The sequence below is a fragment of the Giraffa tippelskirchi genome, chromosome 1 (assembly GCF_054371585.1).
Source record: "Giraffa tippelskirchi isolate mGirTip1 chromosome 1, T2T-mGirTip1v1.2.pri, whole genome shotgun sequence".
NCBI classification, from domain to species: Eukaryota; Metazoa; Chordata; class Mammalia; order Artiodactyla; family Giraffidae; genus Giraffa; species Giraffa tippelskirchi.
The window spans coordinates 14,958,848-15,247,205 of NC_137275.1; the positions used below are offsets into that span (position 1 = coordinate 14,958,848).

The 288,358-nt window shown below is 38.3% G+C and overlaps 1 protein-coding gene and 1 non-coding gene across 35 annotated transcripts; both read right to left on the minus strand.

Annotated features, from left to right (window-relative positions):
• Positions 1–4,933: 4,933 nt before the first annotated feature.
• Positions 4,934–214,635, minus strand: PTPN13 (protein tyrosine phosphatase non-receptor type 13). Of its 34 annotated transcripts, none has more exons than XM_081581341.1 (48): positions 214,174–214,635; positions 167,916–168,035; positions 145,799–145,977; positions 134,775–134,840; positions 130,797–130,982; positions 125,086–125,173; positions 113,842–114,111; positions 98,232–98,327; positions 97,239–97,332; positions 89,035–89,254; positions 85,621–85,695; positions 85,330–85,504; positions 82,991–83,144; positions 82,590–82,728; positions 81,705–81,857; positions 77,965–78,147; positions 74,865–75,027; positions 69,754–70,165; positions 69,514–69,611; positions 67,821–67,877; positions 54,208–54,297; positions 53,538–53,645; positions 53,000–53,131; positions 51,549–52,012; positions 50,376–50,507; positions 49,038–49,131; positions 48,120–48,205; positions 47,031–47,184; positions 45,424–45,638; positions 45,221–45,319; positions 43,520–43,884; positions 42,126–42,309; positions 40,489–40,647; positions 39,344–39,515; positions 39,034–39,244; positions 37,042–37,112; positions 31,607–31,668; positions 28,201–28,294; positions 27,347–27,484; positions 27,162–27,250; positions 18,691–18,746; positions 15,773–15,876; positions 14,133–14,281; positions 13,405–13,495; positions 10,566–10,903; positions 8,556–8,771; positions 7,458–7,520; positions 4,934–5,606 (listed from the first exon to the last, which is right to left on the minus strand). In XM_081581341.1, exons 2-48 carry the CDS (start codon positions 168,028–168,030, stop codon positions 5,511–5,513), a joined length of 7,155 nt encoding a protein of 2,384 aa, XP_081437467.1. In that variant the 5' UTR covers positions 168,031–168,035; positions 214,174–214,635; the 3' UTR covers positions 4,934–5,510. The 34 variants fall into 34 exon arrangements, with proteins under 34 accessions (XP_081437467.1, XP_081437433.1, XP_081437413.1 ...); XM_081581307.1 differs by having other exon boundaries at positions 113,842–114,408; XM_081581287.1 differs by having other exon boundaries at positions 50,361–50,507; positions 113,842–114,408.
• Positions 11,852–11,958, minus strand: LOC145521559 (U6 spliceosomal RNA). The gene has a single exon (XR_014065487.1). It is a non-coding gene; the product is annotated as a U6 spliceosomal RNA (small nuclear RNA).
• Positions 214,636–288,358: the final 73,723 nt, after the last annotated feature.

Sequence of the window (288,358 nt, forward strand, 5' to 3'; positions counted from 1 at the left end):
AAAAAAAAGACACACATATATGCTGCCTACAAGAGACTCACTTCAGATTTAAAGACATACAGAGACTGAAAGAGGGGTGGAAAACAACAGAAAGTTGGGGCACCAGGTCTTATATCAAACAGGATAGACTTTAAGACAAAGATTGTAACAAGAGAAGGACATTACATAATGATTACGTAAGATATCAATCCAACATAAAGATATAACAATCGTAAATACATATGCACCCAACATAGTGGCAGAAAGTGAAGAGGAACAAAGAACCTCTTGAAGGTGAAAGAGAAGAGTGAAAAAGTTGGCTTAAAACTCAACATTCTAAAAACTAAGATCATAGCATCTGGTCCCATCACTTCATGGCAAAGAGAAGGGGAAAAAGTGGAAATAGTAACAGATCTTATTTTCTTGGGCTCCAAAATTACTGCAGACAGTGACTGCAGCCATGAAATTAAAAGACGCTTGCTCCTTGGAAGAAAAGCTATGACAAACCTAGACAGCATATTAAAAAGCAGAGACATTACTTTGCTGACAAAGGTCTGTCTAGTCAAAGCTTTAGTTTTTCCAGTAGTCATGTATGGATGTGATAGTTGGACCATAAAGAAGGGTGAGTGCCAGAGAATTGATGCTTTCAAATTGTGGCACTGGAGAAGACTCTTCAGAGTCCCTTGGACTGCAAGGAAATCAAACCAGACTCCTAAAGTAGATCAACCCTGAATATTCATTGGAAGGAGTGATGCTGAAGCTGAAGCTCCAATACTTTGGCCACCTGATGTGAACAGCTGACTCTCTGGAAAAGACCCTGATGCTGGGGAAGACTGAAGGCAAAAGGAGAAAGGGAAGCAGGGGATGAAATGGTTAGATAGCACCAACTCCATGGACATGAACCTGAGCAAACTCCAGGAGATAGTGAAGGATAGGGAAGCCTGGCATGCTGCACTTCACGGGGTTACAAAGAGTGAGACACGACTCAATGATTGAACAACAACAACAACAAATAAGACCTGAAATCATAAAGCTTCTAGAAGAAAACATAGGTGGTATGTTTTTTGACACTGGTCTTAGCAATAATGTTTTGGATACGTCTCCTCAGGAAAGGAAAACAAAACTGAAAATACACAAATGGGACTATATCTGACATTATCACACTGCAGAATAATCCCAGCAACTGTCTACTTCTGAACTTGTTTTCTTAAAGAAAGAAATCTCTAAACTGTGTAAGCCTATTGGTTTAGTTTTTGGTTTGATGCAGTCAACTGCACCTCCAAATTGATACATTAAAATTTAAATTGACTTTAAAATATTATGCAGGTCAATGCATAATTTGTTACATTTATCTCGACCATAACAAGGTACTTTGAATTATGTAAAATGGGAACACATTCTTTCACTATCAAGATATCTGACTGAAGGGCAGCTTTTGTGAGTTGTTAATTTCTTGGATGTATCGCATTGTATTTAGATAACTAGACATTTTAAAACCAAGAGATGTAACAGGCAATCTGGAACCACAGTTGTGAACACCTGACCTTTTCTCAATAACCATTTCTCTCCTTTTTGTCATAATACAGAAATGTTTCTACTAATACATATACCAAACTTGGGGACAAAAATGATGCATCCAATCTTACAGTGCTCAGGACCACACTAAGATATATTTTTTAGAATATGCAACTTTAGATCAGTTTTATAGATTCCATCACTACTTGTGCTTCTCCTCCTTTTGTGTTGAGTTGTCTGTCACAACTGGGACGTGCTGCTGGATCAGCTGCTCAGCCAACTCATTTCCCAGCTTCTTTGTGCTCAGGGACACAGTTTGACCAGTTCTTGCTGATAGAATGAGTGGCAGAAATGTGCTTTGCTTCCAGGCTGCCCAGCTCAAAAGATCCCCAATAGGCATCCCTCCATAGTCTTTCCCCCTTTTCTGGCTGGGGGTATGGAGGTGATTCTCACGATGACCTTGGAAACTCTGTGTTGATACAGAAACTCCACCAGCCTGGGCTCCTACCAACTGGAGGGAGGAGAGGTTGCCTGCCGTGCTCTTCGCCTACCCAAAACTCTTAGATAAACTTCTGTTGTGTTTGAGCCATTCTGTTTGGGTGCACGCGTTCTAGTACTTAGCTATCTAACGTGTGTTAGGAGCTGAGTTGTACTTATTCATTCATTTGCTGAGTGCCTCCACGTGCCACCCTGGCTCTGTGGCTGCGGCGTGCTTTCTGACCAGTGTGGCCCCAGCCAAAGCTTCCCCAGGCGCTGTGGTAGTGGAGCCACGTTCCAGTGAGGGCAGTGACACGTTTACTATAATGAAGTTTCCATTCAGGGTTCGTAAAGTGAAACTCACATTTTCTTCCCCCAGTTTGCATTTCCTAGCTACGTTCTTTCCAGAAAAAGCATCCTACTCCAGCTTTTCCCCGCCCATCTCTGTGGACTTCGGATGGGAGCTAATCACCTCCAGCTGTCCTGGCTCCCGGCACTGGCCTCATTTCCTGTGCTTATGACAGGAAAACAAGGTCTCATGATTCCAGCCCACTCAGGAGTTTCCAAATAGCTTTTAAAGCAACATAAACCACCCCCCTCAAATCTTTCGCTACAACTCAATCTGTAGAAAGTGTTCTGATGGAAGTGGGAATGATGGTGATGAAGTATGCTTCTCCTGCTGTATTCAGAGCTGCTTCTGAAAAGTGAAACAGAACTGAAAGTGTTCACTTTCAGGACTCTTTGTGACCCCGTGGACTGCAGCCCACCAGGCTCCACTGCCCATGGGATTCTCCAGGGAAGAATACTGGAATGGGTTGCATTCCCTTCTCCAGGGGATCTTCCTGACCCAGGGCTCGAACCTGGATCTCCTGCATTGCAGGCAGATTCTTTACCGTCTGAGTCAACAAGGTAGTCCTGCCATTTCTGAGGTAGGACTCAAAGTTGCTGCCTGGTGAGGAGTCAGCCACATCCCTGCAGACTTTTGTGCATTTCCTGATGTTGTCTTCTGCCTTTAAATAGCCTCAGCTCTTCAGGATTACCGTGATATTGAATGGTTTGCCTTGGAAACGAACAGAGATCATTCTGTCGTTTTTGAGATTGCATCCAAGTACTGCATTTTGGACTCTCTTGTTGACCATGATGGCTACTCCATTTCTTCTAAGGGATTCTTGCCCACAGTAGTAGATATAATGGTCATCTGAGTTAAATTCACCCATTCCAGTCCATCTTAGTTCGCTGATTCCTAGAATGTCGACGTTCACTCTTGCCATCTCCTGTTTGACCACTTCCAATTTGCCTTGATTCATGGACCTAACATTCAAGGTTCCTATGCAATATTGCTCTTTATAGCATCGAATCTTGCTTCTATCACCAGTCACATCCACAGTTGGGTATCGTTTTTGCTTTGGCTCCATCCCATCATTCTTTCTGGAGTTATTTCTCCACTGATCTCCATTAGCATATTGGGCACCTACTGACCTTGAGAGTTCATCTTTCAGTGTCCTATCTTTTTGCCTTTTCATACTGTTCATGGGGTTCTCAAAGCAAGAATACTGAAGTGGTTTGCCATGCCCTTCTCCAGTGGACCACATTCTGTCAGACCTCTCCACCATGACCCATCCGTCTTGGGTGGCCCCACACGGCATGGCTTAGTTTCATTGAGATAGACAAGGCTGTGGTCCATGTGATCAGATTAGCTAGTTTTCTGTAATTTTAGTTTCAGTGTGTCTGCCACACTGAAACTAAAATTACAGAAAATGATGCTTTTGAACTGTGGTGTTGGAGAAGACTCTTGAGAGTCCCTTGGACTGCAAGGAGATCCAATCAATCCATCCTAAAAGAGATCAATCCTGGGTGTTCATTGGAAGGTCTGATGTTGAAGCTGAAACTCCAATACTTTGGCCACCTCATGCGAAGGGTTGACTCATTGGAAAAGACCCTAATGCTGGGTAGGATCGGGAGCGGGAGGAGAAGGGGACGACAGAGGATGAGATGGTTGGATGGCATCACCAACTCGATGGACATGGGTTTGGGTAGACTCCGGGAGTTGGTGATGGACAGGGAGGCCTGGCGTGCTGCAATTCATGGGGTCACAAAGAGTTGGACACGACTGAGTGACTGAACTGAACTGAACTTCAGGATTAGTTCCCAGTAGATCTTGGGTAAGATCAGACAATCCAGTTAATTAGCTCAGAATTGGTCAATCCTATGAGGAGGAACCAAGCAGTTTCCAGGGTCTTGGGATGGCATCACTCATGGCAGAGTGGAGGAATGCTCTCAGAGCTAGGAGTTAGTGAAACACATTTGGTACTGAGAATCGGAAGAGGGTTCTTCAAAGCCCATCTCTTTCCTTTGTGCTGCACGCTAAGTTGCTTCAGTCGTGTCTAACTCTTCGCGACCCTATGGACTGTAGCCCGGCAGGCTTCTCTGTCCATGAGATTCTTCAGGCAAGAATACTAGAGTGGGTTGCTATGCCGTCCCTCCAGGGGGATCTTGCCAACTCAGGGATCAAACCTGAGTTTCTTACGTCTCCTGCACTGGCAGGCAGGTTCTTTACCACTAGCGCCACCTGGGAAGCTGTTTCCTTCAGGCAAATCAATATCAACCTCCCAGGAAGCATGATACTATTTTCTTTCAGTACCCCTTGTCGGCGAGATAGTCTGAGTTTTGCAACAACTAGGACTTGAAAATTCGGATTCAGGTATCAGTTAGGCTTATGGGGAGGAGGTAGGAAGGGAGATTGAATTTCTTAGCCACTTATCCACTTAGTCAGTACCTGACCGTCACATCAGTCTGCAGAAGATCTCCAGGGGTTCCAACAGTACTCCCCGTCTCTGTGGTTGGTATGACTGGGACCAAATGGGGAGATGGGAAGTTGGAGTCCAGAAGTTCCTGCCTTCACAGGGTCCTAGATGTTGTTAAAAAACAGCACACTGAAAGTGTTAAACTTGTCTGCACACACTTTTGGCTGGTTCATGTTTCAAGGTGTATTTTTATTTACAAAGTGAGCTGATGTATAACATGATGCAGTTACAAACATATTTGGTATCTCTATTTTCATGGAAAAGTATATAAATATATTACAGGAAGTTCTAGATAGTAAACATTAGAAACTGATATAGTAAACGTTTGCTACCTTTTTTCTTCTATGCCAATATTACTGTCATTTAAAGCTTAAATACTGGCTTCAAGTATCCCCTATAAAATAGCTCTAGTTTTTAAAAAAATACTGGAAAATAATTTTGCTATAAACAAGATTGGTGCGTGAAAAAAAGACTCGATATGTCTATAATCAAATGCTGCCTTAATCATCCCTAAGATCTGCATTATTCAGTTAGTGTTAAAAAAATCTCTGATACTTATCACAGGTTGAAGCAGCTGTAAAAATACAGCATGTCACCATTATTTACTGTTATTAAGAACGCCCCTCTAAGGTAGAGGAGAATAAGCATAATGAGGTTTTATGGACTTGCTGTCCTGTGACCTTTAAGTAGAGAGCAAAGAAATGGACAGACATCCAGAAGGCTGTTCTTCTCATGTCATTTCAGAGGCTGGGGCTGCTCTTTTTGCTCTTCTTCAGCTTGAAGACGTGTCAGGACATAAAGGATGACTTGATAGCAGAAGATATATTGATCCTAGAGAAAAAAAGAGAAAAAAAAAAAAAGGAGACAGGGAGAGCAGACTTTAGCTGTATAGTGTGAATATATGATATACAGCTTCACCACTGTTGGAAGTGATGTTTGAGTAATTCTGAAAATATGGAAAAAGTTGTGTTATAAGTTGAAAGTAAAAGCAGGATACAGAATTGTGCAGTGTCATGAAAATGACAAGAAACAGAAACCCAACTGACAAAATGTGGAAGGAAGAAGCCTTGGGGGTGGGTGGGAGAGTGCTAACTGAAGTGGTCTCTGATGGGTGGGTGACCTCTATTTTTTGTGCTTTGGTGATACTGACGGTCCTCTGGTTTCTAACCCTGCACCCTCCTTCCCAAACTGCGTCTTGTTTTAGCACAGCAGCCGGAGTGGTCCTTTAAGATGGGAGTTAGCTCATGCCATTCCATACTGACAATCCTGTGATGGCTCCATCTCTCTCAGACAGAAGCCCCAAGCTCTGGCCCCATCACCTCCTCTCACACCTCCCCTCCTGCTCCCTCTGCCTCAGCTACACGGGTTGTGACTCCTCTTGAACACAAAGACACACTCCTGTCGTGGACCTCCTCGAAGGTGGTTCTGTCTGCCTGAAGGGTTCTTTCTCCCAGACATCCACATGACCACCTGCTTCACGTCCTTCACATCTTTGCTCAAGGGGTTGCATCCTCAGTGGTACCCTCTATGTAAATATCACCCAACCTGCCACAACTCATCCTCTACTCCACTCTTTTTCCTTCTAAAGCACTTACCACTTTCAAAGATCTTACAACTTACATCATAACTGAGTATAGTTAATGGGTTTATTATCTGCCTTGCTCATCACCATCCACTAGAAGATCTTTTATTCTGGCAGAAGATCTTTGTTATTCATCTTATTCACTGACATGCTCCAAACACCTAGAAGAGTGCCTGGCATATAGTAGGCACTTAATAAATATCTGCTGAACAATTGAACTTCCTGGATCTAAAGAACTATTTTTTTTATATGTTTTCTTTACCTAAAAAAAAAAAAAAGACTATGAATCAGCTTAATATTTAGGAGACTTAATTTGAATTTAAAAGGTAGATGAAAGGTGACAAGTTTTAATTTTAAAAATAGTAAACTTTTATATTCTTTGGGGGGTAGAGAAATATAAATTAATAGATATATGAACACAGCTTCCACATCAGACAAAAAAAAAAGAGGAAAGAGAGAGGAAGACCAGATGTATAGTGTGAATATATACTGATATATATAGCTTCACCACTATTGGAAGTGATGTTTGAGCAATTTTGAAAATATGGAAAAATTGTTATAGGGTTGAATGTAAGACACGGAATACAGAATTGTGCAATGTATTCCACTCTCAATATAAACAAAAAGGATAGTGGAACTATGCAGAGCGGACAGACACTCTAAGTCATGTAGTCCCTGGGAAGGACCCATGTCTGTAGGTCAGTGGGTGATACAACCTATCTTTTGACTTCAGGTAAGAGAAATGAAAATGACCAAAGCAGAGAATAAACGAACTCTTTTCCAAGCTAAGAACTCCAGACCCTCTTTCTGCCTTCAAGTCAATGTTGCTGAATCTATTCCCTCTCAGGAAAAATCTGTAGCAAAAATATTACCTTCTCTCTCTTTTTTAGGTTGGAATTGTGGAAGAAATGCCACTAATTACATGCTATTTTGTTCCACCTCAAATTATTGCCCCCAATATGCCATCCTATTCTCTGTAATCTATTCACTGTTGGTATTGCACTTTCTTATTTTTTAAACTAAAAGGCAACATTGAAAAAGGACAGCCCTAGAAATACTTTCACAAAAATCTTCATCAGAAGGTACGAGCCGACACTCACCTCTGTCTGAACCATTCCGTGTCTCTGTAGTCTCATGCAGCGCACTAAATCAGAGATGTCAAACTGCCAAAGGAAACAGTGTCTGTATGTTATATAAAAATGATAGCTGACTTTGAACCCCAAAGATTCACCAAGGAGTGGCTTTTACAGATTTCTTCACCCCAATCTCCTTTCCCTTCTATCAGTCTTGAGAAACTCTTCCAGACAAAGTAAAAAAGTTGGTGAACTGACTTTGCTATCATTTGATAATTTTATTTACGATCTTTCTAAGAATTAGGAAGTTTATTCTATTAGAAAATCCCCAATAGGAATTCTCTTCCCTTTGGAATGACTAATTTCTAGTGTCTCCATTAACTATTTTTCCTATATTTTGCCGCTCAGAATACTTCCTGATCTTTTTATATTCCCATGGGAGAAATAGACTATTTTGTTTTGTCCTACTTAAATCATCATGAGAGTGTGAAGAGCAAGATAGTACAGTTCTTGGCAAATTCTTTAAGAGATAATGGTTAGTTACATATTATGTATAGTAAGATATTATAACATTTTAAGTATTATTTATACTAATTTAGGTTTTAAGTAAGATTATACTCATATTAACTTTGCTTATTTAGTAGTAATTTGAAAAATCAGGAGTAATTATTTATAGATAGATAATTTAGTATCAATTTGTATAAAAAATATGTGTTTCCCACCTATAGGTAACAATAACAAAATAATATAAATTTTTTCATTTCAAAGATATACTTTTAGTGCTTCAATATTTCTGTCCCTAAAAGTGTGATAACAACAATGACTATCTTACCCAAGTCTAAAGACTATACAGAGTAAAAATGCAATGCCACATAAGGGGCTTTAAACACATGGTTAAAAAAACCCCAGTAAAACAAATATAAGTTGGAGTATTCTTTTCTTCTTGATTATGCCCTATGAAGTTTTGACAGTTTACTAAAATGCAATTCTCTGTAGTAAGAAAACTGTCATTCATACAAACTAATAAATAAAATATTCTGAGATCACAATACATTATTAAAAAAAAAATTAGATTCCATTGCTATTTCTGTCAGATGCTTGTTCAGCCTTGTAGCCTGTACTCACTTCAAGATCTTGACTGATTAATCCTAGAACCACATCTATGCATATCAGGGTCCCTGAACGTCCAATGCCCGCGCTGCAGTGTGTGATGATTGGGCCCGATCTGTGAACGTGTCTCATGTAGGAGATGAAAGTCAGCAAGTCATCTGGCTGGGAAGGTGTATCGTGGTCTGGCCAGGCAGTGAAATTCAGATGAGAAATATGTCGTATCTCTCCTGTCTGAAATTGTACAACAGAATAAGTAGATAAACGTGTACTATGTCATTCACATATAGCTAATTCTTCTTATTTTGTCCTTTTAAATTTTGCCTTGTCCATTGGATTAGACCCAAGTAAAAATGAAGAGACAAAGAGACTCCATCAGACAACACATGGATGACCTTTATAAAGGAGGTTACTAAATTGCTGTATGGCAGAAACCCATACAACACTGTAAAGCAATTATCCTCCAATGAAAAATTAAAAAGGTTACTAGATCCATGCTTTAAATATTGGTAAAAACTACTTTTTAGAAACCCCGAAAGCAAATTATGTTTTGTTATGAATAACAACCTTTCTTAAAAAAAAAAAGATCCCTTTTCAAATTCACTCAGGTAAAAGCCACAGTCATTGCAGGGGGTTTTACAGGGGCTTAAAAGTCCTACAGATGTGGTCCGGCCCCACAATGTCCCCGTGATGGTGTCTTTCTCACAGCACCAACATCAGTATCTTCTCATTAGAAATTACTTTCCATGAGGTCAGCGATTTCCTTTGGTTGTATGATTAACTTCTGAATCCCTAGATTCTATAACAAAGTCTAAGCTCTATAAACATGTGTTGATTAAATAAGTCATTTAAGAAATATCGAACAATTGTGCTAGCCTCCTGGAGTGGAAGCCTGGCGTGCTGCAGTCCATGGAGTCGCAGAGTTGGACACGACTGAGCGACTGAACTGAACTGGAGTGGATAGTGATTCCCTTCTCCAGGGGATTTTCCCGACCCAGGGATCGAACCTGGGTCTCCCACACTGCAGGCAGGTTCTTTACCATCTGAGGCACCAGGGAAGCCCCCAAGTAATGGGTAGGCTGGTGTAAATGAATACAGAGGTATAATCTTTGTAAAGTCACAAATTAGAAATCATGAAGGAAATTCTCAGGTTCTGTTTACATGCCACCAACAACACTGAGTCAATAAACTTTGTTTCTATGAAACTAAAATTATTCTTTAACAAAGTTAAAACTCCAGTAGGAAACACATTACTCAAACCAAGTTAGCATTACTGGGTGGAGGAAGGAAAAAATGTGGGGGTGTGTGGAGGTGAAGAAACAGTAGAAGCTTAACTTCAGGTATAACCGTTTATCTAATTCAAGATAATTTGTTCAGTGCTTAGGTGGAGCAATCAGAATTACCTGATTAACAAACATTTATGCTACAATTGTTGCTATATTAAAATATGTTGTCTTTGTAGGGGATTATTTTCTATGTGGAGATTTTTTAAAAAACGTTTTATTAAGCCTACTTAGAGGTTTGACCTTTAAAAAAAAAAGAGTTTCTAGCACATAGTTTTTGAGCTGTTCTGTGCTATCACACCAAGCAAAGGATGATGGTTGATTCTATAAAAGTCCTGCATTCCCATTTTCATTTTAATACAGTATATACTGGAGGAAGGGCTTCCCTGGTGGTTCAGTGGTAAAGAATCCACCTGCCAGTGCAGGGCATGTGAGTTTGATCCCTAGGTTAGGAAGATCCCCTGGAGAAGGAAATGGCAACCCTCTGCAGTATTCCTGCCTGGGAAATCCCACAGATAGAGGAGTATGGCGGGCTACAGTCCAGGGGATTGCAAAAGAGTTGGACATGAGTCACTAAACAACATACTGGAGGAAACTGGCAGAATTCATGATGAGGGTCACATTAAAGTTTCTATTAGATTAAAAATAATAGGTGGAATTAGTTCTACTGAAATAGGACTCCAATCATTAGCTTTTATTCCGAGAAAGACACTGCTGTAATCATGGAAAGATTGAATCCACGCACCTGAATGTCTTCCAGGGTCATTGCCCTTACTACGAAGCCCTTCAGCTGCTGCACTCTCACAAGAGCCAGCCGAAGTCTGTCGCTGACCATGGTCGATTTGCCTAGGATGTTGGGCCAATAGCGCTGGCATTTGATTTTTTCCCCTTCTACTTCTTGGGTCATCATGGCTATCACTGTGGAGTTTTGTTCCCAAATCATCTGCCAGAAATCTCCAACGGTTGTGGGGAGAGGTCCTTGGCACGCAATGTAGACAAACTCTTCTCTCCCTACTGGTATCTTGATGAAGCTGGCATTGATATATCCGCCTTCATCTCCAAGAGGCACTCTGGTAGCGTCATCTGTGAATTTCCCATCACAATACACAGTCATCTATATCATGCATTTTTAAACAAGAGCCTCATAGACTAGGTGAGTCAAAGATTATGAGACTCTCCTCAAAACCATAGATAAAATCACAAACATATTTTAATAAAGGCATGTTTTCAAGGTGTAGTACAATGAAATCATTTTGTACAATTCCCTCATGTTGCAGGTATATTTAAGATGTAACTCAGTGAGTTTCCCCCCAAGCTGGGAAACTACTAAAGTACTTATTACAAATATGATTGGCACAATTAATGCTTGCTTATCTAATTATATTCCTTTAAGTAAGCAGCCAAAATAATAAGCCAATGCTATAAATAAAAAGGTAGGTCACTTCATTCTACAGGCATTGTAATTTCATACAGTCAAAATATAAATTTTCAAAGCAGGCTCCCCAGTGAAAAATATATATAAGCCATCTTTTTTTTTTTTAATTTATTTTTTATTGAAGGATAACTGCTTTACAGAATTTTGCTGTTTTCTGTCAAATCTCAACATGAAGCAGCCACAGGTATACATTATATCCCTTCCCTTTCGGCACTCCCTCCCATCTCCTTCCCCATCCCACCCCCTAGGTTGATACAGAGCCCCTATTTGAGTTTCCTGAGCCATAGAGCAAATTCCCATTGGCTGTCTATTTTACATATGGTAATGGTAGTTTCCATGTTACTCTTTCTATACATCTCACCCTCTCCTCCCCTCTCCCCACATCCATAAGTCTATTCTCTATGTCTGTTTCTCCATTGTTTCCCTGTAAATAAATTCTTCAGTATCATTTTTCTAGATTCCATATATATGTTAGAATACAGTATTTATCTTTCTCTTTCTGACTCACTTCACTCTGTATAATAGGTTCTAGGTTCATCCACCTCATTAGAACTGACTCAAATGAGTTCCTTTTTATGGCTGAGTTACATTCCATTAAAAATATGGAATGCTTCACGAATTTGCGTGTCATCCTTGTACAGGGGCCATGCTAATTTTCTCTGTATCATTCCAATTTTAGTATATGTACTGCCAAAGTGAGCACTATATAAGCCATCTTATCCAAGAGAATTAATTTGTACATACAAAATACTTATACATTGCAAGTAATTTCTATTTCAAATATTCATAAATTTAACTGGTTATTTCTGTGATTGCCAAATTATGACATTTAGTAAGATTTCAAAATCCTCTGTCAGTTACCCTTCTATTACTTGACTTCTGTTTCTTGTTCCACAGAAACAAATGCACTCAGTAATTCTTGATTTATGACTTATCCCATTCTACTTTGAGATACTAGTCTGGCCATTTTTTTATTTGCCTGAAATAATCATCATGTACTTTATGTCAAACCATGATCTATTCCATTTTTATTTTATTTATTCCATTTAAAAAAATCTTGTCCAAGGACTTCCTTGGTGGCCCAATGGTTAGGGATCTGCCTGCCAAGGCAGGGGACACGGGTTCGATCCCTGGTTCGGGAAGATCCCACATGCTGTGGAGCAACTGAGCCTGCGCCACAGCTACTGAGCCCGAGTGCCCTAGAACCCGTGCTCCACAACAAGAGAAGTCACCACACACTCTGCAACCACAGAGTAGCCCCCGCTTGCCTAACTCGAGAAAGCCCGTGCATAGCAACAGAGACCCAGTGCAGTCAAAAGTAAATAAACAAACAAAATCTTGTCTAAGATTCAATCCTTTTTAAAATCAATTTTATTGAAATGCATTTGATTTATATGAAATTCAATTCTTAAAAGGAGGTTTTTCTAAATGAATTTTGTATCTTCTACCCTGATTGAAAAAATTCAATTGTGTTATTTTTATTGCATGTTTGTCATTATTGGTTCTGTTATTTATCTTTGAAGTTATGACTTCTTGGCAAAGATAAGGTCAATGTGTCATGTGATATAATGTGCCAATATATGTAAATATGACTCATGATTATTATAAGAAGTTGCTAGATATTAGCTTTTTAGTTATATACACATATTCATACATATTTTTAAAAAGTCACATGTTGCTTGGTGAAATGGGATGGGTAAAAAGGATCGACAGTTTTCCCATGTGGTATCTGAAAGAATTCAAAGGACAATGCAACTTGGTGGTACCAGCGGCCACATGCACATACACAACTGTTATGGACCACAGACATTTCTCTGTGCTCAAAATGTGGAATGTATAGCTCTGACTATGACACATGAACTAAGAAATTGCTTATCCAGAAGCCATTTAATATTTTTAGAAAGACCTTAAAAATTCATGAATGTCTTAGGATACATTTAAGATTCCCCTAAGCAATTTTCAGAATACATAGAAACTTTTAAAAGAGTTCACACTATGTATATAAATTTATTTGTTACTGATGTAAATCTCTGGATGTATGTCTGTGTGTGTGTGCACACTTAGGTGAGTGATAAACTAGCACGTAAGTTTTAAACTGGTTTAAATTATATTAAACATACATTTGATTTGAAACCAAATTGGAACTTACAGGGCAGTATATTTTTATATCGGTTCTTCCTTCTGTTTTCCTTTGTCTGTCCAATTAGACATTGATCCAAAGGTTTTAATTCTTGAAGATTCTGTTAAGCAAAAATAGAAATTAAATTTGTTGCCATAAACAGTAATTCATTGTAATGACTGCAAATGCTTTAAATGCACAGGCAGCAAAACTGATTATTAATTAGGGCAAACTTTGTTTAGAAATAGTTATGTCCTGTTAATACAAATCAGCCTAAAATCTCAATACTAAATCAATAAACTGTTGCAAATGATGCATCACATCTATAGTATATTAACTATGAAGTTTAGTGGATGGTTAGAATTTATACTTGGCTTTTTAAAAAAACTCTTCATCTTAACATAAGAGGATATTCTTCAAGGAGATTTATCAAGCTCCAAAATGTCTAAAGAGGTTCCTTTAAATTATTCTATTAGGATTCTAATCAGAAAAATTAATTTACTGCTAGAATTGAATGGCAACCTACTCCAATATTCTTGCCTGGAAAATCCCACGGACAGAGGAGCCTGGAAGGGTTACAGTCCATGGGGTCACAAAGAGTCAGACACGACTGAGTGACTGAGCACACTAGAAATGACAAGATGGTGCTTTTATAGTTGGAGGTTGTAAAGAAGTAGACATTTTCAAATTTTTCAGAATTCCTCTTAACCTTGCATAAAACTTCATCTGAGAAAGAACCATTGTCAGAAGCTCCTTACCTCCAGCTCCTTAGATGGGATTCCTTGATCGAGTAAACCCCGCAACATTCGAATGACTGACTTCAGCTTGGCACCAGTGTATTTCCCGGAGGGAAGCACTTTGACGATGGGGAGTGTGGTGAGTTCCTCATTTGTCAGAAAGGGATGCTCTAAAAAGAAGACACCAGTTAATTAAAAAAAATTCCCCCAGAACTGACTTAGCCATAAGAGAACTAATTTGAACTTATCCTTACCTCATCTGGTTTTTACAAAAGTGAGAGTATTGGAATTAATAAGGCAATAGAATTAACAGGTAGGCAGATATCTACAATCAACCAAGGGAAATCCTGGTCATAGCAAGATCCTGGTACCTAACTTTCAAGGGAACTCCTTGCTGAATGTTCAGAGTTCTTAAGGGCTCTTGACTCTCAATTACTTAAAAGTTTCTAAAGGAGTTTAAATTGTTTCTGTTTCTCTGGATTCAAATGGCACCATTTACTTGATAAAAATGTATTTAGTCCTGTTTTTACTTTGCGTTTAAATTGGCTTCCAAGCACATGGAGGAAAAATGAAGAAGGGATGCTTCAGAAATTCCTTACAAGGGAACACTGCCCTGGAAACACTGATTTCTCCTCTCTCTACCCACCCGTGGTACTCGGTGCCACTATCTCTGGCATTTGATAGTTTTCTCCATGCAAATGAAATCCTTAGGGTCTTTAGAAGTTTATCAAACAAGTGATATCTGTGTCTAAGGAAGTGGTGTGTGTCTAATTTAGTATCTGCACTGTCTATGGAAATTGCTGATAACAGAAGACAACTGTTATCTGGGAAAAAATGTAGGAGAGACTTCTTGCTATAGTCTGCACAAGTGTAGCTTTAATTACATCAATCAGTTGATAGGAGGATTTTGATGATGCAGCTACTATGCAAGCAGCAGTAATTCCAGGCACTGCAGGGGGATACTAAAGGCGCTTACCGTCTGTCTGGGGTGAAGCTGTGAATACAAAATTCAATCATACGAAATAACTGTGAACTTTTACAGGACTGAGTGTGAATGCAACAGGAGCTCAAAGGCTGGAGGGATGAACCTGGGCTACAGGATTTGAGCATTTCCTTTGATACCAACAATCTACCTAAATCAAAAAAGTATTAATTCAATTTCTTTAGTTTCTTTCAACAATGACTTCAAATTATAAAACCATGTTGTTTCATTATATTAGTACAACATTTCCTTACGTGAGAAAAGAGAAATTTAACACTGGATGGAACTTCATTTCTCTGATAGCTCAGATTAAAACAAAGAGGCAGTAATAGTGAGGACAGACCAATTGATTTTTGCTCTTAAAAATTTTCCTGTCTTTGAGCTGTTCTTCCTACTTTGATGTAAATAAAATGTGCTCCTTGACTCCTTATTCCAAGATGGCAAAATTTTGTTTTTGTTTCTGTGTGTCTATACATGTATTTACATGTTTTATTCCAAGCCACTGCAAAAACTCTGGCCATATAAATGCATGTTGATGTTTGTGTATGTGATTTAACTTTATGTATAGAACCTAATAATGCAGACCTATGGTGAAATAACATATCTATATATTCCAAAAACATTTTCAAACACATTTTTTCTATTGTTTTTGATTAAAAGCTGCTAATAAATTTCTTGCCTTTATTGGAATCTTCGTGGTCTGTTGTTTCTATTGGCAACTCCTCACTTCCCCATGTTATTTCATCATCCTCAGTCTTCTTTTCTTCTGACTTTTGAATTAAACTATGACAAAAAACCACATTTATAATATTTTCTTCAGTTCTCTCACCAAAATAAATTTAAATACTATGTCCTTGAACCACACATTTCCACCACAGTTATTACTGTATTTAATAATTTTAATAATTAAAAATAATCTGTTTTTAATCTATTTAAAAATGGATTATATGGTTAAAAAAATCCTCAAATCCATAATTGCTAAAATTTATAGGTAGATATGAATTAAACTGAGGTACAGGTTTTTTCTTTCTTCAGCTAAGACAGCAAAAGAGATGATTTTATTGTACAGATTACATTCAGCCACAACTGAGAAGAGAATTAGTCCATAATATCACAGGTCCAGGGCAAAGGACCAAAAGGGACCACTTTGATATGAGCAAGGTGGGTCTCTCAAAGGTGGTCAAGGCAATCAGAACGGCTATAGATGTCCCAGATCCACTGAGACAAGTTCTAGACGGTCGGCAGGCAGTCCAACAATCTGTACCAGCATCCCTGGCCCCTGGCTCCCCTTGTTTCTGTGGCTCCCAGGGGTGCACAAGTTTACCTGGACCTCTGCCTCACCTTTCTTCTTTTGTTTTTCAGCCTGCCCATTTGCTTCTCCCTTCACTTCACACTCATGGCACAGAGGTTTCTCAAAAGATGGTGCTAAGGCTGACAGCCAGATTGTTTAATATAGTTTACATTTTGTCCTTAAATAAACCCCAAGTCTTTGGTTGAAGGAGTCCTCTTGGGGATGGAGAGGGGATGGTTTGTTTCCACCCTTCATTGTGTACCAGTGATTACAATTATGTAAATAAAATGATTCTTTAATTACAGAAGTCCCAATTGATGGACAATCTTTTGCTACAAAAGGATGCTAAGTGGACACTCCTGTATGTGCTGCTGTTTAGTCACTAAGTCCTGTCCAACTCTTTTAGCCCGCCAGACTCATGGGGTTTCCCAGGCAAGAATACTAGAGTGGGTTGCCATTTCCTCCTCCAGGGGATCTTCCCAACTGAAGGATCGAATCTCCATCTCCTTCTTGAAAGGCGGATTCTTTACCACTGGGCCACCAGGGAAGTCCTCAGCATAAAGATACTGTGTGTGTGTATGGATGCATGTGCTCAGTCACGTCTGACTCTTTGTGACCCCATGGACTATAGCCCACTAGGGCTACAGTCCTGTATTTAGGTATTCACTTAATGTAATAAAATTCAGCACAAGTTCTCATTATTCTAGGGGTACACAGCAGAAGCCATCTCCTCGGTAAAATAGGTGGCTAGAAAAGAGAAGCTATGTAGAACAGTGTTTAGTGATAAGGTGAGATGACAAAGGATAACACAAAGGCCAGAATACATTTTTTCACTTTCTGATGCTCAGGGGGAACAAAGCAGAATACATTTGTCTGATGGCACTGTATATACCATTTAGGCAGGACATGTACTAATGCTCCTGAAACATCATAACAGGACAGCAACTATGCTGCTTTTATAGTGGACGCTTTCCTCTCCTCTGGCTAATTGTAAGTCACAATTAACATATAATTTGCAAGCTCTGCATCCATGAGGTCTCTCTGGTCTTCCAGTAAGTTCATGTTGTCTGGAAGGATATGTTTTGCAGCTCCTCCCATCAGGATCCTCCCTTTTTTCTCATTCTTTTGAACAGTTGCTTAGTATTTCATTGTATGAGTACATCCTAATTTATTCTGTGTTTACTATGGCTTTTTACTACTATAAACAATGTTGCAATGAATATTCTTACAGGGACCAATTCTTAGAAATAAAATTGCTAGGCTGAAGGGAATGTATCAATACCACAGTTCTTTGAACACATGACACTTATCATTATAAGACACACTATTACTTAGTTTACATTAAGAAAGAAATAATATCAATGACTATAATTTTATAACCCTTCATGATTTCAGAGATGTTAAAATTTCAAAAGTGTTTCCAAGAATTGGGAACATGTTAAAAAAATCTATGTGTTAATAATGTTTTCAGTTGCCACTTGAAGAAATTATATATAATTTATTCTTCCCCCTCCCCTGCTAAACAGGGAAAAGCCTATGTCTTATAAATACTGATAGTTGGGCCAGATATTTGCTAATCTTTTAAGTATAAAACCATGCATTTCTACATTAATAGGGTCGCAAAGAGCTGGACACCACTGAAGTGACAGCATGCACTAACTTTACTTACCGAAAAATTCACTGTCAATTTACAAATAACTCCCTTCGACTGCTTGGTTATCATTTAACACGAAGCAAAATTCACATACAACCACTTTGCTGGCCAACAATATATATAACTTTTCCTGATACATCATTTGGTGTTACAAAAATAATCTTACATTAGAAACTGTTTTCAACAGGAAAAACATTCGCGGGGGTTTAAAATGTTTCTTACCTGCTATGGTTTTATTTTACTTATTTTATTTTCTTACCTGCTATGGTTTTATTAAAGAATGAAATTTGTGAGGTATAGAAAAATAGAGAAGTAGAAAAATAAGTTGCCTATAATTATACCAGGAGAAGATACTATTATCACTGTATCTTCTTGTAGACCCTTCTTGAATTCTTTCTGATGGTGGAGAGAATATATTGCATTTTTTTTGAGCAGTGTTATAATAAACACATTGTCACAAGTCACTAGAACCGCCTTGTAGCAACATTTTTAAAACATTCAAAATTTTCAACTGTAGTTTCATAATTTACTCAACAAGTCTCATTTTATAGGAGAAGATAAATTAACTTAAAAATCAACATCTAAATGGAAATCTTCAGAGTGCTTCTAAAGAATGAAACTGTTATAGATACTTGAAAAATTATTTTCTTACCTTTCACTTTTACCTTTTCCTTCACAATGTTCTTCACAGCCATTCATTTTGGTAGACTACAATAAAGAGAAATCAATATCAAAATAGTCTACTGTTAAAAAAGATATCTTATATAATGTCTAGCTTTTTCCTATTAATTATTTCTAATGTTTACTGTTATCGTTCATCCTCATTTAAAAGAAAACATGGCATTCAGTTAATACGTGCCAAACAGTGGCTGAGGCATCCACAGTGGCTCAAGAATTATTGCTGGTTCCATTTACCCATCTTCACATTCATTTTGATTTTTCATTTCTTATACAGGGGATATGTATGTACAATTCCGTTCAGTTCAGTCGCTCAGTTGTGTCCGACTCTTTGTGACCCCATGAATCGCAGCACGCCAGGCCTCCCTGTCCTTCACCAACTCCCGGAGTTTACCCAAATCCATGTCTATCGAGTCAGTGATGCCATCTAACCAACTCATCCTCTGTCGTCCCCTTCTCCTCCTGCCCCCAATCCTTCCCAGAATTAGGGTCTTTTCCAATGAGTCAAGTCTTCGCATGAGGTGGCCAAAGTATTGGAGTTTCAGCTTCAATATCAGTCCTTCCAATAAACACCCAGGACTGATCTCCTTTAGGATGGACTGGTTGGATCTCCTTGCAGTCCAAGGGACTCTCAAGAATCTTCTCCAACACCACAGTTCAAAAGCATCAATTCTTCGGTGCTCAGCTTTCTTCACCGTCCAACTCTCACATCCATACATGACCACTGGCAAGACCATAGCCTTGACTAGTCAGACCTTTGTTGGCAAAGTAATGTCTCTGATTTTAAATATGCTATCAAGGTTGGTCATAACCTTCCTTCCAAGGGGTAAGCATCTTTTAATTTCATGGCTGCAATCACCATCAGCAGTGATTTTGGAGCCCAAAAAAATAAAGTCTGACAAGAGGTTCGGAAAAAGAAAAAGGAAAATCTGAAGTAATGATTGTTTACATGTGCACTTGTGACATGTTTTTAAACACTGACCAAAACTATCCTAATGAAAGAAATGCAAGAAGGCAAAGTGGTTGTCTAAGGAGGCTTTACAAATAGCTTAGGAAAGAAGAGAAGTGAAAGGCAAGGGAGAAAAGGAAAGATATAACCAACTGAATGCAGAGTTCTAGAGAATAGCAAGGAGAGATAAGAAGGTATTCTTAAATGAACAAAACAAAGAAATAGAGGAAAACAATCAAATTCAGGAAAGACTAGCGATCTCTCAAGAAAACTGGAGACATCAAGGGAACATTTCATGCAAGGATGGACACGATAAAGGACAGAAACGGTAAGGACCTAACAGAAGCAGAAGAGATTAAGAAGAGACGGTAAGAATACACAGAAGAACTATACAAAAAAGACCTTAACGACCCAGATAATCACGATGGTGTGATCACTCACCTAGACCCAGACATCTTGGAGTGTGAAGCCAAGTGGGCCTTAGGAAGCATTATTATGAATAAAGCTAGTGGAGGTGATGGAATTTCAGTTGAGCTATTTAAAATTCTGAAAGATGATGCTGTTTAAGTGCTGTACTCAATACTCAGCAAATATGGAAAACTCAGCAGTGGCCACGGGACTAGAAAAGGTGAGTTTTCATTCCAATCCCAAACAAGGGCAATGCCAAAGAACGTTAAAACTACTGTACTATTGTGCTCATTTCACATGCTAGTAAGGTTATACTTAAAATCCTTCAAGCTAGGCTGCTTCAGCAGTATGTGAACTGACCTCTTCCAGATGTACAAGCTGGATTGGAAAGGCAGAGAGCCAGAGATCAAATTGCCAACATTTTGGATCACAGAGAAAGCAAGAGAATTCCAGAAAAACGCCTACTTCTGCTTCATTGACTACGTGAAAGCCTTTGACTGTGTGGATCAAAACAAACTGAGGAAAATTCTTGAAGAGATGGGAATCCCAGATCACTTTATCTGTCTACTGAGAAACCTGTATGTGGGTCAAGAAGCAACAGTTAGAACCGGACATGGAACAATGGACTGGTTCCAAATTGGGAAAGCAGTATGTCAAAGCTGTATATTGCCACCCTGTTTATTTAACTTATATGCAGAGCACATCATGAGAAATGCCAGGATGGATGGATTACAATTAGAATCAAGATTGCCCGGAGAAATAGCAACAACCTCAGATATGCAGATGATACCACTCTAATGGCAGAAAATAAAGAGGAACCAGAGAGCCTCTTGATGAGGGTGAAAGAGGAGTGAAAAGCTGACTTGAAACTGAAAATTCAAAAAACTAAGTTCACTTCATGGCAAATAGAACGGGAAAGAGTGGAAACAGTGACAGACTTTATTTTCTTGGGCTCCAAAATCACTGTAGATAGTGACGGTAGCCATGAAATTAAAAGATGCTTGCTCCATGGATGGGAAGCTATGACAAACCTAGGCAGTATATTAAAAAGCAGAGACATCATTTTGCCGACAAAGGTCTATATAGTCAAAGCTATGGTTTTTCCAGCAGTCATGTACAGATGTAACAGTTGGACCATAAAAAAAAAGCTAAGTGTCGAAGAACTGATGCTTTCATGTTGTGGTCCTGGAGAAGCCTCTTGAGAGTCCCTTGGGCTGCAAGGAGATCCAACTAGTCAATCCTAAAGGAAATCAACCCTGAATATTCATTAGAGGGACTGATGCTGAAGTTGAAGCTCCAATACTTTGTCCACCTGACGGAAGAGCGGACTCACTGGAAAACAACCTGATGCTGGCAAAGACTGAAGGCAGGAGGAGAAGGGGATGAGAGAGGATGAGATCATTGGATGGCATCACTAACTAAACGGACATGAGTTTGAGCAAACTCTAGGAGGCAGTGGAGGACAGAGGAGCCTGGCATGCTGCAGTCCATGCAGCTGCAGAGTCAGACACGATTGAGCAACCGAACAAGTTTAAAATCTAAAATTTCCAATGTGTTAAAATTATCTTGCCCATTTATTTATTAAAAAATATTTTTAAAATTGAAGTACAGTTGATTTACAATGTTGTGTTAGTTTTTGGTGTACAACAAAGTGATTCAGTTATATACATATAAATGTATATGTATCTACAAACACATACAAAACTATACTTTTACATATTATTTTCCATTATAGTTTATTACATGATACTGAATATAGTTCCTTGTGCTATATAGTAGGTCTTTGTTGTTATTTATTCTATACATAAAAGTCAGTATCTGTCCATCTTAAACTAAGTAATCCCAACTTCCAACCCCTTTCTCCTTTGGTAACCATAAGTTTGTTTTCTTTATCTATGAATCTGTTTCTATTTTGTAAGTAAGTTCACTTGTATCATACTTCAGATCGCACACATAAGTGATACCACATTCGCCCTTTTAGTTTTAAAGTAAGGGGTGTCTCTCTAGGGAACACAAATTAATTAGCTCATAGTTTAGCCGAGTCCTAGAGACCCAAGTCTTGAAGAAGCATTTTGCTACACTCAGAAAAAGATGCCAAGTGGCATTTTTCACATGGTTAATCTTACATCTCAATCTTCATTAGAACAAATTATCGTAAAAGGGAAATTCCTTTCATTTGAAGACTCTGCATTATCTGGCCTCTGTCTACCTCTACAATCCATCTGGTTTTACTCTCGCCTTTAATAACTAGACTTTAAACTGATGGGCCTTTCTTGAGCTCTTCACAGTCACTCGTCGGTTTTCACTGTTTCCTTACTAATGCAAGCGTCTTTATCTTCTGAGGATGTTTCCTACCACCCAGGCTAAACACAGTTCTCCTTGGTTATTCTCTTTTCAAGCACTTTCTTTTTTGAACTTCATAGACTTTATCACAACTTGTAATTCCATGTTTATTTGTTCTGTTAGTTATAGACATTGTAGAGTTAAAAAGTATCTATAATTAAGTTACTCTGATATCATTTTCAATTGATCTGAGGGAAACACAGAACTTCTATGGAGGAAAAAAAAGAGTAGGTTGTTTTTAATGCACTGACAACTGAAAAAAACAAAGCTTCTTAGATCTTATCTGTTTTTCAGAGTTGATAATTTTAGTCTGGTCTAAAACTTGTATTTCCCAGTAAAGTCATTTGGATTTCTTATTCCCCACTATAATCCTGATCTAGGAATCTACGATGTGTGCAATAATTTTGCAAAGTATAAAGCCTTTTATAAGAGTAAAGTGTTATCAACATTAAAATAACTAGATAAAGCCCAGCTTGACATACACTATATTGATACTTGTATTAACCGATTTCTCACTAATTTTGCAAAGTTCACCTATGTATGTTTGTGTGTGCGTGTGTGCCGGCTCAGTCGTGTCTGACTGAGCGACCCCATGGACTATAGCCCTCCAGGTTCCTCTGTCCATGGGATTATCTCAGCAAGAATACTAGAGTAGGTTGGCATTTCCTCCTCCAGGGAATCTTCCTGACCCAGGGATTGAACCTGCATCCCCTGTGTCTCCTGCACTGGCAGGCGGATTCTTTACCTCTGAGCCACCTGCACGCGTACATCTCCCAAACTGACCGCTAGATTGTACACACAAAAATTGACAGAAGCCCTGACGTCCCCTCTAACCCTGTTATCCCCCAAATAATCAAACAAGTTCAGCAACAGCTGAAGTGAAGGGTTTTGACACATTAGATGATAATTTACAATAACGCCTATGACTGGCATTCATTCCTTCATTCATAAATAAGACAAAGACACTGGCTGAAGTACTTTACTAAGAGTCACAGTAATCCCCCCTTATTTGAGCGGGATTTGTCCAAACACTCAGTGAATAATGGAAACCACGGACAGTACTCAACGCTGTCTTCTGTTCATGTCTTCCACTCACAAACTGAATGCTTTTTCCATCTTAACTAAGCACTTTTCATGCACTGTGGCCATAACATTTGCAGTCTGAAGTGCAACAACAGAACTAGCATAAATTTCTTTTTTCTTCTTCACAATTTCACAGATTTGTTTGTACTGTAAAACTAACCTCAGCAAAGGTTTTTTTTTTCCTTTATGAAGTAGGGAACTTTCATCTTTTCACTTCAAGGAAGCACTTATGGCTTCTCTTGGGTGAATTCAAACTGCCAGCATCACTACTCTGGCACTTAAGGGCCATTGTTAAGTGTAATAAGTTATAGAAACACAAATAAGTTACATTACACACTTCGATGCTGCAATGGTTGCTCCAATAACCAAGATGGCTACTAACTGACTTATGGACAAAGTGATGATTTGTGTTATGGGTGGGATGGAGCAAGAATGTGCAAATTTTCATCTCACTACTTAAAATGGTATACAGTTTAAAATTTATGAATTGTTTATTTCTGGAATTTTCCGTTTAACATTTTCTAACTGAAGTTGCCTGTGGGTAACTGAAACCTCTGAAAGTGGAACTGTGGATGGGGGACAGGGAGAGACAGTTGTAGGCAAGGGTTGTTTTTGTTCAATCACTAACTGGTGTTCGACTCTTTGGGACCCCATAGACTGCACTATGCCAGGCTCCCCTGTCCTTCACTATTTCCCAGAGTTTGCTCAAACTCAAGGCCATTGATTCAGTAAAGCCATCCAACCATCTCATCTTCTGTTGCCGCCTTCTCCTCCTGCCCTCAATGTTTCCCAGCATCAGGGTCTTTTCCAATGAGTCATTTCTTTGCATCAGGTGGCCAAAGTAGTAGAGCTTCAGCTTCAGCATCAGTCCTTCCAATGAATATTCAGGGTTGATTTCTTTTGGAATTGACTGGTTGGATCTCCTTGCAGTCGAAGGGACTCTTAAGAATCTTCTCTAGCGCCACAATTTGAAAACATCTTCAGTGTTCAGCCTTCCTTATGGTCCAACTCTCACATCCATACATGACTACTGGAAAACCATAACTTTGACTATATGGAGCTTTGTCAGTAATGTCTCTGCTTTTTAATATGCTGTCTAGAGAGATGTATCATTATGGCCTTAGTTAACAGACTTCAGAACATACATCGCAAGGCGTATTTTAAATAGTATTATTAATAAAATATGATTAAAGTCAGCATGATTTAAAAGATTCAGAAAACCTTTCACAAAGAGCTTATTGCTATAATTATTAATCTTTTGACAGTACAAAAGAATAGCATCTTACGTAAAAAACACTACAGCATGATATATTGTGAGCTATTCAGTATTTGTGTAGTCATTTTTTTAAGGTTAGGAAATACATACCAAACAGATAAACGCTTCCTTTTATTTACACACATTAATTATTTGTAAGTTTTTAATGAAAACAATCAAGTGTATATGAGACTGTGTGTGGGTACATACATGATAAGAACCCAAAGCAGCTTGGTTTTGACAATTTTGAAGATGCTCGCTAGGAAGATTAAGAAGACCTGTGAGGGAAATTATCCTCAAACAATAAGCAAGATCAGATTCATATAGACACAGTGATGCCTAGTTTGAGCAGGCTTACGTACTATTTTGTCTATGCTAAAGCCTTTGCCTGTGTGGATCAAAACAAACTGGAAAATTCTTCAAGAGATGGGAATACCAGACCACCTGACCTGCCTCCTGAGAAATCTGTATGCAGGTCAAGAAGCAAGTTAGAACTGGACATGGAACAATGGACTGGTTCCAAATTGGGAAAGAGTATGTCAAGGCTGTATATTGTCACCCTGCTTATTTAACTTTCATGCAGAGTACATCATGTGAAATGCCAGGATGGGTGAAGCACAAGCTGGAATCAAGACTGCCAGGAGAAATACCAATAACCTCAATATGCAGACGACACCACCCTTATGGCAGAAAGAGAAGAGGAACTAAAGAGCCTCTTGATGAAGGTGAAAGAGGAGAGTGAAAAAGCTGGCTTAAAACTTAACATTCAAAAAATGAAGATCATGGCATCCAGTTCCATTACTTCATGGCAAATAGATGGGGAAACAACTGCAACTGTGAAAGACTTTTTTTTTCTTGGGCTCCAAAATCACTGCAGATGGTGACTGCAGCCATGAAATTAAAAGACGCTTGCACCTTGGAAGAAAAACTATCAACAAATCTAGACAGTGTATTAAAAAGCAGAGACATCACTTTGCCGACAAAGGTCTGTATGGTCAAAGCTATGGCTTTTCCAGTAGTCATGTATGGATGCGAGAGTTGGACCATAAAGAAGGCCAAGCACTGAAGAATTGATGCTTTCAAATTGTGGTGCTGGAGAAGACTCTTGAGAGTCCCTTGGACTGCAAGGAGATCAAATCAGCCAATCCTAAAGGAAATCAACCCTGAATATTCATTGGAAGGACTGATGCTGAAGCTCCAATACTCTGGCTACCCAATGCGGAGAGCCAACTCATTGGAAAAGACCTTGATGCTGGGAAAGATTGAAGGCAGGAGGAGAAGGAGGTAACATAGGATGAGATGGTTGGATGGATGGCATCATCCACTCAATGGACATGAATTTGAGCAAGCTCTGGGAGACAGTGAAGGACAGGAAAGCCTGGCATGCTACAGTCCATGGGGTTGCAAAGAGTCAGACACAACTGAGCGACTGAACAACAACATATTATTTACCCACTATTTCATGCTTTTTTCTTAGTCAGCTCAATATCCCAGAAGATATGAAGCCTTAGTCTTAAATAAGTTTATCATTACATTTTGAAAATTGTTTCTTTCTCTGTCTTTTTCTTCTTTTGGCTTAAGGAAATTTGAATAGTAATACTTTCTCTGGAATGGAATGACTTTTTGTTTGAAACATTTCTTTTCCAGTATGGTTACACGATATTGAAAATAATTCCCTGTGCTACACATTAGGAACCTGTTGTTTATTCATTCTAGATGTAATTGTTTGGCATGGGATGACTCTCAAATGCAACAAGAAAATGAATCTAAGATGATTCCAACTTTTGAGTTTTATTTTCTTAAAGATTTTAACAAATTTATATATGTTGAACACTAATTCTTGGACAGCTTATTTTTACTAGTTTGGATCCAACTAATCTAATGTATTGTGAATGAGTCAGCTGCCCAAATCTACTAAAACATGTCTCAACTGAAATTGCAGGCCAATCACAGCAAAAGCCATGGAATAACTGAAAAAAATATGCTTTCATGATAATTAAGACCAAGAATTCAAGAAAGACAGAAGAAAACAAGCATTCAAGGATAAAAATCAAATTTTCTACCTAGGTTAGGAATTAACTGGAATGGGATCTTGGAATTACCAATACTTATTTAGTGCAACAATAATAAAGATACCAAAAAAAAAAAAAAAAATCAAGATTTTCGAGCACCTTTTTCCTCAATGGAAACCTTCACCAAAAGAGGTTAAATGATTTAAAGGTAAGTTCTTTCTCCAAAATGAGTAAAAGATATCAGTTCTAACTCTGACTGAGGTTACTAACCAGCCATCAGGATATTATCTCTAATATTTAGAAGGGAAACTGGTAGGCTGAGAGAAGTAAGACCTTATCAGAGAATTCTAACAAGATACAGCATCACTGAGTGTCTACCTAGGTATTATCCTTACCTCTGTGAAATCTTCAGGCAAAGGTGAACCATCACAGTATGTATCTTCTGCTCTCTCTTCAGATAACTTCCCATTGGCTTTCAATGCACCTGGGCAAGAGAAATGGGCCAAGAGGAATTAAAATGCTCTGTAGAGGCCTTCTGGTATCCTTTGGGGTACCAACTTACTCATTCTGGTTCATCTACCTGGAACACCGGCATCTCCTGCTGCATTATTTTGGTTTAAAAGATTCTGAGCTTCCTCATCCACAACATCCAGCAGAGACTGGATAACTTCAGCTTCTTGAGGATCATCATAGTTCTCATCTTCTTGTCCATCAGATTCTTGAAACACAGTAAGCGACATGGGGTTTTACTTTAAAAAATATTGATAGGAGAAAGAGACCATGTGGCACATATAACATGCCAGGTACTTCAAATTTTAAGCATTTACTCTGAAAAAGCAGCAATGACAGGGAAAGCAGTTTACACTGAGGAGACCCAGGCATTTTTTACTTCCAGAACGATTCTGACTCTTAAGACAAAAGGCCACACAAATGGTCAACTGAATAAACCAAAATCAATGTGTGTGATACAGCTTTTCATAAACATTAACAATTCAATGTTTTATTTCCCTAAACTAGTCCTAAACTATTAATTTATAAAAGAAACTAAAGAGGTTCAACTAAAGATGTGACAAAGATTATGGATATATAATATATAATAATAGGGCAGCTCAAACATCTTTAAGAAAAAATTTCTCAGTTATTAGGTAGCTTGTGAATTGCTGCTTCAAAGAATACAAGAAACATTATCAAATAAAACTGCTCTCTCTTCAAGCAATTAAAAATTTTTTTAATCTTAGAGATGAGAATGAATACTGGAAATTTGTACAGTAGTACAGCTAATAATATTAATTTTATGCTATTCTTTTATTTCTTTGAACAACAATCTTTCCTTGTAAACAGGAGCATGTAAGGCAAATAAGAAAGGCTACCAATATTTCTTTAAAACTTGAATTATTACTTAGAGTTAATTGGATGTCTGATTTGGAAAACTACCTTTGTACAGAATCAGGTTTGCTGATTCCTTCGTCTGATAAGTAGAACATTTTCCTTCAGGGTACAAAATTTCAATGATTTCGTCTCCATTAACCTAAAGAATAAAAAAAGCAAAGCAAATCATTAGTTTACTATTTTACTAACTTCCAGGATTACGTAGAGCCTGCACATCGCCCCTCCATGTCCTTCTCTCCATCTTTCTCAGTAGAAAATCCTTCTTCTATCTCCCCACATTTCATCAGTGCTTCTAGGAAATACCAGTGCAACGATATATGCAAAGGGGATGGGCCTTTCCATCATCAAATATGTCTAGAAACACTAAACGCCACTAAATCAACTTTTTTATTTCAAGAATTCTCATGATGCTTACTAATATAAGCTGTGAGTTGTCAGAGGATAAATGCATTGTGTACTATTTCCTAAACTTACTTGACTACAGAATCTCTTTTTAAAGCATATTTTATGGGACTTATCTTCCATACAATTTTTCAGAAAAGTTAAATAGTACTACTAAACTTAGAAGTTGAGGGAAATGGAAAAAAAGTCAATCTTTTAAGTATCTGTGAAGTTGTTTCATGGGCACAGTCTTCGATTTAGTGACCTGATCAACTGTTGACTGTAAAGATTTTCAAATCTAAATTTTATCTTGGCTCCAGGAAAAGAGCAATGGATTTGTAACTATAAAGTAATTATTAAATGGAATGCAATTTATAAAATTTAATGGTTAATTGTGAAGCACTTCATGGCATGCAACCTATAAAAAGAAAGATGATTAGGGGAAAAAATGCAAAATTAAGTGACTTGAATAAATGAAAATAATTTATACAAATAAAAAGTTTGCTCTAAAGATTTTACTTTTTAAATTAAAATAAAAAGGATACTAGATGCAAGGATAAAGTTATTTCCATAAATAGTGGTTGCTGCTGTTGTTCTTTAGTCACCCAGTCCAACTCTTTGCGACCCCATGGACAGTAGCCTGGCAGGTTCCTTTGCCAGTTGGATTCTCCAGGTAAGAATACTGGAGTGGTTTGCCATTTCTTCTTCCAGGGGATCTTCCCAATCCAGGGACTGAACCTTCATCTCCTGCTTGGTAGGCAGATTCTTTACCACTGAGCCATATGAGAAGCCTCAAATAGTGGTTACATAAAGTCAAAAATGTCATTGGATTGTAAAACTCTGTTCTACATGAGAAATTCATAGTATAGACATTAGTATTCAAGGACCGAATATCATTTGGGAGCCTTCCTGGAAGATTTTAATTCCAACAAAAATGTTTGCAATCACAAATAACAAAAGTTCTAATTTCTAGAGTTTTATGTTAATTTAAACAGAAACTCTATCCTTTCTCCCTTTCAACAACATGGTGATATTTACAAAGAAAACAAGCAGTACTAACTGGCATGACTAACACTAGAAATACATGGAAATTCAGTTGCCTCAGCTGTGTGAAATTGGAGACCTTCTGAATAAACAAAACATAATGTGTAGCCATGTCTCAATCTACCAACATACAGACACTAAGAAAGTTTTATTTTTGTGTCCTAATCATTTGACATGCTAAACCATGTCACAAGTTCGAGACAACGCAGTGAGATGAAAGGCATGGAATTTGGGGCTTCTGGTCAGTAAATTAATTTTCTCTTCCTGCACTAAACCCAGCTCGCTCCCAGAAATCTTTTTGAGCTGACAAGATTTTCAGATTACTAGGAGGGAAATGCCTCAGGTCTGGATTTTACAAGGAAAAACATTCAAGTACTGAGGTTCAGAAGAGACTGTACAGGATGTGTCTGAGATAAAACAATTCCGCAAAATAAAGATGCAGCTGTGAGCTGTGTACACTGCGTGTGTGTCTGCTCAGTTGTGTCCTGACTCTCCATGACCCCATGGACTGTAGCCTGCCAAGTTCTTCTGTCCATGGAAGTTCCCAGGCAAGAACATTTCCTTCTCCAGGGGATCTTCCCTACAGAGGGACTGAATCCACACCTCTTGTGTCTGCTGCATGGACACAGGCGGATTCTTTACCACCGTGCCACCTAGGAAGTCCCATACATTACATGCCAGAAAGTCAAAAGAAATGTTAACCAGACAAATGGGCATACATGTAGCCTTAAATAAAGAACTGGAAAGTGGAATTTAATTACATATTAAAACAGTTTTGTTAAATTACCTCCAGATTTCTCTATCCTAATCTTAAATGATTTAGGTTCTTTCATTTTATTATGTAGTGAAGCATTTTCTATGTCTTTCAAAAAACAAGTAAGCCTGTATCTTTTGCCACTCCAGTTTTGCTGTATTAGCAGCAGAGATTTTTCATTTGAGAGTCACTGCTGGTCAACATTAACCCACTCTTAACTACATTCTTCTCTTCTGGATATCTAGGAGAGAACCAAAAGAACTGTGCACGTTAATCAAAAAAAATCCCAGCACTAAAGCTTTATATAAGTAATTAGCCTATTTAAGAGCTGAATGTGTGCCCGATGATGAAGGGTTACTTGTGTGTGGGCTTTCGACTGTGTGAGTTACTTACTAAATCCTATTGCTGTTGTTGTTCGGTCGCTAAGTCATGTCTGACTCTTTGTGACCCCATGGACTGCAGCACAACAGGCTTCCCTGTCCTTCACTATCTTCTGGAGTTTGTGCAAGTTCATGTCCGTTGAGTTGGTAATGCTATCTAACCATCTCATCTTCTGCTGCCCCCTTTTCCTCTTGCCCTCAATCTTTTGCAGCATCAGGGTCTTTTCTAATGAGTTGGCTCTTCACATCAGGTGGCCAAAGTATTGGAGCTTCAGCTTCAGCATCAGTCCTTCCAATGAATATTCAGGGTTGTTTCCTTTAGGATTGACTGGTTTGATCTCCTTGCAATCCAAGAGACTCTCAAGAGTCTTCTCTAGAACCACAATTTGAAAGCATCAATTCTTTGGTGTTCAACCTTCTATATGATCCAACTCTCACATCCATAGGCTTCCCTTGTAGCTCAGCTGGTAAAGAATCCGCCTGTAATGCGGGAGACCTGGGTTCGATCCCTGGGTTGGGAAGATCCTCTGGAGAAGGGAAAGGCTACCCACTCCAGTATTCTGGCCTGGAGAATTCCATGGACTGTATAGTCCATGGGGTCGCAAAGAGTCGGACACGACCGAGCGACTTGCACTTTCTCACATCCATACACAATTACTGGTATAACCACAGCTTTGACAAGACGGACCTGTGTCGGCTAAGTGATGTCTCTGTTTTTTAACACGCTGTCTAGGTTTGTCTAGCTTTCTTTCCAAAGAGCAAGTGTCGTTTAATTTCACGGCTGCAGTTACCATCTGCAGTGATTTTGGAGCCCAAGAAAAGAAAATCTGCTCACTATGTACATGTATCTAAAATCAACACACGTATCTAAAGAAAGTGGTCTTTCACTTACCTTGGAGAACGAGTTATTAGGTGTGAGTGCAGGTTTGCCACAAGGCTCCACAATGTGAGGACCTGAAGGAAGAACAGAAAGAAAAAGATGAGCCACATTAGGGAAAATAGTGAAAGAAGAGCCACAATTTATGTGCATGTTCTTATTTTTATTAATATACCGAGAGGTCATAACACCATGTGATTTAAAGTCAACTAGATAGAATCAAATGTTAGAGGAGGGTTTATTCCAAGGACAAAGTGAACTATTTTTCTTAAAAAAAAAAAAAAAAAAACAGTTGGTATAAAAGCTCAGTTTGGTCTAAATGTTTCCAGTATTTGAAACTGAATATAGATTTTCCCAACTAAATGGGAGAGACATCGTAGGTGCTGAACTACAGTCACTGGAAAGATAGCAGATCCTTTATCTCATTTCACAAAGACTATCGATTTAACACAGAAAAGTAAGTATGGATACAACTGGAGACTATGTTTCTAAACCAAATGCTGATTTTAACTCTTAGCCCTCAGCACAAAAATTCAATACATATATTAAAAATGAGATTGTTTCCTCTATAGTTAAAAATCTATGTATTTTAAAAAATTAGATTATTTCTAGGAGATACTTTATTAAACTGCCAGGAAAAATAATTAAACAGGGTACCAAAATTGAACCACTCGTTCAAAGGAAATCATATTGTAATGGTATGAAACAAACAGTTTATTATTTGCAATCTCTCCCCTGTCCCCTCTCTCACACCCTTGGTCCTCAGGCAACCACTGATCTGCTTTGTCACTACAGATTAACTTTTTGTACAGTTTTGTATAAACTGAATAATACAATATGAATTCTTTTTTGTTTGGCTTCTTTCATTCAGCATACCTATTTTGTTTATTTTAATTATGTTGTTGCATGTATCAGCAGTCTATTCATTTTTTATTGCTGAGTAATATTCTACTGTTTGAATATATTATTAGGTTGGCCAAAAAATTCATCAGGGTTTTTTCATAGGCTGTTTATACAAACGGTTATTCATTCAACAGTTCTTGGTCATTTAAGTGGTTTCTGATTTTGGTAGTTACAAAGAAAGCTGCTAAAAAAATTCCTGGACAAGTTTTTGTGTCTGGATATATGCTTTCTCTTCTTCTGAGTAAACAAAGAAGTGGAATCGCTGGATCACATGGTAGGTATGTTTAAATTTTTAAGAAATTGGCAAACTGCTTTCCAAAATGGTTGTACCATTTTACATATTCATCACTGCAAGAGAATTCCTATGAATGATACTACATGATTTTTCAGAATTCATAAAGAAATTAGGTCAGAGAATCCTGTAAAGACAGATTACGAGGCCGTTTCTACAAGGAGGGCTGCTGCTGCTGCTGCTAAAGTCGCTTCAGTTCAGTTCAGTCGCTCAGTCGTGTCTGACTCTCTGCGACCCCATGAATTGCAGCACGCCAGGCCTCTCTGTCCATCACCAACTCCCGGAGTCTACCCAAACCCATGTTCATCGAGTCGGTGATGCCATCCAACCATCTCATCCTTTGTCGTCCCCTTCTCCTCCCGCCCCCAATCCTACCCAGCATTAGGGTCTTTTCCAATGAGTCAACCCTTCGCATGAGGTGGCCAAAGTATTGGAGTTTCAGCTTCAACATCAGACCTTCCAATGAACACCCAGGATTGATCTCTTTTAGGATGGACTGATTGGATCTCCTTGCAGTCCAAGAAACTCTCAAGAGTCTTCTCCAACACCACAGTTCAAAAGCATCAATTCTGCGGCACTCACCTTTCTTCACCGTCCAACTCTCACATCCATACATGACCACTGGAAAAACCATAGTCTTGACTAGACGGACTTTTGTTGGCAAAGTAATGTCTCTGCTTTTAAACATGCTATCTAGGTTGGCCATAACCTTCCTTCCAAGTAGTAAGCGTCTTTTAATTTCATGGCTGCAGTCACCATCAGCAGTGATTCTGGAGCCCAAAAAAGTAAAGTCTGACACTGTTTCCACTGTTTCCCCATCTATTTCCCATGGAGTGATGGGACCAGATGCCATGATCTTAGTTTTCTGAATGTTGAGCTTTAAGCCAACTTTTTCACTCTCCTCTTTCACCTTCATCAAGAGGCTCTTTAGTTCTTCTTCACTTTCTGCCATAAGGGTGGTGTCATCCGCATATCTGAGGTTATTGATATTTCTCCCGGCAATCTTGATTCCAGCTTGTGTTTCTTCCAGCCCAGCGTTTCTCATGATGTACTCTGCATATAAGTTAAATAAGCAGGGTGACAATATACAGCCTTGACGGACTCCTTTTCCTATTTGGAACCAGTCTGTTGTTCCATGTCCAGTTCTAACTGTTGCTTCCTGACCTGCATACAGGTTTCTCAAGAGACAGGTCAGATGGTCTGGTATTCCCATCTCTTTCAGAATTTTCCACAGTTTATTGTGATCCACACAGTCAAAGGCTTTGGCATAGTCAATAAAGCAGAAATAGATGTTTTTCTGGAACTCTCTTGCTTTTTCGATGATCCAGCGGATATTGGCAATTTGATCTCTGGTTCCTCTGCCTTTTCTAAAACCAGCTTGAACATCTGGAAGTTCATGGTTCACGTATTGCTGAAGCCTGGCTTGGAGAATTTTGAGCATTACTTTACTAGCATGTGAGATGAGTGCAATTGTGCGGTAGTTTGAGCATTCTTTGGCATTGCCTTTCTTTGGGATTGGAACGAAGACTGACCTCTTCCAGTCCTGTGGCCACTGCTGAGTTTTCCAAATTTGCTGGCATATCGAGTGCAGCACTTTCACAGCATCACCTTTGAGGATTTGAAATAGCTCAACTGGAATTCCATCACCTCCACTAGCTTTGTTCGTAGTGATGCTTTCTAAGGCCCACTTGACTTCACATTCCAAGATGTCTGGCTCTAGGTGAGTGATCACACCATCGTGATTATCTGTGTCATGAAGATCTTTTTTGTACAGTTCTTCTGTGTATTCTTGCCACCTCTTCTTAATATCTTCTGCTTCTGTTAGGTCCATACCATTTCTGTCCTTTATCGAGCCTATCTTTGCGTGAAATGTTCCCTTGGTATCTCTAATTTTCTTGAAGAGGTCTCTAGTCTTTCCCAATCTGTTGTTTTACTCTATTTGTTTGCACTGATCGCTGAGGAAGGCTTTCTTATCTCTCCTTGCTATTCTTTGGAACTCTTCTGCATTCAGATGAGAATATCTTTCCTTTTCTCCTTTGCTTTTCGCTTCTCTTCTCTTCCCAGCTATCTGTAAGGCCTCCTCAGACAGCCATTTTGCTTTTTTGCATTTCTTTTCCATGGGGATTTTCTTGATCCCTGTCTCCTGTACAATGTCACGAACCTCTGTCCATAGTTCATCAGGCATTCTGTCTATCAGGTCTAGTCCCTTAAATCTATTTGTCACTTCCACTGTATACTCATAAGGGATTTGATCTAGGTCATACCTGAATGGTCTAGTGGTTTTCCCTACTTTCTTCAATTTAAGTCTGAATTGTCGCTTCAGTCGTGTCCAACTCTGTGCGACCCCATAGACGGCAGCCCACCAGGCTCCGCCATCCCTGGGATTCTCCAGGTAAGAATACTGGAGTGGGTTGCCATTTCCTTCTCCAGTGCATGAAAGGGAAAAGTGAAAGTGAAGTCGCTCAGTCGTGTCTGACTCTTAGCGACCCCATGGACTGCAGCCCACCAGGCTCCTCCGTCCATGGGATTTTCCAGGCAAGAGGACTGGAGTGGGGTGCCACTGCCTTCTCCCACAAGGAGGGCAGGGCACAGCTACTTTCCTCAGTCTTGAAAGTTACGGTCGTCTCAGAGGTCACTAACAAATGCTCTCCTGACTGCTGTGTGAAGTAGTCTGACTCTGCTGTGAACCAGAATTATCAGAGAGCAGCAGGAAGGGCCCCGAAGGCATTCAAGATAACAACAGAGGAGGAGAGAAACAGACATGCTTAAGCTTTCAGAAGATAATCAAACCAAGGCTGCAGCTGTCAGATCTCTCTGAGCTGTCTTGGTACTTAGATACTACTGGGCTTCCCTGGTGGCTCAGTTGGTAAAGAATCTGCCTGCAAAGCAAGAGACCCAGATTCGATCCTTGAGTAGGGAAGATCCCCTGGAAAACGAAATGGCAACCTACTCCAGTATTCTTGTCTGGACAATCCCATGGACAGAGGAGCCTGGTGGGCTACAGTGTATGGGGTTGCAAAGAGTTGGACACAACTGAGCTTCTGAGCATGGTGGTGGCCAAATACCCTAGAAGTTTAGCTCTATTAAAAAGTACTGGATTTACATTTCAAACATTCTAAGTTTGACCACATTCCCCTGTGCCTAACATTCTTATCGGAGAAGGCAGTGGCACCCCACTCCAGTACTCTTGCCTGGAAAATTCCATGGACGGAGGAGCCTGGTAAGCTACAGTCCATGGGGTCGCTAAGCGTTGGACACGACTGAGCGACTTCACTTTCACTTTTCCCTTTCATGCACTGGAGAAGGAAATGGCAACCCACTCCAGTGTTCTTGCCTGAAGAATCCCAGGGACAGGGGACCCTGGTGGGCTGCCGTCTATGGGGTCGCACAGAGTCGGACACGACTGAAGCGACTTAGCAGCGGCAGCAGCAGCAAGGTTCTTGTATGATATGAATACTGCCAATAAAAGCTACATTTACCTGATTATGTAAATGAGAGCATGGAGTCAGACATCCTACGTTTAAATTCTGCCTGGACTATTTATTTACCCTTTGAGCTTGGGCAAGCTGTCAGACTTTTCAGTGCCTCGGTTGTCACTTCTATAGAAGGAGGATATAACAGTCTCACAGGGTTGTTGTGAGTATCTGAGCACCTGGAAGAATGCTTAGTCCAGAAAAAGCAGTAAATTAATATTAACTGCTGCCACCACTATTAATACTATAATTTCTATTACTATGCTAGATTATAAGACAGATACTTTGTTTACTCATTGCTATACTCACAACGCCCAGAACTCTGCCTGGCACAGAAAAGAAATTCAGTAACTGCCTGAATAAATTATTATGTGACAATCACTGTAATAAGTTGACATATTATTGTATTTATGCCTCATTATAACCTTATAAAGTAGATACTTATATAATAATCTTCTTACCTCTCTGGTAGAAAATAGAGGCTTAGATATGTAACTAAGTAAGTGACATATAAGTAACTTGGTAAGGTTACACAGGACCTAATGAACTCAGGTCTGTCTAGCTTTAAATCCTAGGGTCCATGCTGCTCCACTCTTTCCTATAATGCATTGAATTTTAGACAAGCTTTTATTTAAATGTCACTTTTTCACTTAGATTCTGCAAAATAGTCTGGAAGGGCAATAGAACACTTTAGTGATAGTACCCAAACTTGCTTTTGGGAAAAGATAGTTACCTCTCCATAACTACTTGTATCATAAAAAAAAAAATCACTGTATCCTTACCATTGGCTTTGGCTGACTTTGAAGCTGAAAGAGCAGACCTCTTGGAACTGGGAACCACTGGATGACCATCTCTGTGTTGTTTAAAACAGAAAAAGAAAGAAAACAAAATTGCAAATTATTTAAGATATTTGCTTAAGTATCCTTCAAACTATCTGTTAACCATTTAGCCTCGAGTTTTATTTTGAATGGGTTTCAGGGGTCTAGGTACTTTCTGAAGCTGTAGACAAGATTTTATCAGTCTTCATCTATATATGCTGGAAGGAGATATTCGTGACTGGAAAAAGATTAAGAATCACTTCTTTAAATAATAAAATAATAACTGGCTAGTTTGTAGCTGGAAGCAGGATGAAGGGGAAGGTAATTGGGACTACTACTGTATCTTTAGTGACTTCAGCAGAGATGAAAGTAGAAAGATGAAACAAACTGATTTTAGACCTGGGGAAAGGGATGTTCTGGTGGCACAGATGGTAAAGAATCTATCTGCAATGTGGGAGACCTGGGTTTGATCCCTGGGTTGGGAAGATCTCTTGGAGCAGGAAATGGCAACCCACTCCAGCATTCTTGCCTGGAGAATTCTGTGGACAGAGGAGCGTGGCAGGCTACAGTCAGTCCATGGGGTCACAAAGAGTTGGACACAACAGAGTGACCAACACTTCCACTTTCTTTTTCAAGAGATGCTCTAGTAATTTGGAGGCAAAAAATTCTAGACCTGTGGTTAGTAGAATCAGGAAAACATTTTCCCAGGTTGTCTGAACACTTCTCTCCTCCACTAATTAACATTCAGCTATACTTATGAAAATAACTGTAGGCCATCTAATTTTTAGAAATATTGAGGGAAATTGGTCAGGAATCATGTTCAAGGGGAAAAGTATACAATCTAATTTAAAGGTTCAGAAGGAGAAATAGGCTTATGATCAAATGATTTATTAATTGTTTCTATATTGTGGAATACATACTATAAGTTCACCCTGTGTCACAGACACAAATGTGAAGTTTTCTTTTATATAATGTAAGACTGTAATCTAGAAAGCCTGGGTTCATGTCCATGTGGAAGGTAGAGTAATGGCTCAAAAGATGTCTGCATTATAATCCCCAGAACTTTTGAATATGTTATCTTGCATGGCAAAAGGAATTTTGCAGGAGTGAGTAAATTAAAGATCTAAAGACAAAGAGATTATCCTGGATTATCTAATGTAATCACAAGGGTCCTTATAAGTTAAACAGGAAGGTAGGAATATCAGAGTCAAACAGATATGACGACCAAGGGTGCTGTGATCGCTGGCTTTAAAGATGACTGAGGGCTATGAGCCAAGAAAGATGGCCAATGTCTAAAAGGTGAAAAAGGCAAGGAGATGGATCTTCTCCTTTGGAAGGGATGCAGCTCTGCTAACACTTCGATTTTTAACCCAGTGGGACCATTTTATATTTCTGGCTTCCAGAACTGTTAAGATAATTAACTTGTATTGGTTTAAGCCACTAAATTTGTAGTCCTTTGATAGCAAGACACTAATACATACATTTAAAAAAAATTTATTTAGTTGCTGTTAGCATTTCTTGTAATGGGAAATGGTCAGGAGGTATAGTGGATGTGACAGTCTATGCCTCATTGGTTGGAGACATGAGGTTCTGGTAGGACGGACCGTGTTCCAGCTCTGGGAATCGGCCAGGACTTCCCAGGGCCAACCAATATATTCTCATTCCTTTGCCTTAGCAAGACCTGCCTGAATTTAGGTCTAAGGCAATCAGTGTACAGTCCTTGCTTTACTACTACGAACAGTGAGACTTGTCTGAAGATTGGTCTGGACAGTGTGGGATGCATATGAGCCATGAACTGACACAGCCATCTGACTAACATAAAGGAAATACGTAATCTTTACTAATTCTCCATCCATTTAGTCTGTGAATTACTAATTCAGGAATATCTTTAAGAGAATCTTATGGCCTGAAATGCATGTGTGCACACACAAAAAACCATGAATAACTGTGGAGTACCTTGTAGCTTTCAGCACCACTGAAGGAAGTGACATGTCTAACGTTCTCTTAGCTTCCTCCAGAGTCATTCCTTGTGCACTGACTCCGTTCACATAATGGATGATGTCTAAGAGCTGGAGATTACCCTCTGTGGCTGCGATTGACCTTGGATCGATATCACTAACATACACCACTTGATGAAGGCTGTCACGACCTCCAGATAAGGAAAAACCTTCAGGAAATAGAAAAATATGTTTCCTTAGCCTTAACAGTATGTACTTTTAATCTATCCAAGAAAAGTCACACTGCACAAAGCTTGAACTTGCATTACCCAACTCCTCTTTGTTGCACGTAAATGTGATGTCAGGTAGCAAATGAGGCAGCACGGGCATCCTGGGTAATTCCAGAACTCGGCCAAGAACTAATCTGACTGTCCTGGGCGCAGCTCGGAGTAGGTTCACTGCATCTGTGTGAGTCATGTTTGTAACATCTGTATCATTAACCTACAGAGAAGAGAAAGGGCCAAAGTGGGATTACAGTTTTTGGAACACAGGAGTTTCTGACAAAATACAGTAATTTCCCTAACATTCCATATAATCTACTTTAGCCAGTAAGAGATTCACAATGAAGGGTGGTCTCTAGGGACACTTCCCTGGTGGTCCAGTGGTTAAGAATCTGCCTTGCAATGTAGGGGACACGGGTTTGATCCCTGGTGGGGGAACTAAGATCCCACATGCCACGGGGCAATGAAGTCTGTGCTCTACTACTAAAGAACTTGCACACTGCAATGAGAAGAAGCCCATGTGCCACATACATGAGAAGCCTGCAAGCTGCACTGAGCAAAGCCCATGTGCTGCAACAAAGACCCCAGTGCAGCAAAAAAAAAAAAAAGAGTCTAGTCTCTAATTTACTAATAATCTTTACTGTGGAAATCATAAGCACAATGACCAAGTAAGTATAAATGAAATAATAATGCTATTACTATTGCTAATACAGATGTTATTACTTTGCTAATACAGAAAATTTATTCTTAGAGCAATTAAGAAAATTCCTCTTTCTGAGATTCAAGATTGCTTGTTTAAAGTCTTTCCAAACTATGACTATATAAAGGCCTTTATTTTTAAGAGGTGGAGAAGGAAAACATAAACCAAACGGAGAAATAGAGCATTATATCAACTCAATCTTCTTGGTCTTCCTTCTGCAGCACTGGCTTGTTCTCTGGCCCTGCTGCAATGCTCAGCCACTTCAGTCGTGTCCGACTCTTTGAGACCCTATGGACTGTAGCCCTCCAGGCTCCTGTGTCCATGGGATTCTCCAGGCAAGAATATTGGAGTGGGTTGCCATGCCCTACTCCAGGGGGTCTTCCCCACCCAGGGATCGCGAATGTGCGTCTCCGGCATTGGCAGTGGGTTCTTTACCACTAGCAGCACCTGTCTAGCCACACTGGCACGAACACAGTCTGCTTAAATGTCTTACCTTGATGAGCCGGTCCCCAGGTCTCAGCCTCCCATCACTTTTGGCTGGATCCTGAATGACATCATGAACATAACAACCAATGCTCTGATTGCCTTTGGTTACTGTGAAGCCCAGGCTTCCTTTTTCCGACTTATTTAGGGTAATCAGGAGTTCTACCTCCTAAGGAAAGAAACAGTGATTCTATTTTGCTGTACAGACAAAGAGAAAGTTTCTCCTCATTAACACAGGAGAAAACTAAACCTTAAAAGGTTGCTTAACTTGCCCAAGTGAAGAAGGCAGATACGTATGTCCAGTTCTAGACAGAAGGTACCCCTCCAACCTCCTGCCTGCCAATGTAAAGTAAAAGTTGGGTTTAAATTCAACATTATGTGCTTGTCTGGTGATAGCTGACCCAGAATGTAAGCTTCAATTCTTATATTTTCAGAATAAACAAGAACAAATACCCATGCCACGAGCAATAGAAGAAAGCTTTTCTTGGGTAAAAACATGAAGTCTGGGTGATTAAATATCACAACTTGCTGTATTTAGTTGTATGAAAAATTTTTCTTTAAGATTTCAACTGAGGCACAAGGGTTGCTTAGGGCTTATAGGCATGATGACAGATTTCTAAGGAAATCATCCAAAGATTATTTTTACTCTACTGCTGAGAATGAAATTGAAGATGTAGATGCTACACACACACACACACACACACACACACCACACACACACAATTATAGGGAAACAAAGTGCCTGGAATGATTAAAGTGTTCATGGGTTTTGACTGGTGATGGTTTTAATCTTTTCCTTTGTTTTCTAACTTTTCTATAACAAGTATTTATTATTTAGACAACAAAAAAAGTATTAAAAGGGTGACTTTGAATCGGTGTTAAGGATATCATTCTTTTTTTCAAATTCAAAAATACTATATTTATCAAAAATTGGAACTACCAAAAAATTTAGACTTTGTAAACTTTTTTTCAAACAAAAATTTTTCACTTTTTACATTTGAAATTAAAAACTCCAAGTGGTCAGACAGAATGACAGAAATGACAAAACTCAGATTTTTTTCTTTTTCTTCAGATGACTGTGCTATCGCTGTTTATGTCCAAGGGATATTATGTTTATTAGAAATGTGACTTCCAAAGTGAATTTTTAAGTTTAGAAGTTCTAGGGCTATTAGTATAATACAATGGAAAGGATTCCATTTAGGCACACACAAAACAGTGTGGAAGAGAATGAAATTACATTCAAACTTGATTAAAGAATAAACAGGTAACTCGTCAGAGTTTGGTAAATAATAGGTACTGGGCTAGGTGCTCTATATATGTTATTTCATTTAATTCTTACCACAATACCATGAGGTTACTAGTCCCACTTTACAGCTAAAACTACTAAAACTCAGAAGAATTAAGTAAGTCATCCATAGCATCTGCCAAATTACAGCAAGTCACTGGGAGAGTCAGGACGTGTACCCAGGCCTTTTTGTCTTTTCCTTGAATTCTTAGCAGAGAAACATGGCAGATATGTTGTCTATTTACTGAGCATAGATATGAGGCTGATCTAAAGGACAGCAATTTCCCTGAAGGGAAGCTGTGTGTAACTACATTTTACTTGAGAAAATACAGAATGTTCTTCATACAAAGGAAATAACTCACCAGTTCAAAGTCTTCAAGGTGGTTTTCCAAGTCATTTTTCAAAGATGTCAAGCTTTCTTGTATAGTTGGTTCTGAAGTGTGATGCGTATGATATTTATCCATTGCATTTATGGGAACAGATTCTGATTGAGATTGACAGCTCTGCCCAGGAGTTACATCCAGTGGTCGAGGGGAAGGAGGGTTACTACACAGACAAAGTGAGACTATTTTCAAACACATTGCAATGCCAATACAGTAAGTTTGTACCACAGATAGAAAATGCTTAACAAACATTTACGTCTGCTTTTTAGTGAGATCATTTTAGTCTGATTCTGGACTATGAATTTATTTCACATCTGTTATATGCTAATATTACTGATTTTTTTCTCTGTCAATCTCTTTAAGCTGCACAAATCAGTGAGAAAAGTTAAATAAATATATTTTTGATTCCCAGTTGTTAACTTTGGAGCTAAGGCTGAAGCTAATGTTATCAGAAGCCTGATGTGTGTTTCAACATAATAAGAAAAAAGAAGAAATACAGAGCCTTACTCTTGTAGTTATTTTGGATGACATCATAGAAAAAAAAAAAACAATAAAAAAACTGAACAAATACAGTTGGACCTGAATATACACAAAGTGAAAGAAAATGAAAGTCACTCAGCTGTGTCGGACTCTCTGCGACCCCATGAATGTAGCTCACCAGGCTCCTCTGTCCATGGGGATTCTCCAGGCAAGAATACTGGAGTGGGTTGCTATGCCCTTCTCTAGGGGATCTTCCCAACCCAGGGATCAAACCCAGGTCTCCCGCATTGCAGGCGGATTCTTTACCGATGGAGTCAACAGGGAAGCCCAAGAATACTGGGGAGGGTAGACTATCCCTTCTCCACGGGATCTTCCTGACCCAGGAATTGAACCTGGGTCTCCTGCATTGCTGGAGAAGGCACTGGTGACCCACTCCAGTACTCTTGCCTGGAAAACCCCATGGACAGAGGAGCCTGGTAAACTGCAGTCTATGGGGTCGCTAAGAGTTGGACCAGACTGAGTGACTTCACTTTCACTTTTCACTTTCACGCATTGGAGAAGGAACTGGCACCCCACTCCAGTACTCTTGCCTGAAAATCCCATGGACGGAGGAGCCTGGTAGGCTACAGTCCATGGGGTCGCTAAGAGTCGGACACGACTGAGCGACTTCACTTTCATTTTTACTTTCATGCACGGGAGAAGGAAATGGCAACCCGCTCCAGTGTTCTTGCCTGGAGAATCCCAGGGACGGCGGAGCCTGGTGGGCTGCCGTCTATGGGATCGCACAGAGTCGGATACGACTGATGCGACTTAGCAGCAGCAGCAGCAGCTCCTGCATTGCAGGCAGATTCTTTCCCAGCTGAGCTACCAGCGAAGCCCAATATTGACAATACCTGCCCTCATGTTCTGGCTTATTAGGTATTTTCTGAGGATAGTAAAACTTGGTACAAATGGGATCTTCTTGACTCCTGAGTGTGTCGTGATGATTTTGTGCCTGTGACATCATGTTGCTTAGAGTCTGATGCAAAGCTGAACTCCAGCTCATATTTGGTATCTTTGCTGGAGCTTTCGCTAAGTCATCTTCTCCACTCCCACTGCTGTCACTGTAACTGTCTCTCCTGGATGGGGACGTGCATGGTTTCCTGTTTTTGTCAGACATCTCATTTTCATCTGAGCTGGTGCCTTGCTCCGCACACGCTGTCTGAGAAGGGTGTTTGCTGTTGTTCAGAGGTACTTGTGTTGGAGAGTGCAGGGGGGTCTGTAACGGACACATTTAAAAAGATCACAGTGACAACTTATATTAACTTATATTTTCATTTAAGTGAAAATGAACAAATTAAACATCAGTACTTCCTGTTAAAATATTCAATTTTTTGATAAAAGTAATTAATGCTCATTAGAGAAAAAAAATTGTATGTAAAAGTAACAACTGTTTATATTGTACAACTTGTACTTTTATTCAGAATTAGAGTCATAGTATATATTGTACTTTGTATCTTGCTTTCAAAATTTAGGTTTCTGCCATGAGTATTTTCTGAGATCCTTAAACATACTTTGCAAACAACTGCATAAACTGTATAATAATCTTAAAATGGGCTACAGCTTTTTATTGGATATAGATTTCTTTCTAGCTTTTCACTATTCATAGAAATCTGTAACTTCTTTGTATGTAGGTTTTCACCTGAGTTTCTCATTATTTCCTTGCCATTTTCTGTAATAGAAATAGAATTTTCTATATTCAGAACATAAGATGTTTTTAAAGGCCTTGTTATATATTTCCAGATTGCTTTCCAGAAACATTGTATCAACTTATACACTTAAGAACTGAAAGAATTTCTCAGTTCTTCCTATCTGATGCCTAAAACCAATGTAGTCTCTTAAAACGCTATTGATAATGCACCTCACAGAAATGTTAGTTCCCTGTTAATGTCTTTATAATACTACCTCCTTCTCCCCAGTATAAGCGTTAAAGTTTCTGGGGCCAGACACTCCTGTCTTTGACACCCAGTGATCACGTTCATTGGTAATGGAACACTACTTTAAGTAGATAGGCCAAAGGCTTTCAATTAGCTTATTATTCACTTATGTGTGAGTTCCTAACTACCAGTATGCAATTTATAAATAACCATCGAAATAGATTTAGGGTCTTTTAGCTATTCCCTCACACAAGAGAGGGAACTGGACAAAACCTATTGCCTACTTTGTGATTCCCAGTATTAAAAATTAAGGCAAAAAAAAATCTTAAATAATCCTCATTTTCATCTAAACTAGCTCAGAATGAGAATTATATTTTAAAATTTGATTCAATGAAGAAATGGACAAAAGGTTTTTGTAACCAATATTTTATGTCTTTTTCTACTTATGTTCGGAAAATAAATTCCCCAAATCCTAGAATCAGAAGGGAGAGAAGAGAAAGTAAATTACTTTATATTATAAACATTGAATATACATTCACAGGTTATGTGACCCATGTAAGATAATACTCCTAGCTAAAGAATTAACTAGGATAAAACCCAGGAGATCAATCAATGATGAAACCACTAACACTCCGCTGACATTCTATAATAGTGTAAAGTATTTTTCCTCAGTCTCACCGAAAGAGCAGGGTCAATTTCTGGTAGCACCCCAGGTGGAGGTCTACAGAGGAGCAAGGATACTTCTGGAGACGTTCCCCTGAGAGCGGATATGACCTCCTGGGGGAACCATGAACGAGAAATGAAGACACGGTTAAACCACTTCATTCTGGAAGGACGATCTGTCTCATTAAAATGCTGCACTCCACATGCTGGGGCCTCACCTGTTGAGACAGTCCTTTCAAAGTGGCTCCATTCACTTTCAAGATAACATCTCCCACATCAATTTGTCCACTTTCTGCAGCCGGCTGTCCAGGAAAGAGCTTTTTAACCCTTACTATGCTGGTGTTCATTTGCTCGGGTATAAGATTATCCTCTCGAGAAAAACTGAATCCTAGGCCTGAGCTATTTTTCAGCAATTTCACCTCAAATGTATTCTCTGGAAAAAAACGGATCAAAAATTGTAAATATTCTTAACAGGCTCTCTCTGTATATGCGTGTATAAACATATGTACTTTTGAATACATTTTTAAAAAGCCCATTTCCACCATATTCACAGCTTTATATGAACTTATTGCACTCTTATTCTATATTCATATCCTATTTCACACTCTGTTATTAAGAAAATTTAACTTATTGAACTGAGCTGCATGAACTAACAGGCTGCCTGATTAGAAAAGTGGGTTCTGAAAAAAAGGTTCTAAAAATGAAACTATGTCTTAATTCCATATCTTTTATAAGACTGCAGAATGACAGAGAAAAAGAGGGGAAAATCCAAGAAAGGAGACAATGAGAGAAATTCAGGCATAAACGGGAGAGAGATGGTAAGAAGAACAAAACAAATGACAGAGAAGGGCTATGGGGAAGTGGACAGGTGACCTAATGTTTAGGTGAGATATAATTTAATTCAGTAAAACTGTAAGGCGTGATGATAAAATTCTCATCAACAGAAGAAATTAAAAGAATAACCAGGAAAGCATGAAGAAACATATTTAAAGACATAGTAATGGAAGAAATATGGAAGAACAGAAGGCAGTAAGGTTAAGTGGATATGCTAATCTTATTTTCATAATCAGGAAAGATGATATAGGTTGGGCTAATATTTTCTCCTTATTTTGCGGACTAATTCAGTGTTGCTGAAAGTTGTATAAGCAAAGAAAAATCTAAAATAAAGACAAAACAATGCTTATGTACCACCATCACCATTTATAAAGTAAAGGACATTTATATCCATCAAAAGGAAGACAGATAAACCCAGAATGAAAAGTACTTTTGTATTATGAATACATTTAACCTTATGAAAAACTCACTACATTAGTCTTGATTTCCTTTTTTTATTACAAGTTAGTGGCATGTCCAATTTTATTACCAGTTAGCTGGCAAAGTTTGTAAGGAGAACTAGTATCTGGGAACTGTTAGTGAATTTCTATTCAAAGTGAGCTTCACAAGTTCATAAAATCAAATAGAAAAATAGAAAATGTAAGAGTCAAGGTTTCATATGGGTTTGAAGTCTTTCTTAGCAACTACTTATATTTACTTTTTTCTCTTACAAATTTTATTTTGAATTTTACAACTATTTTAGGCACCATTAAGTGACCATAATCTGTTCTGTGCCTGACTGCATTAGCCAAAGCCTTTCAGACTTCAAGAACTGTGACTATGTGTGTTTTTTCCCACCCCCTAAATTCAGTACAGTGCTGCATCAGGTTATTATTTATACTTGACAAGAATAAAGAGACCCGGTATGAATTATGATCCGACATGTAAAAATCAAAATTTGAATAATCCAGGAATAAGTTTAAGGTGAGATGACAGCCTCCCAAGGTCTGACCTTCAGTAACAAAGCTGTAGTCTTTGACATGAGTCATTTTCTTCATCGTTTTTTCTGGGGCTTGACCTTGGGTGTCCGGATCTGAGAGGGTACACTGGGGGACATGTTCTTTGGATGCTGGAGACTGTCCTTTTTCTAACAACAGATGAACCACCTGTATAAATAGAACAGTGCCTTATTAACTAAGAAGAAAGTTACACAAGAAAGCAAATAAATTTTCAGGACTTTGTACAGTTGGTGGTATAAGATCATTTAAAGTAACTCTCTGGTCTACCAAAACACAAGTAGGGGGAAGAAAAAACAGACAGACAAAAGCAAGGGACTACAAATGTCAAAAATCGTTTTTTTATTTTTTTTTGTATAAAGAAGATAAATGATTAGAAACAAAAAATTCTATTATAAAAACAATATAAACACATTTTAGAAAATTCAGATACTAAAATAAAATCAGATAGCCACTGGGAAGCTGCTGTATGGGCACAGGGAGCTTAACCCAGAGCTCTGTGACAAATAGAGGGGTGGGATGGGGTGGGAGGTGGAAGGGAGGTTCAGGAGGCAGGGGACACATGTATACTTGTGGCTGATTCATGTTGATACATGGCAGAAGCCAACACAATATTGTAAAGCAACTATCCTCCAATTAAAGATGGAAAAAAATCACTATTATTCTAATAATATAAAGATTATTATAAGTAATTTGGTAAACTCCCTGACTTAAAAACGTATTAGAACAACGTGAATTTATCCTTTGGGCTGAAGGATACCTGGAAGTGAAAACCACTAGGTGTTTGTAAATGTTTATGAAAAAAAAAAAAAAAATGTTAAGGCAATCTCTCCCCTTCCTCCTGGCAGATCTCTGGTGATATTAAGGCTAAATGTGATATAGAAAGCCTGCTTCCACAATTAAAATCCTAATCATAATACCTGCTTCCCAATTTGGAAGGAAAAAAATATGAGCATGTTTATTTACATTAATCAGGCTTTGTTTCTTGACTAATAAATTTGGAGATCTCAGTGAAATTGGTATTATTCACACATTATTATGTTCTTCCGAGGTATCTAGAAAAGGCTGGTATAATGATCTCTTACCTGTCCCGTATTTCTCAGTGTTTCCACAGCTTGCTTGTGGGTAGCCCCTTCTAGACTAACTCCATTGACAGCGAGGACACGATCACCTATAAATTAGGGAGTAATGTTGAAAGAAGCAAGTCATAAAATAAGGATTCTACATGTTCTTTAATACCTTAAGGTCTTGTTTTGTAGTAATTTGCTCAAGGAGAGACTCAGACAAATTCTGGACAAAAGTGTGTCATAGAGTTTCTTTAACACATACTTAATTCCTTTCTCAATTCTATAGCTAATCTTAGGTATATTTTCAAACTGGTTATTATATATATATAAAATCAATATTAATTATGAAAAAAATGACACAGTGAGCTACAAATGCAGAGTAATGGGAGAGAACTAACCTAGTTAGTTCTTATTAGAAATGCAGATGTCATTGTTTTTATAGGGGCACTACCCCTTTCCAATTCTCTGGAAATTTGCTTCTTAAAAAGTACAAAGCATGAACTAAAACAAGATATTTTCTGATAATAGATAGAGGATGGGCTTCCCTGGTAGCTCAAATGGTAAAGAATTTGCCTCCAACTCCTGAGACCTGGGTTCGATCCTGGGGTTGGGAAGATCCCCTGGAGGAGGGCATGGCAACCCACTCCAGTATTCTTGCCTGGAGAATCCCCATGAACAGAGGAGCCTGGTGGGCTACAGTCCATGGGGTCGCAAAGAGTCAGACACGAGTGAGTGACTAAGCACGGCACAGAGGATAAGCTGGAAATAAGAGTTTTTGGAATCATATTAAGGAGCTTTTTCACGTTGTAGTCTTAAACTAATACGTTCTTATTTTATATTATGAATAATTTGAAGGTCTTTATCAACTTTCCAATTTCTTCTTTATTTGTTGACATGATAATCCTTATGTAATTCCCATACCCACAAACACTCTACCTTTGTGAATTCTGCCATCAGACTCTGCTGCTCCCTTGGGAATAACAGCTTTCACATAAATGCCACCATGTCGGACACTGGTATTCACACCTCCCTAAGTGGAAAAGGACAAATAACATTTTGTCATATGAAAAATGTCACACTCCGTCTTTCAGGTCTGAGACCTAGAAAGCATTCCATTCATCAGCCAAAGCAGCAGCATCACATTAGCACATGCATTTACTTCAATACCCAAGAATATTTCTAGTAAGTTTTCCAAAAGTGAAAGCAGCTACTTTTTAGAAACATTGTTTATAAAGAAAATAACCACATGCCAGATCTTTGCCTGGATGAGGGAGTGCTCTTCATTTTAGAAGCCTACACCATGCATTAGGCACAAACGGCAAGCAAAATCCAGCTATGCAATATTAGTGTGAGAATATAACTGTCAGAAATAAACAGCATATGGAGTAATATACTTTAGATCATATTTGGTAATCTGAAAGCAAATCTCATGAGTCAAGGGAAAATTTTTTTTTCATTTTAAAAGGTTTTGGTATAGAAGTTGTGCTACAGAGTAGATGAGATCTAATGAGTAGATTCTCCATCTCTTGTGGATATTCAGCTTTTATTTCCCTTTGTGGTAGGAACATAATAAAATTCTAAAGAAGTTATGGACAAGATAAAAAGGGTTACAGTATTGAGAACTGATAGAAAATTAGGTTTTCTTTTCGATCTCTATACATTAAGAGTGCTATTTCTACGTTATTTCTAAATGGCTTTTCATAACAAAATCCTTCAAATTCATAAATAATAATATTACACTTTAGGGTATAGTATATTAATAGAATTCTAAAGCAATTTCATCAAATAGCCTATGCTCGTATTTTAACTTCTTTAAAAGCGTTACATATATTTTTGAGAACTTCTAATATTAAGATACTAATCATATTTATATGCCAAGATGTATTATGAAGTGAAGGGCATATGAATATATATTAGACTTTAATTATTCATGATGTAGGTGGTTAAAATTATTCCATGCCGATGCAGAAGCTGCCAAGTATATACAAGACATACTTCTCAATTTTATGTTTTTCAAGTCTTGTATTCAGATTAAACAAGTATGAAATCTCTGGGGGAAAACAGCATTTGTCTAATTTCCTTTAAACCACAGGAAAAAGTGACTAGAACACTTAAGCTTTTTAAAAAAGTCTTAAGATATAATTCAATTTAAAATTTTGCAAATATTTGACAAGTTTCCCTTTTGAAGCAAGATAATTCAAGTAATAAATTGGCATACGATAGGCTGCTGGAAATGGAGAAGAGAAAACATTTGAAAACCTTGTCAAACAGTACCGTGACACTTATCCCCAAGCTGTTATCATTTTTAGCCAGTTCAACCTCAAAGATATCTCCAGGTTGAGGAGGTGATGAAGGAAAAGTTTTAAAATTCATTTTGTTGGATGTATTCATGGAGGAGGAAGATTCCTTAACAAAGAAAAACAAACAAAAGCATTTCTTGTTAGAGTCAAACTGAATTATTAATGGAAGATCTTTCTCTTTTTGAAAAATTAAGAAAAAGCAAGATATTAAAGGATAGAGTAGACTCAAAAATGATGAAGGCTGGAAAAGATCTTAAGGATCATCTAATCCAATGCCTTTCGAGTTTAAAACTGTGGAAATTGAGATCTAGAGCCTAAAGGGCTTGCTTCAGGTAAAAGATATGGCTGAGGGAAGCCCAGAATCCAGTTCAAACTTTGGCTTTTACATAATCCTTATCCAGTGCTTTTTATACACTCAAACTTAGAAAGCATTTCTATTTCCTTTTAAAAAAAAATCCATATATATCATATAGTAGCTTTTAACTTGGGCCTTTAAGATGAGTAGGCCTCAAGTTCATATTGCTAATGTTTAAATCCAATATAAACATAGGCACAACAGCTAAGCCCAATCTATTAACAACATAACTCTCTCAGGAGGAATGCTGGAGACATTAATGAGGAATGTTTTTCAGTGAACAAAGGGCTTAAGGTTCTTTTCTGAATCTGCTTGTGAAAATGAGTCTAAATTATATCATGTCTAATATTTCTAGGAAATGGTCAATTTTCTATGTTTTTGTTCTTATTATCATACATTCAGAACTTCAGAGTAATTTAGGCTGTTAATAGTAAAGTCAACTGTCCATTATATGAATTACTTAGGAACAGTTTTTTTGGATATTAAGTTCTCTTATTAATATAAATATTATGTATACAAGAGAGAAACAATTTATAGAAAACAGTCATAATCTGGTTATTCATTCCTTTGTGTAATCAAGTTCCCAGAATTAGTATTCAAAGCTGCTAATTTCTCTGAAAGTTAGCATCAAATGCAGTAGCAGTTAGTAGCATCATACATAAATGATTTCTCCTTTCCAGAATAATGTACTCTGTTCATAGTAGATTATTCTGCTCTATAATACATTTGCTGCTGTTTGTTTTGTTAAGCGGGGGAAAAGAAATAAAAACCAAGATTCAAATTAAACGGTGCCTTTTTTGGTATGTGATGATCCTGACTGCTGGAATAAGTGGCCTCATCCATGTCTGAATCTCCACGGTCAGAGTAATCTGGTGCATCAGAAATGCCTGTATTTTTAGCTTTACTTCGGTTGCTGTCAGTAGAAGTCCACTTTTTCTCGGTGGCTTTGGATATCACAGATGGGGAAGGGCTGCCACGCTGTGAGTCCTGCCAGCTGCGGTCACCCGCATGGCTGGCAAAGAACCCATTGACCTGGCTCTGCGACAAGCTGGCACTCTCAGTCCTGGAATCTTGAGAGCTCAGGCTTCCCTCCCGCAGGCCCCCAGACAGGCCAAATGAGCTCTCTGAGATGTGCCTCGGGGTGCCCCGTGGCCAGCAGTGATCCTCAGAAGAATTTATAGTGTTGTCTTGCAGGTGGGAAGGCTTTTTCATGTAGTTTTTCATGCCATTGGCCACGTGCACAGGAGTAGAAGGCACTGAAAAGTCAAAATCCGTCCGTGAGAATAATAGGTTAGGGACACACGTCTGGGCTTACACACATGTACAATGCTCCCTGGTGGCTGCTGGGAGGATTTTACGCAGGATAACACGTGTACAACACCGGACATGGGGCTTGGAACCATAAGGACCCAACGAACACTGAAGATGCTTTCTGTTTCCTATGCCTCCTCTTTTGGTCGTTCTTTGGGCAACTTCTATGGGAATGTGTACCTGCTTCACCTGAACTCCTTATTTCCATTCCCTAAGACCTGTTTCAAGCAAGTCTCCCTTGTGAAGACTTTCTTAATCCCCTATCCAGAGATAACTTGAATCTCCAAAAATCCTTGATCCTTGTTGAATGGTTATTTATATACTTGTTTTATATTGTCTTATCAAACTGTAGTTTTTACACTCCAAGTAATTATCAAAGAAGGTAATTCCACACTCCTTACATACATAGCTCTTTTAAAAAGCCACTTAGGAAAGTTTTCCTAAGACAAAAACCACAGGTGACATGGGTAAAAGAATTATAGATAATACACGTATGTGGAATCTAGAAAAATGGCACAAGATTATATGGTCATGCTTTTACATTTCTGGAATGTTGGCATCCTTTTCCTTTTATAATCAGGTTCAAGACAGGACTTCATAGATAACTGTTACATAACTATATTAATTGGGCAATGATTAAGAATTTTATTTCTGATTTGGCCTAACATGTGATAAAACACACCAAGTACTCGGAATTTACTCCAGTGATACTGATTTTGCACAAGTCCTTTTTATGCGTGTAAAGAGGAATGAGACAGAAAATCTTGGAAGTGATGAGTGAAAGACTTGTACCGATACATAAAGTTAAAACAATCAGAACTACACATATTAAATTTCCAGAAAGGAAATAAAAAGTTTAAATCTAATTTATGGGTCAAGGTATTGAAACTTTTGTGGGAACTGGAACAGCTCAGAGACATCCGCAGCATTACCTTTGGAGAGCTTTTCTTTTGGCTGCGAGATAACAAGTGTCACATCTTCAGGCGCATTTTGCAAAATTTCAACTGCAGCATGGTGGCTGACTCCCTCCAGACTGACGCTATTCACAGATATCAAACGGTCTCCTGTAAAAACAGACAACCCAGTGTCTTCTACAGCAAAGAGAAATTCAGGCTAAATCTCAGAAGTGTTACCTCCCCCTCATTATTTTTGTTTTACCCAACTTTTACTTTTGCCCTCTGTGCAAATTCATGTCTGTCAGTAAATACTTCAAAGTGAAAGTGTTAGTCGCCCAGTTGTGTCCGACTCTTTGTGACCCCATGGACTGTAGCCTGCCAGGCTTCTCTGTTCATGGAGTTCTCCAGGCAAGAATACTGGAGTGGGTAGCCATTCTCTTCTCCAGGGGGTCTTCCCGACCCAGGGATCGAACCTGGGTCTCCTGCATTGCAGGTAGATTCTTTACTGTCTGAGCCACTAGGGAAGCCCAGTAAATACTTAATGAAATTCCCTAAATTACCTAAAAATAAATACCTGGCTTTAAGCATCCATCCAAGTCAGCTGGTCCTCCAGGAGTAACTGAACTAATAAATACACCTAGATCCAGCCTTCCCATCTTTTCTCCACCAATAATTTGAAATCCTGTGAATTAGCACATTAAAATAAAATCTTCATGGGGAGAGGCAAGATAGGGATAAGGAGGCTAACAGGTACAAACTACTACATATAAAATAAATAAGCTACAAGAACATATTACATAGCATAGGAATATAGCCAATATTTTATAATAAATAAAAATGGAATATAACCTTTAAAAATTGTGAATCAGTATGTTGTATACCTGAAATTTATATAACATTATAAATCAACTGTCTCAACAAAAAAATAAGTAAAAATGAAAATATCTCACGATATTGGTATTTTCAAGGACTAATGATTAGCCTGCTTGACACACAGAAGTGTACAGGCTCATACTGAATATGGCTTAATAGGTAACACATGTGAGATGGGACTTAAATTTGGTAGAAACATTGCTTGTAAGCATTTCACCTTTGGCATTTCCACTTTGGCATCTCCCACTTTGGGCAAGTGGGAGAAGGGGACTCAGGTGGGCACAAGTGGGCTGGTTCCTCAATGCCAATATTATGCAATCGACCTTTTCTCTTTGAATTCTCACAGACCTTGAAGCATCTCAGTGACTTACCTAAGCCACACTGTGCATCTTTTTTCAGGTTAACCAGGGTGATCTCCCTTTCTGGTGAAGATGCTATGCTCCATCTTTTGTGTAGCACATCTATGGGGAAATTTTAAGATACAATTAACACAACACGGTTAGGCATTGAGATTGTCTGCTTGTTCCAATTTAAATAATAAAGCTCACTATCAGATTGCTCAGTCACTTTAAAATCATATTTTAAATAATATACTATTATTTATCTGCTGATAGTGAGTTATAGTTTACAAAATGATTATGTTATCCATTTATTCCTTATAAACGGTTCCCTGTGAAATCAGTATATTTCAGTGACAAATGCATAAATAGATCTCAAGAAATTTAATGATTTGAGCAGGTTTACTCAGTTAGTACAGGTAAGAACTGAACCTTAAACTTAGGTTGTTATACTCTATGTCTTTCTGTCACATCATAGCTGACTTCCTGAATTTGACAATGCTCATTATGTTATAAAAATCTTCTACTAATAAGTGGCTGGCATTTCTACTTGTATGAGTAAAACATTCACAGTAAATTCTAAGGTTTACAAAGAGACAGGATTAATTCTTTTAAATTTGACTAATGACTTGGTTGGCACATTTATATTCTCAAAGGGCTTCCATTTATTTCTTATTTTATTTATGAACAATCTCATGAGGTAGGCAAAGAGATTTTTAGTCACTTTTTAGCAGATGAGGAATAATAGTTCATGACTTGCTCAACATTATAGTGAGCATCACTGCCCAGCAAAACACCTTAGGCACTTGATAAATGCTAAATACACTGAGTGAATGTTGGCATCAAAACTAAAATTTACTTTTTCTTATTTCTACTTGTTTTTTTTTTTAAGCAAGTGGATCACTGAAAAATATCTCCTAAATTAAATCAACAAATATGCCACTTAATTGTCACATTATTAAAATTACTTCATTTAGTTTGAAATCAGAGCATGTGAAAACACAGAAATACACACACACACTTCTTGTTATGAGTTAAAATGTGTTCCTCCACCCTTTCCACAAATAAATGTGTTGAAGCAATAACTTCTAGTACCACAGAATTCATAATCATATTTAGAGACAGGTTTTTAAAAAGATCAATAAGTTAAAATGAGGTGTTTAGGGTGGCCTAATCCAATATGACTTCTTCCTTATAAAGAGGGAGGCTTCCCTGGTCGCTCAGATGGTAAAGCGCCTGCCTGCAATGCGGGAGACCTGGGTTCGATCCCTGGGTTGGGAAGATACCCTGGAGAAAGAAATGGCAACCCACTTCTAGTACTCTTGCCTGGAAAACTCCATGGATGGAGGAGCCTGGTGGGCTACAGTCATGGGGTCACAAAGAGTCAGACACGACTGAGCGACTTCACTTTATAAAAAGGGGATGTGGATATAGATATGTGTGTATGCAGGGAAAATCATGTGAAGACAGAAGAAGACCTCCATCTACAATGCCAAGGAGTGGTCTCAAGAAATCAATGATGCTGACACTTTGATCTCAGACTTCTAACCTCCAGAAGTGTGAGAACAAATCTATGTTTAAGCCAATCTGAGGGACTGTGTTATGGCAGCTCGAGTAAATTAGTACATTTCTTAACATCAACTGTAATTTAACAGCTGACACTTGTCTGTGTGTGAGGAGGTGGTAGTGGCAGCAAATGAGTCCAACACACTCAGAAAGGTATCTGTTTAAACTAAATCTGCAAATTTATCTCTAAATAGTTTTTAGGCTTATTGAAACTTTTTGAAAATTAGAGGTTATCTGCCAACATATGATTACCCATGGGTTTCAAATTGCATTATTATGTTATTAATAAAACATGTTACACAACATGTACTAATGCTTAAACGATGCAAATATGATAGTTCATATTCTAGAAATAAACTCCTTTAATTTCAGAAAACAACCACCACCACCAGATGCTCTCTGGAGTGAATTAACCTTGTCCCTTAAACACCAAGTACTAGTGAAAGCTTGACAGAATCCTATAGTATACATGTCTCTATTGTGTTGCTTCTTTTTGACTAAAACTTAGTTATAAACTCAGCTGTAATCAACAGAAATAGTAGTAGTTGAATATTTCTAACTAATGAGATATCAAAAAAAGGAAAAAGATCATTGGACAACGGTGTGAAGAGTCTTATATATTTGGTTTATACAAATAAACATAACGTTCATGAATTAGCTATTGTCTAAATTAATATTATCTAAGTAGCTGAGATACTTTAATCCTAAGACAGATAATTAACTCTAATTTTCAGCTAGAGTTGAATAAAAAATACAACAGAATGAAACTGATAAAATGAAACAAATAAGGGATGAAGTCATGTTAGGTATTAAACGTAAACTTTTATCACCATTGTGAAGACAGAGTCCATTTCCTTTATGCAGAGTGTTTCTGCCTTTGATTATAAAAGTGATCAATATTCTGAATATTTTTAAGGAGTATCTGCTACAAGTCAAAGGTATTGATTCAAAGAATAAAAATGCCATTTCTTTATTTTCATTTCCAACAATATATACCTATAAGATTGGTTATTTATGCTACTTATTTGGCTAAAAAATATGTGTCCATGTATATAAAACATTTCCTAGGTAAATAATATTGGGATATATGTATACACATACACACACTAATTATGCAATATTTTTTTGTATTTATTTCTCTAACTAGAAGCAACAGATTAGGCTCTCTATATTCAAGGATTCATCAATGCGATTTGAATATTCATTCATTCAGTTATACTTTCACCTTTCAAATATTGTGTTGGCCAAGAAGTTCGTTTGGGGTTTTCCATAACATCTTAACAGAAAAACCCGAGTGAACTTTTTAGCTAACCCAACATTTGTGGAATAATTTTCCTGTGTAAGTCTCTCATTAGGCAACTGGTGAAAATAAAGAGAGAGAATATAAAAAAGTGATAATATATATGAAAACTGCTAGCATAATAAAGTTGGCTCAGATCAGAGCTAAATCAGATCAGGCTAGACGGACAAAAATTTAGACTGATTGATGAACAGAATGTTAACCACTCAAAGAAATATTTGTATCACGTAAGTATGAGTTGGATCTGTAAGAGTAGAGAGATTTCTCCCTGCCAGAAATAAAAGAGACTTCAGGGACATGTGTGTGCGTGTGCATACGTGCACAGTTGTGTCCGACTCTTCATGATCCCATGGACTGTAGCCCGCCAGGCTCCTCTGATCATGGAATTTTCTAGGAAAAATACTGGAGCGGGTTGCCATTTCCTTCTCCAGGGGATCTTCCCAACTCGGGGATCAAACCCACGTCTCTTGCATCTTTTGCATTGGCAGGCGGATTCCTTACTCCTGTGCCACCTGGGAAGTTCCTCAAGGACATGAGGTACAGTTTAATAAGTGGATTATGTAGATAGTATACGTGTACAACATGCAAGGCATTAACAAAAGCTGAGATGGATAAAAGGTGGAAAAGCTTCTGGGAAGATGGCACAGATCAGCTTGGCTAAAATACAAGATGAGTCAGGTGGGATTGAATATTATTTTGGAAAGTGAAGCTTTGCTAACCTACTCTTTATTACAGGGAACCACCCCTGTCATCCTGACTTATTAACGTGGGGAGAGAGGAAAGATGTCGGTGTAGAGCTACATGTTAGTAGACAGTACTGTGCACATACTGAATTTATATTTATCTTGTATTCTATTCACATAGATGTTCAGAATACTTTTCTGTTGGCTTAAAATAAAAAAGACAAGTATCTGGAGGTATATAGTACATAAGAACCCAACTAAATTTAAAGATACAGAATTCAATGAGGATTAAATAGAATTTATGAATCACTGAAAGTGAGGAGCCAGACATTTCAAGACATTTCAAGTACCAAGACATTTCTGAGTTATTTCAATTACTGTATGGAAACAAGCATTAATATTCAAGGTAAATATTTTTTGCATCTTTAAAATAATTTTCTTTTCCTGTGGCCACAGCAAATTCTGCAAATATTTTAATGTGAAAAAGAGGCTCAAATAGAAATTTCCACTTCTTTAAGTAATATACGCTGGTGTTATTCCCAATAATGTTTACCTGTGAAATATCTTAAGAACTGATACATGTATAATTTAGAAATTAAATGTACACTCTCTGCATTAGAGACTGTTTCAGTGTTGCCTTTCTCATCTCTCATAAGGTTCATGAGGATATATCAGTTCCCAAGTAGAATAACTGTGGATACTAATGATAGATACATATATGAGTAAGCTATCTTAATTTCCTAGTAAAAGCACTTTTCAGATAAGGCTAAGGCCATATAATTGATTTAAGTGAATCAATAATTCTTTTTCTAAGGAAAAATTTTTTTTTGGTTACAGAAGATACAGACCCTTGTTAATTATCAAGCAGCTCCACAAAACTGGTTCTAAGAGGAAACGGACAAAAGGTAGAGCAGGCTCCTGATAAATTCATCACTCACTCTAGGGAGAAAAGACCCATTTCAAACCCAGAGGTGATGGACCAGCAACACTACATTGGTATAAAAACAGAGAGAGGTATTTTTCATTGTTATATCACCTAACACACTAACTGGTCTGGTGGTAGAAGCAGAAAATCATGATGGCAACTTTGGTGTTTTGTTTCTGTGACAGCACAAATTAGCTAAGTGAAATGGGGCCATATAACATTTCAGGGACATATTTAACCCATTCATAGACTGAAAGGCTTGGTTTAGATAAACTTTTTATATTTTTTTAAGATAAACTTTTGAGTTCCTTTCAGTTCTCAATTTATCTGACTCTATATTTTGTTTCTGGTTAATTCTCATATCTGCTGAATCCTCTGTGAGCACTTTGGACTTTTATTTTTCATAATTTTCAACTGTGTATGTATCCTAATTAAACTTGAGGTGGAAAAAAAAAAAACCCTAGCATTTAAATTATACTGGTCCTTGATATCTGACTAAAAAGTAATCTTTTAATCTCAAATAAACAACGTAATCTACCAGATTTAAAAAAAAAAAATTTCCCTACTAGCTAAAGGAAGCAGAAAAATAATGAAGCCCAAAGCCAGCCTAAGGAAGAAAATAATAACGATCAGAGAGGACGTTAAGAGAGGAGAAATAACAACTAACACTGTGCGTGCTCAGCCGCTTCCGTTGTGTCTGACTCTTGGGCAGTGTCTGAATCTACGGTCCTTGGACTGCAGCCTGCCAGGCTCCTCTGTCCATGGGATTTTCCAGGCAAGAATACTGGAGTGGGTTGCCATGCCCTCCTTCAGGGGATCTTCCTGATCCAGGGACTGAACCTGCATCCTTCAATGTGTCTCCTGCTTTGGCAGGTGGATTCTTTACCACGTGCCACCTGGGAAGCCCACCAGAGAGATACAAAAAAAATCATAAGGGAATATTACAGTTACATGCCGACAAGCTAAACAACCTAGAATAAATGGACCAATTTCTAGAAACATACAGCCTGCCAAAATTGAGTCAAGAAGAAATGGATACTTTGGGTAGACCTACCACTAGCAGGAAAATTGAATTTGTCATTAAAAAATTCCCAGCAAAAAAGTCCAGTACTGGACAGTTCACAGGAAAATTCTATCAAACACACAAAGAAGAAATTACACCTATGCTTTTCAAAGGATTCCCTCAAACTGAAGATGACAAAATACTCCCAAATTCATTCTAGGAGGCCACTATCCATTATTATGGTATGAACCAGACAAAGACACTACAAAATAAAGAAAATACAAGCCAATATCTTTGATAAATACAGATGCAAGAATCTCAACAAAATATTAGCAAGCCAAATGCAAAACTATATAAAAAGGATCATACACCATGATTTACTCCAGGGACACAGGGATTGTTCAACTTTCACAAAACAGTCTGTGATATACCACATAAACAAAAGGAAGGATAAAAAGCACATGATCATCTCAATAGACAAAGAAAAATATTTGACAAAATTCAACATCTATTCATGATAAAAACTCTCCAGGAAGTGGGTATAGAAGGAACATATCTCAACATAATAAAATGTGTGACCAACACGCTGGTCACAGCTAACACCATATTCAACAGTGAAAAGCTGAAAAGCTTTCCTCTAAATTCAAACAAGACAAAGATGTCCAAATCTTTCCACTTCTATTCAACATAGTACTGAAGTCAGTAAAGTTGCAGGATATGAGATTAACAGACAAAAATCTGCTGCAGACTTCCCTGGTGGCACAGTGGATAAGAATCTGCCTGCCAATGCAAGAGACACGGGTTTCATCCCTGGTCCGAGAAGATTCCACATGCTGTGGAGCAACTAAGCCAGTGTACCACAAATACAGTGCCCACGCTCTAGAGCCTGTGAGCCGCAACTACTAGGCCTGTGCGTCACAACTACTGAAGCTCGGGTGCCCCAGAACCCGTGTTCTGCAACAAGAAAAGCCGTCGCAATGAGAAGACGGGGCACTGAATCCAAGAGTATCCCTGATTGCTGCAACGAGAGAAAACCTGCACACAGCAATGAAGACCTAGTGTAGCAGCAAAAAAAATTTTTTTTTGCTTTTCTATATACTAATAAGGAACCATCAGAAAGAGAAAGTTAAAAAGAAAGCATGCAAACAACAACAAAATTCTCTTTAAAATCACATCAAAAAGAATAAAATACCTAGAACAAACTTAACCAAGGATGTAAAAGACCTTCACTCTGAAAACTACAATGGCCATACTGCTCAAAGCACTTTACAGATTTAATGTAAAAATACACATGACATTTTTCACAGAACTAGAAGAAATAATCCTAAAATTCATATGGAATAGCAAAAGACCCTGAATTGCCAAAGCAACGTTGGAAAAAAAAGAATAAAGCTATCATCATCTCAGACTTCGGATTATACTATAAAGCTACAGTAATAAAAACACCATGGTACTGGCACAAAAGCAGACACATAGATCACTGGGACAGAGAACCTAGAAATAAATTTATGCATCTATGGTTACTTCGGGCAAAGGCTAACAGAGTTTTGCCAAGAGAACACACTGGTCATAGAAAACACCCTCTTGCAACAACACAAGAGACACTCTACACATGGACGTCACCAGATGATCAATACCAAAATCTCATTGATTATGTTCTTTGCAGCCGAAGATGGAGAAGCTCTATACAGTCAGCAAAAACAAGACCGGGAGCTGACTGCGGCTCAGATCATGAACTCCTTATTGTAAAATTCAGACTGAAATTGAAGAAAGTAGAGAAGACCACTAGGCCATTCAGGTATGACCTAAATAAAATCCCTTATAATTATACAGTGGAAATGACAAATAGATTCAAGGGATTAGATCTGACAGACAGAGTGCCTGAAGAACTACGGATGGAAGGATATTATATTATAATGTTGTACAGGAGGCGGTGATCAAAACCATCCCCAAGAAAAGAAATGCAAAAAGGCAAAAGGGTTGTCTGAGGAGGGCTTACAAATAGCTGAGAAAAGGAGAGAAGATAAAGGCAAAGGAGAAAGGGAAAGACACATCCATCTGAATGCAGAGTTCCAAAGAACAGCAAGGAGAGATAAGAAAGCCTCCCAAAGTGATCAATGCAAAGAAATAGAGGAAAACAACAGAATGGGAAAGACTAGCGATCTCTTCAAGAAAATTAGAGATACCAAGGGAACATTTCATGCAAAGATGGGCTTGATAAAGGACAGAAATGGTATGGACCTAACAGAAGCAGAAGATATAAAGAAGAGGTGGCAAAAATACAAAGAACCATACAAAAAGGATCTTAATGACTCACATAGCTACGATGGTGTGATCACTCACCTAGAGCCAGACATCCTGGAATGTGAAGTTAAGTGGGCCTTAGGAAGCATAACTAAAAACACAGCTAGTGGAGGTGATGCAATTCCAGTTGAGCTATTTCAAATCCTGAAAGATGATGCTGTGAAAGTGCTGCACTCAATATGCCAGAAAATTTGGAAAACTCAGCAGTGGCCACAGGACTGGAAAAAGTCAGTTTTCATTCCAATCCCAAAAAACAGCAATGCCAAAGAATGGCCAAACTACTGCACAATTGCACTCATTTCACACACTAGCAACTGAAAGTTGCTCAGTAGTGTCCGACTCCTTGCAACTCCATGGACTATACAGTCCATGGAATTCTTCAGGCCAGAATACTGGAGTGAGTCTCCTTTCCCTTCTCCAGGGGATCTTCCCAACCCAGGGATTGAACCTAGGTCTCCCACATTGCAGGCAGATTCTTTACCAACTGAGCCACAAGAGAAGCCCAAGAATACTGGAGTGGGTAGCCTATCCCTCCTCCAGCAGATCTTTCCGACCCAGGAAATGAACCAAGGTCTCCTGCATTTCAGGTTGGTTCTTTACCAACTGAGCTATCAGGGAAGCCCTTGCTACACACTAGCAAAGTAATGCTCAAAACTCTCCAAGCTACGCTTCAACAGTTTGTGAACTGAGAACTTCCAGATGTATAAGCTAGATTTAGAAAAGGTAGAGAAACGAGATCAAATTGCCAACACCCATTGGATCATAGAAAAAGTTAGAGAATTCCAGAAAAACATCTACTTCTGCTGCATTGACTATGCTAAAGCCTTTTACTGTGTGGATCACAACAAACTGAGGAAAATTCTTAAACAGATGGGAATACCAGACCACCTTACCTGCCTCCTGAGAAGCCTGTATGCAGGTAAAAAAGCAGCAGTTAGAACTGGACATGAAACAACAGACTGGTTCCAAATCGGAAAATGAGTATGTCAAGGCTGTATACTGTCACCCTGCTAATTTAACTTACATGCCAATACATCATGTGAAATGCAGGGTTGGATAAAGCACAAACTGAAATCAAGATTGCCAGGAGAAATAACAATAACCTCAGAGATGCAGATGACACCACCCTTATGGCAGAAAGGGAAGAGGGACTAAAGAACCTCTTGATGAAGGTGAAAGAGGAGAGTAAAAAGCTGGCTTACAACAACATTCAGAAAATGAAGATCATGGCATCCGGCCCCATCACTTCATGGCAAATAGATGGGGAAACAACAGAAACAGTGAGAGACTTTATTTTCTTGGGCTTCAAGATCACTGCAGATGGTGATTGCAGCCATGAAACTAAAAGACGCTTGCTCCTTTGAAGAAAAGCTATGACAAACCTAGACAGCATATTATAAAGCAGAGACATTACTTTGCCGACAAAGATCTGTCTAGTCGAAGCTATGGTTTTTCCATTAGTCATGTATGGATGTAAAAGTTGGACCATAAAGAAGGCTGAGTGCCAAAGAATTGATGCTTCTGAACTGTGGTGTGGCAGAAGACTATTGATAGTCCCTTGGACTGCAAGGAGATCAAACCAGTCAATCCTAAAGGAAATCAATCCTGAATATTCATTGGAAGGACTGATGCTGAAGCTGCAGCTGTAATACTTTGGCCACCTGATGTGAAGAGCCAACTCATTAGAAAAGACCCTGATGCTGGGAAAGATTGAAGGCAGGAGGGGAAGGGGACGACAGAGGACGAGATGGTTGGATGGCCTCATTGACTCAATGAAGATGAGTTTGAGCAAGTTCTAGGAGATGGTGAAGGACAGGGCACCCTGGCATGCTGCAGTCCATGGGGTCACAAAGAGTCAGACACAACTGAGTGACTGAACAAGAACATGGTCAAGTATTGTATAGCAAAGAAAGTAAAATATACAATTGAGAAAAGACAGTCTCTTTAATAAGTATTGCTTAAAAAAACTGGAATAGTGCATGTCAAATAATGAGATTAGAACATTTTCTCATACCATGTACAAAAATAAACCCCAAATTGACCAAAGACCCAAAACCATAAAACTCCAAGATGAGAACATAGGCAGAACCACATTTTGACATAAATTGTAGTAATATTTTTTTGGATATGTCTCCTCAGGCAAACGACATAAAAGCAAAAATGAACAAATAAGATCTAATTAAATTTAAAAACTTCTGTAAAGCAAAGGAAACCACTGACGTAATGAAAAGACAATCTATTGAATGAGAAAAAGTATTTTGCAAATATGACCATCAAGGGATAATATCCAAAATATATAACTCATACAACTCAATACAGAAAACATAACCAAAAAAAAAAAAAAATGACCCGAAGGCCTGAAAAGACATTTTTCCAAAGAAGACATACAAATGGTCAACAGGCACAGAAAAAGATACTTGAAATCAATAATCATCAGAAATGCAGATTAAAACCACAATGAGCTATCACCTCACACCTGTCAGAATGGCTACACGCAATAAAAGTCTACAAAAAACAAATGCCGTTGGGGGTGTGGAGAAAAGAGAATCCTCTTACACTGTTGGTGGGATTGTAAAATAGTGCAGCCACTATGGAAAACAGTATGGATGTTTCTCAAAAACCTAAAAACAGAACCCAGCAATTCCACTCCTGGGTACATATCCAGGAAAAACAAAATCACTAATTCAAAAATACACAGGTACCCCCAAAGTTCATAACAGCACAATTTACAAATATCCAAGATACAGAAGCAACCCAAGTGTCCATCAACAGAATGAATGGATAAAGAAGATGTGGTACACACACACACACACGCACACACATAAATACACAATGGAATATCACTCAGTTATAAAAAGGAATGAAATTCTGTCATTTGCGGCAATGTGCATGAACCTAGAGAATAAGAATACTGTGCTTAGGGAATTAAGTCTAACAGAAAATACATATACTGTATGATATCAGTTACATGTGGAATCTAAAATATAAAACAAATGGATGTATATAGCAAAACAGATTCACAGGTATAGAAAATAAACCAGTGGTCACTAGTGGGGAGATGGAATCAGGGAGGGTCGATAGGGGTATGGGATTAAGAAATACAAACTATCATGTATAAAGTAGATAAGCAACAAGATATATTGTACAGTAGAGGGAATTATTGCTTTGTAATAACAATAGACATTGCTTCATAATAACTTTTAATGAAGTATAAAATACTCTTCACTAAGGACTGATGTTAAAGCTGAAACTCCAATACTTTGGCCACCTGATGCAAAGAGCTGACTCACTGGAAAAGACCTGATGCTGGGAAAAATTGAGGGCAGAGAAGAGGGGGACGACAGAGGATGAGATGGTTGGATGGCATCACCAACTCAATGGACATGGGTTTCGGTGGACTCTGGCAGCTGGTGATGGACAGGGATGCCTGGCGTGCTAAGGTTCATGGGGTCGCAAAGAGTCGGACACAACTGAGTGACTGAACTGAACTGATGTTGTACTCTAGAAACTAACATATTATAAATCAACTATAGTTTTTAAAAAAGAAAAAGAGGGCTACTATACTATGTATCTTTTTTTTGAAAGGTTAAGCAACCTTCTTTTGGGGAGTGGAGAGAAATTACAATTAATCAAAGGACTAGAATCTGTTCCATATTTGTTTTATGAGATTGGAGGACTCTTGCCTTTTTTTTTTTATATTCTAAGTTTCACACTCTTTATGGGTCTCTGAAACTTGTAAAAGGCTAAGATTAAATTTTATTCATTGGTCCTTATAGTAAGTGATAAATAATTCAGTATTACCTAATGCTCATTTCTAATTTTCTCCTAATAGTCTTGACGAGCAAAGGAAAACACTGAAATTAGAATTAACAAGTCCTATATTTGACCAGTGGGCAAGTAATTTAACTTTTTAATCTTCAGTTACCTTATTTGGAAAAACATGTTTGCCATGCTCTATTATGTCAAAACTCAATTCTCAACATTAATTAATTCAGGGCTTACTTGGACAGATTCAAGGAGAATCTTGAAGAAAATATAAACTTGTCTGTAAGCCAACAGGGGAATGCCTCCATGGGAAGGTGGACTGGCCCTGCTGTAGGGGGCAGGTGGGAAAATTAAGGTGCCCAGAGCTTTAAACATAGATCCTACCCTGCACAGGCTGTTCATTTCGTATTCAGAATGTACGCTCACATTCTTTTCCGTTAGAATCTAGGTAAAGAACACATTTCAGGTTCTCATTATTGAAGCGATTATTATCCAGCTTCTTTCAAAAGTTTAGCCGGGAAAAATAATACCTACAAATAATTAGGCATTATTATTTTAGGAGACAGTCTACAGGGTGGTTTAGAGTGTGGGCTCTGGAGACAGACACCCTGCATTCGAATCACGGAACCAGCTTTTGCCAACTCCACGACGTACTGTGCACCTCAACCTCTTTGCTCTTTGGCGTCTCATATGTGAAAAGGAAACAACATTAGATCCACCTCACAGGACTGTTGTAGGGATTGAGAGCTAAACATAAGACACTTAGAAAAGTGTCTGGCACATAGTAAGCACTAAGGAACTGTCAGACAATAAGTACAACCGTTACGGACATGTTAACAACTGAGCTCTTTTAGGTACAGAGGTATTCTACCTTCAGTCCATGAAAAACATTTGGTTATCAAAAAGCTATACAACAAGGTCTTAGTAACTCATGTCCAAGTATAAGTTGACTAACTTTTTCTTTAATCGTATACCCTCAGATTTTTTGAGGATTGATACGTTAAAAACTATGAAGTGAAAAAAATCTTTATTTGTTCTGAGTATTTAAGATATTATAAAAGTAAAAAGATCTACTTTGGGACATGATTTTGCTTCCAAGAAAAATGTTCTTCTTTTGCATGTGTATTTGTATTAGAGAATGAGAATTATATAAAATAACTTACTGGGGTCTGACAGTTTTGGCCTACAAAAACAAGTTTCGTATGGTTCAACCAATATTCATGCCTTTATTTTTGCCTTGGCTCTCAGGAAAATGAGAACAAAACTTAAAGTTTCATCAAGTTTAACTATATTAATACTTTCGATTAGCATATTTGCTTCCTTCTCATCAGGCTTCTGATTATTTCAACTTTAAGAATTTAAGGGTAAAACGTAAACATTTTTGGAGAAAAAATAGTGTATACATACTGATAATAATATTCTTTAGACCCATGAAAGTTGTTAGAAAAATAAAATAATGTACATGAAAGTAACCTAAATTCTAAATATTCTGAACCCACTGACTTTCAAATCATTGCATAAAGTTTTTTTCCTACAATTCTTCTCAGATTCTCTCTAAACTCTTTACCTCAACATTTAAAGTCTTCAGATTCTCCCCAAAAGATTTATGGTAAGATTCAACGACAGTCCACATTTAGTTCTTGACCTTCACCTTGACCCCAAAATCTGAGATTCGTACATTTCCTTGAATCTGGTTATCGTCTTTGATCATACTATGTTCTTAGTCTGAAATACTTATCTATACCATTCTGCTTGAATAAATACTCCTTTTATTTCAAGATTCAGCAGAAGTATCCCTTTCAAATAACTACCTCAGTTAAAGCTCTTTTCAATCAAAATTATCTCCCATCTAAGCTATCTTAGCTCCCCAATTAGTGTCCTTATCTTGAATTTGTCACTTCACAGTAGTCTACATTATAGGTCCCTTCACATCATCAAAATGCTGAAAACCACAACTCTCCTTTGACTCCAATGTAAGGCAAGGCTTAAAATCCTTGGCATGGAATTGAAAACTATTTATTAGTAGGTCCATGACGCTCTTACAAGGTACAAGAGAAAAAATACGATGGAAATGAGGGGAAAAACATTTTGTAAACCTACCATTTTCTTTTAAGGGTACTTGGGATGAAGAATTTCCAGAACTATGCAAAGTCATTCCTGTAGTATAAATTAAATTATTAGACAGTTTAAAAATGGTCAGATATTATAAATAGAAGAAATTTATTCTGATAAAATAATAAAAATCAATAAAACATCAAGGCAGCAACAATTTCTGTTATTTATACTCAGAAATATATGTCTTCCCAGAATGAACTTTTTTAAAAACTACTTTTAATGTCCAAGTTAAGCATATCAACTTGTTCTGCATAATAAATTGAAACACAAATGTATTGTTTCTGACAATGACATTTTGATATGTCATTTATGAAATGATGAAACTAAAATGATTTTTAAAGGTGTCTGTTTAAATGTTAAAAGGAAGTTCAAAACTCAAAAAGAATGAATAATCAATCAAAAACAAAAACAGTAATTTTCTTCATGGTTGAATTTTACTTGTGCTTTTCTATGGAATATTTACTACTCAGCACCTGATATGTGATGAATTTTTACAATGAACAAAGCCTTCTTAATGAAAATAACTTAAGAGTCTATAAGAGATCTCATTATACATGAATACACTTTGAAAATTACTTTCTAAAAGATTGAACTGGTGGCTTTTTAGGCTATTTTCAATGCATAGGGTAACCTATAAGATGGAATCTTGTCTTCCAGCTATTTAAAGTTTTTTTTAACCAATTCAAATTGATGATAGTATAATCTCTGAAAGTTGTAGAAATCTATATTAATGAAGTAATGTGACTTTCTATAAATATTTAACAACTATAGTGTACAGTTCTCTTTGACTTCATTTATTCCACTTATCCCCAATCCAATTACAGGGTGAGAAAATACTTTTTTAACTCTGTGTGCTTAGGGCTAAACAGTCAAATTCAGTTCTAAGGGGGAGTTAATTAGTATTATTTAGTAAAACAACTGCAGAGGGCATCCTTGTTGATCTCTCGTCTCCCTAGTTATTTCCTATTTTGAGTAATTATTCAGACCTTTATGCTTAAATATCCAGTCTTCTAAAGGATGGATTCCCACGTTTTTCTCTTTTAAGATGCACAAAACAATGGGAATCCTTCACTGTTTATAAGGTAGTGTGTGTGTGTATCAGCAATACAAATGACTTTTGTCTAAAAGAGTTCATAGCTAGCTGGGAGAATCTGAGAAAACTTAAAGCAACTAGGAATTTCTACCTAACAACCATAGCACATTTCATAAAACTTATCTCTTTTTAGAGACAATTCCATTCAGAAAGTACCCTAAATAAACTTTTGTCCATTGTCTCCATTCAGAAAGTACCCTAAATAAACTGCTCTTTAAAACATGTCGCATTAGTGGAGTCTACTCTCACAGGCTGTAAGGAAAACCCAAAGGCTAGCCAGAGCCACGGCTCCAGGCTGTCTGGGTTCTCTCGTAAGACTGTCATGACTTTGAACTGGGACCAAGAGAAAGCAAACAGTCCATGCCATGAAGCAGTCACCTGTTAAATCAATTTTTGATTTGACTTGGTGCTTTTTATTTTTGTTTTGGTACTTTTTAAGTAGTCTAAAATTTTATATTCACAAAAAGTTTACACAATTAGGAAACAGTACCCCAAATTATAACTTCCTGGTAATTAACATTGTCTCATTCCCTTCACTATGAGCAAAGGGTACAGGAAAAAGAAGGCAAGCCGGTTTATGCTGACCTAGAACATATGCTTGACCAAGGTCTTCAAAGGATGAGGAGTCTGATTCATGTTTCCTCCTTTCGGGACTTCTATTTAAACTTGCAACAGACTTTGAACTAAAGAGGGAAAAGCAAAGGTAGGAAGGGGGCAAGTGTCAATGTAAAAAAAAATAAAATAAAGGTGAAAATAAATCATCAAAAATGAAAGTATGAAATGTAGAATTTACAAGTAGGTAGTTTGGCTTAATTATGTCCTTACTTATTGAGTTTTGTGACTCCTGCCAGAGATTCTGTATCAGATCTCGCCATCTGGTGAAGCGGTTTTCCTACCAACTCCGCAATGGTTTGTGGTGGGGGTTCCGTGTTAACACTGACATTTTTCCGGTGAGGGTAGAGAGAGGCCTGACTGAGATCGTGGTATGATTTGCTCATCCCTCTAGGCTCCCATGAGGTTTTGCCACTCTTCTCTTTTGCACTGTTTTGCAATGGCTGGTAAAGCGACAGCTCTGAGCAGGAGAGCCTCTTCAGAATCTCAGCTTGAACCGACAGAGGTCGAACGGCAAGTTTGTTCAGGGTGCTGCTGGCCAGACTACCAGTGCTGACTGCTCGTCCCATATTAAATCCTCTAACGGACTCTGCTTGGAGGTTCAGGCTCCTAAACGAAGCTCTCTCTACAAGGAAACAGGATTGCTTTACGTGACGGAAACATCATAGAACCTTTAGGAGAAGAGCTATTTTAAGAAATAGAAAAAACAGCATGCAGTTTTTACTCATTTTGATTGCCCGCGGAAGTAGGCAGCTTTCAGAGAGTGGCAATCGAGGGTTTTAACAAGGAGGTGGGAAGATCCTGGTTTCCAGACCATCTCTCCATCCTTGTAGCTTTCTCACAGCCAGGGAGGGGCCTGGTCAGCCTTTCCAACTTCAGCTAGTGATCTTCTCGGATTTACTAATGTTTAGGCTTCATTCAGGCTTGGTGACCCTGAGTTCCCAATTACAGTGTTCATTTAGAAAGGAGAATGACACTTGACAGAGAATGACATTTAACCCCAGGAGTGCCTCTGCTAAACACCAGGGAACCAAGGATGGGGAGAGGGAGAGATCAAACCTGGACAGGCCGATATGGTGAGTTCATGCCTGAAAAAAGTTGTGCAGAGGAGAGTTTTGCCCAGAGAAAACATTCTTATTATAATTTTAAAAGCTTATGGCAGATTGTGGTGATGTTTGCACAACTTGGTTAACAATGAGGATCTATGAAAAATCACTAAATTGTGCACTTAAAGTGGGTAAATTGTATGGCATGTGAATTAGATCTCAATAGAATTACTACCAAAAAAAAAACCCAAACAAACCCAAAAAACAAAAAAACCCCTGAAAAAACCCAAGGCAAAAAGCCACCCAAAAAAAAACAAAAACCTTTTATGGCAAATTTTCTGTCATTTCATTTCAATGTCAATACCACCTTCCCTTCTTGTGGACTTTTTTTCTCACAGGATGTGTTTCTTTAATTAACACTATCAATGAGCTGGGATTCTCTTTATGCTTAAATTCCTTTCAGTCTTAAATACATGTCCAAGTCTTCTTTTCGGGGCTAAATTTAGGGATACTTCCTAACAAGTAACTGACCATTCTATTTTGTGAGAGCCAATGTCATGTTAGTAGTTGAAAATTTGAGGCTATAAATGAAAGCAATGAATCACAGAATTCTGGCATCAAAATCCTTTCATGTATATAAAGGATCAGGAGCACAGAATTTCAAATGATTTGGTTGTTCATGCATTAGTAATCCATATCACAAGGCACACGCAATGGTCCCCCCATGGAAAGTACCAACCCTGTTTTGCATTCTACAGGGAATTACAGCTTGACCACTGTGTAAACAGTGGCAAAAACTTGTTTTTAAAAAGAGAATGTCAAATGCTGTTGATCTGAATCTTTAGATTCTGTTTCATTTATCTTCTAATTCCTAGGAAAATTAATAATCAGTTTCATCTCAGGCATAAACAGACAGGAAAAACACTGAAATTCTTTCATGTTCATGCATCAGAATGAAGTTTAAATAAACATGTCTCACTGTTACCAGGAAAATTCATCATTTCTTCTCTGAAGTAGAAGTGGACAGGAAGTTAAAACACGATAATAAAAAAAAGACTTTGGTTTTAAAATTCCCAGAATAATCTTAAGCTTAAAATAGATTTTTTTTCCCCTTAGAACAGATAACATTAATTCTATTTTCTTTGAAAGCAGAGTTTATTCAAAAGTGCAAAACTGAGTCTTACACAGATTCAGCTGCTGGGAAATGTCTCTCTACCAATACATTTCCTTACCCTGAAGGAAATGTAGACAAATTTTAGCAGGAATAGGATTAGACAGTTCAGCTTAGGTTATGTCTGTTTTGTAAACATACCAAGGATGATGCTATTCAAATCCATTCATAGCTCACTCCTGGGCAGAACTTAAAATACGGCACATAATTCATGGAATAGATTAATAAACCAACCACTTATCTACTGTCCTACTGCTTTTCACCTGGAACGGACTCTAACAAGGACCGCCAGGATGGGAAGGACATTAGAACGAAACTAACATCCTATTACTAACGTTTCAAATTTGAACTCAAAGGCCACACTCAGTCTGCAATCTACATGATTCTATTGTCTCTTGTACTTGTTTTGTATTTCCTTATATCATCAACTTAATTGTATGCTCTTTGGAGGAGATAGGCTTCATTTATTTTTGTTAACCCATAGCACCTAGCAGAGTGTCTTTAAGTAGTAAGTGCTCAGTAAATGATTATTAATCTTAACTTAATTCCATGCAAATTAGTTCTTTGGAAAGTTATCAAAAAGAAAGAACACTGGATTAGGAATTAAGAGATCAGGGTCCAGTCTTCTTTGACCTCTAACTATGAGGTGAAGTGAGACACTGTTTTCTCTGAACCTATTTTCTCAGCAGTAAAATTTTGGGCTTAATGGCTTGTGAGGTTCTAGAAAGAAACTATATTCTATGATGCTAAAAAAGCAATATACACTTGTGAGCCCCCATCAACCTCCTATAGATTACACCAGTTATTTTCACTTGTCTAGTACAGACAGTTAAGTAGGCAGATAGTTACTTCTAAGCTGATTCCAAGCAGAAAATAATTCCTTTGAAAGCTTATCAAAATCAGGGAACAGATGTAGCTAATACCGCCTTAAAGTCCTTTAACATTTGAGTTAAGGATACACAGTTGTGTTCCAAGGAGCAAAACAGATTCGTTGAACATATTCACGACATGGTTGAAGAAAACAAGACTTTGAAAAATCAATTACTTTCCTAAGGTCATTCTACTACTACTATTGCTTCTACTACTACTAGCACTATTATTACTAGTGGTGAAAGTGAAAGTCACTCAGTCATCTCCAACTCTCTGCAACCCCATGGACCGTAGCCTGCCAGATCCCTCTGTCCATGGAATTCTCCAGGCCAGAATACTGGAGTGGGTAGCTGTTCCCTTCTCCAGGGGATCTTCCCAACCCAGGGACTGAACCTAGATCTCCCGCATTGCAGGCAGATTCTTTACCATCTGAGCCACCAGGGAAGCCCCTTTACTAGTGGTAGCTGTGGTAAAACAATGTTGAATATGGTGATGAAATAATGATAATATTTATTCAATACTTATTATTCTGTGCCAGGCACTTTTACATGCATGAACTCATTTCATCTTCACAATAACCTTATGATGCCGGTACTACCACTATGATGATCATTTTACAGATGGGGAACTAAGGCAGAGAGTTTGAATGGCCTGACCATGGTTTCAGAGCTTGCAAGTTTATATAGTGTGGTTTGAACACTGGCAGTGTTCTTCCATAGTCCATGTTCTTAACTACGACACTCTATCACTGAAATGTTGAGGGTGGAAGGCTGGCTTCATGGTTTTGACTCTTCACTACAGCACACTGTACCACCATCTATTATGATGTAACCCTCAATTGTTCAATTATGATTTGTATTGAATAGAATATTAGTCCAAGTAGGAATACAGGTAGCTCTAATAAGGATAATTTTCCTATCCTTTGAAAATACATAAGCGCATACACACTTTTTAGCAGAGCAAAGTAGGGAAGGAAAAGGAACAATAAGATCACAGTAGTAGTAGTTATCATATTGTAGCATGCATAAAAATCATTACTGAGGAAAGCCTGTTAAAATGAAGATTCCAGTGACCAAATGCCCAAAGATTGCGATTCACTAAGTTTCAGGTAGGTTTCTGGAATCTTCATTTTTAATAAGTATACAGTCCCTACCATCTTCATTCTGAAAAGGTGAGAAACATCTATTCAAAGGCTGCCATCACCCAAGTCTGACCCTACAGGGAATATATCTTTCTGTAAGATTTTCAGACAGGAAAAAGTTTGGTAAAGAATTCATAGGGCTCTACTGCACAAAGTTATCAGTGCTATCGTATTTAATTTTTTAATCAAATTCTTCAGAATGCTTCACTAAAGTCTCTAAGAACTGACTGTGCAGAACTAGACTTTCTATAACCTTAATCTCTACACGTGGCCTTGCAGAGTAAGCTTTAAATATTTCAGCTCTGATTATTTTCAGAGCTAAACTAGTTTCTTCTGTTGGTTCCTTTTCAAAAGGAAAATGAAATCACTCTCCTGAGCGCTCACATTGGGCACTATAAGTTCACGTTAATCTCAGAACAGGGATGTGATCAAGTTCAACAGAAATTAATGATCCCTAAAACTGTTAACGGTACGTAACTCCCCTTGCTCCCTGCCTAGTTTCCCATGTTACTCCCTCATCTGGAGAGTCCTTCCCTTTATCTTCAATCTACTTAACTATTTTTGTCCTTCAAACTTCAATTCAAGAGCCACTACTCTCATACTTTCTCCTTTGATCTCCCTTTCCTCCTGTAATGTAGACCACAGAGGCTGTGCAACATACTGCTGCTGCTGCTGCTAAGTCGCTTCAGTCGTGTCTGACTCTGTGTGACATAACCTGTTCTTAAAACCTTGACCCTCTCGTGTGTATTACCGTTTCACGTATATTGATCTTACCTTCCCAAACAGTGTGTGAGCTTACTATGGGTAGAGAATATGACTGAAAATTTTACAGTATTTATTTATACATCAGCTAGCCTAACGATAAGCCCAAAATAGTTCAACAGGTACTCGCTGACTCATCAGGGCTGTTTGTTTTCAAAATATCCATGAAGTTGATGCCTTGGCTTCATTTATGACACCTTTATGAACTCGACTCAGTCATTTGACATCTACGTACCTTGTCATTTTCATCCTAAACATGCAAGTCCTTTTAAAGTTTGTGGCAAAAATCATGCATTTACCCCGGAGTCATGTGACACAGTTTGCTCCTCCTTACCAATATCCTGGGCATCTTGGTTGCTCTGTCTTGCTCTCATTTGCAGCTGGAACTTATGCTGGGAAGAGCAGAGGTGTAGCAGGTACTGGCATATCTTACTGTTGTCTGTCTGGAAGGCGTGCTTTATTCCATCTGAAGTATTCTGCAATGTGATTTTCTTTTTCTGCAATATTAATCAGGGGTATTAAAAATTAGGATATTTCCCCATTTAAAAACAATTCTAGAAACAATAACGAGTAAATTGAGACATTATTTTTATTTCACATTATTAGGCATGCATATTCATTGACCTATATCTAATATAAATATAGAAAAATATAATCCTGTATTGTTAGAAATTCAGAAAATAAATGAAATTAATATAGTATTGTTTGCCACTTTTAGAAATTGTAGCTTAAGTCCAACTATATAAACTGTATACAAGCCATCAACAAAGGACTTCCCAGGTGGTGCAGTGGTAAAGAATCTGCCTGCTACTGCAGGGGACAGAAGATATGTGGGTCTATCCTTGGGTTGGGAAGATCCCCTGGAGGAGGAAGTGGCAACCTCACTCCAGTATTCTTGTCTGGAAAGTTCCACGGACAGAGGAGCCTGGCAGGCTACTCCATGGGGTCGCAAAGAGTTGGACATGACTAAGTGACTTAGCACGTATGCATGGAGCCATGAGCAAGGGAAACAGTTTCCTTTAAAGATTATTGATATTTTGAGTTTACTGCAATGTTTACAAACACCAGAGCTGTTTGAAGAAATGACAAGAAATATATGTTCTAATCCTTTGGATAAAGAAAATGAAGTTCATCAAAAACTGGTATAATATCCAACAATAAGAACTGTGATTTAGTCAAGAAAAATCTTGGTGGCATAAAGGCTGGGCTAGAAAATGTGGGAAATTATGGAAAATGTTGGAATATAAAAGCATCAGATAATGTAACTGCTGGGCTCAGAGATGAAACACATCAATATTTAGAGACAGTGATTCTTGCTAAATTCAAGGAAAGGAAGAGAACCACAAATCACTTGTACCTCCCTGTTTCTTAAAAAATGAATGTCTTTCATATAAGAGGACATCTTAATACTGTGACTTATGTGCTGGCTTGCAGCGATCCATATGCCTTAAAAGATGCCGTAAAGACTAGCATTCATCATGCCAGGGATCTAAGACTAATGTCTCTGGAGAATGGCTCAAGCCCAGTTAGATTCTGCTGTAGCTCCCAGCTTCTTCTACTCTATAAATTATTCCCTCTATTTCATGTCCTTTGTCTTTATGTCAAATGCAGAAATATGCTCAGACAAGTCAAATTTCACAGGCTCACAAAAGATGTAACAGAGTATTACTCAAACTCTGTTATGAAGAGATGGCAAGTGCCATCTCTGTGATTCCTGGTCTTAAAAACAAAATAAGAGTATTAAATTCTTGCTAGATGTTGTTACCAATGAGGTCTGGGGGTCACTGTTCGCTCTGTTAAAAAAAAAAAAGGAGGTCAGCAAGTATTAGAGAGGAGTTCAAGACACAGCAGCACCAGACTAGCATCCTGACCACCAGGAGTCTACGTAGTAACTCTTCAAATAGTTGGGGAACTTTCTTCCTAACAAACATTGCCCGTTACCACTACCAAGTAATTTCCAAGGATGTTGAACTCCACTGCTGTACGGGTTTGAAACAAATCATAAGAATATTGGTTCTAAATGTTAACTGATGGATGGACAAGAAATGTGCCTAGGGGAACTCAGTGGTAAGAGATGAGAAGGGAAAAGGGTCACTTTCCCATCTTCAGAGGCCAGTGGAAGAAAAAAAGGAGAGTTTAAAAAGAGAGCTCTGTGCTAGTGAGAACTTCATGATAAATAAGTGCTGTTGAAGATGGGAATAGTTTGTGGGGAAATGTGGTTTATTCTTTAATACTAGAGATCTTTAAAAATGAGCTCATCAGAGTTTGTTCTATTTTTATTGCAGGGCTGATGTGACAGCTGGCAAATGACAGAGTGCTGAATACTGGATGATTATTTGATTTGCTGCCTTTTCAAAACTGGTCCATATTAGATTTATTTTTAATTAATCTACAGTTTCTTCTAGGCCCTTGCTCTGCCAGCATTTCCATTGGGAAAGGCAAATTAAACGAAGGTAATTTCCTGGTCTTGACAATCTTGGGAAGATAAGGACGGTCTGGGCTTTCCTGAGAGAATACATTATTATCTGGTTATCTTAGTGGTAACTCTGGGTTTCACAGGAAACCAATCAACTAACCAGACTGAAATTAGAACTGATTTCAAAGTTCTCTAGTTTGAAGATTATCCAGAGTCAGTTGGGAGCTTCACGTTGTATCCTTATAAACCATTGTTGTTGTCACTAAGTTGTTTCTGACTCTTTGTGACCCCATGGACTGCAGCACACCAGGCTCCTCTGAGCCTGAGACCATATTTCAGCCAAAATATATACTAAAGATGTCAGTAGTCCCTGAACACGCTTAGGGAAACAGATACCTGAACAGATTTTTGGTTTACTTTTGGGGTTTACTAATGGCACATCAATGTTCAGATTTTCCATCTACACCCAAAATCAAATATGCCTCACTATCTTTCATAAACATGATTTTCTAAAAAGCGCTTTCCTAACTTTATCTCCAGAGACTATACCCTAAAACTGAAAACTGTAGAAAATCCTGAGGCTGATTTTAAAAGCCAGTAAACCTCTGGACCACTGAGACTCAAATACGGTTGTTGTGAGGGGCCTATTACTGAGCTAGACCAAGTTCACTGCGGTTGAAGTAATTATCAATCTTAAATATATTAGTAGGTTTTCTCCATGTGAGAAGTTCTGAATTAACAGAGAAGTCAACTTGGTTGTAATTTAACTAAAGTTAACTGAGCATATAACTAGCAAAGAATTCTTTTAAAAATCACCTCCTGAGGAAACCAAAAACAAAATCTCAATAATATTTCCTACAACCAAGAAAGAAGAGTTAAATAGTATTAAGACATAAAGATAAGCCCTACTGAATGCTAGGGTCTAAAGTTCATTTAAGGAAAGTCAATTAATATGTTACACTGGACATCAGCAACACCTATTTAAACGGAGAATCAGAAGAGGTTAAAATGGACATACGGAAAAAGAAATCTTCTTGGTTTCCCGCCATGGAAAGCGAAGGACCAGTGTGCGAACTCCATTGTGAACCTCAAACACAAGGACACCTTTAGAACAGACTCCAAGCAGTATTCCCGTTTGTGACTTTTTCTCAGGGTGCACCCGGTGAAAATGAACTCCATATTCTGTCAGTCTTTGGCAGACCTATTGGAACAATACCATAATATAGCAATACACCTTGGCAAAAGGTGACGCAAAGAATCAGTAGCTGTGTTAGTGTTGTTTAATATGGAAAGGATAGTCTCCTAAACAAATATTGCTGGAATTGGAAATTCACATGCCAAGAAAATGAATCTTGACCCTTACTTTACCAATACATGAAAATTACCCCCAAAACGATGAGACTTAAATATGATAAAATTCATATTTTAGTTATAATTTATAATTATAATTTATAGCTAAAAACCATAAAATTTAGAAAATCTTCATGGCTGTGAGTTAGACAAAGATTTCTAAGATGGGTATAAAAAGTAGGAAGCATAGAAGAAAAAATTGGTAAACTGAAACTTCGTTACCATTAGAAGCTTTTGCTCTTCAAAAGTCATTGATAAGAAAACAAAGGTAAGTCACAGACCAGGAATATATATATGCAGAATATACATCTGATAAAGGAATTGCATCTACAATATACAAAGAACATGTACTTCTCAACAAAAAAACACATATCCAGATACAAAAATGGGCAACAGATTTTATTAGACACTTCAACAAAGAATATATATGAACAACAAATAAACACATAAAACAATGCTGAAAATAACAGTAATTAGGGAAATACAAATTAAAACCACAATTATATACCTCTACTTACCTACTTTAATAGCTAAAAAGAAAAAAAAACCCTGAACATACCAAGTGCTATTCAGGGTACAGAGCAACTGGAAATTCCATACGTTACTGGCAGTAGTGCAAAACTGTACAACCACTTGAGAACAATTTGGTAACTTTGTAGAAGTTAAACACACACTTACTGTAGATCCCAGCAAACCTAATATTAAGTATTCACTCGAGAGAAAAAAAAAAACAAAACCATATGTTCATGCAAAAAGGAGTCAATGAATGTTGACAGCAGCTTTATATCCATCAACTAAAGAAACGGTAAACAAAAATTGCTGCTTATCTATACAACAGGAAACTACTCAGTCGCAAATAAGCAAACTACTATACACACCACGGGTGGTGGCGCTAGTGGTAAAGAATCCCCCTGCCAGTGCAGGAGATGCAGGAGACTTGAGTTTGATCTCTGGGTCAGGAAGAACCCCTAGAGGAGGGCATGGCAACCCACTCCAGTATTCTTGCCTGGAGAATCCCATGGACAGAGGAGCCTGGCGGGCTACAGTCCATGGGGTCGCAAAAGAGTCAGACACGACCAAGTGACTGAGCACCATACGCACCACACCATAGATGAATCTCAAAAGTATTATTTTAAGTAAAAAGAGGCACACAGAAGACTAGGTGATATATGATTCTTTCAATGAAATCCTAGAAGAGAAAAAATGATGGTGACAGAGCACAGATCAGTAGTTGCCAGAGGTTAGGAGTGGGGGAAGGGAGTGGCTAGAGAGCAACATGAGGGAACTTTCTGGTTATGTTGGGGGCTGGCAAACTTTTTATTTAACGGGCTAAATATTTTAGGCTTTGTGGGTCATATGATATCTGTTGTAGATACTTAACTCTGCTGTTGCAGTGTGAGTGCAGATACAGACCACATGGAAACAAATACGTTTGGCCAAGTTCCAATAAAGCTTTACTTACAAAACAGGCAGGCCACAGTTTGCTAACCCATGCTCTTGATCATGAGTGTGGAGTGGTTGCTCAACTGTATGCTGTTGTTTAGGCGCTCAGTCGTGTCCAACTCTTTTGCAACCTCATGGACTGTAGTCCGCCAGGATCCTCTGTCCATGGGATTCTCCAGGCAAGAACACTGGAGTGGGTTGCCATTTCCTTCTCCAGGGGATCTTCCGGACCCAGGGACTGAACCTGTGTCTCCTGCATTGGCAGGTGGGTTCTTTACCGCTCAGCCAGGAAAGCCCTGCCCAACTAACTGTACATGTATCTTCAAAACTCACTGAATCGAACCTTTAAAAGCGGTCAGTTTTATTACATGTAAATTATACCTCAATAAAGCAGATTTACAAAAAGAAAAAATTTTCAAAGGCTATAATATGATATGTAACAGAAGGGTAACCTTGGAAGGGTATATTAATGAGATTAAACAAATTCTTATGTTAGAAGAAGCATGCTCAAGCTAAAGAGAAAAGGAGGAACAGGATACGTTATTAGCAGGAGAAGGGCAACCTGCTATGCACTAAGCACACGACTTAGAGAGGGACACCTGAGATTCAGAGAGGTTTTAAGTACATTGTCCACGTTCACCCGGCTGGCTGAAACAGGAAGTCAAACCAAAGACTGTCTGAAAATCCCCACGCAGAATCGTCCCACTGTGCTCACGTCTTCTACCTTTGCTGACAAAAACATAACTTGATACTTATTTCCTGCAAGTGTAAAAAATGTAATAACTGAGGGAAAAAAAATAAGCACATAATGTAATGTCTTTAAACGTAGACTCACCTTAAACAAAAACAAACCATGAATCCTAGATTAAATGTGGTGTGAGTCTGTGAATGAAACCCTTTCACAGGTATTTGTAGGGCTGGGAAACCTGGCTCCCTTATTACAGAGCAGCAAGGTTAAGGAACATTATTACATCCTGGGGAGCAGTAAGGCAAGAATGTTCTGAAGTTTCTCTTCTCAACAGAGTGTTATCATATATTTGTTATTCATATTGAAGCACTATCTTTTCTAATCATAAATGCACTATTATACATCTGATTTCCCCCGTGGTTCAGTGGTGAAAGAATCCACCTGCAATGCAGGAGATGATGGTTCCATCCCTGGGTCAGGAAGATCCCTTGGAGGAGGGCTTGGCAGCCCACTCCAGTATTTTTGCCTGGAGAATCCCATGGACAGAGAAACCTGGCAGGCTATAGTCCACAGAGTTGCAAAGAGTTGGATACGACTGAAGCGACTGAGCAAACACACACACACACACATGCATCTGAGGTCTTATAGGTAGCTGGTGGCAGAACCAGAGATATAAATCACTTTTTCTAACACCCAGTCCCCTGCATGAATTAGTTGGCATTAATGGAAAGACTAGTTTTTAGAAGATTTAATTGAACCTTACGTTTTTTTTTTCCAAAAAAGCAAAACAACTCTAGAATTAGTTTGAACTTGCCCCTCTTATTTAGACAGTCACACAATTGTTTATTCTTTACAACACATCTTGATTTTTTCTTTTTTAAATTATGGAAGTATAATAACACATTTACAGGAGACTTGGAAAATACCTAACAAAATTATACATAGTTTCACTATATATTACATATATATCTTGATTCTGAGAGTATAAAAAAAGGATAAAAGAATATAATCCCTACTCAGATAGACATGGGTTCAAATCACAGTTGTGATCCACATTCCAGCCATTGACTTTGGGAACACTATGTCTCTTCTCTGACCCTCAGTTCCCTCTTTTACAAAATGAGAATTAAAATACTATAGATTTAGCCAGGAAGAAATAAGAGGAGATGAAGCACACAGCCTCAGGTATCGGCACCTGAGTTTTTAGATATATGGTCTCCAACATTTCTTGTTTACTTTAAAAAAATAGTTTATCATTTGTAATCTGGCATGCTTACCTTTAAAAATTCTAACTCTGTCTCTTTTTCAGAAGCTCCCATGTAGGTGTTGTGCAATTTGGGTAACTCTTCTTTAATATAGGACAAATCAAGTTTCTCCATCACTCTTGGAGGCAAGTAATGTTCCAGTCTAAAATATGACACACCATGAACCTAGAAAGGAGAGTGGTTTGGTAAGAAAGTCTGTGTGCTCTCTTCCTCCAGTCTTAAAGTTCTTGCCTCACCCAAGAGATCAGGTAGTCCTGTTCACACTTCTCTCTGAGAAGGGAGTTTCAGAAAAAGTACAGCAGTCTTTCTCTTTTATTCAGTGAGGCAGAATAGAAAGACTGAACTGATTGGAAGCTTGAGGAAAGACTGACAATCTCAGACCAAATGTAAACCAAATGTCACTAAAGTTAAGGGTTACTGTTGTGAAGGATGCTACTTGAGTGGCACAGTCTCTTCCAACTCCCTGCTTCCTCCCAGGTCCATGTATATTCAGGCACACTTGGCCTTGAACATGTGTTCCCATACAGAGAGCTCTGCTAGGTTCTCAGCCACAAGGATCCATGTGCAAGGTGGAAGACCCCTTGGATCCAGATTTGGCTGGAAACCCTTATGTCTAGTATCTGTGAGTTAGAAACAGGGAGATAGGAGGGTAAGTGCTAGATACCCCAAAACTCTGAAATGGGATAATTTTAAAAAGAAAGAAAGAAAGAAATCCCACACTATATGATTTTAAATAACCAATATACAAGGGAAACTTTGTCATTCTGAGGCACTGAACTAGCCTCAAAAATCTCCGGATCTAAACAGTAAACACTCAACTAGGTTCAGTCTTTAACCATGCTGAGGGTAAGAACACCAATGCAAAATATTTGTCCTGAAGAAAAAAATAAATCGTACCTCTGGTTGATAATCCCCATACTCAGCTTGGAGAGCCAAGGATGCTAGCAATAAAGAAGTCTCATCATCACAGTGTATCCTCTCCTCCAAGATGTCTTTTCGCAGCTGAAGATAATACTGATGACAGGTAAGAGTGTGTCTGGGAAAATAAATACACACACAAAACATCCAGGCTATTGATCTTGAAGCCTGGGTGACTTTTCTTATTGGCATATAACTTTAGTTGTCAAGATGGCTTCTGATTAAGCATGAGAAATGAATAAACGATGTGGAAAGAAATATTTCTTTTATGATAAAGAAGACTTTATCATTGGTCAGAAGCAAATAATTCAGTATCAGTAAACTCAAGGGTCAAAAGACCAGGGGCCAAAAGAGAAACAGAGAAACTCTTGTGTACTCACTGTATCAGACTAACATCATCCATGAAAAATTTAATTCGGAAAAACAAAGTAAAGTTAACGGAGGCTTTGCTCTTTTTCTTTGGTTCTTCTTTCCATCCCTCTGGGGCCACTTTGGTTAATTTTAGATCAGAATCAACAAAGAAATACTCATTATCTAGAACAGAATGAGAGATACTCAGATAAAACAAAAATACTTTCATGTTGCCTTTTAATTTCTTCATTTTGTGGTCAGACTTGCACAAAAACAGTTTCACACTGTTAACAGGATTGTTAAGAAATGTGGCAGGGAATTCTGATACACTGCTACGGATGGCAGGCAGTATGGCTCTCTTGAGAACAGAGAGAACTGGAGTCAACTGCTGGCCACATCGTTTACTACCTGTGAGATACTGAGTAAATTATGTAACCTATCCAGACATCAGTGTTCTTGTCTGTAAAATCAGGATAGTGCTAATTTCTGCTTTTTAGGGTTGTTGTAGAGATCAAATGACATAATGGATATAAAACACTTGGTAGTTTAAAGCATGTGGCAAGTGGTAAGCATTCAATAAATATTAGCTAGTATTTGTTATATTTGAGCTACCACTGAAACCGAGGAGGAACAATAACCATCATTTTACTTTTAGCTTTCATCTCATCATTTAGCTTGACTCTCCAAATGGAAGATTAGTCAGTAAAATCTGACTTATCCAGCATATTTAAGAAATTGGGTACAATTTAAATAAAAATTCTGACTAATTGAATATTTTTATATAGATAGTATTACATGTTTATGTGTTTTCCAGGTGGTGCTAGTGGTAAAGAATCTGCCTGCCAATGCAGGAGATGCAAGAGACGTGGATTCGAACCCTAGGTGGGGAAGATTCCCTGGAGTAGGAAATGACAACCCACTCCACTATTCTTGCCTGGAAAATTCCATGGACAGAGGAGCCAGGCGGTTAATAGTCCATGGAGCCGCAGAGAGTTGGACTCGACTGAGTGACTGAGCACTTATTACATGATTAGTCTAAAATTGCAATTAGTAAAGTGAGAGAACATCAGCACACACTAAATGAGTATTTATTGGATGATTTTACAAAATCAATTATTTGTTTTTAAGAAACAAGAATTCAATAAACTAAGTTGAAAGACATTTCTTGTATGAAGAAGGCAGCATTATCCTGATCTTGAAGGGTTTCAGGGTGATTTGATCCTTCAATTGTAATTTATTGTATTTTGTTGTCAAGCTTTTTAAATTTTGAGGTAAACAGGAATCTGAAATATTAAAAAGTAATTATAAATATAGTAACTTATTAAAGAAATGTTTATTAAAACCCAACTCCAAAGGGTTTCTTATTGCTATGGCAATTCTAATCGATAAATAGCAGCAGCTTCTACTGAATCTGTGTTCTGAGACCACAGTGGTTGTGAATGGCAAAGGTCAGTGGATGTAATGTTTAAAAAATGTGAAAAGACTTTCTTTCAGTCATCAACTGATAACATTTAAGAAAGACACTGTCTCCACAGAGAGCAAGAGAGCAGTGAAAAAGCAAATCTAATAAATGATTAACACTGGTGGAATCTGAATAAAGAGTACTGGGGAATTTTTTGACTATTCTTGAAAATTTTTCTCCATGTCTGAAATTCCGTAATAAGAAAATATCTTAATGCTGTCTTTGTGAATAAATTTTCTATTTCTAACAAATACTTAAATTTGTATCAAAAAAAAAAAGAAGAAAGGCATTGTGTGTTTCTTGGAGAGTAAGGTGAAGGAGTTGACATGGATATTCGGAAATAGGGTCTTGCTATATATTCAAACTCACATTAGCAGGATACTGATTTCTAAAGTACATATACAGGTAAAATAATGATCCCCAAAATATAACAATTAAAATCTATTATATAGCCAATGCCAGAGAAAAATCTTCATGGCTGGGTACAGAAGATGCTAAAAAGACACAGCTATTAATACAATGCACCTAGTTAGGAAATGAACGAGAGTTCCTAACTCCTACTTCTCAATGCTGACATATCCATGTAGTTAATATTTCCCAAGGGCTTCCCTGGTGGCTCAGTTGGTAAAGAATCCACGTACAATGCAGGAGACCTGGGTTCAATCCCTGGGTCAGGAAGACCCTCTGGAGAAGGAAATGGCAACTCACTTCAGTATTCTTGCCTAGGAAATCCCATGGACAGAGGAGTCTGGCGAGCTACAGTCCATGGGATCGCAAACAGTTGGATATGACTTAGCGACTAAACCACCACCAATATTTCCCAAAAGAAGGTTAGGTAGAACAGGTGTAGGAGGTCACTGTTGCCAGGTTTCCATACTCTACCCTGAATTTAAAATGTCTTGGTACCTTTGAGGGTAGCTAAGGCAAACAAATGATGTTCCACTAAGCCAATATGGGCCACAACCATATCAAACACATCTTTACATATTGTTTTCGTATCACAAGTCAGTTCCAGTCTCTGTCCACTTAGAAGCATTATGTTTATTTTTCTTCGGTTATCTTCATTCTTCCCTTTCTTGGTCTACAATTGAATAAAATGAATGACAGTTATCAATGTAAACATTATAAGAATTTTAACTGTTTAAAAAATCATTACCAAAATTATTTTCTCAGTGACAAAGTGGTTTTATTACTTACGAGGATAGATCGTGGCAAATCCAAAGATATAAATGGTTCAATTGTCATTTTCACAAACTCAGGACCAAAGAAATTCTGTGAATCATAGAAGAGGAATCAGTAGTTATTATCACTTATTCTAGCTCTTTCCTTGAAAGGAAAATAATGTAATAATAGCAAACTACATGTAAGGGAAACAAATGTATAACTATCAATAAAGAGGTACAGCAGAATTATCAAGAACAAGGCTGGAATGTGCCTTACACTGTAAATAGAAGTTTTATCAGCTTCGAAGTCTACCAGAGGTGTAAAATATAAAGCCCAGCTTTATGCTGTTTTGCATAAATAAAGCTTTTCACGTTTTGGACTCCAGGTAGACCCAAACTCTCTCTCTCAAAAAAAAAAAAAGCAGTCTCATTTATTGAAGTAATATAGGGTTATCAAGTTTATATAAGGATTTGGTTTTCTATTGCTAATGTGAAAAATAATTGAATATCTTATTATTTCAGAGAGTGATATTCAATTTGTTCTAAAACTAGTCTTCTATTGGACCACATCTGCTGTGTGACCACAAAGGCACATTCACTGGTAACCAAGTTCTCAGAACTCTGTACTTTTTTGTTCTAATTAATGGCAATTAGGGATATTATCCCTGGAGAAGGAAACGGCAACCCACTCCAGTATTCTTGCCTGGGAAATCCCATGGACAGAGGATACTGGTGGGCTACAGTCCATGGGGTCGCAAGAGTCAGACACGACTGAGTGACTCAGCACGCATGCAGGGTTATTATAGATGTCATGGTCTCGGCTCCGCACTGCTGCCTCTACTACGAAAATAATCTCCTGGGAGCTAGGAGAAGTCGAGCCCACACTCTGCATTTACTACTTTGCAATCTACTCTTTCCCTTTATGTCTTGTACATCCAGCGGTTTCTGCCTAGAGGGAACAATCGGTTGAAAATATAACTTAAAACAAGCTGGACTCCAAGTGGGGAGCAGGATTCAGAATAGACTGAAACATGACATCCAAAGGGGAAAAAAAGTAGAGTGAACACAGGGCTAATCTTGAGGCCAAAGGCAGGTGGTCTGTGTGTTTGTGTGTGTGTGTGCACACTCTTGTGCATTCCACAGATATATGGAGATTTATTTTTGTTGGTTTCTTCTTTGTATCTTCTCCGTACAGTTCATTTGGTTACTTGACGTGGGAATTCTATCCAATCAACGGAGTGTGGAACATGTGACCGATACCATTTAGGTAAAAGTTTAACCTTAAGCATTTGTTAATTTTCAGTGAACCAGCAGGATGCATTTTAAATGGAAATAGAAATAGAGTAGAAGCAATGACAATGGTCTGCCATGTTAAGGGCAGAATCTGATACAGATCAACTAAGGCAACTGAGTATGAACACTAAAATGTGTCTACACCAAAAATAATCTAGAAAAAATAAAAAGTTATGTTTTAGAAAAGAATATTAATTCAATTGTGAAATCGTTCCTCTGAATACTAGAACCCTTTTTTTCAGCCTCAAAAATGTATCCTTCCTCCTTTATTTATTTGGCCACACTCTGTAGTTGAAGTGTGGAATCCCAATCACTGGACCGCTAGGGAATTTTCCCTTCCTGTTCATTTTTTTTTTTCTTTTTAAGAAAAAATACCATGTGGTTCTTCAATGATCAGCAGTTCAAATTCTCTAGTCACTGATGTAGCCTGTTGAAACAAGTCTGTATTTTTGAAAAGAGCCAGACAGCACTGCCTAAAGGGAGACACAAGCTTTTAGTGAGATGACACATAACAGTGGTATACTATAAAGGTACAGAATATTACTTATGACTCTTCAATGTAACAAAATTCTGTATTAGTTCTCTGAAACTATGATTTAGGAAAAAGATGTGTTTATATGTGTGCCCCTTTTGCTTTCTGTGTGCCTTTAATTATTGGTAACCCATGCTATCCTGACTACTGCTTAGTTTTGACAAATGTATTGGTTATAATGACAAATTGATGAAGTCTTACGGAATTTCTTTTGGCTTAAAATCAATTGAGTTATATTTTATTAAAATCTAATAACTTTAAAACTGGAATCTGTCTTATAAATTACAACTCAATTCCACATTTTAAAAATTGGCATAGTGAGACACAAAATGGTTTAAGATATGCATAAAGACATCATATTAGAAATGAAATGATTAGAAATTGAATCCAAGTCTCTTAATTTGTAGTTCAGTGTAATTTTCACCATGCAACACTTTTTTTCTTATCTGTCAACTTCAAGATGTACAAATTTGCTTTTAAGAAGATTGTTTGAAATAAGCAACAAAACCCAAAATGGATTAGGATAATATACTTTCTTAGCATAGGACTAGAAAGAAAAAAAAAAAATTACTTCAGATTTTATCACTTTTACTATTATTCACTTTGCTTTTGAAGAATTATTTGTAAAGCAACTGTACAAATGAGATATTGCCTTATCTATCAAATTGGTGATGATAAAAAAAAAGAATAATACTGTGAGAGTCAGTAAGAATATGGTGAAACAGGCATGATCAGAGGAAACATAAATTGGAAGAAATTTTTAAAGGGCAATTTGACAATATGTATAAAATGTCTAAAACGGTATTTGCCTTTGACTTGGCTATCCTACTTGGAGGAAGCTATCTGCAAAGATTTAGCTACCAGGATGTTCAGAGCAACTACAAATTAGAAGGATTTTAAATGTCCAATATCTGGAAAATGATCAAATAAATTATGGTACATGGTAAGTTCACATAATGGAGTACCTCACCACCCTTAACAATAATATTATAAAAGTTGTAAAATGTTCATGATATTTTATATGAGAAAAGACTATGTTCACTTTAAGCTTATGTTTTTAAAAATACAGAGGATATATTATGAAAGAAAAATAAACCAACTAAACACATAAAAGAAAACTCCCTCACAGATAACAAGATTTGTTCTTTCTTATCTTTGAGTATTGTAATACTAGGATATGATACTTGGAGCTAATGCAGTCATCTTTTAACGATAAAGAGAATTACCGTCAAAATTCTGAGAATGGCAGAGCAGAAAGATGGAATGCACTTGATAGAATTCTTGAGCTTCTGAACCAACCTTGAACTCTCTATCTCTGATCTTCTTGGTTTGTGGGATAATAAATATTAAAAAGTAATCCACCACAATACTGAATAAAGCCAGTTGACTTAAGGATCACAAATATACTTTTAAAAATATACAGTTAAGATAGTATAAATCCATCTCATGTTACTGTAAAAATGAAACCATGAAAAGAGCTAAATATTTTAATGTCAACCAACAAGATGTTTAACATCAATGGAAACTATATAGAGTTCAGAATTATACAATTTTTTAAAGTACTCTGCATAACATTGCCCTATGAGACCAAGTTTAGATGCAATAACCTGAGAATCAACTTACTCTCAGTTTTCTTTGGGTCATGGCTGTTTCTAGGGCTATTTCTCTTAAGGGATCCCTAGTGATGTCAAGCATAGAAGCTTTGATGGTGTCCCCTGGATACAGGCTCAACCGAGACTGTCTAAGGGCCATTCTGGCTTGCAGCTGCATCATTTCTTCTTCTTGCCGTTTTAGCATGATCTCTTGATTAATTAAGTTGCCTTCAAGGGGTGCTTCATATTGTCTGCCATATAGAAAAAAGAAAAGTAGATTGAGAAGAAAGTATTTTGAGCCTAATCAAGAAAAAAAATGTTAGAACTTAGACAAATTTTATTTTTTCATTTCAAAAGAACCTTTGCTGTAACACCTCAGTCCTATTTTTAATGTATTAATATCCTGTGGTGTCTGATTTTCAGTGGGTAGATCTATGCCCTCCGCCTCTTCCCTGAACAGCTCAACATCTTCTGACACTGCTCCCCCTGTGGTTCTCTCAGATTGGGGCTGTTTTATCCTCATAATCCTGTACTAGTGGGCCTGGACATGAGACAGAGGCTTCCTAGGATTTTTATTTCAGCTTCCAGATTGTTACTGACTCCTCGTCCAAGAGCCTCCAACTTCCTTGAATTGAAAGTGTTAGTTGCTTAGTCGTGTCTGACTCTGACTGTAGCCTGCCAAGCTCTTCTGTCCATGGGATTTCCCAGGCAAGAATACTGGAGTGGGTTGCCATTTCCTTCTCCAGGGGATCTTCCCAACCCAGGCATCAAACCTGGGTCTCTTCCCTTTCCTTGAAATATGAGCTATGAAATCAAACCATTCACTGATCTGCTTTGCTCTAGACTTGGTTCTGCTGGCCAGCTCTTCTTTATGCATTACAGATTTAAGTGCCTGACTCAGTCGTCTTCTCCAACACCACTGTTGTCATCATTCACGGCAGTGTTACAGAGACTGGGGAGTCTTCCAACACCCTGGCTTCCTCCATCTCAGCCAGAATTCTGCTCCCGTGACAGTCATGTTGGCTGTAACAATAACTGTGCAGCCTCTAGAATGTCCTATTTCTATCTTCCAAAACCCTCTCCATCTAATCTGCTTGTTTTTTTCTAGCTCACTTTCTCTAACACTCTCCATCAAACCATTCATTGACTCTATCAGGAATTTTAGTTCACCGACTCGACCACTTCCTCTCTGTTAAAACTGTCACTTTTTAAAATTTTTTACTTCCTATAAATGTGATATATTAATGCTTTAGAAATCTTGACTTAGAGTTTATACTTTTAATGTCATGTTAACTAATGGATTAGTTTATGATCTGAAATTAGAAATGTTTATCTCCTAGACCACACTGCTTTATCGCATACTGGTATTACAAGTATTATCGTTCAGGGTACAACACAGTCTTCAGTAATTCGTCTGATAGATGTCATTCCACTTCTGTCATAAAACCAGTTAATACTGGATAGGCCGAAAAGTTAGTTTGAGTTTTTCCATAAGATGTTACATTTTCTATACCTGTTATACATTAATTCTATTAACCCCCTCTAGCCCTTACATTGCTTGAGTTGTACAGCCCATCATGAAAATCATTTCTTGGCATAAGACCTGAACTCTCATGAAACTGCAGAACCATGCTGACTGATCTCACTGGGTTCTCAGTGCTTCATGGTGATTCATTTTCTTAGAGAATTATTTCATATTTTTTTTCCTTTTCTTTTTTTTATCAAAGTTCTTTCAAAAACTTCCTCCCTCATTCTCTCTCAACTGATGACTTCTCTTCAATTTTCTTGGTGAAATAAGAAGCAAACAGGAAACAACTTCCCTATCCTTCTACCACCAGACTTTCCAGATCTATGTTCTGCTCTTTTCTGTTACAATGGATAGATCTCCTGCACACTTACATATGCCTCAAACCTCTATTGTGCATGGAGTTCCAACCCTCTTCCCTATCCAGAGTCTTCGCTCCTGCAGTTACCCTCTCACATGCATCACCCATCTCGTCCACTAGGTTATTCATGTTATACAAACATTCTGTACTATTTTCTGCTTAGAACAAAAAAAATTCTCCTTTGGTTCCATATTCCCTTTTAGATTCTATTTCATTTTTATGCTGTCTTTTAGAGTAAGTTTCATCAAAATTGTCCCTTAAATTTTATCTCCACTTCATCTTCCACTTTCTCTTGGACTCAGACCCATAGTTTGAGTCCTTACCAGTTCACCAAAACCAGTCACAGAAAAGATTGCTTTCACTGTAATCAAAGCCAAAGGATAATTCTTAGTTTGCATCTTACTTGACCTCCAGGCATCATATAACATGGTTATTCAGTCATTAAACATCTGACTTCTGGGGCTTTTGGCTCAGTGGTTAAGAATCCTCCTGCCAATGCAGGAGACATGGGTTCGATTCCTGATGTGGGAAGATCTCACATACTATGGGGCACCTAATATTGTGTGCCACTACTGAGCCCACGAGCCACAACTACTGAAGCCCAAGCACCCAAGAGCCTGTGCTGCACAACAAGAGAAGCCACTGCAATGAGAAGTCCGTGTACCACAACTAGAGAGTAGCTGCCACCCCCGCCCAACCTGCTGGTGCAACTAGAGAAAAGCCCACACAGCCATGAAGACCCAGCACAGCCAAAAATAAATATTCACTGGCTCCTCCTTAGTCTTTTTTTCTGGATCTTCCTTCATCTCTTAATGTTAGACTGAGCACCGAAGAATTGATGCTTTCAAATTGTGTTGCTGGAGAAGACTCTTGAGAGCTCCTTGGACAGCAAAGAGATGAAACCAGTCAATCCTAAAGGAAATCAACCCTGAGTATTCATTGGAAGGACTGGTGTTGAAGCTGAAGCTTCAAAACACTGGCCACCTGATCTGAACAGCTGACTCCCTGGAAAAGATCCTGATGCTGGGAAAGATTGAGGGCACAAGGAGAAGGGGGCGACCGAGGATGAGATGGTTGGATGGCATCACTGACTCAATGGATATGAGTTTGAGCAAACTTTGGGAGATGGTAAAGGACAGGGAAGCCTGGTGTGCTGCAGTCCATGGGGTCGCAAAGAATCAGACACAACTTAGTGACTGAACAACAACAAAAACAATGTTAGACTACAACAGGGCTCAGACCTCCAAATTTTCTAGTCTCCATATACAGTTCACACTTACCTGATCTCATGTAGTCACATGGCTTCCATTACCTTATATTTCCATAACTCCAGGCTCTCCCTTGAATTCTGATTCTACTCACCTGCTTAGGTGAGTGTTCTACTTGGATGTGAACATGCATCTTTAGCCTAAGATGTCTAAAACTAAACTCTTGATACTTGTTCTTTATGTGCAACCTTCTCTCAATCATTCACTAGTTGCTTAGCATACAATCGGGAGTCATTCTTGATTCCTTACAAATCCCACATCTGAATGAGCAGCAAATCCTTAAGGGCATAACCTTGAAGAAATCTATTTCCAACTCTTCTCTATCACTAACAAACCAGTCTGTGTTGTATGCATCTCAAATGGAACACTGTAATCGCCTCCAAATCAGTCTTTTACTTCTGCCATCTGTTTTTCACAGAACAGATCAGAGAAATCCCATTAAAATGTAAATATGATCATAGCTCTCTATGCTCTCAACCATCCAATGGATTCCCATTATACTCAAAATAGTTAACCCTAATTCTAACCCTAACCCTTGGTAGAGGCCTCCTCTGACCAGCCTATCTAAGTGAACTAGAACATGGACATCACACCCTTGCAGTCTCTATCTCTTTAGCGTGATTTATTTTTCTTCCAAGCATCATCACACTCTCATGGTGCATTACTTACTTTTTTTTTTAGTGGTTTACTGGACATCTCTCAGCCCTATAACATCTCTGGAGGGAATTTTTTCGTCTTGTTCATGATCTCATTTTCCGTACATAGAAATACCCAGTACAAGGTAGGTATTCAATAATCACTTATTGAGCCAATGATTGAACATGATTTTATGGCTCACTCTCACTTAACGGGGGTCAAGGAAAATGATAAAACTTTGAATCTATACATTTTAACCCACACCTGTCATTTTCACCAAATATACTAGCCTTCTTATTCAAATTCTTTTCTACGAGAGCAACAAACAGGTAACAATGATTGATCACCATTTTGTGTCCCAACACAATATCTGATTGCAATGTTTGAGAGGCAAAACAAAAACGAACAAAATATAGACAAAACACATGTAAACAAACAAGAAACTCACAAAACCTAGATGATTTAGGAATGAATAAACAGGTTCTCTCAAGACAAAAAAGGTTACATCATTAAGCAGATAAGCATAGAACCTGTGGGAATGGCACTATGTATAAACCGTACTTCAAAAGTTAACACAGACAAAAAAATTTAGAGATGCTCTTTGGAAAATAGCTTTGAATGTCTTTTTTTGGTCACTGAAAGACACTTTTGATAGTTCAAAATCCAAAATTACTCAGTCTGCTGGATCTGACTCATAACTTCCTGTTAATCTCCCCCCACCCACTATGATACAAATCAATAGCACTGTGTGGATCTGTTTTTCCATTTCATTCTAGATAAAGGAATGGAAATTTTTATAAATAAGCATGCAACATATCTAAATACAGAACTATTTATAGACCTCACAAATATGTGACCTAAAGAACAAACAGAACCTCCTGATTGTGTACTGGCATGTTAGAGATATTATCAGAAGACTTTGTACACATACAGAAAACTCTGTACTTGAATAAGGAATTTAGACACTACCTCAGTTAATGTGTTTTTCCTTGGACAGGAAGAGATTGAGTAGTCTAAAAGAAGTAGACTTTAGCATCTTACATTAAATGTAACAAATACACAAATCTGGAATCAAGATGGCCAGGAGAAATAACAACCTCAGATATGCAGATGATATCACTCCAATGGCAGAAAGCAAAGAGGAACTAAAGAGCCTCTTGAGGAGGGTGAAGAGAAGAGTGAAAAAGCTGACTTAAAATTCAACACTCAAACACTAAGATCATGGCATCCTGACCCATTCAGTTCAGTTCAGTCGCTCAGTCGTGTCCGACTCTTTGCTGATCCATTATTTCATGGTAAATAGATAGGGAAAAGTGGAACAATGACAGATTTTATTTTCCTGGGCTCCAAAATCACTGTGGACAGTGACTGCAGCCAAGAAATTAAAAGACACTTGCTCCTTGAAAGAAAAGCTATGACAAACCTAGACAGCATATTAAAAAGCAGAGACATCACTTTGCCAACAAAGTCAAAGCTATGGTTTTTCCAATAGTCATGTGAGAGTTGGACCATAAGGAAGGCTGAGCACCAAAAAATTGATGCTTTTGAACTGTGTACCAGAGAAGACTCTTCAGAGTCCCCTGGACTCCAGGAGATCAAATCATTCAATCCTAAAGGAAATCAGCCCTGAATATTCACTGGAAGCTGCATGTTCCAATACTTTGGCCAACTGATGTGAAGAGCCAACTCAGTGGAAAAGACTCCGATGTTGAGAAAGACTGAGGGCAGGAGGAAAAGGGGGCAACTGAGGATGAGATGGCTGAATGGCATCACCGATCGTATGGACATGAGTTCGAGTGAACTCTGGGAGACAGTGAAGGACTGGGAAGCCTGGTGTGCTGAAGTCCATGGGGTTGCAAAGAGTTGGACACAAGTTAGCAACTAAACAACAGTCAACTTCTCCTTGAAAGAAACATTTTTGCTTCACCTATATCTAATGCAGATGCTATGAACATAAAGTTGTGCTTTTTACCATCTTAAAGAGTGCAATAAAAGCAGCTTATCACTAAATTATGATCTGATGAACTAACACTGTAATGTTATTGTTTCCTAAAAAAAAAGTGGAAACAGTCAAAACTCAGATTCTCTTATAATCCCCATGCTTTTGAGTTACCTTATCAAGAAAACTGAAGTAAATCTCACAAAATGATTTAACTCTGTTTGGAGGAATATGTTTTCTAAATAACTAGCAAACTGACTATAAAATCAATCAATTTTAACATATAATTCCAACAATTCTTCTATTGCTCTCTATTCCTTCTTTTGATTAAACTAAAAAGGCATCATATTAATTATAAGCTTTCTCCAAATTACATATATAGAGAGGAGTGACTTCCTCAATTCAACACAGACCTTAATGCAATTCAACATTTGCTTCTTTTTTTTTTTCTCTTTTTTCCCTTTTTTTTAAAATTTTTTTTTAAATAAATTTATTTATTTTAGTTGGGGGCCAATTACTTTAAAATATTGTAATAGTTTTTGCCATACATTGACATGAATCAGCCATGGGTCTACATGTGTTCCCCCTCCTGGACCCCCCACCCACCTCCCCCCCCATCCCATCCCTCTGGGCCATCCCACCGCCCCGGCCCCGAGCACCCGTGCCATGCATTGAACAGGGAATGGCGCTCTGCCCCACACACGACAATATACATGTTTCAATGTTATTCTCCCAGAACATCCCACCCTCACCTTCTCCCTCAGAGTCCATAAGACTGTTCTATGCATCTGTGTCTCTTATTCTGTCTCGCATATAGGGTTATCGTTACCATCTTTCAAATTCCATATATATATGCATTAGTATACTGTATTGGTGTTTTTCTTTTTGGCTTACTTCACTCTGTATAATGGGCTCCAGTTTCATCCATCTCAATAGAACCCATTCAAATGTATTTTTTTTAATGGCTGAGTAATATTCCATTGTATATATGTACCACAGCTTCCTTATCCATTTGTCTGCTGATGGACATCTAGGTTGCTTCCATGTCCTGGCTATTGTAAACAGTGCTGCGATGAACATTGGGGTACACGCGTCTCTTTCAACTCTGGTTTCCTCAGTGTGTATGCCCAGCAATGGGATTGCTGGGTCATACAACATTTGCTTCTTATTGCTGGTCATCTCCAAAAAGTTTTGCTTCTTTAATGAAACTATTTACTATCAAGCATAGATCTATCTTTGTCTCTAATCTCTTTGGTCAAAATTACCAAAATATAGGGTCATTGCAATTACTATTCCCACAGTGGGGTTACAGTAATATACAATACTATTATGTAAAGATTACAACACTTTAGGCAAATGAATACGGATTAGAACTTTCCTCACAGAAAGCACCACAGACATTTTAAAAAGGAACAAGAGAAAAAGACATAAATTTTATAAAAACTGGAATATTACAGAATAATTTTAGTGCAATGTATGTAATTACTTGGAGTATTAACCCTGGATAAATTGTCTGCTTTAATCATATGGGTAGGTTTACCCGGACTATTAATAGTTTATGGGTATGAAACATGTGCCTGCCAGAATTAATCAGCTAAGGGGCAGGTTTTTGTTAATTTCCAAATGATCCTTTTGTATATAATGGTACCTAAATCAAATGAACTGAGATATCAAATTTAAAAGGATTACTGTAGTTTGGTAGTAAATTCTGAAGCAACCTCTGATTTTCTAATATTACATTATGAATTTCAAATTAATGCTTAACTTTAACAACATGCTTCTGTTCATGTAAGGGACCTGTGCACACATGAAGAAGACACACATTAATATATTCAGTACTGAGTTGACAGGTTTCACTTCAAACAAAGTAAATCAACCCATAGTTATAATACCACCATCCTAACCCTAGCACAAGAATAATTGCCATCTTATAAGTATACTGAGTGTTTCTGTATGAAAATGAACTCTAAACAGTTCAAACTGGGCTTAAAAAAAAGTTTAAGTACAAGATAGCTTCTTTTAATCCAGGAAGATGTAGTGATAACTTTTTATATAATAGATTTTACATAATAGGTTACTTAGTAGTAATCTACTAATTATTCATTCAACAAATAGTACCGAAAGCCTACTTGTTGAGCCCATGCAACCTTTTGAAAGAAGCATTATTCTTTTAGAAATCAAAGTTTACATCTTCTCACAGATGTTTAATGCTATACCTTTAGAACTTCCTTACTGTTATTTTATATTCATATTGGCAATTAAAAAAAAATCAAGCACCAACTATAAATAATCAGGGCCAATTCTAATTTTAAAAGATTCCAATAACTCAAACAACTGTAACATCTTTTACATAATTGAATTTGCAAGAACTTAAAGAAGAGGTAAGAAAAGGAAAATGGAGAAAACAGAGGGAAGAGAATAATTAAAAAAAAATTCTCCTTGATTCTAATGAATAAAAAAACCACATGCAACTAGAAATATATTAACATTTTTTCATATTACATACCTTGGTCTCTGTGACTGGCCTTGACTTGGGGTTTCATCTACGCCTGGGAGACCACTGTTGGATTCAAATCTCTTTGAAGTTTCACTTTTTCTCACTAATTGTGAATGAAAAGGAACAGCACAAATCATAAAAATATGAAATAATCTTATTTAAAACATAAGCACTCAGAAGATACATAAGATAATTTTCACAAATCATGTTCATATAATCAAATTAATGACATAAGGTCATTAAACTCTTTAGTGGAAGTCATTTTATTTTTGAAAACAATGAATTATTTCCTCTCCTATGAAAATGACTACACTGCTGTTTGATGAAACTGCTATATAGTTCCTATTCTGGTTTTAGTCACTAAATCGTATCTGACTCTTGCAACCACATGGACTGTAGCCTGCCAGGCTCCTCTGTCTGTGGGATTCTCCAGGCAAGAATACTGGATTGGGTTGCCTTTTCCTTCTCCAGAGGATCTTCCCAATCCAGGAATCAAACCTGGGTCTCCTGCACTGCAGGCAGATTCTTTACTGACTGAGCTATGAGAGAAGCCCTTAGGTTCCTATAACAGTGTTAAAATGAGTAATTGGAAGCTTTTTATAATTTAAAAGTTTTATATAGAATTACTCTGTTCACATCCTTATTTCTCAACACTATTGAAAGAGAACAAAAATCATAATTTCCTTAAAAAAATTTTTTTTATTGTGGTAAAAGTCACATAATATAAAACGTACTATTTTTAACCATATTTAACTGCACAGTTCAGTGGCAGTAAGTGCATTCACATTGTTTTACAATACTCACCATAATATATCTCTCAAATTTTTCACCTTCCTAAACTGAAACTGTCCGTATCAAACACTAACTCCCCATTCCTGCCCCGACATCTTCAAAAGAACTTTCTGACAGTATTATTTGACTATTCTAGGTATCTGGTATAAATGGAATCAAACAGCACAATCATGGTTTTTCAAGAACATTTTGCTAGTTTAGATGTCTTACCTTGTCTGAAATCAGATTCAGAGGATATAACAGATGGACTTTCACTGGATGTACTAAAGAGATCACTGTGGTAAGTTTTGTATCTCTGAACTGGTTCTGAAAGGATTAAAACAAAAACATTAGAAAGCAATCTCATTAGCTGTTCCACACAAATCATATAAAGCACTACATTTATTCTTGTGAGACCAGAACATTTTATCTATTGCTTTAAATTTACTAGTCACTGGATGGTCATTTAAAAATGTGACTACAATTTTGAGGAGGTCTGGCATCCTGGTTAGGGGCCTGGACTCTGAAGCCAGATTGCCTGGGTTTGAATCTCAGGTCTACTATTCACCAAGTGCATGATTTGGGGAAAGTATTTAACTTTCCTGCGACTCTTCTTCAATTGAAAACGGGGTATAAGAGAAGTGCGCATCTCCTAAGGTTATTGTAGCATTAAATGAACTCGTATGCAAGCTCTCAGAACAGAGCAGATGCTGTATAAACTCATTCTCTGTCTCAGGTGCTATGAGGAAGAGAAAAATCCAGAGACACAGCCCCAAGCTCAAATAATTTAAAATGTAGAAGTACAACACTGCTATATTTAAAATGGATAACCACCAAGGACGTACTGTGTAGCACAAGGAAGTCTGCTCAATGGTACGTGGTAGCCTGGATGGGAGGAGAGACTGGGGGAGAATGGATACATATAAATGTAAGGCTGAGTCCCTTTGGTGTCCACCTGAAACTATCACAACATTGTTAATCATCATTGTTAATTGGCTATACGCCAATACAATATAAGGTTTTGTTTTTTTTTTTAAAGTAGAAATACAAAATACTCGGGACAGGACATTTAGTTCCACCAGAATGAGATGAGTAAGCACTGGGAGGGGGTGGGGGTCTGTGCAGGGCTGTGCAGTGTGTACTCTGTATGAGGGGGGAGAACTCCCCTGAAATCTAAATTCTCCCTTCTCAATGTTTCTGCCTCAGCCCTTCCTCTTCACACTACTATGATCACCACCATAGATAATAATTCTATGATAAGTCTCATGCCTGGACTACTTAATTGTCCTAGATTCCCCTTTTTGCAGTCTTGCTTGTCTCATATTATAACGCACATTACAGAGAGTGAACTTCCCAGAAAGGAAAATCTGAGCACATTGCTGTATTTCTTAAACATCTTCAAACTAGAGTTTTTAAGATATAGTTTAGTGTCTCCTTAGTATTCAAAGCCTTTCATAAGGTGATCCATGACTACATTTATAGGAGTAGCTCTACATGCTGTGAAGATATAGGTTATGACTTGTTAGAATCAGATGAAAAGCCAAGAGCTCTCTCGTCCCCCAGCCCTAAAACACACGGGCACACAAACATTGACAGAGAACTTGAAAAACTCAATCCAGGTAGAACCCTTGTTTCAGGGCATCATCACCATCCAGTTCTCCAAATTTTCCCCTCTTGCTACTGAATTTGCAAATAACCAAAAGCATATCAACTTTGAAATTCCTTCCTCAGATACTCTTCCTGCTAGAATGCTGTTCCTCCTCTTTTCTTTTGAATACTTTATCTTTTTCCTTTAAGAGAAGACTTAAAGGAAAAAAACCTTTCCTGTTCACAAAAGCTTTCATGACCACCTAAAGACTGAGTTATACACCGTTTCTGATACTTTCATACTGCCTTATGCTTACATAACTGTGACTCTTCACTGCTTTATAGTTCTTTCCCTACTTGTTTGTTTTCTTCTACCCAAATTACAAACTTAGGCAAAAAGGACTGTATCTTTTTCAAATGTACTTTTATTATCAAGCAAGTGTCTGATGCATAGCAAACGCAAATATTTTCTGAGTGGATATGAATAAATGAGTGAACAGAAGAATATAAGTGATACACAAAGGTCACTGATGATCTTTAAAGAGGACTATTTCCATTGCACAGATAGGTGAGAGGCCAAATCAGGCTGGAAGACAGGAAATTGAGAAAAAGAGTAACACTATTCTTTCAAGAAGTTCGAAGGTTTGAGAAAGGAAAAAGATTTAAACAAAAATAAACTAAATGAGACTAAATGAGTTATTAGGGTCTTTTTGGCAGAGGGAAATGTTTGAGAATGTTTTTAAGCAGTGGATAATAAGCCTGTAGATTGGAGGAGACTGCAAATGATGGTGGGGAATACAATTGGAAAAATGTGAAGGAAAAACAAGAGATGGAAAAGACCCAACATACATACGATGGCTAATGTAGAAGGAAGGAAGAACCTTTCCTTCTTAAGAGAAAGGAAACAAAGAGAAGAGCAAAAAAACAGAGGGAATCCTAAGAAAACTGTATTAGAAACATGCCTTACTCCTGGCAAGGAAAGTAAACCACTTCCCAAGAAGACTAAAGAAATTCTGCTGTGAAGAATGTGATAAGAGTCAGCAAATATACACATGAAAGCTTTTATGTAGCAATGAGTTTAGATGAGGCTGTTGCTGCTGCTGCTGCTAAATTGCTCCGGTCGTGTCCGACTCTGTGCGACCCCATAGATGGCAGCCCACCAGGCTCCCCCGTCCCTGGGATTCTCCAGGCAAGAACACTGGAGTGGGTTGCCATTTCCTTCTCCAGTGCATGAAAGTGAAAGTGAAGTCGCTCAGGCTAGAATGCATGAATTTTACTGAAGCCAATCAGAATGGTTGTGTGGCTTTTTCTAGGGACTAGAGAAAGCAGACCATGGGAAACACCTGAGGAGTGGTGTGGGATGCAAGGTAACAGATGATCAACGTATGTGAGGGCTTCTTTTTTACTAGTTTGTAAACTTAAGGGCAGGTATTTCACAAAATGAATTATTCTCTTGTGCTAGAAGGTATTTTAAGACAGCTTATTAAAAAGAAAAAGAGATGAATGAATGAATGAAATAATTAAATGGCACCACAGAAACCAGGCTTGTAGAACCAGGATGGAAATGATGGGCTGGAAAAATTGGGAGGTCATGCTGAGGCAAAGGGTACACGTCATGCCGGGAGGAGTAGGAGGATGAACGGAAATGGATTTGACGGAGAGGATATTGTGTATTGTTCTTATAATAATGTTTACCTGGAGAAGCAGGTATAATACAGGTGACTCCTACTTTGTCCAGCTTTGTATACAGTGAATGTAAGTGTCAAATAAAACTATAATTAAAAGATCTTTGGAACTGAAAATACAAATATTGACCAGCACTTAAAAAAAAAGGATTCCACGTTACCACAGGAAGTGACATTGTAAAATAAAAAACAAAACAAAGAAACAAATTCCTCTGGTATAAGATGAACATGATTTGAAAGGATTATAGAAGATGTCAAATAATAGCTTTATGTAATACTACTTAAATTTAATGAACATAGTTAAATGACTATGTAAGAAGAACCACTATTTTCAAGGAGCACCAAAGAACTTTTCCTTTTGTTGTACAGAACTTCCATGAAAAAGTTTTGAAGGATTTTCCCAAGGTAACGTGACCAAATGCCAAACCTGGCATTGTAACCTACAGGACAGTAAAACTAACAAGGCCAAAGAGAAGACCCAAATGGATGGAGGCAATATAGTTTTATCTCACAAAGAAAGCAGAAAGTTGCAATAAACCTATTCAGTAGACAGAGTAGAAAACCTCAGTCACGTGAATCTATGCCATGCAACAACAATCTCATTAAATGAATTTACTGCTTCATAACTATTTCTACAAAGTGGCGATAAGACAGTAAATTTTAATGTCAATTTCTATTCTTGGCGGTGCTTTTAAATTGCTCTTACATCATTTCACAGGTCCATGTTCCCTGTTTTCAGCTTGCCTATATTTTGCTTCCTTTTTCCTGTTTCCTTTATTGACAACACTAGTAAACTTTTTTCAACCCTTGGGTACCTCTGTAAGACAAATTAATGTAACTTTGACAAACCCTCTTAAAAATATAACAATAAATCATCTTCCCTAGATGAACTGTTGGTCTTTGAATGTTCTCAGTACCACACCTGGGGGAGGGGGGACATTGCCTTACAATGATTTACCACTTCACAGTAACCGGGCACAAGCACTCCACAATCATGAACTGGATGACTAGCTTGGCAGGACAGTTGAGGGTGGGAAGACCTTTTTTTTCCCTCTTCTAAGTCAGGAGGGGTGTGATGACCTAGAGGGGTGGGATGGTGGGAAAGGAGAGGCTCAAGAGGGAGGGCATACATATATAATTATGACTGATTTGCATTGTTGTATGGCAGAAATCAACAACATTGTAAAGCAAATTTCCTCCAATTAAAAAATAAATTACAAAAAAACATTAAACTCAGATCAAAAAACAAAACAAAACAGGATAGGAGTGATGCATCTATGTTAATTTAATTAAGTGGTAGGGATCTTTTGTGAGCTTGTATTCTGGAATGTACCTTAAAAAAAAAAAAAGGTTGTTAGCCATGTTCCTTTGATGCAATGGCACAGCAGATCTAACGATATTAAAGTTCCCAGGCAACATTTACTACTCAGTCATGCTTATAAGAAGGCTATAATCAGATTTCAGTTTTCAGTCAAAATTTACTACTCAATTGTGCTTATGAGAAAGGTTAGCCTTACAAGCTTTCCATTTCTGAACAGTAAATGTAACAGTTTCATAAATTATTATAAAATTACATTTCCTTTACCAAGATCATCTGCATTGGTGAATATGGAGTGGCGTATTTTCCAGATCATCTGGAAAGAAACACTTCTTGACTTTCTGATGACCTACACAAAAGTAGACACTAACTCTGAGCTTCCCTGGTGGCTCAGACGGTAAAGACTCTGCCTGTAGTGCGGCAGAGTGTGGCTTCAGTCCCGGGTCGGGAAGATCCTCTGGAGCAGGGAATGGCTACCCACTCCAGTAATCTTGCCTGGAGAATTCCATAGACAGAGAAACCTGGCGGGCTACAGTTGATGGGGTCGCAAAGATTCAGACACGACTGAGCGACTAACACTAAAAGATACTAACTAGATAGATACAGGCTTTATTCCTCTGATCTAGTCAGCAAAAGAAGGGTAATCTCTAATTTTCCACAAGATCTTAACATTATTAATAACTTCTTTTCGGAGGATCCAAACAACACAGATACGTTTTGTGTCTACACTTAAATATATAATATTAGCATTTAGGTTTGGTCCAGATCCTAGGAATGTGGTATTAACCAAGTGATTAAAAAAAAACACAACTTTTTATTACGAAAACTTAACAGACATGAAAACAACGAGTACACGGTAAGTCCTCATATGTACCCATCTCTCAGCATCAACAAAATCTAATAATTGTTATTTTAATTAGAAAGTTTTAGACTTCTTTAAAAAACAACAACAAAAAAAAGAGGTGCTCCTAAGTATTTATAGACCATTACAAAGTTTTCTGAATGTCAAAATTCTTAAGTCATGTGCAATGAACCTGTTAAGTATATTCAAATACCCATTTTATAAAATACACATGTAGCTACTTTCATAGCAGTGCTAAAACTAACAGCAAAATTTTAAGCTGTCACCATTACAATTGGAGAACTGAATTTATTTGACTTGCAGGGTAAAATTAGACTCAGTATCTAATTTTTGGTTTGCAAACTTCTCAGCTAGTAAATATTTAAATGAAATCTACATTGTAGAAATCAGTGTACTAGAATTCCTTTAGGATCATGATTATTTCTCATTTCACTACATGATTTCTGTCTCTTTGACTTCCTACAAGGACAGTTTTTAGACATGGAATTTGAAGTTGGAATTAGGAATCTTAGTGTAGAAATAATAATGAGTGCAAAAGAAAAAAATGCGAGAATAAAATTAGCCTGGATACATGTCACCAAAAAGCAGCACCAAATTCAGTCTGTGTGTGTATGTATGTGTGTAATGTAGATACATAAACACAGAGGAATAGTGTCTCCAGAAAGCAATCTGTTGAATAGTGGTGAGAGGATGAGAAAAATAGGGACTGCAGAAGAATGGCTTAAAGAATTAATGTAGAGAACAGACATGTGGATGTGGGGGTAGAAAAGGGAGGGTGGAATGAATTTGGAGATTAGGGCTGACATATATACAATGCTATGTGTAAAACAGATACCTAGTGGGAACCTGCTATAAAGCACAGGACATTCAACTCGGTGCTCTGTGATTACCTAGAGGGGTGGGATGGAGGTGGGAGGAACGTCCAAGAGGGAGAGGATATATGTATACATATGGTTGATTCACTTCATTGTCCAGCAGAAACTAACTCAACATTGTAAAGCAATTATATTTTAATAATATAAAAAAATGTGGATAAAAGTCTAGTTATAGAAATTCTGTAATCATACATTCTCTGACAATATCTTTCAATTTCTAGTATTAATTTACCATAATTAAGAGTATACCATCTTTTTGCCAGATTACAATGTATAAAAATCTGACAAATATTTTACTATCCTTTCATCTGGATTCTCTAAACTCCAGCTCTAACAGAGCACTGACTCCACTTTTACAGAGCAACGTTAAAAGGCAGCTTTTCAATAGGTTAGTATTCTATCATAAATTCTTGACAATTAAGGGCCACAATTTCCACCAACACTTAACACACTTAACACTTTAAACATACAAAGTTGTGGTACATGGTTATGAAGACTCGCATGATACACAGTGCTGATGTAAAGCTGTTTTAGATGAAACACTAAAATCTACAACCTTCACATTAAAATGAACCTAAGCCAGCACAAAGTGTAATCAAAAAGCACCATTTACAAGTGACACGTATTCAAGCTCAGACAAGTAACATGAAGAAACTGAGACTCAGGCAGTTGCAACATCAGGAATTAAATAAGCACTTTTAACCTGGCATTTCTTTACCTTTAATACATGACCCAAATTACAGAAAAAAGTTTCAAACAGAAATGCACTAAGATGACTGGTTTTGTCGCTAGAATTGTTGGGGAAAAAAAAAAAATTAAACCCCTGCATTTTTATAGCTATGGTTCCTAACAAATAAAATACCTCAATTCAAATAAGCAGACAAACAAAAGTAAGAACACTGTGTATTCATGTGCCAAGTGTTTTTCTCTATGCTTTCTTTTTAGGAGGTTAACTTCTGGAGATTAGAGATTGTACCTTCTTTATAATCAATAGAGTCCAGTGTATTCTATATTACATCACACTGCATGATACAAGAAGATAACATATCGTAAAGTTCTTTGAGAGCTAGACATGATCAATAAAATTTTTAACAAGGAGGAACAGAACTCATGTAAGTATGAATATATATATATAAACAAGGAAGGTAAGACAGGAATATTCTTTGAAATATAAATGACTTTATAGATGGAACATCTGTGCAGAGTAGGATTGCTACAAGAGTGAACAGTTCCTCTACAAGGGTTTTGTATAACACCGAAGCCTCAAATCTAGGCCAGCTATACCACTCTTCCAGCATCCTCTGTTGACATGACTTCAACTGCCCCCTCTAAAGCTTTCAAACAGTACAGAGCTCTAAAGAAAAGTGATTGCATTTGCTGTTGATTGGTCAGGCTGTGACTGACAAGTATGTGATTTTCTCTTAGAGCTGGACAAAACAGGAGATGAAGGTGAGATTTCTCCTCATTATATAGTATAACTCAGAGAATATTATTGTATTCTGTACCTGAAATAGCACCACTGAATACACTAAACATTTAGTGTTAAGAGCCGTGTTGCAATATTCAGCTTAGATTAATTGAGTATCTATTATATGTCAGGCAGAGTGGTGGACACTAAGGATATAGCCATGAATTAGACCAGGGCAAAATTCTGGTGTCTACAAGAGGAGAAACAAGCTCCTGAAAACAAGTAATTTCAGTGAAAAATACAGGCCATCATTCTGAAGTGTGAAGATGAGAGAAAGCTTAAAAGTCTTAAGGCAGAAAGCTGCATGAATAAAATCATGATAATATAAAATGGCACGTATTGGGGGAGGAAGGGGGGAGAAGGAGGGAAAGAGGGGGAGAGAGAACACATATATTGCTGGAGTGACTTGCGAGATGGGAAATGCAAACGGGTAAGACTGGAGAGAAATGATAATGGAGATAATGGAAAGCCGTAAACGCCATAATCTAAGGAGCTTGAATTTTATCCTGCTCAACTGATGAAAAGTTATCAACTGGCTGAAGGCAGAGAAGAAATGTATTCAAATCTGCATGGCAGGGAAATGGAGGACAAATTATAGCTGAGAGATCAATTTAGAAAGCTAGTTCTATAGTCCATGGACAACAGAAGGAACCGAGAGACTGGGATGAAATGAAGAAATATTTTGGAAGTTAAAACTGTTGGGGGACTTTCTTGGTGGTGTAGTGGTTAAGACTTTATGCTGCCAATGCAAGGAGTGCAGGTTTAATTCTTGGTCAGGGTACTAAGATTTACCACATGCTATGTGACCAAAAATAACAACAACAAAGAAAAAACAAAAACAAAAATAAAAACCTTGCATTTGGGACTTTCCTAGTGGTCCAGTGGTTAAGATTCTGAGCCCACAGACCCCTGGTTGGGGAACCAAGACCTTGCATGACACATGGTGTGGCCAAAAAAAACCCCAAACTGTTGGATCTTAAAACTTGTGTAGATACTCATTACCAGTAAGATCTATTTTAAATCTCCCTTAATACATATCAGTCCACGCTTTTCAGAAGGTTTCTATATCAAAGCCAAACTGGGTCTAAGTTAACTATGTATGAGTTAGATTTAAATTAGGTCTCTAATTTCTGATAAAGTAGCCACGGATTTCTGTGGACTCCAAAATCAGTATTATGTTACTATGAATACAGACACTGGAAAATTGGTTTTGGTTTCATTTTTAACTTTCCTTAGTGTTTAAAAACGCAATTTCATTTTTCCACTTGGATAAATCAAAAAAGCAAATGTCTATTCTCTGTTATTTTTAAGCTAAAGAATAACTTACTGTGTATCTCTTCTCAAATGCTTCTCAAACCAATTTTTCCTCCATTGAACACTGGCATTTTTTACTGGACTAATTCTGTATGAGAACGGTTTGAAGCTGCCCTATGTTGCTATGTAATTTTAAACAAAATATTCGTTTCCTTAGCTGCATTAGCTAGAAAGCACATGTTAAACAGTCACCTGTGACCTGTAACTTCAAGTTACACGTCCAGTCTACTTAGCTGGAATTTGTAGATGTAGGACATCTCCTCCACTGAAAAGTTCTAATGAACAATGCTGGTCTACAATATAAATCTCGGGACTTCCCTGGAGTCCAGTGTTTAAGACTTTGTGCTTCCAATGAAGAAATGGCAAGTTTGATCCTTGGTTGGGGAGCTGATATCCCACATGCTGTGGGGTGCAGCCATAAATAATTAAATAAAATATAAATTTCATCAGCCCTGGAAACACAGTGGGCACTTGATTCTTTCTGGCTAAGTTGCTGAATCCATCTATAAGTGCTCTTCAGAGATACTAAATGTATTTGTACCTCAGTGTAATTATTCAGTCATTAATACTTAAATACATGTGATATTTGACTAACACCATATAAAACCCCTGTTTATTCATATTTACTTCTATGGAAACTGATTATTTAAATTATTTAAGTTCAGGGAGTAATTCAAATAACAATCTTTTTTTTTTTTTTGAGGGGAGGGGTGCTATCTAGAGGGAAATACAGTGAAGGAAATAAAAAACTGAGTAGTTCATCTTTACTAGTTTAGGCTCTTAGAAAAGAGAGATAAAAATTTAAAATATTGAAACTGAAAAATTGAAATTGAAAGCATTTCTCTCCATAAAATGTCACTGTACTTAGTCACTCAGTTGTGTCCGACTCTTTGTGACCCCATGGACTGCAGCACACCAGGCTCCTCTGTCCATGGGGATTCTCCAGGCCAAGAATACTGGAGTGCGTTGCCATGCCCTCCTCTAGATCTTCCTAACCCAGGGATCAAACCCAGGTGTCCCGCATTGCAGGCGGATTCTTTACCATCTGACCCACCAGGTAAGCCTATAAAGTGTCACTAGTAGCATCCAATATGATGAACTATAACATTTATGAATCCACCCTCTTGCTTTTCTGAAATGCAACTATAAAAATACATGCACTATCAAGTTCAATGGGATGAACATGAATGGAAAGGAAGAATTACGACGCCTCCATAATGAGAACAGCCTCACGTACTTGAGTGTTTACATACTTGAGTTGCACAAGACAGTTTAAGCTGCCCTCACAGAGCAGTCATAGAAGAGCAAAACTAGGCTAGACCAGAAGACACAGCACTGAGAGAAAGGAGCTGACACTGAATTTAGACATGATGTACAATGGGGTGACTTTAAACTCCTTAAATAAGTCCTATTTAACCACAGTCACTTTTATAGAATTTAATTATATCTGTTGTTTACACTCTCCCTTCTAGTATTACACAGAATGCAGGGGAGTTTTGACTGTTGTAAGCAAAATGCCATTCACAGTCCCCACCCAGGGTGTGGAGTGCTGTTCATACTATACTCATAGTACCGGTTCCAAGTCAGTCTCTCATCATCAGGAATGTGCTGCCAACCCACAGAGCAATGGACAGGGAGTGTGTGGTAATTACCCTACAAACAACACAGGGACAGAAACTCTCATTAGAAAGCAGATGATTTCTCAGCTCTTGAGATGGAGCAGAGAAAGGTGGGGGAAAAAAAGCCTGGAAATGAAGAAAGAAAAGAGTAGAATAGGACAGTCCTATGCTAAGGTAGAAAGAGTGAAATGAAAAGAATAAAGCAAAAAAAAAGGGAATGACATCAAATTTTAAAACTAGTTTCTATGCGAGAAAGCTCTTATGTTCCTTCCTACCTCTCCTCTTCTGCTTTATGAATGTTGTTGTTCAGTTGCTAAGTTGTGTCCGACTCTTTGCGACCCCACGTACTGCAGTATGCCAGGCTTCCCTGTCCTTCACTATCTCCTGCAGGGCCACCCAAGACAGATGGGTCATGGTGGAGAGTTCTGACAAAATATGGTCCATTGGAGAAGAGAATGGCAAACACTTCAATATTCTTGCCTTGAGAACCCCATGAACAGTATGAAAAGGCTTTATGAATGTAGAAAACTATTAATAACCTTAGTAACAATCTTATATTCATAATTTTCAAATTTCAACTACAATTTCTTCCTTGGAATCTTTCTTGTTCTTAACTTTATTTTGTCCCCGAAGAAATCAGAGCACTTAATACTAACCATTGCTTTTTGATAGCTTACTCTCTTATCTCATCAAGTATAGGATAATCATATTACAGATCCTGCAATAATAAAGCCCCATCAAAACACTTACCCCAAAAAGGAAAATAAAACCCCTCTGTCTGCCACATGGTTAAATGGAGCTCCATCTCAACCTCTCACCCAGTGTGGTTATTGAAGGAAGACCCAAATGAGCCTTTCTTTCATAATAAAATATTGTTTTATTATATCAAAAATTACATAATGTTATTAAGAAGAGACCTAAGGGGTCTGATGATGCCTGAAAATGAGATGTTTAAAATAGTACCCAAGTTCCTTCCAACATCACTCCATGATTTTAAAGTCTGGTCTCCCTTGTGCTAGTTGGCTGGTTGGTTTTGTCAGCTGAGGAGATGCTGTAGAGGTGATTTAGGTACAGGTTCCTTTCAAGAGGAGGGGGCCTGGGCTAAAGGAAACAGCTATCCATTTGAGGCTGAAGGAGACAACTGTCTTTTCCTTCAGTTTATGAATGTTCACGGGCCTCAAAGAATGAACTGACATATAGCAATCTCTTTTCTTCTGATTGTATATTATCCCACTAGACACTGTAATACATCTTTTTTAAAAATTAGGAGGTAACTTGTAGTGGGAAATCCTTAGGCTGGAATGCCAAATCTGTGATGGAAATTTAGTCTCCCATAATGATGGAAACTTTATCATTAACCAGATAGGTGATCCTGGGTATGCTATTAAATCTTCCCACGCCCAAGCACATGTGCTGTAAGACCTCTTCTAATTCTAAAATTATTGATCCTCAGTAGCAACTTCCAATTGTAAAGATCATAAAAACTGTACAGAATATTATTACTTTTAAATGCTTTAAAATAGGAATGTTTCAAAAGAAAGGTGTATAAGAAAATTGGTATATGAATAATACCCACTGTTCTGCTTGATTTGTCACACATAAAAGGGATCCAGGAAGCCTACTTTTCATAAGAATTAAATAAGTGGTTTGTTATTTTCCACTCTTTTTTCTTCTTAGTATACTAGCTAAACTCTTCATATTAACAATCTGTACTTTGCACAGCCAACATAAATTATTTTACCTTTACAAAAAGACAGCACAGCATAAAACCAGCAAGTTACTCAACTAAATAACTAGTAAGAGTTATTGCTTTTGAATTCCAAACCTCAAACGTTCCTTTCAAACAATGCTTTTAGTCAAAAGCAAACATAATTTATTACTACTTGCAGGTTACTATATAATAATGGAGCTTATTTAAGGTGATACAAGTATTTCCATAATAAACCAACACTTTCAAGGTGTTCTATTTTGTTTAATTTGGTTATGAAACATACTCTAGGGAAAAAATTGGTAGACATTTTCTGGGAGCAAATGCTTCTGAAAACTCTTTTAATGCCAAAGATAGATTTCAGGATAAAAATTGTCCTACACCCAATAATTGAAAGCATATTTTATCTTATTTTTAAAAGGAAATCTTTTCCTTTTCTTGTATCTCTTATAATAAACCTAAAATTTTTCAATTCAGAAATCTGGGGGTGGGGGGAGTAACAAGTTAGTGGATTTCCCTGGTGGCTCAGATGGTAAAGCGTCTGCCTACAATGCGAGAGACCCGGGTTCAATCCCTGGGTCAGGAATTTCTCCTGGAGAAAGAAATGGCAACCCACTCCAGTATTCTTGCCTGGAAAATCCCATGGCTGGAGGAGCCTGGTAGGCTACAGTCTTTGGGGTTGCAAAGAGTCGGACACAATTGAGCAACTTCACTTTCTTTCTTTCTAATAAGTTAGTATTTTGAACAAATAAGGGTCTATACAGATTATATTGGGTTGGCCAAAAATTTCACTGGGGTTGTAACCTTATGGACAACCCAATATATTATGTTTACAGATATATATGTATACATGCATATCTGAAAACAAATTGATCTATTTGAGTTTCTTTACACTTACATATACATGCATGCACATGCAAACCATGACAGAATTTTGCTTTATAGGAATTCCTATAAATTTTTTTACTAATTTTATAGGAAATTCCTCTAAATTATATATTCAAACAAAACATGTTAAACCGACTATTTACTGTAGTATAATTTTAAAAAATATTTTCACCAAAGTTTTGATTTTTTTACTATTTAACTCTCAACCAAGGTTCAAATGTAAAAACACTTCTCTCAGACTTCCCATATCCAAACTACTACTTGCAGAAGGGGGCGGTAAATGGTTAGCATCGCCAACTCAATGGACATGAATTTGAGCAAACTCCACAAGATAGGGAAGGACAGGGGAGCCTGGTGTGGTGCAGTCCATGGGGTCACAAAGAGTGGGACATGACTTAGCTACTGAAAAATAACAACAACAATTTTAATATTCACATGTTAAGAAAAGATACCACTGAACCTCTTAAGTGTTAGAAAGCCATCTAAATTGGTGTGTATATTCACTCCTTATATTCTGAGATGATCATGGTTTTACCTGTTTGAATCACTGAAGGATTGTTTTCCCCACCAACAATGGGCAGAATTTATTTACATAAATGTCTCCATGAGGGAATGCTCATTAAGAATGTGAAGATAAATTATATTCATATGTTAGCTGTGGTGTAACACTAAATAGTCATAAAATACAACTTCTGAAAGGAGAGACTTTATTTTAAGCTACAAAGTGACTACTTTTTGCTGTCACAACTCTAAGACTTAAACAGTGAAATCATGCATAAAATAAATTTCTAAGTTTTCATCTTCTTTGAAAGCTTTTAAATATTTATTTATTTAGCTTCACTGAGTCTTAGTTGAGGCATGTAGGATCTAGTTCCCTGACCAGGTATCGAACCCGGAACCCTTGCACTGGGATCTCAAGAGTCTTAGCCACTGGATGACCAGGAAAGTCCCTGACTTTGAAAGTTTTTAGATCTAGGTTATACTCGACTATCTCATAATGCTGGCTAATGTTTTTAAAAGTGCAATTATATATAAATCTATAGTATTAATTAAGTGTTCAATAATTTCCTCTATAATTTCAATTTCCTCACTAATATACAATTCCTACACTGAAAAAAAATGCAAGGCTTCATTTGTGAGAATTAAAGCACAATGTGGAGTATATTTTCTAGAACTATGCTTGAAACTTAAGCAACAGAACAAACCTTTAGCAGAATATTTTAAGGGCAACCTATGAATTAAAAACAGTCAATTAGGACAATGACTTTAAAAATACTGAATAAATATGACCCTTTATTATGTTACTACTCTCACTGAACTAGAAGCACCTGAAAGCCCTTTAATCAGTTATGTCCCAGGGGTCTAGTGATCAAGGGGCAGACATAAAACTTTAATCTTCAAAAATGTAGAAGATGAGATTGAAAACTCTTATTTTGCTTTCTGTTCCATCTATCTGTATTAAAAATAGCCTCTATCCATATGTCTAGGACACAATTTTATTCTATTCAATATACTGTGCTTTGTGTATGAATCAGGTTATTTTTGAAAGAGCATTCCCCTATAAATAATAAGAAGTGGTAATTTATAAAGTTATTTTATGCCCCATAATAGTTTCATAATAGTTTAGTAATCATTTTACATTCATTATCGAATTAATTTATTTTTATTAAGCCCATTTTATACATGGGCTTCCCTGGTGGCTCAGACAGTAAAGAATTCGTCTACAATGTAGGAGACCTGAGTTCAGTCCCTAGGTTGGGAAGATTCCCTGGGGAAGGGAATGACAACCCACTCCAGTATTCTTGCCTGGAGAATCTCATGGACAGAGGAGCCTGGTGGGCTATAGTCCATGCGGCTGCAAAGAGTTGGACACAACTGAGTGATTAAGCACACACACACACACACAGGCTAACTGAAGACCTGGCATGATTAAGCCCCATTGCTAAACTAAGGATCACATAACTACTGAACAGAGTAAATAATTCAAGCCTAGGCTGCCTGACTCTAAATTGATAAACCTAAATACTATGATTTTAAAAAATAGAGATCTAAACAAAAATAAATAAAAACATGGATCTAAGCTTCATTCCATACCACTGCACTATCACCAGCCTGCGCTGCCTCCCTTGGATAACTGATTTTGATTACTGTATCTCATTTCCATGAACCAGTCCTTTACGGAAGCCTCCCACAAGATGGTGCGTGAAAGACGATGCTGTGGAGGATTAAAAAGCAGTTGAAAACATGGCCCCTGGCTACCTAAAATACTGAGAGACTATAAGGTGGCTGGAGCGGGTATGTTTAGCAGAGATGACTTTTGGAAACAGTGTACTTTAGTTAGGGTTTTTGTGGGAGGAAGAACAGAAGCTGACAAAGAAGAAAGAGCCTGACTTGGGTACAAAGGTTTGGCAGTGGAAATAAGACTTATGGAATGGTTTCATAACCCTTCTTTATTTCAAAACACAATTGTAAACAATTCGATTCAATTCTCTCTCAAACACACACAAAATTACTAACCTTCTACATTCATGGCTTCTCTCAGAACCTGAAGTTTCTTTTGTCTTTCTCGGATTCGGTCCAAAGCACTTGATATTGCCGAGGAGGTGGGCAATTCCCGTGTGTGAAACACTGGATCCATTTTCTGAGGGCCGAAGATATCCAAGGCTAGGCTTCCATCTGAGTATCTTGCCTCCTTTTTCCTAGGAGTGGTTGAAGTCCGCGCTTTAACTGCCTCAGGGAGACAGTGTTGGTATCTGTCAGTCTCCCCAGAAGAGAAGTCTCTGTCACCTGTGCAAAGCAAGTCCATGGATGAAGCCCAGATCTTCTTCTTGGGAAGCACGTCAATGCTAGGGACGGCTTTTTTTTCTGGGCCACTAGATTTGAACGGGTAAGGGGAGCAGGAATTTTCCGAATCTTCCTGTCCAGAGTTATTATCTGATGAAGGGTCCTTGAAATAATCTTCCTCATCTTGTGTGTCTTTGATGGACAGAAATCCCATGGATTTACTAAGCCCTTTGTTAAGAAAGGCCTGATGACAGAATGGAGACTTGTATGTGTCTAGAACATCAGAAGTAGAGCTTCTTCCTGGAATGATAAGAATCTATCATGTATGCACAAAATTTTTAGAAAATAACTGGAATGTAACCTTACTATTGACAATGAAAGTGGTGGCATTTCCCAATTCTCCAAACGGAGAATCAGAGATGAAATGGGATGGTGATGATGATAAGGGAATTGGAAAAAGATGCTATGTTTGTTAGTTGGATGCTATGTTTCAGAGTCCAGTGCTTCTTACCAAATGGTATCAGTAACATATAGAACTGGTTTTTAAAGTAACACTGTTTTATATTCAAAGGTGAATTATTTGGTTTAAAAAAAATAGCTAAGAGTTTCTGATACTATCCAGTTTGGTAGATATTAATTATTCATAAAATGATTTGGAGTTAATAATAAAATACATAGTATACTCTTTTAATGGCTAAAGATACAATTCAAATATGTATTATTTCAATATAAGGCCCTGCCATTTTCTGGTCATTCAAATAAATGTGCTCAAAGAAAAAACAAAAAATTCCTGCTGTAGTATTTGGAATTATTGAGTATTAAAGTTTTATTAAGGTCATATATGTTTCCAGAAATTTTGATTATGTTTAAAATCCAGACAACTTGATTGTGTTTAAATTATGTTAGAAACTTAATTTTTCTATGGCAGACCATCATGTCCTGAAATAGTTTTTCCTCTCAAACATTATATATCAATATTTGTCAACTGGAATAAATTACCCACTGTTACTTATGCTTTGGTCCTTGATATAGTTAAAACCAGTAAGCCATTCTAATTTTTTTTAAGGCAGCAGTCTATAAATGCATTGAAGAGGAGTGAAAATGCCCAGCCATAAATTTTTTGAATTCATAGATTCAACAACAACAAAAAAATCACACATATATATGGCTCCACTATTTAAAAGAGAAATGTAGAAAAATACTTTATAGTTACTAACATCAATAACCCACAAACACTGAAGATTTCCTAAATGACCATCTGTGTTCCCTCTTTGGTAAGTTATTTGCTATGGATACAATATAAAATGATAACTAAAACCTTCCCAGTAACAATAAATTGTTTATTAACACGTTTGAAGAAGTTGATGGCCTCTTCGGGGTAACAACTATTAGCTTTCTTCCCTCACCACACATTTTACCTTAAACATTATAGTCAATTAATTTCAGAATGGCAACACATAATTGCTTGAAAGTTAAGATTCAAATGTTTTGCTTTTCTTGGAACTTATCTTCCCCTGAACATGAATCCACTCAAGCGCAAGTAAGGATACATCATGTATCTGGGGCTCAGAATACTGGGAAATAGACCATCCCACATCTGGATGCATAGATTACCACACACTTTGGATCCTAATATAAAATAATTTAAAACTGATAAACGTATGTCTATGTTACAGTACTTCAGTGGTGAATTACATTCTTAAATCACATATTGAAACTCAGTTATTTAAAATTGTACTAAAAAATAGAGAACACAGATATTCTTAAAAGTTGATAGAATACAGTAGATAAAAAATAAGAATCGAAAGGATTTAAGAATCATAGAAGCATACATGAGCTCAACAATCTGCCTCCTTTTACTATCTTGGCTACCAAGCTGAGTCAAACCTTGGAGAAAATCAAACAGTGGGTATTCTGGCAGCAACATAAATTCACGGTCAACCACGATGGACACTCAACATCATTCACTTTTCATAATGATGGATTCACGTTTCCTCATTCTTTCCCACCTTAACTCTCTATCTGATGCTCTTGTTTCATATTCCACCAAGAAAAGAGAAGTTGTCAGAAGAGAGCTTTTTCATTTTTCCATGACTAATTCTATATATCTGTCTCGGCAATCGTTTCCCTACTATCTCAAAGGGTGAAATTTCCTACCAGTTGAAGGCCAGTTCCCAGTATGTGTTCTATTGCCCCCTCCTCTTACTTTTATCAATGATTTTGCTTCTTTGGTTAACTTCCGCCCACTCTGCTTCCATCCTCCTTGTCTCCCATTTCTACTGGGTCATTCTCATTAGTATACAAACGTTCCCTTATATCTCTATTACAAAACAAACTAAACAAAACCTCTCCCCTCTGACCACATTCCCCTATAGTTACTGCTGTCTCCAGTTTCTCACTTCCCATTCATTATTCTACCCACTTTAGTCAACTTCCAGCTCCTCTCCAGCTTGGTAGCTCCCATCACGTTATCACAAATGGTATCCATTATTACCAAATTCAGCAGACACTTTTGTATTCATATTTTACTTCTCAGTGACAACTAACAGTGAGAACAATCCCTTAAGGAATCCCTTTCCTCTCTTTACAAGCCTGGTTTCCTACTCAGGCAGCTTCTTCTAAGCCTTTTTTTTCCTCCTCCACTGGATATCCAATTGTCGGTTTTCCTCAGGTGTCACTTTTAGAATCCTACGTTTTCGCTCTGTTAACAAGGCTTTAAATACTATCCACATATTGACAACTCCCAAATTTATATTCATGGCACTGACTTCTTCTGGGAACTCCAATCTGAATCAGAAACTGGAACTTCTACTCGTGTATCTCAGAAGCATCTCAGAGCCAACATGCTTAAAACTAACCCTATGCCTCCCACACCCAGAGATATCCTTTACCCGACTCTTTCCAACTTGGATCAGTGGCACCATTTTTCAGCTGATTGCTCAAAATGGAAATATGGGCACCCTCCTGAAACTCTTCATCTTCCTCATTTCCCATATTAAATTCATCAGAAAGTGCTGGCTACCTAAATTCTCAGATATGTTAATCTATGTGATTATTTCCAATTCTACTGAAATCCCCTTATTCCCAATTAACATTACCACTTGACTAGATAATTGCAATGGTCACCCTGCTTCTTCTTTTTGCATCCACTATACTCAACAGCCAGAATCGTCTTTTAAAAGCACATTCCATGATGTTGCTATTTTTAGTAAGTCTCAAAGGCATAATTATTGCACTCCAAGTACAATTTAGACTCCTTTTGGGTGTGCAACTTGAATTCTTTTTAGAGATTCATCTCCACTTTCTTTATTCCATCCAGGCCACGGGTTTTTCTCTGTTAAGGTCTCTTATATGTTAGGGCCTTTGTATATAACATTTTATCTGCCCTGAGCGGTCTCTTCTAGACCTTTCTTGTAGTTAGTTGCTTCTCATTCTATAGTTTTACTTATGACTTCTTCAGTGACACTTACCCTGACCACTATTGAAATAGATCGCTTTCCAGATATATCATAAGTCTATTTGTAACAAGTAAATTATCATCCCCTTTTAGGGCATTAGTATTTATTAGCAACATATGAATGGGCCATGGTATCCTAAAAGAACCATGTCTTCTCACTAGCCATATGCAGTTTAAAACTAATAGCTAATAAGGCGGCTCTTAGATAACTACAGCTTTATAAATGCTAGTTTTTATTGTCTTTATGAAAACTGAAAGTTGAAAGTAAAAGTCACTCAGTTGTGTCCAACTCTTTGCGACCCCATGGACTATACAGTCCATAGAATTCTCCAGGCCAGAATACTGGAATGGGTAGCCTTTCCCTTCTCCAGGGGATCTTCCCAACCCAGGTCTTCCACAATGCAGGTGGATTTTTTTACCAGCTGAGCCACAAGGGAAGACCTTATGAAAATTAGAAGATATAAAAACATTTCAGTTCATGTTTATTAAAAAATTCAGAAAGTTATCATTTTAAATTCTGTAGAGTAGTACAAAATTACAATGAAAATAATTCACTTAGAAGTTTACACAAATATCAATCTTTGATTTATTTTTTAAAAAAGTTCACACTAACTTCCTACTTCGTTTCTATAAAATTCATTTTGCTCTATATGTTTGAAAACCACATTGTAACTAACCTAAGATCTCATGACTGTTACTTATAGAGGATGATTGTGAACCACAGTTAAGGTCTCTTCTAGTAGCCAAGAGGACAAAGAAAGTCATGATGATACAGGAAGTGGAATGAGAAAGTGAGATGGTGGGAAGGGGAGGGAGAAGGCATTGATACTCTCAGGAAAACAGGCAAAAAGTTGTGGGGGTGTGAAATAAGGTCCAAAGTGATCTGTATATACTTGTTACCAGTGATCTAAAGTAAAATTGTAAGAGCTATGAGCTGCAAAGTTATTAAAGGGAGAAACAGTGTGGATGACTTTTGAAGGAAGAGAAAGGAAGTGGTAGGAAAGAAATGTTTTGAGCTAAGTGGTTTCTCCAGTGAACCTTCTAGCCTAGGATTGCTTCTGTTTGCTTTTTGGAAGAAAAAGGAGATACATCTTCAGGTAGGGACACAGAGAAGTGGGTTTCAGCTGGTTACAAACATACTATTCTTAAATCACATATTCCTAACCGGCAGGAGTCTTAATGTGTTTTGTTACGTCAATGATGCTTGCTATCTTAACCACACAAGATATGTAATTGCCTCATTAACACGTCACAGGTAGATAAAATACATACGGCATCATACACAGCAGAATAGTATCATGGCTGTTGTGATGCTAAAGCACTTAGGGGAAAAATTTCACTAATCTGAGAACTCAAAATTAGAACTCAAATGTAGAATTTGGCCATATAGAACTGGCCATTTATAATGAGGAGAATCATGGCACTCTAGGCCTGTGTATTAGATGCTTAAGTCTACCACACCAGTGAAAACCATCAACTGTTAATACCAGTGCCACCTCCCATATCTGACACTATATAAAATGCAGTTTCTTCAGCTGCTTTCCAGAGCTTTCTAAACATGTGCCCAGGCTATTATAATTACTTTATTGAACAAGCAATAAACAGCACTGAAATCATTAACTAAGTATACCTAATAGCTATCCTTGAGCTTCTCTTGTGGCTCAGCTGGTAAAGAATCTGCCTGCAATGCGGGAGACGGTTTGATCCCTGGATTGGGATGATACCCTGGAGAAGGGAAAGGCTACCGACCCCAGTGTTCTGGCCTGGAGAATTCCATGGACTGTAGTCCGTGGGGTTGCAAAGAGTCCAACACAACTGAGCAACTTTCACTTTCAATAGCTATCCTTACTACTCATTTTGATCACAGGAAACTAAACTAACAGTATTTCTGAAAGGAATACCCATTGTAGCTACTCTTAAAAGATTTCAAGAGGAGCTTTCTGTGGTATTATCCCATTCTGGCAGAGTTAGAAGTTCCTTCACCTACACTCACAGAGCATGCTGGACCTCTATGAAGACATTTCTCTCGCTATATTAAAATTATCCATTATGTTCTACATCTGCCATCACTCCTACTCATTTTCTCACCTCTACCCCTAACTGGAATAATAACATAAAGGACCATGTCTTACTTATTTTTGTATTTCCAGTTCCTGATAAAAGAAACTTCAAAAGAACGTTTGTAGAAAAGAATGATTAAAAAACTTCTGAAATCTTTTTAAGCCAACTTAGGTAGCACAATCTACCAGAAAGATTACTGTCAAAAGATGGGGTTTTAATTCTGGCTTTATCATTCAATCCATGAGCTTGGGCAAGCCACTTAATTTCTGTTTCTTACTTCCTTCATCTATAAAAATGTGGATATAATTTGCTATGTCCTCTTCTTAGAGATGACAGGATAAATAAACTAACCCATTTGAACAATCATAAGCTCTTCTGAAGAAGTAGCAGCATAAAATTCTACATTTTGCCTCTTTTTTTTTGCTTCTGCTTTATTTTTCTCAGCATATAATTATCTACTGAGGGAGAATTTAAGTTCCTTTTGAGAGAAAAATTATAAAAACAGAAATCAAAAGATCTATAAAAGTTTTAGATTCTATAATAAAAAATCAAGTTATTCAGAACAAGTAGTCATTATAGGTAGATTTTTCCATTTCTTAAGGATGTTTTGAGTTCAGAGAATTTACAGACAACATTAGATTACACACAAGTATTCAAATTTAAAATGAAACCAGAAACATTTTCCTTCTGGAGAGTATGTAGTTTGCTAAAAAGTAAAGAGCAAACAATAAACTTTGAAGAGGTATGAATAAAAGATCATAAAGAGTATTCATGATATAACATATTCCACTTATTAAATTAAAAAACCTTCCTTGTAAGTACACTGTTTTAACTATTTTTGTTATTTATGATTAACATTACCCTTAAGGGGAAAGCATCATTCATTGTTCCCCTCACACACAGACTCAAATTCACAGCACCTCTTAGAAGCTAACTTCAAAATGACATTTTAGTATTAAAAGAGGCTCTCCGATTCCCCATCTGTCCTCACAAATGTGATCAGGTTAAGTAAAAAAAAAAAGGAACATGATAACATCAATATGCCTGAGTTCTGGAGCACTATCGTGCTGATCTGATTAAGGTGTAGGTTTGCACCTTAAGCTTGCTTGGCAGGAAATGTTTGATTTCTTTCTGCTTAGCGCAGCCATTTTATTTAGTGCCCTGGCAGTATTAAATAACAAAGTAGGGGCCCACAGCCCACTAGTTTAGGACTTAGCTTCTGTAACAGATCTCAGAGGTAAGATATAAAGAGAGACGTTTTAAGTTCATTCACTCATAGATGAAAAATTTTATTGCTATGTTTTAATTGAACAATCAAATCACTAAAGGTACGAGGCATTATCTCTAAAATTGCTCACTTCTTTTAATCTAATTCTATGTCTCACTGGCCATCTTGACATTTTATTTATTGAGAACAGTGATTAGAAAGCAAATAAACTACAGTTATCACTACATAAAGGTTTTAGGTTCATCTACATCAAAGTGAATGCCCTACTACTAATGTAATATGACAGTGTTGCTTTGCCCAAGTGACCACTGACAGATGAGAACTGGTACTGCCCCAAAGTAACACCACTGTCACAGAAGAATATTTCTTCTTTGTGAGTTAATTTTTAAAAAGGTTTATATAAGTTTATGTCACTATTAGCTCCTAACGTCTTTCATCTGATAATGCCTATAAATTAGTATACTATATTAATTCTGTCCTTGAGATGTGGTTTTATAAATTTTTAAGGATAAATTAAAAGAGCCTTTGAGCATTATTACTATCGTGGTAAGCAATAGCTAAGATGAACTGAGGAATCCTCTCCCATTATAGCTGATCCAACAAAAGCTATCATTCCAGGTGGCTCAGTGGTAAAACAATCCACCTGCCAATGCAGGAGACTCAAGAGATGAGGGTTTGATCCCTGGGTTGGGAAGATCCCCTGGAATAACAGATGGCAACTCCCTCTAGTATTCTTGCCTGGAAAATTCCACAGACTGAGGACCCTGGCTGGCTACAGTCCATGGGGTCCAAAGAGTCAGACCCGACTGAGCACACACACACACTCTCCAAAAAAAAGGCTACTATTTCTTTAAATACAAGAACCTCTAATTCTACCCTAAATTAGAGAAACTCATTCAGGTTTATTCTGCGTGACAAACTGTAATTCCTTACAAATTCTCTTGAGTTTCGATATTGGGGACATTTTATTCTCCAATAAAGAGACAGGATTATTAGAGAATTAAAATCAATGTACAGGCTATTTAAAGATTTCTCTGTAAATTTTCTTAAGTTATTACAGTCAATTCTAGATTATCTGCATTTGACAGTCTATTAGTCATAATAATTCTAAAGCACTGTTAGACAATAATACTAAGTTTTAATATTATAAAAACAAAACCATAAATAAAAGGCATTAATAATTTGGTTTAAAACCTCTGATATATTTGTTGTTATAGCCAAAATGGTGAACTATAGTTTACTTTTTACTTTGAATGCAACTTAATGCTTAAAATAGATTATATAAAAAAATAATCATAGAGTCTCATATATTTATTTTTGGAACCATTAAAATTATATTATAAACATGTTATTATATCTAACTTTCTCATACTCATTCAATCAACAAATATTTATTTAACATCTACAAAAAGTAATGTGCTTAATTTGGCAGATTTTCCTCACCTCTAGTATATACATGTCTAGAAAACTTAATTTTGTATATGGCTTTCATAAATAGTGTGGCTCAGCTGGCAAAGAATCCGCCTGCAATGTGGGAGACCTGGGTTCAATCCCTGGGTTGGGAAGATCCCCTGGAGAAAGGAAAGACTACCCACTCCAGTATTCTGGCCTGGAGAATTCCATGGACTATACAGTCCATGAGGTCACAAAGAGTCAGACAAGACTGAGTGAGTTATCTAAGATAAATAAATAAATGGCTATTTAAAGTACTAGGTTGGCCAAAAAGTTTGTTCAGGTTTTTCTGTAATGTAGAAAAACATGAATGAACATTTTGGCTAACTGAATATGTTATAAATAAAACAGAGAGCCAGCAAAGACCTACTGTACAGCAAAAGGAACTCTACTCAACACTCTCTAACCTAGCCTAGTGGGAATAATCTAAATGGGCAAAGAATTTGAAAAAGAATAGATACATGTATATGTATACCTTTGAATCACTTTTCTGTACATCTGAAACTAACATACTGCAAATCAACTATACTCCAATATGAAATAAAAATGTAAAAAATAGCTAACCAGAAAAAAAAGTATATTGTAGAGTTGACATAGATTCAGTTCAATCTCTATTGCTACTTCTAAAATACTATATAATAATTAACATCTGAAACAGTAAAACTGAATCATTGAAAGTAATATTAAATTAAATTATGTCAACATTTGTTAGTTTTCAAAATTTGATAAACTAAATATGACAGCGTGATCTTTTTCTTTAGATTCAATAAATTCATGATGCATAGAGATAGAATGAGGAGTCTCATATTTATAGGAATATTTTTTAAAGAAACTGTTTTAGTTTAAAAAAAACTATCTTTAAAAATTAATCATCAATAATATAGCATTAAAATTACTAAATCAACAAGTAACAACCAAGCATACAAACTTCAATTTTACAACATGGCCACTTGAAGCAGGAGATGATAGGGAACTACAAAAAGAGAAAGAACAGAAGAGAGAAATAAGAAAGCAAGGAGGAGGGGAGAAAGCGAGGTAAGAGAAGAGAGAAGCAAGGAGTAAGAAACAGAAAGATAATAAATAAAAAAATCATGTCTTTTAAATCTAATGTTCACTTATCAAAGTATTCATCATGTCCCTTTGAAAAAGACTCATTTACTTCTAAAACAGGGGACTGGTTGAAAATTTGATGGATTAACAAAGTGTCGCTATTTTTAGCACCAAGGTTCACCCTATATCTCAAATCCTAGTGTCATTTAAGATAAAAGAAAAGACTTTTACCTATGAGAGGAAGGTGTGTCTATGTATCTATACACACAAACACACACATATATATATATGAGGAATATTTATTTTTATTTATATAAATATGTATATTATATATATATATATTTGAGGATGTAAGTATAGTAAGAAAATACAGGAATGTTTAAAAATATTTTTTAAAATTTAAAGTCTGGCTTCTTTTCTGCCCCTTGCATAAACTAATAACGTATGTATTAGAAACAGAACTTTATGCAACTCGAAGTAAGTTAATTATATTGATGTTATGAAAGCTTGGTGCCTTTTTAGAAAAACAATCCCTATTCACAATAAGTAAAATGAAAGCACCAAAACAGACATGTAACTGACTGCACTATGACAGAATCACTCCTTTAGAAACAATTTTATTGCTTTTCTTGACTTAAGGTAAGCAGTACACTTGCTTTGGGCACATCTGTCCCTCCCAGACATGAGAGCTCTGAATCCTGCAAAACGCTTAGTTCAGATAATCAAATGTCTGATTTTGGTTTTCACAATGAGAGTTTCTCATAGGTTTTAAATAAGATAGCTGAGTTCTGATGATCTAATTAAATAGTCAAACATCTTAATTTTTAATCTGACTATCTCAATTAGTATGTTATATTAGAATATATTTAAGCAATATTTACACTTTACCCCAGCTCTAAGACTTAAGACAAAATATTTCACTCACAAAATATTTTTGTTAATGTTTAAATGGTCATGATTATCAGTATTGCTTGATGAGAAGTAACGAGACCAAAGATAATCAGTAAAAACAAAAATTCATTTTATAAATAAACCACACTTGAAACTTAACACTGAAAAATAAGCTTTCATGTAAAAAAATTTATTTTTTCAACTTTTATTTCATGTGTTTTGAATCTGATTTTGTATTCATTTCCTTAAAAAAATAAATTTAATAACTATGTAGACCCTATAATTATCTAATGCTATCGGCAAATAGCAAAACCACTCTACATCAGTTTTTACTTACTAAGCATTGTATAACCTAAGACAGTATTTGGTAACTGCAAGTCATGAAATTCACTGGTCATGAAATCAATTTAGTGGGTTAAGATTAGCATTTAAAAAAAGAAATAGAAAATAACAGTATGCAATAAGAATAATGTTGTTTTCTGAAATTTTTGCTTTAGTAACATTTATGTTCATAAATTTGTGCGTTTCATCATCCTTTAGAATGTATTTTTAATATAAAATATCACAATAAAGTAAATAAAGATATTATTGCTATAATAACAATATAGGGAAAGAAATGATATACTGTGGGTATCCTGGCTGTATTAACATTTTCTGCTTAATGATCAAGGATTTATATATTAATACATCCAGTGTTCCTACCTGTTCAATGCCTCCACTTTGCACACTTATGATTATGGTCACAATTACTGGATTTCCAAGCTAGGTTAACGAAGATTTTGTAAAGGAAACAATAACAAATTTAAAGCCTAAAAATTTCCTGTTAACACACTCTTACCTGTTGGTAATCCTTTTCCTCTCAATCGGTCTCGGATAGCCTGGCTTCGATCAGGCTTTTGCTCGCTGCTACGGGAAAGCTGATCCGTCTGTACACAGGTAATCAAAAGTCAGGTTTGACAAAAGAATCTCCCTTTTGTTCATGGTAAGTGTCTACAAAATGACACCAGCTAGATAGTTTTTGGAAGCTATAATATTTGAGTAAAAACACTCCACCTATGCTATTGTTAATATATATTCCTTGGATAAGATTTATGTAGCTCAGTTCTGGCCAATTCATCTTCAAGAAATATAAGCCAAGAAACATCTATCAAAGCCTAATCTGCTAACTAGGGAACAAAGTTAGCCAAATTAAAGTGTTAAAATGAGTTCCATTTCAAAGCAATAAACTTGAAGTATTCTTTTTTCCCCAAACTACTTTCATCTCTCAAGTGTGATTAAAATTTTAAAACCACATTAATTCTGGTATAATAAAGCTTTCTCCTGATTGTAAGTATGCATTGAGGATACTGATTTCAATTATTTTTGAAAATAATTTTCTAGATTTGCCTGCCAGAAGTTACATTTGAAATGCACTTTAAACTAAATAGATATATTGAGGGATAACAATTAAATTTAAATCAATGCTCTTTTGAGACTCTTTTAGAACTAAATGTTTAAGTAGTCTTAAACTTTAATAACTTCAACCGAGGGTACCTGTTTAAAATAAAGCACGTCAAATTAGATCAAATTCCACATTACAAGGGGTGAAACATTAGATAAAATACTGAGTTTATTCAGATGGTCAATTAGAGTAGAAACTTCAAGAAATAAATGTAAGAAGAGAGAATCGTAAAGAAAAATTACTTAACTCTGGCACCAAGAGCACGCAGACTTATCTGTTTACACACACACAATACATTTTAATATTTCTCCATGAGTGGAACTTGTTTAAATATGAATTAAAAATCCATTTAAGGTAGTATATTGAAGGCATTATGCTTCCTACCTATAAGAAGACTTAAATGGAAATATTTCTGAAATGATGGTATTGCTTCAATTATATATTAGTTCATATTGTACTGTATTATCAGTAACGGAAGAGAAATCTTTGGGAATTCCTGCATGGACACTACTATTAAGAACAGCTGACATTTACTGAGCAATTACTATAAGGCAAGGTACCACGTTAAGTGCTTTACATACTTAATGTTATTTAACTATCAAAAAACCTCATGTGGTATATATTATTATTAACTTCACATTACAATAAAGGGAGAAATAGCAAATTTCTAAGGACCTTTATTGTAAAGGTCATCATAGCAGCTCATCAATATTGAAATAATTATCTTTACAACTACTCACTAATATGGGTGGATGGTATGCACTATTACTACTATTTTACAGGTAAGTAAAATTGCATTCAAACATGTGATAAGATTAAATCAGTGGAAGAACACTGACAAGTAAGCTGGCCTACTGACTTTTACTCTAGGCTAATTAATTTTAAGTGAGTTAGGATTATGGACTGCTGCCACTTGTAGTGAATTTCACACCGGATGAAAGACTAAGTCTCTCTATCAGCTACTGGGGAGAATGATAGTCTCAGAGGGGTGTGCTGGCTAACAGCATGGGCTCCAGGGTCAGAGAGATCCAGATTCCAGTTATGTCTCTGTCATTTACCATGTATGTGGTGGCCACAGCAAGTTATTTCATCTATTTGAGCCTCAGTTTCATTCTCGCTAAAAGGAGGATGAAATTCTCTCTTGTAACCTGGGGCTATTTTGGTGGATAAATGTGAAAACACACATAAGTCATTCATCACAAAACAAACCAAACATTTAAAAATGGTAGCTATGAGAGTTACTTCTGTCCGGGGATGTCCAGGAGACTCTCAAGAGCAATGGATGAAAGTGAAGTCGCTTAGTCGTGTCCGACTCTTTGCGACCCCATGGACTGTAGCCCACCAGGCTTCTCTGACCATGGGATTTTCCAGGCAAGAATATTGGAGTGGGTTGCCATTTCCTTCTCCAGGAGATCTTCCCGACCCAGGGTTTGAACCCGGGTCTCCCACACTGTAGGCAGATGCTTTACCATCTGAGCCACCAGGGAAGTTACACAAAATACATGCCTACCAGGCAAATCGTACGTAGATGTCATTTTATAAAACTAACATTTGTCTACCACATATCTAGCAGCCTCACAATATTCTCCAGCAATAAATAAAGCTCATAAGCTAAAGCTTCCTACATCATCTGCCCTCAAACAACCCAAAGAACCTAAGACTAAAACCAAATGATAAGTGGCCCCCAAAATATTTCCATTCTATGACTTTTAGTGGAGCGTTATTATTTCTACTTTGAAATCTGCCTCTGGAAAGGCGAGCTCTCTCCCTGCCGACTCCAACTGACCTTTCTACGCTTCTCTTCCACTAAAAGAGTCCCACAGCACATCCTGTGTCAGACTTCTCGCTGTTCCTTGAACGTCCTGCTCTTCCCCATCTCAGGGCACTGATCCAAGTTTACTTCCCTCTGCCTGGATTACCTTTCTTTCTATCCAGTCTCGAGGACCTGGTTTAAAGCCTGCTTTTTCAATTCAGTGATTACTTGTATCCTTTCCCCTCAAACTCTGACAGCTCTTCAATTCCTGACCGATCAATAGGAAACGGAAGTCCCATAAGCTTTGTGAGTCTCAATTTCTTTAAGAAATACATAGGATGCCCCTGGGCGTCCAATGGATAGGAATCCACCTGTCAATACAGGAGACGTGGGTTCCATTCCCGGTCTGGGCAGATCCCACATGCTGCAGGACAACTTAGCCCATACGCCACAACCACTGAGGCTGCGTGCTTACAGCCCTTGCTCCGCAACAAAGGAAGTCACCCCAGCGAGGAGCACGCTTAGCGCAACAAAGAGTAGCCCCCTACTGGCCCCAACTAGAGACGAGCCCGCACAGCAAAAAAGACCCAGCACAGCCAAAAATAAAAAATACATCTTAAAAATTAAAAAAAAAACAAAAATAGAAATAGGTAAATTATTTAGTGAAGGAGTTAGCACAGATCATTCCTCAGAGGGAGTTTTCACAGAACATCAGTATTATGAGCAGATCTGTGAAAGAAGGCTCAAATAAGTTTGGGAAATGTTTCACCTATGTGTCTTTCCTTCTTGAGGGTTAGTAATACAACCTAGTATATTAAAGGTTCTGAGAAGTTCTGCAGTGAATATACATGTAATGTTCCTTAAAGAATTTTCCCTCAACTTTATTTGAACATAGGAAAATATTTTTAAACAAAAATGTATTTCAAAATATGTAGAAGAGTTTGGTCTGAATGGAGCAGGGGTCCCCGACCTCCAGGATCTAATGCCTGATGATCTGAGGTGGAGTTGATGTAATAATGATAGAAATAAAGTGAACAATAAACGTAGTGCACTTGAATCATCCCAAAACCATCACTGCCTGTCTGTGGAAAAACCTGTCTACCAAAAAGCCTGGTGCCAAAAAGGCTGGGGACCTCTGGAGTAGAGGGCTTTCCTAAGTTTTTAGTATCTTTATCTTTGTTTCAAAGAAAAAAAGTCACACATAGAAATATACACAAATAAACCAGCCCTAGTTAAGAAGGGGAAATACACAGCCAAGAACCCTCTTCACTTAGACTCTGCTACCTCCATTCCTCTCACTGCAGAATTGCAAAGGCTCCTTGGAGTCTAGTTTATAAACCATTTGCCTAGAAGACTTTATGAACCTGTTTCTTAACAACTGGCAAAGCATGTGGAATTTGGATATATCCTCGCTAGCCATACACCATCTTGGTTAAGGTTAGCAGAACTAAATCCCTAGGGATGAGAAATTAAGAGGAAGCCAGCGAGAACACTGTGTCACAGTGACAAGTCTATCCAAAGTCTACATAAAAGAGAGGAACTCAAGGTACCAAAATTTAAGGGGCAAGAGCAGATAAAGCTCAAATCTAGATCAAATATCAAAAGTCAAAAGAAGGCTTCCCTGGTGGCTCAGTGGTAAAGAATCTACCTGCCAATGCAGGGGACATGGGTTTGATCCCTGATCCACATGCCGTGGAACAACTAAGCCCCTGAGCCACAACTACTGAGCCTGCACTCTAGAGCCCAGGAGCTGCAACTACTGAGCCCCTGGGCCAAAACTACTGAACCCCACATGTCCTAGAGCCCGTGCTCAGCAACAAGGGAAGCCATCGCAATGAGAAGCCCACGCACCACAATTAGAGAGTAGCCCCTGCTTGCCACAACTAGAGAAAAGCCTGCACAGCAACAAAGACCCATCACAGCCAAAAATAAATATATAAATAAATAAAAATTATTTTAAAAAGAGAGAGAGAAGAATTTCCTTAAAAAACAACACCAAAGGATGTCCAATCTATGGCAAATAGGATAGAATACAGTTTAAGAAATACAGTGGAGGGATTATTAGATATACAGACTGTTAGTCTTGGGATTCTTCATATCTAAGACAAGTGAGAAAATAAAGGTAGTCCCAGTTTTGAACTAATCTATTAGGAAGACAAGCACATATCCTCCCTCACACACCAGAAGCCAATGTCCAAATAAGGTGGGGAGGTGTAGGAATACTTAAGAGGTCCAGACTAGTGGGAAAGAAAGAGGCCTAAAGCAACAGAAAATGTATGTAAATGACTCTAAAACCCACTCTGCATGTCCATATGGCTTTCACAGTAGATAGACTCACTTACTGAAAGCTCCATAGGGAAAAAAGTAAGAAAAGAGGCAAGAAGACATTTTTAGCTTTAACATGCTGTGATTCTATACTACTTGCTAGAAAAAAGTTCTAAAAAAAGACTATTCAAAAAGACACACGTACCCTAGTGTTCACTGCAGCACTATTCACAATAACCAGAACATGGAAGCAAATTAGATGTCCCTCGACAGATGTATGGTTAAAGAAGTTATGCTACATTATACAATGGGATATTACTCAGCCATAAAAGGGAACAAACGTGAATCAGTTGAACTAGGGTGGATGAACCTATAGCTTGTTATATAGAGTGAAGTAAGAGAGAAAGAGAAAAACAAATATTGTATATTAACATACATATACAGAATCTAGAAAAATGGTACTGATGAAACTATTTGCGGGGCAGGAATAAAGGCACAGACGTAGAGAAAGGACTTATGGACACTGCAGGGGAAGGAGAGGGTGGGATCAATTGAGAAAGAGCACTGATATTACATACACTACCATGTATAAAACAGACAGCTACTATTATAGTTACCTAACACAAGGAACCCAGCCTAGTGCTCTGTGATGAACTAGAGGGGTGGGATAGGTTAGTGGGGTGTGTGGGAGGGAGCCTCAAGAGGGAAGGAATATGTATATGTACATATATATATAGATATTCCCTCCCTATAACTATATATGTGTGTGTGTATATATAGTTATGACTGATTTGCGCTGTTGTACTACAGAAACCAATACAACACTGTAAAGCAATCATCCTCCAATTTAAAAATTCTTTTAATTTTAAAAAATTAAAAAAGACAAATTCTCATAAAATCTAGGAGACTAAATTATTGCAGTAGGCCTCTATTTTAAGTACTGTTTCAAATAAACAACTAACATTAGAACAAGAAATTCAGTCTCCTGTTCCTAGCCTTCATGGAGAAATGCTACCCATATTTAAAGAAAATCTGGCGAAATGCTACTGAAGTTTGAAGTATGACTATATGTACCAGAACTGTGGCTTACCCCAGAAAGATTTCCCAGAACCAGTTTTACCAACTGCTTCACGTAGGAAAATGAAGGTGCACAATTGCTATTCCTAATGTGGGCACTGCAAGCATCCAGGACAGTCCGAACAGAAACCCGAGCGTAAATCACATCCTCGCACATTCCAAGCAGTATACTGTTGAGATGATCTCCAAGCTTGATAGGCTGAAGACAAAGAAAGAAAAGGTCATGTTGATCAGCGTGGGAAAATCGAACGAATGGGAGACAAACCATTTCCAGAGTCAAAGGAACCATACCAATACACTTCAAATACTTGAAGGAAGTGAATTCCTTATCTAGTAGCATATACGTTTGACTGCATTTTACCTTTTTATAACATAAAAATTCTACTAGCAGAGGATGGCTAACATATATCTCCTAAGAATCAGTTCAGTTCAGTTCAGTCGCTCAGTCGTGTCCGACTCTATGCGACCCCATGAATCGCAGCACGACAGGCCTCCCTGTTCATCACCAACTCCCGGAGTCCACCAAAACCCATGTCCATCAAGTCGGTGATGCCATCCAACCATCTCATCCTCTGTCGTCCCCTTCTCTTCCTGCCCCCAATCCTTCCCAGCATTAGGGTCTTTTCCAATGAGTTAACTCTTCGCATGAGGTGGCTTAAGTATTGGAGTTTCAGCTTCAACATCAGTCCTTCCAATGAACACCCAGGACTGATCTCCTTTAGGATGGACTGGTTGGATCTCCTTGCAGTCCAAGGGACTCTCAAGAGTCTTCTCCAACACCACAGTTCAAAAGCATCAATTCTTTGGCACTCAGCTTTCTTCACCGTCCAATTCTCACATCCATACATGACCACTGGAAAAACCATAGCCTTGACTACACGGACCTTTGTTGGCAAAGTAATGTCTCTGCTTTTCAATATGCTATCTAGGTTGGTCATAACCTTCCTTCCAAGGAGTAAGCGTCTTTTAATTTCATGGCTGCAGTCACCATCAGCAGTGATTTTGGAGCCCCCAAAAATAAAGTCTGACACTGTTTCCACTGTTTCCCCATCTATTTCCCATGAAGTGATGGGACCAGATGCCATGATCTTAGTTTTCTGAATGTTGAGCTTTAAGCCAACTTTTTCACTCTCCTCTTTCACTTTCATCAAGAGGCTTTTTAGTTTTTCTTCCCTTTCTGCCATAAGGGTGGTGTCATCTGCATATCTGAGGATATTGATATTTCTCCTGGCAATCTTGATTCCAGCTTGTGGATAGGAGTTAGTATAAAAAAAAAAAACCTGGGGTTTTTTGCTATGCTTAAGAAATGGAATGTTTTGATTAACCAAGAGTTTTGGTAAGCAATTTATATATATGCATATACATGTATACATATATAAACTGCTTATATATATATATGGGCTTCCCTGGTGGCTCAGATGGTAAAGTGTCTGCCTACAATGTGGGAGACCCGAGTTTGATCCCTGGATTGGGAAGATCCTCTGGAGAAGGAAATGGCAACCCACCCCAGTACTCTTTCCTGGAAAATTCCATGGATGGAGGAGCCTGGTAGACTACAGTCCATGGGGTCGCAAAGAGTCAGACACAACTGGGCAACTTCACTTTCACTTCACTTATACATATATATAAACATTTCATTTCATACATATTTCATTTCACACACACACACCACATACACACACGTGTGTGCTCAGTGGCTCAGTCATGTCTGACTCTGTGATCCTTTGGACTGTGGCCTACCAGGCTCCTCTGCCCATGGGATTTTCCAGGCAAGAATATTGGAGTGGTTGCCGTTTCCTCTTCCAGGGGATCTTTCCGACCGAGGGACCGAACTAGCATCTCCTACCTCAGCAGGCAGATTCTTTACCACTGAGCCCCCTGGGAAAACCCACAAACACATATGCACACACTATTCAGGGAGGAATAAACAATTTCCTAACGTTTCATAGAAAGTAATAATAAATATAATGTTACACTCGCACGATAACTTAGAAGAGATTTCAAATACTACAATGACTCAAGGTCATTTTAATGTAAGTTCTCATTTTGCTGGTGAAACAGAAGCTGGAATGTGAAATTTTTTTTAAATTAGTTGACATAATTTATAGAATATTACATTTAAATGTCCAAAGATCATACCAAGAAATGCAAAATAAAATCACAAAGATAAGTCACTACACACTCAGTAGCATGGTTAACAATAAAAACACTGATGATACAAAGTAGTGGTGAGGAGAAGAGCACTGCTGACCGGAGTTTGAACTAGTACATCTGCTTTGGTTTCAACATATGCTTTCCCTGTGACCCTTCCTTCCACTTCTCATCCATTTGGATATTATATGCCATCCTTTAGAGCTCAGTTTAGCAACAACTTCCCTTAATAAACCTATCCTAGCCCTCCAAGTCTAGCTAGGGGCTCCACATCTGGTTTTCCGTGTGTGTGTGTTAGTTGCTCAGATGTGTCCGGCTCTTTGCGACCCCATGGACTGTAGCCCGCCAGGCTCCTCCGTCCATGGGGTTCTCCAGGCAAGAACACTGGAGCGGGCAGCCATGCCCTTCTCCTGGGGATCTTCCCGACCCAGGGATGGAACTGGGGTCTCCTGCATGGCAGGCAGTTTCATTTTCCCTTAACACGTCATTTACCACATTGCCTTGTGACCGGTTAGCTGGCTGTCCACACCCATGACAGGGCTCCACAGGCATGGAACACTATTTTCCTGGTGTCGGGGATAGTGTCTGTTATAAGGTACGGGCTTCATAAATACTTTTAAATTAATATTGAATATTTCTCCAAAACAATTAACGATATCTGATAGTAAAATAGAGGTAACAGTTTATATATACTTCCCTTCCAATTTACACATTATAGATACTGACTTTATTTTCAGTTACCAGAAAAGAGAAAGTGTTACATTATAGGATATGATCACATTTTACATGTAAGTTAGGTTGAATAAAATATGACACTATTATTTCCAGTAATAATTTAACTTTCTTATTTACATTTATAGAATTGAAATGAGGAGAGAAAGTAAATACACAGTATTTTTCATGATGTAAAATGAAAACCAAAAGAAGCTGAAGACTAGCAATCATCTTTCATGGACCTTAAGATGTCTGAATTCTAGAATAAAAGCCTAAAATGTTTACTGCTTCTTAATTTGATTAAAAAAAGACACACATAGTTCTTTTCATTTTTAGTTCTAAATGTCTAAAATAAAACAATTCTAGATGCCATATCTTTGATGAAATATAGCTATTTTAAAAATTTCAATTACATTTACTACTATGTATTGTGTCTTCAGAAAATCAGTTATTTTAGAAAATAAAGACTAGAAGCAGCCCAATGGTCATCAGAGTGTAAGACCCCAGAAAGTGTTACTTTAGTATCTGTGTCTGCTGTTGCAGGGGTAGTGAGATATGATTCTGAAGTGACAAGAGAAAAAACTAATGAAGTAGAAACTCTGAGATGTAATTAGAGCTACTACTACTCCTATAGTTTTTGTATTAGAAAAGGCTATCACTTTCTGTTCAAGAATGAATCATCAAAGACATTTACAATTCCCCTTTATCAGTCATTAAATTAGAAGAAATAAAGGGTACTCCTATTTCTCTTGCTATAAGTTTGAAGAGGCTATTATATTTCACTGTGTTGTTGAAACACAGGTGTGTATTTGTGCTTAGTCTCTCAGTTGTGTCCAACCCCATGGACTGTAGCCTGCCAGGCTCCTCTGTCCCTGGGGATTCTCCAGGCAAGAAAACTGAAGTGGGCTGCCATACTGTCCTCTAGCGACTTCTATACTTCTAAGAACATTCTCAGAAAGATAATTTCTTTAGTACTTTATTATTTCATTCTGAGAGTAGACATTATTAACATGAACAACCAGTATAGGAATGCTGGTGTGCCCAACAACACACTGTACAACACCTAAATACACAGAAGAGCTTCTTAAAAAGTATAATATTGTACAAATGTGATGACTTGACTTACTTGGCTCTGAGGTACTTCATGATCAGCTCCCCAATACAATGTCATTCCGAGAGAATAAATATGGATCTAGGAATAGAATTTTTTTAAAAAATCATTTTATGGTAAAAAGTTAATCTAGCAAGTACTATATATTCATGACTTTTTGCTCCAAAGAAAATGTAACACATGATTTGAGAAAACCATCATTTCATATTTTGCATAAAAGAATGTGAGAGCTTACATTACCATATGTAAAACAGATAGTTAGCGGGAATTTGCTGTATGATGCAGGGAGCTCAAATCTGGTGCTCTGTGACAACCTCTAGGGGTGGGATGGGGTGGGAGGTGGGAGGGAGGTTCAAGAGAGAGGGGATATATGTATACCTATGGCTGATTCATGCTAATGTATGGCAGAAACCAACACAGTATTGTAAAGCAATTATCCTCCAATTAAAAATAAATAAATTTAAACTAAAAATGTATGTGAGAGCTTAAAAGAGAACATAAGACTGGAAATGATCAGAACAGATTTTATTTTCCAACTCCTCAGCCTGTCTGCTATGAGTAATCATTTTTATCAGTTCTTTTTTTTTTTTTAACTCTAAACTTTTTATTTTGTATCAAGGTTAACCAATTAAGATGTTGTGATGGTTTCAAGTGAACAGCTAAGGGACTTGGCCATACATTACATTTATCCATTCTCCCCCATTTCTTATTTGAAGCTTCTTTATGCAAACTCAAGACAATATGAATACACAGACTGACTTTCCATTTCTTTTACAAAAGGTCAGAAATTTAAAAAAAAATTACTCGACATCTTGCAGTTTTAATTTAACAAGACAGGTTATGAATGTTTAGAGATGGCACTGAATCTCTTTAGCTTTGAATCTCTTAACTCTTTTCACTGCTGCATAGAACTATATTTTGTGGTTACTGTGTTTACTTAACTGATCTGTCACTATTGGCAATTAGAAATTTCCTAAACTTTTGCCATCATAAATAAAGTTTTAGCAAACAGCTTTGGATATGTCATTTTGTACGTGCAAGTATTCCTCTTGAATTGACTGTCTTACATTATGAATAAAAGAGCAAATCATCTGTAGTTTTGATACATTTTTGTCTGATTTCCCCCCACAACGTTTTATCCTTTTGCATTCCTACAGCAACATATGAGACTTTTTTTCCACAAGCCTTATCCATAGAATGTGTTATGAAGATGTTTGCTGAACTGAAAAGAGAAAAAAAATCTCATTACAGTCTGATTAGCACTTTTCTTACCAAGAATGGATGGGGTAGTAGCACATGGAGGAAAAAAGCTGGGTCAGAAAAGGTTCCTTTTTCACTGTCTGTTTGCTTCTTAAAGTTTGGAAAAATGACGACATATTTTTATGCTGGTAGTATGGATAAAACAGGGAAAACCGGAATTGCAGGAGAGAGGAGACAGCTGGGAGAGCACTGATGAGTAAGCAGGAGGAAGTGGAAGCTAGCGCACAGATGAAGGAGTTAGCTTCACAGAGGAGCACAGTCAGTTCTTACGAAGCAGAGAAGCAAAAGAATAAGCAAAAGAATACGAAAATTTATATGGGTAATCTGGTCATGGGATCTTGGGAGAAGTCTCCTGATTACTTCTACTTTTTTCCCCTGGTGAAACAGCAAGCAAGATTATCGACCAAAAGAGTGGACAGTTAATCCTTCTAAGTAATCATTTTCCAGCTCTCCTGCTGGGAGAGTCAGAGCTAAACTTTGCGCCGGCTCTCCCCGTATTGAATCATCTCACCACAAACATTTTGTCTGCAGCCATCTTACTGCAGGGTCACCTCCAGCGTCTCTTTTTTTTTTCATTTTGCTGTCATTTGTGTCAGTTTTCATTTCATTTGTATCTCTAATGAAACAGTTAACGAATACTACCTGCAGCATCGTTAGGATGTTTGCTGGTTTGTCTTCCTTGAGGGAGCCTCATTTTTTATACATCTTAATATCCCTCTTAGCAACTGACACAAACTTGTACATAGTAGATATTCAATACATGCCTGGTGAATTCAATTAAATGTGCCTGAAGTTCAAGGCAACACGTTGCAGACTATTTGTATCACATTTCTGTTTAGAATTCAAGGAACCTCATATGGGAACACCTTTTCAAAGAGCCTCATACTTGAAAAACATTTTTCATAGCTTTAGCAGAAATGACTAATTGCATACTCAAATATATGTCTCTTAATATATTAATTTTGATTTGTGGTTCTTTGAGATACTGGTAGTACTTTATGATCCTTTATTATATTTACTTGTCAGTATGTGAATTGAGCTACTTTATTCTAATAACATATAATATATAAGATTAATGACATTAAAAAATAGATTATAAACTTAATACATTTGCTGATCATCTGTAGAGTATCGGTAAATTTTATGTGTCAATCTGACTGGATGCCTAGATATTTAGTCAAACCCTATTCTGGGTATTTTTGGGAGAGCGTTCTGGATGAAAGTGACATTTAAATTGGTAAAGTGGGCAAGACAGATTGCTCTCTCCAATAGGGGTTGTCCTCATCCAATCACTGGAAGGCCTGTATAGAACAAAATGGTTTACCCACCCCCAGGTAAGAAAGAATTCTTTCTGCCTGACTGCCTTCAAACTAGGACATCAGCTTTTTATTGCCTTTGGACTTGATCCAAAATATCAGCTCTTCCTGGGCCCCGAGCCTTCTGGCCTTCTGAGTGGAACTACACCCTTGGTTCTCCTGGTTCTCAGACCAGAACTACAACGTTGCTCTCCTGGTTTGCAGCTTGCCATCTCATCTTACAGATCTTGGGACTTGTCAGTATCCATAATCACATGAGCTAATAAGTCTCTCTTCTCACACACACACACACACAGACACACACACACACACACACAGACACACACACACACAGACACAGACACACACACACACAGACACACACACAGACACACACACAGACACACACACACACACAGACACACACACACACAGACACACACACACACACACACAGACACACACACACACACACACAGACACACACACACACACACACACACACACACACACACACACACCCTACTGATCTGGTTTCTCTGGAGACTCCTGCTTAATAAATATCCAAATATGAGATATATATATATATATATATATAGAGAGAGAGAGAGAGAGAAAACGTGCAAAAAAGGTTAATTGCTATTTTATTAGGATAGTGCATTATGGGTTTGAAACTTCTAGTATTTTTTAAATCAGTTACAATTTTGTTATAAATAACTCCAGGTACATCAGATTTTGTTAAAGTAATGTATAATATCTGGTATCTAATATTGGAGAAATATTACTAATATTGGAGGGAAAGTTCTTACAGAATATAAACAAAAATGTTTCACTTTTACATTTATTCCAAATAGTCTACAGCATAAAAGTGGATAATATTTCCATATATATTATTCATAAGCCTTGAGTTTCTATTGCTTGTACAGCCAGAAACGACACAAGCAGAAAGACCAGTCATATCAAGGTGTAATTAAATTAATACAGTAACACTGCCATATTGCTAAGAGCATTTAGTTCATTTGGTTGATAAATAGCAATAAATGGGCCCTAGTTTAGTTACAGTCATTGTATAGAAGGGAGAAGGTCATAGAAGGAATGATTATTAAAACATAGGCAAGTATTTGGCCTTCATACTTTTTTCTGGTTTTTACTTTAGCAGAAAAAAAAGGAGAATATTATAGCCTATAGAGTCCAATTAACAAATACCTTCTATTAAAGATTAGCAAGCCTAGGGACTAAAAGAAGTCAGGAACTAGAAGTCTAAAAAAAAAATAACCAAAACAGGTTTTGATCTCTCTTATTTCTACTGCATATTTATTTAGCTTCCAAGGGAATTTTTGATTTTCTGATCTTTGCTTAGGCCCTATTTGTATCCAAGATCTTGGTATCTATCTGTTTCTGGTGAATAATGGAGAGAACATCTATTCCCCTCCCTTAGTACAATAGCAAGCCAGAATTTTCTTATAGAAGTGGGTGCTTTTGATCATGATGATTCACACACAGGGTTCTATGAAAAGGTAAAGAACTGGTTCTAGATGATAGCATTTATAGAAGAGCTAATTAACTATCCATTTGGTCGTTCAACATTTTTTCTGAAAGTTACTAAGCTAGGGATTGTGGCAAGATACAAGTATCTCATCCTGGGATCAGTAATACTACTATCATACACTAACATATAAGAATATTAATAGCAGACATGTACATAATGTTAACTGTGTGTCAAGCTTACATTTTACATTTTAGTTCATTCAGTGTTACAGAAAGGGAAAGTAATTTGTCCAAGGTCACACAGCTAGTTAAGTGCTAGAGGCAGGATTAAAATTCTAGCTCCTGGGCCATACTCTTACTCTCTAAACCAGGTCTTATCATCCACAGCACTACTGACATTTGGGATCTTTGCTGTGGAGAGCTGTACTGTGGATATTTATTCTGTGTGGATAACAGCAGCATCCTTGGCCGCTACTCACTAGATGCCAGTATACTACCTTCCTCCTCCTCCCACCAGCCCCCAGTTGTTATGACAACTAAAAATGTCTCCAGAAATTGCCAAATGTCCCCTGGGAGGTAAAACTGCCTTTGATTGAAAACCATTGCTTTAATCTGTATTCAGTTCAGTTCAGTTGCTCAATCGTGTCCGACTCTTTGCGACCCCATGAATTGCAGCACGCCAGGCCTCTCTCTCCATCACCAGCTCCCGGAGTCTACCCAAACCCATGTCCATCAAGTCAGTGATGCCATCCAACCATCTCATCCTCTGTCATCCCCTTCTCCTCCTGCCCCCAATTCTACCCAGCATTAGGGTCTTTTCCAATGAGTCAACTCTTCGCATGAGGTGGCCAAAGTATTGGGTGTATTACTGATCCTAGAATCAGAAATCTAAGTAGAAAGACATAGGAATATATATGTATGAATCAATTAAACAAAGAAGAAGTGGTAAATTTGTACTAGGGAAATTAAAAAAAGACAAGATTATTTCTAATTAGGGAAGAAATTTAAAGCAGGGGGAGTTTAAGCTGAGGCTTGAATACAGGTTATGTGTCCCCTTTCTGTGCTCTCTTAATATTTTGTACAGACCTACTATCCTTGTATTTTCATTATTATTATTATTAATTGCTTTTTGTCTGTCTCTCCATTACTGATACTTACATTACTACTTGCCCTTTGAGGGCAAAGACTATTTCTTATTCAATATCTCTGTAAACCGATGGCCTAATATAGCGTTGAATATCTAAGTCCTCAAGAGATGGTCATTGAAAGAATGGTTGGTACATAGGATGTGAGTATGCAGAAATGGGGGAGGGCACTCTTATACAAAAGAGTGAAGCCACAAAGCATAGAACCTGTTTAATAATCACTGACTACAACTTGTGCATATGAAAGAGAGGAGGTGAAATAGAGTTGGAATCAAACTCTGGAGAGGTTTTTCTAGGTTTCGCAAAGGAATCTGTACTTAATTGGGTAAAAAAAAAGCAGAAGGTTTTTGAAGAAAAAAAAAAGACATGATCAGAGAGGTTAATCTAACAGCAGTTGTGCAAACAGTCAAGAAGCAGAAATAAGTTAGGAGGTTATGATAAAAGTTCAAGAGAAAGGAAATGGGGACCCTACCATAGCCCTGGCAATAGGCCTGAAGAGGAGAAGATAGAATGGCTGGACCTGGGAAGATGACTTGAGAAATTTAGGCAATTAAGTGGATTTGTAGAAAGGCAGGAGTCAGAGATAGAGATACAAGAAAATGTGACATTAAAAAAACAAACAAACAAACAAAACACACAACAGAGTTGGGGAAAGAGAAATATGTTTTTTGTCTTTACAGTTATCATGGGCTGGAATATGAACTCTGAATGAAACAACTTTGTCCTATCCATCATTTTATCCCAGGACCTAGGACAGCACTTAACATAATAGTGATTGATAATGCTCAGTGGGTGCTTACTCTATGCTGGGGACTGTTCTAAGCATTAAACAAGTATCATCATATTTAGCTTTCAGCTCTATACCAGTGGTTCTCAAAGAGTTATTCCCCAGTCAGCAGCATCAGAATCTCCTGGCAACTTGGTAGAAAAGCAAGTTCTCAGACCCTGCCCCAGACCTACTGAATCAGAGATCCTGGAGGTAAGCACGGCAGTCTGTGTTTTATCAAGTCCTTCTGGTGATTCTGATGCAGGATAAAGTGTGAGAACCACTCTTCTATGCCATACCTGCCATCTACTCCTTGCTTCGAGTTCTTTTGGATATATACCCAAAAGTGAGATGCTGTATCACACAGCAGTTCTATTTTTAACTTGTCTGAGGGGCTGCCATGCTGTTTTTCATAATGACTATACCATTTTACATTCCCAAAAATGTACACAGAAGCTCCAGCTTCTCTGTATCCTCACCAACACGTGCTATTTTCTGTTCTTTTGATAGTGGTCAGCCTAGTGAGTGCAAGATGATATCTCTACAACCTTAGCATTTAAATTTTTAATTTAATTCTGTCATTAAATGTTAGACTCTGGTACTAGATAGCCCTGGAGTTTCTTCAAATGCCTGTGTATAATAACTATACTTGTCAAATTTATGGGTAAATGGGAACAAATGGGAAGGAGGGGAGAGAGGATGGATTAATAAGAATTCACTTGAGGTTTCTGCTAAGTTTCCTCATATTATCCTTCTAAAGATGACTCTTGATTTTAAGAAATATAGATATGGTGAAAGTGTTAGTAGCTCAGTTGTGCCTGACTCTTTGCAACCCCATGGACTAGAGCCTGCCAAGCTCCTCTGTCCATGGAGTTCTCCAGGCAAAAATACTGAAGTGGGTAGCCATTCCCTTCTCCAGGGGATTTTCCCAACCCTGGGATCTAACCCAGGTCTCCTGTGTCTCCTGCATTGCAGGCGGATTCTTTACTGTCTGGTAGGAACCACAATTACTGATTCTTACACTGTAAGTTTGTGGCAATAAACACTTAACCTAAGATCCCTTTAGTTCACCAGGAATATAGTACAAATCCCTGGTGCATGTCCAGTAATCTTGAAGAGAAAACAAAACGAGAATTTGATTCAGGTTCTAGTCCTAACAAAATGATTTCAAAAGAATTGCCAAATTAACCATGTGCCAAGCAAGTAGGAAGTAAACAATTACTCACTGAAGGGAAAAGCCAGAGAATCAAAAAGATTCATGTGACCTGTATAAACTTGTCTAGTTATTTAAATAAAGGGGCATGCTATCTGGAAAAGTAAAATTTTAGGGCAAATAAATGCAAAGTGTCTGTATTATACAGCTGGTGGTAAGGTAAACTTTTTTTCATACAACTGAATATGTACAGTTTACAAAACAAGTTTCACTGAACGAAGGAAACATTTTCACAGGTCAAGATCTTACTAAGTATTCTTTATTATTCATAAGCTAGGCTTTAAGTATCATACATTTAAAAAATAATTTCATATACTATCAATAGCAAGCATTTGTTAAGAACAAGTTAAAAATGGCATATCCTTAACTCAGGAAACTATGAAATGCCTTTACCATCCTCTTTCTCAAGATGTCAGAATATAGTTGGCAACGTTGTAGGAATGGAACAATGCCCATCATATCCCCAACACTTGATTCTGAACACCTAGCCTAATAATAGGGAGGCTTCAATCACTTTCCCCAACTCAGGATCTAACAGTTGTACCTAAATACATGGGAGGTTTACTGTCTGGGTATTCTGACATCGCAGGGCAAACTGCAAAAGCCCTCAGCAAGTCAGAAAAGCACTCATGCTCCTAGTAAGCAGTTTTTCAATTGTGGATTTTAAATGCCTTGTAGAAAGAATTTTCTGCGAAATTTTTTCTTAACTAGAGAAAACTTACTTATAATTCAGCAGCAGTTCTTAAAACTAAGATATCTGTGACTCTACTGCAGTGATTCTTAGTTTTCCTTAGGTCACCAGATCTGCCTGAGAGACTGATAACCCAGTTTGAGGGACACCCAGCCCCCAAAGTGCTCAGACACATAAAACTTAGTACATCATTTGATTGGTTTGTAGATACCCTGAAGCTCAGTTAAGATTCAGAAATCTCAAGGGTTAAATAATTTACACACACATCATGCCTATCTCCAATATTCTAATTAACTTCTATCTTTAAAAATCTTATTATTAAAGGAATCACAGAGTATACAGAATGAACGCACACTATTTAAATATACATAGCTATACATATGCTATTCAGTTTAATAAAACACTACCAGTATAAATACCTTCATGATATAAAACTATCCACACTGTACATACTATGTATTAAACAAAGTATTAAACAAAGTTCTTTGCAAATACCTCCTTGCACGTAATGGGAAATTTCTTAGGGTTAATGCCTTAAGCATTACCTCCACCTCATAGCTATGGTTTCTATTCACTGGTTGCTTTGCATCTACCTTCCCAAATTCTTACGCAGCTCACGGAATATAAAAGGTACATAAAACTGGATTCTCGACCAATTCTCATCAGTCTTATTTCAGATATATAATCAGTGGCTCAAATCAAGATGCCTTCCTCACATTAGAAAATCTGTGTAAAAGGCAGGTTTGGTTTTCTGTATCATTGGTTCTGTATCTGCAGATTCAACCAACTGAGGATCGTGTAGTACTGGAGTATTTACTATTAAGAATATTCACATGAGCGGGTCCATGCAGTTCAAATCAGAGTTGTTCAAGGATCAACTACATGTCAAAATTTTAAATGCACATACTCTGATTTAACAATTTTACTACTAGGAAATTAGTAGGTTAGTTTTTGTACTTACATGCACTGATGTATGAGAAATGATATCCATAGCCAATTCTGAATTCTCCAAAGTTCCCTATCTATGTTATCACAGCTTGGGAATTCCCTGGTGCCCCAGTGGTTTGGACGCTGTGCCTTCACTGCCAAGGGCCTTGGTTCAATCCCTAGTCAGGGAACTAAGATCTCACAAACCACGTGGTATGGCCGAAAATAAATAAAAATTATCACAGCTTGCTACACATAATACATATATTTATTCCAAAATTTCTTTTCAGAGCCTTGACAATGAAATTAGATCTTCAAATATCAATGGCACTGCTATCCTCAGACTGGATATTCCTATCATAAACATTTCCTTCTGCATTGTTTCATCAAATCAACTGTGAAACTCTTTCAGCTTTGCTTCCACTATAATCCAATCATCCCCACCTTTATATCCCCAAGGCCTTAAACAATTTTTACTCTTTCCCTCAGATTATTAAAATGCCCCAGTTAGATTCCTATATAGTTTTTCATCTCATTTATCCACTTTCATCAAACTTGGAGGTAACAAATCACATCACATCACTCTCCTAAAAATATATCCCAGAAGAAAGTTTAAGTTTCTAGTATTCACTGTCTTCTTCATTCTGACCTGTCGTCTCCCTTTAACCACAGCCTTCCATGGAGCGGATGCTGCAGCCTAACCAGTCTGACCAAACACTCCCCGTCACAGGGCACGATCTCCTACTCTCCGGACTGCACAACAGCAGCAACTCTGAGTGGAATCCCCATTCCTGCCCATTTTCAATTTTCTAAATTCTCAGTTCAGTTCAGTCACTCAGTCATGTCAGACTCTTTGCGACCCCATGGACTGCAGCACTCCAGGCCTCCCTGTCCATCACCAACTCACAAAGTTCACTCAAACTCACGTCCATTGAGTCGGCGATGCCATCCAGCCATCTCATCCTCTGTTGTCCCCTTCTCCTCCTACCTTCAATCTTTCCCAGCATCAGGGTCTTTTCAAATGAGTCAGCTCTTCCCATCAGGTGGCCAAAGTATTGGAGTTTCAGCTTCAGCATCAGTCCTTCCAATGAATATTCAGGACTGATTTCCTTTAGGATGGACTTCTAAATTTTAGCTACTCTTCATATGCCAACACAAATGCTACCTTCTCTGCCGTACCATTCTAAACTGAAAATTGCTCCTCTTCTAAACTCTGTCCCTCTATACAGCATTTGTTTGTATTTACCTTATTTTTCTATATACACTGATCAGGATCCATCTTCTAGTTATTTATGTATCTTCCTCACAATCACAGTGTTTTATACATAGCAAGCATTTAATAAGTATTTTAAACCTTGAATAAAGGCTCACATTTTTTTCATGTTTTTTCTTAGATCTATACATTTTTATAAAATTACTTTGAATTCTTAAAATAAGTATGAACTTCTTGGAATACACAGTCATTTTATTTTTTAGTTGAAGCATACTATAATACCTGGGGGCTTCCCTGGTAGCCTAACTGGTAAAGAATTCGTCTGCAACGTGGGAGACCACGGTTCAATTCCTGGGTCAGAAAGATCCCCTAGAGAAGGGATAGGCTGCCCACTCCAGTATTCTTGGGCTTCCCTGGTGGCTCAGCTGGTAAAGAATCCACCTGTAATGCGGGAGACCTGGGTTTGATCCCTCGGTTGGGAAGATCCCCTGGAGAAGAAGGCTAACCATTCCAGTATCCTGGTCTAGAGAATTTCATGGATTGTATATTCCATGGGGTCACAAAGAGTCAGACACAACTGAGTGACTTTCACTTTCACTTATACTATAATACTATACCATATTATATAAGTTATAGGTGTACAATACAGTGATTCACAGTTTTTCAAGGTTATGCTCCATCTATAGTTACTGTAAAATATTTGGTTATATTCCCCATGTTGTACAGTGCACCATTATAGCCTGTTCTATACCTAATAGTTCGTACCTCTTATTCCTCTTCCCTTTTCTTATCCCCCCTGACTTCCCTCTCCCCACTGGTAACCACGAGTTTATTCTCTGTATTTGTGAGTCTGTTTCTTTTTTGTTTCATTCTCTAGTTTGTTGTATTTTTTAGATTCCATATATAAGTGATTACATGATTAGTTCAAATCCAGTGAGTGTTTTTCAGAGGGTTGATGTAGGGTAGGCCAGTGTCTACTTTTTCTATGCCCACCAAAACAAAATCAAGCCCAAAAGAAAAAAACACGAAACTTAATGTTACCTTTTCAACATCGGAGAGAGAAGTGAGTGACTGACTTTGAAGAACCTCTGGTGCAGTGAATGCGCGAAGATCCTGATTGGAAATATTTTCATCTGTAAATGACACGCTGCCAGATGGCAGTAGCAGCAGAGACCATGGAGAAATGATGAAGCCAAGAGCTGCCGGGTCAGCTATGCTTACTGCTTTGTAACCGCACAGAATGAAAAGGAAAAAAAAAAGATAGATGTTTAAAATTAAGCCATTATAGATCACTTAAATGAATATCCCAGCATAGTTATAGATACGTGCAGTTACATACACTAAATCAACATGCTATAAAAAGAGACAAGGATTCATGCATCTACTACTGTTAGCATTATCAACAACCATAGATCTGGATCTGGCTTAATCTTTCAAACTTAGACTAGATGGCAGATCTCAGAAACCAGAGAACGTTCATTGTTAGTCATAAGATTGAACTTGGTTCAAATATTCCATCACAGTGATACAGAAATATAAGTAAGAATCAACAGTCCTTAGATCTATACATTTTTGGTGGTAGGGGAAGGGATCACGGATTCCTTTGAGAGTTTGGTGAAAACTATGATCAAGAAACCCTTTCAAGGAAACTGCCCATAAATATAAAATCCTATAAGCAAAAGGTGTTCATGGATCTCCTTAGAGCCCATTTATGGATCCCAGGTTGAGTCCCTGATTTACACTATAGAGCCCTGAAACTGACAGAAAATAATTCCCTTGATAATTCATCAGATTTAGAAACAGTCAAGTTTCCAGCTAAAATGAAAATCTCTTTTTTGCATCAATATATATATTTGCCTAGTTTCCATTTGTTTATCATTTCAAAGAATTTCAGGTAGCTTATATGCTACCAAATGGGATCAATGGGGTCGCTAATTTTGTTTTGTTTAGATGTTTGTTTACATTGGCACCTAAGAGTTCAGTTTAAGCGTATTTTTTTAAAAATCCTTAGATTTTAGCAGGCCTCCTCTAAAAGTAAAACTATATACACTAAGCTCAATAAAACAGACTTATTAGAGGGAATTTTATTTTGACCTCACATTTCAAAAGGAAATTAATATAGGTTTTAAGGTAACTGCTAAATGAAACTGAGTTACAGACTCAAGAAATCTCTTACAGGAAAGTCACAGAAGGCCTCTGACAGACAGTGACATTATTATTCAGTCTGAATGGGTTATACTGCTATCTAACTCAAATCATAAGAAACTGACAGAAGCCTATGGAATAGTTTATCAAATATACAGTAAGTATACTTTCCTAAAAACAACTTCTATTAGAAGAGAATCATTGATCTTTTCTGACTTTTAAACCTCTACCTGTGGTCAAGATTCTAATCATCAGAATTTGACTTATGTTGATAAAAAAGTAAACTATTAAAATTCATTTCTCCTCTGAAGGTTAAAAAGGCAACTACACATTCTCCTACATTCTTATGAATTTGAAACATGTCTTTAATAACTGCGTCAAGGAAGAGAAAAGTGTTTGAATGCATCTTTAGTCAGTTGGCGTACCTCGTGTTGCCCTGAAGCCGAGTTACAGATCAGTGGTCCTCATATTTCAACTCAACCACACATCAGGTTGCTAAGAACAAGACTCACAATTCTCATGGCAAAATAAGTTTCAATGAATCATCATAGCTGTTAAGCCTAGGTATACTGTTGCTTTTCAGCCACTTTACACATTTTCTTTTTAAAGCTTCTTCTGGGTATCTCATGCACAAATACCACAAAATTCAGCCAGAGAAGAACTCAAACCAGGCAGAACAATATTTTCTTTGGCAAATGTTGCTATGCATAATATTGAGATTTCACGTGTGTCACAGACTTAATAAAATAGTCTACGATCAATTCTTTTCAAATTAGCAATTAAAGGCCATTCCCTTCCCCAGGGGATTTTCCTGACCCAGAGATCGAACCTGGGTCTCCCACATTGCAAGCAGATTCTTTGCCACGGAAGCCACCAGGAAAGCCCAAAGAGAACAAACACTAGAACAATTCTGCAGGTAATGCACTGATACCTGGTATAAGATGATGCTGGAACCACAGTGGTAGCGAGAACCTGTTAGATTTTGGTCTCAGTAACAGGAAGGATGGTGCGTCATCAACTGAGAGTGAGGAGACTATAGGAATAGCATAGGTTGCTGAGGCAGGGGCTGGGAGATAGTGGTAGGAATTCAGCTTTACTTTGGGACCTATTAAGTCGAAGATATCTGTTACATATTCAAATGGAGGTGTCAAGTAGGCAGTTGGATCTGAAGTCTGGGAGAAAGATCTGAACTGGAGATATATTTTGGGAGTCACTGCCCTAAGAGATGGTATTGAAATCTTGTAACTGGATGAGATGAACAAAAGTGAGTTAAGATCGAAAAGAAATCAAGAACAAAGATTGTGCCCTGGGCTACTCCAACATTAAGACCACTGCTCCTTCTCAGTCTTTCCTTCCAGCTTGCTGTTCTTTTCTGGCACATCCACACCAGTATGGCGTCACAATTTCTCTCCTACAATTCTTTCGTGCATCACTGTCAAGCTCCACTTCACCATTTTAATTTTTTATTTAGAAGTCTTTCTACCAAGTGGCCCAGCATCCAATCCTGAACCTAAGAGAGGAAGTTGAAATTCCAACTCTCATGCCTAGTTCCTGTCAACCTTATCTGGGGATGGAATTATGATTTCTGGTATACTTATTGCCATTTGAATTTATAAATTATTAGGGATCACAGCTAATACAGAAGGAGGTGTGCCATCCAGAAGTCTAAATGCTCTGTCCTGTCCTGCCGTTCTCGGTGTTGGTATCCACTCAGATCTCTAGTGGCTCAGTGGTAAAAGAATCTACCTACAATGTAGGAGACTGCCTGCAATGCAAGAGACATGGGTTCAATCCCTGGGTCAGGAGGATCGCCTGGAGGAGGGCATGGCAACCCACCCCAGTATTCTTGCCTGGGAAATTCCATGTAGAGAGAAGACTAGTGGGTTACAGTCCATAGGACTGAAAGAGTTTGACATGACTTAGAGACTAAACCACCACCACACTCTTCCTCCTTGCCGCAGGCAACAGACTGACCCTACCGTCTTCTTTACAGGGTGGCACACAACAGAAACTGCTGCAGGTAAAAGTTATCTACAATTGCTTATACCTTTGAAATTAAGTGGTTTGTTTATTCACTTATCAGCACAATGAAGGTCAAAAAAACCACACTGACAAGAAATGTATCTTTCAATTTTTGCTTTAAACAATACATTTTTGTTAGTTTTTACTGAACATCTAAATTCTATCATTATTTTAAGTAGTATATATATATCTAAACATAATATTCGCAAAATTTCAAGTCATTTGCTCATAGGTGTTGTTGTTTGGTCACTAAGTTGTGTCTGACTCTGCAATCTCATAGACTGCAGCACGCCAGGCTCCTCTGTCCTCCACCATCTTCCGGAGTTTGCTCGAATTCATGTCCATTGCTCAGAGAGTCCATAGTATTATTGGAAAGATAACAGGTATTACAAAAATAAAAATAAGGTTGAAAGTATAAGGTATCTAAAAGGGAAAAAAGAATATAAAAGAGGATTTAGAGGCAATCACTTCAGTAACAAAGAAGAGAGAATTATTATTATTTTTTTTGTATGTGCCTTTAAAATGAGTACAATTTGACCTTGGCTAAGGGGGAGATTCCAAAAAGAGGCAGCCAAAGCAAAAGCATGTGGGCAGGAAATTATTAAGTTTGTACAAGGAACAGCAAGAACCTGGAGCAGAGGAATGGTAGAGAGCAGTGAGAAACACAATTACCAAGGTGGGTCATATTTTTACTTGTTAAAAAACACATACAAAGGAATGACACAATATTATCACTGTTCTCAACTGCAATTTTTAAATGTCTGGTAATAAAGTTAAAGCAGCTGTGACAACAAACTACTCTGTTGTCAAATTCCCAAAACACACACACAACATTTAAGCACTATGTTCTTTAGAAAACAAACCACAAAATATAGTTTTCAATAATTTAAAGGGTTATGCAAACCTTTGTGTGAGGAAATTTAGAGTCCTGGCTAAAATCTGTCTAATTCACCCTCCTTCTCTAACTAAAAGAGAAGAATTTAAGGCAAATGTATTCAAAATCCCTCAAAGAATGCTAACAAAAGATTTAAAAACAGAATTCAAGAAGCTTGTAATTTGGTGTTCCATAATGTTTTAGTTGTGTGATGACTGTCCTCAAGAATGCTGTTGTTATGAAAGAGTAAACCTGATGTGAACCGATTTCAGTACTCAAATGGTTCTATTTAAAGACTTTTACCAACATTCCACAGAAAAGTTGCTTACTCAAAATATTATGCAGTTACAGGCAAACTTAGAAATAAGCAGAAATCTGATATGCAAAGAAACATTTTAGCATTTCTTTCTGATGTGCCTTTAAACTAAGACATATCTATACATTTTCCTTGTACTAAGGGATCTTCTCATTTCCTTTAGATTGTCCACTTCATTTTATTTTTTGGCTTTCCAATTACAGTATAAAATTAGAGAAATGATCATAACTGGGTAACAAACATAAGGCAAAAGAACTGAAAATATTAAGAAATCACCTAAAAACTCAGAATAACAATGAAACCATTTTGACCCGAAAAGTCCTTTGGTCTATTTAAGCACATATTATGAGCTTCCCTGGTTGCTCAGTGGTAAAGAATTCCCCTGCCAATGCAGGGGACACAAGAGATGCAGGTACGATCCTTGGCTCTGGAAGATCCTTTGGAGTAGGAAATGGCAACCCGTCCCAGTATTCTTGCCTGAAAAATTCCATGGACAGAGGAACTTGGCAGGCTACAGTCCATGGGGTCACAGAGTCAGACAAGACTAAGCAATTGAGCACACACATGCATGTTCTATTACAGTACTTGGCAAAAATCTATGCAGAGTCCACTGTTCCAAACTCTGAAGGATCTGATGAAGTCATTCAATCATGCAGAATTCACTCATAAACTCAGCTCATATGTGCATTAAAAAAAGACACATGGTGTTAAATCAATGATCTGGTGTAACAATGCACAAACAGAAAAATACACAGTTTAGAATAAATCCCCTATATTTTAACATTTTCTTAATAGCAAAGCTTTGTGATTCAATTAAGATTCACTGGAACAACAACAACAACAACAAATGGTGGGGGAGAGGATTCAAATAAATAAAATTAGGTATGAAAAAGAAGTTGCAACTGATACCACAGAAATACAAAGGATCATAAACAACTAGTCCAATAAAGAGGACAATCAAAAAGAAATGGACAAATTCTTAGAGAGAGACAACTTTCTAAGACTGAACCAGCAAGAAATAGAAAATATGAACAGACCAATAACAAGTACTGAAATTGAAACAGTAATTAGAAACTTGCAAAAAGCAAAAGTCCAGGACAAGATGACGTCATAGGCGAATTCTATTTAACATTTCAAGAAGAGTTAACATCTATACTTCTGAAACTCTTCCAAAAAATTGCAGAGGAAGACTCCCAAGCTCATTCTATGAGGCCACCATCACCCTGTTACCTAAACCAGAAAAAGATACCACCAAAAAAGAAAACTACAGGCCAGTATCATTGATGAACATAGATGCAAAAACATTCAACAAAATACTAGCAAACCAAATCCAACATCATGTTAAAAGAATTGTACACCATGATCAAATACAACTAACCCCAGGTATGCAAAGATTCTTCAATATCTGTGAATCAATCAGTGTAACACATTAACAAACTGAAGAATAAAAAACCATATGATCATCTTGAAAGATGCAGAAAGTTTTTTAACAAAATTCAATACCCATTTAAGATAAAATCTCTCCAGAAAGTGGGAATAGAGGAAACTTACCTCAACATAATTGGAGAAGGAAATGGCAACCCACTTCAGTATTCTTGCCTGGAGAATCCCATGGACAGAGGAGCCTGGCAGGCTACTGTCCATAGGATCACAATGAGTTGGACACAACTGAAGTGACATTGCATGCACGAACCTCAACATAATAAAGGCCACATATGACAAACCCACACCTAACATCATTTTCAACAGTGAAAAGCTGTTGAGAAATCTTTCTTTAAGATTAGGAACAAGGCAAGGATGTCCACTGTCATCACTTTTATTCATAGTTTTGGAAGTCCTAGCCACAGCAATCAAAGAAGAAAAAGAAATCCAAATGGGAAAAGAAGCAAAACTGTTACTGTTTGCAGATGACATGATATTACACATAGAATATCCTAAAGATAGTTCCAGAAAACTATCAGAGCTCATCAATAAATTCAACAATGTTTCAGGATACAAAATTAATATACACAAATCTCTCGTATTCTTATATACTAACATCAGAAGAAAAAGAAACTAAAGACATAATCCCATTTACCACTGCATCAAAAAGAATAAAATACCTAGGAATAAACCTCCCTAAAGAGACAAAAGACTTCTACTCTAAAAACTATAAGGTGCTGATAAAAGAAATTGGAGATAACACAGATGGAAGAATATACTTTGTTCTTGGATTGGAAGAATCAATATTGTCAAAATGGTTATAGTATCCAAGGCAATGTACAGATTCAATGCAATCCCTATCAAATTACCAATGACACAATGAGAACAAAAAATGCACATAATGAGAACAAAAAATTCTAAAATTTATATGGAAACATAAAAGACCCCAAAGAGCCAAAGCAACCCTGAGAAACAAAAATAGAGCTGGAGGAATCAGACTCCTTGACTTAAGACTATACTACAAAGCTACAGCAATCCAAACATTATGGTACTGGCACATAAACAAAAGTGTGGATCAGTGAAACAGAATAGAAAGACTAGAAATAAACTCATGCACCTGTGGTCAAATAATCTATAACAAAGGAGGCAAAAATACACAATAGAGAAAAAACAGTCTCTTCAATAAGTGGGTAATTATATATAAAAGATTGAAATTAGAACACTCTCTAACACCATGCGCACAAAAATAAACTCAAAATGGATCAAAGATCTAAATGTAAAGCTGGATACTGTAAAACTCTAACAGGAAAATAGGCAGAACACTCTTTGACATAAATTGCAGCAATACCTTTCTTGAGCCACTTCCTAAAGTAATGGGAAAAAAAACAAAAATAAGCAAATGGGATCTAATTAAACTTAAAAGATTCTGCACATCAAAGGAAACCATAAACAAAGCAAAAAGACAGACAACCCTCAGAATGGGAGAAAATATTTGCAAACGAAGTAACAGACAAGGGATTGATTTCCAAAATAAACAAACAGCCCATGCAGTTCCAGGTCAAAAAACAAGCAACCCAATCAAAAAATGGGCGGAAGACCTAAATAGACATTTCTACAAAGACAACATTCAGATGGCCAACAAATACATGAAAAGATGCTTAACATCACTAATTATTACAGAAATGAAAATCAAAACTGCAATGAGGTTATCTCCTCACACCAGTCAGAATGGTCATCATAACAAAACCTACAAACAATAAATGCTGGAGAGGATGTAGAGAAAATGGATCCCTCCTACAATGTCAGAGGGAATGTAAATTGATAGAGCCACTGTGGAGAACAATATGGAAGTTCCTTTAAAAACTAAAAATACAGTTACTATCAGTTCAGTTCAGTTCAGTCACTCAGTTATGTCTGACTCTTTGCGACCCCATGCACTGCAGCACTCCAGGCCTCTCTGTCCATCACTAACTCCCGGAGTTTACCCACACCCATCTCCATCGAGTCGGTGATGCCATCCAGTCATCTCATCCTCTCTCGTCCCCTTCTTCTCCTGTCCCCAATCCTTCCCAGCATTAGGGTCTTTTCCAATGAGTCAACTCTTCACATGAGGTGGCCGAAGTATTGGAGTTAATATTACTCAGCCATCAAAAAGAATGAAATAATGCCATCTGCAGCAATAAGGATGAACCCAGAGGTTACCACACTAAGTGAAGTAAGTCAGACAGAGAAGGACAAAACCTCATATGATATCATTCATATGTGGAATCTAACCTGCTTAAAAAAGAAACAGAAATAGAGATATCAAAAAGAAATTTATGGTTACCAAAGGGGAAGGGGTAAATACCAAAGGGTGGGGCAGGGATAAATCAGAAGCCTGGGATGAACACACAAACATACTACTATATAAGAGACAGACAGTGCAAGAATCGACTCTATAAGACAGGAAAAGTGACAGTGAAAGTTGCTCAGTCATGTCCGACTCTTTGTGACCCCATGGACTATACAGTCCATCGAATTCTCCAGGCGGGAATACTGAGCTCTATTCAATGTTCTGAGATACCTACATGAGGAAAGAATCTTAAAAAGATAATGAATATATGTATATGTGTAACCGAAATACTCTACTGTACACTGAAAACCAACATAACACTAAATTAACTATATTTCAATTAAAAAAAGATATATATATATATAAAATCACTTTTGTGATTACTTTGGCCACCTGATGTGCAGTTGAGTCATTGGAAAAGACCTTGATGCTGGGAAAGACTGAGGGCAAAAGGAGAAGGAGGGGCAGAGGATGAGATGGTTGGATGGCATTACCGACTCTACGAACATGAATTTGAGCAAATTCCTGGAGATAGTGGAAGACTGAGGAGCCTGGTGTGCCACAGTCCATGGGGTCGCAGAGTTGGACACAACTTAGTGAATGAATAACAACACACATGCACATATCTGTAAGACATACATATAATCTGTATTAGTAAACTAAATCGGTTATGACTATTAAAAGCAATAGGGCTTAAATGACTGAACAATATGAATAGAAGGCAGCAAGTATCAAAGGATTTGTCTGTCCTCTTTTTCAGCAAATCTCCTTGGCCACCTGATCAGCATTAAGGAAACAGCTGCAGAAACATTTTTCCACTGCATTCTTATCATATTCTGAAGAAACTGCCCATGTTGTTCCTTTCACATATTAACTTTCCCCTCTCTCATTTTTCTTCAGTGCTCACCTTTCTCACCAAGCTTCTTTGAGGATAAAGATCCTCATCAATAAAAACTGCACACCTCAAAATTATATGCCAAAATACTGAACATAATGCTTTTGTAACCCTGCTTCACATACTTTTTCTAGAATATAAGAGGCTTAAGAATAGGAAATATGAATTTCCAAAAAATCAGGTATAATAGCATTGAAAGTCAAGTCACTCAGTAGTGTCCGACTCTTTGTAACCCCATGTACTGTAGCCTGCCAAACTCCTCCACCCCTGGGATTTTCCAGGCAAGAATACTGGAGTGAGTTCCCATTTTCTTCTCCAGGGGATCTTCCCGACCCAGGGATTGAACCCTGGTCTCCTGCACCGCAGGCAGACTCTTTACTGTCTGAGCCACCAGGGACGCATTATGATAAGTTAATTGCAATACTTAATATGAATTTGTGTACAACGCTAACTCTAGACCACCAGTCCAACGTCTTAAAAACATCCTTCTGCTCTGCTCTCTGACAACTTAACAATTTACATTTTGAAGATCACAAAAATAAATATTATTTTTACTATTATAAAGAAAAGTTTTCTTTCAACTTTTGAACATCAAGAACTCTAACTCTGCGTCTTCCTTTTATTCTCCAATCTGTATTACTTGCAGTTACATTTTCAAGTGTGAGGAAAGGAAGTGTCAGCTCTTTTGACAAACATTCACAACGTCTCTGATTTTGAGGGCTTTGGGGTAACTGAGAAAGCACAGAGGCTTTCTCTCTCCTAATACACAGGATTTCTGTGTGAATTCTGGAGACTGGGCAAAGGATTCTACACAGTACTTTCCAAAAGCTTCCTGGGGATTCAGATGGGCACATCAATCTACCCAACACACAAATAAGAACCAATGCCCTTATTAGAGTCAATAAAATGGTATCATAGCTCAAGCAAGTTGCAACTTGACCTTGAACATGGCTCCATTTCTATGCCAATTAACTATTACTAAGGATATCATGAGAGAGAATATGTATGACTTTATATCCTTCCTTAATGCTTGAAATTTTTTTCACTTATAAAACCACAAATGAGGCATATAATAAGAGATATGGTAAGCCAGAAAGTTTTACAAGTAACTATTTTTATCAAATTATAATAAAGTCACTTTGATTTAGAAAGGCAGGATGACTATCAGAAATAATTTTAGACTAGAAGTGAGACTTAAATAGCTTTTCTCTATTTAAAAGGAGGAAGCCGAATAAATGGCACGGAACTGAGGATGTCATTGACTGAGAACTTAGAAATAAATTGCCTTATGCAGCTAATAAAATTATCTTTATTTGACTTTTTTCTATCTTGTTCCCAAAGGAAAGCAAACTACAAATGAACTTCCGATGCACTTTGCTTCTTTTCTGATACTTTCTTAGAGCCAATGAATATCTACGTTGTATCTCTTCAAGCCTTGGGGTGAGCCACTTTGATCTCTTCTACCCTGTCTGAAATGTCAATGTGGTATTAAGCACACAACCAGTACATGGAAAAGATCCTGGGATTAATAGCAATTTTTATTTCCCCAAGGAGAGTTTAAACTTTGAGAGCAAAACTATTTCTTATGTCTATGTTATTTTAGGCTGTAGACTTCCAAGAGACACATTTGCTTGAAGGTGGTTTCTTTCTTAAAATGCACAAGCCATATCTTATTTGAATATTCCATTCAACAGTAGTAAAAATGTTAATCCTGGGTGGTAAAATCTATTTAAAAACTTGATTTTTATTGTGAGTTTAACAATTCTGTCTATGCAATCTTGGAACTAATTGCTAAGCTGCTTAAAGCACTGGCGTTTGAGCTGTCACCTAACAACTTCATGACAGCCTTTGTAGATCACACAACTGCTGCCCTGTGTTTTGCCAGACAAAATAAACTATAACTGAAGAAATTAGCAATAGAAGTAAGTTATATAGTAAAGGTCCTTTACATAGCAGCAGTTTTTGGGGTTTCCAGCCAATACAAAGTTTCAGGTTAAAGATGTTCCAACCTTGCTATTTGCATAAAGCCAGGGGAAAAAGAGAATACAAAATTTAAAAGATGAACTCAGCAACTTCTCTTTAGGTTTGAAAGACCTAGAATTTAACCAAAGACTGAAAAACCAATAATTCCAAGGGTAACTGTCATTTATTTCATTTTTGAAGAACTAGATGAAAAGGTCAATGAAGATTACTGTATTTTTTCAGTCTGCAGTGGAAGGAAATATATAGTGTTCCAGAGAGGAACTGGCTTTATTTATGGTGACATGATTCCATATAAGCATGATCTATAGCTACTTATAAAAAATATTTTATGCTCACTAATGCTATTCTCTGCAGCTCTTTAGATTATCACCCTCCTATTTGAAAGAAATTTTCCTTCTCAAAGGAAAAAGGAGGGAGGAGGCTTATTTAAATGGTAAACATCTATTTTTTGAAAGGAAATATTAGAATCTATTTCTCATAAAAATGTTAATCATGACTGGCACACATCACCCCAACACAGAAAAATCTTTACTTGTCACTAAATGATACAAAGCATAAAGCTTCCTAATTTCTATATTTGAGAAAAGAAATGTAAGAACTGCAAAATCTTTTCCTTAAAAAGCTTAGTTACATAATGTAGAAAAGTCTCTGTCAAAATGCTGAGTGAAAGTCAGACACAAAAGAGTCCACACTGCATAATTCTATTTATAGGATGCTTAAAATTAGATTTTTAAAAATTTATTTATATCATAATCATTATTACTCTTGGTAACCAAGAACTGATGAAGAGGAAGCAGGAGAGAAACCTTCTGGGGTGCTAGAAACAATCGAGGTTGTGGTTATACGACTATGCACATTTATAAAATTGATTAGACAGTACAATTAAGAATAATGCTGCCAACTATACCTGACTGAAAAAATTCTTGGATTAAATTAAAACAAAAAATATAGTAAACTTATATTTGTCAGCAAAGAGGGGGCTAGAGAGCATGACCTGTAGCCGCTTTCATCTCTAAATGTATGACTCTTTAAATTATAAAATGGCCTGTTTTTCACATCTAGAGCCAAAAGAATTTCAAATCAAAACACAGTATATTGACAATAGTTGTGGAGGAGGGATGGTTTACTACAAGGGCCTTATACACTTGTTAACCCACATTATTCATTTTAAGAATGCTAGATATTAAATTAATTTCAGGTTTTATAGTTTGTTTCCAGGGAACATATGGAGTAATTCTATCTGGTTCAAACACATTTAACTTGAAGAACCTGTTCATTCTGGCTTTATGAAGGCAGGACAAGACATAGCCTGTCAAAGACAACTAGTAAACCCTGCTAATCAAGAAAATTATGATTGTAAATAATTAGGAATGTAATATAGAGAGACAAGTTAGGCTTTGGTCTTTTAAAAGCTGCAGAGACTATATAAAGATTTACTCAAAAGCTTTTAATCCACAAAACTTTCCATATTTCTTATAAAGGCTTAAAGAAACAAACCAACCAGTAAGTCAGTTTGAAGCTTAGTACTTTGTCTCCCTTTTCATGCATTGAGTTACTTACACTCCTTTGATTCCACCAGATTGGAAGTTCCACATTTTCTCTATTTTTGTTTTGTGATTACCATTACAAACTTTAATGTCAAGAAACCAACCATTCTCATAAATAGAATCAAACCCGTAAGTTGTTTTACTCCTACCATCTATCCAAGTCTTACTATGTTACTTATAATGTTAAATTTGACATCATTATGGATGTTTCATACAGCCAATGTTTATTTAGATTTATTATCAAGTTGACTAATTTGCTTTCATTCCTTCTTGAAGCTTTCTTCTTCCTTCTGAATTAAATTTCTTACATCCTGAAATACCCTTTTAGCAGTTTGCTCAGTGAGGGTTTGTTGATGGTAAACGCACTTGAGTTTTTTTCCTGAAAATGTGGACAAAACAGAGAAACATTTTTCTCTTTTAAAAAAATACTTATTTATTTGGCTGCGTTGGGTCTCAGCTGTGGCGCAAGGGCTCGGTAGTTGTGGCATGTGTCCCCGACCTGACTCTCAACCACTGGACCACTAGGGAAGTCCCTTTTCTTGAACCTCAGTTTAGAAGGACATTAAATTCCAACTGCATATTTTAGTAGCCACTAGCCACAGGGTCACAAAGAGTCGTACACAATTGAGTGACCGAACTGAACTGATAGCCACATATCACTGCTGTTGTTGTTCAGTCACTAAGTCATCTTCAACTCTTTTGCAACCCCATGGACTGTAGCCCATTGGGTTCCTCTGTCCATGGAATTTCCCACACAAGAATACCAGAGTGGGTTGCCACTGCCTTCGCCAGGGGATCTTCCTAACCCAGGGATCGAACCTGGGTCTCCTAGGTGGTTCAGTGGAAGCCCTGGTGGCTCAGTGGTAAAAAAATCCACCTGCAATGCAGAAGAGGTGGATTTGAACTCTGGGTCAGGAAGATCCCCTAGAGGAGGAAACAATTTCATCATTTTTGCTGGAAAAATCCCATAAACAGAGAAAGCTGGTGGGCTAGAGTCCATAGGGTTGCAAAGAGTCAGACATGAGTGAGCAACTGAGCATGCACACATAGCCACAAATGGCTTTTAAGAACTTAAATGTGGCTAACACAACTGAGGGATTAAATTTCAAATTTAGAGTATTTTTATCTAGTTTTTACTGAAATATACTTGATTTACAATGTTACATTAGTTTTTGGGGTATAACAAAGTGATTCACTATTATATATATATATATGTATACATTCTTTTCCACTATGTTTAATTACAAGATATTGAATACAGTTCCCTGTGCTACACAGTAAGATCTTGTTGTGTATCCATTCTATAGACAACAGTTTGCATCTGCTAGTCCCCAACTCTCCATCCAACTCCTCCGCCGCCCTCCTCCTCTTTGGCAACCACAAGTCTATTCTCTATGTCTGTGGATCTGTTTCTGTTTCAGAGACAAGTCTGTGTCATATTTTAGGTTCCATATATAAGTCATATCATATGGTATTTGCCTTTTTCTTTCTGACTCACTTTGCTAAATCATCTCCAGGTGATTAAGACAGATCATCTCCAGGTCCATCCATGAGGCTGTAAATGGCATTATTTCATTCTTCTTTTATAGCTGAGTAGTATTCTATTGTGTGTATATTTGTATGCATATATACACATGTATCACATTTTTTACCCATTCATCTGTCAATGGACACTTAAGTTGCTTCCATGGCTTGGCTATTGTAAATAGTGCTGCTATGAACATTGGAGTGTGTGTTTTTTTGAATCAGAGTTTCCTCCGGACATATGCCCAGGAGTGGGATTGCAGGACCATATGGCAATTTTTAGTTTTTTGAGGAACCTCCATACTGTTTTGATAGTGGCTGTACCAATTTACATTCCCACCAACAGTGCCAAGTGTTCCCTGTTCTCTGTACTTTCTCCATCATTTGTTATTTATAGAATTTTTAATTATAGCCATTCTGACTGGTGTGAGGTGGTACCTCTTTGTAGTTTTGACTTGTGTTTCTTAATAGTGATGTTGACCATGTTTTCATGTGTCTTTGGCCATCTGTATGTCTTCTGCCTTATTGACTATGCCAAAGCCTTTGACGGTGTGGATCACAACAAACTGTGGAAAATTCTTAAAGAGATGGGAATACCAGACCACCTTACCTGCATCCTGAGAAATCTGTATGCAGGTCAAGAAGCAACAGTTAGAACTGCACATGGAACAACAGGCTGGTTCCAAATCAGGAAAGGAGTACATCAAGGATGTATATTGTCACCCTGCTTATTTAACTCTCATGATGCAGAGTACATCATGAGAAATGCTGGGCTGCATGAAGCACAAGCTGGAATCAAGATTGCCAGGAGAAATATCAATAACCTTAGATATGCAGATGATACCACCCTTAGGGCAAAAAGTAAAGAAGAACTAAAGAGCCTCTTGAAAGTGAAAGAGGAGAGTGAAAAAGCTGGCTTAAAACTCAACATTCAGGAAACTAAGATCATGGCATCTGGTCCCATCACTCCTTGGCAAATAGATGGAGAAACAATGGAAACAATGACAGACTGTATTTTTTTGGGCTCCAAAATCACTGCAAATGATGACTGCTGCCATGAAATTAAAAGACACTTGCTCCTTGAAAGAAAAGCTATGACAAACCTAGACAGTGTATTAAAAAGCAGAGACATTACTTTGGCAACAAAGGTCCGTCTAGTCAAAGCTCTAGTTTTTCCTGTAGTCATGTATGGATGTGAGAGTTGGGACTATAAAGAAAGCTGAGCACCGAAGAATTGACGCTTTTGAACTGTGGTGTTGGAGATGACTCTTGAGAGTCCCTTGGACTGCAAGGAGATCCAACTGGTCCATCCCCAAGGAAATCAGTCCTGAATATTCATTGGAAGGACTAATGCTGAAGCTGAAACTCTAGTACTTTGGCCAACTGATGCGAAGAACTGAAAAGACCCCGATGCTGGGAAAGACTGAAGGCAGGAGGAGAAGGGGACGACAGAGTAAGAGATGGTTGGATGGCATCCCTGACTCAATGAATACTGGAGTGGGTTGCCATTTCCTACTCTAGGGGATAGAAGAATGCGGTGGGTCCTAACCTTGTTTTAAGTTCATCCATGATGTAAAAGCTAAAATCTTAAGTATGTATACATTTTCGGATATAAGCTTTCCCAATCAGTTAATAAGATGAACTGAGAAATATATATATAATTAGAAGTCATGATACAAGTGGACCTCTGATTATGAAATTCCTCCAGAACTTTTATTTCAATGGCCACTTTTAATTTCCTAATTAAAGAAATTAGTGAGGCAAAAAGGTAAAATTCAGCTATCTTATTATTTACAAGTGATATCTTAGTTACAATACAAATTATTTGAAAATTAAGGAAGGATTAAAAAACATACTAGGTAGATGGCAAGAAAGCACAGGTGACAATATTAAGAGCAGAGGGATAGGATTTTAGGCAATGAGTAGTAAAAATGGGAGAGGGGGAAGCTTATTTTACAGTGAAAAAAGATCCAGTCCATTTAAATTAGTCATTAGCCATTATATGTACCATAAAATAGCACAAAAACATGAAGTAGGAAGACAGACAAAATCATCATTATAGTGAAAAATTTAAACTTTCCCTAAGAATTTGACAGAGCAAGAATGCCAAGCAATAAGGATACAGAAAAAAATTCAAAAGCACAAACATCTAACAAGCTTAAGTTATACCTTAGAAATAGAAAAAACACATTCTTTTCATATTCCCACAAACATCCTACAGGATGTTACAAAAATAGACCACGTGGCAAGGCTGTGACAAAAATCTCAAAAAACTCTAAAAAGTAACCACACTGATCTTGTTTTAATATTCACAAGACAGTAACACTAAGGAACTTATAACAAATGAACCACTTATCATCATCACCATCATCAAGATGTTTGGAATCACATTTGAATATGCTATCGCTCAACAAGGTCATGCTTATATATCATTATTCTATAAATATTTACAACAACAATTTTGTTTTTAAAAAGGACTCAAATTACTAGGAGTCTCAAAAACATGAAGAAATAATTTTCTTGATCTTGTGTTCAGTAATCTTCCAGTATAAATGCTTATTTTTAGTCTTTATTTATACTAATAGGAATGTCAATTTGCACCGAAAAAGACACAGTAGCAACAACAAGTTCAAGAAAACAAAGGGAAAAAAAACCCATAAGAACTAAGAGATTATATAACAGACACAAAAGGACAAAGAAAATCTAGAGAGGAAAACACTTCATAAAAAAACAAATTTCTTGGAGACCACTGTATTTTACCTGCTTTGTTCCCCATAATGTTCCCAGTATTATTCATAAGTATGTCTACCAAGACAAACACCATTCATCCACAAAATAAGCAAACAAAATAGTTATTTTTATTTCAGTTTGTTAAAAGTTAGGAGAAGAACTTGTGGCAAAAAGACACTGCTAAAAGAAAAAAAAAAGAGACAGTGAAAAACCAGAGATTTCAGATGTGCTATGCTCAGTCACTCAGCCGTGTCGAACTCTTTGAGAGCCCATGGGCTGTAGCCTGTCAGACTCCTCTGTTCATGGGATTTCCCAAGCAAGAATGCTGGAGTGGGTTGCCATTCCCAACTCCAGGAGATCTTTCCAACCCAGGAATCGAACCCACATCTCCTATATTGCAAGTGGATTCTTAACTACAGGGCCATCTGGGAAACCCTTAGATTGATAAACTAAATCAAATAAGCATGAGTTTTCTCCAAATAAATGGAAAATTCCAACTGGAAATAATAAGAGTTGGTAATCTCCAGACTGCCAAAGAACACAAATTCAATTTCTCTGTATCACTGATGTTAGTCTGTGAGTTGAGCGGAAGGCTTTATGATAACCAGATCCCACTGGGCAGTGTTTAAGATATAGCTGCCTCACAATTAATTTTATGAACATATCCAATAAATCTCTTTATTATAATGGGCTAATATGTTATGCAATAACTGCATTTCAATGACAAGGACTTAATATTAAGATGTTTGACCTCTATTGAAAGTGCAAGTGTTTGTTACTCAGTCGTGTCTGACTCTGCAACCTAAGGACAGTAGCCCACCAGGCTCCTCTGTCCATGGAATTCTCCAGGCAAGAATACTGGAGTGGGTAGCCACTCCCTCCTCCAGGGGATCTTCCCGACCCAGGGATCGAACCCAGATCTCCTGCAGCGCAGGCAGATTCTTTACTGTCTGAGCCACTGGGGAAGTTTCAATCTCTATTAATGTTACAAAATTTGAAAGAAAGAAACCCTTAGGTACTCACAGTGTGCGAGATGCTTTATATTCTATGAGTCATGGGCAGGGCAGTGATCTCTCCATTAGCATAATGAAAAAAGGCATTATTTCTCCCTCCTCTGAACATCCCTAGTACTTCCTGTCTCTATCACACATCTGGCACACTGTTTTGAAGTAGTAAACTCTCCACGTGCACCTGGCTGTTCGGTGCATATCCCTTAAGGGCAAGCAACACCTTCTACTTATTGGAATCTTCCAAACAATACCTCACAAATAGGAGATGCTTCTTCAACATTAATGGACTGTTGTTAATTAGCTGAGTAATGCCACCAACATATCCTGCCTTCAACAACATCTTTGCAGCACGGCTACCTGCTCTGTACTCCAGAGGTCCAATACTTTTCTGAAAATTCTCCGAAATATTAAAATGAAGCAAACAAGGTCCACTGAAAATAACTAGGTTCTAAGGAAGTCATGTTAGATAAAAGGAAAAAATTTCCATTAAATGAATCCTAACTCTAATCAAAGACTGTCAAATATTTAGGTTATAGAAGAATCGTGCTTCTGTGCGTAGTCGCTCAGCTGTGTCTGACTTTGAAACCCCATGGACTGTAACCTGCCAGCCTCCTCTGTCTACCCATTGAATTTTCCAGGCAAGAATACTGGAGTGGGTTGCTATTTCCTACTCCAGGGGATAGAAGAATGGGGTGGGTCCTAACTTTGTTTTAAGTTCCTGCCTCTGGATTGGAAAACGACAGCGGCAAAACCAAAGCATCACCATCTATCCTCACTCTTCCCCTGTGCTCCTGACTTTCCTTACTCAGTCAGCAGCCACCTAACCTCTAGACCTTTCAAAAGGTTCCCACAGCTCCTGGTCTTCATCAATTCAACTGTACAATGGCTCTCAAACTTGAACATGCATCAGAACATTCCTAAAGATTTGCTAAAACACAAAAGGCTGGGCACCACCCAGAGGATTTCCTGTTCAGTGGGTCTAGGGTGAGCCTAAGTATCTGCCTATCTAACAAGGCTTCAGGTGACACTGGTGTTACCCCTCCAGGGATCCACTTCGAGAACTGTGACTATCCTCAAATCCTCCCCTATTTCTGTTACGATTATTGTGCTTAATTAATTGTTGTTGTCCAGTCCCTCAGTTGTGCCTGACTCTTTGCTACCCCATGGACCGCAGGACGCCAAGCTTCCCTGTCCTACCCCCTGGAGCTTGCTCATACTCATGTTCGTTGAGTCAGTATGCCATCCAACCATCTGATTCTCTATCATCCTTTTTTCCTCCTGCCCTGAATGTTTCCCAGCATCAGGGTCTTTTCCAGTGAGTCAGCTCTTCACATCAGATAGCCAAAGTATTGGACCTTCATCTTCAGCATCAATCCTTCCAATGAATATTCAGGACTGATTTCCTTTAGGGTTGACTGGTTGGATCTCCTTGCAGTCCAAGGGACTCTCAAGAGTCTTCTCCAACACCACAGTTCAAAAGCATCAATTCTTTGGTGCTCAGCTTTCTTTACAGTTCCAACTCTCACATCCATACATGACTACTGGAAAAACTATAGCTTTGACTATACACATCTTTGTCGGCAAAGTACGTCTCTGCTTTTTAATATGCTGTCTAGGTTTGTCATAGCTTTTCTTCCAAGGAATAAGCGTTTTTTAATTTCATGGCTGCAGTCACCATGTGCAGTGATTTTGGAGCCCAAGAAAATAAAGTCTCTCACTGTTTCCATTGTTTCCCCATCTATTTGCCATGAAGTGATGGGACCAGATGCCATGATTTTTGCTTTTTGAATGTTGAGTTTTAAGCCAGTTTTTTCACTCTCCTCTTTCATTTTCATCAAGAGGCTCTTTAGTTCTTTGCTTTCTGCCATAAGGGTGGTGTCATCTGTATATCTGAGGTTACTGATATTTCTCCCAGCAATCTTGACTCCAGCTTGTGCTTCATCCAGCCCGGCATTTTGCATGATGTATTCTGCATATAAGTTAAATAAGCAGGGTGACAACATACAGCCATGACATACTCCTTTCTCAGTTTGCAACCAGTCTGTTGTTCCATGTGCAGTTCTAACTGTTGCTTCTTGACCTGCATACAGATTTCTCAGGAGGCAGGTCAGGTGGTCTGGTATTCTCATCTCTTCAAGAATTTTTCACAGTTTGTTGTGATCCACACAAAGGGTTTGGTATAGTCATTGAAGAAGAAGTAGATGTTTTTCTGGAATTCACTTGCTTTTTCTATCACCCAAAGGATTTTGGCAATTTGATATCTGATTCCTCTGCCTTTTCTAAATCCAGCTTGAACATCTGGAAGTTGTTGGTTCATGCACAATTGAGGCCTAGCTTGGAAAATTTTCAGCATTATTTTGCTAGCATGTGAGATGAGTGCAACTGTGCAGTAGTTTAAACATTCTTTGGCTTTGCCTTTCTTTGGGATTGGAATGAAAGCCGACTTTTTCCAGTCCTATGGCCACTGCTGAGTTTTCCAAATTTGCTGGCATACTGAGTGCAGTACTTTCACAGCATCATCTTTTTAGGATATGAAATAGCTCAACTGGAATTCCATTACCTCCACTAGCTTTGTTCGCAGTGATGCTTCCTAAGGCCCACTTGACTTTGCATTCCAGGATATCTGGCTCTTGGTGAGTGGTCACACCATATTGGTTATCTGGCTCATTGAGATCTTTTTCATATAGTTCTTCTGTGTATTCTTGCCACCTCTTCTTAATATCTTTTGCTTCTGTTAGGTCCATACCATTTCTGTCCTTTATTGAGCCCATCTTTGCATGAAATGTTCCCTTGGTATCTCTCATTTTCTTGAAGAGACCTCTAGTCTTTCCCATTCTGTTGCTTTCCTCTATTTGTTTGCACTGATCACTTAGGAAGGCTTTCTTATCTCTCCTTGCTATTCTTTGGAACTCTGCACTCAGATGGGTAAATCTTTCCTTTTCTCCTTTACCTTTCACTTCTCTTCTTTTCTCAGCTATTTGTAAGGCCTCCTCAGACAACCATTCTGCCTTTCTGCATTTCTTTTTCTTGGGGATGGTTTTGACCACCATCTCCTGTACAGCGTTATGAACCTCCATCCATAGTTCTTCAGGCACTCTATCAGATCTAATCCCTTGAATCTATTTGTCACTTCCACTGTATAATATAAGGGATTTCATTTAGGTCATACCTGAATGACCTAGTGGTTTTCCCTATTTCCTTCAATTTAAATCTGAATTTTGCAATAAGGAGTTCATGATCTGAGCCACAGTCAGCTCCAAGTCTTGTTTCTGCTGACTGTATAGAACTTTTCCATCTTCAGCTGCAAAGAATATAATCAATCTGATTTCAGTTATGACCATCTGGTGATGTCCACATGTAGAGTCGTCACTTGTATTATTGGAAGAGGGTGTTTGCTATGACCAGTGTGTTCTCCTGGAAAAACTGTGTTAGCTTTTGCCCCACTTCATTTTGTACTCCAAGGCTAAACTTGCCTGTTACTCCAGGTATCTCCTGACTTCCTACTTTTGCATTCCAGTCCCCTGTAATGAAAAGGACATCTATTTTTTGGTGTTAACTCTAGAAGGTCTTATAGGTCCTTCACAGAACCATTCAACTTCAGCTTAATTAATTTAAATCAATTTTAAAGTTGAATTCTTTCTTTAGATGAAGTTTGGCTTCTTTATCTACTATTAGAGTTGGACATAAGGTGTGAATGGCAAACACCATCTTCATGTGGAGCTTTTCAGCACAGTATCAAATGGTTTTGAACAAATAAAGGGTGACTCACTCTGTAAAATTTCTAGTTCCAAAATGTCATACAATCATTTGCACCAGGTAACCACCTCAACAGGCAGCATCACACTAGTTGTTCAGTTTTCATTATTCCAGGGATGCACATATAATTAATTCTTTCTGCCAGGAATGTTTTTCCTTCCCTCTTACCTGGTTAACTTTTCTTTTATCAGGTCTAAGCTCAGGGGTGACTTATACAAGGAAGTCTTCTTTTGATTCCTCTTCACCAGGTCAAATCCTCCTACTATGGGCTCTCATGGTCAACTGACTTCCCTCCCTGGTAGTCCTTGTCATGATTGCATGTTTTTACATTTGTTTATATAAATATTTTATTAACAGGTATTTTCCACACTGGACTGTAAGTTCCAGAGATAGGCAAGATTTTCACTTTTAACTACTATGATATTTTCAGTGCTTAGCATAGTATCAGGCATACAGAAGATGTTCTAGTGAAAGCAGACAAGATTTGAGCTTTTTCAGTCCTAAGAGAGATAAAAGAAAGCACTGCTTTCCACAGTCTGCCACAGTAGCTGCTTTTCTGCTACCCTACACACACACACACACACACACACACACAAACTTACCTTTTCTGAATAGTTCTTGGAGGCTTTCGGCACTTTGATTTAATACAGCCCATATTTCCTCCTCCTGCAGTGGTCCACCCCGAACTTCCAGGGCCTCAGCTAGTGACACGTGCATATTACCTACGAAACAAAGGTAACAGATGGTCTACACATCAGCCACTTTACTGCATTTGCAGTAGTCAAAGTTCTACATCAGCAATGAGTCTACGAAGTCCCTGTCAACCTAAGTTCTCAATATGGCCTTCAATATATATATACAACATAGTCCTACAGCTTAAGTTGTAGACAGAAAGGAGTTAGAGGAAAAGAACTCTCAAAACAACCACATGCCCTAGCCCAATACGGTCAACTTCAGAGACAGACCTGGAGAATGGCCATAGTGGTGTAACAGGGAAGAACAAAATCTGACTCCATGTTGGATCTGTTTCTTTAACTTTAACCTTTGCTTTTTGTTATATTTGTTTCTGTAATTACTAGAAGGATGCTGTCTACAGCTATAAGCATACAAAATGGCCTTCCTCGAGGAACCCTGCCTCTCTGATTGAATGTTAAACTAAAGTGCCTTTGTTCAGTTCACAGGGAGACATTCTGACCCTGCCCACCTGTAAAAGGCTGCAGTAAAGGAATTAATACATCTCCTCTCTGATGCTGGCCAACGCAAGAGATATTTTGCAAGAATTATGGCTTTCTAATTTTACTTCCTCACCTCCTCCCCTTCTCTTATAAAAGAAATTGGCAACCAGACCCTGATAAGATGGTACTGGAGGACACCAGTTTGCCTTTTCAGACACTTGGCTTCCCGAATAAAGTTGCTATTTCTCCTCTCCTGATTTATTGGCCTGTCATGTGGCAAGCAGACCAAGCCTGGTTTGATGACAGTGGTGACTACTTCATGGGAGAAGAGAGACTCACAGTGCCAGAGACACCAAAAGTACAGACGATTAAATCAAAGCAACCAGATTGGAGTTCCAGGTTTCATTCTATTCATCCCAGGTAAAAGAATAGAGAGGAAACCCAGTGACCACGGTGGAAAAAGTTAGAAATAAGCTGGATATATTTTCTTCCATTCACTGATTTCTATATTTCTAAAAATATACTATAATTTTGCACCAAATAAAGTTAAATATTTCTAGACTCAGCTTTGCTGCCAACTTACCATTTGCCCCTGGGAAAGTCATTTCACATCTAAACTTCAGTTTTCCATATGTGACATGGGAATAATAACAAAACAGTAACAATAATGCCATTTTGAGGTGGCTGTGGCAAGGAAAGAAGTTATGCTTGTAATCACACTTTGTAATCTAAAACACTATAGAAGTTGAATTAACAGAAAATCAGAAAGGTGCCTCTGTTGTGACGTTTTTGTAAGGTCAATTTTTTTTAAAGCATTCAATGTGTAGGCAATATATTGATGAAACAAGATTCTCCATGGGGCTCAATAATCCTTTTTTTCACTTTGGAAGAGGGAAATGCAGCTAGTCAAAATCTTCCTTTATAAGTTTTCCTAAATTAACCTTCCTTGAAAAGAAAATTGCTCTTTGTAATGATCACTGAGATTTCTACACTAACCAAGCTAAATTAAGAATAATGTATATCTATTGATAGGCAGAAGCTGTGGGTTTGGAAAAGAAACTCTAAGGGGAAAAAATGTTAAATACTTATTTTCTATAATTATATCCTTCATTAAACTTGGAGATGTTTTAACAATAAACATCTTTTTCTGATAAAAGTTGACTGCTTACTCAGCTATCAAGAAAACCTAATATTTTCTTTTAATTTACATTTATGACACTTTAACCCAGATGGAAAAACATCAACTACAGTTCTACACATGAGGCCAGCTTTGTCCTATTACTTTCCTTTTCACATGTTTACTATAGCACTTAATTCTTAGAGTCTGCCTTGAGGGGTGTCTACTTAAATGAGCAATGTGGTGGTTAAAGGGAAGATGTAAGATAATGCTTTGAAAAAGTCAAAGGGGTTTTATACAGCTTGAACAAGAAAGGGATCATTTATTCAGATCCCCCCCCCAACTCTCAAAGTTTCTCATGTATTTTATTATATAAAAGCACAGTAATGGCACAGTTATTGAATTAAAAAAATAGAAGCTTCATTCCTTTCTAAAAGGTATCTGAATAATCTTCTACATAAAACACTATACTAAGTTGGAAGTTTCAGTAGAAGATACTATTAGCAATCAGATACCAACATGACTTGTGAGAAAGACTGCTGCTGCTGCTAAGTCGCTTCAGTTGTGTCCGACTCTGTGCGACCCCATAGACGGCAGCCCACCAGGCTCCGCCGTCCCTGGGATTCTCCAAGCAAGAATACTGGAGTGGGTTGCCATTTCCTTCTCCAGTGCATGAAAGGGAAAAGTGGAAGCGAAGTCGCTCAGTAGTGTCCGACTCTTAGCGACCCCATGGACTGTAGCCTACCAGGCTCCTCCGTCCATGGGATTTTCCAGGCAAGAGTACTGGAGTGGGGTGCCATTGCCTTCTCCAGTGAGAAAGACTAGTCTGTAGCAAATTTCCAAAGCAATATGAATGTGAACCGGTTAGAGAGCTGTAAAGCCTACACACAGGGTATAAACAGTAGGGAGAAAATTGCATAAAGAGAATTTCTTTGAAGACAGCTGTACTGATTCTCATGCCTCTTCCAGTGGGAGGGGGTAGGAAGGGGCCTTTCCATGTTTGGTATGTGTTCCCTGGAGGTAGGGAGGGCACCATAGACTTGAGCTTGATACTTTAGGAATCTGAAGGCTTAGGCATCACTCTGAGACAGCAGTCGGAGGGAAGAGAGGTCACACAAGAGAGCTGGGGGAGGAGGCAAGCTGTACTGGGAGCTCTGGTATTGGCTGGGTGGGGAAGGGGAAGAGGGGCAAGGAGCAGGACCACGTAGCATGGAGTTAATGAAATCCCACCCAGATGACGAAAACTTCCCCAACTTTAGACTGTGGTAATGGTTGCAGAACTCTGAAGGTATATTTTAAAAGGGTGAATTCTATGGTATGTCAATTATATCTCAGTAAAGCTGTTAAAATAATGGACTTTCCCTGGTGGCTCAGTGGTCAAGAATCCGTCTGCCAATGCAGGGGGACACGGGTTTGATCCCTGGTGCAGGAAGATCCCGCATGCTGTGGAGCAACTGAGCCCGTGAGCCTGCAAACTGCAACTTCGGAGCCCATGTGCTGCAACTACTGACGTCCACGCACCTAGAGTCTGTGCTCCACAAAAGAAGTCACTGCTATGAGAAGTAACTGGAGAGTAGCCCCTGCTGGACGTAAACTAGAGAAAACCAGCTCAAAGAAATGAGATCTGGTGCAGCCAAAATCAAATTTAATTAAGTAATTACAAAGCTGTTAAAAAAAACTTCTACCTGGAGAACCGCCTGAGGTTCCCAGAGTACTAACCAGAATGAGGTGGAAGCAGAAGGAAAGGAAGTATGAGGGGAGAGGGAGTAAAGGAGGAAGAGGAAGAAGAATCACGTACTGGCTAGAAGGAAAATCTTTTTGAAGTGTCACATGAAGGATAGCTCCAGTGGTGGAGTCGGAAACCCATGAAAACACAAGAAGAAAGGTCAGCCATAAGCACACAATGAATCAGAGAAACTGAAGCCATTTTATAACAAAAGGCAGGTAAAAAATTGTTTGCCTCTCTACCTTTCTTCCTACCCCCAGTTTAAATCCCGATGCAATCAAATATAGCTGCTGGCAAATGGATGAGGAGATGAGCAACAAGAAGAAAAGCCAATCACACTGCTTCCCACTTACTGCTAATCTCAGCTAGGGCAGGGAACTGGTTCATCTTTGATTGAATGTAGACTAGACTTTTAATTACTGGAGAAAGTGAAAGTGAAGTCACTGAGTCATGTCTGACTCTTTGCGACCCCACGGACTGTAACCCGCCAGGCTCCTCTGTCCACGGGATTTCCCAGACAAGGATACTGGAGTGGGTTGCCATTTCCTTCTCCAGGGTATCTTCCCCACCCAGGGATGGAACCTGTGTCCCCTGCATTGACAGGTGGATTCTTTACCATGGAGCCACCTGGGAAGCTTAGAGATAGGTTTTTTAAAAATATTTTTTATTGTGGTAAAAAGTCACCTAATATAAAACATACTATTTTAACCATATTTAACTGTACAGTTCAGGGGCACCAGGTACATTCACATTGTTGTGCAACTCTCACATCATTGATCTCCGAATTTTTCACCTTCCTAAACTGAAACTCTGACCCCATTAAACACTAACTCCTCATTCTCCCTTCTAACTCCCTCTCCCAAATTCTGGCATCTACCAATGTACTTTCTGACTGTATGAATTTAACTATTCTAGGTATAAAGAAATTGGTTTTTAAAATAAAACTTTCCCATAAATAAGAACAAGAAAAATTAAAAGTAACTACCAGACAACAGAATTTTTTCTGTCTACAAAAATTACAACTCTATTGCTTGATTCAGTCAGGTCTGATTTATATGTTATTAATCCTCTTAATTTTTAAATTTTAAATTTTTAAAATTTGCCTATTTAGTATAAGATCTGTATGTATCTCTGGCTGGAATTTATTAGTCCACCAAAACATAGAAGGAATATATGTCTTTAGACATAATATCATCTAGCTAACACAAGAGATTAGACACTTTAAATGTATTAACTTTGCTAGAAAAGAGGTTTACTGTTTTAAAAAACTGCCTCAACCCTCTGATCACCTAGTCTCAAGATAACATGTTAAAATTCAAACAAATAACACATAACTATAGCTTATAAATTGTCTACCATCACCAAGTTTGGCAACTGCATATCATTATCATTTCTCTCTCTGTTATTTTTATTCACCTTTACTATAGCTCTCCAGATCAGTAGCTCTGAAAGGAAAGAGAAGAAAGGGAATGAAAGAGACGCAGAAGTGGGAGAAGGATGCATAAAAAGGAAGTAGAGAAAGATAAAAATCTTAAGAGGGAAAAAGTTATGAACATTCTAAAGAGTTTATTACTTCAATTGTTTCCTTTGGACACATTATGAGATAACTTGGGGTGCAGATAAATGACTGGCATTATTTTACTATCAAAAAGCTCTTGCTTTACAATACACATAAGCATAAAAGTCACTTTTATTTCCTTGAAAGTGGTAGGCTACATGAGAACCACATTATTGGAAAGACTATCAAATAAATAATCAGAATCATCATGTTTTTGGTTAACATAGGTATTATTGTCATGACCTTAATACTGTGTCCACAGAGTTAGATAAAGCCACAGAAAGAGTCTAATGATGTCATTTTAATCCTGAAGGATTTGTGGCCCTCAGCAAACAGGAAACATATAAAAGTGATTCCAAAAAGAATGAAACAGTAAACAGATAGGCTGAATCCACTCAAGTGATATGACAACTTATCTGGGGACTGACTAATGAACTAGGACCATTTAAATAGATTCTAAAGAAACAGAACTATAAGAGTACATTACCTAGAGACAAATGAAAACAAAAGCTCAATAGTCCAAACTTACGGGATGCAGCAAAAGCAGTTCTAAGAGGGAATTTTAGAGCAATACAATCTTATCTCAAGAAACAAGAAAAATCTTAAGTAAACAACCTAACCTCACACCTAAAACAACTAGAGAAAGAAGAACAAACAAAACTTAGACAATTAGAAGGAAGGAAATCATAAAGATGAGAACAGAAATAAATGAAATAGAGACAAAGAAAACATTCACAAAGATCAATGAAACTAAAAGCTGGTTCTTTGAAAAGATAAGATTGATAAACCTTCAAGAATAAAAGGGAGAGAACTCAAACCAGTAAAATTAGAAATGAAAAAGAAGAAGTTACAACTGACTACACAGAAACACCAAGGACCGTAAGAGCTACTATGAACAACTGTACGCTAGTAACACAGCCAACGGAGGAAACAGACAGATTCTTAGAAAGGGACAGTCCTGTATTGAACCAGGAAGAAATGAAAAAAATGAACAGACCAATCACAAGCACTGAAATTGAAACCATGATTAAAAACCTTCCAACAAAGTCCAGGGCCTGACGGCTTCACAGGTGAATTTTATCAAACATTTAGAGAAGAGTTAAAACTTATTATTCTGAAACTGTTTCAGAAAGTTGCAGAGGAAGGAAAACTTCCAAACTCATTTTATGAGGCCACAATTGCCCTGATATCAAAACCAGAGAAAGATACCACAAAAGAAGAAAATTACAGGCCAAGATCACTGATGAACACAGATGCAAAAATCCTCAACAAAATATTAACAATTTGTATTCAATGATACATTAAAAAGATCATATGCCATGATCAAGTAGAATTCATCCCAGGGATGCAAGGATTTTTCAACATCTGCAAATCAATCAGTATGATACACCACATCAACAAATTGAAGAATAAAAACCATATGATCATCTCAATAGATGCAAAAAAAGCTTTTGACAAAATTTGACACCCATTTATGATAAAAACTCTCCAGAAAGTGGGCATAGAGGGTACATACATCAACATAAAAAGGCCATATATGACAAACCGACAACTAGGTCATACCAATGGTGAAAAGCTGAAAGCACTCCCTCTAAGATCAGGAACAAGACTAGAATGTCCACTCTTACCAGTTTTATTCAACATAGTTTTAGAAGTCCTAGCTACAAGGAATCAGAGAAGAAAAAAAAAGTAAAGGGAACCCAAATTGGAAAAGAAGTTAAATTGCCACTTCAGGTGACATGATACTATACGTAGAAGATCCTAAAGATGCTATCAGAAAACTACTAGAACTCATCAATGAATTTGATAAAGTTAATACACAGAAATCTGTTGCATTTCTATACACTAACAATGAAAGATCAGAAAGAGAAATTCAAGAAGCAATCTTATTTACCACTGCATTAAAGAGAATAAAATACCAAAGAATAAACTTGCCAAAGAAGACAGAAGACCTGTACTCCAAAAACTATAAGATGCTGATGAAAGAAATTGAAGACGACATAAACAGATGGAAAGATATACCATGTTTGTGGACTGGATGAATCAATATGGTCAAAATGACTATACTACCCAAGGCAATCTACAGAATCAATGCAATCCCTATCAAATCACCAATGACATTTTTTACAGAATTAGAACAAAAAATCTCAACACTTATATGGAGACACAAAAGACACTGAATAGCCAAAGCAATCTCCAAAAAGAAAAACAGAGCTGGAGAAATCAGGCTCCCTAACTTCAAACTGTACTACAAGGCTACAGTCATCAAAACAGTATGGTACTAGCACAAAAACAAAAATATAGATCAATGGAACAGGATAGAAAACCCAGAAATAAGCCCAAGCACCTACAGTCAATTAATCTACGACAAAGGAGACAAGACTACTCAATGTTGGAAAGACAGTCTCTTCACCAAACTGTGCTGGGGAAAGTAGACAGCCACAAGTAAAAGAAAATGAAATTAGACCATTTCTTAACTCCATACACAAAAATAAGCTCAAAATGGATTAAAGACCTAAGTGTGAGACCAGACACTATAAAACTCCTAGAGGAAAACATAAGCGTAACACTCTATGACATAAATCACAGCAACATTTTTTTTGATCCATCTCCCAGAATAATGGAAATAAAAGCAAATATGAACAAATGGGACCTACTTAAACTCAAAAGTTTTTGTACAGCAAAAGAAACAATAAACAAAATGAAAAGACAACCCACAGATTGGGAGAAAATATTTGCAAATGATGTGACCGATTAAGGGATTAGTCTCCAAGATTTACAAACAGCTTATGATGCTTAATAGCATCAAACAACCCACTCAGATGGCAGAGGAGAAGGATGTGTGCTCATCTTCTACAAGAGCACCAAAATTACAACTAGCTGTCGAACAACCATAGAAAGGAGGACACAGGAACCCACCAAAAAAATATACCCCATGTCCAAAGACAAAGAAGAAGCTGCAGAGAAATGGTAGGAGGGGTGCAATCATGATAAAATCAAATCCTATACCCATCAGGTGGGTGACCCACAAACTGCACAATAATACCAAAACAATGACTCAAAAAATGGGCAGAAGATCTGAATAAACATTTCTCCAAAGAGGATATAGAGATGGCCAATAGGCACATGAAAAGCTGTTCAACATCATGAGTTATTAGAGAAATACAAATCAAAACTACAATGATATATCACCTCACAACAGTCAGAATGAAATGAAGGTGAAAGTCACTCAGTCGTGTCCGGCTCTTTGCGACCTCATGGGCTATACAGTCCAGGGAATTCTCCAGGCCAGAATACTGGAGTGGGTGGCCGTTCCCTTCTTCAGGGGATCTTCCCACCCCAGGGATTGAACCCAGGTCTCCCACATTGCAGGCGGATTCTTTACCAGCTGAGCCATGAGGGAAATCCACAAATAACAAATGCTGGAGTGGTGTGGAGAGAAGGGAGCCCTCCTACACTGTTGATAGGAATGTGAATTAGTACAGCCACTATGGAGAACAGTATAGAGGTTCTTTACAAAACTAAAAATAGAGCTATCATATGATCCTGCAATTCCACTCCTGGGCATACATCCAGAGAAGAATATGATCTGAAAGGATACTTGCTCCCCAATCACTGAAGCACTGTTTACAATAGCCAAGACATGGAAGCAACCTAAATGTCCATCAGCAGAGGAATGGATAAAGAAGATGTGGTGTGTGTGTGTGTGTGTGTGTGTGTAATGGAATATTACTCAACCATTAAAAAGAAGGGAATAATGCCATTTGCAGCAACATGGATGGACCTAGAGAGTGTCATACTGAGTGAAGTAAGTCAGGCAGAGGAGAAATAACATATGACATCCTTTATATGCAGAATCTAAAAAGAAATGATACAAATGAACTTACTTAAAAACAGAAAGAGACTCACAAAGTTAGAAAATGAAGTTATGGTTGCTGGGGGGAAGGGATAGTTAGGGACTTATGTACATGTAATCATTTAAGATGGATAACCAACAAAGACCTATTCTATAGCACATGGAACTTTGCTCAATGTTATGTGCCAGCCTGGATGGGAGGGGGGTTTGGGGGAGAGCGGATACATGTATACCTAAGGCTGAGCCCCTTTGCTGTTCACCTGAAACTACCACAACATTGTTAATTGGCTATACTCCAATACAAAATAAAAAGTTTAAAGTTTGGGGGAAGAAAACAAGAAACAGGACTGTAAGAGTACCTGTTTCAAGAACAAAGCAACTCTACAACAAAGCTCTGTGTGTGCCACTAGTCTGGAGCATAGAGACGCTTGTCGTTGTGTCTAAGGACTAGCTAAGGTCATTAAGAAATCACAGCGAGTTGAGAAAGCAATCCCCAAAGTTACAAACATCTTTAACTCAGGAAAATTTACAATGAATTTCATAAAATTTTAAGAGAAGAAAGCCCATATATTAGTATCTGTACATATTTGGTATTTTAGCTGTTTATAATGTTTAAGAAAAATAGGTCAGAAAAACAGATTTGCTTGTGATTCCAATTTAAATAATGTAACTGAGAAAATGAGTTCAGGCTTATACAAAATACCACAAATACCACTGGAGCATAAAAAAAACTTAAATCTTAGCATACTTACAAGTTTCCGTTCATTAGAGACTTCTTTAAGTACTCAGGAAGAATTTTTTTTGGGGGGGTGGTCAGTCAGACAACTGAAATACTTTTAGAAGTCAAATTTTTAAATAAATTTTTCAGGGGTTGAATCTATGCCCTCTGCAGTGGAAGCTCCAAGTCTTAACCCGGACTACCAGGGAAGTCTCTAGAAGACAATTTTTAACTGTGTGAATGCAGTTTAAAACAAGGCATTTTAATTAATTAAGTTTGAAAATAGGATTATATACTCAATCAAAAGGTTCCCTAAAAGTGACTATTAATCTTTTCTACAAGTAAAATAAAGTGTCTGACCTTAGAAACTTAACAACTAGGTTTTAGAATTTGTAATTTCATAAGAATATTCATTTAAAAATAATTTTCAATAAGGTTTGCAATATACAGTATGTATTTTTTTTTCAAATTAGCAGAAAAATCATTGTGACTCTGGATCAGACAAATTTTTCTTAGATATAACATCAAAATTACCATTAAAAAATGGTTACGAGTTTGAACTTCCCTGGTAGCACAATGGATAAGAAGAGTCTGCCTGCCAATGCAGGGGGCAGGGGTTCAAACCCTAATCCGGGAAAATCCCACAACTAAAATCTGGGTACCACAACTGCTGAGCCCTCACTCTCGAGCCCACAAGCCTCAACTACTGAGCCCACATACTGCAACTACTGAAGCCCATGCACCTGGAGCCTGTGCTGCACGAGAAGACAACTCCAACGAGAAGCCCACGCACCACCAACTAGAGAGTAGCCCTTGGTCTCCACAGCTAGAGAAAGCCATTGTGTAGCAACGAAGACCCAGCTCAGCCAAAAATACACAAATAAAAAATAAAGATAGCAGCGTGTACATGTTGATCTCAGGCAAGAGTTAAAAAAAAATGTTAAGACTTCATCAAAATTAAAACTTCTGCTCTTTGAAAATAATTGTTCAAAGAATAAAAAGAAAAGCCACAAATTAAAGGAAAACATTTACAGATCACATAATTGATAAAAAGATTTATAACCAGAATATATAAACTATCAAACACAGCAGGAAAACAAACAATACAACTTTTTAAAATCAAATTCGCAAAAGATCTGAACAGGTATTTCATTGAAGAAAGAAAATACTTGGGTGGCAAATGAGCACAAAAAGATGCTCAACTTCAACAGTCATTAGGAAAATGAAAATTAAAACAATGAGATACTGCCACATAGCTATCAGAATGACTAAAATGAAAACAACTGACCATACCAAGTGTAGTCAAGGATGTGGAGAAACCAGAACTCACACTACTAGTCCGAATGTAAAATGGTACCATTGGGGAAACTAACAGTTTCATAAAAAGTTTAATATAAGCCTAATTACTATATGATCTAGCCATTCCACTCCTAAGTATTTATCCCCAAAGAAATGAAAGCTTATATCTACACAAAGGGAACAGTTCTCAAAACTTTGTGAGATGCTCTTCCCAGGTTATAATCCTCAAATTCATCTTAAATAAAACACTCAATTTCTTTAAAAAAAAAAAAAGACATATACAAATGTTCATAACAGCTTTACTTGTAACAGCCAAAAACTGGAAACAAGCAACTGTCAACAAGTGAATGGATAAACTGATCTTAGTATATTCTCACAATGGAATATTAATCAGCAATAAAAGGAATGAACTAGTATTGATACATGCAACAATATGAATCTCAAAATAACTACACTGAGTAAAAGAAGCTAGATCGAGAAAAAAAAGAGAGAGAATGTGCTTTATAATTACATTTGTACAAAATTATAGAAAATGCCAACTACAGTTACGACAAATAGCTCAGCTACCTAAGGATGGCACTGCCCCATGGAGAGGCAGGAGGGAGTGACTACAAGCAAGCGTGAGAAAACATTTGGGGATAATGGATATGTTCCTTACCCTGACTGTGATGATGGTTCACAGGCAGGTGCACACATAAGTCAAAAACTCAGCAAACTGTACACAATATGCATAGTCTATTATATGTCAGTTATGCCTCAATAAAGCTGTTAAAAAGAGAAAGCAAACTAAACCTGAGGGAAGCCAGGACAGCATTCCTTTTCTTTGTCCTGGGAAGCTATCTGCATTTTTTTTCCCAGAGGAAACCAAGCCCTGAGAACAAGCAACACATGCTTTAAAAAGAAAAAAAATTTTTTTTCTAAAACAGGTCCTGGGGCAAGTTAGGAATCGGGTCACACAGCAGGAGGTGAGTGGCAGGCCAGCGAGTGAAGCTTCATCTGCCACTCCTCATCACTCGCCTTACCACCTTCTCCCCTACAACTGTCTTCCACAAAACAGGTCCCTGGTGCCAAAACGTTTGGGGACCGCTATTCTAAAAGTTAGGAAGCCCTGGTGGCTCAGATGGTAAAGAATCCACGTGCAATGCAGAAGATCCAGGTTCAATCCCTGGGACAGGAAGATCCCCTGGGGAAGGAATCTTGAAGTTAATTTCTCCCTTAAAATAAAATCTATTAGACAAAGAAATCAAAATCCACGGCTAGGCTAAATCTAAGCATTTCCTTCCTTAAACAGCCAAAACATATCTAAGATACTGCGTAGCTTATATTATTCAAGCTAGACTATGTGGCTTGATTACACAATAATTTTGTAAAAACCTTTATTCAAGATAGCAAGCTCTTGTTTTTCTCTCAACTTCTAATTTCCTAAAGCATTTAGACCTGAAAGGATAATTACAAAAATTACAGGCCATTTGAAATAATGTGAAATTATTTCTACCTTTTATCTGTCGATCCAAAAAAAATGGTCAACACAAGCCAGATGTACACAAAGTAGTAACAATAAAAGCACAACTAGATCTCTTAAAGACTTAAAGCTAATCTCCCTGATTAAAAAAAAAAAGAATATTACTCTTCCATTAGGGTGTACGTACAGATCAAGTAGTAGAGAAAAATGTTATTGCCCAGTATAATTAGAAAAAGACTAAGAAAGAATTGAGATTTTAAGGAGAAAAGAGATAAAAGTCAGTGAAGTTTTAATTGGACATTGCCTCAAGGTAGAAAACAGCATGTGTCTAAACATTTTTTTTTGATGTTAGAGGAAAGCTTAATATTTGTCAACTTTTCCATTATACTTTTCCAGTGGGAGAAGAGAAACGAAAACAAACACAAGTCTAAATTGCCTTTCTGGGCCTCTGGCTCAAGTCAACTACTTATCTAAATAGAAATCATATAGGCCTATTCCCTGTTTTTCAAAGGACAGCTTCAAAAAACCGAAAGAAAAATTCTGGAACTCTTTCATCTCTCTGGATCATTTAAACTTAGGAGAAAAGTAAATTGAGGGGAAAATCTCTAGTTTCACACATGTTATATTTTCCCTCACCAACTGGGATGTACCAACAGAAAACAATGCAATGGCAGAACTTTAGTTTTGAAGTCTGGTTTTTCTACATCATCTCTCCTCTCCGCCCACTGACTTTCATTATGATCACTGCTTTAGAATACATCTGGTTGGTCGTCTTCAAGAAATGTAGACTTCGGGGCTTCCCTGGTAGCTCAGTGGTAAAGAATCTGCCTGCCAATGCAGGAGACAAGGGTTCCATCCCTGATGGGGGAAGATCCCACATGTTAAGAGCAAGCAAGCTCGTGCAACACAACTATTGAGCTGTGCTCTAGAGCCCAGGAGCCGCAACCACTGAGCCCAAGGGCTGCTACTGAAGCCTGAACACCTAGAGCCCATGCTCTGCAACAAGAGAAGCCACAGCAATGAGAAGCCTGCTCTCTGCACCTAGGGAAAAGCCTGAGCAATGGCAAAGACTGAGCACAGCCAACATAAATAAATAAATAATTTTTAGAAAAAAGAAATGCAGGCTTCAAATGTCTCAGGATAAACAGCCAATAAAGGGAAAAAATTCCTATTTGCTTTTTATATTGTAATAAACAAATTAATGTGGTAGGCAGAATTCAGAGATTGTCCTCAACATCCCTTTCATGTTGTGAATTGCCTATGGGGAGGTACAAGACCAGGAGCTGGAAGTGGCCTCCAGGAGCTGATGGGATACTCCAGCCAACAACCAGCAAGACGATGGTCTTACGACCACAAGGCACTGAATTCTACCACCAACCAGTGAATATGTCATGGAACTGTGAGTCTCAGATGATACAATATTTCCAAGCTGACACTCTGATTTCAGTCTAGTGAAATCCTGAAAAAGGGAACAGGATCATGTGTACCCAGAATCCTGACAAACAAGAAGTGCAAAGTAATAAATGTGAACCAAATTTGTAGCAACTGAAAGTGGCATTCCACTATGAATGAAAGCGTTGGTTGTTCAGTTGTGTCTGACTCTGCAACCCCATGGACTATAGCCTGCCAGGCTCTTCTGTCCATGGGATTCTCCAGGCAAGAATACTGGAGTGGGCAGCCATTCCCTTCTCCAGGTGATCTTCCCAATCTGGGTCTCCTGTGTTGCAGGCAGATTCTTTACCATCTGAGTCACCAGGAGACCCTGGGATTCCACTGTAACAGTGACTAAAAATGGAGGAGAAGCTTTGGAACTGTAGTGAACAGAAGCTGGAAGAATTTTGAGAAAGCCTAATTTGCCTCGAACAGACTTTTAATAGATGACTGGACTTCAATCTGAATATTGTTGGTGAGGGCCCAGAAAGAAACAAGGAACATGTTATTGGAGACTAGAAGAAGGGGGCTCCTTATTACATGGTGGCAGAGATCTTGATGACAATGTGTCCTATAGTTATATGGAAAGCAGAACTTCCAAGTGGCAAAACTGGACATATGATACGAAGGAGACTTCCAAGAGAAGTGTTGAATATGCTGTCTGGTTTACTCTTGCTCTTTACAGTAAAATGCAAGAAGAGAGAGAGAGAAATAGAGGAAAGTCCTGTTAAAGAGAAAGCAATCAGGACTACATAATTCTGAAAGCATCCAGCCTTTCCAGATAGCAAAAGATGCCAAAAACTAGAAATGGTTGCCAAAAATACAACAGACAAAAAATGACCTTCTGCTAAAATTTCAGAAAGGTCAGAAGGTCAGAGGATTCAGTCACAGAGAGGGCCCTGTCAAGATTTTAAGGGTCTCTGGTAAGCTTTAGAGTTTTCCCTTAGCTATCTCAGAAGGAGGCAAAGACAGGAAAAGGATTATTTTGAAGAAAAAAAAAAATTCACAGGTATAACTTCTGTCTAATGTAGTGAATCCCTGTGAAATCCACATAAAACCCAAAGTTCCTGAGAAAATGGTTTCAGCATAAACACTGCCGGGTTGGACTTCAAGAAAGAATGTAAAATGGAAGGAGGCTGTTGGATGCAACCTCAGTTCTACTGCCAGGACAAAGGCTGGTTGAAAGAAACCACTCAGCTGCAAATACACACTACCATCCTAGAAAAAGGAAGACTGATTCAGAAGGCAGAATTGAGACTCCAGGGCAGAGTTGAGAGCCTTGAAGGGTTATTCCCAGGCTTTGAAGCCCAACCAAAAAAAAAAAGCCAATCTGCCCATCTGAATCTCAGAACTGTTTCGGACAGTGGGCCAGTGATGGACAGACTCCTTTTTAACTTTTCATCCTGCCGTCCTCCCTTCCGAACCAGAATGTCTGCAATAGTTATCCCAGGTGTGTCCCACCACTTCATGTTGGGAATGTTTGGAACAGTCTCTTTAGTTTTACAGGTTCACAGGTAAGCGACACACAAGAGCCTCATCTATACCTAACGCAGATAATTTAGATGAGCCTTTGGACTTGGAGCTGATGTTTTAATAGCATGTGAACTCTGGGAACCAGGGGAGGGGGTGTATTTTGCTTGTGAGTGAGTGTATGGGCTCAGAGGCAAAACTATGGTAGGCAGAATTCTGATATAGCTCCCTAAATTCCTGCCCCCTTGGTATGCCTTGGCATATATCTTAGTGTATATAATCATCCCTTGCATATGGGTAGGACCAATAAATATCAAGGGATAGCAGCCCACTTGACTCGGTTGTGTTATAGAACAGTGGTCCCCAACCTTTTTGGCATCAGGGACCAGTTTCCTGGGAGACAATTTTTCCATGGGCAGGGTTGGGGGGATTGAGTCCTACCAAATAACTAGAGAGCTCAGAAGAAGACCTCCAAGCCTCAGTTGATATTCCAGCCTGGTGTGACCCTGAGCAGAGGACCCAGTTAACCTATACCTGGGTTCCTGACCCACAGGAACTTAAGATAATAAATGTGTCATTTGGGGCTTCCCTGGTGGCTCAGTGGTAAAGAATCTGCTTGCCCATGCAGAAGACATGGGTTCGAGCCTTGATCTTGGAAGATCCCACATGACTCAGCAACTAGGCTCCTGTGCACTACTGAGCCCACATGCTGTAAATACTGAAGCCTGTGCGCCCTAGAGCTCAAGCTCCACAACAAGAAAGGAGCCCTGCTCGCTGCAGCTAGAGAAAAGTCCTCATAGTGATGAAGACCCAAGCATAGCCAAAGATAAATAAATTAAATTATAGTAAATAAATGTGTTGTTTGAAGCTACTAACTCTATGGTAATTTGTTATACAATAAAAACAATAGAAAACAAATACAACCAGGGTACAGATTTTGAAGAAAATATAAAAAAGTAAGTCCCGTTATTATACTTCTAAAGTTTTCAGGATAATGCTTTCAGACCATTAAAGTGGATCTCATAAGAGAGGGAACATGCTGAGTAAATTAAGCTTGTCTTTCTAGACATCAAGGTTTATACAAACCTGTTACTTCATGCTTTAATTGACTAAGCAATGTGCACTGAGGTGCCTTTATCATACACCATTTAGGATATAATGTTAGGTGATCCAGAAAAGTGGACCAAAGCTCACCCAACTCAGAAGGGAATGACTAATATAAGCAAGACAAATAGTGCCAGTCTATTAAAGAGGCTCTTGCTATATTTTCCTGATTTTCCACTAGTTAGCATTCTCAAGGTCAGCCAATACGTTTACAGTTACAATCTAAACGAGCAGCAAGAAGCCAGCTATTAGAGGTGTTAGAAGGCAGAAGGCAACAAACTCTACCTAGCTGGCAAATAATGGGTTGGCCAAAAAGTTCTTTTGGGTTTTCCCCTACGATCTATGGAAAAATCCAAACAACCTCAATACTAAAAGTTGAATACTGACGGAGAATTCTTCTCCTCCTGACCTTTCTTACAAATCTATCCAAATCTACTGAATCTAAAAATCTGCGGGTAAATTTATACTGCAGTATAAAATAAAGCAGTAGATGTCATTCTGTATTAATGTGGACAAATCAACTTTGACTTTAGATAAAAATAAATGAAAAGAGTAAGCCCAAATAACTGCACAAGTCACAGATGAAGCATAATAAACCTAAGCACGCTCCAGGAATTACAAAAGTAACTTCAACTTGATGTTTGGAAACAGTCAAAATTCTATTCAAATTGCTCCATCCTAAAAGTGATTTTGACATTACCAATTTCTACTTTGAAACATTTTAAAAAATTGAAATGTGGTATAAAACATCTAATTTGTATTACCTAAACAATAAATTCAATATATCTAAAACCCAAATCTAAATTACTAAGCAGTGACACAAGAGATATTCATGTTGAGTACTGCTGTTTATTATGTCATTTTTATTTTATCTAATATCGTTGTGACAACTAAATGAGATTATTGCTTGTAACTGAAATAATGACATGACTTACAAGAACTCATGAACCCAATCCCATGTGGTTTAGGCTATTCCTTTATTTTGTGGCAATCCAACTAACTCCATAAACATGTGTTTCTCAAAGTGTAGTTTCCATATTTAATTTTTAGTTTAATTAACTATACAGTGCTTTTGTGCCACTGTCATAAATAAGAATCACTAAAATGCAAATGCAATGGAGCCTTTTTCACAGGATAAGATAAAGAAATTCATGCTTATAGACAAATAATGGTAAAATCATTTTGGGTAAATTATTCAAATTGAATACTAATGTATTACAGGTTAGAATAACCCAGAATAATGCATTACCCTCTATAAGTCAATTGTCAAAATTCTGAGTTTAATTTCAGATTACATCACACCATCTCTTTTAACACTAATCAATGCCACTCAACATCAAAATTAATTTTAACTCATATAATATCTCCATCTATTCTCATAAAGCTAGCAGTGTTCTCTACATTCAGTTTTTATTGAAGAATGCATCTGCTGCCAAGACTTCACCTAATCACCTCAGGGCAGATTATTCCTAAATCTATCTCCAGCCTTCTGAAAGCCCTGTTCCAAATTCTAGATTTTTAAATTTAACTATGTACTGTCCTTTTTTGGTTTTTTTTTTTGGCCTGGGTATTTTTGTATCAAATTCAATACATTTAGAGAGTCCCCTGGTGACCTAGTAGTTATTCTTTCACTGCCATGGACCAGGTTCAATGCCTGGTCAGGGAACTGAGATCCTGCAAATGGAGTGGCCCAAAACACCCTAAAATACAATAACCTTTTCCTCCAAATCAGCCAATCTCATTGTTCCAAGCAGATGGAGACTAGCACTACTCCTCTAGCCAGCAGGCTCCAAGTCTCTCTTCTTTGACTCTTTCTTTTCTTTCACCTTGGTCTCCTCACTAAGAACTGCTGCTTATTCACTCTTAATCTCTCTCAAATTAATCTTTCTTTCAAGTCTCATAAAGTGGAGGAAAGCAGATGAAGAAGATACAAGAGTTAGAGTTAAGGTCTTCCGGGCAAAGAAACACCCTGTAAACCTGAAAACAAATAAGAAACAGAGGTGGTGTTCAAATTCTGTAGATTATCTAGAGAATGGGGAGGTGAGACATGAGGCAACAGCAGTGAGTAGGAGCCAGATCACAGAAGGCGTTTTGTGGTTTGGCTAAAGGCAGCTTGAATTTTATACTGCAACCGATGAAGAGGCAACGGCAAATATCAGGGTGAGGTGTAAAGTGACAAAATTTGAATTCTCAAAGGAGCGTTCTAATTAGAGAATGGAACCAACAGAGGTCTTGAACTATAGATCGGGAAATGGTTAGTATGTAAACGACAGAAAAAATCATGAGTTTGGATAAAGTCACCCAGGAAGAGGGACTTCTTATTAAGAAGAAAAAGAGGCAAGTACAGAGACCTGGAAGGCACTAGCACTTAAAAATTATAGGAGGGAAAAGAGCTTGCAAATGTACCTATAAAAGAAATAGCCAGAGAAATAAGAAGAAAATCATAAGATGATTATGTTAGGGAGGATGAAAGAGAAGTCAACAGGAGATTGGCAGAACGCAAGATTAAGAATGTGAAGTTTTGTGCCATGTTGACTGGATTCAGATCACTGGTTCTGTAACTTTCAGCAATTTAATTATTTCTACGCTCAGTTTTTTTTTTTTAAAGTTAATTTTTATTGAACTATAGTTGCTTTGCAATGTTGTGTTAGTTTCTACTGCACAGCAAAGTGCATCAGCTATGTGTGTATATATATATCCCCTCTTTTAAGGATTTCCTTCCCATTTAGGTCACAGAGCATTCAGCAGAGTTTCCTGCGCTGTATAGTAGGTTCTCATTAGTTATCTATTTTATATATAGTAGCAATAGTATATGTATGTCAATCCCAATCTCCCAATTCCTCCCCTCCCTTTCCCCCTTGGAATCCATACATTGATTCTCTAGGTCTCTGTCTCTTATTCTGCTTTGCAAATAAGATCAATTTTCTTCTTAAAGCAAGTTATAACCCATTCCTATCTTAACGGAAATTGGCAAGAGTTAAATGACAAACGTACGGCTCAGGATCTAGTATGCAGCATTAATAACTGCCCTTCATCATTGCCCTTCTCAAACCACATAGGTAAGTCACGCAATGTGAGAAGATATGTATTTGGCTCTCTGGATGTCATAGGTAACTTTATCCCAAGAAGTTTTAGCCCAGTAGGATAGGAAGCAATTGATGCTGAAATTTATTTTATTTTTTATTTTTTTTAAATATGTATTTTCTTTTTATTTATTTATTTGACTGAGCTAGGTCTTAGTTTCAACATGAAAACTCATTAGATGTGGGATCTAGTTCCCTGGGCAGGGATCAAACCCAGGGCCCCTGCATTGGGAGCACAGAGTCCCAGCCACTGGACCACCAGGGAAGTCTCTGATGCTGAATTTTAAATGTAGTCAAATTTCTAGAAACTTGGTTGGTGACAGGAGTAAAGTTAGGATGATAAATTTGAAGGTGAGGATGGATGTTTGCTCTGACTTTAAATTATAAGAGACGCTGTGTATATGTTGAGGGAAAGAACCAGTCAAGAGTCTGAAGATACAAGAGGAGGTGCGTGAGTAGTAGGCAAGGTCACAAAGGAACTGATTATACTTCAGATGTTTCATCAGGTCCACTGAAGTCAAACGGATGGTAGCATGTGAGCAGACAGAAGAAAGTCCTGAGGAAGACTTCTTGCCTAAGGGCCTCCTGGGCTGAGTGATGCACTTCCCTGTGACCTGTTTCAAAATGCTTGGTACACATGTCCATTTGCTTACATACTGCAAAAAGTGACTTTCTTTCAGGGTGTTTCAGGAATCTGTAGCTCCCCTGGTAATTCTCATATGTAATAATATTAAAGAATCACTGCACTAAACATCTTCAGATAAAGCTTTAACTCACAGTTCCAATAACTCCTATGATCATCCTGAAATTAATCAATTTTAAAAGAGGAGCTAAAAAAATAAATAAATAAATAAAAGAGGAGCTATCAGTGTTAGACTTTCCCGATGAATCAAAGATCAGCCAGTTGAGTACTTCCTTGTCAAGCTAATCCTTGATTTCTAGCAATTAGAGGCTCTTTAACTAATGACAAAGGGCTATTTTAAGTGAGACTCTTTCAGTATAGAAAATTAGCAAACCAAAACAAAGGGACTGCTGGAGTTGCAGTCTCTGAGTACGGGATCACACATCACATCATAATGTGAATAGGGATCCCCAGGTGTCTCTTTCATGGTTATCCCTGGAGTCAGAAGTCAGTTTCTCAATAAACTAGTGAATACCACAAAAAAGAAACAGACATACAGATACAGAAAATAAACTCACGGCTACCAGTAGGGCGAGGGAAGGGGGAGGGGGCATGACAAGGGTAGGAGATTAAGAGGTACAAACTACTACGTATCAAATGAATAAGCTACAAGGATATACCGCAAAACACAGGGACTAGAGCCAATAGTTTGGAATATAACTTTTGGAAATTGTGAACCACTATGGTTGTACACCTGAAACTTGTAAAATATTGTATGTCAACAAACCTCAATTAAAAAAAAAAGCTAGAAGAAAGTCAAACACATTAGGAGAGAATGAGATGATCCATCAACTAGATTATTTAACCACTCATTCATTCATTTACTTAAATATTTGTTAAAACTATTATGTGCCATTCATTGGTAGGTGCTATATTTTTATTCATTAAATCAATAAATATTTATTGAGCCCCCTCGATAAGCCAGAGATTCTTTAAGACACTGAAGAAACAGTTGTGAACACATCAGACAAAAACATCAAGTCCCATGGAGTTAGAATATTAATATTAGAAGACAGAGACAATAAGTAAACAGAAAAGCATATAGCTATAAAATTTACAGAGGAAAGTAACTCCACAAGGATGGCTAATGCATACTGCCAGGCTCCTCTGTCCTCCACTGTTTTCCAGAGTTTGCTCAAATTCATGTCAATTGAGTCTGCAATGCTGTCTAACCATCTCATCCTCTGCCACCCCCTTCTCCTTTGGCCTTCAATCTTTCCTAGCATCAGATGCTAGGTCTTTCCTAGCATCTAGCTTCAGCTTCAGCATCAGTCCTTCCAACGAGTATTCAGGATTGATTTCCTTTAGGACTGACTGGTTTGATCTCCTTGCAGTCCAAGGACTCTCAAGAGTCTTCTCCAACACCACAATTCAAAAACATCAATTCTTCAGCACTCAGCCTTCTTTATGGTCTGACTCTCATATCCATACATGACTACTGGAAAAACCATAGCTTTGACTATATATAGATCTTTGTCAGCAAAGTGATGTGTCTGCTTTTTAATATGCTGTCTACATTTGTCATAGCTTTTCTTCCAAGGAGCAAGTGTCTTTTATGGCTGCAGTCACTGTCTACAGTGATTTTGGAGGCCAAGAAAAGAAAATCTGTCACTGCTTCCACTTTCTCCTCTTTTATTTGCTATGAAATGATGGGACCAGCTGCCATGATCTTAGCTTTATTAAATGTTGAGTTTCAAGCCAGCTTTTTCACTTTCCTCTTCCACCCTCATGAAGGCTCTGTTTTAAATTCTCTTTCAGCGTTCCTGATTAGGTCATGGAGAAAGTTCCAGTTTAGTACTAGTTAGTTTGTTTTATTTGCTAATCTCCCCTTTCAACAAATACAGACATGTCCTAAGCATGGAGCATTGCTGCACAGGCAGGCCACTCTATTATAGCTTGTACTTAATGACATTATTATGTTTTCATTTTTCAAAATGATATTGACTTTTCCACTTAGTCTCTATTGGCAGGACATTTTACTGGTTTTCCATTTAAGAAAATAGTACAGATTTAAGATTTCTTAAACAAATTCAAACATAAAAATGAGATATTTAAAAATATTAAGTAAACAGCATTAGGATATGACAAAGATTATGATGGTAGTACTCAAATGAATAAAGCACAGGAAACACAAGCTTAAACAAATTCTGTTCTTAAGGAAAAATTGATGACTCAGGTGGTTCAGTTAATGGGCTCATTAACACTTAAGGGTTATCTGTGTAGGAGAACAGAGCAAAAACATTCTAGAACCTCCTTCTCCAGATTTCATGACTCATAACTAAACTTCAGAACCTCCTGTCTAAATAGTCAACATTGCTGACATTATGAAACATATACTATACCTCAATTAAATTCAATATTACAATTACATCACAAAATAGCTATTTATATACATTTTATGTTTCCCTATATAACAGAATTTTTACAAGATGCTTTCCCCTAAATCAGTGCATACCTCTATCCTCTTTACTGTGTCCAAATCCAGGCAGAGCAGTTTCGCTTCTGGGAATTACAGAAAGAACTGAGGTGAGGCTCACAAAAGAGAGAGATGGTGAATTTCATTGTAATTGAATTGGCCTTATCGTGTAGGTAAGAGGTAATTCTTCCTAATTACCCCTTGTGTCCAAGGCAAAGGTAAAAAAAAATGGGAGAGGAGGAACCTGAAAGCGGCTCTTCCATATTTAATGTCACACTGGAATTCCCGCCACTCCTTTCTAATTATGTAAGACATGTATCTGGGTTTCTCTCCTCAAAATTAAAGAAAAATAGGGGTTCAGCATAGAAGGAGTGCATGGTCAAGGCAATGGGGCATCTTGAATTTTCATTTAATGCGTTGGAAACTATAGGCAGAAAAAATGATATACCGTGTACGCTTTGAATCTTCATTGATTCAAATAATAATAACAGAATTATATAATCTGAAGCATTAATAATACATATTAAATCTTTCAGTTCCCATCTTTGTTTCTATCACACATTGCACTACTGCTTCCCTTCACGCCTAATGTTTCGAAGCCTAGGTCTCTCCAGGGTTCCCTGGGACAAAATGGGTCTACCCTTTTCTATATTTCTATCTATAAAGCTCAGCTGGTAAAGAATCCGCCTGCAATGCAGGAGATCCTGGTTCAATTCCTGGGTCAGGAAGATCCCTGGAGAAGGGATAGGCTACCCACTCTAGTATTCTTGGGCTTCCCTTGTGGCTCAGCTGGTGAAGAATCTGCCTGCAATGTAGGAGATATGGGTTTGATCCCTGGGTTGGGAAGATCCCCTGGAGAAGGGAAAGGCTACCCACTCCAGTATTCTGGCCTGGAGAATTCCATGGACTGTATAGTCCATGGTGTTGCCAAGAGTCAGACACGACTGAGTGACTTTCATTTTCACTTTTCTATCCTATTGCTCCTTTTCTGAGCTTGATTTCTTCTACTTTGTTTCCTCAGGTGCCTTTGCTCCAAGGATCATTTTTAAAATTTTTAACTTTTTCTAGAAACAGATGCCCCTCATCTGTTCTCCTCTTTATTGTGCATATGTGCTCAGTTGCTTCAGTCATGCCCAACTCTTTGGGACCCTATGGACTGTAGCCAGCCATACTGACTGTAGCCCGCCAGGCTCCTCTGTCCATGGGATTCTCCAGGCAAGAATACTGGAGCAGGTTGCTGTGACCTCCTGCAGGGGATCTTCCCGATCCAGGGATGGAACCCATGTCTCTTACATCTCCTGCATTAGTAGGCAGGTTCTTTACCACTAGCACTGCCTAGGAAGCCCTTCAACATTTTAATTTCTTTACTATCATTTAAGCAGAGACTTAAGATATTAAGTTGATAAATATGTTCAACCTTCTTAAACTGGATGTAATTTACATATAAACAATTGTATTCTCACTTTTAGAAAAGTACACAGACCTAATTATCACAGGGCAAAGAATAAAAAAGTATTTTGAAAAAAAAATTTAAAAGCATTAATGTCCATGTGCCAAATTCAATGATCCTTGTCTTATATTCTCTCTAATAGGCATCAGTTCAGTTTAGTCGCTCAGTCATGTCCGACTCTTATATAGCCATGTCATTTATCAAATCAAAAACTGAATTTCATCTACTAAACCTCTACTCCAGCGTTCTACATTTTGAAATGGAACTGAGCCAACTACTCAGGCCACAAACTTTGCAGTCACCGAACTTCAATCTTTCCCTCATATCCCATATCCAATCAGTTAGAAAATCCTGTTAGCCCTTCTTTCAAAATATATCTTGAATATATCTGATAAGTTTCAAGACCTCTATTGGTTCCTCTATATTGTTTAGAACAGTGCTGTCCAGCAGAACTTTCTGTGATGATGGCTATATATTACATTTGTGCTTTCCAGTATGGCCATTTCCATATGACCACTGAGCCCTTGAAATGTGGCCAGTGCACAAGAAGAGCTGAGTTTTTATTTATTTATTTTTAAAGTAAATATTGGCCATTCTGCTTTTAGAATTTCTCCTATTTAGGTAAGTTTACTAACTTTTATTATTAATCATGTCATTAACTGATATTAAAAAATTTTTTTGATGTGGACCAGTCCTTTGGACAGCAAGATCAAACTAATCAACCCTAAAGGAAATCAACCCTGAATATTCATTGGAAGGACTGATGCTGAAGCTGAAGTTCCAATACTTTGGCCATCTGATGCGAAGAGCCAACTCATTGGAAAAGACCCTGACGCTGGGAAAGATTGAGGGCAGAAGGAAAAGCAAGCGACAGAGGATGAGATGGTTGGATGGCATCACTGACTCAATGAACATGAGTTTGAGCAAACTCTGGAAGATAGTGAAGTATAGGGAAGCCTGGTAGGGCTGCAGTCTATGGGGTTGCAAAGAGTTAGTTACAACTTGGTGACTGAACAACTAAAATATATGTTAGCATTAACATGTAGTTCGATAGGATATTCAAACTTGTTAGTGAACAAGAAACTGGATGACAATCTCTTCCATAAGTAATTAAACCTTAAGTAAGCAGTGCAATTATATTCCTAAAGATTTCTTTCTTCATTCAAAAATTCTGGGAGAATAGCATTGAAACATGTATATTATCGTATGTGAAACAGAACACCATTCCATGTTCGATGCATGAGACAAGGGCTCAGGGCCGGGGCAATGGGATGACCCAGAGGGATGGGATGGGGAGAGAGGTGGGTGGGGTGTCCAGGAAGGGGAACACATGTAAACCCATGGCTGATTCATGTCAATGTATGGCAAAAACTATTACAATATTGTAAAGTAATTAGCCCCCAACTAAAATAAATAAATTTATAAAAAAAAAAAATGAAGAATAATTTTAAAGTCTATTTATGAAGAACATTTCAACTTTCTTAAACCTTCACCTACATTTTAGCAGTTTATTGTCAGAGGTATTCCCAAAATCAACAATCCCTTATTGGGATTTCATTCTTCACTAAAGGACTGTTCTGTTTTAATCCATGGCCAACATAGCACATGGTCAGGAATGGTGGCTCAGACAATAAAGAATCTGCCTGCAATGCAGGAGACTTGAGTTCAATCCCTAGGTCAGGAAGATACCCCAGAGAAGGGAATGGCAACCCACTCCAGTATTTTTGCCTGGAAAATCCCTTAGACAGAGGAGCGTGGAGGACTACAGTCCATGGGGTCGCAAAGAGCTGGACACGACTGAGCGCCCAACAACATACTACAACCATCATATTAGGAAATGAATTATGATGACTTTTGTTCCACTGTAAAATATTACATTTATCTGATAATTCCAACTGGTTTTTCACTTGAATTGACTAATTGACCATGACAGAAGTATTCTGTCAAACATGAAGGAAAATCATAAATGTCAAACCAAAAAATAATAACTTCACTGAGAAAAGATGAAAGTTCTTATGGTAAATAAGGTGATCCGTTTTGAAAAAGAGTATCAATTTGGAAAATCAACCATATAATAGTGTAGACAAAGACTCTTGTGTGAAAAGAAATTTGCAATATTACAACAATAAGCAACTCCTTTAAACTAAGGGATCCTGTGTGATTCCCTCGGAGAGCACTCTTAGAAGTTTGCCCCTAGCTTCCTCCAGGCTTTGTCTCATTGCCTTTTCCCCTTTGTGGATTTTGATTTGCACCCTTTTGTTGTGATCAATCTATTCTGTTGAGTCCTGTGAGCTGTCCGAACACAGTATGGAACTTGGGTTATCGTGGGAACCCCCAACACGTTAGCCAGTGAGGTGTCTACAGGCAATATCTGGAATTGTGGCAGCTGTATTTATGGCAACTACTGGAGTATAAGCCTTAAGGATTCGAGATAATATTCAGACGAACAGCAGGCTGAAAAAAAAGCAACCCCAAGAACCTTATAAAATGCATGACTGAGCCACTGAACAAACCTTTGAACCTTCTACCTTATGTTTGCATGCGTGCTCAGTCACTTCAGTCGTGTCCAACTCTTTGTGGCCCCATGGACTGTAGCCCGCCAGGCTCCTCTGTCCATGGGATCCTCCAGGCAAGAATACTGGAGTGGGCTGCCATTTCCTCCTCCAAGGGATCTTCCCAAGCCAGGGATCGAACCGGCAGCTCCTGCACTGCAGGTGGATTTTTTACCCACTGAGCCACCTGGGAAGCCTCCACCTTATGTTTAGCATTTTAAAATAAATCATCATTTGTAAGGGAAAGAATCTATGTAGGTACTGTTCCAAGCTTTCTAAAGAACTGTTTCGGTAAAAGTAAAATAGAGTTATCTGAAGACATTACTCTTTGGAGGTTTTAAATTTCAGTTTTTCTAGGAAAGCACAAAAGAAATGCACCATTGTTATTTTTTTTGTACCTGAAACAACTTCTGGGCCAATCCAATAGTAAGGTTTGAGAGGGCCTATATTTCAGTAGATTTCACTGTACATTTCAAGTTGTTGAATTTATTGGCATAAAATCATCGATAACATTCATTTATTATTCTTTCACTAAGTGCAGAATCTGTCGCAATGTCACCTCTCTCATTCCGTACATCAGTAGTTAGTGTCATCTCTTTTTCCTGATCAGTCTGGCTAGAAGTTTATACATTTACTTGGTTTTTTCAAAGAACCAACTTTAAGTTTCACTGATTTTCAATCCTTTTTTTCCTTTCTGTTTTCTGTTTGATTCTTCCTATGACTTTCTTACTTTCCTTTCTTCTACCTAGTTTAGTACTATTTACTACTTTGCTTCTTTTTCTATGAGAAAGCTGGTCTGAGACATATTTTCTTTTCTGTGGTTGGTATTTAATGCTATAAAATTTCCCCCAAGTTTTGCTTTAGGAGCTTACATGCCATGCATTTTTATATACTGTGTCATCATTTTTATCCCAAATAATATACTTTCTCATTTCCTCTTTGAGCCATGGATTATCTAGAAGTGTGTTAGTTTTCAACTTCTTGAGAATTTCCCAGACATTTTATGACTTAAATAAATTTAAATGCATTAAAACTTGTTTGTGACCCAGAATATGAACTGCTGCTGCTGCTAAGTCGCTTCAGTCGTGTCCGACTCTGTGAGACCCCATAGACGGCAGCCTACCAGGCTCTGCCGTCCCTGGGATTCTCCAGGCAAGAACACTGGAGTGGGTTGCCATTTCCTTCTCCAATGCATGAAAGTGAAAAGTGAAAGTGAAGTCCCTCAGTTGTGTCTGACTCTTTAGCGACCCCATGGACTGCAGCCTACCAGGCTCCTCCGTCCATGGGATTTTCCAGGCAAGAGTAATGGAGTGGGGTGCCATTGCCTTCTCCAAATATGAACTAGCTTGCTGATTATTCTATGTGCACTAGAAAAGAATGTGCTGGTTCTCCTGTTGTTGGGTGCTGTGCTCTATAAATGCTAAGTTAGTTGATTATGTTGTTCAAGACTTCTGTATCTTACTGATTTTCTACAGGCACACCTCATTTTATTGAGCCTTGCTTTATTTATTACACTTCAGATTTTAATTTTTTACAAATTGAAAGTTTTCGGCAATCCTGTATCAAGCAAGTTCATTATTTTTTAGTTAAGATAAGTACATTGTTTTTAAAGACATAATACTATTGCTTTTAGTAGACTGCTGCTGCTGTTGCTGCTGCTAAGTCGCTTCAGTCGTGTCCGACTCTGTGCGACCTCACAGATGGTAGCCCACCAGGCTCCGCTGTCCCTGGGATTCTGCAGGCAAGAACACTGGAGTGGGTTGCCATTTCCTTCTCCAATGCATGAAAGTGAAAAGTGAAAGTGAAGTCGCTCAGTCATGTCTGACTCTTGGCAACCCCATGGACTGCAGCCTACCAGGCTCCTCCGTCCATGGGATTTTCCAGGCAAGAGTACTGGAGTGGGTTGCCATTGCCTTCTCCGTACAGTAGACTACAGTTAGTGTAAACATAACTTTTGTAGGTTCCGGAAAACCAAAAAAATTGTGTGGATCACTTTACTGAGGTGCTCTGAAACTGAGTCCACAATATCTCTAAGGTACATTTGTACTTATTTTGTCAGCTCCTGAAAGAGACATATTGATCTGTAGCTACAGTTGTGGGTTTGTCAATTTTCACTTGTTCTGTTTTTGCTTTGAGTATTTGGAAGCTCTGTTAGTAGTTGCATAAATGTTTAGAACTGTTATATTTTCTTAATGAATGGACCCTGTTGTCATTATGAAATGGTATTTTTTCAACCTGGTAACATTCTTAGTCCTGAGATATACTCTGTCTGATACTAATATAGCCAATTTTCTTTTAATCAGTATTAACATGGTTTATCTTTTCCATTCTTTTACTTTTTTTTTTTTTGGCTACACTGCACAACTTATAGGATCTTAGTTCCCTGACTAAGGATTGAACCCAGGCCACAGCAGTGAATGTGCCAAGTCCTAACCACTGACCCCTCAGGGAATTCCCATCCTTTAATCAATTAAGATTGGATTTAAAAATCAAGACCAGACTGTAAGCAATCTGACAAGCTCTGCCTTTTAACTGGGGTGTTTTAACTATTTACATTCAATGTGATTATTAATATAGTTGGATTTATTGTTTTGGTATTTTTAGAAAATAGTCCCATCTGTTTTTCCTCTCACCTTTTTTTTCTTTTCTTGCCTTTTGATTAACAACAGTTTTCATGATTCCATTTTATCTCTTTTGTTAGCTTTTAGCTGTAACTTTTTGTTATTTTAATCTCTGCTACACAGTTTATAGTACACATCTTTGTATTATACCATTTCATAAGAAGCCACAATGTATACAGACCCTCAAAGAACACAGGGGTTAGGGGCACTGATCTTCTGTGCAGTTGAAAATCCGTGTATAACTCACAGTCAACCCTTCATATATGTGGTTCCCCCATATCCACGGACTCAACCAACCACAGATCACACAGTGCTATAATACTGCTGAAAAAAATCTGCATATAAGTAGACCCATACAGTTCAAACTTGTGTTATTAAGGGTCAACTGTCTTTCATTGTTCCACTCAACCTGTGGGCCAAAGCCATGCATTTTACTTTTACACGTATTTAACTTCCACAGTGAGAAAAGTGAAAATGTTAGTTGCTCAGTCATGTCCAACTCTTTGCAACCCCATGGACTGCAGCTGGCCAGGCTCCTCTGTTCATGGACTTCTCCAGGCAAGAATACTGGAGTGGATAGCCATTCCCTTCTCCAGGGGATCATCCCAACCCAAGGATCGAACCCAGGTCTCCCACATAGCAGGCAGATTCCTTACTATCTGAGCCACCAGGGAAATCTCATACTACAACCTCCATACTGCAGCCATACTCCATACGACAACCTCCACACTACATTGTTATTTTGTTTAAAATAAATTATCTCTTAAAAAAAGAAAAAGTTTACTACACATAATAAAAGCACATTAAAAAGCACCAATCTTTATCCATAGGTATTTTTAAACCATTCCCCTGTGACTTAATCATTGTTTTTACTAGCACAAATCAAATTAGTTTTTCTTCTAGCTAGCTGACCTTGCAAGTAAAGTGTTAAAATATTACAACTGTTATTTAAAAATGAAAGAGGAAATTTATTAAATAACTTGGGCCTGTAGCCCAGCCAACTCGTGAGAGCTACTTGAAGTGATATAAGAGCTGGCTGCCTGAACAGCAAGGTTCATCACCTCCCTTCCATAACTCCAGAGGGCACATTCTGAACTATGCGAAGCTAAAAACAAGACATCTGAACTCACTGGCTGCCACATTTGTGTAAATTTTACATTAAAAAAATATTAGAGTTAAAAGTGCCACCTTAGGGCTTCCTTGGTGGTCCAGTGGTTAAGAATCCTCCTGCCAATGCAGGAGACCCAGGTTCAATTTCTGCTTAGGGAACTAAGATCCCACATGCTGTGGAGCAACGAGTCCAGCGCCCCACAGCTACTGAGCCTGCCTGCCACAGCTAGAGAGAAGCCTGTGGGTCACAATGAGGAGCCTGCCTGCTCCAACGAAGACCTGATGCAGCCAAATAAATAAATAAACGCATTTTAAGAGAAGTGCCACCTTGAGTGGCCTTGACCATCTAACTAGAACTAATCAGTGATACACACATAAGGAATTGATGATATCTGCCAAACTGTCTGCCAGCTCCTCTTTATTTCTTCCTCCTTGAATCCTTCCTCATCCTCTTTGACCTGTGATCACACGTTCTATCCTCTTTGCTCCTTCCCTGGGAAGGCAGTATAGGAAAATGGTGAAGTATCTACGCTTTAGAGTCAGAATGAATTTAAGTTCCTGCTCATTCATTTAACAGTTGTGTGATCCTAGACAAGTTATTTCACCCTCCTAACAACCTACTTTCCTCAAGGTAACACAATGGTACTTAATTAAAGGACTGTTAGATGGATTAAATGAAAAATGATATAAAACTTCTTGCCCATAGTAAGTGGCCAAAATATGTTTGCCATTATTATTTCATTTTTGCATTTTGGGATTCTTATATAGAATGGGCCTATGAATCTACTTTTCTCAGCCTTTTATAGATTACCTTTAAAACTTATTTAAATAACAGGAAAAATGTCATATATATTTACCAGTATAGTTAGCATTTTATTTTCTATCCATTTGGTATCACTTGCCCTCTGCCTGAGGAACTTCATTCTTTGATCTGCTGGTGATGAATTCTTTCAGCTATTTTATCTCCGAAAAAGTCTTTATTTAACCTCAATTTTGAAAGATTTTCATTGAGTAGAGAATTCTAGGTTGACAGCTTCTTGCGGTACTTTAAAGACATTGCTACACTGTCTTCTTGTCTGCATTGCCTCTAACAGGAAATATATTGTCACACTTACCCTTATTCCTCTTTGTTTCTCTGGCTGCTTTTAAGACTGCCTCTTTATCATGTTTTGAACAGTTTGAATATGACGTACCTTGGTGTAATTTTCTTCATGTTCCTTATGCTTGGGGTTCATTAAGATTCTGAACCTGCATGTTTATAGCTTTCATCAAATTTGGAAGTTTCAGCCATTACTTATTCAAGTGTTTTTTTCATCATGGCCTTCTCTCCTTTAGGGACTCAAATTTCATGTATATTAGGCCACCTCAAGTTATCTCACAACTGATGCTCTGTTAATTTAAAAACTATTTTCCTTTTTGTGTTTCACTTTGAATGATTTTTATACTGGTATGTCTTCAACTTTACTAATCTTTTCTTCTGTAATGTTTAATCTGCCATTAATCCCATCCCATGTATTTTTCGTCTCAGACATTCTAGTTTTCACACTGAGAAGTTCAGTGTGTTCCTACGAACTTTTGCACATAGGGAATACAGTTATAAAAACTATTTTAATGTACTTTTCTGCTAATTCTAACCTCTGTGTCAATTCTGAGGCAGTCTAATCAATTTACTTTGTCATTACAGGTCATATTTTCCTGCTTCTTTACAAGCCTGGAAAATTTTGATTGAATGCCAAATATTGTGAATTTCATCTTGTTGGATACTGAATGTATTTATACATATTCTTGAATTTTGCTTAGGGATGAAGTTAAATTACTTGAAAACTTGTAAGTTTGACCCTTTCAGGTCTAACTTTTAAGATGTGTTAGTCTGGCCCAGAGCAATGCAGGTCTAGGGCTCGTTTGGTGGGGGGAGTTCTTCTGTGTACCTTATCTAATACCCTATGAACCTTGAGGTCTTCCAGTCTGGTTTGTGGGAACAGGCACTATTCCCAGCCCTGCCAGCATCCACAAGTACTGTTCCTTTTCATCCTTCTGGTGCCTCTACAGTTAGTAAGTTTTCTCACATGCATGTGCTTAGACTACTCAGCTGAACACTCAGAGAGGACCCTCTGCAGGGCCCGCTCCAAGAACCCCTCTGGGGTTCTCTCTGCTCTGTTTTCACCTCTCTACTACCCTGTCCTGTTAACTCTGGTTGCCTTAGTCTCCCCAGACTTTCCGCAATAAGTGCTGAATTCAGGGTGTACACCCTTTTCCACCTGGTTTCCCACCCCTGCACCACAGCCTAGAAACTCTAAGTTAGCAACCTGAGCAATTCGAAGGTTCACCTTAGTTCTCTCTCTCGTGGATATCACTGTCTTTCACTGCCTGATGTCCAGTGGCTTAAAAATGGTTGTTTCCAACATTTTGTTCATTTTTTAGCTGTTGTGGACAGAATCTTGTCCCTGTTACTCCATTTTGGCTAGGAGCGCAAGTTTTGCTGCTTTATTATGCTTATTTCTCTGTACTGAGCCACTGTAAATGGCATCTCAGTTCAAGCATCCCTCCTGATGGCTTGGGGTCAAATCTTTCATGGTTATGAGCCTGCCCCTCTAGATTGTTTCTGTGTGAGTCTTTTCACTAACTGCCTTAAAGGCAGTCATTCTTCTGTTTAAAAAGCACATTTGAAAGAAATAGTACTAAGGCTATGGAATTTTAATGCTATAGTGAAGAATGTCTAGAAGTTTGTGCAGCTTAAGTCAGTCACAGAATGATTTTCATTCTGCAGAGTTTCTATACGAAGGATTTCTTTCATAATTCTTGCAAATGAAAAGAACATTCATGGGAAGAGCAAGAAGACACTGGATGTGCAGGCAGGCAAAAGGAAGAAGGACAGACTTTGAGAAAGAAAGGGACTGAGAACTAAATTTTTCTAAGAAACATCATGAAACCAAGTCTCTGATACATTTACACAGACACTGTCCTTGACACATTTTAGAAAACAGTCTTATTCTTTCCTTTCTTCTTATGCAAAAATCCAATGTTTATATAACTAATATGCTACAGTGAAATATTAATCAAGGCAGACAGCTGGAAGCATTATCATCATTATTATCCCTTAATAAATGTCAAAACAAAATATGGCAAGTTCATACAAGTGTAAGGTAGTTAAAAGAATCTAGGGCACGGGTGGCATACCGTGGCCCACGGGCTTTATTTGGCCTGCAGACTTGTGTTTCGCCTGGAGAGCAATGGCCCAGACCATATTTTCAAAGGTGTGAAATTGCGCCAGTATTTATAAATTGAAAAATTTCACAAATTAGAGAAATGTCATATAAAAATCTTGGGAGAAAAGGAGATGGGACAGGACTCCAGGTGGGGAGCAGATGTCCACATTAGCTACGGTCTAAGCCCTTTCGTTCATCACAATATCTATCATTCATTATTGTCTTTCTCTCCCCCTCAAATATCTCTGACCCTTCTTGTCCCTATAGGTATGGAGGCTAGTGATACCTACTAAAAGGTATGTATAACATTATCCCAACAAATTAACTTATATTTTTTAACTTATAAAACAAATGTATAAAAGCATGGTGAAATGTTTTTTTTTTTAAGGGGGAAGATAGAATTCCCAAAAAGGTACAATAAAAAGCATATTTATTTTCTACCAATTTTAGGAAAGCTGTATGTGGGGTACATTTTAAAACTATAAATTCCTAGGGGTCTAGGAAGTGTCGCAAGATGTTTACTTTTAACCAATTCATAATATAATTCAGATACAGCTTACATTTAGAAACTACAAACTACCCTATCTTTTGCCTATGTTTCAAAAGGTACACATAAAAGACAGCATAATTACAAAGAGTTAAAACAATGTTATCAGAAAAGTATGCTCTTACTTTTTCTGCCAGTGCACTCTAAGCAGGTAATAAATTTGAACTTCGGGTATAAAGTAAGAGTAACTCCATATATAGTCTTCAGTTTTCATGCATCAACCAAGAAAACCAGAAGAATAAGCAAATTTCTATATACCAAACATTTCTACATACTACGGTTTCTTTGTAACTCAGTGCTCCATAAAAGAACTGAAATACATTTGAGTTGTCCTTTCAACAGCAGAACGATCCAACTTCAGCTGTACCAAATATTTATCAACCTCAGTTCAAAGAAAATGTTCAACTTAACAAATAAAACAGCGTATTGATGGTAAAACATTCAACTTTACTTTTACTACTAACAGATTTCTAACTGGTAACAAAAGAATGGCGATAAACAGGTCAAAAGTGTGAGACATGTTTGACTAATGAGGTAATTGGGGATAGGGGAAAGTAAAAAAAAAAAAAAAGATGCACCCTTAAATCTATAAAAAAGGAAGACTTTATATAAGTTATTTTCAAAAGCACAGAACTTTTTAGCATACTAAGAGGGTACATGTAAAGCTTTCCGTTAAGGAAAACTAAACCATCAGTTTGGTATATCATTCATTAATGTTTCCTCCTGGCTCTGATGATTGTTACTGAAAATGAAGGTTACAGCAAAGCACCCCGAGAGGGGACCTGGAGACAGGACTAGAAAGACGACTGACTTTTTAATGTTTGTACTTTTCAATCTTGTTCAATATGCATGTTTTGCCTACTCTGAAAAACAAGATACCTAAAAATAATAAAACACACTTTACCTGCTACCGTAATTAAAGCTTGTGGAGCAACAAAACTTTTCACTTAGTGAAAAACTGTATGATCATCTAGCTATTTGCATGAGAATGCTATGCAATTCTTAAGTGGAAAAAAAAAAAGCTGTGAGAACAGTTAAGGGAAAGGGTGAATAGAAATGTTATGTTTCAAAGAACTCAAGGATATAAATTCCACTTCTCTAAATAAACCAAATGTCAATCAATTTATATTGCAAATGAATTTTAAAATTGTATGATAAACTAAAATTTAGAAATTTTGGAGTTCTCTTATCTCCCTTCTACAGCACCACATACAAGGCATGAAAGCCTACTGAAAGAGTCAATTCAAAGGAAAAGAAAAGAAACTTTGTTAGCAGTCACCAAGAGTTTGGGGCTCTGTAAACACAGCTGTCAACCAAACTAAAGGACAATTTTTAAATGCACTAAGAATGGAATGGAGAGTGGGTCATAAACTATTCTTAATGACCACACTTTAATAAGATCATTACTTCTAACCTTAAACTAAAAGTTACAAATTATTTTCACTATTAAAATTATCTAGTGAGTAGGCCAGGAAGATCTCCTGAAAGAGGAAATGGCAACTCACTCCAGTATTCTTGCCTGGAGAATCCCATGGACAGTGGAGCCTGGTGGGCTACAGTCCATGGGGTCACAAGAGTTGGAGATGACTTAGCAACCTAACAACAACAAATGATACACCATGCTTGCTCCCAGATAATAATAATGTCTCCAAGACAGATCAATCTCTACCCAAGTGAATCCTTTGACTGAGCCACACTTTGTTAAAACGTGTATTGTATTGATTGTTTTGTAATATAATGGTTTCCTATCTTTATTATTTGCTTTTTTTTTTAACCTAGATTTTAATTTTTTTGGTAGGAACCATTTTCTTTTCCTTTTTTTAGTATTTCTCAATGCTGTTGTTCAGTCGCTAAGTCGTGGCTGACTCTTTTGAGACCGTAGCCCACCAGGCTCCTCTGCCCGTGGTATTTTCCAGGCAAGGACACTGCAGTGGGTTGCCACTTTCTTCTCCAGGGATTCTTCCCAATCCAGGGATCAAACTAGTGTCTCCTGCACTGGCAGGGAGATAGATTTTTTACCACTAAGCCACCAGGGAAGCCCATTCCTCAATACACCAAAAACAATTTCGAACACAGAGTAGTCAGTCAAATGCTTTACAGCTGTATAATTAGTTTAGTTAAGAAACAAAAGACCATTACAAAAAAATTTACCCTACTTGTAAAACATTTTAAATTGCTGCTATTTTAACCATCGTCAAATAATTCTGTGGGTATTTTTTCTACCAGTTTCCATAGTTTTCACATATTCAAGGGGACATGGCAGATTTGCCCATTTCCTTTAAGATGTCAACCATTTTAGCTTTAAAGTGACCAATGTGTAGCTACTATGTCTAAAATGATCTTACTTGGAAAACATCTGATAACCAAAGCATAGTCAGTGACCTAATCAAAACATACTTCTGAGGCTAAAATCTGCATGGATAAAGAGATAAGCCATGCTTTTTTCTCAGTATAATTAATCATATTTCTTAGTTTGCTATTTTGTCCAATATATACAGATGAAAAGGGTGTGCCCAACCATTTTATGTATGTAATGACTCAGGCATAAAGCTCATGGAACTTTCTGAGGTAGATATTATTTCCATTTTATAGATCAAACAGATTGGACAAATCACTTATCCAAAATGACTCTAATTACTAAAAGATCTAAAATACATACCAAGGACTACCTAAATTTAAAATCTGTGCTCTTTCTACTATACTATGCTTTCAAATTTGTTTGAATGTGAATAGCAAATTATGACACAGCCTAGATTTAGTTTTCATAAAAGCTAAATATTTAAGAATAGACATAAATATATTAATTTTTTCCTGTTAAAGGTTAGCGGTAACTCAGTTTAATATTTCAATGGTAGGTTAAATAACAAAAATTGTGTGAATGATTCATATTTATTACAAGGAATTAAGTATCAAACCACACAAAGTATAAAATACTAAACAATCTCTGTGAACTAGCCTCCACAGAGAGTAAATCCAGTTTCTTAATTACTTTCTAGGTCAAGGCACTTTAATTAGCATAATAGATGTATTAACTATCAAGCAATAAGTCAGTAAAACCAAGTCCATTATTCACCCCAAAACCTAGCACAGGACCTATAATTTATCCAGACCTACTACAACCAAATTCCATTAAGCTGGAAACAAATGGAGATCAGGTGTCAGGAAATCTGAAGAAAACAATAACTGAATCCCCAATATCTACTCTCTTCAGTTGTCAGGCTGGGGACAGCCAAGCGCCCAGCAAAAAACTACAATTCCCAGCATCCCGTGATGTACAGCACTGGGTAAGGAATTCAAGAAAAATTTTTGAAAAGATCTAGACTCAGCTGGCAGGCACACTCCCCTTTTGTTATTTTTGCCATTTCTTCCATTTCTTCCATATTTTGTCTAACTGGAAGGACAACATTTTTAATAGAATGCTAGCAGCCATTTTGTCACCATGAGGGCATCGTGAGGATGAAAGCCATATTATAAGGAGGTAGAGAAGAAAAAAAGATGTCTGGGTTCATTGCCATTTCTTGAAACAGTCATCTAGCAGCTCTGGAGTACTATGCCAAGATTTTATGTTACAGAAAAAAAAAAATCCCAATCTTCTTTAGGTCACTGTTATGCCAGGTCTCTGTACTAGCAATGCAATGCAATTTCTAATTGGAAGAAGCAAAACAATTCATTGCAATGGTCTTGGACATGGCAAGCACACAGAATATTTCCCAAATCAGTGCCCCTGTTATGAGAGATGCACTATGAATTCTGCAGTTAAATTGCCAAAGAAATGAAAATGATAAACAGTTGACCATCTGTACCACAGGTTCCACAACCACAGATTCAACCAACCTCGGATGGAAAATATTTGGGGTGAAACACATTTCAGAAAGTTCCAAAAAGCAAAATTTGAATTTGCCGCATGCTGGCAACTATTGACATAGGATTTATATAGTATTTACAATTATTTACACTGTACTTACATTGTATCAGATGATAAGTAATTTAGAGATGATTTAGAGCATGTGGAGGATTTGCATAAATAATATGCAAATACTATGCCATCTTACATAAGGGACTTGACGAGCCATAGCTTTTATATCCCTAGGGGTCCTGGAATCAATCCCCTGGAGAACAGTAAGGGACAACTGTATATGTTATTATCTTGGAGATTCATAAGATATATTAGAATATTAAAGGGTCTAAAAGTGCACACAGTAATAGGATAAATGTATAAATACATTAACAGGATAAATACTTACTCAAGAATTTTATGTTAGGTTACAAAATGCTTACTCCTAAGGGTATAACAACATGTTGTTCAGTCGCTAAGTTGTGCCCAACTCTGTGACTCCATGGATTGCAGCGATATCTCTGTTTGTGGGACTGTGAACAATTTACATATCTTGAGAGTGTTAACTTTCAAAATAGACACTTTGGGAGAATAGATACCTTTGCCTTCAAACACAGTATTATCAGAGACATTTCTGGGACTCTCCTTGCTGGACTTTCCTATAGCTCAGATGGTAAAGAATCTGCCTGCAATACAGGAGACCCAGATTCGATCCCTGGGTCAGGAAGATCCCCTGGAGAAGAAAACGGCAATCCACTCCAGTATTCCTGCCCAGAGAATCTCACGGACTGAGGAGCCTGGCGGGCTCCAGTCCATGGGGTCACAGAGAGCCGGACATGACTAAGTGACTAACACACACGTTATCAGAGACATTTCTGGGACTCTCTAATCATGTTTACAGTCTCATTTTAAAAATTGCTCCTTTTACTTTATAATCATTTTCCAATTTAATTGAAATCAGTAAACCCTCCTTAATCATTCACCTTACTAGAATATGAATGTATTACTTAATTGAATCAAATCTGTTCTCAAAGAAGAGATATGCCACATGATCTAAAAAGTAATTCCCAAACAGGAGATATAGGATTCTAAAAGTGAGTAGTTCACAGACTTCCATGGTGGTCCAGTGATTAGGACTCTGTGCTTTCACTTGCATGGCCCAAGTTCAATCCCTGGTCACGACACTAAGATCTCACAAGCTACAAGGCATGGCAAAAAAAAAAAAAAGAGTAGTTTGAAGAGAATGACATTTATTTTCTCAAGTTCCACGAAGTGTGTGAAAGTTAGGCACAGGTAACACCTATCAAGTCTAAGTAATGAGTGGAAGAAACAGAAATATGTAACCCAAGGAACGAGCAGGGCCATGAACTTTGAAACAAAAAAACACATTTAAGTTCATATAGCACCTTTACCCAATGTTTAAAAAAAAAAAACTGTTATAAATAAAATGTAAGTATATCAAAAATAATAATCTAATATTTATTAAATACCTAGTATGCATTAGGTAAGAACCCCATGGAACCTGCTGCGTTGCAGCCCATGAGGTTGTAGAGTCGGACACGACTTAGCGACTGAACAACAACATGCATTAGGCACCGCTTTGTTGCTTTACATGTTTTAATGAATTAATCATTTAATCCTTACCACAAACCTATAAAAGAGGCTTAGCTATAATCCTTATTTTGTAAATGGGAAAAAAGCGAAAATTTGCACAAGGCCATGGAGCCTATATATCAGAGACAGAAATTAAAACCCAGGCAGCTTGGCTCCAGAGTCCATGGTCGAAATTCTGTGCTATAATCTCTCTAAATCAGAGGAATGGTCAACACCATGCACAGCTGCATCTAAAAACAATTCATGTCTATTCAAATCAATACCCAGATGTTTGTAAGCTTTTCACATATCATTTCATTTTTATCTTCACAACTCTTCTGTGTCAATACATCCTGTCAACATTCTGGTTTACTTGGCATGATCTCAGATGTTTAAATATATGTGGGCACAGACTATTCTATTTATCTGCTGCCTTGGAAATGTGACCTCTGTGTATCACCAGTGGCTAGCAGAGTGTCTGGCAGAGGCACCTACTGAACTTAATGTACTTAATGTACACTTACTGTACTCAATGTATACTTACTGAATACAGAACAACTAAAAAGGGAGCAGGTCATTACAATAAGGTTATCACTCCAGATTCATCACTGTTGCTATTAGAAAAACACTCAACTGGCTTGGTCCATCAACAGTGATTCTTTAAAATCCTGTTAGGTGGAAGAACAGTATCATCTATTTTTAAATTAAACCTCAGGACCTCAATACAACCTTAAAATACCTTTGAATTTAGACAAAGTCTTTAAGCATAAACAGAAAGATTTAGATGAATTCTTGTTTAAAAAAATAGAGCTCTGCTTTGTCTTTAGTTACACAAGTATATTTGATCACATTAATATATTTTCTTTTATTTAAAAACTGAAAATTTCCATTAAATTTTAATAATGGAAAACAATACAGCCTAGATTTCTAAGTGTAAGAATTATATAACAATGAACACTGAAGTATGTGTTGACTTGAATTATAACTGAAATAGCATTACTTCCATGTATCAAGAAATAACACATATCCTACTTATTATTTATTTTTATATACCTCCAAGCACTGCCAGAATTTCAAAGTTTTGATTGAACTCAATTGAATGGTATATAACCACAAAACAGTTTTAGATAGTTTACATTTGATAATCAAATATTCCTAAATTATATTTATATTTTTCAATTTTATCAGTTTTTTTAATCTAAAATGTTTTTATTTTTTTAAACTCAAGTATAGCTGATCAGTTTTTTTTAAAATGAAACATCTATTTCAGCTTTCATGAAGTACAGCTACAAGGATACATTTTAGCTTTTGTAAATTTTCATATAGTATCTAGAAAATTGATATATGTTACATCTGAATCATTGTCTGAAGTTCATTCCTTCACTTCTAGAAACTAGCCATAAGAGTAAAATCAAAATAGACTGCGTGAGGAAAGACTTTAATCAATACTGCATTCAAATAATCCTATGAAATTATACCTCAAAGTCAAGAATATGAAAGACTCTGAGGGAATAAATTTATCATTCAAAACCTTACGATAAGGGAAACTCCTAGATCAAAATACTGATTATTTCTTCACTTCAACACTATATATTCCAGAGAGGTATTTGACTACACTAAGACCTAAAATAAACAATCCCTTAATAGTTTAAATATTTATTTTAGAAATTACATTTTTCTAGAAAAAGTGCCTAAAACCCTAAGCCAATAAGGAAAATTGACTTTTTTGGGGGGGGTCGGGGAATGCAGCTGAGATGAACTACATGTACAGTTTCCTCTAAGTTGTGCCTCAGTAGATAACCAGTGACAAATACCACTGAAACTGATGACGTAGTGTTAGCTTTCAAACATCTCAAACTGTTTAGGGACCTCGTTTTTGTTAAAGGGGATGCTTTCTTGTGGGAAGAAAAAGTCTCTCGTGCATGTTCCTGTTAAAACTAAAGATGATTTTCTGTTGGAAAATTAAATCATATCATATGACAACTAAGAGACTTCATCTGCAAAAGAAAAAAAAAGAACCTCCTCCAGAAAGAAAAACCTCGAATCAAATTCCAGCACTTAGGCTGAATTGATGAATTTCTCTGTTTCCTGAAACTGTTTAGATTCAGAGCATACTGATATAAATGACACACATAAGGACACTCAAGTTCCTCTTCTCAGTTAACTTGGAGAAAGAAAACCTCACAACTAGGTACAAGAAACTGAAGAAAGAGGAAATATAAGCATGAAAAATGTGGTATTTCTCCTTAAAAAAACTATCAAAAATAATACTATTATACTTTCGATTATAAATCTGACAGAAAAGACTATATATATGTCACATATATCTCATTTCAAAGGAGAAATTGGAATATAAATTTTAAAATCTCTAGGTAATACAGAACTTTCTGTGGTGACAGAAATGTTCCACAGCCGAGCTGTTCGATACAGCGGCTACTAGCTAAAAGTAGCTACTGAGCCCTTAAAATTTGGTTAGTGAGGAGAGGGAGTTTAGGATTAGCAGATGCAAACTATTATAGGATGGATAAACAACAAGGAATGATACCTAATATTTGTGATAAACCATAATGGGAAAAAAATGAAAAATATATATACAACTGAGTCACTCCGCTGTACAGCAGAAACTAAACACAACATTGTAAATCAACTATACCTCAATAAAATGGTTTAAAAAAATTGTTCAGTGAAATGAGGAACTGAACTTTAAATGATACCTAATTAATTTAAATTTAACATGTGCAGCTTTAAGGAACTGGAGGGAAATATTTATACCTTACATTCTGATTCAAATAGTAAAAAGCCTGTAGATGGGTATATACACAGAGACGTAAGTTTATTTTCTTTAAAATTCTTGTGATTTATGTAGAGGAAAGTACATAATGTAACAATATTGGTGCTACATTTGTGAGAATCGAATTTTCTATGCTAACCTTCTAGAGAGGACTAGAATATTGGTTCACAAGTTGGCTCCACGTTGTAATTTCTTAGGGAGCTTCCAAAAATATGTATGTCTGGGTCTTAACCCCCAAGATTCTAGTTTAATTGGTCTGAATTGAGTCCTGGGCATTAAGATTTTTAAAAGCCACTCAGGTGATTCTTTCATGCAGCCAGAGTATCACTAAACTAGAAAGAAAATAAGCAACTGTTGATTAAGCACAGATGCTGTATACAACCAAAGACATTTCTTTGCTGGTAGGCAAGATGGCCTTTCGGCAACCCAGATTCAAGTTCACCCTGAGGACTATGGTGAGTTACATGTTCTAAACATTCAGGAATAATTTGGGTGTACCATCATAAGTTTTTGCTATTATTGAATGTTATTCAAATATGTAAAAGAGATTAAAAAAGGAGGAAATAAACTACTGTCAATTTGCACTTGCCACTTTTATATATATTATTAACTTCATTCTCAAAATACTATGAGAGGTAGGTATTATTAAATTACAGATGTTGAAAATAAAGATAAAGATGTTCCCTAGGATTTGGACACATGCTTCTCAAACAGTAGAGTCCACATTCTTTACACTACAGCACAATTCTCTCTGAGGAAGTCTGTTTCAATCAATTCTCATACTGGAATCAAAGAAAGAAAAATAAGGTAAAAGTAGGATTCAGTGGTGAAGCACAGGCTAAGGCAAACATCCTTCAACAGGTGCTTAAACCAGTTCCTGTATTTCCTAAGCAAACCCTGGGGAAAAAAACATGTTCATCTGTGGTTCAAATCTCCACCAGCCTCTGCACGAGACCATACAGGAGTTGTTGTCCTTCTACCTTAAGAAGTTAAATAATTGGTCTCCTACTGCCTCACAAGCTATTACCTACTGTCATCCAGACTTCGTACAGGCTGCGTAGTCACAGGGCCTGACACTAATCAGGAATAAGACAGGGGTTTTCATTTTGCCCCCTAGACTCACAGGATTACTGGAACTCTTCCTCACAGAGCAGTTTACAGACCAGTTTTTTGTTTTCTTTTAACTTTTTATTTTGTATTGGAGTATAGCCGATGAACAATGTTGTGACAGTTTCAGGTGGAAAGCAAAGGGACTCAGCCATACAAATACATGTATCCATTCTCCCCCAAACTCCCCTCCTATCCAGGCTGCCACATAACATTGAGCAGAATTCCCTGTGCTACACAGTAGAACCATGTTGGTTATCCATTTTAAATATAACATGTGTACATGTCCATCCCAAACTCCCTAACCACCCCTTCCCCCATCCATCCCCCTGCAAATTCGTCCTCTAAGTCGGTTGATTACAGACCACAGTTTTGATGTGATATATCTACAGTGAGTCTGTCCATGGGATTTCCTGGGCAACAACAAACAAATTTACACTGACTGTGTAACTTTTAATTTAACTTAGACCATTTACTGTTCTATAATGATTTGCTCATTAAAAGCTTTTTAAATGCAGTTCCTGGGTTGTTCTTAAGTTTCAAATTAAAAAAAGCTGTCAGCAGAAAAAATGGGAAAAAGTGCAAGAGACCCTCACCCTTCCCCATCAGCACTAATTCTTCAGTCCTGAGACCCGATATCCTTTCTCCTTTTTCAGGCCCCAGCCTTGTAAAGAGACATCAACTCAAATGAGTCACACTTGGTTACATCAGAAGCCTGACAGGAGAAAACCTTCAACTCACTCTTCTAATTCATGGTACAGACTTCTACCAAGCATATTCCAAAATAAGAAAATGCTGACAGGAGTTAACTCCTAGATGCACAGGCTTGAGGTATGACAGTGTTTCCTTTAGATTTCAATGGTATTAATTACAACTTAGTTGCACCACAAAAGTGTTTTGTAGTTTATTTAAAAATTACAAACTCTTGTCCAAAAAAATAAAAAGGAAGCAGCAGCAGCAGCTTACCCCAGTAATCCCTTTCTCTAGTAAGCCTGGGCTGGGCCATAAGATGAGCTGAAAAACTACATACTCAACTGATACAGGAGAAGTTACAATGTTCCTCATCCCATCCTTGACCTACTAAAGTAGACTAAAGCAAGGATTTGACCTGTTCTTCTTAATTAAAAAAAAAAGCAAACATAAATTCCATTCATTTCAAGACTGATACCTATCATTTACTGAAAACAACTGATTAGCTAATTCTCACATTCAGTTTTCATTTGAGGCATACCTCCAGAAAAAATAATGTAGGTTTTAAAACTTTTGATCCCATCATAGTTTCAAAGTCTATCCTTGCAACTGACACTGGTTTTTATGGTTTGCGTATGTGTGTTACTTGTGACATGAAAAGGTATTTATAAATGTTTTTAAATGCTGGTAATCACTCTCCTAAAAATAAGTGGGCTTCTCATGCAAGTAAAAGTTTTGGTGGAACAAATGTTAATCCAAGACAAACTACATAAGAGCTGAAAAATAAGTTCTTGTAAAAGTGAAACACGCTACAAATTAGTTCCTTTTCTTAATAACTAACCTAGATGTTTTTTCCATTTAATTCCTGCTTCCATTCTGCCATCTCCCCCACACATACTCCCACAAAGCCTCCAGAACATCCAAGTTAGAACACAAAGTTATTATGAAAAAGGTAAACTAAACTTAAAACTGGATCGTAAAGCAGTCCATTCGCCTCTGTACGAATTTACTGAATCAATACATACAAGAACTTACTGATGCTGATGATAATAACACAAGAAATAATTTGTATCATAGCACAACACAAGCGTGCAATGAGCATGAAGCAAGTTTTCACGTTGACCCTGCCAACCCAGTCATCAAGAATTTGGGAAAATACCAAGGCTTGTTTCATAATGCAATAACTTCTTTCCTCTCCCCCGTCCCCTCAATCCTCTAGTAACCTCTGTAGTTCTAAATTTTAAAATCGTTTTAATTAGTTACCCGCGCCCTTCAACCCACAGATCAGGTGTCCTACATTTTGTTTAGGTCTCCGCCTTGAAAACAAACCCGATTGCCCCATTTTCTGAGAGGTAAACTCAGCTCCAGGAAGCTCCCTATGAAGTCACCGCGTTTGTTGTTTCAAAGATGCAATTAAACGAAAATGACACAGGCTGTCGAACAGATGAGCTGCCCGAGTGCGTGGAGGAGTCGATCATCTCTGTGTAAGGCCAGCGAAAACTGTATCGCTGTAAATCTATTTTAGTGGTAACATTTCTCCCAGTTCCTCCTTCTCCAATGTACTCACAATACAGGGAAATTAAACTTCGTAAAAACTTTCTTGCCTCTACCAAACTTTAGCTTCCCAGCTTTCAGTACTACAGCATCTTGCAATGAGCAAAGGCGGCGGGGGGGGGGGGGGGGGGCGGAGGGGGAGGGGTGGTTAACTCCAGAACGCAGAGAAGAGCAATAAAAGTGCTTGCATCAGGCAGTGTCCGTCCCTCTGCTCTCTATTCCCCATCACCCCACCCCCTCTTCTTCGAACCCTCACATATACACATTCTTCTGGGCGGCCTCTAACCACACCATGTCCACAATCATTTACAGAAATGAGAAAGACTCCGGGAGCCCTTCCCTCAGCACGCACAGAGCTGGAGTAGGACGATGCGGGTCATGTCACTCTCCACTGCCCCACCATCTCTTGACTCATCCCCTCTGGGGTTTAATTCCCAAGGCTCCGACTTTCCTCCGCCGAGAAGGCGGATCTACCTAATTCACAATCAAACAGCATCTCATCCTTCCCCGCCCCCGGCCCCCCAGGTCCCAGTCATCCCACCCCCACCCTAACACAACCAAAGAAAAGTTCCTTCCACCAGGGCCACAGAGAGGTTGATTTTAAGGAGCTGGCGCAAAAAAAAAAAAAAAACAGGAGGAAGAGAGAGCGCGGCGCACTTTGTTTGGCACTTTGCACCCCTCCAGCCCAGGGCAGCGCGCGTCCTTACCCGCTCGTCCGGAGACCCGGTCCGGCTACTGGCGCGCGGGGCAAGGGCAGCGGGGACGCGGCGTCGGGGCGGGCCGCGGGCAGCCGCCGCGGGCGCCGAGAGCCACCACCTCCTCTTCCCCAAGCGGCTGCGGGCGTGGGCCGAAGAAGCTGGAGAAGGAGCCTGGGGAGGGGGAGAAGAGAAGCAGCATCTCCTCCTCCTCCACGCCTCCGAAACGCCGCTCCGGCGGCGACCCCGGGCGACCGCCAGAGCCTGGAGCGCTCTCGCACCCTCGGCTGCCCCGCGCGCCTCCAAGGGCTTCCCCAAACCCTGCGGAGCGGGGCCGCTCAACTCCGGCCGCCGGCTCCGAGCGCTGCTGAGATACGCCTGAGGCAGACCGGGAAGCCGGGGAGCGCCGCTCTCCCGCCAAGACGGTCTCTCGGGGCGGTAATCCCGGTGTGTCACCCTCGCCGCGCCGCGACTGCGGGAGCTCCCGGCTCCCTCTCGGGCTCCACCTCTGGCTCCGCCCCAGTCCCTGTCAATCAACCCTCCTCGGTCTCCTGGAGCCCCGCGGATCCCCGACCTCGCCGTCCCCTCGACCTCATTGGCCCGACGGCCCCTCCGCCCCGCCCCCTCCCTAGAGACGAGGTCGCCGGGGAGACCGGCGCCCAGGTTCCTATGACAACCGGTGCCTTGGGCCTGGCTTTTCGCGAACTTCTGGCTTGCCAGAAGCTCAGGTTGATGGCCCCGCAGGAAAAGTTCCTAGCCTCTCCGGGGTGGACTCCTAGTTTCAGGCCAAGTTGAAAATGCCGCCGACCGCCCCCACACTTCCAACTTTGGAAACAGAACTTTATGGCCTTGGGGAATGCGAGGGAGAATGGAAAAATGCCCTACGCTTCCTCTGTGAATCTAAATAAACCCCTCCCCCCCTTTTTGCCCTCTCCTGTCTCCAGCCTTGTTTCCATATTCTCACCGGGCGGATTTGGGCTTTGAAAGGGTGAGGAGAAGAATGCGAGAAAGAGCCGGGCTGTGCCAGTTCCCTGCAGCAATATTGCAACTTGGAAATGGCGGGGTCGACGAAAACTGCTCGGTGAGTTTTCCCACAGTTGTAAAGTGATCTTCAGAGATGCGCTGGAACACTTGGTCAATCCCAGATGCCTTCAGGAAAACTCACATTCGCATCTTTTTGAAAAAAATAAATAAATAAAGTATGTAAAATCTTGTTATTTTCCTTCTGAAGTTCAGATAATCCCAAAGTTAAAAAAAAAAAAAAGTAAAAAGTTTGACATAATGGAATAAAATAAAGACATCCATTTTTCTATATAACTACATGTTACAGCTTGGTAAAAGTATGTCCTAGCAGCTATGATCCTCCTGAAAGCTAAAAGATTTGGGTGTCCACAATTTAACCAGGAAGTCTTACTGAATTAATGAGCAAAGGATATCTCATCAGTTGAGTTTCAAAAGTTTGGGTTTACTCTCAGAAGTATAAGGTAAACCTGGTACAATTGGACCTGAAGGTTAAGTTATTCTTGGACTCCTGGTGTTAAGCCCTAGATGAATCTGAACTTGGCTGGTTCCAAAATGGAGAGATCTGAAGCAAAATAAGAGCTGCAATCTTTAGGCTCCTTAGCCCCTGAGGCTGCTGTACATGTATGATGAATGAGGGAATTAATAATAATGATTTACCTTTGGCGAGCACTTGCGTTTTCATTATCTCATTTACTAAATGAATAACTGTGATGGATGTATTCAGTCAAATATGCCTTGAAAATGTGGGCTGAATGTGATTACAGCACTAAACACAATAGAAAATGCACAGCAGAATTTTAAGATAAAGACCCTGCCCTCAAAGAGATAAACGCAAAGCCTAAGAAAGAAAACTAGCATTCTTGAAACAATTTGAGATTATAGCCAGAATGTGCAGCCAGACACTGAGTGCAGTACAGCAGTCAACGAGAGCAAGTCTGTGGCATGTAGAATGGGCTGGATTAGTCAGACTAAGGAGGAAAGGAATTTAAGTTGGACTTGGAAGGGTAGGGAGTGGGATGAAGGAAGCAAAGATGAGGAAAGACATTTATTTGAAGGAAAAATGTAAAACCAAAATGCAACAGCAGGAATAGAGTGGTGAAAGTAAATAACAATGAGAAGATGAGGCCAGTTGACCTAGAGACAGAAATGAAGGATTGGAGCAATTCCTTAGACCTTCCCTCATTTTCTGAAACAGGAGGTTTTTAAATGTTCTGGTTTAAGTATGGGTTGGGAAGGTAGAGTGGGAGAGGTCGTTTTGTGAGAATAAAAGCTTTCATGGAACATCTGCCTCTGTTTTGCCACTGAAAGAAAAGTTCATGCATTTATTAGAAAGAAAAGCAGTATCCATAATACTTGGAATAACTTAGGCATTCATGTCAGAAAGAAGGTATAAAGAGTATGGTTTGGAAATTTTCACAAAAGTAGTTAGAAAAAGTAAAGTGTTGTGAGTTTGTATGTGTGTGTGCATTAAGGCCTTTTCAGGTGGTTGCCCTCTAGGCTTTTTCCCAGTGATCCTTGTGTTTTATAAGAGCTGAACGGCTGGTTTTAAAATAAATGACTGTGATACCAGAACCTGATAGAGTACACAAAAGAGAAATCTATAGTTTAATCTCCTTTTTGGAGATATAATGTAAAATTAAAGTACAATATTAACAGTAGAACTATATTATGAATGTATGCCAAAGTTAAGAATTATGCCAAGTATGTAAGAATGATTCTGTAATAGAAAACTTATTTATATAGTTGACTGTATTAAGTCAAAGGAGAGAAACTGTGTGCTTTAACTGATACTGAAAAGGATTTTGTAAAATCCAGCATCCTTTCTTAATAGACAGTTTTGAAGAATGTATATTTTACATCAAAGTCAGAAACTTGCTGAATAATGAACCACTATGCTAATTCCTGCTGGAGTCAGGAGCAAGGCCAAGAATGCCCACCATCAGTCCATGTAAGGAAATGATAGGCAATGAAATTAGATATGGAATGTACTTAGTCACTCAGTTGTGAATGACTCTTTCCAACCCTTTGGACTATAGTCCACCAAGCTCTTCAGTCCATGGGGTTTTTTCAAGCAAGAATACTGGAGTGGGTTGCCATTTTCTTCCTCCAGGGGATCTTCCTGGCCTAGGGATCTAATACGAGTCTTCTGTGTCTCCTACAAGGCAGGTAGATTCTTTATCCACTGGTGTGGAATAGAAACAAGAAATTAAACACTGAAAATGTTAGGATTGTCATTTGTGTGCATATTATATGCAAACTCTAAGGACTAATAGAAGAACTTTCAGAAGCAATAAAAGATGAGTTAGAGTAACATTTTACTTTTTGATGGACAAAGCCAAGAAGTGGTACAAGTTACGGTCATCCTAATACAGATGGAAATTTTGAGAGTGCACTCTGTTTCTTTACATCCTCATCATTAAACTTTCTCGAACTTTGCCAATCTAATAGATACAAAATGCTATCACATTACATCTGTACTTTCGATTCTCTTATGAGCATCTTTTTGTATGTCTACAAGGCAGTCTGTTTTCTGTTAACAAAAATATTATCCCATATTTTCTTCTAGAACTTTTATAGCCTTCACAGTTTATTCTTTGATCCATATAAAATTTATTTTGATGGTAGTAGTAACTACCCATTTGTCCCCCAAAACCTTAAAAGAATTTGTAAATTTTACTACATAACCATGTAAAGCTTCTATAGAGTAATAAAAATGCAACAAATAGGAAATTTACAAAAGAAGTTTTAAAAAGCAATAAATATTTAAAATAAAACAACTGTATAGAGAAGTAAAACTAAAAATGATATATTTGTAACTACTGAATTGGAAAAATATTTTTAAAGATGTAATATCTGGTGTTGGTGAAAACACATGAAATAGATATTGTCTCATCATTGTTGGTAGGATTATAAATTGGGTTATTCTATTTGGGAGTGCAGTTGCAGTGTCTTTCGTAATTTATGATGTTTATATCCTTTTACTTATTTTTTTGAAATTTATCCTATAAAAATATTTATACCCATGACCAGAGATATAATCTCTTTGTGGGACCTACCTGGTGGCTCAGTGGTTCAGATTTCAGGCTTCCAATGCAGGAATCGTGTTTGATCCTTGGTCAGGTAGAGGGTGAAAATCCCACATGCTGTGTGGCAAAAAGAAAAAAAAAAAAGAATATTCTTTGCAGTATTTTTGATAGTCATAAAGTTTAAAAACAAAATAAATGTCTATAATGGTGGAATGATTAAGTTAAACTATGGTTACTCAGGTATATTGCTGCTGCTGCTGCTGCTAAGTCACTTCAGTCGTGTCCAACTCTGTGCGACCCCATAGACGGCAGCCCACCAGGCTCCCCCGTCCCTGGGATTCTCCAGGCAAGAACACTGGAGTGGGTTACCATTTCTTTCTCCAATGCATGAAAGTGAAAAGTGAAAGTGAAGTTGCTCAGTCGTGTCCGACTCCTAGCGACCCCATGGACTGCAGCCTACCAGGCTCTTCCATCCATGGGATTTGCCAGGCAAGAGTACTGGAGTGGGTGGCCATTGCCTTCTCCAACTCAGGTATATTACCTGGTGACAAAATCAAGTGGCTATACAGAATGATCTTATTTCTGTTCAAAAGTACATATATCTGTGTACTGATATATGGCAATACTTATACTGTTACCAATGGTTTCTACAAGAATTAGAAATCCAGAAAACACTGTGTTTCTGAAATGTTTTAATTTAAAATCTTCACAAGATTGTTTACTTTTGTATAAAAGACCAAAGGGGTTAAAAAAGGCAAACTTCCCACTATAAAATAAGTCATGGGGATGTATAAATTCATGGGGATATAATGTATGGCAAAGGTACTATAGTTAATAACACTCTATTGTATATTTGAAAGTTGCTAAGAGAGTAGATCTTAAAAGTTTTTATCATGAAAAGAAATTTTTGTAAATTTTAATTAAATTAAAAATTCCCCAGTCAAACTAGCAATGTTTCAAGTGTAGCACAGATACAGAGCAGTAGAGACACAGAACATTTCGATCATGGCAAGAGGTCCTATTCAGTTGAGTCACTCAGTCATGTCCGACTCTTTGCGACCCCATGGACTGCAGCAAGCCAGGCTTCCCTGTCCATCACCAATTCCCGGAGAAGTCCTATAGGACAGTGCTAATTCAGAGGCTAGCATACCTGATTTTTCTCTAAAAGATGAAAGAAAATCTCTTTCTCTTTTGCTAGTTTCTATTAAAACTTATAAACAAAAAGGTCAACATAGTTTATCACTACTAACAATAAAGAAATTAGATAGCTGGCCGTAACACAAATTTAACTGGGCTCCCACATGGTCCAACCCTGAATATTCACTGGAAGGACTGATGCTGAAGCTGAAGCTCTAAAACTTTGGCCACCTGATGCAAAGAACTGACTCACTGGAAAAGGCCCTGTTGCTGAGAAGGGTTGAAGGCAAGAGGAGAAGGGGCAACAGAAGATGAGATTCTTAGATAGCATCACCAACTCAATGGACATGAATCAGCAAACTCAGGGAAATAGTGAAGGACGGGGGGGCTGGCATGCTGCAGCCCATGGGGTCGCAAAGGGTCGGACACAGCTTAGCAACTGAACAAGGACAGCATGGTCTGTGAGCCTCAGAATGTTCATTACTTGAGGACCATCCTAAGAAATATTTTCTGGGGGACCCAGGGATCACCCCATAACAGTCTCCTTGATACTGTATTCCCAGAATGTATGTTTTGTTTATTTTTCTAGGGAAAGTGTCTAATAAACATTTCAGCAAATTCGGAAAAGGATGTATATCTCTCCAAAATGTTGCGATCGTGTGTTTTAAATGCCAATGATTTTAAAACATCACCTTTTAAAGGTTGAAATGAATCGAAAAGGTTGAAATGAATTCTAGGCTAATCGAAATCTGTAGATAGCAGTGTTTTCCCAGCTGACTTCTTGTGTTCCTCTCAATATGAAATATTTGTATTCTGGCTTGTACCAACTGTGTTAGTGTTTTTCCCCCCTTTAAGCCCAGGAACATATTATCCTTTCTTGCTTACAAAGTAAGGACTGTGATGGGAACTTTGCTCAGGTGAGAAGCAGAAGCGAGATAAGTAATCCGCCAAAACATGAGCAGGTAATTGGAGCACAAACTCTGACAGGGTTTAAGGAAGACTTTGTGAGGCAGTACTAACACTTCCAAGTGAACCAAGAATTAGCTAGCGAGAAAATGCAGTGATAGAAACTAGATAGGACTACAGTTACCCTCAGCTCCATTGAATAAGCAGGTTGTTTTCTTTTGGTGGTAGCTGAACTCTCTTTAAAATGTGAGAATTCCCCTAGGATGAGGAGTTACATGACCGCAGTGGCGAAGGTAGCTCTAAGCATTGGGAGGCAGCCTGGTAGCTCAGTACAATGGAAAAGCACAACATTTGCACTCAGAAGACTCAAGTACAAATCTTAGCAAGTTACCGAACTCATTTGAGCATGATTTTCCTCCTCTAGAAAGTGAGGGAAATAAAAATAGCTAATATGTTCCACATGTTGTTCAGGTGCTAGGTCATGTCTGACTATTTACAACCCCATGGACTGCAGCATGCCAGGCTTCCCTGTCCTTTACTATCTCCCGTAATTTGCTCAAACCCATGTCCATTGAGTACTAGCCTATAATGTTCTTTCAATGTTCAATTGAAGTAAATGAAATATGTGTATGGAAGCTATTTGTAAACTTTACAGCACTGTTTTAAAAAATCAAATAACAGCAACGACCAAAACTGTACAGATATTTGCAATTAGTGTTAAACTTAATGAGACAAATTATAAATAATCTCTTTCATTCTGAAGAGAAACTTTCAAAAGTATTTGTTAGGTGCCAGGGTCAGGTTGTCCTATGAAAGATTGTCAGAAAAATTTAATTGTGGTGCTCCTGTAACTTCTGCTTTTCTTTGCCAACCAGATTCTTGGCTTTTTTCTAATTTCCCCCTGTACTGTTTAGTTTTAGCTGGAATCAAGATTGCTGGGAGAAATATCAATAACCTCAGATATGCAGATGACACCACACTTATGGCAGAAAGCAAAGAAGATCTAGAGAGCCTCTTGATGAAAGTGAAAGAGGAGAGTGAAAAAGCTGGCTTAAAACTCAACATTCAAAAAACGAAGATCATGGCATCCAGTCCCATCACTTCATGGCAAATAGATGGGGAAACAATGGAAACAGTGAGAGACTTTATTTTCTTGGGCTCCAAAATCACTGCAGGTGGTGACTGCAGCCATAAAATTAAAAGATGCTTGCTTCTTGGAAGAAAAACTATGACCAACCTAGACAGCATATTACAAAACAGAGGCATCACTTTGCTGACAGAGGTTTGTCTAGTCAAAGCTATGGTTTTTTCCAGTAGTCATATGTGGATGTGAGTTGGACCGTAAAGAAAGCTGAGTGCCGAAGAATCGATGCTTTTGAACTGTGGTGTTGGAGAAGACTTTTGAGAGTCCCTAGGACTGCAAGGAGGTCCAAGCAGTCAATCCTAAAGTAAATCAGTCCTGAATATTCATTGGCAGGACTGATGCTGAAGCTGAAGCTCTAGTACTTTGAGCCACCTGATGGGAAGAACTGACTCATTGGAAAAGACCCTGATGCTGGGAAAGATTGAAGTCAGGAGAAGAGGATGACAGAGGATGAGATGGTTTTGTGACATCACCGACTTGATGGACATGAGTTTGAGCAAGCTCTGGGAGTTGGTGGTGGACAGGGAGACCTGGCGTGCTGCAGTCCCTGGGGTCACAAAGAGTCTACTACACTACTAGACTACTAACTACACACTACTACTGTGTAGTTAGTTGCTCAGTCATGTCCAACTGTTTGCAACCCCGTGGACCATAGCATGCCAGGCTTCTCTGTCCATGGGGACTCTCCAGGCAAGAATATTGGAGTGAGTTGCCATGCCCTCCTCCAGGGGATCTTGCCAACCGAGGGATTGAACCCAGATCTCCCGCGTTGCAGGTGGATTCTTTACCATCTGAGCCACCAGGGAACCCCAAGAATACTAGAGTGGGTAGCCTACCCCCCTTCTCCAGGGGATCTTCCTGAACCAGGAATCGAACCAGGACCTCTTTACCAGCAGATTCTTTACCAACCGAGCTACCAGGGAAACTTTGGCCCCCAAATTTGACCAAGACTTATTAGCTACTTGGGTGAAGGCTGGTACCACGTTAGCCTAAAAGCATTCACTTCCTCCTACTTGATTTGCCAGGTGCTCCACCTGACTCAGAATATTTCTCTCCCCTGAATGCCTCAGCTGGTAATTCTCACTTTTAGTCACTAATGAGTTAAACTGCAAGGTGTTAACTTTAGAAGTGTGAAGTTAAATTTGCTTTCCCTTCCAACTTTCTCTCTTCGGGCATTAGTGTGATTGATTTATCAGATTAGGTAGCTGTCACTTTAAACCCTGAGGGTGAGAGATACTAGGGAGGTAAATTTTAATTAGTGAAGGGGAAAGAGGAATGAGGGGAAGCTAGTTTCAGTGTGAGTAGAAGAGGAATGATGAGAGAGGAATTTGGTGGGGAAGTGGTATGCGGTGTGAGGGTGACCCTCAGGGCTGTTGATACCAAGGGAGGGGCAGAGAAGCATATAGTACCCAAGGGGTGTGGCGCTGAAGTCAAACTGCCTAATTCACAGTTTTTACCAGGGCCGGTCCTCTCTGACTCATTTCTACTACTTGTCCTGGCAAGTTTTGGAACCACCTCTCCACTTTGGTTGAAGGAAGTATGGCAAATGAGCATAGCCCTTCTGCTTTTTGAAACTTGGCCATGTCTGAACACACACAAGGGAATTTAATATGAATATGCTGTCATCTAAATATGACCTAAAGGACTTGCCTTAGGGTTCATGACTGTTAATCTTGGTGTTTTTTTTTTAAAGAAAGTGTTCCCAGAGATGGAAACCAAATCAAAAGTTAAGCTTTCTAGTTTATGCTCTGTCTTAAAGAACATAAACTAAAGTCTGATGAGAGTGAGCTGTTATGCAGGAAAGCTGATCGTTAAAGGCTTTGTTAGGTGGAATCAGCATCACTTTGTAAGGAATTCCTCAAAAGTTGATTGCCTTGATTTTTGCATTCTCTTCTGTAATGTTTAAAAGAAAACGTAAGAGGAAAATGATCTAATTTATGGAAACTGGTTACAGTTTAGGGCCCTCTCCTGACTTAGAAGATCATGGAGTGGGAGAAACACTGAACCTGCCACACTTGACAAGCACACGAAGAGAGGAAGTTGATCTTAGAGAGTTGACGCCGAGCAGTCCTTTAGTTCATCTACAAGATTAAAGTAGGAAAGTGTAAAAAAAAATTATACATATATAATTTAAGCGCTTTACTTTTACTAAAAAATCTGTCATTATACATTAATTAGCAAATCTTTTGATGCAGGGCCAATCTTTGATTCTGACCATGAGTCTGCTGCTTTGATTCTGACCAGGAGTTCCAGGTTGTCTTTTTTACATAAACTCTTTCCGAATGCAAAAGCTACAATTTTCTGTTTTGTTTTATGTTAAAGGAAACATGGAACCTAAGGACACTAGCACAGTAATATGACTTTAGAGTACTTCTATATTTGTATAGTATATTCCAGTTTTTTTGCTTCTGGTAGTTTGTGGCAACAATTTGTCTTTCTGTAGCATTCAACTTCATTTTTAAAAAATTATGGTAAAATATACATAACATAAAATTAATCATTTTAACCATTTTAAAATTTCAACTTTATTTTCAATAGGAAAATGTCTTTTATACTTAATGAAGTATATAAAAATTAAATTACTTAGTTACATTAGCAAGAATAACTTACATTAAGAGTTTGAAAAACTAAAACAATTGATTTTTATGTAAGCTTCATTAAAGTAGGATTTTTGTCTGTTTTTTCATTGCTATGTCCCTAGCTCCTACAACAGTGCCTGTCACATAGTAGGCACTCAGATACTGTGAAGGCAATGAATGAATGGCTTTTGGTTGTTTTAACTCAGCTGGAGGAAGGATAAATGTTCACATACCATGATTTGGCTCATTAGTAAACATTCAAAGGCAGTGGGTATCAGTCTGTGTGTCTTATAGAGGGAATGGAGAAGGTTAGTTAATCTTGCGGTTTGACTAAGTGAAAGTCATTTTATAGTGCTTCTATTTTATTTTGAAAAATCCTGGTACAGTGCTTAGTACAGTATCTTATACACCGGAAGTATTCAGAAAATATTAATCTTTGTTGATTGTTGGTTGATACATTTATTCTTGTCACTCTGTTGAGGGAGGGAGAGGGGGAAAGGGGAAAGGGCAAATAGCAGACATATTAATATTCCATGTATAGTGTTGGTGTGTGGGGGGAAAAGAGACTTTTCTACTCTCTCAAAACAGTTCCATGGAGGAATGACCCCTGTTGCCTTTGATCAGAGAATATACTCCAGTTACTCAGGTTCCCATAAGCATTCTCTTACCTCATCGTACTTTGAATGATCTTCTTTCTCTTGTACAGTTCTCTTAATGGGAAAGTCTTCTCAGTCCCTCCATTGGCAATTTGAATTACATGAAGAGTATCTGTTAGCTAACAACCCGTTAGCCAAAAACCACTCTTTAAAGCTCTCACCAGCCTGGGGTATGAACTGAATTCCAGGTACATTGATAATATAAATTCAGCCCCTTCTGCTTCCACTAGGCCCCTAGACTCCTGAAAATGTCTCACCTCTTCCCCATATTTCCAGAATTCTCCAAGAGACAGTTCCTATGTGTTCTGTAATGTTGTAGTGTTTGTCTTTGTTCTCCTGAAAGTCTAGTGCTGAGTATCACTTGCATTAGGGAGCTTGCCACTTCCACTGCTGCTAATATCCTCCGTGAGGGAATCCACACTGGGGTCAAGGGGATTATCTCAGTGCTTACAAAGCTGCTCACCAAGAGTAAGAGTGGGACTGAGGTCAGTTGCAGGGGCAAGGCCACCTCTGTGCCATACTTTGTCACCTGGTTCTTGAAGCAGCACTGCTTATCTTCATTATATCACAAGGTGTCTGACGAAATGACTTCATGTGGATGGAGGTAAAGAGAGGTAGCCACCATGCCATGCCTTTCCCTTTACTGTCATCACCCTACATACGCTCACACACATACTACTCTTTCCCTTCAATGGAAAGTAAAAGCACTTTTGTGCAAAAACTCATTCAAAGAAGTGCTTTGAAAGATCATCAGCCCTCCCTTTCAGCAAACAGCCAGTGGGTGGTGAGAGAAGGGTGAATAAGCATACAGCTGTAGTAATAATGAGTTTTTCCACAACAAGCAAGAACTTTATGAGCAATTTCAGTGTAAAACAAATTGTAAATGAATTATCTGTATTTTAATAATGCAATAATTTCATAAAATATTAATTTTTGTATCACCTCAACAATTGTATTAATAGCATGTTCAACTATAACTACAGTAGTAATATGAAAATATAAATGTAAATTATCAACTAAAATGCAAAAAGAGATTATTTTAATTTTTGGTTTTAAAAGAGTTTTTAAAGTATCCATAGTTTGTCTGTTACTATAGAAAATTTCCTATCAAATTACTAGTCTTTCAGGGTTCATTGATTTAGTTCCCAATTTCTGTTTGATGGTCATCAGTGCCAGGTAACTGCCTCTCTCTTCTCCCACAGTGTCATATAAATCGGTTTTTTTAAGATAACATACATGATTATTTCAGTCTTGCTCTAGATATAGATTAAACTAAGTAAAATGGAATAGTTTTGAGACACAAGAGGCCTGTTTTAGAGGGGAAAACAAAGAGCCAAGGTAGTTATTTTGATATGATCATGAATGAAGTTAACACTTGTATAGTTTTGGTAAAACCAAAGTCTTGATATAATATTTGCATTATATATGCAAAAACCTGTTGCTTACTACTATTGTCTAAGAGAAGAGTGAAAAGGTTGGCTTCAAGCTCAACGTTCAGAAAACTAATATCATGGCATCTGATCCCATCACTTCATAGGAAACAGATGGGGAAACAGTGGAAACAGTGTCAGACTTATTTTGGGGGCTCCAAAATCACTTCAGATGGTGATTGCAGCCATGAAATTAAAAGACGCTTACTCCTTGGAAGAAAAGTTATGACCAAACTAGATAGCATATTAAAAAGCAGAGACATTACTTTGCCAACAAAGATCCGTCTAGTCAAGGCTATGGTTTTTCCAGTGGTCATGTACGGATGTGAGAATTGGACGGTGAAGAAAGCTGAGCGCTGAAGAATTGATGCTTTTGAACTGTGGTGTTGGAGAAGACTCTTGAGAGTCCCTTGGACTGCAAGGAGATCCAACCAGTCCATCCTAAAGGAGATCAATCCTGGGTGTTCATTGGAAGGACTGATGTGGAAGCTGAAACTCCAATACTTTGGCCACCTGATTCGAAGAGTTGACTCATTGGAAAAGACCCTGATGCTGGGAAGGATTGGGGGCAGGAGGAGAAGGGGACGACAGAGGATAAGATGGCTGGATGGCATCACCGACTCGATGGACATGAGTTTGGGTAAACTCCGGGAGTTGGTGATGAACAGGGACACCTGGCGTGCTGCAATTCATGGGGTTGCAAAGAGTCTGACACAACTGAGCGACTGAACTGAACTGAACTGAAGCAATGTGAAGAGGCATATTCTTGAGTTAATTTCCTTGCTAAGTTGCTTCAGTCCTGTCTGACTTTTTGTGACCCTATGTACTGTAGTGCGCAAGGCTCCTCTGTCCATGGAATTCTCCAGGCAAGAATACTGGAATGGGTTGCCATTTTCTTCCCCCAGGGAATCTTCCTAACCCAGGGATGAACCTGTGTCTCTCACGTCTCCTGCATTGGCAGTGAGGTTCTTTACTAGTAGCACCACCTGGGATCCCTGAATTAACTTGGTGGATGGTTGTTATAGCCTGCATTTTTCTTTCTCTCCTCTACTAAGTCTCCATTCTAAGCTCCACTCAAAGAAATACGTTTCCAACTGAGCAGTCCAGGTTGCATGGCATTGTGAGATAGGAAATATTGGTAGAAAGAAAAGTGGAAGTGTTTAATTATTTTCACAGTTCTAAGATCGTTAGCTTCCCATTAAAATATTGTTGAATAATATTTGAATTCAGTGTATTTACTTAAGCTTTCAGCATTTATTTTATGATCTTTGCCTATACCCAGAGTGATTTTTTTAATATAAGAAATTAAAATCTGTGATAAAGCAGCACATTATTGAAATTTTAAGTAATTACTATTTAGCAGTACAGAAAATGCTACAAAGTATAGCCAATTTAAAACCACTGACTTATTTTTATACAAGGAATACTTTTAGGTCTCATGATGACTTTGTTTCCAAGCACACTATTTGTTAAAGTACAAATTTTTATTGAGTTGGCTTAACTAGTAACTTTTTAAAACTTTTAAAGACAGCCTAAAAACATAGATAGTATATATTTGATTTTACAAATATTTTTCTTTGGGGTACCGGAGAACTGAAAAACATTTTAAGATTGTTAAATAATTATTTAGTAGTTGTTAAATAATTGTTAAATATAATTACGTCTCTTTAATAGAGATGTAATCTTCTTGGACTTACATTTTCTCATTGGTTATAGGATGAGTGTTTCTAAGAAGGCCAGACTTTAACATATTAAATTTTATTTAGAGTATTGCTATGTGAGGAAAAGCAAGAAATAGAACAAGGCATATCAGAAATATATGCATATATGTACCTACCTAGATTTGCCTGTATTTACATAAAGAAATGCTAAGAAGATCCATGCTGTTACAAATAGTTACCTCTAGGGGACAGGGAGGAATGGACTGAATGTGGGCAGCAACAGGAACCAGACTTCTTACTGCACACATTTTGATGTCCTTTTATTTTTTGAAAATGCAAAATTATATGGTCGGGGCATGGGGGAAGCACAGATAGAGAACCTCAGAGATAGCCAAAGAAAGAAAATAGAGATGTGGGGAGAAAATAGAGATGGGGAAGAGTCTTGCTGTTGTTTTCTCTGAGAATAGAGTGATGTAATCTGTTGATCTACTCTATTGCGCTGGTAGTGACATGAACTTGACATCTCCTTTTTCTCTGCAGTATATCCACTAAAGTTAAAAATCTATTGTTACCAGTACAAGCTACTGGGGGTTGGTGAGTTTCCAAGTTAGATTTGTATGTTCTGTACAGATTTTTAAAGATTGCCCAATATTTATGAGTTTAAAAATAGTTATTAAAAAAACCTGTCATCTTTCAACACTTTCTCTGCTGGTACCTGGGTTCCATCCTTGGTCAGCGAACTAAGATCCCATAAGCCATGTGATACAACAGAGGGGGGAAAAAAAAGAGAGTAACAGTCATCCTTATTTCACCTACTTTTCAATGTTTTTTTTAAAAAATAACTTCATTCTTCCTCTATTATGGATGCTTTTATATATGTGATGGTAGAGCTGATAATCTATCATTATCTGCTGCTGCTAAGTAGCTTCAGTCGTGTCTGATTCTGTGTGACCCCATAGACGGCAGCCCACCAGGCTCCCCCGTCCCTGGGATTCTCCAGGCAAGAACACTGGAGTGGGTTGCCATTTCCTTCTCCAACGCGTGAAAGTGAAGTCGCTCAGTTGTTTCCGACTCTTTGCGACCCCATGGACTGCAGCCTACCAGGCTCCTCTGTCCATGGGATTTTCCAGGCAAGAGTACTGGAGTGGGTTGCCATTGCCTTCTCCTATCATTATCTAGTAAAGCTATTTTTTCTTTATTGCTTATAATTAGGTTTGAAATAGCTTTTCCGTTAGGAATCTGGGTCTTCAGGTTTTTCTGTCCAAAATGCTTCATTATGTTGCAAGTTGGAGCTTGATATGCAAGATGTCAATCAAGATGGAAGTTCTCTTTTTGTATATTCTGTCCTTTATAAATATTTTTACTTCTTTTCATTCATTCAACTAAAATTTACCGAGAAAACTCATATAAACTACATATTACTAAACACTTGAAAAATATGAGAAACAATGGTCGAGCTAAAATGTGTCTATGATTTGAATGTTATTAATCACTTGAACATTTAAAAAATAAATATAATTCAAATACTTCTTCAGGTCTTCTTAAAGAACAACAAAAAACAGAAACCAGCAACAAAAACATATGCAAAAATATTCTACTGACCTTTTTTCCTACCCGATGTTTTATCTCCATAGAAGCAACTACTTTCAATTTTTCCAGCTCTTTCTTCTAATTTTTTGTTGTTATGTTGTTCAATCGCACAGTCCTGTCCAACTCTTTGCTACCCCATGGAATGCAGCACACCAGACTTCTCTGTCCTTCACTATCTCCCAGAGTTTGCTCAAACTCATGTCCATTGAGTCGGTGATGCTATCCAACCATCTCATTCTCTATCACCTCCTTTTCCTCCCTGAATCTTTCCCAGTATCAGGGTCTTTTCCACTGAGTCCGTTTTCGCATCAGGTGGCCAAGGTATTGAAGCTTCAGCTTCAGTATCAGTCCTTCCAATGAATATGCAGGGTTGATTTCCTTGAAGATCGACTGGTTTGATCTTGCTCTCCAAGGGACTCTCAAGAGTCTTCTCTAGCACCACAGTTTGAAAGCATCAATTCTTCGGCACTCTGCCTTCTTTATGATCCAACATTCACATCTGTACATGACTACTGTAAAAACCATGACTTTTACTAGATGAACCTTTGTTGGCAAAATGATGTCTCTGATTTTTAATATGCTGCTTAGATTTGCCATAACTTTTCTTCTAAGGAGCAAGCGTCTTTTAATTTCATGGCTTCTGTCACCTTTGTTGTGAGGAGCTATCCTTGCATTGTAGGTTATGTAGCAGTGTCATTGGTCTCTACTCATTAGATTCCAACAGCACCCTTCCCCTCGCCTATAACAACTAAAACTATCTTCAGGCATTGGCAAATGTCTCCTGAAAGGGACAAAGTCATCCAGTTGAGAACCACTGATCTTGGGAAAGTTAACAACGTTTTCTGTTACTTGGTTCCCTCATCAGCAAATTGTAATTAATAATAGTACCAACTCATAAAGCCAATATGAGGATTAAATGAATGGCATTTGTGAAGCATTTACTGCCCAGCACATAGTAAGTAGTCTATGGTGGTGGTTGTTTAGTCACTAAATTGTGACAAACTCTTGGGACCCCATGGACTATAGCCCACCTGGCTCCTCTGTCCGTGGGATTTTCCAGGCAAGAATACTGGAGTAGGTTGCCATTTCCTACTCCAGGGGATCTCACAACCCAGGGAGAAAACCCAAGTCTCCTACATTGCAGGTGGATTCTTTTACCTCTGAGATACCAGGGATTCTCAAGTATTCTATAAACATTTGCCAAATAACTGGAATTATATTAAAATTTTTTCAGCTTTATGTTTCACCCATTAGACTTCCGTTCTTCCCATCTGCCTATACAATTATCATTGTCAATATTCATGTCAATATCATGTCAATATTATCATATGTCAATATTCAACCTTTATAATGATTATGACCGTGTTATTGCTCAAAACTGAACCACAGAGTGTATTAGTATTTCATTTATATTCAGTATTTTCCTTTTCTTATACTATTTTTTTCTCTTAAAGTAAATAATTGCCTCTTTTTTATCTGTCAGTTTTCTCTGTAGATAAATATCTCTAAACTGTCTCAGTTCTGTTCAGTTCAGTTGCTCAGTCATGTCCGACTCTTTGCAACCTCATGAATCGCAGCACGCCAGGCCTCCCTGTCCATCACCAACTCCCGGAGTCTACCCAAACTCGTGTCCATCAAGTCGGTGATGCCATCCAGCCATCTCATCCTCTGTCGTCCCCTTCTCCTCCTGCCCCCAATCCTTATCAGCGTTAGGGTCTTTTCCAATGAGTCAACTCTTCACATGAGATGGCCAAAGTATTGGAGTTTCAGCTTCCACATCAGTCCTTCCAATGAACACCCAGGACTGATCTCCTTTAGGATGGACTGGTTGGATCTCCTTGCGTCCAAGGGACTCTCAAGAGTCTTCTCCAACACCACAGTTCAAAAGCATCAATTCGTTGGCGCTCAGCTTTCTTCACCGTCCAACTCTCACATCCATACATGACTACTGGAAAAACCATAGCCTTGAATAGATGGACCTTTGTTGACAAAGTGATGTTTCTGTTTTTTAATATGCTGTCTAGCTTGGTCATAACTTTCCTTTCAAGGAGTAAGCGTCTTTTAATTTCATGGCCGCAATGTCCATCTGCAGTGATTTTGGAGCCCAGAATAATAAAGTCAGCCACTGTTTCCACTGTTTCCCCATCTATTTCCCATGAAGTGATGGGGCCCGGATGCCATGATCTTAGTTTTCTGAATGTTGAGCTTTAAGCCAACTTGTTCACTCTCCTCTTTCACTTTCATCAAGAAGCCCTTTAGTTCTTCTTCACTTTCTGCCATAAGGGTGGTGTCATCTGCATATCTGAGGTTATTAATATTTCTCCCTGCAATCTTGATTTCAGCTTGTGCTTCTTCCAGCCCAGCGTTTCTCATGATGTACTCTGCATATAAGTTAAATAAGCAGGGTGACAATATACAGCCTTGACATACTGACATACTCCTTTTCCTATTTGGAGCCAGTCTGTTGTTCCATGTCCAGTTCTAACTGTTGCTTCCTGACCTGCACGCAGGTTTCTCAAGAGGCAGGTCAGGTGGTCTGGTATTCCCATCTCTTTCAGAATTTTCCACACACACAGTTGATTGTGATCCACACAGTCAAAGGCTTTGGCATAGTCAATCAAGCAGAAATAGATGTTTTTCTGGAACTCTCTTGCTTTTTCGATGATCCATCAGATGTTGGCAATTTGATCTCTGGCTCCTCTGCCTTTTCTAAAACCAGCTTGAACATCTGGAAGTTCACAGTTCACGTATTGCTGAAGCCTGGCTTGGAGAATTTTGAGCATTACTTACTAGTGTGTGAGATGAATGCAATTGTGCTGTAGTTTGAGCATTCTTTGGCATTGCCTTTCTTTGGGATTGGAATGAAAACTGACCTTTTCCAGTCCTGTGGCCACTGCTGAGTTTTCCATATTTGCTGGCATATTGAGTGCAGCACTTTCACAGCATCATCTTTCAGGATTTGAAATAGCTCAACTAGAATTCCATCACCTCCACTAGCTTTGTTTATAGTGATGCTTCCTAAGACACACTTGACTTCACATTCCAGGATGTCTGGCTCTAGGTGAGTGATCAAACCATTGTGATTATCTGGGTCATGAAGATCTTTTTTGTACAGTTCTTCTGTGTATTCTTGCCACCTCTTCTTAATATCTTCTGCTTCTGTTAGGTCCCTACCATTTCTGTCCTTTATTGAGCCCATCTTTGCATGAAATGTTCCCTTGATACCTCTAATTTTCTTGAAGAGATCTCTAGTCTTTCCCATTCTGTTGTTTTCCTCTATTTCTTTGCACTGATCACTGAGGAAATCTTTCTTATGTCTCCTTGCTATTCTTCGGAACTCTGCATTCATATGGGAATATCTTTCCCTTTCTCCTTTGCTTTTCGCTTCTCTTCTTTTCATTGGATCCAGCTAAACTTCGGTTTCTTTCTGAAGAGTAACTGATCAAGTATATGACTGCAGAAAGTGAGCCTTTTTCTCAGGAGGAAATGGAAGAAATGTTGTCTGCTGCAATTGGCCCACTAAAATTAATGAGTATATTTATCTGGATCATGGGATTCAAAATCAATTATATTTCTGTATATTTGCCGTGAGCAGTTAGAAATCAGAACATTAAAAATATCTCAATATCACTAAAGCATCAAAACATGAATATTGTGGAATAAATCTAAGAAAAAAGTAGATGATTTATACACTGAGAACTATTAAATACTGGTGAGAGAAATGAAAGAAAGCTTAATCAGTTGAGAGTTATGCCATATTCATAGGCTGAAAAACTTGCTCTTTTTAAGATGTAAATTTATCTCACAATATGTCATAGATTCAATGCAGTTGAAATAAAAATCGAGGCAAGTTTTCAGGTAGAAATTGACAGGCATACTTTAAAATGTATTTGGAGATGCAGAGAATCAGTACAGGTAAAATTATTTTGAAACAGGAAAATTGCAAAGTCCCACACTACCTGATTGCAAGTCTTATAAAGCTACATTGTACAAGACTGTGGTTTTGGGGATAAGGATAGACTTACACATAAAGAGCACAAAAAGGTACCCACATATCTGTGGTCAAATGGTTTTCAACAAAGAGGACAGGATGATTTAATGATGCAAAAGATTTTCCACAAATGGTGCTGGCACAATTGAACATCATATGCAAAAAATTGAACCTGAAATTTACTTCCACTATATAAAAAAGGGGACGACAGAGGATGAGATGGTTGGATGGCATCACTAACTCAATGGACATGAATTTCAGTAAACTCCAGGAGTTGGTGATTGACAGGGAAGCCTGGTGTCCTGCAGTCCATGGGGTCACAAAGAATTGGACACGACTGAGTGACTGAACTGAACTGACTGATATAAAAAAGTTAAGTTGAAATGGATCATAGAACAAAAATGTGAAACCTATACAATGTCTAGAAGAAAATTCTTGTGACTTTTGGTTAGTAAAGATTTCTTAGAACATAAAAAAACATGAACCATAAACAAACAAAAAAATTGATAAATCTCATAAAAATTAAAACCTCGTGTTCTTCAAAAGATATTCTTGCAAAAATGAAAAAACAGGCCACAGATTAGGAGAAAATATTTGTTAAAAACACACCTGATTAAGAATTTATGTCTAGAATATATGAAGAACTCTTAAAATTCAAAAATGAGAAAAAAAAACTTTTAAAAATGAGCAAAAGTGTTTTTTTGGGGATTTAGATCTTTATAGATAAGGGTAAATAGTGGCTCTATTTGCACATCAGACCACTTAAAGCCATACATCTATAAAAATACATTTCATATTTATAGGTGTTTGTGTATGCTCAGTCATGTCAGACTCTTTCGACTCCGTGGATTGCAGCCTGGCAGGCTCCTCTGTCCATGGGATGACCCAGGCAAGAATACTGGAGTGGGTTGCCATTTCCTACCCCAGGGACAAATGAGCAAAAGTTTTAAACAAACAGTTCACTAAGGAAGATATCCAGGAGACCAACAAGTACATAATTATTCATGAATTATAATCATTTACTGATTAATGAATAGTTCACATAATTATTCACTTGGTTTAATGTTCTACTGTGGCTATCTTGAAATTCTTAATAATTTTATCTCGGAACTTGTGTTTTATAATTAAAGTCTGTTGAAACGCTGGAACATGTGCAATGTATCAGCCATCACTTGCTGCCCCATTCACATATAGTGTTCAGGATGCCTTGTAAACACATAATGCCCTGCATAAAAGTTTAGTTAGACTCTCGGAGCCAAGTGTTCTTGGAGCTCTTGGAGCTAAGTAGGAGAACAAGTAAATCCTCATCAATCAGAATACAGATTTTTAATTTAATTCACCTGTTTTTAGTATGGCACACTAGCCCTACTATCTGTGTTAAGTAACCTCAAGTCCAGAGTCCCTCTGGTTCAAAATCTTCAAAGGGAAAACCTCTAGTCTTCTGCTGAGTAGGGGAAGTGGTCAGATTGCTTCGGGAGGTGGTCAGGAGATGGGGAATAGAAGGAAGGGGACTGTTTATTGTTTGAGCTTTAAACCAAACCTCCAATTTGTGACTCCTGCTGGTCCCTTCAATCCCTGAGGCCTTCCAGGGGTTTGCCAAATGAATGAAGCTTTTTCCTTAATGTTCCCAGCTACAGGCCCTCACCTTTCAGCTTCCTCTGGTCTGCTAAGAAGTCAGTTACCACTTACCCGATCATACGCTTTCCAGATCCTAATCTATTTTTTGACAGTTCTCTCTGCTGTTTCCTCTTCAGTTCTTATTTTGTTTGAGGATTTATCTCTAAACACTCTTCTCCTGCCATTATTTTTGTGATATTTTTTGAGAGAGAAAGCATAAGTATATGTTACTGTTTAATCACTAAGTTGTGTCTGACTCTGAGACCCCATCGACTGTAACCCACCAGGCTCCTCTGTTCATGGGATTTCCCAGGCAAGAATACTGGAGTGGGTTGCTGTTTTCTTCTTCAGAAGATCTTGCCAACCTATTTACCAACCCACATCTCCTGCATTGTCAGGCGGATTCTTTACCACTGAGCCACTAGGGAAGCCCTGGATAAATATATACATGTGTTCTATTCACAATCAGTTACTGAAAATAAGTAAAATTTGGAGGTCACTGTAAAGACTATTTTTTCAGTTCATTTTATTCTCTACAGACCTTTGTCACAAAAAAATTTAATTATTTTACTTTTTGTATAAAACAATGCAACTTTTAAAAATGAACAGTGAACACACTAAAGAGATAAGAGAGAATATAACATGTACCATATCCATAGGAGGAATAAAGACTGGTGTCTTCTCAGTAGAGATCCCTGCTGCCACTCACAGAGCTCTTTCACAGCTGGTTATATGCACCATCAGGCAGCTGGTTATAATTGAAATCTAGTCCATGGTAGGGCATAGAGTTAAGTACCATGAACACCTAAACTAATCCCATGAAATCCCATCTGGGCATCTGCTTACCTGAGGACCTGAACTAACCCACCAATACACCTTGATGACCCTTCTGCTCACCACTCTTGTTTACTTTTACTTACTTTTTCAGATTCAGTCCTATTGCTTCTCCCAGAAGTCTACCCTGAAACCATGGGTTGACCTACCAAAGTAGCATATTAAAAATCAGAGACGTCACTTTGCCAACAAAGGTCCATCTAGTCAAAGCTATGATTTTTCCAGTAGTCACATATGGATGTGAGAGTTGGACCGTAAAGAAAGCTGATTGCCGAAGAATTGATACTTTCAAACTGTGGTGTTGGAGAAGACTCTTGAGAGTCCTTTGGACTGCAAGGAGATCAGTCAGTCCTCAAGGAAATCAACCCTGGAAGGACTGATGCTGAAGCTGAAGCTGCAATAGTTTGGCCACCTGATGAGAAGAGCCTACTCACTGGAAAAGACCCTGAATGCTGGGAAAGATTGAGGGAAGTAGAAGGGGGCAACAGAGGATGAGATGGTTGGATGGCATCACTGACTCAATGGACATAGTGTGAGCAAACTCCAGGAGATAATGAAGGACAGAGAAGCCTGGCATGCTGCAGTCTATAGGGTAGCAAAGAGTCGGACATGACTTGGTGACTGAAAACAATAGCTAATTTAGGTGTTTTCTCAATAACTTAAATTCTCAAGTTGCAGCTCTATCATTGTATCTGCCACATTATATGTTTCATTATTGCAGAAGTCAGCATACTGCTTCAGTAAAGTTTATGGTTGGTAAATATTTTTAGCATTCAGACCAAGAGACAAACTCAAAGATATGATGTAGGTACTTATATATAAGAGAGAAAGCAAATTTTAATGACTCTTACTGAAAAAATAACAACTGAGTACAGTTTTTGTGATACAGATAAACTTATCAGAAGAATAGAATTCTTTGCGAAGGGATAACATTTCTCTTAACTGTGGTTCAAAGTTAGTGTTCTTGTTTATCAAATTGATGGCAAGTGTTTTTCTGTAAAAATCATTCTTAACTTGTAAGCTTGCAAAAACAGGCAGTGAAGTTTCCTGACCTCTGCTCTATTTGTTTAACTCTTTGTCTCTACTCTATTTTGAGATCCAGAACCTTGGTCATATTTATCTTTGAATTCCAAAGCAGTGAACTACCTGACACATTATAGGTGCTTAGTAACTTAAAATTTTCTTTCCAAGCAGTAAATAGATTTGCTTTTTATCTTAATGGATAATACTTTGTCTTTATGTGTTACCTTTCATGTCAGGATTTTCAGATCTATTGTCTTCTATCTATTATCTAATATGCAATAAGAAAAGGACTGGTTTTATTGTTCCTATTTTACTGATGGAAAGTGACACAGAAGTATAGCCAAGACTAGAATTAACAAATTCTAGTCTCAGCTATAGAAGGTTTTCAAAAGATTACAGTACATTCTCAGGTGTATATGTCTCTTGTCTATTTCAAGAATTATCAATTATCAGAAAATTCAGAGGTGTAAGTAAACCCTATGGGCTGGTACAGACAAGGAAATTACTATAGCATTTAGCGGGGGGAAAGCACTAAAAATCTGACTATAACTTAAAATTCCTAGAAATAATGTTCTGTGCTGAGTTTTCAAGTGGGAGACATCATATTTTTGAATAATATTTTTATGTATAGTATATAATTTTGAAATGCAGTCTTAAAAGAGATATACCAAAATGAGTATAATTACCATGAAGAAATGAACAAACATGTGATTATTAGTCAAAACATGGTATAAGTTATTTTTATATCTGGTGAATTTAGCAAAGGAATAGGGTGTTTTCATGTTTTTGTGGTCAGTAGTTTCCTAAGAGATTCCTAATTTTTGTTTTCCTAATCTTTGTTTTCCATAAGTCCATTATCATCACATCAATATTATTATAGGGAACCCTCCTACACTGTTGGTGGGAATGCAAACTGATACAGCCACAATGGAGAACAGTATGGGGGTTCTCCAGAAAACTGTAAATAGAGCTACAATATGATCCAGTAATCCCATATGCTGCTGCTGCTGCTAAGTCACTTCAGTCATGTCTGACTCTGTGCCACTCCATAGACGGCAGCAGCCACCAGGCTCCTCAGTTCATGGGATTTTCCAGGCAAGAATACTGGAGTGGGTTGCCAGTGCCTTCGCCTGGGCATATATCCAGGAATAAACCCCAAATTTGAAAAGATTCACGTACCTCAATGTTCATCACAGCACTGTTCACAGTAAACAGGACATGGAAGCAATCTAAAAGTCTATCAATCAGTTCAGTTCAGTTCAGTTCAGTTCAGTCGCTCAGTCGTGTCCAACTCTTTGTGACCCCATGAACTACAGCATGCCAGGCCTCCCTGTCCATCACCAACTCCCGGAGTCCACCAAAACCCATGTCCATTGAGTCGGTGATGCCATCCAACCATCTAATCCTCTGTCGTCCCCTTCTCCTCCTGCCCTCAATCTTTCCCAGCATCAGGGTCTTTTCAAATGAGTCAGTTCTTCACATCAGGTGGTCAAAGTATTGGAGCTTCAGCTTCAACATCAGTCTTTCCAATGAACACCCAGGACTGATCTCCTTTAAGATGGACTGGTTGGATCTCCTTGCAGTCCAAGGGACTCTCAGTAGTCTTCTCCAACACCATAGTTCAAAAGCATCAATACTTCGGCGCGCAGCTTTCTTTATAGTCCAACTCTAGCATCCATAATGACCACTGGAAAAACCATAGCCTTGATTAGATGGACCTTTGTTGGTCTCCTTAGTTATCTATTTTATACATAATATCAATAGTGTATATAAATCAATCCCAATCTCCCAGTTCCTCCCACCCCACCTCCTCTCTTGGTGTCCATATATTTGTTTTCTACATCTGTGTCTCTATTTCTGTTTTGCAAATAAGACCACCTATATCATTTTTTATTTGGATTCCACATATGTGCATTAATATACAATATTTGTTTTTCTCTTCCTGACTGACTTCACTCTGTTTGACTCTGTTGGTCCATCCAAGCCTCTACAAATGACCCAAGTTCATCCCTTTTATGGCTGAATAATATTCCATTGTATATATGTACTCCATCTCCTTTATCCATTCCTCTGTTGATGGACATTTAGTCCAACAGTATTATTGAGTACTTTATAGTTCTAGTTTCTGGGGGTAAAAATAGTAGAACTGATTCTTTTGGGAAGAGGAAATAAATATAGGCAGTATAGCAATGGATGGAGGCACGAAGTAAAGACCAAAAGGTAGGCCAATAGTACTTGTCAGAGGAGTACAGGTAAGGGGATGTTCTGCAAGGGTGTGAATCTGTGTGGATTGGTTGGTAGCGAGAGGGTGGGGAAAGGCTTCCTGGAAGAGGTAGCACTTAAACTGGATCTTCCAGAAAGATAATGGAGGGACTTCCCTGCAGTCCAGTGGTTTAGAATCCATGCTTCCAAGGTGGGGGTGGAGGGGTGGGGCACGCACGGGTTTGATCCCTGGTTGGGAAACTTAAGATCCCACATGCTGTGTAGTTTTGTTAGGGGAAGCACACTGACTGAAGCTGCCCACCCTAGCCAGGCACCCTAGTGATCATTTGCATCAGTTGTTTTACGACAGGAGGTCCTGGTAAGGAATAGGGAACTAATAAGCCACCACCAACCGGAAGAGTTCTGCTGCTGCTGCTGCTAAGTTGCTTCAGTCGTGTCCGACTTTGTGCGACCCCATAGATGGCAGCCCACCAGGCTCCCCCGCCCCTGGGATTCTCCAGGCAAGAACACTGGAGTGGGTTGCCATTTCCTTCTCCAATGCATGAAAGTGAAAAGTGAAAGTGAAGTCGCTCAGTTGCGTCCGACTCCTAGCGACCCCATGGACTGCAGCCTACCAGGCTCCTCCATCCATGGGATTTTCCAAGCAAGAGTACTAGAGTGGGTTGCCATTGCCTTCTCCGCAGAAGTGTTCGGGAAAGTTCAAAAGGAGACACCACGTGTTAGACCACCTCTCAGAATCCTTCTTGCTGGCATCCATCTTGGCTGAGGGATGCGTGCACCATCAGGAAGGACTTTGAGTCAAAATGATTGGCTAAAGACAACCGGGAAACTGATCCCATCAACGTAAAACTGGAGACTGCGAGCCACGTGGCAGAGCGGTCCTCCTGGGTTCCCTTACCCTACTGCTCTCTGCCTGGGCGCCCCTTCCCAATAAAATCTGTTGCTTTTTCAGCACATGTGTCTCCTCGGACAATTCAATTCCGAGTATTAGACAAGAGTCCACTTCCAGGCCTTGGAATGGGTCCCCCTTCCTGCAACAGCTTGGACAAAATACTAAAAAAAAAAAAAAAAATCGTAGTGGAGAAGGGATGAAACTCATCGAGAAGGGCTTGAGCAAAACCACAAAGGTAGAAAGAATGTGAATGATGTGTTCAGGAAACAATAAATGTATCAGTTTATCTTGAGCAGAGGTTTATGTAAGGAAGTAACTGGAATACATTTGAAGTGTTAGGAATGTGAGGAGAAAGGCCAAATAAAAAGAGTTAGAAAGTTTATCAGAGGAAATGGTGAGCTGTCAAAGAAGTTTAAACAAGAAAATGGGGATGGCATAGGCAACGAGCATTGTATGCAAGCTGAGTCTTATCTCTTCCTGGACTGGAGCACTGAATACTGGATTATTTTTTCTGTAGCATGTGCTACAGAAAAATGCAACATTCATGTCTTTGCTTTTTCATTGTGCTTTTTATCCATCTGAGTTGGTTTTCAAAAAAAACACAATTTTATCTGCAATGATTCAAGAGGAACTTGAAGATCTTTCAAGTGCTTCAACTCTGTGTCCCATTTTGGGATCAGTTATGATACTGTGGATGAGCTGAAGTGCAGCTTTAGAGAAAATTTGTGTGACTGAGAGCATCTTAATAGTTCATCATAGTGTTAGGAGATATATGACATATTCTGCATTTAAGATTTTTGCATCCTGTTCACTTTTTAAATATCATTGCAAAGCAATATTAATAGAAATCCTAGGAATTAAAGCTTTCAGTTTATTTTAACGTGGATTTGTTTTCCTGAGCAAAGTGAGAAATAAGTTATATGTATACTTTGAAAATATACTCTGGATTTGATCAATAAAAATGTTGCTCTGAGCTGTTAGAAGACAAAGCTGTGTACAGATGAGCTTGATTTGATGAAGGTGTTGTGGGTGTCCAGTAGGAGGCTGACCCATCTTCCCTCTGTCCCCACCATCTCATATTCTGAGTTAACTGGGGAGCCATCTGGCTGCCACATGTGTGGCCATTTGCATTCTCAACAGGAGTGGGAAATGTAAGAATTCTCCCAGAAGCACACTTGTAGAGTTCGACTTCCTCCCGCTAGGGTGGAGAAGTTCTCAGGATGCCAGATCATTAAGCACACTTTCCAGTGTGGGAGGCCCTTGAACCTCCCCCACTCTCACTGGCTTGAATAAATGCAGATTGTTCCGCAAGCCTAGGCAAATACTCCATTGTGTTATTCTCCAGAGTAGTTTGACCTTGTATGCTTGAAGAATTCCTCCCCAAAACTTTCTTGCCCTCCCGGAAATTCACCCTTTTCAGAACTCTGAGGCCTAAATCCAGCCTGAAGAACATACGCCCTGTTTCATCTCCTCTTAAAGTGGTGGTGGAAGAGGGGAAAGGGTCAAAACCTCCCCCAAACCCCACCAAGCTCCAGGCCCACGTGGAGTCCCGCAGAGTGGAGAGAATAGAACAAGGTGGCATCTCAGCATTTCTTATTTGCATCCATAGAAAAACAAACACTTTATACAATGATTTCTTTCCTTCTTTCTGTGGTCAGCTGGTATTCCTTTTGAATCAAGTGCTGTATCTTAAAGGAGGGGAGAAAGATGCCATGGAGAAGCAAGCAAGGGGCTCTGAAACCAGCTGCTTTGAGGGGAGGCAACTCCTGTGCTACTTCTGACAGTTGCAGTCCCTTTCCTAGTCTCTTGTGTTTGTTTCTTTTTCAAAACACTATGCATCTTTCTAGATTCCATATATATGTGTTAATATATGATATTTGCCTTTCTCTTCTTCTAATTAAAAAAAAAACTTGAAAAATATAAAAAACCACTATGCATCTAATACCTTTTAATGGTCAGGAGACTGTTCACCTTAAAACTATGTGAACCAGGGACTTACCCTGGTGGTCCTTGCAATCCAGAGGCCTCGGGTTCAATCCCTAGTCAGGAACTAAGATCCCACATGTTTTGGAGCACCTAATCCTGTATGCTGAAACTTCTGAGCCCCCTTCCACAACTGGAGAGTCTGTGCACCCCAGCAAAAGATCCCACATAACACATTGAAGATCCCATGTGTTGCAACTAAAACCCAACACAGCCCCGCCCCCCCCCCCAAAAGGCGCTAAATGAGCCAGAAGGAAGTAGGTTACATGTATCAGATAATCGGAAAAGTCACTCCAATCCCAAATGGGCCTACTTACCATGTGAAATGAAAGTGTTAATTGCTCAGTTTGTGTCCAACTCTTTGTCACTCCATGGACTGTAGCCCGCCAGGTTTCTCTGTCCATGGGGATTCTCTAGGCAAGAATACTGGAGTGGGTTGCCATGCCCTCCTCAAGGGGATCTTCCCAACCCAGGGATCAAACCAGGGTCTTCGCACTGCAGGCAGATTCTTTACCATCTGAGCCGCCAGGGAAGTCCTGACACCATAAATACAGAGAACAAAAGTAAACAGATATTTTAGCACGTACAATCTGGTCACTTAATTGCCTGGACTACAAATAATGCTGCTACCATGGACACGTTTTCTTTCAAGTATTCTGAATTTCCTCTTTCCTGAAATTTTCACAATAATTTCACCTAGTGACTTCCACACTTTTTTGTACCTCCCCCATATCTTATAAATGAATGAAATGCTTATGTGAGAAGCTGAAACTTTCTTGTAAGGAAACAATAAATTGACACAACTGTGAATAAAATTCCTTTCTTCAATATTAAACTTAAGCTCTACTTCTTTTATTTTTCACAAAGCTTCCCATGACATTTGTCTCCACCAATATATTCGCTCTTGTGTCTGGCACACTTGTTCCTCTCACTGTATTTGTTCAACACCTCACAATTATTTACTAATCACTCAATGTATATGACATGCCAAGAGTTATGTGGGGGTGTTTAATATGCTTGTGAGGAAGAAAGAAATAAACATAACAATACAAGGTAGTATTTGATGGTACCATAAGAGTGATACAAAGAAGTCAAAGCATTTAGATCACACACACACACACAGAGAAGTGGGAGTGGCTTGGGGTGCCCGCGTGAGTAGTTTCGGCTAGAGGAATTCTGGGTAGGCTTTATGGTAGAAGTGGAACATGAACTTAACCTTAGATGGGTAGGATTTCAACAGAGGGGATTCTGAACAAAGGAGCAGTGTTATACAAGGTGGGAATATGGAAATATGGGAAAGAATGTGTCATATATAGGGAATGATTTGCTGTATAGTTTAACTTATAGTATGGGGATATTACAGCAGTTAGGACTGGTGAGTAGATTGGCATCAGATTTTGGAAGTATTAAGAAATTAGAACTTTATTCCAAAGGCATTATTTCGTAAGCTTTTTGAGACAGATTACCCAATCCTGCATTATTATTATTATTTTTAGAAAAGGGAGAGGTAGAATGAATAGGCAAATCAGGAAGGATCAAATGGGGGGTTTACCAAAGGCTAAATCATTTTAGCCTCTTTTTCAAGACCATTGTGGTCATCTAAGCAGGAAGTGATAAGTGCCCAAACTAGAATGATAAATATTGGAATTAGGGTGGCAAGGATGAGTGATCCATCATGAACTGCAAAGGAAGAAGCAGTTTCTATTTAATCTAACCAGATTTTCAGTTCCTGAGAGCAAGGATTGTGTCTGCATATTGTCTCCCCAGGGCCCAGTACATGGCTTGATCCAGAGAAATGTTTTATGATTAATAAATATCCTCCTTTATTATCTACTTCATCAAATTTCATATTGTCTGCTTTCAAATAATTATGTCTTCATAAGCTACTAATTAATATATATGTACTTTTTCCCCCAGCAGAGCTAGTTTCCTGAAAAGAACAGAACTCCATAATGTTAGAGCAGCTTTTCATTCACTGTAAATCAAAAGACAAACAACAATGAAGAGCCGATTCTGGAAAAGAGGGCGGAGTTTTGGTGAATTGCTCAGTAAAAATAATGAAAGCGCTTTTGAAACTGAACTCATTTGCCTGGAGCACATGTGAGTCTAGTTTATTAAGGCATGATAGAATGATTATTAGAAAGACTTTACCACTACTAATAACAAGTATCATGTTATTCACATTATATCCTTAAAAGTCATGATATACAGCAACAGAGAGTCACCTGGGAAATTGAACAGGGTTTTTACTACAATGAGAGAAGAATGTAATGTGCTTTGCTCTATTTCTGATGTGAACTCTGTAAGAGCAAAAAAGTTTCATTCCTCCTTGTTGTTGTTTAGTTGCTAAGTTGAGTCCGACTCTTGTGACCCCATGGACTGTAGCCCACCGCGTACCTCAGTCCACGGGATTTCCCAGGCAAGAATACGGCAATGGGTTGCCATTTACTTCTCCAGGGGATCTTCCTAACCCAGGAATCAAACCTGTGTCTCCTGCATCAGCAGGCAGATTCTTTACCATTGAGCCACCTGGGAAGCACCCTTCATTCCTTGCGCAGTTCATTAAGTATACTCTGTGATGTTTTAGTCCTGCACAGGAAAGAATCCACTAACAGTATGAAAATGGTTTTAAGTTTATTTTGAATTGAAAATAGTTTACCAAGCTTTCTACCATGAAATCAGTGAGGATTACTGCATGTTATTGGTTTTTTTTTTCTCTCTGCTGTTTTGTAATGCTTGCTGCATCAGTTAAAAAGAGGAATGTCAATAAATTACTACTTAACTACTTCAGATTAGCTGTTAGAGAGATAAGGGTGCTGAATGGTGCTTAGCTCCAAATGGTGAAACTGACCTTATTTAAACTACCAAACAGAACAGGCAGATTTATCAGGTACTCCCTAAAGTAAATATTTAGGAGTATTTGACAAGTAGGTATAACTGATTCTATTCAAACCTTACAATAAGAATTCCATTATAAGTTGCAATAAATATTGAAAGAAGATGTGTCCTTCAATTGAAATCTTTCATTTAGGGAAAATAGAACATATTTCTATTTTAAGAGGGAAAGATTATTTTATAACGTATCTAAACTGAATAGGTACACACTGGTGGACTTTGGAAAATATTTAAAATATCTAGCAATTGAGGTTTGGTAACAACAGGGTTCTATCAAACCTGAGACTTAGAGTAAATTATTCATTCATATTGAAAAGTCTTGCTATTCTTCTTGAAATGTATGTATATATATTTACATGGGTTTCCCAGGTGGCTCAGGGTAAAGAATCCGCCTGCAGTGCAGGAGATGCAGGTTTAATTCCTGGGTCAGAAGATCCCCTGGAGAAGGAAATGGCAACCCACTCCAGTATTCTTGCCTGGAGAATCCCATGGACAGAGGAGCCCGGCGGGCTATAGTCCATAGGGTCACAAAAGAATTGGACACAACTTAGCAACTAAACAACAGCAAAAATATATGATGTACATTTGTGTATATATACATATTTTATACACAATATGGTGATCTTTAATTTATTATAATTTAGTAAAGCAGAATTTTTTACTCTTTTAAAATATTTTTATTTTATACTGGAGTACAGTTGATTAACAATGTTGTGTTTCACGTGCATAGCAGAGTGATTCAGTTATACATGTGTTTATTTCAAATTCTTTTCTCATTTAGGTTATTTCAGAATTTTAAGCAGAGTTCCCTGTGTAGTATAGCAGAATTTTGAAACAAAATGCTTACTGCCAATAACATATGATTGTGTGTGTGTGTGTTAGTTGCTCAGTCATATCCAGCTGTTTGCTTCCCCATGGACTATAGCCTGCCAGGCTCCTCTGTCCATAGAATACTCCAGGCAAGAATACTGGAGTGCCATTTCCTTCTCTAGGGGATCTTCCAACCCAGGGATGGAACCTGGGTCTCCCACATTGCAAGCAAACTCTTTATCTTCTGAACCACCCAGGGAAGCTTTATCATATGATTAATAATGTCCTAAACTTAAAAACTGGTGGTATTATATAAGGAAAGTGAGTGGGCGTGAAAGGTAAAGAGCATAACATATTTGAATAGTGTAGTTTCAAAAGTTTCAAAATTAAAATGGTGTGTTTTTGCCATTCCTCTATTTACTTTTTCCTCAACGGTAAGTGCTCCATTATATTTTATACAAATGATTCAAAGCTGAGCAGGGGAAAGAAGAGTTCAGTCTGAAGGGAGACCATTTGTTGGAAGCATGAGGATCTGGTATGATTTAATGGGCTGGTAGGACAGCACAAGAAAACCAAACTTGGAATAAATCTAATAATAGAGATATCTCCCAATAAGCATTTCCATCTAGACAAGACATTTTTGTTTTGAAAGAGGGGCATTATCTCTCTTAATAAGACATGCTGGTCATGGAAGAGCTAGAAAAGCAAAGCTGCTGGATTTGGTTAAGCCTGAAGATAAACTTTTTGGAATGTCTCAACAGAAAAAGGAAGGAAAAAGTGTTCATTTTCTTTTTTCATTTCGCTTCAGTAGCAGACTGTGTCATTGGGCTCTGGTAGAAAAATGGATACGCACATTTTACTTTCACAGTCAATGTGAGACATAATGCAATAGACAGAGAAACTAGTCGTAACTGGGTTTATGGCAGACCTTCAGTTCACAAAACGCACAAGCCTGAACAAGCCAAGATGAGTCACTTCATGAGGTCGTATCCTAATATTACATAAAGATTTCTGGTGAATGGCCTCTGTGGACTCTAAAATACCCCTATAAATGATCCAAACTGTATGCTAGACATTTCCTGAAAGTTTTATATCTCATTGAAAGTAAGACATACTCTATAATTTTCTCAGGGTATCAAGTTGTACATTTAGTTGCAAAATATTTATAACAAAAAGAAAGCAGTAAAATAAATCTTCTAAGAGACAATGTAAATTTTCCAGAATGAGAAAGTGGTTCAGCTTAACTCTGGTAAATGAGAAACTTTTTCTGTGGAGCATGTTAAAGCACTCATGCTGATAGAAAGGAAAAATGAAGAGCCAACAGCTTGGTTATCTGTTGAGGAGTTTTGTAATCATCCTGAGTGAGTCCCTGGCTTTTCCTATGTCACTGGGCAAATCTCATACTAATCTCTTTTTGTCTTCATTTCCTCTGCTGTAAAAAGGGGATAATAATACCAGCCTGTCTCAGAGGGGTGTGGTGGGAATCAATTAAGACCCATAAAGTGTTTCAAAGGCCAAAGATGAAAGACACCATGCTAAGTACAAAGCCTTGTTATTGGCCCTGCAGTTGATGGAATATAAAAACTCATTTAATGTTGACAAAATTATGAAGCATCTAAATTTTCAAATAAGAATTCTGAAATAAGAGTATACTTTCCTGAACCTATGTGACTTAAATATATGAATTGATTCATAAGTGTGATTTATTTAAGTGCTCTATATGTAATTTCTCAACCTAGGCTAATCATACAAAAGAATAGAAGAGAAGACTAGTTTGAAAATAGTAATTATAACCAGTTAGAATTTTAAAAATATATTTTATTCATTTTTTGTTTTACCTCTGTATATTCTTTGTTGTTTATTGTTATTTAGTTGCTAAGTTGTATCTGACTCTTCGCAACCCCATGGACAGTAGCCCCCCAGGCTCCTCTGTCCATGGCATTTCCCAGGCTAGAATACTGGAGTGGGTTGCCATTTCCATCTCCAGGGTATCTTCCTGACACAGGGATAGAACCCACCTCTCCTGCATTGCAGGTGGACTCTTTACCACTTAGCCACCAGGGAAGCCCTGTATATTCATCAATAATTAATTGTTTGTTTCCAAAGAATGACCAAGTCGAGAGGAGCTTCTTTGGTGGTGGTGGTGGGGGAGCGGCACATGGAAGAATGAAACATTTAATTTGTTGCCACCACATAGCATCAAGACAACAATGATTCAGCTTAGAATAAAGTTGCTATTAAATGCTGCCTGAGTCAGGACATTTAATTAAGGAAAATATATTTTCTCTAAATGTTTGAATTTAAGAGCCAACAGAAAGAGTATATGAAAACAGCATTTTTCATTTTCAGAAATATGACTCCTATTGCACCACCTCCCATGATATATTGAGTTTCTTGGATGCTAAATGGCTAATGTGAAAACAAAGACTATGATGAATCAGTTACCTCTATGTTCTGTAATAAAAAAAAAGTACTTGTCACCTATTTTAAACGAAACAAAATTGCATTTCAGTTTCATTTAATTTCAACCAGTAGCACTAAGTAAATGAACAGTTTTACCCTTTGAAATATCCTTAAGTTTATCAGTAGTTTGTAAATGATTACAACTAGAGCCAATAAGTCTCTCAAGATATTATTTCCTAATTAAATAATTGCTCAACTGGATGAAATCTTGGATGACATAAATTAGCAATGAATCTGTCATACCTCAGAGTTCTACCTTTCTTAGGCATTTAAAAATGTAGTATGAGCCTTTAGTGACAATCTTTGCTTGGGTTGATTCATGGGAAGAATTTCTTACTGATGTTTATTTTGCTTTGGGTTGGGCTGTAAAACTGCTCTACAATAACATAACTTAGGAGGTTGTTATTTTAGAATTATTATATCCTGTGCTGGTTGTGGTCAAGTAAAAGACAGGCTGAAAAACAAGTAATATACCTTTAAAACATTTACTATTGCCATCAAAAAAAAAAAAAAAAAAAGATTTAGTTTCTTTCCAGTTAGAATGTCATTAATAATTCACTTCATATAATTTTTGTCATTGTTGCTAAAAACTCATTTATCCTTTACCCCAAATTCTGAATGTAAACATTAACTGTCAAGGTTGATAGCCATGCAATTACCCAGCTTAATTTTGGCTAGAAGATGAATGATTCACTGCTTTCTTGTGTGTAATGAGTGCGCAGAGCTCTGTATTTTAAGTGGCTCTCTCCCAGAGGGCAAATCTTGTGGGTTTCTCTGCCCAGCCCATTCAGAAAAAAATAAAACTCATGGAGGTTACAGCTGAAATGACATTGGAGGGACATCTTATAACTTGATGATTTTGCCAGTGTTATTAAAATGGTTCTTCATTTTTCACACTGTTAAATTTAAACTTTTTAAGGATTTTCAGGCATTAGGAAATATTGTCAAAGTTATCTTTTGGTTTAGTTGTTTTGCACACCCAAAACTTTAAAAGGCTCCATAATAAATAAACACTCTTTTTTTGGCTTTGCCCAGCATCTAGCTCTTTTTGTATTCACATTTCTGTAGTCTGTGAAGCAAAAATATTTTTCCTTTCCTTGGGTCTGTTATGTACTATCTCTTTTAGTTGAGAGAAGTAAACTGTTTTTACCTCTAGTGACTCAGTCAGCAATTACTCTGCAGGTCCCTCTGCCTGAAGAGTGCGTAAAAGTATTTCTCTGTTTATTTCTGCTAAATAGTACACAAGAGTAAAAGCAGATCTTTTCATTATTTTTGATGCACATATGTTTTATTATATCAGATAGTTGATGAGTATGCCTTATTAGAATTTCACCTAGAATTTTGTAAAGAAAGACCGAAGCATTCCATTTAATACAGTTCAGCAAAGGGTTATTCAGAATGATTCACCCAGAGAGGAGGAGGGATAAGTAAAAGTTCTCTGTCCTAAAGGACCTTGACATGTTTCTGAGATAGCTCAGGAGGTATTTGTTCAGTTTGATAAAATGACCAGCTATATATTGCAGTAGACTGTAAAATGCTATGGCCCAAACCAATGAAATACACACTCAGAACAGAGTATAATTTTGTATACAGAATAATCTCTTGGGGTCTTCAAATTAAATTCTTTTATTTTATTAATGAAATTCTGGATATTATAAGGAATGATGTGATCAGTAATACATTTGTATCTAGTCAAATGGTCACATTCTTAATTTTTCATGACCCCAAGTGATGCAAAGATAATTCATAGATTTTCCTCATCCTTAATTTAGCTAATAGCATCTGTATTTTCCCTTCCCAAACTTCTTAAACTTTTAATAAAGAATAAAATTTATGTGTATTTTTTCCCCTATATGATAGTTACTATGTTTGTTTAGGTGGTAAAGAATCAGTCTGCCAATGCAGGAGATGTGAGAGATGTGGGTTTGATCCCTGGGTTGGGAAGATCTCCTGGAGTAGGAAATGGCAACCCACTCCAGTATTCTTGCCTGAAAAATCCCATGGACAGAGGAGCCTGGCGAGCTACACTCCGTGGGGTCACAAAGAGTTGGACATGACCGAGCAACTGAGCATGAAGTAACATAAAGAATAAAGGGTTCCAAGAATAAAATTTATGTAACATAGAATATGGAAAATATATAAAATAACAGCATTTAGTTGCTCAAGAATTGACTCCAGGCTAAGGCATTCACTGAACCCTGACTTAACGTAAGAAATTGTTATTAAGCTAATAAGCATTTTTTGAGCCACATTCAAGACATTATGCATAGGTGTTTAGGACTCAAAAATGAAAACCTATGATCCTTACTCTTAAAGAATTCAGTCTAGTGGAAGAGGTAAATGCATGAGGAAATAAATTGAATACACAGAAATAAGTGCTGTGGTAGACGCTGAGAACATCAGGGATGGCTTGATAGAGGAGGTGAGTCCTTTTTATAAAAAAAATGTTTTCCATTTCTTATTTTATTTCTCTTTTTAAAATTTATGTTTTAATTGGAGAGTCACTGCTTTACGATGTTGTGTTGGTTTCTGCTGTATAACAACACGAATCAGTCATAATTATGTATCTATTCCTTCCCAATCCCCCATGCTATCCCTTTTGGTCATCACAGAATGCCAGGCTGGGCTCCCTGTGTTAGCTTCCCACTAGCTATCTGTTTTACACATGATAATGTATATATGGCAGGGCTACTTTCTCAGTTTGTCCTATCTGCTCCTTCCCCCGCTGTGTCCAAAAGTCCATTCTCTACATCTGTGTGGGAGGTGAGCTCTTGATATTCTTGAAGATAGAATGGAAATTTGCTGTACAAAGCAGAGGGAGAAAGGGCATTTCAGGCAAAGAGAACAAAATGTGCATCGCGTTTTGCAAAGATATGTGAGAAGTTCATTGTGGCTTGGACCTTGGGGTTGTGGTAGGGAGTGGGAAATGAAATTGGAACAGCATATTGGTTACACCATGAAGGGCATCGTACCCAGACAAAACAATCTGGGCCTTTATAGAGCAGCTAGTGGGAAATCAAGGGAAATCGTTAAACAAAAGGAAGGATGTAATCGCACTTGGTAAGAAGATAATTGTGGCAGGAACATGGAGTGGAGGTGAGATTGAGGTGAGACTGAGAGACCAGATAGAGCACCGTGTCATTAATTTGGGCTAGAAATCAGAAAACCCTGAATTAATTAGTGGCAGTAGAAATGGGGGCTAATGGTCATACTTTGAATGTATTTCTGGAAAAAAAAAGGTAGGATTTGGGTGTAGATGGTTAAGAAGAGGAGGGACTCCAAAATCAGTTTTTTGCTTGAGAGATTTGAGGATGTTGATTCCATTAACCATGAAACAAAAGGAGGGAATGTTTTCATTTAGTTGCTCAATCATGTCTGACTCTTTGTGACCCCATGGACCATAGTCCACCAGCCTCCTCTGTCCATGGGATTTTCCAGGTAAGAATACTGGAGTGGGTTGCCGTGTCCTTCTCCAGGGAATCTAGGGAATGAGCCAAAGTCCCCTGCATTGGCAGGTGGATTCTTTACCGCTGAGCCACCTGGGAAGCCCAAGGAAGGAATGAAAAGATATACTTATTTCAGTTTTTGTTTTTTTTTTTAAGTGCCTGTTGAAATAGCCAAGTTGACAAGCATTTGAAAAAACTGGTCTGGAACTTGAAGACAGGATAGAACCGGAGATTTGGGAGCCATGAGCATCCAAAATGGCTACTAGAATGTGGATGAAATTATGTATCTAAAAGTGTAGATGCTGACAAAAGACAGGAGACTCCTAGGTCAGAGAAGGAGGACTATTATGTACAGCACATCGGGCAGCACAAGCTTTGTGTTCAGGTCATTTGTGCCTCCACGAGCCTTAGGGAGCTGATGTGCAGTGGCCCAGGAGAATACTACACAAGCAGTCGGGTTGCATCCCAGTGGAGGGACCCTGAGCTTAGGAACCCCCAATCAATTATAAGGGAACTGCAACCTTTGCACAACATTATCTTTTTTTTTTTTTTTTTTTACTCAGATGCATGCCCACTGAGTCACTGATACAGAGTCATTCTCTGCCATCTCCTTCTCCTTTTGCCTTCAATCTTTACCAGATCAGGGTCTTTTGTGATGAATCAGCTCTTCGAAGGTCTTCAGTTCAGTTCAGTTTGGTTGCTCAGTCGTATCCGGCTCTTTGTGACCCCATGGACTGCAGCCAGGCCTCCCTGTCCATCACCAATCCTTTAAGCTAGACTTCAGCGGTATGTGAACTGAGAACTTCCAGATGTACAAGCTGAGTTTGTAGGAACCAGAGATCAAATTGCCACCATTTGCTGGATCATAGAGAAAGCAAGGGATTTCCAGAAAAACATCTACTTTTGCTTCATTGACTATGGCTAAAGCCTTCATGTGGATCACAGCAAACCGGGTACCTGAGCAGCCCCTAAACTGGGGGAATGATGACTCATCTCCTTCTTTTGCACCCGTGTGACAGAAGCTCACTGCATGGCTAAGTCCTTAAAAATGGGGACCAGCTTTTCCTCATCTTTGGTGCAAACTGAGAAGAGGGTGCTGCACAACATTATCTTAATTGTACTGTGCAACAAACAAACCTGCCCTCTGCTCTAAAGAGACATACTCCGTCAGTCTTCCAAGGTAGTTCTCTTACAAACATCCTTGAAAAGATTATCGGGTGGCGTGTGGGTCAGGGGAGTCAGTTCCTTTGCTTGCATGATAGGCAGAAATGTGAGAGATCCATGGAGGACAGTTTCCCAACAAGTAGTTTCTAAGTATTCTCCTCTTTCTGTCTCTTTTAAACCTTCCCTGCAACTTTTTTTTTTTTTCTTGGCCACACTGCGTGGCAAGCTGGCCAGGGATCCACCCCGTGCCCCTGGGTTAGAAGCACAGAGTCTTAACCGCTGGACCACCGGGGAAGTCCCTAACCCTTCCTTTTTGTGTTTCTTATTGTCTCCTCTTTATTTGCTTTTAAGATATGATTTAATCCACCAGAAATATTTTTTAGTAATAGGTATCTCTGGTGACAAAATTCAGCAGAAATAAAAAATATATCTTTAAACCTATGAAAATGAAAATTCAGGCCCTGAAGTGTTACGACAGCAAAGGGTTGCAAAAGAAATATTTTTTGAATGCACTTTTGAAGTAGATACTTCACCATCTTTAATAAAAATTCAACATCAGGAGTGATCTGCTTTTAACATTTTTATTTGTTTATTTAATTTCTTTTTGGCTGCGCTGAGTCTTTGTTGCTCCAGTGGACTTTCTCCAGTTGCCGAGAGTTGCAGCCACTCTCTAGTTGTGGTGCATGGACTTCTCCTTGTTGTGGCTTCTCTTGTTGGGGAGCAGGGCTCTAGAGTGCCAGGGCTCAGTAGTTGGTGGCACATGGGCTTAGTTGTTCCATGGCATGTGGAATCTTCCTGGACCAGGGATCAAACCTGTGTCCCCTGCATTGACAGGTGGATTCTTAACCTCTGGACTGTTAGGGAAGTCCAGGAATGATCTTTTCGACAAAATCTCATTCACTGTTTATGATTAAGCTTAATTACAGTTATGCTTTGAGTAAAGGCAATTTCTAAAATCACAACAATATTATGCTTAGTGAAATGTCAGACACGGAAAGACAAATACTGTACCTTATCATATATCTAAGTCTAAATCTGGAATCTAAACATTAAAACAAATGAATAAATATAACAAAACAGAAACAGACTCATACACGTAGAAAACAAACTAGCGGTTACCGGTAGGATGGGGGAAGGTGGGGGAAGTAGAGGTAGGGGACTTAGAGATACAAACTACTACATATAAAATAAATAATCTACAGGGACATATTGCACAACACAGAGAATACTGCCAATATTTAGAGGAGTATAATCTATAAAAATATTGAACCACTATGTTATACACCTGCAACTAATATAATGTAAATCAACTATACTTCAATAAAAAATTAATTAATTAAATTACCAAATAAACTTTAAAAATGAGTGTAAATAATAGGTATAAAAGTCTGCCACATAGCAGATGCTCAAGTGAAAGTGAAAATCACTCAGTCATGTCTGACTCTTTGCGGCCCCATGGACTGTAGAGTCCATGGGATTCTCCAGGCCACAATACTGGAGTGTGTAGCCGTTCCCTTCTCCAGCGGATCTTCCTAAACCCAGGGATTGAACATTGCAGGCAGATTCTTTACTAGCTAAGCCACTAGGGAAGCCTGTAGATGCTCAAGTGTACTTGTTAATATTATCATTGTGGCTGATTTGTGTTATTGTGACACTCTAATTAATTTCCAATGATAAAATAAGAGTATTACAAAAAATAACAAAATCACAACAAAATTATTTTATTTGGTTTTGCCTTAGAAAATTCATAGGCAAAATCAAAACAAAATAAAATAATTATTACTGAATTTAATAATATGTGATGTGGTCATTAACAGTAGAAGTCATAAATTTCTATAAGATAATGTCAATGTATTAGTTTTACTTGATGAACACACACACATAATTTTCACTGTAAATATTAGAAGATTAGGGTCAAACTACAAACTGTCCCAAATCTGGATGACTGTATTGCAGTATGGATAACATTATTGCTTTTCATTTAGTTATTCTTCTCCTCTATTTTTAGTCAAGCAAGAGCATTGCACTTACCTACCTCCTTGAGATGAGGTGTAGCCATGTGGTTAGCTTTGGCTTATGTAATTGTGTGTAGAAGTGATGTATGTCACTCTCAGGAGGAGACATTTATCACCAGTATTGTGGAAGCATGTGCTGATAAGGAGGTGTCCTAATACCAAAGGGGAGGCTAGAAAGTGGACCACAAAGTAAAGCAAGCCTCAAAGGATTTCATGTGGGCAAGAATTAAACTTTAATTCAATTAAAGCCCTGACATTTGAGATTTTGCTTTTCTTTTTATTTCTTCTTAGCTTAATATCTACTTTATAACGATGCTATTGCATCTTTTTTATTCTGAATTCTGATGCATATTGAATGCTATAAGAGCCTTGTAGACTAATGCATCCATGCCTGTTCCCCCTGTCCCCCGAGTTGTCCATTGTCATATTTTAAAGCCACTGGATTTTACTGTGACATCCAGACTCAGTGGTATGGATAGTGGCTGTGTATGTTTGTGCTTTTGAGTCCTGAATGAACTAGTTCACTTTGGGCCCAAGCTCAGAATGTTTGTGAGGAAGATGTCTCTTAGTATATATCTATATGGAAAAGCTTTGGTCCTTGAAGTAGATGGTAAATCTATATGCCAGGCCACTGTGGTGACTTAAATGCAATCCTTGAAAGGTACTGATAATAATACATAATAACTTATAGATTACTTCTGAGATTTATTTATTTTCTTCCCTGAGAAGTTCTGAGATGTCTGACTTTTAGAGTATGATATGTCTTATGCCTTTTTTTTTTTTTAATGTGCTCTTCTTTGGTAGAATATAGTTTTTGAGGAAATTATTTTATTTAAATAAACTTAAATGAACTTAAAATGCCATGTTATATTGCTTCTGATTCTTTTTGTATCCTAAGTATTTCAAATAAAATATTTACAAATGAAAAAATAGATACAAATTCATTAACTCTTTTCACTAATCTTTACTGAGTCCTTTTTGTTGTTCAGTTGCTCAGTCATGTCCGACTCTTTGTGACCCCATGCACTGTAGCCCGCCAGGCTCCTCTGTCCTTTACTGTCTCCCAGAGTTTGCTCAAACTCATGTCCACTGAGTCAATGATGTCATGCAACCATTTCATGCTCTGTCATCTTCTCCTCCTGCCTTCAATCTTTCCCAGCATTAGGTCTTTACCAGTGAGTCAGCTCTTCCCATCAGTTGGCCAAAGTATTGGAGCTTCAGCTTCAGTATTAGTCCTTCCAATGAATATTCAGGGTTGATTTCCTTTAGAATTGACTGGTTTGATCTCCTTGCCATCCAAGGGAATCTCAAGAGTCTTCTCCAACACCATAGTTCGAAAGCATCAATTCTTCAGCACTTAGCTTTCTTGATGGCCCAACTCTCACATCCGTACATGACTACTAGAAAAATCATAGCTTTGACTATATGCACTTTTGTCAGCGAAGTGATGTCTCACTTTTTAATATGCTGTTTAGGTTTGTCATAGCTTTTCTTCCAAGGAGCAAGCGTCTTTTAATTTAATGGCTGCAGTCACCATCCACAGTGACTTTGCAGTCCAAGAAAATAAAATCTGTCACTGTTTCCATTGTTTCCCCATCTATTTGCTGTGAAATGATGGAACTGGATGCTGAGATCTTAGTTTTCTGAATGGTTTTTTTTTTTTTTAAAGTAATGGTTTATTTACAGGGTGCCACACAGGGGAATGGGAGACAAGTCCCAGGTCCACATCATCTTGGTCACTGAGTTAGGGATTCTTTTTCATATTTATTTAATTTGGTTGAACCAGGTCTTCATTGTAACATGTGGGATCTAGTTCCCTGACCAGGGATCGAACCTGGGCTTCCAGCATTGGGAGCACCAAGTCTTTGCCACTGGACCACCAGGGAAGTCCCTGAATGTTGAGTTTTAAGCCAGCTTTCTCACTCTCCTCTTTCACTTTCATCAAGAGGCTCTCTAGTAGATCCTCTTTGCTTTCTGCCATAAGGGTGGTGTCATCTGTGTATACGAGGTTATTGTTATTTCTCCCTGCAATCTTTTCCAGTTTGTGCTTCATTCAGCCCAGCATTTCTCATGATATACTCTGCATATAAGTTAAATAAGCAGGGTGACAATATACAGCCTTGACATTCCTTTCCCAATTTTGAACTAGTCTGTTGTTCCATGTCCAGTTCTAACTGTTGCTTCTTGACCTGCATACAGATTTCTCAGGAGGCGGGTAAGGTGATCTGGTATTTCCATCTCTTGAAGAATTTTCCACAGTTTGTTGTGATCCACACAGTAAAAGGCTTTAGCATAGTCAATAAAGCAGAAGAAGATGTTTTTCTGGAATTCTCTTGCTTTTTCTTTGATCCAACTGATGTTGGCAATTTTATCTCTGGTTCCTCTGTCTTTTCTAAATCCAGCTTGTACGTCTGCAAGTTCTCACTTCACGTACTGTTGAGGCCTAGCTTGGGGGATTTTGAGTGTTACCTTGCTAGAATGGGCTTCTCTGGTGGCTCAGGTGGTAAAGCATCTGTACCAGATACAGGAGACCCAGGTTCAATCCTGGGATTGGAAAGATCCCTTGGATAAGGAAATGGCAACCCACTCTAGTACTCTTGCCTGGAAAATCCCATGGACAGAGGATCCTGGTGGGCCACAGTCCACGGAGTTGCAGAGTTGGACACGACTGAGCAACTTTACTTTCACTTTGCTGTAATGAGAGGTGAGTGCAATTGTGCAGTAGTTTGAACATTCTTTGGCATTGCCCTTCCTTGGGATTGTTATTTTTAGCCAAGAATTGTGCTAAGCACTGAGAATACAATGGAAAACCAAACAGACACTGTTGCAATTTTCACAGACAGACATAAGTTAAAGTGAATATATAGTTATAAGGTAAGACTGTCATCTAAGAGAGAGAAATATAATTCCGTGAGAATATATAATGTTCATATGTAATATACAGGAGGTCAGAAAAAGCTTTCCTAGTTTCCAGAGTATGAATGGGTGTCAACTGGGCAAAGAGAGGATGAAGGGAAGGCCCTGAGACACAGATGGGGAGAACAGCATAAGCAAAGGCCCTCTGACATGAGAGAGCATGGCACATTTCATGTGGCAGGAATACAGAGAGTAAGGGATGAGTGGGCTAGACAGTGTAGAGTACTATGGCCCTTTAAATGGAGACTGGCTTTTATCTTAAGAGCAATAAGAAGCCATCCAAAGATTTTAAACCTGAGGCTTACGTGACCAGATTAAGTTTCAGAAAAGAACATTCTGTTGGCAGCATGAAAAAGGTCCTGGAATGAAGCAGACTGAATGAGACTGTCACAGTAGATCAGAGTAGAAAGGAAGGCGTGTGTGTGTGCTAAGTTGTATCTGACTCTTTGCAGTCCCATGGACTGTAGCCCACCAGGCTCCTTTGTCCATGGAACTTTCTAGGCCAGAACACTGGAGCCGGTTGGCATTTGCTTCTCCAGGGGATCTTCCTAATCCAGGGATTGAATCTGCATCTCTTGCATCTCATGCATTGGCAGATGGATTCTTTACCACTGTGCAACCTGGGAATATTCCAGAAAGGAAGATGGTTAAGACTAGAGAGTGGTCATGGTGTAAAGTGTACTAGTAGAGAGATACTTCCGATTCACTTTCTAGAACTTCATGATGAATTGAGTATTCTGGGTGAGGGAAAGGTGAATGTCAAAGAATACTATACATAGTTCCCTGGCTTGTATAACTGGATGGATGGCAGTGATTTCACTGAGAATACAGTGGAAGAGAAACTGGTTTGAATGTGGGTGTATGTAGGAAAGGATCATGAATTCAGCATGAAACTTGTAGATTTGAAATGCCTTTGAGATAGCCAAGGGGAAATGTTAAGTAGATGTTTGAGAATATATATCTGGAATTCAGATGAGAGGTCTGAGACTTGAGACAGAATTTTTAAAAAGGTATCTGTAGATAATTTGTTAAGATGAAGTTCAATTGTGAGTGACAGAAAATCTGAAATAACAAGGGCTTAAGAAAGAAGATTTTTCCTCCATAGAAGTTTAGTACAAGGGTGTTCAATAGAAGTATAATGCAAATCACGTATGTAATCAAAAATTCTCTAGCAGCCATGTTAAAAAGGCAAAAAGAAACAGGTGTAATTAATTTTCATGATATATTTTAGTCACTCAATGTATACAAAATGTTATAGCTAGACATGTAACCAATATAAAATTATTGAGATATTTTACATTTTTAAAATAGAAGTCTGATATGCATTTTACATTTTAATCTTAGCTTGAATTTGCTGTATTTCAAATGCTCGATGGCCACATATGGCTGAAGAGTAGTGTATGGAACATTGCAGGTCTAGAGACAGGAGGTCCAGGCATGATGTAATACATGACAGTGTCGGAGACCCAGGCTTCTTCTGCATGACCTCCCTTCACAAGGTCACTTCTTTGTCCAGAAGAGCTGCTGCAGTTTCATTCACTAGGTCTGCATTCCACTAATGGAGAGGAAGACAAGGAAAGGAAGAGTATGTCTTTTCCCTTTAAGGTTGCTTCTTAGAAATGTGTATGCCACTTTCATCTGCATCCTTTTGATAAGAATGTAGTCACATGGCTTAAAGACCCTGACTTAACTACAGGGAAGTCTGGGATATGTAGCTTTTATTTCAGGTGGCTGTATAAGTAGATACAAATCAAGAGTTCTCTTGCTACAGAACCTGTTGGGGAACAACCATCAGTCTTTGCCAGTGTCTGCTCTGTACACCCTTCTTCCTGTGTAAATAATACATTTGCTGCTGTCTTCCTAAGAGAGACAATTTCAAAGTCTCAGTCAGATCAAAGTCACAAAGTCTAGGATCTGAATGATGTATGGTCTTTTCTACCAGTTCTAAATGTGGCTCCTCTTGGTTCCATGATCTATAAACTAAAGGATAAGTTATACCATGGTGGTATAGGAGCAAGATAGCTAAAATAGAAATATCCATTTGGTAAAGGGAAGAACCAGTAACCCCCAAATTCCAATATACAGAAATAGGAAAGACTGTCTTCTCTGGGAGGAGGATAAGTTCTGGGTTAGCATGTCCTCACCCCACCCGCCTTGGAATTCCTGGTTCTGCTTCCCCGGAGGAACTCCCTTGCCCATCATCCTCTTTAGCCCTGCCACTGCCCTCTGGGAGATTCTTCGTTGTTCATTATCTTCCATTTGATAGATTTCTGCATTATCTTCCAGTGAGGTAGCCGTTGGAGAGGCTGCTGTATCCATTACTTTCTGTTGGTTCAGATTTAGATGCCCAGTGTGTTATTGGAGTTGAACAGTCTCAGCCTTTTGAAAGCTGGTCTTGTGGGAATTCTTTGACAATAGAGTGCTCTGTAATCTAGTACACTTCCAGTCTATTTGCCACTGGTCAGTTCCATATGTAAGTAAAGACAGCCAAAATACTTATCTAGACATAATTTTTTTGCATGAAAACTCTGGTATCTCTAGGTAGCCTTTGAGTACTGCTCATTTCCCGTCACTCAGCTAATGGTAAACTAGGGAGTCAACTAAAGCAATGGACAAATTGGAGAAGGCCAAAGTCTTAAATCCATCTCTTTAGCAACTTCAGTAAGATAGGGTATATGTATTGTTAAGATTGTGGTTTCTAGGAAGTGAAAGTGTTAGTCACTCAGTTGTGTCTGACTCTTTGTGATCCCATGTACTATAGCCTGCCAGGTTCCTCTGTCTGTGGAATTCTCCAGGCAAGAATACTGGAGTGGGTTGCCTTTCCCTTCTCCAGGGGATCTTCCTGACCCAGGGATCGAACCCAGGTTTCCTGTGGTTTCTAAGGCACTACTGCTGCTGCTGCTGCTGCTAAGTCACTTCAGTCGTGTCCGACTCTGTGCAACCCCATAGATGGAAGCCCACCAGGCTCCCCTGTCCCTGGGATTCTCTAGGCAAGAACACTGGATTGGGTTGCCATTTCCTCCTCCAATGCATGAAAGTGAAAATTGAAAGTGAAGTCACTCAGTCGTGTCCAACTCTTAGCGACCCCATGGACTGCAGCCTACCAGGCTCCTCCGTCCATGAGAGTTTCCAGGCAAGAGTGCTGGAGTGGGGTGCTGTTGTCTTCTCTGCTAAGGCACTGCTTAAAACTATTTAATTTGGGGGAGAGAAGGCTTGGATTTTTTAATTTTCACACATCACATTAGTCACTGAGTCACGTCCGACTCTTTGTGACTCCATGGACTGTAGCCCACTAGGCTCCTCTGTCCATGGAGTTCTCCAAGCAAGAATACTGGAGTGGGTTGCCATTTCCTACTCCAGGGGATCTTCCCAAATGAGGGATTGAACATGGTTCACCCACACTGCAGGCCGACTCTTTACCCACTGAGCCACGAGGGAAGCCCTAATTGATCAGATTTTCAGTTCCCTTTGTTTACAGGCAATCAGCAGAGTAGCTCTCTCTCAGCAGAACTGAAGTCCTTTCCAGCTTTGCTTGAAGTCTGGCTAGCTGTAACTAAAGCTTGTAAGAATTTGACTTAGCCAACAAATATTCTAATATTTTCTGACCATTTTCCAAGTACCACATTCTTAATTAGCAAGTGGTCTACATTCTGAATTAGAGTGAGTAACAGTTTTATTAAATATTTTCTAAGACCTAATAGGCTTCCTTGATGGCTCAGTGGTAAAGAATCTGCCTGCCAATGCAGGAGATGTAAGTTGATCCCTGGGTCAGGAAGATTCCTGGGTTGGGAGAAGGAAATGATAATCCACTCCAGTATTCTTGCCTGGGAAATCTGAAGGACAGAGGAGTCTGGTGGGCCACAGTCCATGGGATCGCAAAAGAGTCAGGCTTGACTTAGCAACCGAACAACAACAAAAGCCATAAGAAGGGTTGCTACCTTTCCAGCCCATAGAATGTATTCTAACTACTTTCGCTGAACCAGTGCCACACAGTTCAGGTTCTTTATTTGAAACAGCATACTGGGTACACAGAATTTTGTCTTATTAGCTTGACTGTGTTGGCAGAAAATCTCAAATAACAATGACCTAGAAAAAGTATTTTCTCTCTTGTAAATGTCTTGAAGTAGTCAATTCAAGGCTGGTTTGGCAGTCCCCTGTGTCAGGGATCCAGGGTCCTTTTATCTTGTTCTATTGTGGGTGAACCTCCATCCCCAAGGTTACATCATAACCCAAGCTGGCTTCTGTCAGGGAGTGAAGCATGAGTTGATGGAGATGCTATGTCAATGGTGTTATGCTCTTTGTCATACTGTTGCTTGGTCTTAACTTGGAAATATTTCTTGATTGTTCATTGATCAGAAATTTAATTATGATAATTCTAACCTCAGGTTTTTGATACTACAGCATGTTTCTACTTTTCTCAAGAATAACCTTGGAACAAAATGAAACTAACTTTTGTATATAAGTGAGGGATTGGGTCATCACAGCAAATGAACCATAACAATGATGGCAAAACTGGTGTTTGGTAGCTGCTACTTTTTTATGTAGCGACATTTGTAACCCCCTTGTTGTAGAGTCGTGTCTAACTCTCTGCAACCTCATGGACTGTAACCCCCTACATACTGATTTTTTGCTTGTGTAATAACAGTGTTTTATTGTTTTGAAAAAATTATTGTCTGGATCACTTATGATTTGAGATCAAGAACAATGACCCCAAAACTCAATTTATACAGAAAGATAACTACTCCAGACAGGTTTGTGTTTATGAGAGTCTCAATGAGTAACCATAATGTAGAAGTGGAAAACTTCTATTGAAAAATTAATTTTTACTCCTAGTGCAAAGATTTTCTGTACAAATGGAATGTAAAAATACTAATTTTGAAACTGACACAGCTCTATTTGGGAATCTTCATTTATACATAATAAAATTAAGAAAATGAAGATGAACTTGAAATACTTCCCTTTAAAATATCAGTAAAACAAGACAATCATTATCAATCAAAACATTGTAGTCTCTGAAACAAAAAATTGTTTCCAAAGTTCATCTCAAAGTTATCAAATAATAAATAAAATTAATTGAAAGTGAAGGGCCAGAGAAAATTATTTGGAGGTGACACATGTAATTATTCCTTTCCATTTCTTCCAACTAATATATAGTCAGAACACTTTTGCAGCAGCTGGAAAAAACTGTAGAAAATTTTGTTTAAGGATTAATCTGAAAAATAATTGATGCCTTCCTTCTTGTGGCTTCCCAGGTGGTGCTAGTGGTAAAGAACCTGCCTGCAAATGCAGGAGACATAAGAGATGTGAGTTCAGTCCCTGGGTTGGGAAGATCCCTTGGAAGAGGGCATGGCAACCCACTCCAGTATTCTTGCCTGGAAAATCCCACGGACAGAGGAGCCTGACAGGCTGTGGTCCATAGGGTCACAAAGAGTCGGACATGACTGAAGCGACTTAGCATACATGCACGTTGTTGTTGTAAGGAATTTTTATTAAATGTGTATACTTTATTTTTTAAAAGGAATCCAGGTTGGAAAAGAAGAAGTAAAGCTCTTACTGTTTGCAGATGACATGATACTGTACATAGAAAACCCTAAAAATAGTATCAGAAAATTACTAGAGATAATCAGTGAATTTAGCAAAGTTGCAGGATACAAAATCAATACACAGAAATCACTTGCATTTCTATATACTAACAATGAAAAATCAAAAAGAGAAATTAAGGAATTAATCCCATTCACTATTGCAACAAAAAGAATTAAATATCTAGGAATAAACTTACCTAAGGAGACAAAAGAACTGTACACAGAAAATTATAAGACACTAATGAAAGAAATCAAAGATGACATAAACAGATGGAGATATATTCCATGTTCCTGGGTAGGAAGAATCAGTATTGTGAAAATGGCTATACTACCAAATGCAATCTACAGATTCAATGTGATCCCTATAAATTACCAATGGTGTTTTTCAAAGAACTAGAACAAAAAAATTCACAATTCAGATGGAAACACAAAAGACTCTGAATAGCCAAAGCAGTCTTGAGAAAGAAGAATGGAGCTGAAGGAATCAACCTTCCTGACCTTAGATTATACTACAAAGCTACAGTCATGAAGACAATATGGTACTGGCACAAAAACAGAAATATAGACCAATGGAACCAGATAGAAAGCCCAGAAATAAACCCATGCACCTATGGGTACCTTATTTTTGACAAAGGAGGCAAGAATATACAATGGGGCAAAGACAGCCTCTTCAATGAATGGGGCTGGGAAAACTGGACAGCTACATGTAAATGAATGAAATTAGAAAACTTTCTAACACCATACACAAAGATAAACACAAAATGGGTTAAAGACCTAGATGTAAGACCAGAAACTGTAAAACTCTTAGAGGAAAACATAGGCAGAACACTCAATGACATAAATCAAAGCAAGATCCTCTATGACTCACCTCCTAGAGTAATGGAAATAAAAACAAAAGTAAGTGAGTGGGACCTGATTAAACTTAAAAGCTTTTGCACAGCAAAGGAAAACTATAAGTAAGGAGAAAAGGCAACCCTTAGAATGGGAGAAAATAATAGCAAATGAAACAACTGACAAAGGATTAATTTCCAAAATATCCAAGCGGCTCATACAACTCAATGCCAGAAAAACAACAACCCAATCAAAAAGTGGGAAAAAGACTTAAACAGACATTTCTCCAAAAAAGACATACAGATGGCTAACAAACACATGAAAAGATGCTCAACATCGCTCATTATTAGAGAAATGCAAATCAAAACTACAATGAGATATCCCCTCACACTGGTCAGAATGGCCATCAGCAACAAACAGTAAATGCTGGAGAGGGTGTGGAGAAAAGGGAATGCTCTTGCACTGTTGATGGGAATGTAAATTGATACAGCCACTATGGAAGATGGTATGGAGATTCCTTAAAATACTAGGAGTAAAACCACCATATGACCCAGAAATCCCACTTCTAGGCATATACCTTGAGGAAACCAAAATTGAAAAAGACCCATGTATCCCGTTGTTCACTGCAGCACTAGTTACAATAGCTAGAACATGGAAGCAACCTAGATGCCCATCGACAGATGAATGGATAAAGAAGTTGTGGTACATATACACAATGGAATATTACTCAGTCATTAAAAGGAACACATTTTAGTCAGTTCTGATGAGGTGGATGAGCCTAGAACCTATTATACAGAATGAAGTGAGTCAGAAAGAGAAAGATAAATATTGTATTCTAACACATATACGGAATCTAGAAAAATGGTACTGAAGAATTTATTTACAGGACAGCAATGGAGAAACAGACATAGAGAATAGGGAGGAGAGGGTGAGATGTATGGGAAGAGTAACATAGAAACTTACATTGCCATACGTGAAATAGGTAGCCAACAGGAATTTGCTGTATGGCTCAGGGAACTCAAATAGGGGCTCTGTATCAACCTAGAGGGGTGGGATGGAGAGGGAGATGGGAGGGATTTCAACAGGGAAGGGATATATGTATACCTTTGGCTGATTCATGTTGAGGTTTGACAGAAAACAACAAAATTCTGTAAAGCAATTATCCTTCAATAAAAAGATAAATTAAAAAAAAAGAGAAAAAAGTGTATACTTTATTTCTGACTTTTCATGGTTAATTCATTTATCTTTTTTAAAAAATATTTATTTATTTGGCTGCACTGGGTCTTAATCGTGGTATGTGGGATCTAGTTTCCTGACCAGGGGTCAAACCCATGCCCCCTGCTTTGGGAGTACAGAGTCTTAGCCACTGGAGCACCCTTAATTCAAATATAGTGTTTAATGTATTTTAAAATATTTTGAATAATTTATCTATGGAAAATGTTTATCACATTGATAATGAATGTTTAACATTTATATTTTTATAAGTTTTCATTTTTATTTGATGTCTAATACATCTATAGACTTTTATATTTTAAAGGTATTAAATATTTAGTTTTGCTAATTTTTAACCTTTAAAATAAAATGATAGCATTTGTACTGGTGTTTTAGCAATACTTGAAATGAAGAGTGAATTATCAGTAGTATTTTCACTTTACTCCAGAACTAAAACTACTAATTCATAACAATGAAAGCAGAGATTTACTTGGGACTCACAGTGTAGTAAAAGTATTTAAAGAGAGCTGAAACTATGTAGAACACATGTTCAGCCTTTTCCGGGTTTGAGAGCTATGTATGATGTCCTTCCAAGCTCTCATTGTTCATAGTGAGCAGGGTGTGGTCGGCTGAAATGGTAAAATACTAGGACTGGAAGTAGAATCGAGGGCATCGTCCTGACCTATTGAAGCTCAGATAAAAGCAGAGGGTAACTGGGTCTGATTTCAATAGTCAAGCTCTCCCTCTTGAACTTTTACAGTGGGAGTTGACATCTGGGATTTTCCCCCGACCCTCAATGCTTTATTGAATCCATCCAAATCTTATCTTAGCTGTTGGGCAGCATTGGCTTCTTGGGTGTCTGTCTAGGGTAGAAACACAGGATCCGTGCTGAAAAGGGCCCCTTGCCTGGTTTAATGTTCTGCTGTTGCCCTCTTAGAATTCTTTGTTTTGAGCCCTGCGTTTTCATTTTGCACTGGACCTTGCAAATTACATAACCAGTTCTGTTGCAGTGATTTGCTTCTATTTTCAAAGGAAGAATGATATAGTTACCCTCCAATGTATGTCTAATATATGACTAATTTCTTTTCTGAAAACCCGAAGCTGGTGTTTATTCTATTTAGGTACTAAGGCAAAATGTCCCCAAGTCGGAGTTGAAGTAAAACGAATGCCTGAAGTACTAAACTGAATTCTCTCTTCTCATTAACACCTCTCTTCTTCTGTGCTCCTTCCTGGACTTCCGTCAGGTCTTCCCCCAGATGTCTCATCATGAAAAATGCAACAAGCATCTATATTTTTCACTTAGAGACATACCTATCAAGACATACTTGCTTTCTCTTCCAGTACCATACAGATCTAGGCTGTGCCATTGGAAAGTAGCCTCAGGTGATCCATAGTAATTCCTCCGGGGTTTTTTCATCATGGCTTTAACCACTCTGGGAAAGGGATCTGTCACAGAGAAAATGCTCAGGGGAGAGCACACCTGCTTTAGGACTTCCTAATCCTCACAAAAGTGACCCGTTTTACTCTACCAGTGATGTCCTCAACACCAAGGACAAAAGAAAGAGAAAGGAAGAAGGTGAAAGAGAAAGTATCCTGGTTTTTTTCATGCCTTCATTCCCAAGACTCAGCCTTTTAACCTGAAACATCCGTTCTACTTCTTAAAACCTCTTCAGGTGAACAAATCCTTGCGTTCATTTCCAAACCCTGCGGGCTGACCCTGTGGGCTTAGCCCTTTATTCTTAGCCTTAAGATGATACCCGCATGGGCTTTGTAACATTTGTAGCTTAGGAAGTAAGTCTAAAGATTTTTGTTACCTCTTGAAATAGTGAAATTAAACAACAACATCAACAGCTTTCACTTCTGAAGGACGAAATTTGCAGGCTTGTCTCTGTAACCATGAAGTTGCCATGTCAGCAAAAGGCCTTTGTTCACCACAGGAAGCAATCTGGTCATAACAACTTCCTTTCCAACAGCTCAATACAACTATTGTTTTTGAAGCTTATCAGATAGACCCACTACCAGAAATTTCCATTGACAACAGAATAGAAATGATCTTTTTTTATATAATCAAGAAACTAGAGTTCTCTCAAAGTGGCTACAATTTTATTTTATACTTTCTTTGTTTATTAAATTAGCTTGCGCTGTTCACTGATTTTGGTTACGGGTTTGAAAGTAGAGAATGTGAGTAGGTGGCACTTTGATTCACTGTATTAAAGCTATATTTGTGACCTGAAGCAACTTACAAGATAGAGAGAGATAAAGGACAATTTAGAAGATGTTTATGGCTTTCTGTCCAGCATTTTTAATAAGAATAGTTGGTAGGCAGTTAACTGTGATGCAGTCTGTAATGTCAGCCTTGTCTGCAGAGTCAGGACTTTTTATACACCCCACCGCCCCCCCCCCATTTTTTCTAAACCATAAACCATTGAAATGCCCTCCTTTTATGAGGAATTGGAGAGGGGATCTTTATGAAGATATTAAAACCTTCATACACATTCTCCTTTGAGTTTGCTCCTAACATTGCAACATAATGAACAGTGCCCTCATATTTTTAATTTGAGGGATCTTTATCCTTTCCTGCTCCCCTACTTCATATTAGAATTTTTTTTTTTCTGCTCAGTGATTATATTAGTAAGCCCCAGAAAGACAATGTATGACCTCTTGGGTTATTTAAGAATAATGACTTAATCTCTTGTGGAAAAAACCTTTCTCAGGCATTCTTTGGGGGAGATAACCTCCTTATTGGAATTCTCCAGTCCCTCCCACATTCCTCATTCCGTTCCCTCCCCATTGGCAACACTGAACTGGCAAAGAGACAAATGGCTATTTTTTTTTCTCCCTCTTTGCTTTTCTTCACTTTTAGTTTAAATAGCATTTCTACCCTTTAAACTTCCTCATTGCTGGTTCGAGGTTTCTTTCGCTGGAATGACTGTGTCTTCTGGTGTTTTCTGGTCTTTGCCTTCTTCACTCAATGACTCACTCCATCTCTTTAGATCCCATCCTGAAACATTCCCGGGCTTGTCTTCTTTGGACTGAGCCTGACTCCCACGCAGTCTAATTCCCTTTACGCTCCCCTTAACGTTCCTGCCAAGGTTGCAAGCGTGCATTATTGTATCTTTTCCACATTCAAATTTTACTTCTTCTCTCTTTCAGCCTTTAACAAATTCAATTTTTTCTTAGAAAAGGTTACCCAGTCCATTTCCATTCTATTTTCTTTCCTCAGATTAGAAATGAAGATGTACAGAAAACTGGGCAGTTGGTGTTTACTGTAGAGAATGAAAGGGCTTCAGGGCTTCTATTTTTCTTGGAGACCTCAGAGTTTGGTGTCTCCTGGGATGTGGTGGAGAGCCTCCGACCGTGCATCACTCTGCCACAGGAGGAGTTTGTCCCCAGGAAGCCAAAGAGGACTTTTAGATGTGTGTAAAAAGAGGAAGCAGATCCCCAGAGGAAGTTGCCAAACATAGATATGAGAATGGAAGAAGAAAAAAATATAGCTAAGAAATTAGTTTTGTGAAGTCATGGTTTGTTTACAACAGATGTAAAAGTTACTAGTTTGATCTTTGACATCCTTACAGCTTCATGCCTGCTGTACTCTTTTCCTTTTTTTTTTTTAAACTGTATTTTGTGTTGGGGTATAGCCGATTAACAGGATTGTGATGGTTTCAGGTGAACAGTGAAGGGACTCAGCCATACATATACACAAGTATCCTTTCTCCCCCAGACCCTTCCCATCCAGGCTGCCACATAACATTGAGCAGAGTTCCCTGTGCTGTACAGGAGGTCCTTGACACCTGCTGTCCTCTTTGCGCATGTTCTTCATCGGGGCTTCATCCAGGTCCCCTGCCTGGTCAAACTCGGCCGCCACACACCCCCTCCCTGCCAACTGAGGATACGGTGTGAGATACAGCACCGCATTCCTGTGGGCTTCCTTCGCATCGTGATTTCCTGGGGTTGAAACAGCAGAAGCAAACCTGCCCCTCCCTGGGTCCCTCCATCAGCCCTTTCCTGCTGTCTGCTCCTCTGACCGCATGACGAGGCAGTGTGCTAAGGGTAGGGAGAGAGATGGCACCGTCTGGGTTCATAGGCTCCTCTGGGGCTGATGCAGGGCCAGGTGCTCACTGTACTCTCTCGCTGGTGGCAGGCAACGTGGGGCTGTCAATCTTTTTTCTAACAGGTAGCAGGAAAACAAGATGGAAAACATCCAAGTGATACTGTTAGGTCTTGGTCTCAGAAGCAAAACAAGAGGCATCTGTAGAGTTCTCTTGTGAGTATTCTGAAAGATAAAGCTTAGCTGGCCCAACAGGGACATTTTGTCCTGTCTCACATGTATCTGAGAAATGTTGGGAGTTGGAACCTGAGCCTGGGTCTGGTTGACAGGTTAGCAACCTCTATGGTCTTATAGGCAGTTCAATCCTTCACTTCACAGATGAAGATGCTTGGGGCTCAGGGAGGTTGCAAGACTTATCGAAGGTCCACAGCCTGTTACTGACAGAGCCAGAGCTACAACTCAGGTCTGTAGCTCTCTGGTGTTGCCCTACAGGTCTTAGGCTTGCAGTTGCTGACTGGCCCAGGATGCCAAGAAACAAAGACGGATGGCATATCTTTTTAATAAACTGGACTTCCTAATGTTGTTTTCCAGAACATTATGAATAATACTTCTTTGAAGGTGAAACTGTTAGTAGCTCAGTCATGTCTGACTCTTTGTGACCCCATGGACTGTAGCCCGCCAAGCTCTTCCATCCATGGGATTCACCAGGCAAGGATACTGAGTGAGTAGCCATTCCCTTCTGCAGGGGATCTTCCTGACCCAGGGAATGAACTCTGGTCTCCCGGATTGCAGGCAGATTCTTTACCCTCAGAGCCACCAAGTACTTCTCTATCTTTCTATATTCTGAATAAAAATATAATATGTACTCATTATGGAGAATAAAAAATTTAGAAACAAAGGGAGAAGAAACTAATGATATTTTATAATCCTATTACCCAGAGATGATCACTATTAACATTTCATTGATTTCTTTCTCATCTTTTCCTTGTGTTGATGTGTGTGTAAGTGTGTGTGTGTGTACTCTTGCAAACCTGAGGTTGTATACTTTGTATCAGCTGGTATCCTTTAGTTGCAAATAACAAACTGACCTACTTTCAAATTTAAAGGAAGGAAAGGAATTTCTTGGCAGGCTACAAAATCAAAGAAACACCCTGGCCTTGGAAAAAAATTACCCAGGGAAGCTCAGCTGCTTTTATCAGAAGAAGAGAATAAATACTGGATAGGCTGAAATAACATTGGATATAGAGGTCTTAGTTTTGAAATTTACAGTCACATCTTGGATGAATACATGAATGATTTAAATTTCTTTGTAACTGAAGTCAATCTGTTACTAGTTCAGAGTAATTCTCTTCCAGGTCATTACAGCATTCAAAGTTCAGACTCCCATTCAAGATTTCTCCTTCCTCCCACCTTCCTCCACCCAGGCGACGGCCTCTGGGAATAGAGGAAGCTCATGGTACTGTCCTGCTGGTAGGGGATGGGTATCCGGTCCTTGTGTTACCCTCCAGTCCTTTCGGGCTGTGTCCTGCCTTCTGTAAATGTCTCCCGTGGGTCCCTGGCCCCGCTGATGTGCTGAGGATGCAGCACTTTCTTTATATTCTGGGCATGGGCAGTGCGGTACAGAGCAATTGCTGCTGGGAATTTTAGCATCTTCTCTGCTGCTGCTGAAAACCACCTGCCCCTAGCTTTAGTGTGGGGCCTCCTTATTCTCTGAGGTGGTCATTCCCCACTCCCCACCTGCCTGCAAGCTAGCTGTCTCATTATTCCCAGCTCCCTTCCATTTTCCTTGTGCAGAATCACGAAGGTTATGTGGGCTGGCCACTCTCCCCATTTCTAGTCCTGACCTGCTGCCTTTCATACCCCTCTGCAGCCACCTTAGGTTGTCAGTGGCTCTTCTGAAAGTGGCTCCTTCCTGATCTCATGGAGAAAGTAGAACAAAAGTACCTGCTTTTCTCAGATCTCGAAACCTATTTGGAGCTCAAGTCTCCATCTTCATTTTCTACCCAGGAAGGGGGACGTTCCTCTCAGTGACTGCAGGGGTCCTGCAGCTGTAGCTGGACACCACCAAGCTGACTCCTTTTCACTCTATGCAGTCTCCTGTACCCTGAGCCAGGCACCCTCATGCATGGACATCTTCCTCTTCTTGCTTTGTCTCCAGCATCCATGCTAGGTCTTCCTTCTATGCAGATAGATGCTTATATATCCTCACTCAGGGTCACCATGACTTTCCCTATCCTGGCATGAATGCCTATTCTGCTTGTCTCTACCTAATGACTTTAGGACTTAATTGTTTTGGGAAAAAAAAAGAGAAGAGAAAGTGGAAAGGAGAGCTCTCTCTAGATTTCTATGGTTTCTTTTCTTTCTTTGTTTTAAATTGTGTTGGCCAAAATGTTCATTCGAATTCTTCCATACCATCTTATGAAAAATCTGAACAAATATTTACTAAATAGTTATTTTTACCCTCATATAAATATTTTTGATTAGCATAATATACAATGTTGAAATAAGTTACAATCTTTATTTCTGAAGAAAGTGGTAGAAAGGCAACCCTGGGAGCAACAAAGCAAGCGAGGTTTTTGTCTACAACTAAAAGAAGAAAACTAAAGCTGAATTTTAGCAAGGTTGAATTTTTCTTTTAAGAAGATGGTATGTAAAGTACAACTCAGGAGAGTTTTAAAATTAAATAGAGAAAGCTATTCCCTGAAATCTGAACCTCAGGATGAATAGATGTAATATTGTCTGGGCTCTGTGACTGCAGTACATTAGTTACTCGTGACGGATTGTTCTCTAATACACATCTGTTTCCATCTAGAAAAACAAACAAAAAAGCCCTTTCTTACCCTTGGCTCCACTTCTTTGAATTATGTCAAGTAAAATTAAACACTGAAAACCAAAAACTGTCCAAAGAAAGCATGGATTTATGTAAGCCTATTTACTACTATAGGTATTATTGTAAAAGACTGCCTGCTGAGTGTTTTTAGTGTAGATTATACTTTTCTATCTATCACTAAATTCTTTAGTAGATAGATACTGTTATTGCTTCAATTTTGCCTTGAATCAGACTGTCTTTTTCTAGTTTTTCCTACATCAATTTTTCAGTTGACTAGAACCACACAGTTGTCAATATCTGGGGACATAGAGAAATAAAATGTCCTCATTACATTTTTTCCTTATGATATTACTGTAGACTTACTATGAACTTCCTCTAGGGTTTTCCTTTGGGAATTTCCTCTGGGTTTCCCTGGTGGCTCAGACAGTAACGAATCTGTCTGCAGTGCAGGAGACCTGGGTTTTATCCCTAGGTTGGGAAGATCCCCTGGAGAAGGGAATGGCTACCTACTCCAGTAGTCTTACCTGAAGAATTCCATGGACAGAGGAGCCTGGGGGGCTACAGTCCATGGGGTTGCAGAGTTGGACATAATTGAGCGACTAACACTTTCACTTTCAGTTTCGCTGTGAATTTTCTGTGGGATACATCCCATAATTCTCTTGGATCTACTTAATCCTTAAGAGTACAATGGCCATAGACTTGATAGAAATTTTGTGGGATTATTTGCATCACAGTTGATACCACGCTTTTTGAAGTATCCTTCGGTACTTTGTTACAATAGACAAGCAAACGTTTCAAAATTTCAACCCTGGAAATTTGGTGGGTCAGATTGTTTTAACTCAGCTTGTTTTGATTATTCCCTTTCAGAAGTGGTTAACTACTAAAGTAGATTAGGGAGTTTATGAAGACATAGCTGTCTCATAGCATCAAGAGTACATGCACTTAAAAATATTCTTGTATTAATTAAGTATATTTAAGCAAGGGATTGAACCTGGGCCCTTGGCAGTGAGAGCATGGAGTCATAACCACTAGACCACCAGGGAATTCCCCTTAATTAAGTATATAGTTGTTGATAGAAGAGAGTATAGTTAATCTGGGTTGTGTCTTCATATGATTCTTGGGTTCTTGGTTTTGAATAAATTGCCAAATCTGTTTCAGCAGTAAGTAACTTGAATTATTTTCTAGTAAATTTTAGAAATTTTATAAATTTATCCTGGAATTCACTGTTTTGGCAGAAGAATATTGGGTGCTCCCTTCTCAGAAACGGAGTTCAAGGGGCTGTTTCTTTCTTTTCACCAACAAAATTCAAAATGGAAGTAAGATCCCCAATCCAGTCATGACAAGATTGAGAAAAAGCATTAAGCCATGGTAAGCCATTTACACAGAGGGACATAAGTCTATAGTATTGATTTTTAAGTCTCAGGATAGAAAAGGAGCCTCTTCCATAACAGGGGAATATTTCTCTACTTGCTTTTAAAGATGACTAGAGAAAGTATTAATGGATTTTTCAAAATTATATTTCAGAAAAATTTTAATTCACAGAAAGTTGCAAAGATAGTACAGAGTTTCTGAATATTCCTCATCAGTTTCCCTGAATGATAGCCTTACATTACCATCGCACATTTGTCATAACTAAAACACTAGCATTGGCACATTTCTACTCATTGACCTTCATACTTAATTTGGATTTTTCTCATTCTTCCAATATGTCCTTTTTCTGTTCCGGGATCCACTCTGGGATACCACAGTCAGTCATCATATCTCATTACTCTCCTCTAGTTTGTGACAATTTCTGAATTGTTTCTTGTTTTTCACGACCTGGACAGTTTTGTGGTGTACTGGTCAGGTATTTTGTAGAATGTTCATTAACTTTGGTTTGTCTAATGTTTTTCTCATGAGTAGAGTGAGGTTACAAGTTTTGGGAAGAAAATCACAGGGGTGAGGCACCCTTCTCTTCACATCATATTAGGAGTACATGCTATCAACATGACTATTCCTGGTGATGTTAACCATGCCAGTCTTTGTTTGCCAGATTTTCCCATTGGAAGTTTACGATTTTCCATTTCTGAACCTTATTCTTTGGAAGAAGTCCCTAAGTCTAGCTCACACCCAAGAGGAAGAGGGTGTATGGGGAATTAATTTTCACTTCCTGGAAGGGGGGGTATCTATCTATCTATCTGTCTGTCTATCTATCTATGTTTGGAAGTCATTTGTAAGAAAATTTTATTTGCTCTCTCTTATTTGTTTATTCATTCATTCATTCATTTATATTAGTGTGGACTCACGTGCATTTATTTTGTACTTTGGATTGTAATTCCTTGCCATGTTGTTTATTTTGTTGCTTAAATTTTTCTAGTTTTGTCCATTGGGAGCTCTTTCAGATTGGCTTCTAAGTACCTTTAACATTCCTCTATCTTTTTGTGTTTTGAGCTTTCTGGCACCATAAGATGCTCTGGGCTCCTCATATATTTGTTCTACTCTAGTCCTAGAATCAGCATTTCTCTAAGAAGTTTTCATTCCTTTGCTGGGGAATGATATTTGGGTGAAATTTTCTAATGGGTTATAGCCTAGACAGAGCTCAGACAATTTTCACAATAGTGATCAAAGGCATGATCCAAAGTCTAGGAATTTTACCGGAAACCACCCTACTGAGGATTTTTATGAAAAGGCATTTAAGTGAATTATAGGATTGAAGAACAATACTCATATTATATCATCCTGGAAATTTTCATTAGAGTGAGTAGGATTTATCAGACTGACATATATTAAATCTCTATGATTCATACCTGAGGGACGTTTCAATGGAATCAGTGGACTCTGAGAATATCCTGCATGAACTTTGTGGGAATTACGGAAAACAGGAGCAAAATCCAAAAGTAATACATAGATTCATGCTTAAATTCTGTGGTTAATTAAAATTTTTTTTCTGGATTAATAATTATGATATGATTCCTTAAAGTGTCTGACATTCTAGTAACATATATATTTTAAATGTGGCATGCATAGTCAAAGTCACTACGAAGTATATAAAGACATATGAGAAAGTACTTCTGCCTTCCAGGGAGGTAAATATTACAAGGAAACACTATGTGGTGGAAAAGACAAGTATTAATGAAGTGTCTTGGGAGCTTTATGGTAAATAAATTCAGTGGTTATGGCAACAGGATCCCTGTGGAGGCAGTAGAAGGCTGTATCTTTAGAAGCCATGATTCTAAGGAGATGGTTGTGGTGTGTCCGTGAGAGGGGGAGGGAAACTGAGATAGTGAAAGAGATTGGTTCCTCTCTTTCTCATGGGAGAAATATACTCACTAGTTAAGGAGCAAATGAGGTTGAGTCCACAGGGCATGAAGTCCGAAGAGGGTGGGAAAATCAAACAGTAGGACCATGAGCAGGAAGTCTTACCTTGGTGAACTATATTTGTTTAGAAACCCTTGGCTCTAAACTGCTCACACACTTTATTTCAAAGTGTATTATTCAGAGTCATGCCACAAAGTGGCTCAGAAGAAACTAGAGCCAAGAACTAGAAAGAACAAAGGTATATCCAGAGCAGATATTTAGTCTTATGAAATCTTAGTAGGGGAGATACTTAGCCAGCTAGTTAGGAATCTCAAAAGAATGAGTGTGGACAGAGTTCTCTATTTTGATTTTCCACCAAACTCTCCGTGCTTTACTTTTTCTCTTCATGTTGCGAATAATTCATTTAAAAATTGTATTTATTTATTTTATCATGGTAAAATATATATGGCATAAAAGTTACCATTTTACTCATGTTTAAAAAATATTTATATATTTGGCTGTAATGGGTCTTGGTTGGGACATGTGGGTTCTTTAGTTGCAGCACTTGAACTCTTAGTTGTGACATGTGGGATCTAGTTCCCTGACCAGGAATCAAACCTGGGCCCCCTACACTGGAAGCACAGTCTTAGCCACTGGACCACCAGGGAAGTCCTACTATTTTGATCATTTTTAAGTGTACAGTTGAGTGGCACTAAGTATATTCACATTATTGTGCCACCATCTCTAGAACTTATTCTTCATTCCATTCTGAAAACCTGTACACACCAAACAATTACCTCCCATTCCTCTCTCCCTCCAGCCCTTCAGTTCAGTTCAGTTCAGTTCAGTCACTCAGTTGTGTCCAACTCTTTGCGAGCCCATGAATCGCAGCACGCCAGGCCTTCCTGTCCATCACCAACTCCCGGAGTCTACCCAAACCCATGTCCATCAAGTCGGTGATGCCATCCAACCATCTCATCCTCTGTCATCCCCTTCTCCTCCTGCCTTCAATCTTTCCCAGCATCAGGATCTTTTCCAATGAGTCAGCTCTTCACATCAGGTGGCCAAAGTATTGGGAGTTTCAGCTTCAACATCAGTCCTTCCAATGAATATTCAGGACTGATCTCCCTTAGGATGGACTGGTTGGATCTCCTTGCAGTCCAAGGGACTCTCAAGAGTCTTCTCCAACACCACAGTTTAAAAGCATCAATTCTTCAGCACTCAGCTTTCTTTATAGTCCAACTCTCACATCCATACATGACCATTCCAGCCCTTGGTAACCACTATTCTACCTTCTGTCTCATCCCCTGGAGAAGGAAATGGCAACCCACTCCAGTACTCTTGCCTGGAAAATTCCATGGACTGAGGAGCCTGGTAAGCTACAGTCCATGGGGTCACAAAGAGTTGGACATGATTGAGCGACTTCACTTCACTTCACTTCACCTTCTGTCTCTAAGTATCTGACTGCTTTCGGTACCTCATCTAAGCTGAATAATATAGTATCTGTCCTTTAGTTATATGGCTTATTTCACTTAGAATAATGTCTTATTTCACTTAGCATAATGTCTTTCAAGTCTCATCCATGTCGTCATGCTATACTTTCATTCCTAAAGTCGTCCCAGTCAAATTCTGTTGAGTTTTTTCTTTTTTTTCCTGAGGCAGTTTCTGAGCCTGAGGTAAATAACAAGACACATGAAACACATGTTGGAGGGGAAGAGGGTGTGGCCTCCACAGTCGGGGTGAGATGTTGAGGCCCCAGGTGCCTGAGTTCTGAGAGACAGCTGGAGATTGAAGACCAGGAGTAGCACTGGGGATGTGGACCATGAAGCACTGAATCACCAGGCCAACACTGGTGATGTAAGGCTAGGATGCTGGACTTGGGCAGACATACTAGATGGGAAGGACCCACAATCCTGTGCATCCTGGAGATGGGGCGCATGTGGAGGTGACTGTGGACACAGGGAAAAATTCCAGCAAGTGACTCAGGTGCTGAGGAGGGGAAGGCCACTCTGGGTGGTTGATGCGGGACAGTCTTCATAGAAAAGCTGGTATATAAAGTGGGTAGAATCTGGACAGGCAGAGAGGCCTGAGCTGATGATCTCCTCAGAAAACGTGGCTTCAGGACAGAGAGGGGGGTGGACACAGCAAGATGCTTTTGGAGCTGAACAGACCAATTCGACTGAGTCTGCAGCGAGTCTGTGAAGAATGCAGGAGACAGGAGTAAGTTGATGGTGCCTATTTGTGAAGTGCACTGGATACGTGATTCAGATTCTTCTGTAAGCCGTGGGAATCATCAGAAAAGGAACCAGCTTCATTCTTCCCTTTGCCTTGACTGCCATAGCCTTAATCTTAACCTTAATTAGAATACTTTAGCCTTATAGTAGGGCTTCCCTGGTGGTTCAGACAGTAAAGAATCTGCCTGCAAGCAGAATATCTGGGTTTGATCCCTGGGTTGGGAAGATCCCCTGGAAGAGGGCATGGCAACCCACTCCGGTATTCTTACGTGGAGAATCCCTATGGACAGAGGAGCCTGGCGGGCTACAGTTCATGGGGTTGCAAAGAGTCAGACACGACTAAGCAAATAACACTTTCACACTAAAGTAAATGGATAAATATACTGTGATTGTGGATAAAAGATTCAACATTAAGATATTCATTCTTCCCAACATGATCTATAGTTCTAATGCAACCTCAAACAAAATTTTAGAAGTTTCTCTTTTTTAATTTATTAATATTTTGAAACACTGAGCGACTAAGCAACAGCTTATGGTAAGTTAGCATACTTTGCCCTGTAGTAGGTTGGAAGATGTCTGCATCTCCTTTGAGAATGTAAACTGCCTGAAAGCAGAGCTGTCTTGTTCAAGGTCTTGTCTCAGAGTATTAAGCACAATGTCTTTAACTTCCTAATTCCTCATTCAGCATTCTTTGAATGGAATGGTATTAGATTAGGGGGTTTTGATGGGAGAATTGGATAAAATGGCCAAGGCTCTGAGTTAGGAAGATTCATCTAATGAGAGTGTATAGAGAAACTGGACAGGTTGACTGATGGAGGAGCTGTAACAGCAGTGGAGTGAGGAGGTAACTGAAGGCATTTCTCTTCCAGGCCTGGACAAGAAGGAAAGGATTGAAGAGAAATCCAGTACCAGATAACCCGGTCTTTACATGCCAGATGCCTTTCAGTGGCAGCTCAAAACAAAGGTTAGTAAGAAAGAAAGTTAATAAAAAGCTGAGAGATGAATCATCAGTTACTCCTGCTGCATATTTTCTCCTGTGGAATCCTGAACAAGTTGCTTAACAAATATCATTTCCTTTTCTCGGAAATCACAGAAGCTGGTGCTTCCATGGAAAACTCTATTAGTCAGAAGGTAAAATTAATCTAGCTCTTCATCTATTGGGACTTGTCTGACTAGTTAGTGACCTTGTGGGTTCTTTATAAATGTGTTACCCCCAGTCTGTCTGTGAACAGTAGAAAAAAATAAAAACCACATTATATTTGAGGAGATTTTTGTTGGCACATGGAAGCACAGTGAAGTGTTTCCTAGTTATATAGAAATAAGATTACTTGCTGAGAGTTAAGCCTATAAAATTCACCCACAGGCAGTAGATTAGCCACCTGTACAAGTAAACCATGAGAGATTGCCTGTAAATCTGGATCTAAAGAGTTTGGACAAACTTTAGGGCTTACACATTTCCCTGCAATGCTTGGGCACAAGAAAAATCACAGCACTTAATTTTTCACATCTAACGAAACCTAGCTCCAAGCACCCTCTCACGAGGGGGGCTGGCAGTGAGATGCATGCAAGTGTGCTAAGTCACTTCAGTCCTGTCCGACTCTTTGTGACCCCATGGACAGTAGCCCACCAGACTCCTCTGTCCATGGGATTCTCCAGGTAAGAATACTGGAGTGGGTTACCATGTCCTCCTGCAGGGGATCTTCCTGACCCAGTGAGATGCCAAATGTCAATCATTGTTGAGGGTTCCTCCCCTTTCCTAAGGGCTTATATTTAGTAACTGTCCAGAAGCTTGTCATCGAAGCCCCTGAGATCCTTTTCGAAGACGAGTGCCTCCTCTCTCTCTCTCTCGCTGATTGCCAGGATCTTTTGCATAGGTTCCTTGGCCTGTTGTCCAGCCTCCTTCTCACTCTATGTAGTTCCAGCCTTCCCCAACCCTGGGCTCTTTGGGCCAGAAGAGACCATGGCTTGGCAGCTGTGATGACCCCCAATACTGTCTCCATTCCCTGCTGGAAATGCTCCCTCACCCCAATGGCATCTTCTACCTTCTCTCCTCCATACCGCTTCCACTGGGGAATTAAGCTGAATCTCCTCCAGTTTACCTCAAACACATAAGCTGTTTACTTCCTTCCTGATGAGGGAGGCAGGGAGCTCAACTTTTTAAAAAATTTTCATTGGAGTATAAATTGTTTTACAATGTTGTATTACATTCTACTGGACAGCAAAGTAAATCAGTTATACATATATCCCACCTTTTATGGATTTCCGCACCATTCAGGTCACAGAGCACTGAGTGGAGTTCCCTGTGCTATATGGTAGGTCCTCATCGGTTTTCTATTTTATATGCATGTGTGCGCAGTTGCTTCAGTCATGTCCAACTCTTTGTGGCAACCCAATGGACTGTTGCCTGCCAGGCTCCTCTGTCTATGGGATTCTCCAGGCAACAATACTGGAATGGATTGCCATGCCCTCCTCTGGGGGATCTTCCTGACCGAGGAATCGAACCTGGGTCTCCTGTGTTTCCTGCATCGCAAGTGGATTCTTTACTGCTGGGCCACTGGGGAAGCCCTATTTTATACACAGTATCAATAGTGTATACAAGTCAATCCCAAAGAGATCAGCTTTTAGAAACCAATGCTTCCTCTTTCCTGCAGTGAGGTGGGGAAAAGAGACTATTATCTTTCCTTGGTGAGTCTATAGCAATAATAGCAATATCAGCAACTATAGAAAAATATCCCATAACAGCAACAAGTACCACCTCAAAACAATCCCAAGGCGTCAGTTATTTTTTTCCTCTCTTATTAATTCATCTGATTGGACAATACACAATGGTAATTAAGAGGATCCGAATATATTCTCAGGGTAAGGGATCTTACACATGCTCTAATGTAAAGGCTCAAATAGAATCAATTGCTTTATAACTTGCTTAGACAAAGACTGGTTAACTAGTGAGTCTGATAAACAGAATGGAGTCTAGAGAAAAGGTAGCCAGTGAGAGAGAACTTTTTCAGTAAATCTCCAGCACTCCAATTTAAATGGCTTAATCGTGTTTGGCAGGTTACATTACATATTTGTTTTGTTATGGTGGGGAAGGGTGCATCAAATGATGTTATTAACAGCTCAGCAATCATGCAGCTCTTCTGACTCCATACCTTTGCTCGGAATTTCTTCCCTCCTGGTCAGTTCTAGGTCTTGCAAGGCTGAGATCTTGTCATGGTGTCAGGCAGCCCTGAAAACTCTCACCCCAGTGGCCAGTCAGCCTAAGTAGCATTTCTCATCTCACCCAATTTAGTTACATCCAAGTTCAAAAAAACCCTTCTTTGTTTATATTATGATGACTACAGAAAAAAATACATTTACTTTTGGTTAGATTCTTGTTTTCCCACTGTGTGTTGTGGTACACGTTTGTGAGACTGGTAGTTGCTTTTCCCATGAAAAGGAAATGTTCTACTCACCCATTCATTCATGCAATAAATATTTACTGGAATTCTAGTATATGCTATGCACTGTTCTAAGTATGGGAGCTACAAAAATGAATCAGATAGATAGGGTTTCTGTCCATGGGGCTTATATTTAACCCAATTAATTTCTTGACCTTTTGTCAAAATCACTTTCTTTTCTCTTCTTTCTTTCTTTTTCTTTTTTTGAGTTCTTAATTACAAGTTCTAAACATCAGGCTGCTTATATTTGATTCAATTGCAAATTCCCTGATCCTAGCCCCGGACATTCTGATCAAGTGGTTCTAAGATGGATATCTGTATTAAAAAAAAAAAGCCTTCTAGGTTGTTTGATGTGATCTAGATTTGAGAATCATTATTACCAAGACCTTCTCTTCATTTAGAACTAAGATTGTGGTGGTATCTTAACCATACGTGGATGATAGAAGCCATTGACAAATATTATAGGATGCCAAATAGGAATTTTCTTTTTGCCATGGCACTACTGTTAAGACCCAAACTGAAGCCCAGAGTGCAATGTGGTTCATTTCCTAAATTTATAAAGTTACTAGCAATTGAGGTCAGCCACCCTCCTGAAAGACTCAAGTCTATGAGCGGCCCAGAGTTAGAGAAAGGACCCAACCACCCATGACTCCCAGGGAACTTTGGGGGAGAAGAAGACAGCCTTTTAGGGACTGTATGTACAAAGTCATTCCTTCCCTCAAGTCAAGTGTGTGAAGGAGGGGAGCTCAAGCAAATCACTTGGAAAGTAAACAGTGTTGTTCCCTGATGGCATGACTTTCTCAAGCAGCAGACTTGTTGATGTACCTCGTACCCGATGGGGATGTCGGGAAAGAGATCTGAGTGGAAATGGCATGAGTGGAATAAAATCCAGATGTGAGGGATCCTCCTTCTTCAAAGTGCAGATGAGGGAGCCCTCACATGCCTGCAGACCTGGAAGTGGGCTCTGAGAAATAATTAATATATGAGCCTGGGAGCTGCAGTTGTCCCAAGACTGATGCAGTGCTGGGGCGAAGAGAGACCCACACGTTGGGGAAGCCTCCAGGACAACATCTGCTAAAGGATGTAACCAAACCTCTCTCCAGAGGGGAGGCCTGGAGCCACCACTGGTCCTCCCTGAGCCCATAGATGATAGTCTAGGGAGAAGTAATAGTCCATCAGGAGAGGATGACCGTTTGCTCAGTCACAAGAGGAGATGCTCATTGCTTGCTCCCTGACCCAATTCCAAAGATGCTCCCACCGAGAAGGAGGGAGGGGTGCAGGGGGCACAGAGCCAGAATCCTATCTCATGACCTTCCCCCCACCCCTCTGCGCCCCAACCCCATTACTTTGCCAATTCCCTCAGCTTTTAGTCCAAAACCAAAAGTCTGACCTCTTCTGGGTCATGCGACAAGTTGAGTTTTGATGGAAAATACAATTGAAGCGTTTGTGTGAATAGCACAGAGTCTGAAATAGTTGAATGAGATAGTTGTAATAACCATATTTGTTTGAAAACCACATGATGTGTTTGGGGAGCTGCTATGCAGCAGGAAAATGGTGTGGGTTTGGGAAACTTATTGGAAAACTAAAACCATTATATATCCAAGTGAAAGTGTTAGTCACCCAGTTGTGTCCAACTCTTTGTGTACCCATGGACCGAAGCCCACCAGGCTCCTCTGTCCATGGGATTCTCCAGGCACGAACACTGGAGTGGGTTGCCATTTCCTTCTTCCGACTCAGGGATTGAACCTGGGTCTCCTGCATTGCAGGCAGATTCTTTACCTTCTGAGCCACCAGGGAAGCCCCACTATATGTCCATAATGAGCTGATATTCTTTAATAATGCTTTTGTTTAAAAATTTTTTGAATACATATATATATATTATATATATGCCTGTGTGACAGAATTTAAAAACTATGAGAATGTAAGAATAGAAGATACGCTTTCTCCCGTTTCCTCTCCCTCAACCATGCAGTTCTTATATTTCTCTCTTAATATACCACAGAACTGCTTTATATTAAAGTTTCCAAAAATAGTATTTTTTAAATAAAATTATATTATAGTCATATAATTCTTCTATAGCACTGATGAGCGTAAATAAGAAATACGTGGGCTAGATATGTTTCTACATTCTATAGTTTTTGGAAGCTGCTGTCAGACAGCACCATCTTGTTCTCATGATTTCTTTTTTTTTAATTAGTTTATTTTCTAACTTTACAATAGTGTATTTATTTTGCCATACATTGACATGAATCCACCATGGGTGTACATGTTTTCCCCTTCCAGAACCCCCCTCCCACCTCCCTCCTCATTCCATCCCTCTGGGTCATCCCGGTGCACCAGCCCCGAGCACCCTGTATCATGCATTGAACCTGGACTGGTGATTCATTTCACATATGATAATTTACATGCTTCCATGCCATTCTCCCATATCATCCCGCCCTTGCCCTCTCCCATAGAGTCCATAATACTGTTCTATTTATCTATGTCTCTTTTGATGTCTCGCATACAGGGTTATCTTTACCGATTGACTAAATTCCATATATATGTGTTAGTATACTGTATTGGTGTTTTCCTTTCTGGCTTACTTCACTCTGTATAATAGGCTCCAGTTTCATCCACCTCATCAGAACTGATTCGAATGTATTCTTTTTAATGGCTGAGTAATATTCCATTGTGTATATGTACCACAGCTTCCTTATCCATTCATCTGCTGATGGACATCTAGGCTGCTTCCATGTCCTGGCTATTATAAACAGTGCTGTGATGAACATTGGGGTACACGTGTCTCTTTCAAGTCTGGTTTCCTCAGTGTGTATGCCCAGCAGTGGGATTGCTGGATCATATGGCAGTTCTATTTCCAGTTTTTTGAGGAATCTCCACACTGTTTTCCATAGTGGCTGTACTAGTTTGCATTCCCACCAACAGTGTAAGAGGGTTCCCTTTTCTCCACACCCTCTCCAGCATTTATTGCTTGTAGTCTTTTGGATAGCAGCCATTCTGATGGGAGTGAAATGGTACCTCATTGTGGTTTTGATTTGCATTTCTCTAATAATGAGTGATGTTGATCATCGTTTCATGTGTTTGTTAGCCATCTGTATGTCTTCTTTGGATAAGTGTCTGTTTAGATCTTTGGCCCTGTTTAGATTTGGCCCCAATCTTTTTGATTGGGTCATTTATTTTTCTGGAATTGAGCTGCAGGAGTTGCTCGTATATTTTTGAGATTAATTGTTTGTCCGTTGCTTCATTTGCTATTATTTTCTCCCATTCCGAGGGCTGTCTTTTCACCTTGCTTATAGTTTCCTTTGTTGTGCAAAAGCTTTTAAGTTTAATTAGGTCCCATTTGTTTATTTTTGCTTTTATTTCCAATATTCTGGGAGGTGGGTCATAGAGGATCCTGCTGTGGTTTATGTTGGAGAGTGTTTTGCCTATGTTTTCCTCTAGGAGTTTTATAGTTTCTGGTCTTACGTTTAGATCTTTAATCCATTTTGAGTTTATTTTTGTGTATGGTGTTAGAAAGTGTTCTGGTTTCATTCTTTTACAAGTGGTTGACCAGTTTTCCCAGCACCACTTGTTAAAGAGATTGTCTTTTCTCCATTGTATATTCTTGCCTCCGTTGTCAAAGATAAGGTGTCCAGAGGTGCGTGGATTTATCTCTGGGCTTTCTATTTTGTTCCATTGATCTATATTTCTGTCCTTGTGCCAGTACCATACTGTCTTGATGACTGTGGCTTTGTAGTAGAGCCTGAAGTCAGGCAGGTTGATCCCTCCAGTTCCATTCTTCTTTCTCAAGATTGCTTTGGCTATTCAAGGTTTTTTGTATTTCCATACAAATTGTGAAATTATTTGTTCTAGTTCTCTGAAGAATACCATTGGAAGCTTGATAGGGATTGCACTGAATCTATAGATTGCTTTGGGTAGTATACTTATTTTCACTATATTGATTCTTCCGATCCATGAACATGGTAATTGTTCTCATGATTTCTCTGTGACCCAGTTAGTCTCAGTGTTTGAAATCCCCCAGAAGCAGATATTCAGAATATCCTCAGGGTTTGCTTTTAAATTTTGAACTTTTGAAGCAGCTATTCCCATATTAATTATGTTTTATTGATTTGCTTATTCCTATATCACTCACTATATGTTGCTTATTCAAATAAAATCACTTTATTCTCTAAAGTTTTTATTTTTATATATTTATTTGGCTGTACTAGGTCTTAGTTGTGGCATGCAGAATCTTCAGTTTTTGTGGCAGCATGCAGGACTTTTAGTTGCAGCTTGCAAAGTGCTGCACTCAATATGCTAGCAAATTTGGAAAACTCAGCAGTGGCCACAGGACTGGAAAAGGTCAGTTTTCATTCCAATCCCAAAGAAAGGCAATGCCAAAGAATGCTCAAACTACTGCACAATTGCACTCATCTCACATGCTACTAAAGTAATGCTCAAAATTCTCCAAGCCAGGCTTCAGCAATACATGAACCGTGAACTTCCAGATGTTCAAGCTGGTTTTAGAAAAGGCAGAGGAACCAGAGATCAAATAGCCAACATCCACTGGATCATCGAAAAAGCAAGAGAGTTCCAGAAAAACATCTGTTTCTGCTTGATTGACTATGCCAAAGCCTTTGACTGTGTGGATCACAATCAACTGTGGAAAATTCTGAAGGAGATGGGAATACCAGACCACCTGACCTGTCTCTTGAGAAACCTGTATGCAGGTCAGGAAGCAACAGTTAGAACTGGACATGGAACAACAGACTGGTTCCAAATAGGAAAAGGAGTCTGTCAAGGCTGTATATTGTCACCCTGATTATTTCACTTATATGCAGAGTACGTCATGAGAAATGCTGGGCTGGAGGAAGCACAAGCTGTAATCAAGATTGCCGGGAGAAATATCAATAACCTCAGATATGCAGATGACACCACACTTATGGCAGAAAGTGAAGAACTAAAGGGCCTCTTGATGAAAGTGAAAGAGGAGAGTGAAAAAGTTGGCTTAAAGCTCAACATTCAGAAAACTAAGATCATGGCATCCGGTCCCATCACTAAATGGGAAATAGATGGGGAAACAGTGGAAACAGTGTCTGACTTTATTTTTCTGGGCTCCAAAATCACTGTAGATGGTGATTGCAGCCATGAAATTAAAAGATGCTTACTCCTTGGAAGAAAAGTTATGACCAACCTAGATAGCATATTGAAAAGCAGAGACATTACTTTGTCAACAAAGGTCCGCCTAGTCAAGGCTATGCTTTTTCCAGTGGTCATGTTTGGATGTGAGAGTTGGATGGTGAAGAAAGCTGAACGCAGAAGAATTGATGCTTTTGAACTGTGGTATTGGAGAAGACCCTTGAGAATCCCCTGGACTGCAAGGAGATCCAACCAGTCCATCCTAAAGGAAATCAATCCTGGGTGTTCATTGGAAGGACTGATGTTGAAGCTGAAACTCCAATACTTTGGCCACTTGGTGCGAAGAGCTGACTCATTTGAAAAGACCCTGATGCTTGGAAAGATTGAGGGCAGGAGGAGAAGGGGATGACAGATGATAAGATGGTTGGATGGCATCACCGACTCAAAGGACATGGGTTTGGGTGGACTTCAGGAGTTGGTGATGGACAGGGAGGCCTGGCGTGCTGCGGTTCATGGGATTGCAAAGAGTCTGACATGACTGAGTGAACTGAACAGCAAACTCTTAGTTGCAGCATGTGGGATCTAGTTCCCTGACCTGGGGTTGAACCCAGGCTCCCTGAGTTGGGAGGGCAGAGTCTTAGCCACTGGGCCACCAGAGAAGTACTTCTTCAAAGGTTTGAAGTCCTATATATCTTCGGAAGAAATGCTAAATGTACCTTCTGCCTTCTTTAATCATTCAGGATTCTGTGTAAGTTATGAAACCTATATACTTGGTTTTCTCAGCTATGGAATTGAATAAAGACAGCTTGCTTTCTTCTGCTTTATATACTGGGGAAAAGCTTTGTTAGCCAGGGCTGGCTTTGTCACAGACTAAGGGTGAATGTCAAGAAGTTGACTTGTTTAAGTGACTGGTTTTTAGGATTAGAGTGTGGGTGGGGTTAAAAAAGTTTCCTTGGCCTAAAGCCAAATTCAAATTTAGGTGACAAGATTATAAAGCTGGGAATCTCCTCAACTCTCATCCCTCAAACTAAATTGGATTTTACCACTCTATGTTTGCTTGTTTCTTCAAGTCAATAATCATTCTTTAGTATGCAAGTTCCTTACAGAGAGTGTAAATTATTTATTTTGCATATTTTACAACACAAATCAGAGCATTTTGTGCACTGCGAGTAGTGGAGAAAATATTTGTAGAGTGATGGGCTGAAGAGTTTAGCTTTAATTCAGTAATGGATAAGGAACTAAAACAACAATGAAAACTAAAAATAAAAAATTCAGTAATAGAAAGAGAGCGAGTTTAAATAGGAGCATTATGCAACTAGAATTGTGTTCATAAAGGTGAGTATGGTACATGGCTACCAGATTTAGCAAATAAAAATGTAGGATGTCCTGCATTTTACATGACATCTCTGGTATGGTGTTAATATACTCTGTATAGGTTGAGTGGGCTTCCCAGGTGGCACTAGTGGTAAAGAACCCGCTTTCCAATGCAGGAGAAGTAAGAGACTTGAGTTCATTCCCTGAGTTGGGAAGATCCCCTGGAGGAGGGCATGGCAACCACTCCAGTATTCTTCCCTGGAGAATCCCTTGGACAGAGGAGCCTGTTAGGCTATAGTCCATGGGGTCTCAAAGAGTCAGACAGGACTAAAGCAGTTTAGCACACAGGCATGCAAAGATTCAGTAGAAAGAGAATGGGATTTCCTGGTAGCTTGGACAGTAAAGAATCTGCCTGCAATGCAGGAGACCTAGGTTCAATCCCTGGGTGGGGAAGATCCCCTGGAGAAGGGAAAGGCAACCCACTCCAGCATTCTTAACTGGAGTATCCAATGTATGGAGGAGGCTCATGGGCTATAGTCCATGGGGTAACAAAGAGTCAGACATGACTGAGCGACTAACATTTTCAGGGGACTACTGAGATTATTATGGGTGAGGAGGTTGCCTGTTGACAGTGGATATGCAAGGATTGGATTTGGGGCACACTATGGAAATTGGCACATTATTTTGCCAACAAAAGTCCGTCTAGTCAAGGCTATGGTTTCTCCAGTGGTCAGGTATGGGTGTGAGAGTTGGACGGTGAAGAAAGCTGAGCACCACAGAATTGATGCTTTTGAACTGTGGTGTTGGAGAAGACTCTTGAGAGTCCCTTGGACTGCAAGGAGATCCAATCAATCCATCCTAAAGGAGATCAATCCTGGGTGTTCATTGGAA

Excerpts from the sequence above, each read along its gene's own strand:
- PTPN13 (XM_081581273.1), bottom strand. The coding sequence starts at position 213,254 with ATGGGGCAATCGGGTTTGTTTTCAAGGCGGAGACCTAAACAAAATGTA. Across the intron at positions 75,028-77,964 it reads CCAAGAAGATTTCTTTTTCC|AAAAAGAAAATCACATTGCA; the intron begins GTATGTCCATTT and ends TTAATATTGCAG. Across the intron at positions 27,251-27,346 it reads AGGAGATGCCGGTGTTCCAG|GTGCATTGAAAGCCAATGGG; the intron begins GTAGATGAACCA and ends TCTCTTGCCCAG.